Genomic DNA, 288,358 nt, shown 5'->3' with positions numbered 1-288,358 from the left:
CTATTATGTATTTCAAATTGGCTGACCTATGCCATCGAAACATTCCAAATATTTGAACTGTTAATATCAAAGGAGCGTTTGGCGTCGTACAATCGACACCTTTAACCGATTGGTACATAGCTGCGCATCGGCACTCAGCTAACTAGCCATCAAGCCTTCCTATAGATGAAATTATAATATTTGTGTCTGCTCTGTTTCTTGGCAGTCAACGTCGGCTTTTGTGGCACGACATTTTAGTATGGTGAAACCACAGCAATGCCTGCAGGAACGAGGACTAAATATACACATAAGTTTGTACATTTAAGAAGGAAAATTATTCTAGCACGTGACAGGGGAGACGGAATGTCCAACGTGCCTGAATGTCCAACGAGACGAAAGATCCAACCGAGAGGGAATATGCAACGAGCCTGAATGTCCATCGAGACGAAAGATCCAACCGAGACGGAATGTCCAACGAGCCTGAATGTCCATCGAGACGAAAGATCCAACCGAGACGGAATGTCCAACGAGCCTGAATGTCCAACGTGCCTGAATATCCATTATTGGATCTTCCGTCTCGTTGGACATTCAGGCTCGTTGGACATTCCGTCTCGTAATCTTTTTCACTGCCGTGACTATCAGTAATCCTTCCATTCGAAAAAAGAAATATCTTCTAAATTCTATGCACCGTTCATGCCATATCCGATAAATATTCAGAGCCGATGGACATTCAGGCTTGTTGGACATGCCGTCTCGGTTGGATCTTCCGTCTCGTCGGACATTCAGGCACGTTGGACATTCCGCCTCGCTTGGATCTTCCGTCTCGTTGTACATTCAGGCTCGTTGGACATTCCGTCTCGGTTGGATCTTCGTCTCGTTGGACATTCAGGCACGTTGGACATTCCGTCTCGATTGGATCTTTTGTCTCGTTGGACATTCAGGCACGTTGGACATTCCGTCTCGCTTGGATCTTCCGTCTCCTTGGACATTCAGGCTCGTTGGACATTTCGTCTCGGTTGGATCTTTCGTCTCGTTGGACATTCAGGCACGTTGGACATTCCGTCTCGATTGGATCTTTCGTCTCGTTGGACATTCAGGCACGTTGGACATGCCGTCTCGGTTGGATCTTCCGTCTCGTTGGACATTCAGGCACGTTGGACATTCCGTCTCGCTTGGATCTTCCGTCTCGTTGGACATTCAGGCTCGTTGGACATTCCGTCTCGGTTGGATCTTTCGTCTCGTTGGACATTCAGGCACGTTGGACATTCCGTCTCAATTGGATCTTTCATCTCGTTGGACATTCTGTCTCGCATGTCACGTGACTGATTGGACATTCAGGCTTGTTGGACATTAAACCTCGTTGGACATTCAGGGCATAAGCGCTGCGCTAACAGTTTCGCAACGTTGGAAAGCATCGTAATAATTCAGAAGTAGTGCGGAGTTGATACTCGGGGCAAATAAGACGGGGACTTTGGTACTTGGGAGAAACGGACCCTGCATTTGAAATAGGGCCACTGCCGCGGAACAAGCGTGCTACAATGGCATAACCTTTCAAGGCCATCGCTTGGACGACCGCGGGCATCCAAAAAACCTCTATTTTCTTTTTTTTTGTCTTTTTTTCTTTGGGGAGGGGGCGGGGGGAGAGGGCGCTTGTGGCCTGAATGTCCAAGGGGACTGAATGTCCAACGAGCCACAGTCTTCTTTCCGTACTGTACGCGATGCTGTATTTTCCTTATTGGTGTTCCTAGTCGCGCAAAAATATGGTGTCCCCGCATAGGAGAAAAACGCGTTATTGAAGTGTCAGTTATATTGCTAGGTCAAGTCGGTGTTGTATGTGTGATTGCACTAAATTGTAGGGTTCTTTTTTTGTTTATAAACGAAGGTGAAAATTTTAGACATTTCTGATTGGACTTCTCGGTCCCAAGAAACAAATATTCGGTTCTCATATCAAAATCGGTGATAAAATACAACGTTCCTTCCATTAAGCCTTCGTTCAGATGAAATCCTCAAGTAGTGAGCTTATGTCCGGTGATTGTCTGGAGGATTCGGCACATTGATGCTTATCGCGACGATTAGTTGGGTATGCTTCGGCCACCAAAGCGATTGCTGTCGCAGTGAACCATGTGTTAAACAACAAGTAGGCAACCTTAATAATTAATACAATTCTTTTTTTTAGGATTGGATTCCGTTGTTTCCACTCTGCCTTTTCTGCTCACGTGGCATGCAGAAATCGTACCGATACGCGCCCGGGTAGCATACCGAGGCTGCGATCGGACTCGAACTGGTTGTAACTCTGTCACAGAGCCGCTGCGACAGTCCGACTGCGATTTATTTATATGCCTGAGTCGCGAGTGAACATATTCACGTAGAACACGGCTTTTCTAATTTTCAACGACCCGAGCACGATTCACTATCGGACCCTTGTAAATCCTGAAAGCTGCATTTGTCATCCTGTCATTTTTTGGACAGAGGGTCTCATTGTTGACCCCCACAGTCCCCGGCTATCTACACACCCTACCCTAATCAACTCGTTTCGACAGTTCGACGAGCGGGCACTTTCGCCTCCTTTTCAATTCTGCGAATCGGCCTATAGCGAATTGCCCTATTCGAGGAATTGTCCTTCTTCCAACTGTCCAGAGACCAATGGAATTTTGACGAATTGGCCGGATTCGCGGTGCAATACGGTTCCCCTACAAGAATAGAGAGCCACGTGGAACGATCTATTGTTATAGTCACACAGCATGCAGGCTATTGGTACATCCGGGTGTGAACCTTCTGCTGCACGCCGAAATGGATGCGTTCGCGTCTTTTACCAGCAGTCAAGCTCCCACGTAACAAGACGTCATCAACTACCTCGACAAGATCAAGAGGTTCGGAGTGCTTCCAGAAGCCAGTTTAATTATATGGGCTTCTGAAAACCACTATGCATGTCACATGCAAAAATAATTGCGTACTGCCTGATACCAGTATTTTCGCTCTAGTCCGCGACGCACGAACCTACTGGCAGGGAATGCATGCGTATGCAAACTACTGGCAACTGCATTGCACAGTGAGTAGTTGTCTATTTCAAAGATAAACAAACAAAAATTTAAAAAAAACTCCAAGATTCACGCAATTGTTCTGCATTTATTCATGAATTGTCGAGTCCCACCCCAAACCACCCCCGTGCATTTATAAACACGTTAGACGTAAATTTCATTAAAAAGAGAGATATATATATATATATTTTTTATTAGTGGAAATTTACGTTTGTGCAAACCGCTGACGCCTCGCACCAACAGCTCCCCAAGCTCCTTTCAAAATTTTAAATATTGGCTCTGCGCATAGTCAGCGGCGCTGGAGGGCGGTCATGTGCTTACAATGTGAGTCTCCGTACGTAGCTCATCTCTAAATCAAAACGGGCAGGGATCAGGATTGGCCTAGAAATCCCTGGGATCTGAAGTACGGCTTTCATAGACGTCCCCCAGTTGCAATACACGAGAACACCGGGACACTGCATTCTTAATATATATTTCAATTTGGCTGACCGATGTTATCGAAACATTCGAAACGTTTGAACTGTCAGTATCAAAGGAGCGTTTGGCGTCGTACAATCGACCCCTTTAACGGATTGGTAGAAAGCTGCGCATCGACACTCAGCTAAATAACCATCACGACTTCCTGTTGATGACATTGTAATATTTGTGTCTGCTCTATGTTTCTTCGTCGGTCCGTCAACGTCGGCTTCAGTGGCACGACATTTTAGTATGACGAAAATGCGGCAATGCCTGCAGGAACGCCGATTAAATATACCCAGAAGTCTGTATATTTAACAACACAAATTATTCTAGCACGTGACAGGAAAGACGGAATCTCCAACGTGCCTGAATGTCCAACGAGACGAAAGATCCAATCGAGACGGGATGTCCATCGCGCCTGAATGTCCAACGTGCCTGAATATGTATTATTGGATCTTCCGTCTCGTTGGACATTCAGGCTCGTTGGATATTCCGTCTCGTAATCGGGAGAGGGGGTGTAGGTTCTGATTGTCTTCCTCCTTTGTGGCTTTTGACAGAAGCACAACGAGACAGCCAGAACAAGTGCGGGATTCATTTCCCTAGATGGATGCGTTCTGTGTGTGTATGCGAATATTATTTCTTTTTTTTCCTTTTAGTAGTTAGTTCTTGCCTTGACTCGGGTCCCAGTGGGTGTCTTGTCGTTGTATGCCCACTATTAATTTTTTTTTCTCCAGTGTATGGTAGTTTTTGCGCTGACAAAATATCAAGGTACGAAAAAAAATTCTGCCTCGAGAAAAATAAAAAAAAAGAATAAAACCCTGTTGTTTTTGCGATCAGGGGCGTTTTCAAAGCCTAGAGCACCCCACCTTCGTTCCCGGAACATGTCGCTCGCGGGTTTAGAACTTTTCGGTGTAGGACGTTTCGGTGCACGGACATTTCGGTGCACGAAAAATCAAAATCACAAGGTTTTTTTGTTTTTTTTTTTTTTTTTTTTTTTTGTCATAACGTAATAAGCATTATTCTAGCTAGATATAAATTTTTTCGCACTTTATAAATTTGCAGACTTTGTCATCCCTTGACGGTGACTCAGTCAAATACGACCTAAGTGACTTTGTTAGGCGCAGCACCATCCTGCGTGAGGATTGGAGACGTTGGACGTTATGGTTCGTTTGTTGCTGTCTCTTTTCCAACGTTCGCACTACACGGATCACATTCCTCGAGTAATTTTAACAATCTCAAGCTTCTTGCTGTTGGAGCCTTTCGTATACGGATTACCAATAATAAAACCCACACCTTTACAGAAGGCGCCAAGAACGCCTGTATTGGCCTAACGCGCAAATACGATGTGATGCGTCTAGTGCGTACGTTGCAAAAGAAACACCGTCAAATTAAACATAACGTCTAACGTATCCAGTCCTCCTCGCGCAGGATGGTGCTGCGCCTAACAAAGTCACTTAGGTCGTATATCTTTAAGTGACCGTAAATGGATGACCAAGTCTACAAATTTATAAAGTGCGAAACAATAAATGTCTAGCTAGAATAGTGGTCATTACGTTTAGAGAAAGCTAAAAAAAAAAAAACTCGTGATTTGGATTTTTTGTGCACCGAAATGTCCGTGCACCGAGAAGTCCGTGCACCGAACTGTCCACACACCGAACTGTCCACACACAGAAAAGTCCCACACCGAGAAGTTCGTGCACCGAAAGATGAGTGCACCGAAAAAACCGCACCGAAACGCCCTACAACGAAACGTCCTATGCCGAAATGTCCGGATCCCATCGCTCGCTTCCGCGTGGCACGCCTCAATTATGAAGGCCACCGCGTTTTTCAGAGAATAAGGCGATTTTAGGTGCGCGCAGTTTTACCAAAGGTGCAGGATTGAGAGCGTAACCCAAGCACTTGAAGAGAAGGGGAAGCTCTCTTCTTATCGGGACTCTCTTTTATGGGTCCCCACGTCGCGACTATCCTACAACATCAACTTTCATTTATTTCTCGCTCGTGGTTTCCAAGTACTGCGCGCAACTAGTGAGATAGGGTATAGTTATAGCTGATTAACACGATGCATATCTCTAACGCACAATAGTTTTGCGCAATCAAGGTTTCGCTCAAAGGGATAACTCACATGTACGGTTCGACGCGCAATACCCTTGACGTATTGACTTGCGAGAGATGCCCCCCACACGGCTGAGTCTGGCGGTTTTCCAGAATTAACATCTCAATTTTGTTGCCTTACCTCTCCCTATTTCGATCGTATTTTGCGCCATATTGAAATGAAAGCGCATGACGAAAGTGACGCTCATTTCTGCTCGATAGAAATTTCACGCCAGCTCGTTGTCTTCGCTGGTACCTTCAGCGTTTCCCAGCGATGCGGAGCGTTCAACAAAAAAAAAAAAAAAAACGTACGGTGGAATTTTTCGCACACTCACTAGTTCTATAACGCCGAGCCGCCTCGTATACTTTTGTGTTTCTTTCACGGTACTAATTTCTTTCTGCGCATTACAGCTGTTACGAAGCTAAGTCTGTCTGTACCCTCGAATTTGAACTTAAGCTCAGATCGGGAACGGACCAGTTTAAATCAGGAAAATATATTTAACACTGTAGCAAAGTAAATCTATCATATCGATCGAAAATACAATTTAACACTTTACATCTGAACACATACCGTGCACAATGAATACAATAGTGAGACAGCGAGCAAAACGCCGCCCCAGAACGCTGCCATAACATCTAAGCAATTTTTGCGTAGCACCGAGTGCGGAAAAGAGAAAACAGTTATTAATACACATAAACGAAGCAAATTTATTTAAAGCCCGGACACTCCGTACGTTTAGTCCACATAAGTTTATGAATAGACCCGACCACGTCATTTGTCGAAACAGAAAAAAAGACGTTGGCAAAAATGATTAGACTAAATAAGTGAATCTAACGCATGTATTTTACCAACCGACGGTCGCGCGCCTACAATACCATTTCCAATTATCACTGCACACCTTGGACACGCTTTGGGGATCGACACACAGTTACATCGTCGTCCGAGGTCTTCATTGAACGTGCAGTGCTGACCAAAATAAAATGCTAGCCTGAATCGCAATCGCTCGCCGCAAAGTACGATTTCAAAAAAGCGGTACTGTACGTCACTTGCGATAAAAACCCAAGCTATAGAAACGAGCGTCGTAAAAAAGGGGATCGACATTTTTATTTCTACCTCCGAACAAAAATGAGCGCAAACCACTGCATCCCACAGCGCAGAGGCCAGACTCGGCCACCGCGCGTATTATCACTGACGTCTGAGGCAGTGCAAACTGAGCAGAGCGACCACAGACATACAAAGCGAGCGCGAGGGAGGGAGAAACTTCCTGCGCCGGGAAAACGCGACACGTTTCGGGGATCTATTTCACGTAGCGGATAACGCGGGCCTTTTCGCACTTCGATACTGACACCATTTAGAAGTCGCGCGTTCAACCACTTCACGAGCCGCGCGCTATATGGTGTCTGAAACGGACGAATAAATAGAGGTACCGCGCCCTCTTAAGCGAACCTCCAAGATCAGCCATCAAAGGGCGCGATGCATCACGAGAGATGGACCTATAGACCCTTTTCAAAAATCCCAAAAGCCCGCGCGCGCCGCGCAACGAATGATGGGAGTCCTCGGTACGCCCCTCCCAATGTCTCTCCTCCCGCTACCGCGTGGCATACACGAACAGACGCAGGTTACCACGGCAACAATGTTTGAACAGCCGAGTCGGACGAGCGACGAGCCAACGGCTTCCCCTTCCTCATCCCTCTCCTTTGTACCGGCTCTGTCGTCTGCAGTACCAGCGCTTTGTCGAACTTGGTCGAAACCCGCGCGGTTGCGGTGCAAAATAAGTGGATTCGGTGACACTTCAATACGCGCAGGTACGTTACGACGAATGACGTATTCAAATACGTTCACCTCTCGCGATGCCTTTACGCTGCCACAGATACGGTATGCCGCCAACGACGTACGACTCGGTAGATGGACTGGATGGCTAATGGCTGCAGCGGCTGCTGGCGGTAGCTGCCGGCACGCGCGCGCAGTCGAGGAGGCGCAATGAAAAAGCGCGTGATCTGTACCGATGGTTTCCAAAATTTCTTGCCGTCGTTGCGCTGTACGTTTTTTAGCAGGTCTATTAAAGTCACAGACGAGACGCAATTGGCCCAGCACGGATGTGGTGACACAGCTATAAGCAGAAACCCCGAAAATAGGGGGGCATATTTGTGGTTTCTGCTTAAAACTGTGTCACCACAGATATGTAGTGACACATCCGACGAAACTGGTCGGATGCCTTGGCTCTTTCGTCCCCACAGGTGGTGACCCGAATAAGCATCCGAGCATGCATCAAGGACAAACTCGGCAGTCGACCCAGGCTCAACAAGCTGATTTTGCAGTTCGGCTTTTGCCCTACTGTTACCGGAACCTTCGAGTCTGGTTCTCTCAAGCAGAGTCACAGTTCCACCTCGCTAGAATCGAAAAAGAAGGACTCAAATATCATCACGTTGTCTCAGCCCACTCTTTCACCGCGGCCGACGCAGTTTACAATGTGCTGTCTAGCTCACCCGCTGCAGCCCATTACGATCAGCTGAAGCCAGTCATACTTCAAAGAATCCAAACCCGCGAACGTTCCCGCTTGGAACAGCTGCTCTCCGTCGAAGAACTCGTTGAGCGACGTCCATCAAAGTTGTTGCGTCGAATAATTTAGCTTCTCGGAGAAGACGCCAACGACATCCCCGACGCCGCTCTACACTCTAAGAAAAAGTGAGCACCCCCCTAGTAATCATGCGTTTTGACGGCTGTAACTACCCCACAGGCTTACTTAACTACCCACTGGGCTCGAGCCACTGAACGTTACCACCCTGTTGGCAAGTGACAAGCATGGGGTCGTCACGTCTTATAAACTCTTGAATTGAACATTCAAGTACCTGCAGCCGTTCAATAGTAAAAGTCACTTCAAAAATCTCAAAAAGTACTTGAAACTTGTTTTCTTTGCGCGTTGGTCACCATTTATTCAAATTTGAACCGGTCGAAACAGGCGTGTGGCTCAGTTCGCCGAAACTGGCAGAAAACAATGCCAAAGAGTACAGGCAACCTTGGTAGGCACCTACTAAAACCCGAGACAGATAAAAGGTATCGCGGTAGTCCGTTTTGGTTCCGTCGCGGGTTTTACCATGTACTGCTAGTAAACAGTCTGCAGCTGGCGTCGTGCTCGAGGAATTTAACCAAATCTCTAGAAAAGCACAGGAAGCTACGCACAGGCGTGAGTTGACTGGAATGTTCGCCGGACGAGATACTCTTGTCATCTTTTATTGTGCGGTTCAGTAAAGAGCGTGGTCTCATTAAAGGTGTGATCGGTCAGTTCTGCGTGCAGATCAGTTGCAAATGGCCTCCTCGTTTCCGCCGTACTGCACGCCTGTCATACCCATTTTTTTGCTTTCAAGGGCAGTAAGATATTAAGCATTCAACACCACGACTGAGGCCGGACAGGACGAACGTACACAGATGTCTGGGATCATGCCTGTGTATTTGAGTATTTCTCTCGTCTTGGGATATATGATTCGCCTTCACCGGCTCATTTGGCACATTTCATCGAGCATACTCGATAAAAAATGCTTCAAACAAGTGTGTGTCCTCCAAGGTGGAGTACTTTGAAGGGGACTAGGATTTCATGCCTTTCGGCACGCGTTCCTTTTTTTTATAAAGGATCCCAAGTAAATTTCCAAAAATAAGGCGTTAGCAAACATACACGTGCTATTCGGTTTAGATTTTTTTTTTTTTAAGTATTGCTAGAGAAGCCAGCAGGTGCAGCGCAGAGAACTATGTTCTCCGCGTACTTTGATGCTTGAGGCCGGTTCAGACACTTGAGTTTGAATGCGTTTGACAGCGTTACGTCGAGAACCGAAAGCGACTCACCGGCACATCTGTGCTTACTATGAAGCGTGGAATCCAATTCAAGGAATCGTCTTGGCACGCGATATAAGCAGCAGGGATGTCCTGGTTTCTCGCTGCCGCAACGCAGTCAAACGAAACTGTCTGAACCAGGCTTCAGATAATTTAGCATACGTATTTCGCGTTCGCGGTAGTTGAAGGCACGGGCCCGAAAATGGCAATTCTGAACTGTCCTCTTGGCGGGAGCGCGAGCGCATAGAACGCATATTTGAAAGACACGCGTTGAGCAGAAACAATAGACCCTTTCCGAAATTCAGTCTGGCAACTTCAATAGCTATCATCACCGTCATCTTGACGGTGCTCAAAAGTGCGGCTGGCCACATTGTACGAGGGAAACGCCGCCGACGCCGCCATGAGCATGTACGGCATCGCGAGTACGAGCTCTGCAGCTGCTGCAATATCGTGGACTAGACGTTTGTCGCCCATTTCAGACTTGCTAACAAATGAAAAAATTGACGAGTATTATGCCGCACGCAAGGCGAGTGACAGAAACCGACGGCGCTTTTACAAGTTTTTAACGGAAAGCTACCTGGAGCCAAACTCGCTGGAAACAGCAACGTTGCCTCGGGGGTAAGTTCAACATTTGCGTATTTTTCGACAGTATGTAAACTGAGATTTATTTTTATTGAATGCAGAATGGACACACCGGTCGTTGTGCGGGGAAAGTGCTTCAGAAGCCAGAAGAAAACATGCAAACCATACTCCATGACAGGCTCGGTTGCGGCGGACGGCATCGTTGAGGCCAGCAGTTGCGAGTGCGCGGCCAAAGACAGCTTGTATAACCACGCCTTCGCATTGCTGAGGCTGGTTGTGCTCCTGAAAGGGCAGGGCTATGAGGAGACTCCCCCCGAAGTAAGCTGCACGGAGCTTCCCCAGCAGTGGCGACGTCCTCGTGGCCCCCAGATCGCAGCCACCAGCGTCGACGACGTTGACTGGAGGAGCGTGCGGGAAGGCGGGTGCTCGACACCGATCGGCTCGAGGCTGTACGACGCACGGAAGCGTCCGAGGGACGCCGACGAAATGCAGCAGGCGGCGCGGGACCTGGGCAACAACCTCTGCGCGCTCAGGGCCACACCTTTCGCCAAGCACCTGAGATGTGTACAGGTGTTGGGCACCGACTCTACCTTTGGCAGAGTCCCCGTGGGCAGCCCGCTCTCGTACCAGCACCCGGTGTCACCTCATGAGTTTGTGACCTATGTGAGCCCCAACATTGACCTGCACGCGAGGGACGCCTCGGCATCCAAGACCCCCACAGTGCCACAACACTTCCACTCTTCAAGCATCTTCGACCCATCCACGAGAGGCCTGACTGATGCCCAGTTGAGAATTCTTCAGGTATGATCATCATGTCAAACATGTTCTTTATATATATATATATATATATATAGCGAAAGTGGAGGACCTCCAGAAAAGGCCTTTCTTTACTGCACCAACGTTTCAAGCGGGGACCGCTTTTCTTCAGGGTGGGATGGTTGTGAAATGTCCTCTTCTTGTTGATGTTCGTGTGGAAGAGAAAGAGTTGCTACGAAGGGTATTAAAAATATTCGGAACAGGTGCAAAAAAATTGTATATTATAATTTTATATTATATTATATTATAATATAATATAATATAATATTATATTATAATATAATGTAATATAATATAATATAATAATATATTATATTATATTATATTAAAATTTATTTAAGTTTTATATTATAATATTATAAACTTGTCCAGTGTTGTTCTATCCGCCACAGAACTCTCATTCTGTTCCAGAGGCCTCAGCTTCTGCCCCACGTCAGGAGAATACAATGAATTCCAAATATATAAGGACCTCGATAACTTCGCAAGAAACCTGAGACTCAGAGAGTATTTCCACGATCATCCGCAAGACACCAGAGAGCGCATTCCTAATACTTCGGATAAGTCATGGACTCCAAAAGAGCAACGCGACAAGTACCTTGATTTGTACATCGAATCGGTAGAGCGTGATGTAATCAGATGCTATCAACAACGAAAATGTCTATGTCACAATCTCACTCCTGCTGAACGCATCGCTATGCGTGAACTCAGCTCAAGAAATGATATTAGTATTAAACCTGCTGACAAAGGAGGAGCCATAGTTTTTATGAATAAGCAAGACTATCTAGAGGAAGGATTTCGACAGCTAATGAACCAACAGTTTTACAAAGAACTTTAAGCAGATCCGACCAAAAAATTCACTAAACTAATAACGGACACTTTGGACTTACTGCTGGATAATGAGCCATTTCGGAGGATATGCATAAAGCAATGAAGCCGGCCTATCCAAAGGCTGGCCGCTTTTACACATTACCTAAAATTCACAAGCAAGGAAATCCAGGACGACCAATTGTATCCGGAATAGACACGGTGACTGAGAGAATTTCTAGCTTTGTCAATTTCCTTACTATGAACCTTCCTCCTACGATGCCATCATACATAAAGGACACAAATCACTTTCTTCGAGAAATAACAAAACTTGTAATTCCCACTAACGCAATCCTGGTCACCATGGATATTGCGTCCCTTTATACAAACATCCCCCACCAGGATGGCATTGAAGCTGTAATTAAGGCGTATAGCAATGACCCTCCAACAATTAGTGTCAACAACGACGTCCTCGCAACACTTCTCAGGTTAGTTTTAGAAAATAACAACTTTGAATTCGAGGGAGGACACTTTCTACAGACTCGGGGAACTGCAATGGGCACTAAGATGGCCCCTAACTATGCAAATCTTTTTATGGGCGATTTAGAGTCACGCTTCTTGTCTAGTCGCTCTCTGCAACCTCTGGTTTATAAGCGCTACATCGATGATATATTTATGGTATGGGCACATGGGGAGTCAGCACTCATATACTTTATTCGGGACTTCAACGGTCTCTACCCCAGTATTATGTTTTCGCACAGTTATTCTAAAACGAGCATTGATTTTCTTGACGTGACAGTCGAGATCAGCGGGAATGCTCTTACAACAAAACTCTTCAGGAAGCCGACGGACAGTCAACAGTACCTGCACTTCAAGAGCTCCCATCCTAAACATTGCAAAACAAGTATTCCCTTTTCTCAAGCTCACAGATTCCGGAGAATATGCTCAAATTTAGATGAATTCGAACGCATTGCCAGCAATCTGAAACTCGTGCTATCCAAGCAGAATTATCCACCAGCCATTGTCGATAAGGCCATTGAAAGAGCACGTGGTCTCGACCGAGAGCAAATTATCAATCGACCCCAACCCAAGATGTCACAAAACGAGCGCGCAAACCTGGTGGTTACATATTCAGCTCGCCTTCCAAATCTAATCAATATTCTCAGGAAACATCACAGTATTTTGCAGCAAAGCGTTAAACTACGCACCATTTTTCCGGTATCACCACGCGTGGTGTATCGACGAGGTGGAAACCTTAAGGACATATTGGTGCACTCGAGAAATAGAACTTCTGAAGTTTCGGGTTGTAGACCTTGCCGGACGCCAGGTGTGAAATTTGTGAATATGTCGAAACCACCAATGTTGTCACTAGCGCGAACTCTGGCTTTTCTTTCAAAATCACTGGAAACCCCAACTGGGGTACGCGTAACGTTATTTATCTTTTACGCTGTAAACTATCTAACATGGATTATATAGGACAAACCAGTACTTCATTTCGGTTGCGCTTCAATAATCACAAGGCTCATGTCAAGTCCTTCCCCACGCTCCCGTTCTCAAAACACATGCATCTTAAAGAGCATAGCATTGAAAAAATACGTGTCATCCTTCTTGAATCTGGATTTAGCTCTGATCACGACAGAGAGTTGAAGGAGGCTTTTTTAATTCACAAATTGAATTCGGTTGCCTGTGGTATTAATGCAAGTCCAGGCGTGCTCACTTGGCTGCCACGCTGTGTGTAGGGCCGAGGCCACACAATTATTTTGGTTTTGCAGGGACTGTGCTAGCCGAGCGCGTCGATCACATTGTTGCACCAAAGGCGCCTGCCATCGTTCCACGCCTCTCGTCAACATCCTCGTGAGCGTGCGTCCCGTGGTAATTCCTTCCGCCGCGTCAAATTCTTGGGCGCGTGAGCATCATTCAAATATGATTTAAATATTGCATAAAAAACCGCCACGGCACTCTTGCGCTGTCTAGATCTCCGCTCTCGAAGCGGTGTTAATCCCGAACACATCCTCATTGCTACTTTTGTGTGCGCTTCGGTTGCTCGGGGGTGATTGTGCTTAAGAGCTGTAACAAAGACTGCGGCAAATACTACAAATCAATTTATTTCGTTTTATTGAATTTGATTAACATTGTTTATAATTACTAATTTCTAAAATTTATGATAATTTTCTTGCTCCTGTTCCGAATATTTGTAATACCCTTCATAGCAACTCTTCCTCTTCCACACGAACATCAACAAGAAGAAGAGGACATATCACAACCATCCCACCTTGAAGAAAAGCGGTCCCCGCTTGAAACGTTGGTGCTGTAAAGAAAGGCCTTTCCTGGAGCTCCTCCACTTTCGTTTTTCGTCCAACCGGCCCGTTGAACCTCTTCACCGTATATATATATAGAGAGAGAGAGACAGACAGAGAGAGGTAATACAGGGTCGACTTGGTGTGTGGGAGAAGATTTATTTCCCTTGGCTATCTAGGATTCCAAAATACTCTTCAATGGTCTGGCACGTAACCACCTCCCCCCTTTTACTACCTAGGAGCTTTCCTTGCCACCGGAGCTGGCATCTCGGCTCGAAAAGAACAGTCGCCAGCAGTTGAAAACTGCCGTCTGCAAGGCTGCCCGCAGAAACCGGCTGGCGGCATCCGCATTTGGGAATGTAAAGACGCGGCAAGCCTGGACAACCGACGGGCTGCGCAACTTGACGTCAGACAAGGACCTTTCTAAGGTCCGGGCAATCAACTGAGTGGGAAACATGGGGCTGTGATCTTTCTTTCACTCACAGAGCTACTGTTATGCAGCAAACACCGCTTTAGTCGGTAACTTGTGCTGTAAAAGAGAAACTGAGAGCCACTGCTGTGAGACATAAAGTGAGAGACACCTTAGTGCAGGATGAGTTCAAGTGCTCGTTTCCATGAGTGGTCTTCTTTCCGCTGCCATTTGACCCGCGCAGCTCGAGAGTAGGCTGCACCATGCAGCTCATGGCACCACGGGTGCGCTCACGGTCAAGGCACCAGGCAGTTTTGTTTTATTTGGCTCCAGAATAATTTGAACATACCTCGATCCAACAGATTAGGTCGCGAGACACATTATGAGCAATGCGAAACGTGGAGCTCATACACCCATTGACACGTCTAGCAATGTGTACTGAACACACTCTAGGGATATAGTCAGGAAATGCATCATGAGCATTGTGAGAAGTGTAGCCCAAAAACCCGACATGTCTTGCACTGCGTACCAAACACATTGTGCATTCTGTGTCACCAAACTCTCTGTAGGATCAAGGTATGTTTAAACTGTCTTATGCTGTCCTTACTTAACTCTGATGTCATGAAAACATGCTGTATAACATATCCTTCGCTTTTCTTTCTATTCAAGCGTCGCCTAGCTAGTGCCCATAAATTTTGAGAGGACACTATAAACACAGGTCACCTGCTGCTGCAAAGCCATACTTACTGAGGTTCTGAAACAATCTTGAGTGTCAGTCTCGCTGTGTGACTAAAAACTTAAAATTAGTCTGATGGTAGCTGCCTTATGCTGGCCGCAGGAAGCTCTTGTGATTCCGAAACATAGAATATGGAATACAGTGTTTCGTGTGCAACTTTTCTCTCAGTGCCAAGATGGAGAGCTTAAAGGAATGGATAAAGGACACAGGCATGGGAGCGCAAAGTTGTCTTGGCTGTCCTGGTTCCTTTGTCTTTCCGTTATTGTCTCTCAGTGAGGCAGAGATCTTGATGTACAATTAGTGTTATGCTTTCTTTCAGAAACACCTGGTACAACAGCCTATAAACACGCTCCAATATATTCCAAAACCTTTTTGTTTGTTGACTGCCATCTTGTCGACTATTCTTATTATTAGCATGTTCCCTCAACGTCTTCAGTATGGAAAACCTCCCATATTTTGCTATAGCAATAAGAGAAAAAGCTTTCGAGAAACTACATGAAACAAATGGCGAAGCTTGCTCAGTTTTTAATATTCGAACAGGTATCGCTTCTACATTTCGACAGAAACTTACGGGGGTTACTGCAATATTGTCTTCGAACAGAAGAGTCTCTTATACTCCGTTTACCCTTAAGCCGAGACTAGAAGCTCCGTTTTCAGTGCGAGCTTGTTGCCCTTGCTAACACAGCGTGACAAAAAGTTTCGAGGCCAGAGACATCTAAGGACTGTGTCATTCACTACACAGATTGGCCTGGTGACTCCAAGCTTTTGGTCGCTTTCATTTGTTCAATAAAGCAAGCCTCTCTTGGGCAGTAATTGGTTATCAATCATTGCGACCCAGCAACGCAAAAATGTGCTTCAACAGTGCTTACACTTCACCATGCTCATAGACTTAGGTTCTTTTGCTTGCACAGCCATACAAAAAACGAGGACCTTTTTGCCCACAATGTGTGAAGAACTGAAAGCGATAGCTGTTTTCAAACATCTGTGGCCAAGTTTTGTAGAGCAGCCAAAACATGGCCGGTCGCATATCTCTCTCCTGTCACCACACTGTGTGCTAGATCCCTCCCACAACATGAGGAGAGACGAGACAGCTTTTTTCTATCTCCGTTACGACATATGACTGCGTCGAAATTCCTGCGAAGTGTCCCCCGTAAGGGTATAGATTCAACACTTCTCAGCATGCCTCTCAGGTGTTCATTGCCCATAGCAGTTAGGCGACCACATGCTGTCTAAATACTTGCACCACGATACCCTCCGTACATATGAACATATCACCCAGTCTATCGCTGTGACCCATGGCAGTTAATTCGTGATCCAAATCCACATATGCAGATTTTCACATTCCACGATGCTGCTAATTTTGATGATAGCGTTCCAGTTGTCATAAATATCTAAGAAAAATTATGATTGCTTGTTTGTGCTGTGTCACATCTGGCATGTTCTACAGTGGCTCGTATCTAACCTTGCTTACTTGATCAATGTTTCCTATTCAAAAGTAATCCTTTTATTTGCTGCAAAATAGTTTCATATGTAGGAATGTATATTAATATCTCGTCACTTTTACTATGCAGGCATGGCATCACCCATGAGCCAGATGCAGGAAAGAATATGGGAAGGTGCTGCGTCGCATCGGCCACGACATTCAGGTTTCCTGCTGCGGCCTCTTCGTGGACCCTGATCGCCATGGCTAGGAGCCAAGCCAGACAGTGTCGTGTTTGATCCGACTGAAGCCGTCCCTCATGGGGTAGTGGAGGTGAAATGCCCCTACACCATGTGGCTTGCCCCCTCCCGAGACGTAAAGGTTTCTACATGGTAAAGGACCCTTTTGGAGTTTACAGGCTGAACCGTGAACATAACTATTATTTCCAACTTCTGGGACAAATGGCTCTGTCTGGCTTAAGCTGGGGAGACTTTGTAGTGTACACCAAGCATTTTTTGATTGTGGAAAGGATCCCGTTTTGTCGGTCTGAATGGGTTATATGCAAGAATGTCTTAGATAAGTTTTATTTTGAAACTTTGCTGCCTTACTTAGTGCAGGAGTAAAACCAGTACAAGCGTGTCTACTTGAGCTTGAATATGATTCCTGTCACCCTATCTGCTGTAGATGAACCATTTAGCCAGTGCGGTACAACCACTAGCCTGGGGTCTTTAACATACACCACGCAGTAGTGATATACGACCGCATGCCGGTATGATGCTCATCTAGATGGAAATGGGCAGGGGTGGGAGGACTGGCGGACGGGCCATAGAGATCATACATACTAACTCTAGAGGAAAAGGTCCGCCATTTTCCCATACATTCTGGCTGCCGCAAGCGGCGGAGCATGCAGGCAGACCCTCGGGGTCCCAAACACGGTTACATCATCAGAGCAGTTTCGTGAACTTCAACAATCAACGAACTTACCGGTGGAAAGATATTCGCGTTCCTTTCGAAGCTTTCTTTTTGTATAGCGTGCAGATGTACGGCCTCGCGTTAACGCTAAACTAAACCATATACCCGCTTCGCCGGTGGGGCGCGGGTGGGCGCGGTTGAGGAATACGAAACTGCGCAACCACCAGATTTCCGAGATTTCGACAGAAGGGAATTTAATGCAGCGTAATGACTTTATTGCTTTTTATACGCGTTAGAATAACTCATAATTTCGTTTACAACGTTAAATTATCACTGTTTATATTGCTGAGAGTTTTCACTCTTCGCGTTTACCATTGCGACTGCCGTCCTTCAGCTGGCAACGTTGCTTTCTTTCTCTCGTGTTCTGTCGCTCTCTTATGCGATCTTTCACTCGGGACCCCGGGTGTCGGCGCACGGGATTTGCCACTCCTCCTCACCCACCTTTACCCCCCCTGGGACGGGCTTCGCTATACTTCGTTTCAGCTTCGGTCCGAGCACGCCCGATGTATGAGCCGAATGGCCAATCAAACAGCGAAAAGGCACAACGTCATGACGTGCTCTCTGCAGTTGAATGGACCAGCCGCTATTCGCCGTCTCTCTGTGCGCGCTCCTCCGCCGGCTAGTCCTATCAAGCGCAGAGTGCACGCCATGACGCTGCGCTTTTTCCGCTGTTTGATTGGCCCTTTTGCTCATAACATCGGCCGCGCTCGGACTGAAGCTGAAACGAAGTATAGAATCACCTGCGCGCGCTCAGTGTACTCAACATTTACTCAACCGCCGCAGAAGTCATTCGGATATGTAAAAAGAGAAAAGAAAATGCATCAGCGTGTTCAGAAAGTTATGATAGCTGAAATGGGTTTCGATAATTAATACAATTAACTAAACAGGCTTCTGTATACTTGAAGTGTAGGCAAGCGAGAAAACGAAACTGATAAAAACGTGGCGTGTAGCGACTATTCAATTTGATTTATAAGCTGCTGTTCACTTTTTCAATGGATTACATAAGAGATACGAGCGCTTTCCAAAGGGCAGTAGAGGAAAATAATATATACGGATAAATATTGCACAGTTTTTTTTTTTGTATTTAAGCAAAATATGACAGTGGTCACCATCCTAATCGGTCACAGAAAATACAGCAGTATATAAGCTGGTGGTGTCGACTGGTTGTGTATATAGGAATGTAGAGTGTCAGTATCTCATGTTGTGCCATGTGCTGTTTGTGACCGCGTTCATGTATAGAATTGTATGGTGTCTGCACGTCGCGCATGTGTGAAATGCGGTGTGGAATATGTAGTACTTGCATGTCAGGCGAGTGTTGCGGAGGCTGGCCGCAGCGTGCTGAAGACACGTTTTCTACTTGTTCGTCGTCATTCGCCAAAAACGTTTTTTTAAAACCCTGTGTAAGCCGGATACTTGCTAATGAGAACATGTGTGAGCTTTTACGGAAGCGCAGTGCCGCAAGAAAAAAGCACAACTCGTCGAAAGCAAGTTTTGATGGTCTTGCGGCATGATCAAAGCTTCCTTGACATGCCGAAGCGCTGAGTCTCTTTGCCTTCGCACGCTAGATTTGTGAACATATGAAGAAAAACTATTTTCCTTGTACCGAACGACACTCAAAGTACAACTCTTAGCTACCGTAGAATACCATGCATCCGCCCATTCCACATGAAGTGCCAATATCCAAATTTCTAAGATCTGAGAAAATATGCAGAGTACGTTTATATGTAAATTTGATGACCAGGCAAGCGCCCATTCCCCATTTTTTCGCGATTATCTCTAAATTATGAGTGGGCGCTTGCCTGGTATTTTACGGTAATGCAGTAGCCTACAACTGAAATAAAGCAGTGTTGTATACTGCATGCCAAGAGATGCACAAAGGCTTGCCTAGTGTGATGCAGATGGACGCTGCGGGAAGCTCGTTGAAGTTGAACATTGGAGATGCGTGTTACATTCTAAAAGTAAACAATGAAGCCCCCGCACCCCCCCCCCCCCCCCCAGTTCAACTTCAAACCATATAACTATCTGAGCATGTCTCAAAGGCAAGAAAGCACAAGTGGCTAATGTTTCCATGCATTAACAGACAAAATGTAATCATCAGTGGTGAAGCTTAAAAAAGAACTGCTTGTAGCAGCTTCTGCAGCAAAAACATGGCTTTTGTAGCACATATTTCATTTAATTTATTTCACACTGCAAACTTAAGGACATGACGTCCCGAAACCAAGACCACACGCAACGAAAACAGCACAACCAAGCACCGGGGCAGGATACCACTAGCAGACAATAGTTGCTTGAACGACGGCAAGTTAAAGTATTCAAATAACGAACCTGCAGCAAAAAGATGTCCGAGCGTTCCTTCATGGCTGTGGTAGCGTGCCTCGAATGACTGGCGTGGGATAGCGGCTTCTGTAGAGGCATCGTAGCTGAAGACCAGTGCTGGCAGGCTCCTAATGCTCCCAACTTGAAATCCACCAAGATGGGTCCCAGGGACCACTGTTTTCCCGTGGTTGGCTCGGGAACAATCAATTTCGTGGCGTCCTGTGGTTCGTCCAACATATGGGCCCCGTCATTGCTGGCGATGCTCAGAAGTATAATCTGCAGCAAAAAGATGCGTGAGTGCTTCATCACGGCTGTGATAGCTAGTCCCCCACATTTGAGCTTTTGGAGAAGGCGATTACGGTTTATCACATTGTAAAAAGAGATGCAAGTACTATAGAAATTCCGACAGTTCCTCACAGTATTGAAGCGGGTTCCGCTTGCCAGCTGTTTATTAGCCGGACAAGACGTCCGGTTTCTTTGCTGGCTTGCTTCGAACTCTGTGCCCGAGCGCTCGCATCGCGCGACCTCCGGCCTCGTTCTTCTTTTCATCGCTACATTATCCCCCCTCCCATTTTTTTTTCCTCTCCTTGTAGTGAGAATTAACGAAGTCCTTCGTACGGTGATAGCCGGTCGCGGTGAACCACGAGCAGACGTGATCGATCATTGCGACGTATGCGATACACCACGTCGTTGAGCCGTTCGACGATCGTAAAGGGTCCTTGCCAATGGCGCTGAAGCTTCGGAGACAGTCCTCTTTTACGGATGGGGTTGTACAGCCATACCTTATCACCTGCTGAGAACGGGCGTGTTGCAACATGTGCGTCGTACTGAGTTTTCATACGAGCGAGCCCACTTGCCGAACGTTGTCGGGCGAATGCATGCATCCGTTCTAGGTTCGCTCTCAAGTCGCTTACGTGAGACACATGGTCTTTGGCCGGTTCTGATGCTCGTGGGACGGCAATTTCACAGGGCATACGAAGATCACGGCCAAATAGCATCGTGGCGGGCGTGTAGCTGGTGACCTCATGAGCAGCTGTGCGGTATGCGTACAGAAACAGAGGCACGATGTTATCCCAGTCGTCTTGGCGGTCATTTACAAACATCGATAGGTGTTGTAAAATGGTGCGGTTCATCCTCTCCACCAGGCCGTTTGACTGCGGGTGAAGGGGCGTCGTTCTCGTCTTTGTGATATTGAAGATCTCTCAAACCTCTTGGAAGACTCGCGATTCAAAGCTCCTTCCTTGGTCTGAGTGGATGCTCAGTGGGGCTCCGTACCTGGTAATCCAATTCTTTACGAGAGCGTCGGCGATGTCGGAGGCGGTCTGACTTTGAATGGGAATAGCTTCGGTCCACTTGGTGAAATAGTCTACAATTACAAGCAGGAACCTGTTTCCAGACTTAGAACGAGGAAACGGCCCCAGTACGTCGATGCCGATACGCTCAAAGGGTGCCCCCGTCACATTTTCTTGTAGTGGTGACCATTGTTTTATGTGGGGTCTTTTACGCGATGCACACATGTCGCACTGACGGCACCACTGCTTTATGTCATTGTGGCATTGCAGCCAGTAGAACCGTTGACGAATCTTTTTGATCGTGCGGTTCACACCAAAGTGTCCTCCTTCAGGGCTACTGTGCAGTTGTTGAAATACCTGGGAGCAGAGCTTGCGTGGCAACAGCAGCTGCCAGACGACAGAACTGCCAGCAGCTGACTCCCAGCGTCGGTAGAGAAGGTTGTCGTGCAGAAACAGAGAGTCCCATTGAACCAAGTAACTCTTGATGGCAGGAGACAAACCGGACACTTCTTTAGATCGAGGTCTGTAGTTCTTCTTCTTCCATCGGACCAGGGGTCCGATATCTGGATCGTCAAGCTGAGCGACACGAAGGTTTTCCAATGTCCACGCTTCGTTAGTGCAAGGCAGGTTCTGCAGTGAGTTGATTGACATGAAGCTGCGTTTTGCAATGCTTAAACACTGTTTGCACTTGTCATTGCACGGTCGCCGTGAAAGACTGCCGGCATTTGTATGAAGCGCGCCAGCACGATGTTGAATCTCGAAATCGTATTGGTGAAGACGCTCCAGCCATCGGGCGACCTGTCCGTCAGGGGTCTTGAAGCTTAGCATCCAGGTTAAGGATGCGTGGTCGGTACGAATAATGAATTTCCGGCCCAATAAATAATGATGAAAATGAGTTACGGCCTTGATGATAGCCAACAGTTCGCGTCGGGTGGTACAGTAATTTCTCTCAGGCTTGGTGAACACTTTGCTATAATAAGCGATGACTCGTTCACGCCCATCCTGTTCTTGCGATAAGACTGCGCCAACTGCCAAAGCACTAGCATCGGTGTCGAGTATAAACGCTGTGGTGTCTTTTGGGTAGGCAAGCGTAGGTGGAGACATGAGTGCTGTTTTTAATGTCTCAAATGCGTGCTGACATTCTGGAGACTAGAGAAAGTTTGCTTTTTTTTCTGTCAATGCATACAACGGTTTGGCAAGGTGAGCGAAATTGGGGACGAATCTTCGGTAGTAAGATGCCAGCCCGATAAAGCTCTGTACGTCAGTGGTGGATGTCGGTGTCGGCCACTCAGCAAGAGCAGATAATTTTTGAGGGTCCGTGGAAACCCCATCCGCTGAAATGATGTGGCCGAGGTATTCGACTTGTCTGGTAAACAACGAACATTTCTTCGGTGTCAGCTTCAGATTCGCATGTTGTAGCCGTGCAAACACTCTCTCGAGGTTCGCCAGATGGTCAGAGAATGTTTTGCCAAAAACAACAATGTCATCAAGGTATACGAGACAGATTGTGCCTATGAGACCGTTCAAAACACATTCCATTAGTCTCTGGAATGTAGCCGGAGCATTGCAGAGTCCAAATGGCAAAACTCTGAATTGGTATGAGCCACTACCTGTGGTAAATGCAGTCTTCTCGCGATCGCCCGGATGTACTGGGACCTGCCAATATCCACTCTTGAGGTCAAGCGTAGAAAACCACGTGCATCCTGCAAGAGCGTCCAAGATGTCATCGGTTCGAGGCAAAGGGAAAGAGTCCTTCTTAGTGACTTCATTAAGTCGTCTGTAGTCTACGCAGAATCGTGTTGACCCGTCCTTTTTTTTCACTAGTGTAACTGGTGAAGACCAAGGGGAACATGCCGGCTCAGTCACGCCCTGCTGTAGCATCGTCTTCACCATGTCGTTGATGCATGACCTCTGAGCGAGAGGAACGCGCCGAGGAGGCTGCCGTACAGGAGCAGTATGTCCTGTCACAATTTGGTGTGTTGCTGCTGACGTCAGCCCCAAATCTGTATTGCCTGTGCTGAAAAGGTTTGGAAATCGTTCAAGTAGCTGCCGAAGCTGATCAGCGTCTGTCTTGTCCAGCCCAAAAGTTGCCCTCTCGTAGAGTGGCAACAAGTGTGCAGCTAAGTTGGTAGACAATACTTGGAAACAGAGACACGGGGACGTGGGATTTATTGGCATCCCGCTGTCACAGAGCACCGTTACCGTGGCAGCACCCAAGGGAAAGGAATCAGTTCCCAAATGCAGTAGCCCAGCGTTGAAGTCGAGTACACACTTGTGTGCCTTAAGAAAATCAACGCCGAGGATGCATTGCTCATCGACAGCCGCGACGACAACAGGCAGCGTAACTTGAAGGCTTCCCACGCTAAAAGGCACGGTTGTGCAGCCCAGTACAGTTACCATCTCCCCTGTGGCGGTTTGCAGAGCGTATTTTTCGGGGTTTGGTGGGACGAGTCGGTTCGCCTTCAGGAGAACTTCAGGGCGGATGACAGATGTTGTTGCCCCCGTATCGACAAGTGCGCGCACGGGGACACCGTCGACGATGCCCTGCAGGTAGATAGACGCCATGGATGAGGCCAAGGCACGAGTTGATGTTATTCGCCTTTGCGTTGGCATTGTTGGGGTCCGGCTAGCAATACGAGGGTCGTTCTTAGGACATTGTGCCCGCGTGTGACCTGGCTCGTAGCAGTTTCAGCACACGAGAGCTGGAGTCGCCTGCATTTTCATAGCTGGTGTCTGCGGTTGCATAAAGGGTCGCAGTGACGTGGATCGAGAGGCCTGTCGAGCAGCTTCTACCTCCAGGGCGCAAGTGCGTGCGGCCTGTAGAGTCTGGGGGCGTGCTAAGCGGACGGCGTCTTGCACGTCGACAGACAAGATAGCATCGATGAATGACATGGTGGCGACTGCTTGAATTGTCTCCTCTGGGCAGCCGGGGAAGGCAAGACGCGCTAGACGTTCGATGTCATCGGCGAGTTGAGATATCGTTTCAACCGTTGACTGCCGGCGGTTGCGGAGCTGCGCGTGGTGGAGATAGCGGAGCGGCCCGTCCCCGAAACGTTCGTCCAATGCTGCGACCAAGGCCTGGTAGGATTGGCGAGCTTCAGACGGCAGGTGATGCTGTATACTCAACGCTGGTCCGGCAAGATGAGCCGCCAAGGCTTGAGCCTTTTGAGCCTCACCCCAATCGTTCGCATCAGCGATGAGGACAAATTGTGTTTTGTAAGGTCCCCAAGGAGTGGTACCGTCGTACGTTGACGGTTTTAGCCTCATGCTTGGGAGTCCGACGAGGGCGTGGGCTGGAACGATACCGGTATGAGGTTCCTCGAGTGCGGGGAGCCGAGCTTCTAAGCGCTCCAGACGGTCGGTGAGGGAGGCGGTCATTTCCTGAAGCACTGACGTTGAGCTCTGCAGAAAGTTGCTCTCCCGCGCGGCGTAGACGGCCTCGAGTCGCTCCAAGTGGTTCGTGATTAAACCCGTGAGTTGAGAAGCTTGCGAATCCGACAGGGCCGTATTTTCGGCGGTAGTATTGGTGCTGTGGTCCCGCGGAAGGTCGGAAGCAGGTTCCATGATCCGGGGAAGGCGTTGACCAGAGCGGAGCTCCACTTCTGACACCAGATGAAGCGGGTTCCGCTTGCCAGCTGTTTATTAGCCGGACAAGACGTCCGGTTTCTTTGCTGGCTTGCTTCGAACTCTGTGCCCGAGCGCTCGCATCGCGCGACCTCCGGCCTCGTTCTTCTTTTCATCGCTACAGTATCATAAAAACTATTATAACTGCAATTATGACAAACAATTATTCACAGGAAAAAGATTGCTGTTGCAAAAGGGAATAGAAAGCAAAAACACAGAACTTTGGCAATGACCTCATTGTCTTTAAAGCTTCATGCAATAACTAAATCAGTCCCATCTTCGACAACTGCAAAGCAACAAAACTATTTAAACATAGCGAATAAACCACACGTGAGAACAAGCATTTTTCCCTAAAATGAAAATAATGGGAGGAAGATTCATACGAGTGTTTCTCAAGTAATCGGTGCCACCGAAACAATGCTTGACACCGCTCTTCCTCCCACGCAAGGTATCATTAATCGTTCCAGCCAAGGAGAAGCTACTACAAAAGGGAAACTAAGGGTCGGACACTCTTCTCGGAAAGTGGCCACTTTTTGCTTGAGCATATATTTTAATAGTCGCTTTTACGTAGGCAAATATAAGCGAGTAACATGTGTGAATTTTTATGGAAGCGCAGTGCCGCAAGAGAAAAACACAACTCGTCGAAAGCAACTTTCGACGGTCTTGCGGCATGATCAAAGCTTCCTTGGCATGCCGAAACGCTGAGTCTCTGTGTCTTCGCACGCTAGGATACCGATCAAAAATTGGTGACGCGAAAATGTTTTGAAGGTGTGTCATGCATAGATGTATTTGCATCTTATATCGGCTAAAGAGTTCTGGAGCATCCAGATGTTCAGGCGAGTTGCTATCAATAAAGGGGGGAAAGCAATCTGTACAGTCGCTCTTATGCACTATTAACCATGGCTGTGTTCCAAATCTACTCTAATAGATCACATAGCAGCACAAACAGAGCAACGCTGTAGAGCAAGGAGGGTTTTCGAAGGCAAAAGTACAAGACGGCGAGAATGAAGATCTTTGAAGCGCGGTCCACATGGTCGTGTGCAGTCTGTTGACCAATCGCAATTAGGCGAGCCGTGCTCAAACGTCAAGTGAAATTAAGTAGGTTGATAATGAGACACCGCTGATCACTGATGAGGAGCTGTTGTGCGCGGAATTCTCTGAACCGTCTAACAAAAAAAAGTACTTTCCCCCCCCACATCCGTCGCCACTTAGTTATAAATACAGTCGTCAGAGTAAAGTAAACCGCTGCTCCACAGGCACATACGGCTACAGGCACATTGCACTCGCAAAACACATTCACACAGTGCCGATTCTTGACCGGCATCCAAGCGTGCAAAGGCAGAGACGCAGCGCTTCGGGGTGCCAAGGAAGCTTTGAACATGCCGCGAGACCGGCGAAACTTGCTTTAGACGAGTTGTGCCTTTTTCCTGCTGCACTGCGCTTCCGTAAAAATTGTCATGTGTTTTCATCGGCAAGTCTCACGTCGAGTTTTAAAGAACTTCTTCGGTGAATGACGATGAACGAGTAGAAACCGTGTCTTCAGCACGCCGCCGCCAGCCTCCGCAACGCTCCAAAAGCGCGCTTTCTCAACATGCAAGACTGCCGTCCGGTGGCCGCACTCGGGCTGCAGCGATCAAGCGGGGGTACGCGATCCAGCAATTGTCCTAAACATCAGTGTATAAACTAGAGAAAACACGACATGCTCTTAAATTCAGTACGCGACAGCGCTCATTATGATTATTCAACGAGCGCGCTTCAGTCTTTCATGTTAAAATCTGATTTCTGCGGTTCTTACCGCGCCCGAAAGCGAAAGGGTGACCGCGCCCGAAAGCAAAAAAGGTACGAACAGAAGGAGTTCGGGAGAGCCCACTCAGCCCAGAGCAAACCAAACACTCATGGCGATGAGCCCTGCGCCTGCACAGGTCCATCGAGTCGAGTCTGATGCGTGGATAGGTTTCCCTCGCGCAACTGAGTCGGGAAGCTAAAGCAAAAAATATGGCGCGTTTTCTGACTCAGCCCGCGCTATTGCTTTAAGTTACGCGTCTTTGATTCCATCTGCACTTCAGTTATCTCGCAAGGCGCATGCGAAAATGAGTTAGCTTACCTTCTTAGTCTGGTGGAATGGTGAAAGATGATCGCCGCGACAACGAAGAGTGCTGCCGCCCTCCACGCCCGTGGTGGTTCACGCGCGAGCGAGCGTCCGGACCGGGAAGTAAACATCACGTGATAGACGGCGCTTCTCGCTCGGTCGTCGTCGTCCGCGAGCTGAGTGCGCCGGCCTTTGGGTGGGTCTCCCTCCGCCGTTCGAAAGAGATTTTAGCATTGGCACGAATGGCAAGTAACATGAGACATCTGCCAACAAGAAAACTATCTCTAGAGCAAACGTGGCGTGTGTTATGTGTTTTTACTTGAAAGAAAAGGGAACACAGACCTGAACTAAGAAATATGTGAAGCCGTACATTTACGGACTCGTTCCGTCATGTCGCCTCTACGGCGTTTTGCGGCGTTTTGTCCGTGCGCACCTCTCACGGCGCTTTCCAGTTTTGAAAAAAGCTGTTAACTTACGGTTTTTTTTTACAGTGTAGCGTCGATTCCCTATGATTCTTCGTTATTTGTGCAAAGGTAGGCTGTGCGTTCGTCGTGGTCTTCTGTGGTGTTTTGGGCTTGGGTGCTGGTGAGGTGCACTTGTCTCGTGACAGCTTAGGATAGTTGTTGCTTTGTGATCACGTCCGAAGCAGTTCAAAACTGTTGATTCCTTCAAATTTGCTTCTCAAACGTCCTCTTTGTTGGTGGTTGAGAAGGGGTGCCTTGGCTCTTTGTTGGAGTTTGAGGTCGGCCTGTGTCTTTGCTGGGCACAGCTGGTGTAGCGCGACATGGTCGTTGCCTTTGCAGTTGTAGCAAAATAGTTTCTGGCACTTGTGACCTTCCTGAATAAATCCCCACAGTCCTTGCAGCGGGACTCATTTGTGCATATGCTGGCCTTGTGGACTAGGCTGTGACAGTTGAAGCACACGATTGCAGTAGGCCGGTAGGCGTAGACGCTGATGAGTTTTCCATAATATCTTATTTTTTTGTGAATTCCGTCGCTCTTGAACGTCAACAAACATGTTCCTTTCTTTCCGAGCGGTCTCGCCTGGAGTGTCTCGTGGTAGTCTGTGTCTGAGTTCTCGAGAAAATCCTCGACGCTTTCTAAGGGGTCGATGCCATGTACAACGCCACGCGGAAGCGAGCCAGTCGTTGCTTGGTACGTGTTTACCTCCACCGTGCCATCTGTTGTCTCGATTTCCCGGATTCTGAGGATGTTCTCCAAGTGCTTTTGTTCGTATACCGTTACTGTAATTGAATTGGTTTTTGCGTTCGTCGTGAAAATCAGCCTATCTACGAGTACCCCACTTCCTGCGGCTCTCAACAATTGTTGGTAGATTGTTTTCGGACGAATCTTCGTGATGTCCTTTGATCCTTTCGGTTTGATTGATATGATGAATTTCTCTAGGCCGAATCGTTGGAGGTGCGTCCCTCTAGGTGGTTTGGGATTCCTTCCTCGTTACTTTGTTCCAGGGATCTTCATTGCGAGTCTAGTCGTCAATATTTTCGCTTACCCGGTTTTCCGCGTCTTCATCCATGTCATCGAGGCTGTCCTCAGACTCGGCGGGTCTGAGGATAAGACTGTTGGTTTCTTTTTTCTTAGTTTGAGCGCTGTTCGTTAGGTGGCGCGTGTCGCCGCCCAATTCGAGGAGTCGCGCGTTTATGTGTTTAGTTATTTGAGCGAAAAACATGGAGGTGTGGAGGCGCTCAATAGCTCCACGGAGCAGCCACAAAGGGTTCGGTTCTCGGCCTCTCGTCCCAGTGGGATCAGTGGATTAGTCCCATAGCCAGTTGAATGGGTATTCCGTGCGGTGAATAGTGCGTGTACAGACGCGGTGGGGATTACCAGGAACTTAAAAGTGGATAACGAATGCTAACAGGTGAGCAGGAGCGTTCCGACGCCGCTTGAATCGGTGATGCCTCTCCTCGCCGCTGTCAACCGAAAACGCCGGATCACTTGCGGCAAGCACAGCAAGCAGATTCTTTGTTCAATAAAGACATCATTTCATTTGTTGCTATACGATTCCTTCTTTGAATGTTTTCTGGCCGCGAAGTAAATGCAGCCGGCCGCGCGAAAGCAGTCGCGGACAAACCCCCTCGAATGCCCCCCCTCACATCGCCGCCCCTACTCGTAATAGGTACGGTGCCGGTGCTTCGAGGCGCGTTTTGGAGTGTTTTAGTGCGCACGGAAGGCAGCGAACGGGCATGCGCACTTGAGAATCGTATTTTAGCAAAAAGCAGTCCAGCTCGCTAGGCCTTACTCGTATTGCTCCACTGTCGCTTGCCAGCTGCCATGTTGCTTTTGGGAGTGCTCACTGTGACTACCTGTTGATTTCATGCCGCGTGACTACGCATGGGGTCGTTAGTATTACTAAGGGGGGTAGCGATATCTGTGACGGCTTCTGACTACCCCAAATGTAGCACCCTACGACCACCCTTTTGTTGAGAGTGCACTCCGCAAGCTGTTCTTTCAGCGGCTGCAAACAGACGTCCACATGATCCTCGTGGCAGCAGCACAGCTAGGTCTCGCTGGACTCGCCGGGTTGGCCGACGCTGTCATAGAGGTCTCTGCCCCATCTGTCATCATAGCTGCCGACACAACTCAGTCGGCAGGTGACGCATCCTACACGGCGCAAGACATCCGGACCCCGCAGACGTCTCAGGGCTACGTTCAGGAGCTCTGCGAACGCCTCGAATAAGCCGTTCTATTCACTACGAGACGTCAAGACACCGACCGTTCTCCCCATTGACGTTGCCGCTCTACATCGCGCCGACCAGACAACAACCGCTATGAAAGAAGCAGCTAATCACGTCTCTGCTACCACCACCCCACCACCGCCGTTTCGGTCCAGGCGTTTGCGTCCTTGCACGTGGCCGGAAAACCGACGACTAGAGGCCGTCCAGTGGTCCCGACCCTACAAATGGTGGCCTTTTCTACATCACCAAGAGAACCACTGAGAATCGCCTGTTGATTGACACGGCGCAGAGGTCAGCGCCATTCCTGCATGACGCGCGGACCGTTCAATTAAGCCTCTGCTCTCTTCAGGCTCTGAACGCCTAACGCATCCCCGTGTACGCGGAACGCTCTCTTTGTCTCTCTGAACCTCAGCGTCTGCCGCCGGTGGGTGTTCCTGGCGGCAGACGCCAGTTGGGCGATCTATGGCGTCGACTTCTTTCAACACCATTTGCTACTAGTCGACATCAAGAGCAAATGCATACTGGATTCGACAGCGAAACATTCGATACAAAGGATCGCCATAACGGAAACTCCGGCGTTCGCCTCGACTTCCACTCAGGTGCAGGGCGCATTCCAATCACCGCTCAGTAAGTTTCCTTCTCTCACGCGATCGCCCGACTGGACGAAACCTGTTGCACATGATGTTACAAATCACATTAAAAAATCAGGACCACCTGTTTTCTGCCGTCCAAGACGACTATCACCGAAGAAGCTCCAAATTTTCTCTAGCGAAATTCAACCACATGCTCGAATTACGGATAGTACGACCATCCTCCAGCAGTTGGGCCTCTCCGCTGCACATGGTCTGCAGAAAAAACGGAGACTTGCGGTAATGCGGAGGTTTCCGCGCTTTGAAGCGAAACACCGTTCCAGACCCGTACCCACTCCCCAATATACAAGACATCACCTTTAACATTCCAGGCTCTACCACCTTCTCGAAGATTGATCTGACCAGAAACTACCATCTAATTCCGGTCACGGAAGGAGACATCCCCGAGACAGCCGTCGCTTCGTCTTTCGGCGTGTTTGAATTTTTACGCGTGCCTTCCGGCCTCAGTAATGCGGCACAATCGTTTCAGAGATTTATTGGTGCTGTTACAAGCAGCTTGCCTTTTGTCTTCTGCTACTTCGACGACCTGCTCGTCAGAAGCCCATCTCCAGAAAATCACGGCGCATAGCTCCGTCTCCTCTTCGAGCGGCTCGCCAAGCATGGCATCATCATCAACGCCTTGAAGTGGGAGTTCCGGATACCGGAATAGGACTTTCTTGGACACCCTCATGATAGCTCAGAAATTCGGCCTTTATCTGCTAAAATCATGCCCTTACCGAGAAACAACGTATTAAAAATATACTTCGTATATTTTTAGTGCACTATAAGCAAGCGACAGTAATCGAAATTCCACAAAAGCACAATAATAATATCAGCCCCTTCTTAATCGAAATATATTTTGGGAACATGCTTGAAATATGTTCGCTATTAGTGTATATGAATTGCACTCAAAATATGTGTACATAGGTTTAGAGTATTCAAAGTACGTTGTTAGCAGTAATCAGGAATGCATATAATGGGTACTTTAAGTATGCGGCCGAAGCGCCTCAAGAATATGTTTAAAGAGCGCGGAGCCTCTACTCAGAGTGCGCTCGATGCTTTTAGGGATACAAAAAGGTTAACCTTGGGCGGAAAAGAAATAGGGTTAGAGAGGCGAACGAAGAAATCAAAATTGTGGTTTATAGTTTCTCGGATAGATGGTGGAAGCTACCGCCTATTATAAAGTGTACAGCCATTAGTCCATCAATTTGACTAGTTCCACGTTCGACTGGAAGTCTAGCCGTGCAGATGGGCCTATCGTCGATGGCCGCGCTCGGTGTGCTGAAGCTCCTTGGTCGGCGCGTTTTGTTTGTGCCGCCAGCTTTTTGTGAAAGTGCTCGATTTTCATGACGACGGCACTGTGAACGCGCAGCCATGAAGATGTCATAATTTGTGTTTTGAACTGGCAAGGTGCCCAGGTAGCACACCGCGTCGGCCGGTATCGGGACTACGCCGGCCGGTCCTGGTAACAGGATGGCGGCGCCCGGCCGTTGGCGCCGGTGAGCTACCGGCCCCGGCCGGCGTCGGGGTTTCGTCTTGCTCACTGGCCAGTTCAGCCGAAGAAGTTGCAGTGACTGGCCGGCATCGGGTTTTTGCTGTCTTTGCTGGCCAGTCTTTCCATGGAGGTTCCAGTAACTTGCCGGCAGCGGTATTTTGCTGTCTTTGATGGCCAGTATTTACATGGAAGTTCAGTAACTGGCCGGCATCGGTACTTTGCTGTCTTTGATGGCCAGTATTTACATGGAAGTTCAGTGACTGGCCGGCATCGGCGCTTTGCTGTTGAGACTGGCGAGCCCCGCCATGGAAGTTCCGTTTACTGACCGACATCGTTTTATTTTATTTTAATTTTTTTCTTTTTTGCCGTTTTACTATGCAGTCAAGTCATTCAGATTCTGACGAACTGCGGCAATTCATGAATAGCGAGTGGAAATATTCGCGTTGATCAATCCTTCGCAAATAACTGCCGAAGCTGGTGTATTTGATCCCAGCATGGCAGGGCTGACGTGTTTTATCGCGAAAACGCGAAAAAAACAATGCGGCGAGGAAAATTTGCAGTTCAGGATTCGAGAATCTGACCTTCTACGCCATGAAAAATAAATTACACAACGCCGAACAATACTTTTTCAGGAAGCTAGTTTAATTTGATGTACTATACTTAAGGTCGGCGGTATACGCACGTGTTTGGCTCTGATAAAAAAATAAAATAAAAGCGGTATAGCGGAGAATCCGAATGAAGAACAACAATCACAATTAACATGATTGAGCACGTGCTTCGAGTTACAAAAACAATAATACGCATTACTTTCCAGAATCTGGACAAGAAAGGGATGTGTGTATTGCTTATGACGCTACGAGAGGTACACAACTCTCCTGAGATCATGTTATTGGTGATTTTAATCGAGTGTGAAAATATGCTACTTCAGGCAAGAATCGACTGTTTTCGGTGGAAGTTACGACCATCTAACAGAAATATTTCAAATATTCACATGGCCAGACGATCTGTCCCCCGATAGCTTGTGTTATACGACATACCGCACCAAAACAACGTAAATATAAAATCTTTTTTTAGCGTGATAAAACGGGAAACACCAATGCGTTGTTGATGTTTACACTGCCGGGTTTGTGAACGTGACCCCTTGACGCTACGAAACATAAATGTTATAACGCCGAACGATACCGTTTCTGAAAGCTAGTTTAATTATCCGCACTGTTCTTCGATCTCAGGAATAAAAACATGAATAGGCCTAATAAAAAAAAGTAAAACTGCGGAGCGCAACCTCGATATAAGTAAAACCAGACGGCAGGCGAGGGATATCACTGATGTACCAGAACAAAATTAAGTACTACTTTTCGGAAGTCAGAAAATTAAGAGATGTGCTTAAAACGTAGCGCGCTATGAGCTCAGGTAAATAACTGCCTTAAAATAGCGGTATTTTTGTTTTAATAGTGGGTAAAGATGACCGCCTTCAGACAAACTTCGGCTGCATCAAGTTTGACCACTTACACATTTTCCCATTTTGCTCTCAATATTCCCGATTAGCTTCTTTACTTCGTTGAAAGCACTTGCGCTGTCTGCGTACTACACCAACCCACCTATTAGCACGGAGGGAGAGATTTATCCCGGCAAACGGTTTGTGCATTGCATCAATTCAAATTTGGGGTCGCTCTTTTTATTTTCACATTCTGCGTGATTTTTACCCTAAAGTAGGGGGCCGGCGACTACAAAAAACATAGCAAATATTTGAAATAATAAAAACAAATAAAAAGCGCAATAAAAACATAATCATAAAAAAACTTCGTTCTACTGCGATTCGAACCACCGACCACAAGATCACCGGAAGCGCGCGTTAACCAACAAGGCCAAACCGACTTTCTTTTTTTTTTTTTTTTTTCTAAAAAACACATTTATTTACATATTATTTACAGATGATTTCCACTCGCAGGTGGTTTGCACAACAGTTGAACAGATAGACTTACAAAGCAGAACGAACTTGACCGTCACTTGCCCGAGCAAAAACAGAGGAAAGATACGTTATATGGGCATGGGCATGACGTATTTACAACACAACAGGGCGCCCCTGCGCAGCGCGCCCCTCACTCAGCTTCCCCGCACTGGTTCTCGCGAGGTAGCCGCCAAACCCCACCACGCTGAGGCCGGTGCCTACGGCGGATACCCCCGGCCTCCAGCTGTCTTTCCACGCACCGCCACTCGTCGGTCGCTGTGCTTGTCCCCCTGTCAATCAGTGATATCACCCAGTCCAGCTTGGCCACGAAGTAGTCCCAGGTTGGGCGTGCGTCTATGTGGCATTGCACCATCGCAGTGCGCGATTGCCAGATGGCGTGCAGTCCTAGTAGCACCAACACATAGGTCACCTCTGCCGTCTCCCTGCCGCCTAGAGCCAGATACTTGAGGTTAACCCACTCTACGTCCGACGGGTTAGGCGATGTTATTGCTATATGTCTGCTTAATTCGTTTGGAGACATCGTGCGGTTAGTTTCGTATTTAATTTTGTGCTACGTGTTCAGGACGCATTTCTAATATTGTGGCAATGCTTACATGCTCAATAAGTTATTATTACTGTATCTTCTAATAGTTTTTATTGCGCTTTGCTGACCGTTTTATTGCAAGCGTGAGTAAGGTACGCGAATATAGCTTCCGTAAAGTCGCTAGACATCCATAATAGCCAACGAATGCAATCCAATCGAATCCACAGCCCTCTATTGCACGTTTTGCCGGCCGTGCGGGTTTTCAAATCTCTGTCTTCAGGTCAATTTACCGATTAGTCGTGATGCGTGGAGTTTACCTTAGTTTCAAATGTGTCCAGAAAAGAAGGAAGCGACTGTGAGCCGTGGAACTACGTCAAATCTGCTCAACAGCCAAGATCATGGCACGGTCGTTCCAAAGTAAGTTCCTTTCTTTGTTTGTTAGGGCTAGATTATTCTTTCCTCCGTTCAAAATCCTTGTTGTTGTCTAGATCGTCTAGATCGCTTGCTTTCACCAGTATTACTAATTGTGCGCGAATGGGGTATTACGAGGCTGTTTTTCTTCGCTCACAAATAGGCTGCATACCCGCTCCAGGTCCATCGGTAGCGGCGGAACTTTTGGGGAGATGGGCGGGGAGGGGGGAGGGGGGAGGGGGGGGGGGGCAGCGGCGGGCGCGCGGGCGGCCGGCCCGCCGGCGGGTGGAGGCGGAAAGGGGAAGGGGGGTTGTTCGATTGCCTCCCTCCCCCGTATTGTTCACTGGGTCTGGAAGAGCGCGGTGCCCCTCCGCCTCTAGGTTGGAGCTTAGGCGGACGGGCACCGCGCTGTGTACGTATTTGCGTCCGGAGAGCTGGACCAGGCAAAAGGCAGAGATTGATCGAGCAAGTCCGTAGCTTCCGCCACCCAGTCCTCTGCAAACGACTTCATTTTCGTGATTCGTTACCAGAAAAGAATTGTCAAAAATTGGTGCCGCGATGAATTCATCCCATGGTGATTTGCACAGCATACTGCTCCTGATCGCAAAAATTTGTGCCCGCGAAATAATTTTTGATGCCGCTTCTGGGCTTCTGGAGAAATTTACAAGCATGTCCTGAATTAAGGTAGTGTCTCGACAGTTTACGGGAGGTATATTTTGTTCAGTGTAAGTATATAGCGTTAGACATACCTCAGCCAATCCCTGTTTTTTTTTGGTTTGGTATTGCCTTTAGCGAATGGTGTAGGTTGTAATTGTTTTTGGTTGTTGCATGATTGTAGTAATGTGGTGAGCTTGTACTAATTGAACACCTTGAAAAACAGTTCACCACAAAAAGTCAAGGAGACAAGCAGAGTAACGCGTAAACCATACGCAAGCGCAGACTCTCGACTCGCATAAACAGAGAGGGAAGAAATAAAGAATGCGGAAGGAGCTCAAGCACAGGCCCAAGTGGAATGCGCCGATTCACCCATTAGCTAGAGCAGATTTTAAAACAATAATTTCCTTGTCTGTTAGGGCAACAGATTGATGGCCAATACATAAAGACAGCTCAATCTCTCTCTAATATCTACGATGGATTGTCACCTACTTATGCACTATTTACACTCCTCGTGTGTCATCCTTATAGCCTCGTCCCACTAGAGCGACAGACAGCAACAAACGACAGCGACACTTGACGCACGCTGTCCCACCTGGCGGACACGACGCAGGACACTGGGACAAGGAAAGTTCTTTCCTAGTGGGACTGGAGTTGTCAGCAAAACACTTCAAAATACACAGATAAACAGTCTGGCGACGCGGTTTTCATATTTTGCTCTTTGGGCATTAAACGCGCCGACAAACACGGTGAAAGTTTAGACGATTACTTTATTTCTTGATTAAAGCTTCCGCTTCTCTTCATTTGCCGTTGGCGACTTTCCACAAACAGTCGTGACAATCGACACCAAACTTTTTCTGAACTAGAATACCTGAATCGTTCCTTTTTTTTTTGGTCGTTCGAGGAATTCTACGTGAGCACCAAGGAATTTCACCCCGATTTTGAGGATGTTTGAAACTTCATATCCGAATGATCGAGGGCAGGCGTTTTATGGGGGACAATACGGCATCCCGATTATCACAGAACGTGATGACAAGTCTCGTCTGCCGGAATGGCTAGCCGCGGAACGTGGTGTCTTACTTCGTGGTGAGCGGTCTTTGGTCAGTCCTCGAACACGGGTGTATCCATCCTGATGCAGGGGCGTAGACTTCGGCGTCTTGAAGCACCAAATCGTGCACCAAGTTTTTGCGAGCAAAACCAGCCACAGACAACCGTTTCGCAAGATGACTGCCCAGCGCCAGCGAGCAAGCCGCGCCCGCGACCACTATGAGCAATCGAGGGACGGGAACTGCGGGAACGAGGAGAGGCAGCCAAGGGCTTCTCTGGAGGTCGAGCGGCGGAGCAAGCCACGGGAGGAAGGGTAGAAGGGTGGAAAGAGAGGCAACAGAGGGCACAAGCGGGCGTGGAGGATAAGTTTGTATCCGAGAGGTGTTCCTCGGTGGGACTGCTTGCTGCGCTTCAAGTCCAACAAGAGACAAGAACTTGTCCGTCGTCGATCGTTTGTCGGCGATTGTCGCGGGCGTTGGGCCGTTGCAGTGGGACAGCATCGGCGGCACTGAACTTTGTGGTGTCGTCGGACAAAAATCTGTGTTCGTTGCTCTACTGGGACGAGGCTTTTAGAGAAAACGTGAATAATTAGCAGATACTGTGAAAAACATACAAGGGGATTATTTTAGGCCTTTATTATTCATAATATGGGCGACCAATGTGTCCGCACATCCGTCTGTTACCTGAGCTGCCAAGAAAATCGTGTTTACAGTCTTATGCATATGGGTGGGAGTTAGCACAGTCCACTTGGACCTGTTCGAATTTATGCTAAAGCTCCTTCCGTATTCTTTATTTTTTTCTTCTCCAATTTGTGAGTTGGGAGTCTACACTTGTATGTAGTGTATGCATTCCTCTCCTTTATTCCTTGTTTTTTGTCTGTTATTTTTCAGGGTGTTCAATCAGAATGAGCTCACCACCTTATTGCATGGAAAGGCTGTTGTTATTTCCAAAGTGTCTGTAAAACAATCTAGCTGACATCTTTTGCTCACGCCCCGGTTTTGAAGCTCACGTTCTCCGAACACAGCCTTTCTGATTTTTCTGATCCTTTTTCTTTTTTCTTTTATGTTCAATAGATCAAGTCGTGAGTGTGCACCAGTCTGCGTCCTATGTGTTCCTGTCCTTCTGTCCTTGTCTTTTTGTGCACTTTTTTTCAAATTGGTCCATGATATTTTTTATCATATATTCTAATCTGAGTTTTCATCTTTATACTTACTGCAGTCCTACCAAGTAGAAGTTGGCATTCACTTTCGCCATTTTGATGTGAGTGTCCTGAGACGACACAGAATGACAGCTTCCTCTGCTGAAGGCCAGGCTTCATGGAAGACTGCCAAGGCTGTTCACGGTAAGGTGCTCTATATATTGAGCAATATAATAGCAACTTATTGTTGATAGGATTATTTTTAACACAGACTATGTTTATGGACTGGCCTTTAGCAATTCCGATGCCACTCACGTGGAATGAAATTCTGTAGGTGAATTGCGCATCCCATTCGTAAGCAGAATGCTGAGTTTACAACAGAAGTGTGTCTCGACTTGCTGCCAGTATTGCTGTGTGTCTTGTGTTTGTATTTTTATTTGTTTATTTAGTGACATTCCAATGGGAATAATGACTGAAGCCTTCCCATTGGAAGTGGCAACACACAAACACAAATGAACGGCAAGAGAGGTGAACAGCGCCACTCACGCCGTTCGCCACCGCACTCATTGGTTTTCGGAGAGGTTTGCAGTATTGGTCTCTATGGTATTTGGTCATATATCGCACATGAACAAAACCAGGGCACTGTGCCTACAATTTAGCACTCGCAAGATTTGCGTGAATACACCCTGCAGCTGGTCGCACTTTCAGAGTCATTTTAATGTTGCAGAAATGAATAATGACATTGGCATATTTCTCGTGCCAAATCCTTCATGCCTGTTCCGAAGTCTGATCTCCACGAGATCACAGTAGAGTCGTTTCTGTTGTATAGTAAAACCTCGTTAATTCAACCCCCGCTAATTCGGATAATTTGAACTGCCGATCCGGTTCCGTCAAACGTATGTATTAGTCAGGGGCAGCAAACGCTCATTAATTCGGAGGGAACGCGGTGCACTATGGTTAATTCGGATGAATTCGGCAGGTGGCGCTAGCTACCGTCTGTTCCAAAAGGTATGACCGCTATCCATCCGAAGTGCACACATGGTTTTTCCGGTTTTTCCATGGTTCTTCGCTCTTCCGGTTCTCCGTGTTTCGCACCAGTTTTCCTCTGGATCGCCGTGCTTCAGCGCGTTACTCTCCTGGCACGGAAGCGGCAGAAGCATTGCTGCAACGGAAAAAGGGTAGCACAAGTGACCGACGACCGGAATGGCAAAATCGCGACACGCAGGGCTATTGTTCCCGAGCGTGCCAATAGCGAGAGTGACAGTCACGTTTTATGCCTCAACGCGGGGATCCTAAAGCCCGCCATTTTAACAACTATTTTATCCCTCAATTTTTCGCCGGCCACCCCCGCATTGGAAAATGCAACGTGACTGGCACTCTCGCTATCGGCGCTTGGGAAAAATAGCGCCGGGTGTCGGGGTTTCGCCGCTGCGATTACTGGTCAGTTGTGCTACTCGCTTTCCGTTGCAGCGGTACGAGGCTAAGAATTTAGCGACGAAAGTGGAAATACTGAGGGCCTTGGAGGGCGGCGTCTCTCGACAAGTGATGGAAAGTTGCGACGTCAAGAAAAGCACTTTGGCCACGTATGTAAAAATTGTGGCCGATATCCTACGGGCTTTTGAGAGCGAGAAGTTCAACGCGAAAAGAAAGCGGCCTTGGAAGGTGGTGCACCCGAAACTAGAAGAGGCCTTGCTGTGCTACATTGTCAGTGCACGAGATGCGTAGCTCCGACAGTGCGAGTGAGGTGGAGCACTCGACCGCGCTAAGGAAAGTTGCCGTCTCCGCCCAGGTGTCGTCCAGAAAGCAGGCGGTAATAACAGATTTCTTCTCAAAATAAAGGTATGTCACAGGGAAACGTTTTCGCGCAGCTTTCTTTGTCCTTTCGATATTTCGACTTTCGGATAATTCGGAAATTTTTGCCGGTCCCACGAGATCCGAATTAACGAGGTTTTACTGTAGTGGCACGGCAGACTCTGTACTTGTTTTGCTTCAAACTTTGTAAGGGGGACGCTGTAATAATAATTCTACTCATCTCTGGTGTACTAGATAGCACCATATTTGCAGAGATAGTCTTCAGATTTTGTAGTTCCATCGAAATATATTTCAGCTTATAAAATATTTGTTATTTGGCTTGTAGATTTTCAAGCAGATCTAGATTGAAGGCAGCAAATATCTTACCTGCAGTCATGCTATCTGTCCGAAGTATATTGCATTAACATAATTGACCCAACCTCTGATTTTTGTTTTCAGTGCCTCTAGCGAATTCTGGATGCTGGATTGCTTTTGTTTGTTTCACATAATCTACAGCACTTTTTTCACCTTTATACTCAGTGCAGCCCTTGCCGAACGGAAGCTAGCATCGACTAGGCCAATTCGTTCCTGCATCACCAGCCGAGCTGAGGACCAGGTCCATGGCAGTCTGCAAAGGTTGTTGATGGTAAGCTGGCTTATATATACAGCTGTGTAATAGCAGCTTGTCCTGGGTGACGATTTGAAATGCGTGTTTATGTTTTAGAAAGTGAAATTTCCATGGGCATACTTGCAACGTGAAACATTACGAAGCCTGTTTTGATCTTTCATCCTTTTGAGATTTCAGTACAGCCGTTTCTGCTGCACACATACTGCCTACTTCGGCCAGGTAGAGACTTGATCCATATGAAGGTAAGCAGGTGATTATCAACTGCTCAGTGCTGTCCGTTGTGACATTCTCTCCTTATCAGATGACTCACCATGCTTGGTTCGCAAGGCATTTTAAAAGGAGAGCAAGTCCGCTGGTGCATGATGCTCTTAGTACTGAGCAGTCGACGATCGCTTGTTCACACTCGTAGAGATCACGGCTGTACTTCAAGCTCGGCAAGTGTTACACTTATGTGATTCAGCCTAGCTGTGGTGTGCTGAGCGGTATAAGTAGAGCTAGTTGACTTGTGCAAACACAGTGGCTGTGCGGTATAAAACGCGCCCAATTGGCAACTTTAATGCAGTCTCGTGTAGTCCCATTGATGTTTTCTTTTGGCGTGCGTGATATGTGTTCGCACTTTTTTTTCCTCGCTTACCGACAGTCCTAGCTGTCTGCAGAGAGTGAGTGTGGAACATGCGAACAAGCCTCTAAAGCAGTATGCAGTGCAATTTTGGTCTATTGTGCAAGCGAGGAAGAAGACTGCTCGCTTGGCTGTTGAGGCTGCGACAGACATTAGATAGTTTTATCTGAGCATTGTTACGACCCGCTCCATTCAAAAGGAAAGCACCTGCATGCTCACAACGCTCAGTCAGCAACAACCAGTCGGAGCGCAGATGCCGATGGAGCAGACAATTCCTGCACCCCGATGACCACTGCCGACTGAGCATTACGTGCGTGCCTGGTTACTTTCCCACTCAGTGGCTGAGCAGAGCGGGCCGTAAAAAGCGCTCAGCTAAAACTTTTTCTGATAGGGGGTGGCTAACGCATACATATTTCAGGCAGAAGGATGGCCGACATTGCTCACATCAATTCTCAGTATGAGCAGCTCTCATTGCAATACGGAAATTATGATTCAAACTTCCTCTACCCTTTTTCTGAAGGTTGTGAAGGTGCTCCTAGCAGTATTTTCGGGCTAGACATAATCATACCCAGATCCACTCCAATAAATTCTAAGAGGATGAAGTCAGTTGCCACATAGCTTGTGCAAAACTAAATCTGGAACTCACTCCTACTTCCTGTTTTTCACTGTATTGAGAACCTTGTCTCAATATGTGATGGGTCTGTGAAGAAAATTGACCAGGTAAACAATATTATTTAGAAAATAGATGTCCCATACATATTAACCTGCACCTACCAGCCACTGTACACCGCCTCACTACTGATTTGTTATCTTTCTATTGATTTGCCTGAACTGTTCGCACCTGTAGACATTAATCATGATCACGAGGGAATGTTTCTTGTCATATGATGTCACATGCTTAAAGCAAGTGAGGCTTGCGGGCATTTTCAAGGGCTATGGGGCATGCCGATGGTAAACACTCAATGTGAGTTTATGGTAGACGCTAATAATATATACTATACCCGTTTTCACCTCGAGAAAAAAGTAAGTTTTGCGCATTGTTCATACGCTGCGCGAAGTAGTTCTTACGAGATTTGTTTGTCGGAGGAAAAAAGCGGTGCTTTTGACGTTTGGAACGTGTGCGTCTTGATAAGATAACATATATCTAATCTAAAATTCACCTACATATATCTTAATTATTCGCATAAAGAGGTAAATTAGTAATGCTCCACGAGGAGCCGGGCTTGTTTTACTGCGGTTCTTGAGGTGAAAACGGGTATAGTTTCTGTGTAAGTCGCTATTTTTTATTTGGTGAAGTCTGCAGATGAGTTTTAGTCAGGTTGCCATTATGTGGGAACACAGGGGCCATACTTTGCAATTTATTATATGTTTACATGTGTCTACCCAATCTCATTAGTGTGTGTACAACAATGAGCTGTACTCGCGACTCCAACAATCTATAGGGGGCGCTACCACCAAACAAACATGGCGGCTGGGAACAGGTCACGTCGGCTCGGCCGGGCCGCCTGAACGGGTAGCGCATTCAATTTAACAGATTTTCTTTTGTTTAATGCCCTATTTTATAGGTTTTTCAACTGCGACGGTTAAGTGTAGCCGGTGCACATAAACTTGCAGAGCATAGTTTTGTTTTCCCTGTGCTTTTTGTTCTTTTTATGTCAAACTTTTGTTTCGGAGGTTTCGTTCAATACCGAAACTATGGGCTCCGGAGAGACGGTAATATACTCTAATCAGTTTTGATCAGGTAAGGAAAGCAGCGATGACTACAGAATTGTCCCACCGACAGTAATTTTCAGCTAACTCGCATCCCTCGACCATACGACTTATATGCCGGCGAAATCGAGCTTTTGTGCGTATTAAGAAACAGCTCCAGTAGTCTGCTTGGTCAGCAACACAGGCTGCAGGAAAATTACGAAAATTAAGCAAGCGCTTGTTGAGCCAACCTTGAGCTTCTTGAGCCCCACTAAGCAGCTGATACTCGTATTTCAACTCAGGTTTTAGTGACAATCGAGAAGTCATTTTGACGAATGTGCGGGTTATGCATTATATTACGTACCATGTCCCACTAAAGGGATATTAGTATATTATTTGGGCTGAAATATGAGCTTACTTGACTAGCTATTAGGTGAACTGCTGAATCAAAGTATATTTGACAGACAGAGAGATACTACCTAAACTCAGCCATATGGTTCTAGCCGGCAGCACGGAGATGATTGCGGACAAATTTGAAGAGAGTCTTCATCAGAGATTCACGCAGAACCCCTCTGCATTAAACTTGACTTCAAATCCTGAATGGAGAAATAGAGTATCTTTTGTGGCCGGAAAACCTGAACAATGTAGACGAATATTGCTGCTGGCTTCAACGAGGGTATATTATAAATATTGTAGGCGGAATAGATCATAATGTCATGACAGCTTCTAACTTTGCGAGACGCGTCCCCCACCTTTTGAAAGCAGACAATATCCCTCATTAATCGTATGCAGCGAGCAGGTTTTCCAGAATCAAGTAGATGCGAAATCAACCCAACTTTTTCGGTGTGGTCCAGAGGCTTTTTCGGCAAAAAGCAGCCAAGATGAATAGCCAATGCACCGACCAGTGTGGGTGGCTCAATCTTGACGCTAATCAAACACAACTAAATTCAAGAAAAGCAGCTATTGAACCTTCCCATTCACTCGACTGCAGCATTGGGGTTCCCTCCAATGAAACACTTCGTCTGTCGTCCTCAGTTCACTGTTCTACATACCAGTTGTCAGTTACCGAGTAGTCGTCACTTTGAATGTCATTCGAGACAGGGAAGAAATCAAAACGTTTTTCCGTGATACTTCCCCATCCAAGAAATTGAACGCACGCGGCCGTGTGTTGTGGAGTAAACAGGCTTTCAAACACGTGATAGAAGAAAACAATTTACTGAGGCTTCATCACACTGATGAACACTCAGGCAAACTTGAGAAATATTCGGACCTTTGTGAAATTACATTGTTCGCCACCGCGTCGACAACACGTGTTCGCGAAAGCTGCCCAAGACGTGGAGAGGCGCAGAGTGACCCGTTCTGGCTGGTTCCCGGTTTTCCCGCTTGGTGCTGTCCGTTTTGCTGGAGTCACGAATATGTCAAGGATATGATTTGTCATTGTCTCAGTAAGACTAATGAATTATTTCTAATTAATTACCTATATTTACCTAAAAATGCTTGATCTCTCGCACCTATCGGGACAAACGGCAATGTTAAACTACATGCCAACTACTCCGCCGAGTTTGCCCGTTTCTCGACACGCCCTTTTGAATTAAAGTAGATGATTTCCACGAGCCTTTCTTTTCATGCAAATAGCTGACCTTGATTATGAGATAACTGGGCCATTTTTGCCGCTTGGTCATCCAGTGTGTTGTAACAGGTGTCCCTTAGGGCAATCAAAGTATTTTTTTATATAGTTTCCAGATTGAAAATGAAATGAAGACAATTAGTGCATTAGTTGCAAAAAGTTCTTCTTTTAGATGGGCTTCTTGTCTCATGCCCCTGATTTTCTGGCCACTTGATTAGCTTGGTTTGTCTTTTTAGAGGTGATACTTCGTTTTTGTGCTTTTGTTTTGGGTGTTTTTCAGGCTGATATTCTTCTTTTTGTTCTCAATAGTGTGTATATATTGCACCGTTGAGTTCAATAAAAATTTGGTTTCGAGTCAGCGCTCTGTCCGTGTCCTTTACCCTGTCCGTCGTCCTTTGCGCTGTTTTAAGCTTTTAAGCCCTCGCCCCAGTTTGGAATTTCTGGATTATCATGTGCAGCTGGTATTGATTTACCCTGTCATTTTACTGTGCTGTTGATTCTCTTTGCAGGTGCTCTAATGATGGACCCCTTCCTGGGTGCATGGTCGACTTGCATCACAAGCTGCACGAAAAGTGTGCAGAACATTTCCTAGGCCCGTGACATGCAGCCTCTTTCATCCAGCGCACTCCTCTAGCGACAAGCCCATGATTACCAGCCAAGCTGTAGCTTCACTGGAGCTGATAATAAACAATTACGGTAACAATTTTGTATGTTTTATTTGCTACCATGTGTATGAGCGACAGATGGCTGTGGCAGCCGCTTTACCAAAAAGGTGTATACCTATGCCAGAAATTTACTTTCATGTACAGTGCGACATAATTGTTTACACTCATTTGTTGTTAAAATTACCCTTCTTATGAACTACATCATTTCTATTCAGGTGTAAATTGCACACAAAACCACATGTTAGGCTGTAAGACGAGACCGGGAACTGTACGATTTTAGCCCGCTAGCCTGGGGTCTTGCTGGTATCTTGCGGTACTGCTGGTAGTGCACCGGGGATTTGTGCTGGCAGCAGCCCGGGAACTCGCTGGGACAAAACAAGCCTGGGAACTGTATGGCTTGAGGCCGCTAGCCTGGGGTCTTGCTGGTATCTCACCGCGTTACTGGTACTACGCTGGGGATTTGTGCTGGCAGCATCCCGGGAACTCGCAGGGACAAAACAAGCCCGGGAACTGTATGGCTTGAGGCCGCTAGCCTGGGGTCTTGCTGGTATCTTACCGCGTTACTGGTACTTTGCTGGGGATTTGTGCTGGCAGCATCCCGGGAACTCGCTGGGACGCCCAGTGCCGGGCGTCCCAGTCAGTTCCAGTCACTGGCCGGTGACTTGCAATCTCACTGGCCCGTTGTCGCCCCGCGGTGCATTTCCAGCGTCGCCCCAGTAGGATCTTACCGGCAGACCGGTACCGCCCCAGTCCCAAACCGGCGAGTTGTGCTGCTTGGGTGACCGGACGTGCTAGTTGATTCAACCGCTGGGTTTTTTGGCGCAACGCATGTATGATTGAGTGTTTCATCGGTTGTGAGTTATGGCAGGAAATCGACGTATTGAATGCTAACTTTAAAGCGCGAGACACATGGACGGCAGAGTCGTCCGATCCGACGTCCGATCCGACAGTCCGAACGCCGCTCCGAATTGCCGCACGCGACAGTTTGAGACACACGCTTCCGACCTTGCATGCGACACGACGATCCGTTCGGCTCCGCCCAGGAGATCCAAGCACTCCAGCGGAGGTCCGCGTTCATAGATCTCTGGTCTTAGATTGACGGTTTAGCTCGCACAAGCGAAGTTAGGAGCTTGTTCCCGCTAGCGCGTGCATTCTCTGCCGGGGCCATCTATTTCGAATGGGTCAGCGGGATCCACGCGTCCGGCTTCCCGTCGCCCGTCCCGTTTTCTGATTCGTCCCGCCAGACCCAGTACGTCATCATGACGTTCGCGCTAGCTGTGCTGTCATTGGCTGGACGCATCCGACAATCCGTCCGCCGTGCGAAACTATCTGGCGCGTTGGACGCACGTCGGATCGCCGATCCGACGTCTGATGCGACCAAATTTTTCGGATCAGGCAGTCGTACTGCCGGATCGGACGTCGGATCGGATGGATTTTTCGCGCATGTGTCTCGCGCCTAACACCAGAAAACCATTGTACGAGTTTATTTTCGCACTGAATCTGTTTAGGGGTTGGCTTTTACGCGAGTACCGTCACGCTTGAGGCGTGATAAAAATAAAAAAAAAGAACAACCTTGCAGGCAAGTTAAGGCACCATAAACTAATACGGGGGGGGGAGCCGTCTGCTCTTCCGGGCAGGTCGACGCCATGACGCCACTTCGCCGTGCTCTGATTGGAGGATGGCTCCGTGGGGGAGGTGCATTTCTAGCGCGTTTCGTCGACAACTTTCGTTTGTCGACGAAAAGTCGTAAATATCGCCAAATGCCTGGACAAAACAAAAAGTAAAAAAAAAAAAAAAAACTAAATTACATTGGGGATTGAACCCGCGTCCACTTGCGTATGAGCCAAACATTCTGGCCCATTTAGTTCAGCGAAGTTTCGTGGACAACATTCGTGTTTTTTTGTTGTTTTATTTAATCATAAGGAAGAAATGTAAATATCGCTAAATCCCTCAACAAAACAAAATGATCGAGAAAAAAAAAATAAAGAAAAAGAAGCCCACACTGTGGATCGAAGTCGAACCCGGGTGCCCTTTTAAAAGCGGGAGGCGACACGCCGTAGGCGACACTCCTCGTCCTCGAAGACGAACGAGGTTGACCAGAGGAAACTCGGCGACTCCCTTGCCTGGGGAAGGAGGCGGGGGGGGGGGGGGGGGGGGGGGGGTGCTCAATTTTTTTTTTTTTTTGCCCGATCCCCTATAGGTTTTTCTGGAAAGTGCTCTACCTGCCCGGTGATAGTTGCAGGGAGGTAAACGGAGAAAAATATTAACCACGGGAGAGAAAAAAAAAACGAAATAAAAAGCAAAGAAAGTTTGGAATTAAATAATTCGAGGCTAGGTGGTGCAAGCTGCCGTCCGGTATAAAGGGAGCAGCCAATATCCATCTATCTATCCATCCATCCAAGGCATCCAACGGCTGGGCAGGCTGGGGACGACGGCCGCGCCATTTTGCGCCTCCTGCTTCGTTATGTGGCCGCGCGCGGGAGGCCTGGATTCTTTGTTCGGAATTTTACGATTTCAGGGCTTTCACATGGATAGTGGCAGTCCACTGTTATCGAAGAAGGTGAGTAGCGCCTTGAGGGCCTTTTCTTTTGTTTGCGATGTTTCATGCGGACGGACGATCTGTTCTCTTGTGCAGGGAAGGCCGGCATTAGCCGCTTGTTTGCCGCTGGCGTGGCCTGTGAGACATGCCGAGCGCCGGGTCCATATCACATGAGCGAATGACATTTTAGCGATAGCGACATTTGAGCGAATGGACGTTTTAGCGAATAACGGGGGCGCGCGTTTACCCATCCGCCGCGCTGCGCTTTAAGCCGCTTCGCGGCGACAGTCTGCGGCGGCTCATTACAAAAATGTAAACCCGTTTGGCCCACCCGAAAACACCGCTTCTCGGCGTCCGACTATTCGCTGAAGTGTCATTCACCCAAACGTGGGCGTTCGCTAAAACGTCATTCGATCAAATGAGTGCCTCCCGGGGAACGAGGCACTGCTTGTTAGGAGGCGGTGGATGACGGCCTACCGCTGCCTAGCGAGGCGGTCTTCCGCCGCGTACCTCGCGTCGGGACGCTTGGCTTGGGCTTCCCGGGCCACCAGAAGCTTCGCGTCCTCGACGAGCCCCACGCTGGACAGCCAGAATTCAGCGTTGTCGTGTTCGAGCTTGGCCAGTTGGTCGGCCTCCTGCTTCCCAGTGGTGCCGCAGTGGTTGGGCACCCCTTTGAAGGCGAGGTCCTCGCCGGTGCCCGCACGAAGTGTATCGATTCCGTGCCGACTTTGAAGTTGAAGGAGGTTTATACTGTGTTTGTGCGCGCGACGTTGAGTGTTTAAGACAGCTGCACTTGTGATTGCGGTATACACCGGTGGTCTCGGATTACATGTTCAGGCTTGATGCCTTCATAATGAGTACATTAGACCTGCCCCAAGTTTTTCAACGGACGTTCGCCCTGTTGCCAGCTTCCAGTGTGCAAGCGCCGTGCAGTGGAGTCGTCGATAAATCCTAGCCTCACCTAAACGTCAAGCGAGCATTTAATTTCGTTCATCGTTTAAAGCCTAATTTTAGGCATAAATTTGTTTTGCAAGTCATTTTGCACCTTGAACAAGGCCACATTTTGTCTCCCGAACAAGCCCACGAACAAGAGTGAGCGCGACTCAAACCGTCCAGTTCTCGATCGCTCGATCGGCGGTTTTCGGGCAAAAAGAAAACGAATTTCGAGCTGCGAATTGTCTTCGGGGTAGGCTTCCGTGTACAAATCAAAACCTTAGCTAGCATAAATACCCTGTCAGTGCTCCTTGAAGGGTCACAGTGCAGCTAACCTACTTTTATGTTTTACCTTCTCGAAGGTTTTGTTTGTTTTTTTTTCGGGGGGGGGGGGGGGGGGTTATGAATTTCCTTTCGCACTATTTTTACGCCCTGTATAAAGATCAATGCATATTCTGGAAGCTGGCATTTTGTATAGATTTTGTCTTTCATATGTGTTCTTGAATAAAGTTTTTTTTTTCTGTTGTCATTCTTCCTTGCATTTCGTAGAACCGCATGTGTAAATTGGCACATATACGCCTCCCCGTGCCAGGGATAGTTTAAAGGTAAATTTATTAAACTCAGAAATATCTTAAAAAAATAAAGTTTAAGCAAAAATTAAATTTTGAAGCTTATGCGAAACAAATCGCCAGCAGTGGAACGAAACCCTTCGATTACTGCAATTATGGAAGGTTTGTTAGTGCCGGCAGTTGGTTTTAAAAATTTCCTATTTTTAATTTTTTACCTAATATGGTTTCACTACCGATAAAATTGCACCGAATGCAAACTTTAGTGCATCTTTATCGATATAGGAACCATATTAGGTCAAAAATTAAAATAAAAAGGTTGTAAAACCAACTGACGCCACTTACAAACCTTCCATGATTGCTTTAATCGTAGAGTTTTCTTCCACTGCTAGAGATTTGTTTTGAATAAGCTTCAAAACTTAAATTTTGCTTAAACTTTATTTTTTAAAGATATTTCTGTTTATAATAAGTTTGCTGGTACTTTTAAATACATTTTTAATACATTCTTTTCACGAATTCCTAAGTAACTTGAAGGAAGCTAAAAGCACATTCGAAGTGCCAGCCCTACATTTTGGAGTTCGCGAGAAGTGTGCCAAAATTGCGTGAAGAATACGATATAAGTACATTCAAGGTGCCAGCCCTACGTTTTGGAGTTCATGAGAAATTTGACAATATTTCGTCAAGAATGCAGTAAAAGTACATTTGTAGTGTACTCAAGTGCGACCAACTAAATTTCTACAAAATTTGTGACAAATATTCATATTAAGTTCCTCATAAATATATTCGAAATATAGCTTCTCTTCAGAGAAGAGAAGCCTTGAGAACTCAAACCGCTCGGATGCCTTGGCGCTTTCTTTCCGACACGGGCAAAGCTGCTTCGGGGCTGGCGTGGTTATGAGCTCCGCCACTGTGCGTTTTCAACGCATTACAACGCAGAGTTAACAACCTCCGCCAAGGAGTTCACTCCTCCGTGGAGGTTGTCAAACACCATGCACTTACGTCACCATGCAGATTAAAGCAGCGCCGCTCCGCGGAAACACGGAAGCAAGCTGCGTCCATGCGAGCCCTGTCAAGCCGGATTTTTCTTTTCTCCCGGTTTATTCCGTTCATCCGCTTCCCGGAGGAGTTGAATAGGCCGCGAGAAAAATGAAATCCGGTTTGACAGGGCTCGTGCGGACGCAGCTTGCTTCCGTACTTCCGCGGAGTGCCGCTGCTTTTAAGTGCATGGTGATGTAACGAAATTCGGTTCATTCCTTTTAAACAACGTTTTGGGGGCTTTACGAGCAAAACGTTGCTGTCTCCGTGGTATGTCCGGAACATGGTTCACAATTTGACAATGAAATATGCGCTAGGACTTTGTTTCAGTAATCTTTAAGGGGGCGCTGTGCAATCATTTTGGCGCTGAAAAAATCTTAGCGCGTAATTTTTAGATTGTGTATCTTAAAAAAAAAAGTAGAAAACACTACTCGTTTTTATATATATATATATAAATATACATCACGATTACGCTGCGCATTAACAAAGCAGAATAGTGGAATATCTCACGGTTTGTAGCCGTGAGTTGCAGCCATGGGAACTACGGCGTGACGTCAACCCGGGCGCCCTCTAATAAGTTGTCGAAATATGTCTTTATCTGCTTAAGTTAAGGCTACGTGTTATCAATTTTCCAGTTTCAACACAATTAAACGGGTCAAAAGCCTCGTATAAAGCGCAGAATTTTATTATACTAGGTGTTAATAGCGCCATCAAGCCGAGCCACACGAAACAGATTCCTCTGCTCTGCCATGCTCCGCTACCGTGGTCAGTGTGGCAGTGATAATGTGTCCGATCTCAAGGATGCGGCTACAGATGGTGCCGTGGTTGGCAACCGCACGTGGCGGCATTCGGGATTGCTTCTATCACCACTGTTCTCGGGGCACTTCTCGTACCCGCAAATTCCTTAATTGCGTTCGCGTAGTCAGCATTTCAAACGACGGCTGTGGACGAGCTTGCACGTGTACTCTCGGGTCTGGTCTCCGCAGCGAAAACAGCTCCGTCAATCCCTTGATGCCGGTGATGCTGCCACAGGGTTGACAGCAATCTCGTTTTAGCCGGTTCACACGACGGACCGAATCGCGGTTTTCGTCCGCGGTCCGTGTACCACGTGACCGGCACGTCACCGATTCCTGCGAACCGCTCCTCGTCCGCGGACGCGCGGACTGATAAAGTCGAGCGCCTTTTTCACTCGAGCATGTTTGGCAGGAGATTGACTTTAAAAGCGTTTAGTCTGGCACGGTACGCGGTTTTCTTGTTGTTGTTGTTGTTGTTTTTTGTTTCTGGATCATTACAGCAAAAATGGCGCATCGTTGTGTTTTGTGCGTTCGCTGGTTCATTTTGTCGCGCGATTCTTGGTTTTACGCATGAAAGAAACTCCAGAAACCTTGTCCGGCTGACGCGACGCAGGTTTCGGTACTCCTCCGTGTCCGTGGCTACGTTTACATGGATGCAACAGCAGCGCATCGGATCCAGTTAACGAATCGAATCGGTCCATGTAAACAGCTCGGATCGGATCAGATCGGATCCGATCCGATCCGCTGGGACGGGGTGGTTTGAGATGGTCAATCCGAATTGAGACTCTCCATGTATACGCTAGCGGATCGGATCGAGTGCTCGAGCGAGGGATTACGGAAGCTTTGCTTTGCCTGCCGCTAGGCAAACCGGACACCTCGGAAACAATCTGAAGGTCACGAGGTTTGCGTTGTGACCTTCGACACCAGGTGCCGCTGCTGGTCGATCCGAATCCATGTAAACGTAGTGGTTCAAGTGGATCCGATTCGCTAACTGGATCCGATGCGCTGCTGTCGCATCCATGTAAACGTAGCCCGTGTCTAGAAGCTCAAGTCAAAACTCGTCTGACACGCCGCGATAATTCTTGCGCGTCCAATCAGAATTTCACCGAGCAAGACCTCTCTTTGGCTGTGGTGTACTTGAGTGCTGTGCACGAGCGCGAAGTGCGTGAAGGCCTCTCCAAACGCCCCTCCGCGTGCCAGAACTTCGTCGCTTCTACACCGAACCCTTCTCGAGTTGGAACATGCCTGTGTCACTGTCATGCTTTGGGTTAGTAAAGCTAGTGGCGCTTCACGTGAAGCCTATCACGGTGTTTTGTCTCGATCTGTACGTAACAACGGCGTACGACTCTTTATCGCGGTAGCGAACGTTAATTTCTCTCTTGGACAACGGTGTCGCGGTGCGATGTTGGAGTTTCGCGGCACTGTGGGGTGGCGAACAGGTTCGGTCCATCCTCGCTGGTGTCTGCTCGTCATCTCCCTCGTGTGGATGGGCTTGGGAGACGGACGAACCGCGGACATCTCGTCACGTGATCAATCCGTCCGCGGATCAGTCCGTCGTGTGAATCGGCCATTTGCGCAGGCCGGTTATCTGTCCTGGACATTTTGAGGCTGCTTCCATGCCTGTGAATATTTGCACAACCCTGTATAAAGTCAAGTCTGGTTCTTCTAGTAACCGCCTTCGCAGTTTGACATCCTGAATGCCACGCACAATACGGTCCCGCAGGTTTTTGGCAACTCCGCATCGAATTCAGTCCGGCCTACACCAACAAACACAAACCTGCCCCAAATATCCTGCCGGCTTCACCTGCCTTTTGCACGCGGCAATTGAAGGCACTATTGAACTATGACCGTCGACGGTCCTCGTGAGTAATGTCGCGTCAGAAATTCAAGACATGCGCTAAGAGGTGCCTTCGATAGTTCCGTGGGTGAAAACAGTCTGCGTAGCAGTCAGTATATTAGCCTGCGGCAGTTTTCAGGACACGGCTTGTCACTTGTCTGCCGCAGCATTGTTCGCGATTAAATACTGTTCGAAAATCTCGACCTACTTGCCTTACTCCTGACCGCCTTCCCCCGAGAAACGTTCTATATTTTGGCGTGACGCTGGCGATACACTTCTTCGGTACCACGGCCAATGCGCGTTAACAAGAAGTGACCCTTAGTAACTTCTCGTCGTCAAATGTTAAAAACAACGAATTCAACTATTTCTAATACATGGCTCACGACAGCCCTTGACCAGGCGCCAGCCCGGAACGCCACCACAGGCACGTGATTGTGGTGCATGCCTCGTGTAATTCCTAACCATGGCACCATCTTTGGTTGCATCACAGAGATCGTTCATAGTACCCTTGTAGTACCCCAGACACAGTCACGGGGCTGAACTAGGATATGCCGGTTGCCCGCACTTCATCCTGGGGCTCCTCTCCGCATTGATATTGCAATTTTTGCGTCCGAATCACGGCCGCTAGCTTCACTGCGCCACGGTTCGCGAGGTTTCGTTTCTCATCTGACGACTTCGACCAGGCAACAAACAGCTTTTTTCGTCGCTGCAATGCTTGCTATATCTCACTGCAAGCGGACGCACACGATGTGTTTCAGCGGCTTTCACAAACTACCTCATTGCCTTACTTTTCGTTCCTTTTTTTATTTTATTAAAAATAAATAGTCATTTTAAACACTCAACACCGACGCACGTGCAGGCCGTCAAGGCTGGGGCGCCTTCGGAGGGGGCCGCCGTCGCCAGCGCCGTTGATTATAAATGATCTCAAGGAGAGAAACTCAGCCACGAACAACACCAACAGCTTGTCCTCGCGCCGCCTTGAGACGCCGGCGTATGGTGGCTGCCAGGAGGCGGCAGAGCGGGCGTCCACAACATGAACCACTTTTTGCTGCGGGCCTGTAAAGGGCTAGTTTCCAGAGTATCGTGTGCCTCAACAACCAAATGATGACACTAAATTCTGGGCAGCTACCGCCATCTATAGGCGACGGTGGCAACCAGACAACCGGCGTGCCGGTTGTGTGGTTTTCGCCGTCCCTGACAGATGGCGGCAATATCTCCAGCCTTTCCAGTCTGGCTTGACGACTTGCGGCCGGCCATTACTTCATTCCCACCGTAGTACAGCTTCGCTGGTCTTCCTTGTTCACCAGAGTGGAGAGGCTAAAACTTGTTCTTTCCATGTTACTCAAACGGGTTATCCATTTTCTGAATCTTGATCTTCTAATTACCTTCCAAATCAGGAAGACGTCCCGCCCCGTTAATGATTCATGCCCTCGAGATATTTCTCTTCGGAGAAATCCGGGTACATCGAAGATATGCGAGAACAAACAGCAGTCCATGGTGGCTTCGTTCGTTACATACACTAGGAGAGACACTAAAGGCCTGTTCACACTCTTGCAACCGAGTACGACCGAGAGAGACCAGACCGGTTTTTAAGCCTCTTGCGATCTCTTAGGACCAGCTCCGCTGCAGCGCATACGGTCCTAAGAAGTCGCAAAAGGCTTAAAAACCGGTCTGGTTTCTATCGGTCTTACTCGGTCGCAAGAGTGTGAACGGCGCTTTAAATGAGGAAGGTTTGCTGAAAAATGCTCTCGCAATTGAAAACTTCGAAGGGGAAGAAGCCAACCGGAGAACCGAGGAATATGCGCCCCAAAACTCGCCCGACGGAGACGGTTTTAAAACACCGAGCAGTACGAAATGTGTAGGAAGTGGGAGGAAGATTTGGGAAGAGAAAAACAACTGTTCCACACTCTGTTTTCGGTACTCCGGTGCAGACGAATGGGCGGCGAAAATTCATTTTTTTATGCAAGAGGAAGGGAAAAAAAAGTTATATTCATCACCAATACTACTCTAGCTTCATCAAGCTGATAAAACACTAGGAGCACTGAATATGCTGTCACGTTACGACATGGGGTCACATCACTGTGATGTCACTCGACGACATGGTGCAACGTGACAGCGTGATGCTATAAAGTCACATGACGCCTCGATGTCATGTGTCGGCACGGTGTTAGATGAAATGAAGGTGTCACGCGACGTCACACTATAGTTTTCGATGATCATTCCGAAACTCCTAAACGACCCGTATACGGTGCATGCGCGAAGGCAACTGTTACGTGTCGGGTATCGTTTTCGGGGCTATCGGAACGATCTACTAAAACTCCTTATTGTCACGTGATGTCATAGTATCATGTCACATGACACAATGGTGCCATCTTGTCGCATGATATCATAAAGTAACATGACATCATAATGTTACAGCCCTTCGTGGCTGTCCTTCGTGGCGGTCCTTTGTCATAGTTCTTCAAGGCGATCCTTCATTACGGTGCCTCGAGACTGTTCCGAGCATTATTTTTTTTTCCATAGAATTCGGCTAATATAACACATTTCGTGTTAATACAAAAGTAAAATCATACCTAAAATCATGTTTTTTTTTTTTTTGTAAAACAGTAAGGATATGTGTAGTATGCCGAGATAAACATAGTCTAGACCAGTAAAAATAACCCTCTATAATAATATTCAGACTGTTGTTCACAATATATTTGGCTCTCGGCTGGATGCAGCCTGCTAGGTTTTTATCTTTAAAAACCTTAAGCGTAAGATTATATCTTCCAAGAGGGACCCCCAAAAAAGAAGAATTTATTTTAACCAAATTGTCTAATTTTCCACGCTGAAATTTTAGTCACCTACTACGTATTCTCCTCTCCACCTGTTGCAATACACTAGACATATTTCTTGCAATGCTTAGAACAACCTTTAGTGGTCGATATGAATGACTTTCAGTGCTTCTGCAACTTTATGTTTCACTTCCACATCGACAAAAAGTTCCCCATTGGGAACATTTTCGCCGGGGAAACAAACAAAAGTAACGCCAGGTCAGGTGCTGCGAATAAGGAGGGTGGGGTACAACATCATGCTGTTTCAGCTAAAAAAAAAAAAAAATGCTGAACAGCGATGAATGTTCAGCAGTTTTCGACCAAAAACGGGATGACTCCCGTAGTCCACCATCCCTGTTCACTCAACCTTAGTCCGTGTTATTTCTTTGTTACCCGGGATGTAAAAGTTACCAAAAGGAAACTCTTGGCCAGTGTCGAAGAGGTAAAACAAAAACCGCCAGAAACAATGAAACGCATGAGCATCAATATATTTTAAGGCAGTTTTTAGCACTGGAAAATACTTTCAACAAGTCATTAAACCTTATTCACCTAACAATATTTTTTTTTTTTTTTTGCGAGTTTGCATCTGCGACGTTGAGCCGCGCTGCACCCGTTCCGCATTATTTGCCGCACGAGCAACGTCGCCATTGCAAAATCGCAAGTGAAATCGCACCATGTGAATCAGGCTTCAGGTAAAAGTACTTTGGAGCTCGTAAATTTTTAACTTCAAAAATAAATACACAACTTTATAAAAAAAAAAAGAAAGTTCAATTTTTTTGTTCTCTGTGTCTTCACAATGGAACTAGCTCAGGAATTAGGTTTATCACTATGATAAAACAGAAAGTCGTAAAAAACTAGTGCAAAAACTAGGAAGCTATTTAAACATAAAAACAGACGCTGAAAATAGAAAATGTTTATTCACTCCATAATTTTTGCATTATCGCTGGTATTCGATATTATCAAATTAGGCCGATGGCTCATGGGTTTTCGCAGGTGGGGGACATATTTTAGTTTTGCTGTAGTCATTCCTTTCTGTTAAAATAAATGAAACTGGCTAACTTAATTTTCTCCTGAGAAGTTATTAAGAGTTCTTGTGTTCCTCTATTCTGTTTGGTTTGAGAACGAGCGCCGACAGCCAGGGCCGTACCCAGAAAAAAATTTCGGGGGGGGGGGTTTCGAGGACAACGGCGGCCATTTTGAAAATGTCTATTGTCTTATTTTCGCCTATAAATCATGTGCATTGGTGGCATATAATGGAGAGTTATAGCAAGCCGGAGAACCGGTCCAGGTTTGGTACCCGGTAGCCGACCGGCGCCACTGCGCGTGCCCAGAGGTGGAGATTAAAATCGGCTGGCTGCAAGTGCACCGACCATGTACCATGCACTGTACCGGGGCTGGTCATCCGCTTTGCTAAAAAGGTAATAAAAGGATACTTTCAAATCGCTTGTAATCTGAAGAAAAAAAGAACTGTCAGGAATTTAATTCCTGGTAATGGAAAGGTATAAAAGTTGGTGTATAACTTTTGCCGATTCACCTGGACGACACTGCGTTTTATGAGAAGTCGCTAGTTGCCTTCCCCATGCCGCTACCACCAAGCCTAGAGGACCTCCGACCTACGACCGACTGCCAGCGAAATAATTTTTCACGTTCAGAGCAATCGCTCTCGTGAAGTTTTAAACCCCAGTTGCAATTCGTATCCATTCTATTCGTACTTAGGTCGAGGGCACAAACACGAAATCTGCGCATATCTTAAGTGCTTTGCGGGGTTCGGTACATCAGGGCCGTACCCAGAAAAAAATTTCGGGGGGGGGGGGGGTCAGAACCCCCTAATTCCCCCCCCCCCCCCCCTGGTTACGGCCCTGCCGACAGCCACCGCGTTGAAATACTCACCTGCTTTGACACATGACTGGCGGTGCGAAAGTCCCTTTACAATTAACCCAAAAGAGATGTTGGCATAATTTTATAACTAAGTGATATTATAACAAAAGGGATGTTGGCATAACTAAAAAAACAGCTGCGTCTTGTGAATACGGCGTATCTGAGTTAGGAGCGATTTTATAGTTTATACAAAGGGCAGTGTTCGACTCTTGGTAGATATCAATATTTACATGAATCGTATAATTATCGTGGAACATTCTACGTTTGACTAAAACACGTGTAGAGTTTGCTTGCTTAGAACGTTCCTGACCAAACGATGCGTGAAAAGGTTCCTTATGATTACAGCAAGCCAGGCTTGAGCTAGGGTCAAGTCCTGTCTGTGAAGCCAGCATGGACGCCGCAGATGTTGATAAAAACCTTTATTGTTTTCTATTGTGTGCGCAGGTTAATCTTAATAGACGCACAATTTTATATCAGGGCCCACGCTCCATCGGTGGGAATATTACGACATCCACACAGTGGACAACACAGTGGTTTTTAAGTTAGATAGTCTCTCCATAGTGTACTTGATAAGCATGGAGACGATAAGAATGCCGATATTATCACCAACAACGTTGGTGACAACCAAATTATTTTAGTGTCATTTTTCCCCATTTTTTAGACCGGCCAAAGGATGTTCTTGCTGTCCCTTGTATCCGTGCAGAGTTCAGGCATTGAACTGCAAGTTAATGAAAAGAAGAAAGAAGGCACGAGAGTAATAAGCAGCTGACACTTAATCAGGTTTTAAACACAACAATATTTCGTAGAAGCGTAAAGATCCCAATAACTCTTTCATAACAAAAAGCTAAGTTTTTTCAACCCAATTTTTGTTATTTTGTTATATTAAATGCATTAAGAGTGCCCTTTAAAAAAATAAAGTGCGCTTTGATATCACCGGAAACTATCATTTTAGAACTGACACAGAAGGTTTCTTTACGACCCAAGGGCATTCATATACTTTTTCTTCCTGTAAAACGCTCTTGTGAACCCCCAGGTGCAACTCCGCGCCTAAGGCAACAAAAGGAATGTCTTAACCAAAATTTAATAACTGGTTAGGTGCTTTCGGTAACGTCTCGCCCCCTAAAAAAGCAAAAAAAAAAAACAAAAAAAACGCCCTGTATATATATTAACGAGATGTGTAAAGCAGTGGACCACACTTACGCTTTGCCGTTTTCTACTATTTTATTGCCTAAGAGAAAAGGAGAGAGAAAGGGCGAGAGAGAGAAAGCGTACATTAAAATATTGTACAAGACAAAAAAGAAAGAATTCATTTTACATTTTTAATTTTGTCATAGAAACGTAACGCAGACAAAAAAAAAATCGCTTCTGGTGGTTAAGGTTGGTCACCAAGAAAAGGGTTTGCGTAGTGCGTAAGAGATGTTTCTTCCCCGCTGGCATTAAAGAACCGTGTCAGTATCACCCTACCACCTCACTATAGTCACAAACACAAGGTGTGGTGAGTTCCGATCATTTCAGTATTACTCCGCAGCCAGTGAGTTTGCAACATCAGCTGATAAGACCGCTGGAAAACGAAACACGAAGCAAGAAAGGGGATCGTAATAAGTAATTGATTGTGTTTCTTAACCTATCGCTATCTATAGGAAAAAGCCGCTTTGAGGTAGCCGCAACACGTGATGAAACAAAATCTCATTTATCATTAAAAAATAATTCCTGAAGCTACAAAGAAAACTACACTCGGGGACAACCTTCCGTGACAATCTACCGACAGTTAAAGGAGCGCTTTGTTGAACGCCGGTTAAAGCTAGGCACGCGCGCTTCCTCTCTTTTCGAAAATGACACTAAAAAGGTAACCCCCATTGTAAAGAAACGGTGGCGTCTCACAGGTTAAGGTACGTTGAGCGTGCGACTCTTAACACATAAATTGAGACGAATGCAAAACTCAACGCGCTGAAAGGCTAGCCGGTTCTTCCGACGTACTGAATGGTCAACTAACTTCGCATTTTTATCTCTCTATGTTCATATTTATATTCGCGGGTTATATGAAATTTTAAAAAAAAGAAGCTGCCGTTGAAACACCAACGTACGAACCTAAATCTGCTTTAACGTTATAAACAACTTTCAAAGACAGAAGCTACTAAATGAGAGACCGTGGGACGTGCCCGGTCCCCCCAAAAAAAATAAAGACGGTCGTCTTTTTTTCGTTGTTGTTGGATTAGAATTAACCGCCCTTCGAAAGGCACTTGTCCAATGCCGGCGTCTTTTCCAGACATGCAAAGTAGTGAACAAAACTGTGATGGGCGAAGCCGTTGAGAGGTAGGCAGGTGTAGTCTCACCGATGTTTTCCTTTAACCTCTTCTTGTTGCGACACCTGGTGACGATGACGAGCAGAAAGAGGAGAAAGACGGTGATGAGCGTGACTGCGACAAGAATAACCACCAGATAGTTGCTCCGCTCGCAGCCGTTCCATTCACCTCCTGCGAATGAACAGCAACAGTACTATTAAAATAGTCAGACAGAGTATATGTTTTTAATACGAAATTGCAATGTTACGGAAGCTATCTTTGATTTAGCCTTGAAAAAAGAAAGTGAATTGTGCTAAGGTCAGAAAAAGTAGGCCTAGTCTTTTGGCCTTGTTGGCCGGCTGTTAGAAAGCTGCACCGCGAGCTCCGCCGGCCACAGTCGCAGCCGTGCAGAAAACAACAAAACAAGAGGGAGAAGAGAGGACTCTGGTATGCTTCCAGAAGACTACGCCAACTGTAAAAACATAAAAAAACAAGGGCAAGCAAAAAAACCCCAAAAAGCTCTAGGTACACCTAAACACTTTTTATGAATTGTGAATGCGAAAACATGAATTTCGTTCTTGCGCGCGTTCTTCTGAATTGGGCGCGCCGCGCTGCCATTGGCGTACAGCCGCTCCGGGGTATGCCCTAGCAGGCTCTCCTTGAAAATAACGCGCGGTCGCCATATCCATCTGATTTCGGGTTCATTTAGTTGACGTTTTGCGTGGCTTTTTGCGGGCCTTCAAAGCTGAGATGCCTTACATCGCGTCTTCTCTTCGCTCCATTGGGAGAGGGGAATTTAGCTGCCGTTTGGCGCGGCTGATGACGTCGGCTCGCTCCATGGGACGGTCGATGCTTTCGCATTCAGACTAATACAGGAGGAAGACTTCCCAACGCTGACACGGCACCGTGTACCTCGCTGGTTGAGACTAGAGCTAGCGTCTGTTATGCCGGGGTCACACTGGTTACACATCATAGAAAAGACAGTCTGCATACAGACTCTAACGCGAGTCCACGCGAAATCCGTGCTTCGAATGCGGCATGGCAATGAGTTCAAAGTGGAAAGTTGGCACGCGGCATTCAAACCACGGATATTGCGGTGACTCGTATTTGCAGACTATTTTGTTATGTTGTACGACCAGTATGACCCCGGCTGTACGTTCCACATAAAACGCAATTATACCAAATGAGAGAATAATCGAAAAACTGAAATAAAACTTATTTAACTATCCTCCTTAATCAAGGCTAATCTCTTAAAAAATCCGTGAAATAACTTTACGGAATAAACAAACTAAAAAAAAACGATGTTTACATTGATCTGAGAACTTTTTGGGGAGCGAAGGCGCCGAGTTCGGCTTTCAGTGAGAACGACAAGCGGCTGAATTGGCCAAGCTGGAGAGTACATCTGGAGAGTTTCCACGATTTCTCGCGATATTGTAATTTTAAGTTTTTAACCAACACGCAGTTTGCCAAGAATCCCGCGTTTGTCCGAAACAGGTGTGGACCATGTGCCTCCGCAGATCCCAAATTGATGTGAGATGAATCGTCTTCGCAATTGCAATGCCGACAGTAGATCCTTGTGGTGGCGCTACGTCAGGGAGTTTTACAATGAGGGAGTTCAGAAAACGTATACAGGGCACTACCCTTTTCATGGGAATGGATTTTATAAATAATGACGTCTTACTGCACTGAATATGCTGTCCTCGCCGTTTTTTTTTTGTATTTAGCTTGGTGGACATTAGATACAAATATGCACCAAAAGCCAGGTGCAGTACTAGTGAAAAAGTTCATGCTGTCATGTTGTTTTATGTCACGCCAGTGTAAAATTTTTTGACTAGGACATTAGACGGGAGGACCTTCGCTATCAGTGGGCTACTTAACTTAAAATCTTGCACTTAACTTCATTGAGTAGTATCGGGGGAATACAGTAATCGCTGCATGTACGATAATTATTGTTAAATTCTAGATGTTTATTGATCAGTTTTCTCGCCCGCTTTTGAAACCGGAGGCGCAATGTGCCCCGGAGGTTTTGCCCGGAGTGACGACGAGGTGAAATAATATAGTATTTTTAGTCACGTGTTCCCTCCGTTTAACGTGAAGTCCAACCGCGACCGACGGTACGATCACATGAAGTCAATAGTTGGTTTTATACCTGTCAGACAGGCACTTAAAATGACCTTTACGCCGAAGCCCTTTAGGATTTTCAAGGTACTACCTTTAAGTTCTACCGTGCCAGACAGCGCAAGCAAAAGTCATTTAGACGATGTTTACAGAGATTAAAGTCGCGTAGCTCGTTCAAAGGCATAAATCGAATTCACGCTGAAACAATAATATTTTTACGATTTAAATATTTTTAGGTCTTTCCTAACTTCTAAGCAAACCAAATATTCAAAAAATGACGAATTCAGTCGAGTGATTACAACAAAGTCCACTTTAAGCCCAAGCAAAGTGTTTTTTTAGCAATTAGCGGCAATCCTGAGCGTCTCCTGCTCATTCTATCCTAATAAGTCCCCTGGATAAGGAAAGGTAGCGACATCATCACCCTCCTCCCTTGACGAACACACGTTTTATGTTTATTTTTTGCACTTTCGCACTCTCGCATGGTCGGTAGCGCCGCCTGGATCTCTCCAAGATAACGACAGATGCACGAACTAAAGAGCACTATCGCAGTACACCCTCTGCGTTTTAGTGGATGAACCGAGAAGAATATTCTCGAAGACGATGGAAGCCGTTACGTTACACTTTCGGTGTTACTTGATTGGATGGCAACTCCTCCTTCGCCGTGCACTCTCCTTTATCTTAAGTTATTGTTCTTTCGCACTCTTGGGCGTCGACGGTAGCGACGCCTGGATCGCTAAAAGATAGCAGGCGGCATTCTTCAGGGGATGTCGCTACTTTTCCGTATAAAGTGGCTTTAAGCCCGAACGTTGCCCCGTGCGCGCGCCCCCTGTTCACTGACCAGTGCTCCCGCTCCCTTTCGTGCTTCTGCTACGCTATTGCCCTGTTCGGTTCGGCGTCGTGCTCGCGCTTGAGTTTCATCCCACGCGTCGGAGGACCTACAGCCGATCCCCCCAAAGTCGTATCAGCGCCCGGGTCGTCTCAACGCTCTAATAGAAGCGCGGCGACCCCTTCTTAGTCGTGGACGTTTCTCCGTCGTTCGACATGTCGCACGACACGAGAGTGAGACACAGGAATATATACGTGAAAAAGATATTAAATACATACAGTACAGGTAGTAATACACAATTAAAGGATGATCAAATATAAAGTAGAGAAATAAAACCTAGATAACTATGGTTCTAAGAAAAATCGAGAGGAGGAAAGCCAAAGTTCCGAAGCGGACAATGCGAGCAGCGGGACTGGCGGGACGACGAGACCTTCTAGCTAGCTGGGGCCGAGGGTACAGACAACTATTAGGTGAGCGAGGTCTCAACAGAATATACGTGGACTTCGCTCGTTTTCAAAAACCAAAACTTTGCTTTTATATTTTAGCACGATATGTTATTTCAATTTGCTTCTCTACTGTAGACTGCTGCTGACGAGAGTACGCCTTTAGCAGCCGTTAACGTTCTTCGAGTAACGTTGGCAGCCGTAAAGGAGTCGCGTAAACTCAGGTTCACGAAAACGACCTTTACGCTAAATGATATTTGATATTCTGTGTGGCACTGCTTAGATGACATTTACACTTATGGTCTTTTGGCGAAAAGGTCTTTTTAAGTGGCCGTCTGACAGGGGTATTAGGGAACCCTTTTTGGGCAGTTCCGATACGGTACGATAGGCACTCCGGTGGGAACTGCGCATATAACAGTTCGTACCGGAGAGCCCACCGTACCGTATCGAATGTGCAAAAACGGCTCCCTAAAACTTCCTATAAGATAGTTTTAAGGAACCGTTTTTGCACGTCCGATACCGTACGATATGCCCACCGGTACGAACTGCGCATGCACTACCGCAGAAAACTAGCATGTGCGCAGTGCGTACTGCATCGTATGTGCAAAAAAAGGTTTCGCAAAACTTCCTATTAGAGAGTTTTAGGGAGCCGTTTTTGCACTGCTAATACGGTACACGGTAAAAACGTTCCGTAAAAAAACGTAGAACTTCTCATTAAGAGCTACGGAGAAGCATCCGTAATCTGAAATACGGTTGACTTGTCCGTAAATCTAAAGTTACGATTCTGTAAACAACAACAAAAGTTGTTTGCAACAAGCTGAAAATTGTCTTATTCGGTTTAGACTAATAGACAACGGTTCTTACTCTTTAAAATATCCTTTATTGCACTGTTAAACAACTTATAATATAGGTTCCGAAACGAGGTGGCGCTAGTTACCCCTTAGTCGAAAAGGCTCGAGGTGAGATTTTTGTCTAGTACAATCACACTACCGCTATCTCTTCATCTACCCATATCCGCTCGCTTGTTTTCCTTGTTTTGCTACCGCGCTTGTTTTGTCGAGGGGTAAAGGCGCTTGGTGATTTTTGCGGTTGCGACTGTTCTACGTTAAACTACCTTGTTGTTATCAAAGCGGTGAGTTTGTTCTGCTCTTTTTATTAACATTGATTGGGGACTGTCATATATGCGTTCGTTTGACACTTATTTCCTCGAAAGGAACGAAATCACGGATTTGCGTCGCTTTAAACTTTGAGTAAAGCTATACGCACTCCGGAGTGCGCTTCGCGCGGAAATGGCTATACGCACTCCTCCGAGAGATCATGCCGCTCGGGCCACCCTTTTCGAACGGCGCGTGAATCACTGGGGCGCTCGTTAACACAGCCCCCCGCCTGCGTTCACGCCGCTTCGCGGCGACAGTATCGGCTGCTAATTACTAAGCGTAACCAGTACACGCCGCTTCGCGGCGTCCAGCCGGCAATCCAAGCCCCGCTGTCCCCGATCGCACCTCCAAAAAGGGAGTCCGATACCATTTAGTTCTGCAAAGTTTCTCGACAACATTCGATTTTTTTTTTTTTTTTTTTTACTGTTCATTGCAAAAAAGGAAATGTCGTAAATATCGCCAAATGCCTCAACAAAACAAAATGTTTTGAGAAAAAGAAAAAAAAAAAAAAAAGTAGGCCCACCGTGGATCGAACCCGCGTCCACTTGCGTATGAAGCGGACACCCTAACCACTACGCCATGGCACCGCTTAGGAAACTCGTTGTGTCGACTCTTTTTATACGAGAAAAGCGGAGTGCGTATAGCCATTTCCGTCCGAGGCGCACTCCGGAGTGCGTATAGCTTTACTCTTAAACTTTCGGGTTCAATGACGGTCGCCGCTATCTCAGTTCGTGTTTGACGTTCTTCTCAGAATTGAAAGCTCATGTCCGGTACTCGTTTGAACCTTGTGTCATGTCGCGAGCTCGCTTGTACGCGCGGTTCGTCGTTCGTAGCGATTGGGAGGCTGTTCGCGCGTGCTGGCTGGCAGGAGTGTTGCAGTAAAGCACATGACAACGCATTGTCTGAGTGCGTGAGTGTGCTTTACGAGTTTCGCAACGTTGTTCGCGCGGCCTGTAGCCTGCTCTTTTCGCCGGGGGGTCCCTATTGTTTCGTCGAAATTCGTTTCGCGGAAGTACGTTTCGTGGACAACTTTTCATGGACACGTTTCGTCGACACGAACGTCTCATCGGCACTCGTTACGCGAATTTCACGCTGCAGGGTCGTTTCGCAACGCGTGTATCAATGAAGTGCGCGTTAACCCACACTCCCGCCTGCGTTCACACCACTTCGCGGTGACAGCCTGCGGCTGCACATTACAAAAATGTTAACCCACCTAACCGACCCGTACAGGTCGCTTCGCGGCGACAGTCTCGTGCAGGTTATTAACCCCCCCCCCCCCCCTAAAAAAAAACAAAAAAAAAAAACGAATTTGAGTTGTTGATGCTTTCCTACCGGTGTATCACCACTGCGTGATGCGCGTTCACTAGTTAGCAATCACAATGCAGCTGATGAATTTCTCATTTCACAGAATGCACCTGTGTCACCGTACGCTGATTCCCCCCAACCACATAGTCTAAGACCATCGTATTGATATTAATTTTTATGCTCATAATATTCTATGTGTATATTAAAGCAATATACGTCCACTCATTACTTGCATGGTGCCACTCAGGAGGGCACGTGATACCACTGTTCCACGGACTGTAAAATTGTATGCATTAATCTTGGCTCTGCAGTCAGACTGTTTGTAAAGAGCTTAGCCACCGTTCCTGCAGATTCAAATCGTCTGAGATGCAAGCTCATATTTTTTTCAGGAGGCGTCATCAACAACAATTGCACGCCTCCTTGTCACTGAGCGTCAGCCAATGTTTAAAGAGCCTATGCCATTCTTGAAGGCGGTATGCGTCTTGTTTGGAGCTTTTTGCGTGTTGAATTTACCTATCTAAAGGAAGCTTTGGCCAGTCTCGAGTTTATTCAACGGGGAGAGAATCTTAAAATGTGTCAAGTCCACAGGATATGTCATAGAATGACATAATCTACATCACCCTTTCATTTATCGTGCCGTAATGCCCTTTTTCACAACTCGCACAAACATTTGAGCTGTATTAATTTTACTAAGAATTACGCTGATGCATTTTTATAATGAATTGATAACATGTGAACACTGGTTGTCATTAGGCTGAAACTTTCAAGGCTGGAAAACATGGTTATCTTGTATTGACCAGCACGCAGCCCTGACGTCTTGCAGCTGCAGCAGCGCTGTCGATGGCACTGCGCATGCGCGCACACTTCATTTCACGCTAATTTGGTTTCTGCGCATGCGCAGTGCCCACACCTGGTGTGGGCAAACGCGGGCTTGTGTATAAACAGCGTGTCGGTGTATAGAATGTGTATTTGTTCAGCAGTCTTTCAGGTTTAACATGATCCAACACTACCATAGTCTGACCTGATAATAGAAAAAAAAAATGGCTTTACCTTCACCAGGCTGAGTATTCATGAAGCAAGCATGGCATTAATGTTAGATGATGCAATATATCCTCTTAGACTAATCTTCCAAATCAACCTGGAGAAGGGGTTGAAGAAAATGGGAGCAGTGAAGCGAACGACGGCCCATCGCAAGATTTTAGCGCTGCTGAAGGGCTTCAAATGAGTCTCCACAGAAATCCCTTTAATCTGTATGTTTTTTTATGGTAAGTGCAAATTTGAATTCCTGCACGTCTAGCGTGTCTCTAAGAGGGAGATAAATCTAATGTGGCTGACGCCAACCTTTTAAGAAGTGTAAGGAAGGGCTTTGGGAATATTCAAAACTTCCAAATATCGAAGCGAATGATGTCATATTTTGTTTATACTTTCATTGAATATGACGGTTCTGCAGTTGTACGAATTTTCAATCTGAGAATGCTTCAGGACACACCATCTTAAACAAGCAACTGAAACGACTCGCAAAAGCCCACACAGAAGTCTGGAAACTGTATGCAAATAAAACTTATTTCCACTCGTTCATTTAAAACTGGAAGTCATCCTATAATTGTAAACAAAGATGTTTGATTTATAAAATTTTTGAGCCCCCAGAGCAAATGCATAATTTGCTGCGATACGCTGCTGTGAACCGGTGATGCATGCATGCAGTGCGAGTGCTACAATGTCAAGGCAGATGTGGCTGACATGATATGGTATTCATATCCTGTGTTATCAGGAGTCTGCATCTGTTTAATTACAGCAACCAGCATCCTGCCATTTTGCAGCTTATCTCCTTGCAACTTTTTTGCCCCTTGCTCTCGCACAAAATAATTATTCGTTCAATATTTAAATGTATTATTATTAAATAGTAACTTTTAAGCTTCGAAGTAAGTGAAGCTGCGTGGTTTTTCTTTTTGTTTTATACAGGCTTTTCAAAGCACAAGTTGGCCGGTTTGGCAGCCACCTGCAGCTATGCTTGTACTGCTTGACTACTTATCATGTCCAGTGCCAACTGCTATTTAAGCTGCTCTAACTTGATTGAATTGATAGTCGAACAATCTTGTGTCTTGTTTTTCAGAAAATACAGTTTGCACCTCAAGACATCGAGCAATGTTTGATGATTTAACCATTTGAACAAGTTGAATTACGGAGTCAACTTCGCTTTTGTTTTTCTATAGTAAGTCACAAGTCTGAGCTTTTACAGATTGAGCATGTCCCTGGGAGGGAGGCAACGCTGATGTAGCTGATGTCACTTTTTCGACAACTGTTGTAGCAATATCAGCCGCTTCTAACATGGTGCCACTAAAACCCCAGTTTGAGTATGTATCAAGCTTTTTTCTATTCCATATTTTAGCAGGTTATGAGTTAACTTCAAAATGGAACTACATGGTTCATTTTTGCTTTGTAGAGGGTTTTTTAGGGCACAAGTTGGCTGATCTCTGGCAGCCTCCTGCAGCCATGCTTGCACTGCAGTGTTACTTTGCATGTCTAGTGCCAGCTGTGATTTAAGCTACTCTTACTTGCCTAAACTAGCATTCTGACAGTCTTGTGTGTCTTGTTTTTCAGAAAAAATAGGTAGCAGCTCGAAACGTCGATAAATGTTTGATGATTTAACCATTTCAACAAGTCGAGTTACAGAGTCAACCTCGCTTGTGTTTTTTATGGTAAGTCACAAGTCTGATTCCTTACATATTGAGCATGTCCCTGAGAGGGAGGCAACGCTGATGTAGCTGATGTCACTTTTTCAACAACTGTTGTAGCAATATCAGCCACATCTATCATGGTGCCACTAAAGCCCCAGTTGGAGCATGTATCAAGCCTTTTTCTAATGCATATTTTAGCAGGTTATGAGTTAACTTCGCAATGGAAAAGCATGGTTCATTCTTGTTTTGTAGAGGTTTTTCAGGGCACAAGTTGGCTGATCTCTGGCAGCCTCCCCATACTTGCACTGCAGGGTTACTTAGCATGTCCAGTACCAACTGCGATTTAAGCTACTCTCGCGTGCTTAAACTGGTATTCTGACAGTCTTGTGTATGTCTTGTTTTTCAGAAGATACGGTTAGCATCTCGAAATGTCGAGCAACGTTTGATGATTTAACCATTTGAACAACTCTAGTTACGGAGTCAACTTCGCTGGTGTATTTTCATGGTAAGTAAAAGGTCTGAGTTATTACAGATCGAACAGGACTCTGAGAGGGAGACAACGCTGATCTAGCTCGTGTCACTTTTCCGACAAGTTATGTAGTAGTGTCCATCACATGTAACATTGTTTTGGCCCCAACTGGTGTTACTATGCACTATAGCTAGATTCAAACCTAATATGCTAAATTCATTTGAATCTAGTTACTATAGCTAAATTCAAGCCTACTAGGTCACCTGCTGCTGGCTTTTTGTAGCCGATGATTTGCCACGTTTGATTCGCAGGTAGTATTAAGTAGTGACACGTTGCAAGTAACATATTAATGTAACAATTGTTTTCTTGTTTGTGGGAAGTAACTTCTGTAACTTCTCGCTAAGTTTGTTGGAAGTAACTTCCGTATCACATTATTCTTTTCTGGATAAAAAAAAAGTAGCAATGTTCTTTTGTAGTTAATTTTCTAATCTTTCTATTTACAGTTACATTGAGGAGCATAATCTGATGCATACCTTATATCTAGATTGTCATGGATAGACAACGACCAAAAAGATTACGCATTTTGGATTATGAATACAGAGAAAACACTGACAACAGATAAACGAGGAGAAGTTTTTTCTTCAACTCCCTCCAAAAGTTGTGCGTACTGTGAGGCGCAGTGGTGGAGAAAGATAACCTCAGCGGCAATGGCTTTGTGTATCGTTAAGGTCTTAACCAGGAACAAATCCTTGTGTGTGCAAGCCATTCCACCGAGTGTGCCAGTTGAAAGCTTGTTCAGCGATGGAAATAGATGCCCTTGCCTTCAGTAAAGTAAAGATTTTGGATGAAAATTTACAAAAGTAACCGCTGCTTTAACATAAGATGTAATAACACGGATACAGGCACTTTGTGCAATAAACCTGAGCATAGACGGTTCCTACTTTTCCTTGTTTATTTCTTTAATAAAAAAGTCAGGTAAAATAATGGAATTACCTCTTAAGAATAACTGTTAGAGGTTACCTTTTTCTTAACTAGCTTAATTAGGTAGTTTTTGTATATAAAGTATCTTGACCAAGGCGACAAATATTGCAAGGGCCCTCTAAATGCATATTTTTCGCTTAGTTTATGTGGATGCATACAAGGTCTTGCTGCAAGAAGATTTTAAATCTGCTTTCTTGTATATTCTAACACATTATAATGTAACCTTTAACTAAAGGGAACTGCATGGTTCTTTAGTCTTGTTTGTAGGAATTTGTTAGAGCACAGGTCCGCTGATTTCTGGCAGTCTCCTGTGGCCATTGCACTGCGAGATTACCTTGCATACTTATAGCCAGCTACAATTTAAGCAACTCTCATTTGTATAAATTGTCATTCGTGTTTGTCTTTTTTTTTTTCAGGGACTACATTTGAAACTGTACAACGTGGAGCAGTTTTTGACGATTGAGAACTTTGAAAAAGTCAGTTTGTGGAGTTGGCTGCACATGTTTTTTGCTGGCAAGTAAATACTTCAGTTTTTTAAAATCTAGCATGTCTGAGATAAAAGCAAACCTGATGTGACTGACAGCACCCTTCTGAAAACTGTTTGGACAATATTGGTCCCATCTAACCAGGGTTTTTCCCACGGTGGGTGGCAGTGGCTTCGCTGCCAACTAGTCCTGCTAGCCACCCAATTCCTTGAAAAATGTCTTGTGGCCTGCATGTTTTGGCTTGGAAATCCACAGTGCTCACCAGATTTCTGTGCCACGACATGCAGGTACAGGTCCCCACAATCCAAATTAATGCGACTTGGTTGAGGTGCTAGGAGAAGAAAGCTGCAGCTGCTGCCTCTGTCCCCCTCCCCTCCACAGTCGCAGTCGGATGTCTATTTGTCTACAATTTATGAAGAAAAATCTGCGTCTAACATTTATTTTATCCAAAAATGTACAGCTTCACTAGATCAAAGGCCACATTTATTAAGAAGGCCTTCCACAAGATTGGCTTTTTCCTCTTTATCTGTACAGACCCGATTATAGTCTCTGTAAATTAATTTTAAGCGGTTGGCTTCACATATTTATTTCTAGTAGATATAAAATAACTGGTGTAATCAAAGTTTCATGGTACTTTTTTTTTAATGGGTTGCGTGTTTCAGCTTGTCCTGTTTTCAATTTAAATGCGACAGCATTTGTGGGTGAACCTTTTATCACTTTTTATTGGTCAGTTGGTGTGTTGGATGGTTCATGTGACCGATTTGACTCTAGCACAGGCAACGGCACAGGCACTTGAGGACAGCTTGGTTTGTATGAGCACTCATGCAGAGAGAACACTTTTTAAAATCGTGCATCTGACCCTATGCTTTTGCCAGCTCCAAAACCAACTTGTGAATTGGAGTACCTATATGGCATGCAGGTACACCAAAATGCATCGTTCGCACACATCAGAACAATCTCTTAGAGAAAATTATAAAGAAGAATCTCCCTTTCAACGGGCAACAAAAAAAAAATGCGCAGTCAGAATGCGCTGACGAAGTGGCCAAGTGAGCTCCTTGAGTGGTAGGCACTTGGGTAAAAAAAATGGCTGGAACACATTTGGGGGGTAATCAGGTGCACAAAGTGTGGAGCTTGCAAACAGACATACATGCCATATAAAAATACTCTGTTAATTTTTAACTCGCTCGACTCAAAATCGTGTGCACAGGTGTGCTCAAACGTGGATAGGATGGAGCTCCCAAATTGTGAGATTGGCATGGGTGGAACGGCTGCACCATTTTGCGCCAGACGCATGTTTCTGCGCCATCCTGCGCCGCAGTTAATACCTTGTGCCATTATGCGCCAAATGGCAAAACGTGCGCCAAAAGCTTTTTTATTTTGTCTTGGTTTCGGTTTTATTGACTTGATTGGCCGCAATGAGCGCGTTTAGCCTGACCGGCCTTGTAATCCTTTGTTCTGTTTATTCTCCCTGTGTATCCCGAGTAGGAAGCGCGCGAAAAAAACTGGGGATTCTAAGCTCTACACCACCTCCTGCGACTGGATTGTTATTCTTTAACCATAAGCGGTTAAGCAAGTCGGCTGAGCTGAGGTCGAACCGTTAAGCGTCAGATTGCCTGAGGCTCTGCGGCCCGGGATCCGGACGTCAGCCAGTTGAAAACAAATGAGCAAAATATTCCTTTTAGTACTTCATCGTTAGAAGTTGGAACTGCATTCCCGCAAGATAAATTGTGATTTGATAGAACTGAAACACTGTCCGATCCGAAACCTTGCCGGCCAGCAGCTCTTACGCGAGTGGTAAATCTGCTCGGCATACATTAACCTTGCTCCTGCTTATCGCTTCAAATACGATAACTTCGTTAATCGTAGTCTGCTGCTTTGATATCGAGTTGCACAATAGGATAAAGTCGAAATTTGTTGCCCTATTCCTCCATGCAACTCCACGTCCGTTGCTTACGCACGTCACGTGGTTCGCACATATAATTACTATGTCGAGCACGTGTGGGTTGTGCGATAAGCAGTGCTGGTTTGCATTTTGAGCAACTGAAATCCACTCAGAAAATGTCAAGGATACTATCTTCAGAAACATAGGGTACTTGCTTTTTGATTCTCATTCACCGCTCATTCACACTGGAAGCGGATTTGCGTTCGCAAAGCGGTTGCGAACGCGGTTGTATAAAGATCCAGTACAATTGCACATGCACTCGATGACATCAAGTGCGCATGCAATTGTACTGGATCTTTATACAACCGCGTTCGCAGCCGCTTTGCGAACGCGGATCCGCTTCCAGTGTGAATGAGCGGTAAGGCTCACAAAGTTTCAAGTTTTTGCATCTGTTATGCTGTTATCCCATCTACCTAGGTCCCTAACCACTCATGTTCATCTGTGCTGCTAAGCACGATTGATATTGCTCCCGTGCTTGTCTAAGACACAAGCTGAAGTGCAATAAAAACTGATCTGAGCTGCTCCTAGCCTGCTCCAGAGCATAGTTTTAGCTGCTCCCAACCTGCTCCAAAACAGCTGTTTCAGCTGCTCCCGTGGCTACTCCCAAGTACATTTCATGAGTTCCACCCCTGGATTGGGGACAGGGGAGGAAGCTACTGCTTAGTCCCCAGTTTTTGATAGCAGTTTTAGTACAAATGCACTCTCAAGTTTTCACAGAACTGAGGGGGTGAGCCCCTCAGTTCTGTGAAAACTTTCAGGGATATCTAAAGAGAAAATAAAGTTTTTAATGCTCGTGTTCTCTAAGCACTCGAGGCTGACCACCTGATTCGACGACGCGAAAGAGTGCAAGTAGCCCTTCGTTCTAATAGGAGATTTTAAGTGGCTGCCCAAACTTAGAAAAGTCTAGGATATGAGCTTAGCCAGTTTTGCATAGACTCTTCTGCAACATCTCATGAACCTTAGAAATAAAGCATTGCTCAAACTGGATCGAGTTTTCCGGTTGGTTCATCAGTTCTCAAGAAATGTTTCACATTATAAAGCAAATCACTATTGTAATTCCGGCATTGCATTTTTTCACAGTTTCGAACGAATCTAAGCTTGAATGAAGTGTATCGGTTTTGACTAAGGAACAGGAGAACAAGACCCTCAAGTCAAACATAGGTTTTAGATATCGGATCACAGGATGAACAATTAGGGGCTATGTCCATTTGACTTTTGTATAAGATGCAGGACTAATAATTAAATGGGCTGAGGGGGGCTGTGTTTTATGCACAAAGCTCAATTTGCACATGTTGATTTGATACAGATATTTAATTATTTTTTCTTTGTTTTCTCTTCTTTAGCACATCACGTTACATGCAGCATCTGAAAACAAAGGCAAAACACCACGGGGCTCCACTTTGGCTTCTCAAGGACCGAAATAAAGTGTTCGAAGGTACTTTTCTTATTTTCTGATCAATTATTCAGGTGACATTGCATGATCGTTGCAAGGAGCATTGGAAAGAATACTCAATATTCTTTTAAAGAGATCCTTTTCCAATTCAAAATTCTGTAACCTTTTTTTTTTATAGAAAACCTGTTGGTCTCAGCGTCATAATGAACATTACTCTATGTATAGAGCAGTATCACTAAGGGACTGGCTGTAAAACGAACTGAAGAAATTTGCTCCTACAAGCATTGAGCTCATATTCTTACCAAAGGTCTATTTTAGCAGTGAACACTATTGTGACATGTCAAGGCACAGCTCCGTCTCTGTGGAATGTGAAAACAGCATTCTCTATATTTTCAAGCATGAGTGCCGACGCAGATGACAGAGTGACGTTTGGTGTTGTTGAGAACGTGCTTTATATCGCTGTTTGAAATTGCAATGATCGCAGTGGCCGATCAGAATGCAGATAATGTTTTGTAATCCCACTGCCTTCTATAATTCTGCATGTTGATCTGAATGCCAGAACTTGCAGAAGAAAACACAACTGACATTGAGGAAACTTGCTGCAGATGCATTGCTCAGCTGTATTGCCTGCTTTCCACAACAGGTGGTGGCACTTCTCGACAAGAGCACTCAACACGACTCAGTTGTATACATCGGTGCCCATTGTCAAAAATTTTAATAATATAGTTCTATTTTTCACAGAATGGAGTTGCACCTTAAAAGTTTTCATGAGAATCTGTGTCACAAAAAGAAAACCGTTGATAATAAGTTCAGTTTGCTAAATGAAGGCATTGATTCATCCAGCTCGTTTTACAGCCCACCTTTCAATTGACACCGCCCTATGTGGAGAGCAAGTCGTCTGTTTCTTGCGTAGACATTACGGTGACGTCAGAAAGGTGACGAGCTCTCATTGGCTTTGAGCGGAAGATATGGTGGGTAGACCACAATGCTAGACAGCATGAGGTCTACCCACTATTTTTTTTTGTTCAATCGGTCAATAAGAGCTCGGCCTTCTGACATCACTACAACCCCTGTGCAAGAAGCAGACAAACTTACGCTCCGCATAGGATTACGGATACTCAAAAGTGCTTTCCGTAATATAATTTACGGAAAGCCTACTCTGAGTGCCCTTTTACGGACAACTTTTAAACACTTTTACGGATACTAGAGCGATTTCCGTAATAGGTTTTACGGAATGCATATTCCAGTCCGTTGTTTTACGGACAGCTCTTGAATAGCGTTACGGATAGTAGAGCACTTTCCGTAATCTGTTTTGCGGAACATCCTTTAATTTGCGGATTGTGTATGCGTTTAAAAGGATTTTTCCGTTATTAGGATTACGGATGACCTTTCCGGCAGCATAGGTGCCAGAGAATTTCTCCGTAAAAGAGGGCAAATTTTTTTACAGTGTACGAAAGGCCCTCCGGTACGAACTGCGCATAGGCTACAGCAGAAAACACGCATATAGGCAGTGCGTACCGGAGGGCCTATTGCACCGTATCGGACGTGCAAAAACGGTTCCCTAAAACTCTCCAATAAAGCAGCGCCAAAAGTGCAGCGTCACGACGCTAGTCGCCTTTGTGCGTTTACCATCACTGACTATAGCAATCAGACGCTGTCAGTTCACCGCGATTTCACTCCTTTTTTGCGTGTGTACATCGTCGGTTAAGCCGAGGACAGAAAAATCCGCAAAGACCGCCGTGACTGTACATATTTGACACTGCTTGATTGGCTACATCGGAGTGTAGCGTCGGCTGCAGTAGAACTCTACTTCAAAACAGAGTGTATCTCGGTAGAGGGTCTTTGGTAGATGCGCTAATAAAGTCCTGTGGAAATTGTGACGAGGCGCCGAAAATAAATAGCTCGTCATTGTCACACGCATGGGTGTGAACATGGCCGCAGCGCTCTTTCTGCATAGCGGTGCTTGAGGTTTGGGCGACAAAAAGGTGAAGACTGATCTCTGAATATCTCGAAACCCATTCGTTCCATTTTCTCCGATTCCTCAAAGTGCCCAACCAAAAAACTAATGAATAAACAATAGTTGGTCAGGTCGGAAAAGGCTTTCCCCGCATTTGATGTCCGCCGAGCTGCACAAACACACATAGAGGACGGCCTCCGGGAAACTCACGTCGCATGTAAAACGTTTCTTTTAGAGAAAGCTCACACAGCATATTCACTCGTCATCGAGAAAGGCGATTTCTTTCTTGACACGTGCTTCACGAGGCTACACCCCCAAGGTAATGAGGCCCCATAGCTGGATTTTTGCGACACCTATCGATGAACAGCGCACATGGGATATGACTGCTGGGTCAGCGTTTGACTTACACTCGCGTTCATTTAGGAAGAAGCCAACTGCCATCCGATCGCAAACGCAGTATCTCATGTCCAATTTTTGCTCCACGATAGCCTTCGGTAGGTGACGTAAAAAAAAAAGAGAAAGATAAGGAATAAGTTTTGTTGTGGAAATATGGAAAGCCCTAAAAACAGCGCCGCTCCTCAATCAGGTGAAGTAGAGCTTTATCTCACTAGTTGTGCTCAGTGCTGTGGAATGCACGGACGTGAAAAACAAAGATTGCCGCATTCGCACGAGTTCTGTGTGACAAGCTAACCTTCGAGGACAAAAGTGACGTCTGAGTGACACAGAAAAAAGTGATCTAGGTAACAAGGGAGTTCCTCTTTGTACTCCTCGCTAACTGATTGGGTGACACTCTGACCCCAATAACTTTTATCCCGCTGCGCGCGGCATGTAAGATGGAGTATTGCACAAGAACCACGCCATTGTTTACCGTGTCGAAGGCCCTCCCAGTGGCGGTCTGCGGCCTCGGCCCTGAGCAGGACGGGCTGCGAGCGGCCCATCCGATTGGCGGCGTACAGCACGAGCACGACGTTGAGGCCCGCCGGCACTCCCTGGACCCAGAAGGCCGGCCGGTCTGCCGTCAGGTTGGCCAGCAGCCGGTGGCAGGAGACGTCGTGCACCTCCAGCGAGTACAGCTGCCTGGGGCCGCCGATGTGGTCCTCGCGGCACTCGGCCAGGAAGGCCTCTTCCGTCTGGTTGCTCAGCGTGCAGTTGGAAGGCGCCAGAGGAGGACCTGTGCGATACGAGACAAGTAAAATCGCCGCCTGAAAGGTTTGTACACGCAGGACACGCTTTTTTGCGCTGGACAACATCGGCTTTCACTTTCCGAGAGGGTTGTCAAGCTTTGGGCGCTCATAAAATGTTTACATGTGTAAACACTGGAAGGAAATGCACGCATTGAATTGGTTCGAGCTGCTCACGCAAACGAAAATTTTGAGCTCGTTTTTTCTGAGAATGAGTCCGGCTAGGCGCGACGGAGGACTCTGCTCGCCATTTTGTCCACTTGGTGACCGCTTCGCTGGTAGTATTTTAGAGCGGTAGCTGTTAGTGTCTCTTTCGGGGCAAAATCCGGCGTGTTCACACAAAAAAAGCCACATGATATCTTGGACTAAGTGAGTGAGCCGCCGTGCGCGAGGGGTACGGCGATTGAGAAAGAGTAAGAGGGCTGCCTGTCATCGCCCCTTCTGTCTCTCTCGCCGCTATCCCTCTCTTCCCTCGTCGACGCCTCTGCGGGATTCTATGAGCTCCTCCGGCTTCCAGCGCGTCTACGTGGCGCTCACTCATCTATCTCCGTATCATCCAGTTAAAACACCTGATGTAACCAAAGTTTCAGTTCAGTGCTGTAGTATTTGTAATACATTTTCTCGCGTAGTAAATAGGTGGGAAGTGAATAACTTTCTGAAAAACTAGCTGTACGCACATTAAAGAGCTTGAACTGAACGTGTCTGTTTGTGTTCGCGCTATTGAGAAGGCATTTGGCGAGTGCAGTACGACTACTGACATGAATTTCACGTGAGTCACGCAGCAAGAATAAGTGCAGGACAGGAGGGTACAATGCCCGGTCTACATGGAAATCGACAAGAGAAGGATATGACTCGGACGCACGTACCGACCGGCGTGACCTTGAACTGGCAGGGCGTCTTCTGGGTGCCCATATCATTGGCGCCCCAGCAGAGGAGCGAGCCGTAGTCGGCCTCTTCCCGGGGCACGTACGAGGCCACACTACGGCCACCTTCGGACACGAAGCTCTGCACCTCATGGCTCCGCAAGGTGCCGTTAAAGGCCCAGCGGAAGCTCACCACGGACGGGTGGGCGTCCACGTCGCACGAGACCTGCACCATCTCGTGCGCCGCTGCCGGGTACACGGTGCGCTGCCGAGACGAACACACCGGCGAATCTGCATTGGCAGGGGGAAGGGGAGAGAGACAGATTAATCAATACTTATAATCAAATGCTTTACTTATAATCAAATGGTCCATCATAAGACGCGAAAATTCAATTGCCTTGGAGCCGACAGCTTTTGAGTAGTTAGATCAGCTGGTCGTGCGCATCCTGATGGTTTTTCTCTTCGACTTGGAGACAACGGAGACAGCCATTTTCGTTGTTTTGGCGAATCCCCTTTCTCGGTGCGTCGGTGGCAGTTTCCTTGTCGCAGCACGAATGCGCGACAGCATGGACAGCGCAATGCGCTTGCGTTTTCTCGGACGCGGTGTGTTTTCGTCGATAGGAGAGGATTTGGTGCTCTAATGCGCGCTATCAAATGCAAGTGAGGGGACTATAATGCATTCTTCTGGTGAAGTGTTTCGTTTTGGGGACTTTGGGATCTTTCACTTTTTACAGACACCGTTCATGGTAAATTTAAGCTAAACCCTTGGAAAAGTTTGGGATGTAGTAATTCTTTAAAACGAGAAAAAGTTAGTCGCAATTTAAACTTGTTGTTTTTCACCATTCGTAGGGCTTCAATTTTAGGCTTAGCTCTTTTGCGACCGGTAAGGTTTAAAACTTATTCGTTGTATCATACTGTTTAAATGCCCACCCGAAGGAAAAATCCATCAATGTAACGCTGTTTGGCAGTCAATGTTTTCTAGTGGACCGCTGACTGTGCCTGACTGTACGTCAAGCATGTCTGATTGGACAACAAGTTACTCTGACCGACAGTCAAACTCCATTCAGACCCCGCTTGTCGGCTTTCTGATGGTTTCCTGGTGGCAGTCGGCCGCCGCGAAATGCCATCAGGATGACCTGGTGGTGATTCTGACTGTACATCGATTGTCTCTGACTGTACGTCAGAAAGCTTTGACGTGCAGACAGAAGTACGGTCAAAGGACGTAAAGTTCGTTCGGATACCACTATTTCGTCTAATCTATGAATACGAAAAGTAATCTATGCACGAGAAAACGATTTCGGGACGTGAGCCCATAAAACCGCTGACGTTAGAGATGTGACACGCAACCGACCGACAACCTTGATCAGAAGCCCGCCGAAGCCGCCGAAGCGTCGAACACGACACTTCGCACTTCGCTTCGCCCATGGAGGCTTCGCCGAGCTTTCATGAACGATCGCTCTCGACTCGTTTTGTTTGCCCGCTTGCTCCAACCTGTCGATCCTGCCCGGGCTCTACAATGTCTTATGTTTTAGTAGAATTTCTACTCGACAAGACCCAGTCTGTTGTGAGTTCCGACGATGTAAGGGACTTTAGCGGTGTAGTTGAAGACGACAAGGTGTACCAGGTCTACTGGGCCGATGACGCGCGAACAAAAGGATCATTCTACGACGCGAAAGTACTCTACAGGGCAGGTGAGTAGAACTGAAGTACGGCGAGTGATGTACGAGTGCTTTCATAACATGCTGACGGCTTAACTGCATTTGCAGCCGAAGCATCTTGTATAAAACGATTAGTCAAATCAAGTTTCTGTAGCGGTGGCGTAGCATAGCGTTTAAAATGTCCGATTTGTACGCAAGCGGTCGCGGGTTCGATCCGCGGTGGTCCTGCTTTTTGTTTTTCTTTTTCTGGAACATTTTGTCTTATCGAAGCATTTGACGATATTTATGAGTGCGTAGAGCTTTACTCTTATATAAATGCTGCCCTTGATGATGAAATTCCCTTGGCAGTGGCAGTCAGACGTCATCTGATGGACCATCAGATGACGTCCGATGGTCCATCACGTTCCACCAAGGCTGCTGACTGGCAGTCAGTGTCCCAAATTACGTAGCTTGATGGAATTTTCAATAGGGCATCAATTGCAACTAAACTTAGGACATAGTATAATCATGGAGTCTATCACTACAGAAAAAAGGACTTGGGCTGGGCATGTCCTCAATATTGCGAAGCAAAACGATCATGGTACGCACATTGCACTCTCAGATGAACCTCGTTGCTTTCAGACTCGCCCTCGGAGTTGATCGCGACGCAAATGTAGCGTCCCGCGTTTTGCCTCTGGATAGCCTGGAAGACCAGAGACTGGTTGCTGGTGATGACCTTGGCTGCTGGATTCGAGCGCACTTCCCTTCCCTCGAACCTCCAGACGACCTCGGAGACGCTTGGGTTGGCGTCGATGCTACACTCCAGGTACAGGTCCTGGCCCTGGAAAATCTCCTCTAGCCGAAGACGCTTCCCCAGCTGCAGCCTCACCACCGGTTTGTCTGAAACAGTGGGAAGGTGCAACTATCACCAGGAACGAGCAGACTGCATGGGAGCACACCGAAATGCGTTTCTTTTTTTGTTTTTTTGCCGACACGCTAATCAAGTTTTTTGAGGCGTCTGTGGTTTGACAGGCACTACCATAAACAATACGCGCTGATAAAGCCTTCTATTATTCTTTGAATTAGCTGTTCGTGGTTAAAGAAACTCGAGTCAAAATATCCGCTGAAACACAAGTATCTGGTCTCCATCTCTGAATTCTTTAACAATTTAACAGTCAATAAAGCTTGCGGGAACTGTAGGCATAGCAAGAATCTATTTGAGTGTTTCTTATATTAACTCGGGGTGTACGTAGACAGCAGACAGTCACATCCGCTGACTCACTCTCACGCCCACCTATGCACGTACAAACACACCCAGGAAGTCACGCACACAAGCACAAATATGAATGCCTGAACACAAATACAAAGGCAGACCTGCAGGCATACACACCCCTTCGCCTGTAGGTGAAAAAACACAAACATGCAAAGGCACAGGCAATATACGCGAGCAGGTAAGCCCATAAGTATAAGCATAAAAAAACGCATAAGTGCGCACGGACATACTTATACAAACAACCCAGAAGCAATTAAAACCAAGATTCCATCACATGCGCATATACTTGCTCACGTACACGCGTGCAACGAATAGGTGTAGTGGTTGATTACTGTACGTATGCTGCGAGGGTACTTATTGATTTGAGTGTGTGTACGACCCAGGTTTTAGGGAGCGCCATTAACATATTTTGGTTTACCCCTCAGATTTTTTTATGATAATCGTTCATGATTCTGGCCTCCAGGCTGCACACGTCCTTTGTTTTTGTTTTAATAAAATTTCAAGTGAACGACAACGTAAACAAGAGTACACATGACGTTTTAAGCTCATGTTAAAATCCGAAAGTGGGCATGGTCGCTGACAGGCTAAGACGCGAAGGGTGTGGCTAATTATATGCTCAAACTTCTAGCTTCGTGATTGGCCTTTAGCGTTCTTCTTGGCTAAACCTCCAATTACATTGGCTTAGGAGCGATATTAAGTTGGACGAGACGCCTCACGCCCTACGCCTTTTAAATAAGTCAGTGACCTAGATCTTTCTTGAGCGGGCGCGGCCATTTTGAATTCCGGAACTTCCGGTATGCGGGAAGACATCGTTTTGCACTCGCCACACCTACTGGGAAAAGCTCACTTTGTAATCGCGACTGTCTATTATTTTTATTTTTAGCTTTTACTATATTATTTTACGTGTCCCCGGCTGTAGTGCCTAGCTTGTATTTTTTTATTCATCCCTCATACAGGATTTTTCAACTACGGGACGTGGGACTGGGATGAAATAAAAAAAAATTATATAGCGCACTCACAGTAAACGTCAAGGATGTACGACGCCTCAATTGAGCTGCCGATCAAGTTGGGGTTCTCAGCCAGACAGCGCAGTTTCTTGCCCTTGTCCTCCCGTGTTGGTGTGTAGGCCACCACGGAGAAGATTCGGTTGCCGATCAGCAAGATCTACGTGCGAGAATTATCGCCAGATTCACGCGCAATGGCAATGCTGATGATAAAATTAAACTCCCAAATTTTAATTGCAGCCCCCCCCTCCCCATTAAAAATGCTAATTTTCCCATTACGTGCGACCACAGCTAGCGCTACGATTCCACGGGGCCACTCTGGCTATGCCATAAGAGCATCGTCACGGCGCTTGTCGTCTTTGTGCGGATCTTATCGCTGGCGAAACCGATCACGTACGATGAATCCGGCGCGATTCTTCGCTTTGTTTTCTGTGCACGATATAGTTCAGGCCAGGGGCTAGACACTTGTCGAAAAAGTCGGCGACAAATTTGGCGGCTATGGTTGGTCGGCGCCAAGGTCAAGTGCGGCGTTGCCCAATCGCGGCCTCCAGATTTCTCGCCGACGTTTTCGCCAAGTCTCCAGCTTAGGGCCCCAGGATGGCAAACCCACAAGAACGACGAGGGCCATGACGATGCACTTTTCGCGCTGCTTGATTCACTCCGTCGGACCGCATAGCGCTGGCTACGGTGGCACTTCGTAGAGTCTTAGTAGTGAGTTTTTGTACTGCGTATACAAGCGAACTCAAGCCCTGTGCCTTTGCGTAAGTGTTGCGTATTCCAAACTGCGCGTGCGCGCAGCCCAAACTGAGGACTTGGATTGGCGCATGGAGACTTTGCGCATGCGCAGCGTGGAAACCGCAACGCTACCGCAAACGCACAGCACTTGCGTTTGCTCGTATTCGCAAAACCAAAACTCACTAGTATTGCGTATAGGAGGAAACGCAAGCGATGTGCATTAGCATTACCGTTGCGTGCTCCACGCGCCAATCTAAGACCGCAGTTAGGGCTCCCGCGCACGCGCAGAGTGGAACATGCAAAGACACGACAAGGGCACCATGCTTGTCGTTTACTCGGATACGTGAGACTAGAACTCGCTAATGAGAAGGAAAGTACAAAATTAAGTAATGAAGTGAAAAAAGATCACTGAACATACGGTGTGAGATCATACAATTTGTTTTGTGCCAATGCGGAGCGCAAGTTGGTTCGCTTCTTTTGCAGGGGTTCTGCTGACGTCAGAATGCCGACTTCTGATTGGCTCCGATTGAAGGATAGTATGAAGGATAGTGGATAGACCTCAAGACAGCTTTCTTCAATCACTATTCTTCAATCACAGCCAATCAGAAGTTGGCGTCTTTCTGACGTCACCACAACTCCTGCTAAAGAAGCAGACGAACTTGCGTTCTGGATTGCTATCGAGGACGCAATTGCCTTCGAAGCCAAGCACAAAATTAACATTTATGTTTTTATTGAATTGTCGCGTGGAGAGCCTGCAGGAGATTTTCTAAAAGCATTACTAACTGTCAAGGAGTGAGACTTTACGAGGAACCGTTCGATACCTGTGTTGATGATCAAGATGCGATGAAATAATAAAAACAAGAAACATCGCTAGTTTTAGTAGCTTTTTTGGTAAAGCAACGAGAGTGATTGGGATATTGAGGCTAATGTCTTCGATAATTTTATTTAAAAAATTAGATCACGCATTTTGTTTTATATAGGCGTATGGCACTTTATATAAGATCAATATGTTTAAATTTGTATTTTGTGTTCGCGCAGTAGTCTTATAACATGATAAAGAGAACGGTTCCTTCTAAACCATTATGCTATTTCAGGCATGTGAAGCATGAAGAAGCGATATAATGCGCTCTTATATTTTGCTAGTTTGTTCAATAAAAGTCGTATTACTAAATTATTGGTGGATATGTACAAAACGCCGATTCATGAATATTTCGTGCATTTGGCTCATCAGACTTTGCATGAAACTTCGAGGTACTTGACAAAACCGGAACTATGTTTTAAGTCACTCTTTCACAATGTCTGAAATATAAAATTTTATAAATTACTTTACCTTATAGTGATTTGTTCAGTCAGAAATGTAGCAGAGGCGTGTGCCAATTATAATCACAATCAAAGTTGTTCGTCTTCCTGGGATAGGGCTAAGAAATTATATTTGGATTCTACATTTCTTCTGGGTCACTTCATTTGTTCGGTTGTTTTTGTCTATCACAATTATTGGCGTACTGACAAGTTTAAGAGCAGGCAGATCCGCAGGGCTTCTTTTTTTTATTATACAATTATTGGCTTATTGAAGGACATTCAATCTTGTACAGGAGATGCTAAAAATAACTGCCATATTACACTAATAAACTAGGTTATAGATATTTTTAAAAAAATGTAAGCACAATTTCTCAATGTTGCAGCATCTAAAGGCCCCTTCAGTTTCACAACGAATATCTTAAAGATGCACCTTGAAGTGGCTCGTGGGCAGCTTCTCCTTGCCCCTCCACCAGGTAATCACGGGTGCAGGTCGGGATCCGGCCGCCTCGCACTCGATCTCGGCGGCCAGTCCCGCCGCAAGGGGACGCTGTTTGGACCGGATTCGAACCGTCGACGGCTTCACTGTAGCGTGGAAAGGTAACAACAAAAAATTATGTTCATCGTTAGAAAAAAGATTAGTGCATAGAAATAATAAAATTACCGTTTGGTCTCTATTTTGGTGTTCGAAAAAATGACCCTGCATTGCATGCATACGAATCTCTTAATTTCGATATGATGACGCGATACAGATATAGCATAAACAACAATTTCGTTCCAAGGATCAATAGTATAAAGATTTAGTGGATCGTTCCGATAACTGCGATAACCATAACCGATAGTCCCCCAGCGCGTATGCGCGTTCATCGTATCGTTATCGGAACAATCTAATAAAATTCCCGATTGTATGGATCGGAAAGTCCCAATGTGAAGCGATGCCGCGCGAAAAAGAAACACTGAACGTCAACAACATGTAGTGTATCCACTGGCAAACTGGCAACCACCAGCTTTCGACGGCATACAAGAACCCGTCTTGAGGCGAGCCGAACCATTCCAGCAATACATCCTGTTCACAAGTGTGTTATATCGTTTTCTATTGAGGAAGTTTCCACGGTGAGAAAAGTTACTCGTGATGTGTCTCCCCGAGAGTTTATTAAATACTTGCCATATCGGTAAGCCCATTTTCTATCATGTCTGCCTTGTTCAGACATAAGTCAGGTGGCGACACATTCCAACGTTCTCGAAGATATCGAAGTCATGTCACAGCGTACACAGAAAGCTGAATTAGCGGGCGCTCCCTTCACCCTGTAAAGCTTGCTTTTCCTCCCGAACAAGCTTCATGAGGGAAACAAACATGCTGCGTCATAGTTGAAAAGCATATTTGGTTTTGACGGATTCTACTCAAGAAGCAAAGATTGGTGAAAACGGGAATGGAAAGATCTGAAAAAGATGGGGCTATTAGGCACTCACGCGGGTTCAAAATGTTGAAGAGTAAAATCAAAAACGTCCATCATTTTAAATAATAAAAATAATAATGCCAGTGTCACTGTCTTTGCGGCTGGCGACACACGACACTTCCATGACGTAATCCGTCGGAATTTGAGGGACCACGTCTTAGGACGCCGGTAACACACACCCGTCGGAGACGCTTTCCAGGCACTAGAGCCAGATTTAAATAATTCATTTATCTCGCAAGGTCTTAAAATTTAACAAGGCTTCCACCGTCTCCTGTTATATTTAATCTCATGTGTGCACTAATCCACTCAATAAAAACTCTAACCGGACAGCGAAAGTGTAGAAACAAGAAGAAATGTTATGTCCGTCTTGTTCTCATATAGTTTTATGGCGTCCCATTCCACTGAGAACGGAGAGGTCTCTGGTTCGATACCAGGACCAGACGTGTGTTTCCGGTCGCGTACCAGTCACCTGCTTCTGTGTGGAGATTTGTTCTTTGTCACTTGTCCCCCTTGTTCCCCTTCTGCAGGGAATATGATCGTCATTCTTGTCAGCTCGTTTGCACTTTTGCATTAACTAAATTATCATCATAACCTTAAAATGCAGACCGATCACACTCGTTGGTGTTAGACTGGTGGCAACTGTTAAACCCCGTTTACTCTATTGACGTCTGACTCCTGGTTAGCTCAGTTAGTAGAGCGCTCCACTGGATATGGTGAAATCTTTGAATCGATCCCCGGACCAGTCGGATTTTTTCGATCGCGCGCCAGGCACTTAGCTGTGCTTGGAGATTCTTGTTTGTCCTTTGCCACCTTCATTCCTCTTCTCCAATGAATATTATCGTCAAGAAAAGGGAAAGACAAAAATGTGAAGAGAAAATAGAGGAGAGGAAGAAGGCAGCAAAGATGGCCTGTTTGCTCTAATTTCAGCGTGGACTGAAGAGTTTCTTCAATACTAAAGTTGTTCGCTAAAAGTCGCTCCTAGGATGACCCGAGTCTGCCCGGCATCAGCCTCCAGGAGACTCGCAGTTGAAACCAGCTTTGATATCTCGAACACGTGACTAACTTTTTTTTTTTTTTAAACCGGGTAGAGGGTTCGTGTAAATAATGTAGTGGCGGCTACAGAGTGGCCTTCGAAGTCAACAGTCGGGTTGACGAGAAAAATTTTGAGAACCGTTCCTTTGTCGGAGGAGTCTGTGCCTCGGTAGAGCCAAACCTAAAGCGGTCCCCAGTCGATAGAAGAGTGATCTGTTTAATAAATTTTACACGATGAGATATATGTTAGCGGGTGGAAGTCTTGCCTATTATTTATAACGTGACGAAATTGATGCTTGGACGTCTGCATTCATAGATTTCGAGAAGGCGTTATTTAAATTTGAAACTGGAAGCTACTTCATAATACTTTTAACTCTAAGTTTTTTTAGTGTTTTAATCACTACACGCGTTAATAAATAACCACCGACCTCGTAGAAAGTTTGCAAGGAGCCTCATTGAGTTAAAACGTGGGGTGCCTAAGGGATCCTTTCTACGCCATTCTTTTTTCTCCCAAAAAAGTTGCTTAACGAAAACAACAACAAAATTGTTTTTCGCTAGATGATGAAGGGATGCGAAGCAGTGTTGTAAGCATTTATGAAAGTGCATTATTGGTAAGAAGCCTCGCCAAATCGGTATCATTAGAATACTTATTGGAGTCTATACGGCGAGCAAGTGTTCCAAAATGCGTCTTTAGCTCATTGGCACGCAATGAGGAGCGCGCCAATCAAAGGGCAACATAGACAACGCGCGATCACGAGGCAGCCAAGCAAGCAAGCACCGAAAGAGGTCGAGGTGCGGGGTAAACAAAAGCACGTGGGTGCATATGGGGCGTAAACAAACGCGCTAGGTGCGCAAGGAACAGACCAACTTGCACGCCGTGCAAGTTGGTCGGTTGTCGTCGTCAGTACTTTGTGAACCAAGATGCATACCGGAACTTCTGACGAGAACGGCAATGGTTGTAGCTATGGCAACAACATGGTCCTTTAGGCTAACAAATTGATATCAGGCGTTAGGGCTCAAGTTGAATGCGCCACAGCAGGCGTGAATTATTTCGGCGGATGCAAATGGCCTTAACGTGCCACTAAACTTAGTGGGATTTGGTTGTCCAAACACTCTTATGTCGTTGCCGCATCTTGCCGCATCTGCAGTATTAACAGCCCGTTCGCAAAGCCTTCTCATATAAACCCGAGCTCGTCCCAAACCGTGCAAACGTGTGTGCGCGATCTAGTCGGTAGCGTAACGTGTGACGTCATGTCATGTGACGCGACACGTTACAGGTGGATGTGACGTCATGAACCTATTGACCCGTTAAATTTAGCTGGAAAATTTCGGCTAAATTTGGCGGGAATATTTTCCGCTACATTTCGCACGAAACTTTTCCTCTAAATTTGGCGAGGAAATTCGGCGGGTTAGTAAGGTCATGACGTCACAACTACGTGTGACGTCACACATGGCTGCGCGCGTTGTATAATGGGACTTTTTGGTCCCACCGACGCCGACGGTCCTAAACGCTATCCCATTGAAAGGTCGCACCACAGCGTATAAATGCGTGCGAAACGCAGTTATAAACCACAGCGTATAAATGCGTGCGAAACGCATGCCCTGTTGCGCGAAAAACAAAGACCTGCTCGACAGACAATGGGCCCTGTTTGCTCGGAGCCAAACGAGTGAGCCTGATGGGGATAGGTTGAAGAGCGGGGCCGGGTTGCGCGGGCGTGGTATTAGAGGCCCCGCAGAAAGTGTCCGGGGCCGCAGCCCCGGACGCTGTGCAAACAGAGACGCGCCACGGGTTGACAAGTGGGACTTGGAGAGAAGGAAAAAAGGAAACCCAGACAAAACCCGTAACTTCTTTTTTCTTTTTGCCCTCAAAATCAGAAACACGAAGGCCACCGGTTTATGTTCGTTAACCTTCTCTGTTTGCCTGCTGGAGATGGCGATGACGTTTGTGTCAACCTGTCAGGTCACCGTATCTGCGCAGGCCCGCTTGGTTTAAAGGGTCAATGTGCGTGCGCGAATGTATTGGTGTGGAAATTCGTACCGGTACAATAAGCCTCCCACGACTGTCTCTGAGAGAGGCGTGTGTGCGTATGTGCCTATTTGAGTATGCATTTGTATGAGTGAGATTGTCCTGATATTCAAACGCCTCACTTCGCCGGTATGTCGGCATGCGTGAGTGCATTTTCCGATATATGTGCGTGAGAAAGACTGTCTACGTCTTCTAGACTGGTCTACGAACATATTCACTTGCGTTCGTGCAGCGCGCAAGACAAGCTACATTAGGTGACGCTGTCAGCGCGCAAGGCGTACTTCTAGTGAGAATTGGAAGACCGGAATAGAAATTCAAGTCCACAGGTCTCTCTCTCAGAGAATAATATAGTGGTTACGCGCTTATTTTTATATGTCTCTCCGTGTACCTCTGTCTCTGCACATATTCCATCTTCTCTCTCAACATAGACTTCAGAAGACCGGAGGTTACGAAGCAAACTTGTCGCTCTATTCGTTCTCGGATCAATCAAATGGGTACGTGATTCAAGACATCTGGCCATTATAAAGGCGGGCATATGGCAGTTCTGGGTCATTGTAAATATTTTAAAAGCAGCGGTTTATTTGCGAGAGATAAACATAGAACTAAAAAACTGATGGGTCTTGCTGCGGTTGAGGAGACTAAATGTCAGTGCAAGAGTACCTTCAATAGTCGCGATGTCCCTAATCAGGGAGTCGAACTGATCATCATTCCGGTTCGGTTCAGGTTCGGGTTCAGTAGCTTTGCATATTGTTCCGGTTCAGTTCCAGTTCAGTGATGAATTCAAAATAGCGGTTCATTTACCAGTTCTACCGAGAACGAACCAGTCCCAACCGGTGCCTAAAAAGAAAGTTGACAGTTCCATGTGGTTAAAAATAAAATAAAATTTCAACACACCTTCATCTTCATTAAAAAAAAGGGTAATTAGAAGCCACGCGGCGGAAATGAGGGCAGCAAATCAAAGATAAATTTAATTTCGTTTTATGAATTTGTCTTTTTAGCGCAATGGCCGTTCAACGCAAATTAAGTGGTCATACAGGTACTCGGAAGCAGTACCAAAGTGCACCACTCAAGTAAATCGTCCGGCATGCACAGTGGCACCGTAAAGGTAAACGCACTGTATTTGCAAACCATCCACCCCGCACACCTGCACCTTGATCGAACAACTGAGATCAAGAGGAAAAAGACAGTCAAGGGCAGTCTAAACATCAGGAAAAAAAAATGAAGATTAAAAAAAAAATGTCCAACAAGCTGATTTTAAAACAAAACGCACAGAACGTATCTTCAAGCGGTGTCCAGGGTATCGGCTTCGCGCCGCCACATGTAAGAAGCAAAGCTCCCGCTTTATTACGCCGAACCGTTTTCGAACTAAACCGGTAACCGTCACGTGACATTACGGCTTCGTTCCACTTTGGGTTTATACGCAAACGCATCTCTGTTACGTCACGGCGCGGTGGTGGCGCGTCGGGCGCACTTCCGGTCCGGGGCTGTGGGCGGAAGCCGTCATGGGGCACGTGCATTCCTGTGTTACTTCGGAAGAAACTGAACAAAAACCTGCCTTCTCGTCAGAACGCCGCGACTGCACACTTAAAATTTTTACACCCTTATTCGTGTAAATGGCTCGTCCTCTGGCTAACGCCTTTATTCGTGTAAGGGTGTTAGCCGCCGGAGGTGGTGAAAATCGTGTTAAATGCTAACACCCTAAAAACAATATGGCGGCCAGTATGCGACAGGCGATTCGAGCCTGGCGAGCCGTACGCGGCTTCTCGCCGGAGCAAGAGCATACGGCTCGCACGCTCGTTTGGTGTCATCTGTAGGCGCAAAAAACTTTCCAAACATCTCTATGTCCAAGCGCCAACACCGCAAATAATACGAGTAAGGCCGAAACCGCTGGAGAATGAACAGCCAAGACTGTCGCCGAAGTCTCGCTCGGCCTGCTCGATGCCGGTCGCATTTTCATCGCATCAGAAGCGCTTATAAAGAAGGGATAGCTTTACAAAACACTGACAGGCTGGCTTTATTGAACAAAACGCCCACTTGCCGTGGACGACAAGTTGACAACGAATCGCTCCGACACCCTCTGTCGACAGCGGCTAGGAGGTATCGCACTCGCGCTCCGTGTGGCTCTCGATTAACTATTGCCTGTTCTCACCTCTGTTACGTGTGTTATCCACTCATGAACGCTTGTGCGTGAACAGCGGCATTCAGCACCTAGAACACGCGCTGGGGAAGCCGCCTAACCTTCTTTTGTTGCAATCAGGCAGCATAACACGACGACACAGCTACTAGCGGAACCGAACAACTCGGAGCGATCAACACGACGGATGGACTAATGGCATCCAGCCCTCTAATAGTTATAGACCACCAACCGGCACACTTTTCAAATTGGGCGGCGACAACCCCCATCTAGCGACGAAAAAAAAAAGTGATCAACATTTGAAAAAAGAAAACAGCAGATTTTTTGCTGTCCACCGCGCGGGTACATACATTTACGACATGGACATACACACAACACAGTACATACACAAGGGCATACAAGCACTGATCAATTGCACAATACACAACAATTAGTACATACATCCTACTTATACAAACCAACAAGTGCCCCGAGCGGTATATATGCCGTCCTATTTCGCGCATCGGTTAGCCCGGTGACCACGCTGGTCTTAATCAAGATATGAAAAGATTACGCCAATTTTATTTTTCAATAATATTTTGTCTGCATTTGTCTTAGGTAGGTACACATATCCCTTAATAACTTCTTACAGCATAATGTATTATAATGATACGCGCCTAACTTCTAGTAACTCAACGTGAGTGACGAGAAAAAAAAAATCGTGTGAATTCTGTCTGGCAACCACACTCGCGGCGTGGTTGCTATGGCGACGCTGTCGGTACGCGCGCCGGCAGCCGTCCAGCTGGTTCGGCCGTTCGGCTACGGCCGAGTGCGCGAGTCCACGGTGAACGCCGCGACGCAATCGAGAAAACAAAGCGTCGACTACTGAAGCTGTACGTAATCTAGTTTCCGCCCGTTCGCTGCCGAATTCTTCGTAGTCTTCTTCCGCCCGCTCGAAAGGGAGCAGCCTACCAGTCCGATTACCGCCGTGGCTTCAGTGGCTTCATCTTCGGAAGGAACTGTCAACTGAATTAGTTCCAAAACGCGGGTGCAACAGGCAGCGCAACGTGGCGCGGTCCACGCACAAAGTCGGTAAGTAAACAAAACACTCAATGCCGTTCCATTCTTTTTTTTCTCTACGGGGGCGCGCGGTGTTTCTGGGTGGCTCAAGGTATGGGAAAGCAACCGGAAAAATCGGCGCCTGATCGACCATGGGGTGAAAATTTCAAGGCGTATCGTATGCAAACGACAGCGTTTGCCGGTGGAAGACTCGGTCGTCCGTGGCGAACGCATTTTTAGTATTTTTAAGGATGTTTTAGCTGCAAAAGAAAGGAGCGCCTTAAAATTTCACAAGGTAAAATACACTGCTGAGGAAACGACGCCCCTTCGCGTGCAGGCGCCGATTTTTCCGGCAGAGTTTAGCGCGCTGTGAAATGCAGTGTGCATTTAGGGAGAGTTTTGGCATAATATAATGTTGCTCATTGGAAATAAAAAAAAGAAATGCTGGCATCATATGTTTACAGACTCTTAGTTATTTTTGGAATCTTAAGTAACCTTTTCGTGGCAGGTATTGGACGCCAGCACATTTTACGTAGGAACGAAGAGTGGAATCCGGCCAATTCCCTTCCACATTAACATCAAATGAGTGCTGTGAAAGCAAAGAAGAAAGTGAGGGTGAAACAGTTCCTGCAGTAGTAAGTGCCAGAAACAAGAAAAGTGCCCCGAAGTGGAAAATATACTCCCTTGAAAAGGATCCAAAAGAAATAGAAGTTATCAGGTATACCGCCGAGCGTCACAGACCTGGACACTCCATTTCAGTTTTTTAAATGCCCATGCCCTGATCAGCTGTTTACAGCAATATTTGAGGGGACCATCCTGTATTGAACTCAATGCCACCATGAACACCATTTTCGGGTTCTGGTCACACCTCCACGCAGGATGTCCTGCTTCAGATCAAGGAGGATGTCCTTGACAGAATCTCCTGTACGACAACGCGGGCGGTCCTGGCCCTGGATATAAAGGGCGCCTTTGACAACGTCAGTCACACGCTGGTGTTCGAGAACTTGGCCTCAACTGGGTGCGGGCCCTGGATGTATGATTATGTGCGGGACTTCCTGAGCAACTGGATGGCCACCATCGGAATCGAGTCCATCCGCACAAGCACCATCCCGATACCGAGCAAGGGCAATCGGCAAGGCTCGGTCCTGTCACCCACCTTGTTACCTGGCGATGTGCAAGCCGCCTCCTCTACTGGAACGGATTCCCCGGATGAAGCATACACTCTATGCCACTCTATGTGGACGACCTGACGATTTGGGCTACGTCGGGATCGGACAGCGGGAGGCAAGACTTCCTCGAAGAAGTCATTGAGACGGTGCAGAACTACCTCGAGGCCGGCAACCTCCAGCGCGCCCCCGATAAGTCTCAGCTGTTGCTCCTCCGCGCGGGCAAGCCAATTCCCGAAGAAGAAGAAGGCGGACATCCGCCTCACGTTAAAGGATGGTACCCCCGTGCCGGTGGTGAAGCGGGTTCGGATCCTGGGGCCTTCACCTCCAGCGGGACGGCGGACCCAAGTACACGGTCGACCGACTCGTCAAGACAACCACGCAAGTCATGCGCATGGTGAGAAGGATAACGAGTCACAGACACGGGCTCGAGGAGTCGGACCTGATCCGGCTGACCCAACCACTCGTCGTGAGCCACATCGCCTGCGCAAATCCGTATCTCAACCTGCTGTCGAGAGGTAAGGGCAAGATGGACGTGATTATTCGCAAGGGGTACTAGCTGGCACTGGGGGTGCCGCCATACGCGTCGAACGCCAAGCTCCGGCGGCTAAGTGTAAACAACACCTACCAGGAACTCGTCAACATGCACCTAGCCAGTCAGTGGGAGTACCTGGCCCTCACACTGAGTGGGCGGCATGCCCCGAGCTCGCTCGGCATCCCCATCCCCGCATCGCAATGCGAGGCTATCCAGCTGCTGCTGGCCCTTTGGGACAAGATCCAGGTGGCACCAATCCCGTGGAAGCTGAACCCATCTTTGCATCCAGGTCGCTGAATGGCTCCCGGTCCCTTGATTCCGCTTGGTCCCGTCGTGTAGCATAGGGCCCCTGGTAGCAATTGGGCTAGCCCAGCATTTAAGCATACTCCAGCCTTTTTGTATGGAAAGCAAAACAATTACTGCAACTGAATACTTCTTACCTGACAATAATCGTAGTTTGCACTGCTCAATGCCCTTCTGTTTTATCTAAAATACCGCAACTAAATACTTCGAGTACTGGTCGGAGCACTGCGGTGCAGGTGAAGTTTCTACTTCACCTGTTGCCCTTCTGTTTTATCTAAAGTACCGCAACTAAGTACTTCGAGTACCGGTCGGAGCTCTGCGGTGCCAGGTGAAGTTTCTGCTTATAAAAAAGTGTCTGCCCAAAAGCTTCCTTCGGTACCACAAGCTGCAACAGGAAGCCTGATGCAGAGGCTTTAAGAGCAAGCTCCATGCTTTGAATGTTGCTAAGCATGCGCGCTTGTGCAGTGCAACTGTCGTTCAGGACAACGTGCTCATTCTTGGCATTTCAGTTTCACTTGCACTTAAAGGGATGTTGAACCGAAATCTGGATTCCATAAAACACGGCGGCAAAAGCGTGTAACAAGATGCTACAAACACCAAAACATCACTCATACAGCGATATTTCGAATGGATGACCTTATTTTTAAAATAGGAGGCGCATTTGACAGATTTGTTTGTCTTGTTTCTCCGAGAAGGAAAGGGAACGACCTCGCGTCTCCTCCACCTCGCCGCCTTGAAAGGGCGAAGCAGAGAGAGGAGAAAACGAGATATCTCGACGTCACGCGCCTCATCGGTCTCGTTCAATCTCAACCTCTTTCTCCAAATACGGCCGTCCATTCGAGATATCGCCTTGTGACTACGAGTAGTGTTTTAGGGATTGTAGCGTCCCGCCTACGGCTTCTGCATCGTTTTCTGAAATCCAAATTTCGGTTCAGCAGCCCTTTAAAGGGAAACGGAGTGTGGCAGCGATGGGATGATTTCTTGTGTCAGCTGGAGTTGCCTACCATAACCACTGTAGGGCAGCAAAGGCTACAGGCATGCAAGAGCGACTTTGAGAAGCGCTTTCGCAGAACAAGAGCTTGCGATAGAGCGTGTACTAGCTCGCACTTGTCGCTTTCGACCGCGCTGTCACCCTGGCAAGCCTTCGGCAACACCTTCAGAATGCCCGCATTCTTCAAGAAAGCCACAATGTTATAAATATACCACAACAATGCCTGGCTTTTATTTTTTTCTAAAAAAGAGCATTTATGAAACTTTGAAAATGCAGCAGTGCACGCTCATTACCTTCGGTACTGCTTAGTACGTGCTCACTCACGCTCACCTTATCCAGGCTGAAAAGCTTGTGCTCGGACAGGGCATATTGAACACTGGTGGTGTCTTTTGACTGAAGTAATATACAAAGTATGAACAGGAGTGATAAAGAAACACAACATTTAATGCCGGTCATCTCCACTTTTAAAAAGTATCTCAACGTGAGATTAATTTGACATTTCGTAGTAAGGGTGATGAATTCCAGACAGGGTGACACAAACCGTTTTGATAAAAACGTAAAAACAAAATGTAACTACTCCATACAGGTGCCTAATACCTAGTTTGATGACTAGGAAACAACACGGAGGACTAGAGAAATGTGATGAATATAAATGAATAAAGCTGGTCATGAATTGAAGCATACTTAGGTATGTGAGCCACACAACTTGCAGCTGCCATCTCAAGAAAAACAAACAAAGCCTTTAATGATTTCGAAAATCGGAACAATCCTGGCAGGAGTTTCACAGACTTTGGCGATTGCACTATGTGATCAGCAATCAGGCTACAGGTGTTTTCTTGATTGTATTAATCACATTGATTGCAACTGGCCGTAGCTGTGAGTAGATTAGAATAAGACAAAGCCTCTCAAGAAGGCAGCTCGTATTGTACGTCTTCTGGCCATGGGCGAAGCCGAAAAGCCAGTAGGCCGCCATGACCACAGTAAAGCCTTCGAAAAGCCAAATGGTTCCCTCCTGCATATAAAAGCAGAATTGATTCAGTCAGAGAATAATAAAGGCCGCACTGATGAGTATGATTTTAAGCATGAAATGCTTTTAGCTCCCGGCCACCAAACTGATGACATATCTTTTTTGGGAACTAATGCCAAAAATCACTTCAAAACATCCCAGGTTTCGAAGTTGACTTTTGCGTTGGTTTTCTTATTTGAAACCGGCTTTGAAACCTACTGGGTCTCGAAGTCAGTTTTGGATCAGAAAGGTGTGCACTAGCAGGGTTCAAAATTTGCTGTCAAAATTTTGTTTCCTTGAGACAAGGAAACAAAAAGGAACATACACACCACCGTCTCAAAACCAGCACAGCATACAGCTGTCATTTATTTCCACAAGTCTTCTTCCTTGTCATCCCACACGCTACACATGCTATGGAACCTATTCCTATACACATTCAAATTACTTTTTTGTATGCCATCTCACAACCGAATTCTAAACCAAGAGCGCATCATTCGTTTAAACCGTTTGAAGCAATCGCCTGACGAGGAGCCCGTTGTCGTCACGCTTTGACGGCGCACTTTAGTTCACCTTTCTGCCGCCGTCTTGGGGGGGGTCTCAGGCATCGTCCCCGCACGAATATTACCACAACTGTTTAGTTGATTGGTGCGGCACACAAACTTCTGTTCAGGCTGGAACTTGGTCAACAGTGTCTAAGATGAGCCCGACGCCCATTTCAGACGTCAAATAAACTTTCGAAATTGCTTTTATAATCTCTTTAAGAGTTTGAATGCAGGCGTCTATAATTCGCAAAATTTAGTGGCCGCGATTATGTCCTCTGTGACCGATTTGCAAAAATAAATGGCTTTACAGTAATGATTCAGATTGTGATTTATTGGGAATTAACCAGTGCTGTTAATAACATGCTCTGTATTGTCCGCTCTGCTGGTGTTTTTTCTGCCGTCATTGCATCCACGCAGCTTGAAAGTGCACTGCTTTATGCGACAGGTGGCACGCACACACCGAGGCACTCACTTCATAGCGTGGCATGTGGTGGCAGCAAAAGCCTCTGCCAAAAACATGCTAAGCACAGCATTTGTGGCGGCAGAAAAGATACAAGGCTATTATCTTGTTCCCGAGAGTATAGTATGTTGCAGGTTAAGATGGTACGGTGAGGGGAAGAAGCTCCGTCTACACTCTTTTCACTTTAGCAGAAAGGATGTTATAGAGAAAAGAAGGAAACCGCCAATCGTGGCAAGCAAACCCTTTTTGGACTGGCAGAAGTGATGGGAGGCGCCAGGCAATGTAAAAAAAGGGGAAGGGGGTGGGGGGGTGGACTGCAAACGTGTTTACCAAGAATAAAAAGGGGGAAGAGTGAAAAGAGGTATTCTTCTGTAGATTCCTTTTTCTCCCAGAGCTGTGAATGTGCCATGGCCGGGCTGGGCTCAACTCAATGCCCCAAATCATATTTTAAAAAAAAATTATTGCCGGCAGAGTTTTGCGGACTCCTAAAATGCCTTTACAGAGAGGTTCCACAAACCCTCTTTCCAGAACCGTTGGCCTAAATTGCGGGCATGGGCACCTGCAGTATGTTTTGCAGGAAAAGGAGGGGGAGGGGGGCAAACCTTGTTTTCTTTTAAAGTTATAGGTTTGAAAGCTACACCCCTTCAGAATAATCCCGCCCCCCTTTTCCGCCACTTTGCTGACGCCCATGATTGTGGGCACCTCATCACTTACAAAATGTTTCCTAGGACCCATGTGTAGAAAGTAGGAGCCACCATTCAAGCCCCTGTCATGACTACAGCGCAGACATATCACAATAGCAGGGAAGAACAATAAATAATAATGGACAGTCTGACCGGAAACAATATTGGTACAGTTTCAGACTCGCTGCTCAGCTTGCCAGCTGAGCCAGGCTAGAAAAACGAAATTGGCAAAGTGAATGAGTTGCGAGTATAAAGATGCAACAACAAAACCCTACTGGCATTCTTAAAAAATGCTGGGGCCTTCTTGTCAATGGAAAAGGCACTCAGTAATTAAATCCAATACTCTTTCGGATAGTGAGATTGATATCGTGGTAAGGTGGGTGCTTGTCCCAAGCTCTTGTTTTAGCACCAGTGGGTGTCAAGTTACACACAGCCAGAAAACAAATCAGCATAGCCAAACGAAGCACAGGACAATTGCATCCGTAAAATAGCCAATGTTCCATATTTCAATTAGTTTTTGATCTCACTCTGCGCAGCACACAATTTATAGCAGACGATTGTCCCTTTTTGGCTCTGTTCGCAGATGACTTGCCAGTCTGTTCGTCGTTTTGTTTCTGTCAGAGAATGATACCTACCTAGTAGCAAACAAACTCATTATTATTCCCTCATGTTAGCAGGCGATGCGTCTGGTAGCGGTATTTTATAGCGAGTTCGTTTCACACGCACTGGCACCGTTCGAGTTCTCTCCCAGAATGCATTGCACTTGCAGAGTGTTGCACTGAGAGTAGACTCAAACCAATTCGCCAAATGCACCAAGTGCGGAAGACTGATGCTGCCGCCATCTATGTTGTAGAAAGAATACCGACCTCAAACCGAAACTGGCGCCTTGCTGTTCGGAGTGATGGGTGGGAATGCGAGAGTACAGTCGCTACCAACGATTATCTACAAACGTTGGTCGCTGCAGCCTTTAGTTTATAGTTGCGATTACTTCAAGCAACACGGCTGTTATAGGGATAGTTACAGACGGCGTAAATTTCCGCAACCAGCTGTCTACAAAGCAGCTGGTTGCGATCTTTCAATTCTCATAACCGTTTACACTGAAGAAAATGGATTATGCTGTCCGAGCAGAAGCTTGATCCATTTCAGCATGGCATTATGCGTGGACCACTGAAAGGGTACGCATTAAAACTAGTCTGCTGGAATACCCAGCAAAACTTTTCGATTTCGATCGTCATTACAGGTGGATCAGATATTAGCTTTGGTGAGGGCGTCGAGAACGAGAGCTTTCTCGAACAAAATATGACTGGGCAAGTTAGCTGAAGTAGGTAAATGTTAAACATGATGATGTTGCCCAAGCCTCGGGTAAAATCACTAAATTTAGCTTTCTCTGATGCTTATTGGGCAGTCAAAGTTTCTGCTGGGGCAGTTTTGTCGACAAATGTTCAATTTTTCACCCGCACACGTTGGTGATAAACATCTCGGGGGCCGCTGATGCATTTGTTCTGAGCATTTCTTTACACACTGGTATATTTCAGCGTTTTTATGGCAACAGAGCGACTTAAAACCTCCAAATAAAGCACAGTTTGTCAACTGCTTCCTTCATGAAATAGGAGACGCTCACAGTTCAAGCTCACGTTTGATTCCGTTGCCCGCGGGACGCAATTTCTATCAGAAAATCTACTTTTTTTCCTTTCAGTTCTGCGACACATCGTAGCAGACAAACTTTCGTCATCTGCTCCAGCACCTTGCCGGCCTAGCCGGAGCGAGGCACGACGGGATTGCATTTTGGCGCAATCTCGATTTTCTCAGTGCAGCGAGTGCATGCACGCGTGGGGTGTCAGCAATGAAACGAACTCGGAGGGTGCAACCACTTGTGGAGTGCCGGCTGAAACAAACCCGCTCCACGCTGCGAGTGGACACGCGTGGGCACGAGTGCCGTGAAACGAACTCGCTAATACTTCTTCAGTGCAAGCCGGTTGAGACCTCAATGACCAAAATCGGGCTCTCGGTGAGATGGAATGGCAAACTGAGAATGATTTCATGACCAGGGGCCAAACAAATAACAGGTGCATTGTATGGTGAGAGTATTAGCACCGAGAAGTTTGGGAGGCGACCTTTTACAGCGAGCCGGGGTGACATCCTGCTGAGGACAAAATTTACCCCCTCACTCGCCCTACAAAGGCCGAGACGGCGTTAGCTGTCGGCATATTACTTTCGTTTTTTTTTTTTTTTGTTGTTTTTTTTTGTGCGCATTTTACGTAGGAAATGTGAATTATTATATGCGGCCTTATTGAGGTATGGTCTGTAGCTGCAGGCGAAACTTCAACCAACATTCCGAGCATGGTTTCCAGGGCAGACAGTGCATGAATCACAGATGGTATATGAAAAGGAAGAAATGCCACCACACTTGCAGGAGCATTGCAATATATTTACATCCTGCACAATCAACGCTGCTGATAATTTGAATAAATTAAGAGGTTTTTTTCAACTTTGTTTCTAAACAAAAACGTCTCAGCGAAAAAGCTGCACTCTGCTCGAGCAACATGTTAAATATATTCTGGGCCATGGGGAGAAAATTACAAGTGAGACCGCCCAAAGGCCTTTGACTTAAATGCCATTTGTATGCCCGCAAAGCGGGGTCTGATGTTCTCCTAGAGCGCGAGACAAATGAACGGCAGAATCGTCCGATCCGACAGTCCGAACGCCGCTCCGAATTGAGACACACGCACACACTTCCGATCTTGCAAGCGACACAACGATCCGTTCGGCTCCGCCCAGGAGATCCAACTTCCAAGCACTCCAGCGGAGGTCCGCGTTCATAGATCTCTGGTCCCAGATTGATGGTTTAGCTTGCACAAGCGAAGCTAGGAGCTCGTTCTTGTTAGCGCGTGCATTCTTTGCCGGGGCCATCTTTCTCGAATGGATCAGCGGGATCCACGCGTCCGGCTTCCCGTCGCCCGTCCCGTTTTCTTATTCGTCCCGACAGACCAAGTATGTCATCATGACGTCCGCGCTAGCTGTGCTGTCATTGGCTGGACGCATCCGACAATCCGTCCGCCGTGCAAAACTATCTGGCGCGTTTGACGCATGTTGGATCGCCGATCTGACGCCTGAAGCGACTAAATTTTTCGGATCAGGCAGTCGTACTGTCGGATCGGACGTCGGATCGGATGGATTTTTCGCGCATGTGTCTCGTGCTTAACTCATGAATCTGCAAAGAACAGAATTTCAGTGTCTGAAACACTTACACCGCCGCTTCCACAACCCCTTGCACAACCGCCTTATATCGTGTGGAGGGGGCGGGGGGGGTTCATCGACGGGAGTTGCCTCCACCGATAGCTTTCCATACTTATAACCCAATTATAAGGGTAAACGTGACAAACACGGTTGGAAAAGCTATGAAAATTCTGTCGGCATAAGTCTCACCCAGCGCCTTTTACACTGGGTAAACGAAGCCCCGCTTCTCAACGTGCTTACAGCTCACAACGGCCGATGTTGACGGTGCCTTTCCCATCCTTAGTCTGACTGTCCATGCTCTTTTTAATCTCGAAGTTTTCGGGTGGTAGAATATGATACCAGCTTCTTTTTGGAAATTGCATTGCAGCGCTGAACAGTAGGTCAGCATGATCACAAACCTCCGATCGTGAGGAAACGGGCGCAGGGAAGCCAGCCAGATGCCAGAACGCGAAGCGGAGTCTGTCACCAGACGTCACGGTACACCTGACCGAATCAAGATGTGGCGACCGCAGCGACACTTGTGTTTGCTCTGAAGACTAATAGTGCTCCGTGCAAGCAATACCATTGATCTCCACGACAATTTGCTGGATCGCGTGTCTCCGCTTGGTCGTTGCAGCTCAGGTGCGGCCACCGGATGGCCACCTTGGGACAAAGATTATCAGTCAACGTTTTGGAGCGTTGCGGAGGCTGGGCGGCAGTAAGCTGAAGACATGTTTTCTGCTCGTTCGTTGTCATTTACCGAAGAAGTTTGTTAAAACCCCGAACGGTGAGAATTGCGTTTGAGAACACGTGGAAATTTTTACGAAAGCTCAGCACCGCAAGAAAAAGGGGCAACTCGTCTAACGCAAGTCTTACCGTTCTGGCGGCATGATCAAAGCTTCCTTGGCATGCCAAAGTACTGCATCTTTGTCTTCGCACGCTTGAATACCTATCAAGAATTAACGCCGTGTGGATTTGTTTCGTGAGTGCAAAGAGCATGAAGATGCATGTGCCTCTGGAGCAGCATTTTACTTTACTCTTACGACTGTATTTGTAACTTGTGGCACTTGCAGTCCAGAAGCGGGCATGATCCAGTGGCGACAAAGGAGGGGTAGGAAGCTATGGCGACGACGACAGATTGCACACAACCATATGGACGGGCCACGTTTGAAAAACTTCAAATATCGCCGCTTCATACTTTTGCCTTCGAAAACCTACCTTCTTCCACAGCATTGCTCTATTTGTGCTGTCATGTGATCCATTTAAATAGATTTGGAACATAGCCATGGTTAATCCATAATAGCAACCACCGATTTCGTTTCCTATTGACAGCAACTCGCTGGAACAGCTGGGTGACAGAGAAGACGCCTATGTGCGACATACCTTCAAAGCTCTGCCATGGCATCGATTCTTGATAAGTATCCAAGCGTGAAAAGGCACAGAGACGCAGCAGTTTGGCAGGCCCAGGAAGCTTTGATCACGCCGCAAGACCGGCGAGACTCGACGTTCGACAAGTTGTGCCTTTTTCTTGCGGTGCCGCGCTGTTGCAAAAAATTTTATGCGATTTCAAAGGAAATTCTTATAGTTTACACATTGCGAGTGTTTGGCGCTCCTTTCACTAAACAGAGGGGAGCGCCGCCGGAGACTGACACTCGAGCGTGCTCTTCGTGCTCCGAGCATTTCTTGGAGCACAAGTGACTTCTTTGCGCTCCTTGATGTCACGTCCACAAACAAGACGGCTGTGCCATTGTTGAGATTGTTGAAACAAAAGGCGTAGCCGGACAGCTGCTCCTTTTCAGTCATTAGTGGTTAATCCAGCAGGTAAAAACAATTTGATTTGAAAGCCAAGACAGCAATTAGCATTCCGGAAAAGGTTTGTTCATGTGCCTTGCCTGAGAACAAAGCGATCTATCGAACGAGCGTGCTGATAGCTCGGCGACAGAAAAGTTGCCGGCCGAGAAGACAGTGGGACGGCTGCCCTTTTTAAACTGCTTAGTCCAGCTGCAGTGAATAAAGATACCTAGATTGGAAAGCCGAAGCATCAGTTAGCATTGTGGGAAAGGTTTGTTTGTGCATCTCGCCTGAAAACGAATTCATCTATTGAACGGAAGGTTACCGACAGCACAGCGACAGAAAAGTTGTTGAGATGAGAAGACAGTCGGAGCGCTGCCCTTTCTAGGATGCTTTGCCCAGAGAATCAAGATACTTCGAATGGAAAGCCGAAACATCATGTTCATGTCTCGCCTGAAACGAATTGACGTGCTATCTATTGAACGACAGTGTTCCGGTATCGGCATAGCACATCAACAGCTTCCATCGCATTCCGTCTTGCTGCAATATGGAACCACGAAATATCTGGCAAGTGTAAGGGTTTCGTGCGTCGACAAACAAGTTCAAGAATGTTGTCTTTAATTCAAATATAAACAGCTTGCACGGTCAATAAATAGATCAGCCAAGGTGCCTTTCCCCGCACGTGCTCGAAGCGAGTCTCCAAACCTCTAAGAAATACTTAAACGTTCGTAGAAACTTCATAACGTAGCCGTTTCTTTTACTTTGTACCCTGCCGCTCTACACTGGCTTTAATTAATTTACTACCGAAATAATTTTGGCTTCTCCCACCCGTATCCACGGGATGCCAGGTTCGTCATAACCGTGCGGTGGGAAGGAGCTTGTGCGGCTTGTCAATAGATTCGGTGTGTCGCGCTCCTGTACGCCATGCGCCGTTTAGTTGCTGTGCCTGGAGTATGAAACTCGGAGCGTCAGAGTAGTGGTAAAGGAGTGTGGACTTAAAGGGGAGCTGCAATCATACTTAAGCGTCTACCTCTTTTGCGGTTTCCACGTCTCTTTGGGTTCGGGTAAGCCAGCGGGCACGGAGAGAATAACTAAATATCAGTGAGTCATATTTTAACCGGACGACGCGGAAACCTCCTCTACCTACGAGGGCGACCCGCGTTGCCGAAAGCGCGGAATATGTGACATCTTTGGTCCTGGGCTTACTACTGGTCAGAGCCGCTAAAAGCTTTTTTTTAGTCGATACAAAATATAAGTGTCACAAACCGTTTCAATTATGTGTGAAAGTAGTTTTTGTTCGGTATTTTAGATCAGAAAAGAAACAAATGCAGTTTATAAAGTACAGAAACAAGAAAAGACCCGTCGACAAACCCGCCACCAAGCGGTGAAAAAAACGGCGCATACAGTAAAACCTCGTTATAACAAAGTTGAAGGAGCGGTCGTAATTATTTCGTTATAACCATTAGTTTGTTATAGCCAATGTCCATTTCTTCCCACTATTAGCAAGCAAGGGGAATTATGATTGCTTTGTTATATCCCGTTTTGTTGTAACGAGGTTTTACTGTACTAGAAAGGCGTAGTGGGATGAGGCTCCGACGAACAATGGGCTTAGAAAGGTCCCGGATGTACGCGGTGGCGTTGCGATCGTATACTGGCTCGAGGATCCGACCGGTTCCGAGCGTTCCCAAGGCTTTCGGCGCGGGCTTGGCTGGCGATTTGACCCTTTGGCGGTATGGCAGCGCGAAGTGGCTCCCGTTCTGAACTGATCTTTACCCCGTGTTTACCGTCGTTTGTGGCCAATGAAGTGTTATGCCGAATTAGTCTTTAATCGCGCGGCAAATGCAATGCGAGCTGCCCTGGCCGCCCACTTCATACAGCCTAGTCAACACGTGCTTTAGTGGCACCCTTTCGAGCCGTCGACACTGAGTGCGGCAGCCGTGAGCGCTCGATGAGCTCACTACTTCACGGCCACTCAAACCAGGACGTACGACGTCATGAAGGATGTTATTTTTTGCTTGTTTTTGTAAGTCGAATTTGCCTATAACTTTTAAAATAAAGCGAAATTGGAGAAAAGTTTCTTTAAATTACTACGTTCAGTGCGCTCAGGTTCGGTCCAAATTAAAAACCAGTCCAAAAGTTATTGCAGGGCCACTTTAACACTCCCAATGACGACAAACGAGCAAAAAACATGTCTGCAGCACGCTGCCGGCCAGCCTCTGCAACGCTCCAAAAGGTTAATTTTCCGTGTCCCAAGATGGTCGTCCGGCAGCCGCACTCACGGAGCGGGGAAGCGCAATTTAGCAATTGTTGTAGAGATCAGTAAACAAATATGGAATGCATACCCTCCTAGCATCCATCAGGTAGGGATAAGCATTCTTTGCAGTCTATATGCCCATCAATATCAACACATGTAGCCATTTGCAGGCAGTCGCATCCTTTCAAGATCAATCTGGCCTTCGTCAGGCACCAGCTTTCGCTCTCAGCACACAGCCACTGTTGGTGGGCTTCGAGGCTGCTCGCATCTTCACCCTCCACAGGCGGGGCAGCCCCGGTCTGTAAATGTAGAATATGAATATGGCAGGTATTATTTGATAACACTTTATGTTTTGGCCGTGTAGAGAAAATCTGCATTCCATTTTCTAACATATCTGTTATGAAATAACAAGGTCAGGTAGAACGGCTCGAGTTCGCTGACTGAAAGACAGAGGGCTTAGCCTGAACCAATATCCTAGCAGCCTTCGATATTGGTGTGGGGGGAGAGAAGGCTGAACCTCTAAAGATGTCTTCAAATGATTCTCTAATTGCTTAACTCCAAAGTTTCAGGCTGCTGCACTTTAACGTTCTGAACTTTTTCCAACATATATTTGCGCTGTCGCTAACCATGTTCCATTTGCCAATTTTTTACACGCCCCTTCTCCTCCAATCAGAACAGCACGAGAGTCCGCCGTGAACAGACTTGGCATCATTGTGTGTCATATATCCCCGATGATTGCCTTCCCCACTAAGATGCATTAAAGCCAAGGCTCGAGCACAAGCTCATAGCATCGCTAGATGGTCGCACTGCACGAACCCTCGTGCAGCCTGAGTATCTACTAGTACTGGTAAAAGCGAGCGAGTTGAAAATGAATACTTAAAATCGAAAGAATAAAACGCGAGGGACAAGCCCAGGACAACCACGTAAAGCCTGGTTCAAACAGTTGCGTTTGACCGCGTTGCGGCTGCGAGAAACCAGGACATCCCTGCTGCTTATATCGCGTGCCAAGATGATTCTTTGAATTGGAATCCACGCTTCATACGAAGCACAGATGTGCCGGTGACTCGTTTTCGGTTCTAAACGCAACGCAGACAAACACACTCAAACGCAAGTGTCGGAACCGACCTTTACGGTACAGGCTCACAGTAAAGCTGTGAGCCCGAACCGTCTCGCACGTCTAGCCTTCGCTTTAGTACATCTCAGGATGAGACGGAATGTATCATAATAGAACCGATGTGGTCTCACCATTCTGAGCAGAAGTGCGTGAGTAACCGATGATATTTTCGTGGTCGCTTGCACGTAAACAACAAAGGAGCTTGTACACAACGCCGGCATTCATCTGGCTTGAAAACAACTTGAGCGTTGGCTTGGCTTGGATGTCAGCTGCCCATTGTGCTTACTTGAACTTCACGAAATCCTCTAAATTGAGCAGGCTGCTTCTTGACTTCTGCTGTCGGCGCTTATGTCTGCAATTCGGCGATTTCCGAGTTCGACGATTCGGAAATCATGGGTGTACCACCGCAACACCCTCTTAACACGATTTCGGTAGCCGTAGGGTGTAAAAAGGATGTACGAAGGGTGTAGGCCTTTCCGTACACCCTTGAATATTCAAAAATCATGTAAAAATGGTGTAGGAAGGGTGTGAGCTCGGAAAAACACCCTTTTAACACGAACATGGGTGTTGAAATTTTTAGTGTGTGGGGCTTTACCGAAAGAGTCGTGAAAGGTTTGAAGGTCACTTCAAACCTTTCACGTTTCATGCGTTTCTCCCTGCTTGGTTTGTCCGAGAACGTGCACAGGGCCGTAAAAAAGGATAAATGGACGCCGTCGGATCACGATTGCTTGAGCGGAAAGCACTTAGGATTGAATTCAAGGATACAACATGAATGCGGGAAAACCGTCAAGTTGCACGGACCACCTGCGGAGTGCGTTCAGTGCGTCATCACGTTCAAACGGCCGCCTCATCGTTCGAGCTCTCGTCTGCTCAAACGTTTCTGGTGTCGTCTGCTCGTTCAAACGACAGCGGCCCGTAGACAAAACGTTGACTCGGTTTTTGCGATAAGAAGTGCTGACCTAAAAAGGCTTTTAAGTTTGAAGGTTGCTTCGGGTAAGTAGGCTCAGTGTAAACAGTAGGTATAAGATGTTGATAATTGTTACCAGTGACCATCACCGACATGTTATGCCTGAGTCACTCGGTCGAATTCTGCTTGCGATTTTCAATATCGACGTCGACATCTCAGCTACGGTTCAGGTTTTTGCAGCCCTAGCGACGTCATGATTGAAAATAACGAGCAGAACCTCACCATGCGAATCGGGCTTTAGCGTCCATTCTGCGGCGTCCACGCGGAATGAATCGCCACATGTTACACTATTTACGTCAAGTTTTGCGGTGTAACGAGCCTCGTTAATTTCGCTGAGGCCGCTCAAGTAGTCAGACATTGCCAGGAAGACGTAGAATCAACAATTTCAACGCAAGAAAGAGCCCGGGAACTCACACCGACGCCGACAACATCACATTCGAATGGTTTGTTAATGGGCGACGGCGACCTTCTTGCCCACACCCCCATCGCGCATGCGCGGCGTCGGTGGCGTCCGCTAGGGGCGCTCCGGTTTGTCTGTAAACATGAGTTGGTGTATAGAGACTTTTAGTAGATCGGTCCGATACCTCCGGTGCCCCCGAGTACGGTATGATGCATGTGCAATGGCAATCCGCAAAGGTGATAGCGGAGTATTGGGTATCGTTATCGGAGTCATTGGAACGATCTACTAAAACTCTCTATTAATAAATGTGTGATTTCGGTTCCGGTTGTGTTAGAAATAACGATTTTTCGGATTGGTTTCGGTCGGTTACGGTTTGCGTTTCGGACCGCTAACCGGTCCGTCCGAACTCGGACCGGTTCGGTCCAAGTTCGGTGCGACACCCTCCCTTTGTCGGGCCTCGTCAGCCCCCCGCTTGTCGACAACCGGACGCCGGCACCTGGGGACTCGTTTTTGGGGATCGCTTCCGTGGCGAAGACGGCGTCTTTGAAATATGGCAGCCGACTGCCTCCTCCCTTGGGTCCCATCTTGAAGATATTGGCGGGGTCTGCGGTGGACATCCTAGGACTGGCTGACGGGCGGCCCCGCTGACGTCGACGTTGCTGGCCATTCCCTGGGGCCCGGCTTCCAACGTCCCTGATCTGATGAGCGACCACGGAGACGACCTTACGCCGACTCTGTTGGACGGCCAGGTCACCGAAGCCATGGTGGAGCGTGGCCATGTGGCGTGGGCATCGGCGCCGCGGACCACCACGCGCGGCCCTCCGGACTAGCCTACGGCGACGACATCGAGGCAAGCGAACACCGGCTGCAGATCAGAGCCATGACGGAGCATCCCCCGCACGAACGTGAAGCGCAAATGAACAGTTGCACCGAGAGTTGCGTAGCGTGGTCTATTCATAGACGGACGCCCGGGAACGGGAAAGAACCCGAACCTTAAATATCTATTTCTCGTTCAAGAATCATCTTTGAGTTGCAATCGACTGTGCAGACGCATATTGTTCCTTTTCTGCCACTTCAAAAGTAAAGCACTCCACCTGACGTTCCAAATGCTGGCCCGCCCATCGAAGTGTGATTACTACTTTTTACTTCTGCTCCAGCAGGCAGTGATGATTTCTCTGAGAAACTAGAGTAACTAAATGGCGGAGCCAGGGTATCGCCTTTCTTTTTCTTTCTCCACCAAATCCTCATCGGCGGAGAAAAGTCCACATGCGACAAATAGGCCAGAAAGACATACCGAGAGGCGGCCTTTCTTAGCGCCGGGTTTGCAGGGCGGAACATACTTTTTCACTGCGTTCGCAAAACGTAAACCTTACACTAAAGTAGGACGAGCAGGTAGCTCCTTGAAAATTCGAACATTATGGGGGCCGAACATTATGGGGGCCGGGCGGGCGGGCGGGTGCGCGCGCGCGCAAGAACAGGCACACGCACACGCACACGCGCGCACGCACACACACATACGCACACACGCACACGCACACGCGCGCACGGACACACACACACGCACACACGCAAACCGCACGCACACCAAAGCGCTGTGGGGAAGTGGCCTTGGAAGCCACCGAGCTTTGGGCGGATCACGTTTTTTGGCTTTGTGTTAGAGTAATGTAGAATGGTGCCTCGTTGGTTGCTCCTTAGCTGCCCTACAACAAAGCTGTTGTAAGAAAATAAAACGCGCGCTTTTTGTTCTCGTGCTGTTTAGGGGCCACTAAAACGTCACCCAACCCTGCAGTAATCGGGACCTGATACGAATTATGTCCGGTGCGACACTTCGTACGAAACTACAACCTAATTTTTGGAGTATTCCGTTGCCTGTTCTTTTCTTTTTTTTTTAAATTCAATTTGAGTTGTTTTTTGTAACATCTTAAAGCATGGATGGTAGTCCTTGAGAAGCACTCTAGTGCATTTCGGCCGTCAAACAGAAGAATTTCTCCGACTCCGCGTCGCTATTTGCCCCCTCGTGCACGCCCAACGCAGGGCTCCCGGTCAGAAACTCGAAGGAATACCCAAATTGCATTTTCTGACATACTTCTATGGTTTACCTGACTCCGCTCTGCCACGGCGTCTTCTCTGTGCTGTTCCTAACAAAGAATCCGTCTTCGGTAACCCGCGGTATGTACAGTCGTGAGCGATATGAAGGTAAACAGCCCTCTTCTTGCTTTTGACGTCGTGCAAGTTTTGGAACAAGCTCTGTTCCAGAAGAGGGCTAGAACTCAAAGTTCAGACCCTTGGCCACGTACCATATGAGACGTTGAGTGTTTATATAGCTTTAGGGAGCCGTAAAACAGGCAAGAAACCAGGAAAGGTGTTCACCTTCATATTGCCGGCGGGTGTACACTGACCGGCTCTATGAGCTAGAACAGAAAAACAAGGACCAAGCAGAATATAGACCTTTTCACCCTCCGCCGCATGGGCGCTGCCATCTTGGAATCACGTGATGCGGCCGCCATTAGGTTGCTTCAACTTGTTGCTCCGCTCTCCCGTCCGCGCCTTGGCGGATGCGTTGAATGCGTGTTTTTCGTCGCGTTTCACCGCGTCTCTTACCTTACTCCGTAAAGTGTCGTCCGATACTTATACTTACTATGCAATTGCATTACATCATTATGCGTGCAACTTCTGTAGTTGATTTTGTAACACGTTTTGAATATTTTTTACCGTCGGCGTGCGGGATACGTGTGAAAACGTTTTATAGGAACAGGAATCAGCGTTAGCACTTGCGCACATTAAATACATATATGACTTGAAGAGAGCCTCGAGGGTTCAAATACCAATAACTTATGAGAACTGAAGTTTGGTTACTAATAAGGGCGGAACATTTGCAATAGGAAGCCCAGTGTTATTATATATATATATATATGAGTGCACATTGGTGTCAAGGAAGAAAACAAAACCACCCAGCGTAATTAGCCACGTGTTTTTCCTGAAAAAATGGTGTTTTGTAGTTCCAACAGATCGAAAACAGTTTCTTTTGATTACACTAGGGAACTATACAGGGCGCGGGAACAAACATTTAGTTTGAATAATTTTTTATGCTAGAAATAATGGTACCTTAACATTAGGCAACTTGTTTGTTCGCAAAATCACACCTATATCTGTTTTACGTTCTTAATCGCGTGTGTGATATAAGCATTCGCTTTATCGGTTTATTTATGAATTCCACGGAATTGTATATCGTGCTTGGTCCCATGTCCATAGTTTTCAGTTGCTTTAGTAATTTTTAATATAACCATGCAATTTCAATTAATTTATTTCAAGACAAACAATTTAACTCCCCGCGTAAGAAACTACCACAGACAGCTTGATAGTGCATATGATTCATAAAATGTGACGCCGAAAAGAATCCTTCTGCATGAAAATCACCCGAGTGCAGCCAATTGTCGACGGAGCATAGGGAGTTACTTTCAGTAGATGGCGACGTCAAAATGTGCAAAGAGCATCGTTTCAAATCAGTGAACAGCTTTCCACACAGGTCCATTGGGTGGCGCCTAGCGTTCTACTTCAGCCAAACTTATCGGAGATCATTTCTTTTGCGCTCTTCAATTTCATTCGGCAAATTTTACGGAAGATGAATATCAGACTTTATTTGAAGCCTGGCATTCACTTATCTTACCATTCTCATACCTTGAGAACGTCGTAAGCAAATGTCCATATGACGAAAAGTTTATTTCATAAGGCCAATATTTTGAAATGCTGTAAACGAGTACTTTAGTTAAAGAAATTTTCTAGTCAGCATAGGCTGGTCTATCAAAATATTTGTCGAGCGCCTAATTTTTTTAAATAAAACAGGCCGAGACAATATTACTTTTTTTATATTATCTACGTGATTATATAAAACTTGTCTAGTCATTATAAAAGACATTTCCAGTCTCGAAGTTAGAAAAGGTTGGTGTACGGAAACCAAACATCGAACAGTAAACTTGTCAGTTCATATGTACTTGGTGATTCAGCAGATTGTTAATCATGTTGTCGACCAGCTTTTTTACTAAGCACTCATGCAATATAGTCTGTTGCAATATAAGATGATCAGTTCAATATCTGACTTGAGCGCGAGCTATCTACTTCCGTACCGCTCGGTGCACGCACAGCCAAAGCACGGCGGCAGGCAACGAGCGCACGGTGCAGGCGAAGCTTGTCCTGCTCTTTATTTTTTTTTTTCTTCTTGAAATTAGTGCCCGCGGGTTCGGACGTGGACTATGGTACTCCTCCCTGTGCATCAGCGCAGTTGTTTCACCGCCGAACCTGGCCGAAATTAATGATGGACGGAATCAGACGCATATAGTGTTCGTAAAAAAAGATCGCAATTTAGGCTCGAAACCACTTCGTGGTTTGCCAAGTGGCTCAATACTATTGTTTCATTCGATGTGTGCTACTAGAAAGAAATTCATATCGCAAAATTAATCGAAAGGGGCATGAAACAGCATCACAATCGTGTGTACGTTGAAACCGAAACCGACCGAATTGAAGCAACCTAATGGCGCCGAGTGCGCCAGCGCCCTCTACCCGCCGGTCAGGCAACTACTGAAATGAAAAGGTCTATAGAAAATGCATCCGCGACTCTACCACGCGTGTGTCGGAGGGTGGGGAGGTATGGCGCACGGGAAGGGTTTGTACAAATCTAAAAACCACGACTACACCTCTGACACTTCGCTTTCTGTCCCTTAGACTGCGTGGTCTGTACTGCCCAGCAGCCGCTCGCACACTCCAGCTCATGTGGCAGTCCACATAACGCTCACGGACTCTGCGTGTTGTAAAAAAGGACACACTCGAACCTTCAGGACATACAGGATCGCGCCGGAAAAATACAAATGCGAATTTATATATCGAAATGGCTGGCTCGCAATTGTCAACACAGTCACCTGCACGGCATGAGAATGCAGTCAATTGTCTCGACGTTTCTCTCTGCACCTTATAAAGCTGCTTATACCAACAAAGTCATGTTGATCGACAAAAAAAACACCACAGCACGGTTCGTCCGCTGACTGCAGCTGAGTATTCCTAAGGTTAATACGTACAAAAGAATTCTGCGTAAAATACGCATGTGCAAGCGAGAAAGCGAAAGAAGATAGAGTGGAAAAAGCCCTGCAATAAAAATCAATCATATTTAATGGACAAGTGCACGAAAATTTCCCTTTGTGCCTTTGGTAGTGTATAAGAATGACACCGCCTACAGGATGGTTCTCCTTATTACTTGATCGAAGGCTGCGGAATCTTGCCCTAGTTCGTTCCAAGTTTGTACTTCTTCCCCTCATTTTTTCGGTTAGTTCAGACGCAGGTGCAGCCATAAAAGCGAGGGACATTTCTACTGCCCCTTCTTTGACTGGGGAGGAAGCTCTATTCGCATTCGGCTGCAAAGAATAATCGGCCCGTTTGCTATGACCGGGTTTTATGGCCTCTCTCGAGTAATGTGGGTGAATATCTGCTTTCCAATGTTACCTGACGTGCGCGTCTGAGTGTGCGAATAGGCGAGGAATTGGAGCCGCGAGTGGCTGATTATGACGTAGTAGGGCGTGGGCTCCCTCTACATAAATCGGCGGTCCGATCTTGTCTTCTCTCGAAGCTCGAAGATTATGGTCTATATCACATTATATCTCACAGCAGCCGTTGCTATCCTTCAATGGATTCAATCAAGCAGTGTCAAAAATGCCTTGCCAGGCCACTCGTTTTTTTTTTTTTTTTTTGCTAGTAGCGGGTATTTACGTTCAGTAAAATTCGCAGAATCGGAGAGTGTCGATGTTTTGACTTGTTTTTCTATATATATTTTATATTTACCTAAAGAATACGATAATTTTACGAATAATAAAAATGTTGTAAAAATAAACTTTCTTCCAAATTACTTTTAAGCACCTTGTTAATTTAAGCACCCAGCTGACTAGTATCTGAACCGATACTTTAATCACATTTTTACTTCAATAAGTCTTCAAGTCTAAACAGACTCACAGTGCTTTTATATGAAGCTAAATAAAGAAGGTAGCAAACAAGGTAACACCAGGCACAAAGCGCTAAACATAAGAATCAAAACATCCTTAATTTGAGTTTCCTCGGCTAGTAAGCTACGAAACTAAACTTTATATACTCCACACATCCCTCCCCAATCTCAGTTTTCGTTAAACTCTTTTTAAAAATGTGGTTAATGACTAGAGCACATCTTATGTCGCGTGCCTTCAACCTGTCCACCGGAAGACCATTAACAACTCCAAAGACAAATTAAGGCAACTTATTCATTAATCTAAAAACCCGCATTCTGACAGACGATGGAACCACCGTCGGTGGCTTCAATTTATAAGAGGGAAGGCCGGCCTCGCGGGAAATAGGATATTGTAATTTTATAATGCGCCTTGTTATTTACAAAAGTAGCGTGGCATATGTGAGAAAAACAAAAACAAAAAAAACAACAACATGATAATTGCATATTTCTTATATCGAGCAAATGGAGGTCTTCGAAATTGTATCCAGTTGCAATAATGCATTTCCGACTGCTACAGATTTGTTCTGACTCGGTTAATACAAACAATTATGTAGGCGATTAAAACAATCGACGCAAGTTTCACTGAAAGCCAGATATTAGGATCAATGAATGAGCGTAGAAAGAAAGTATAATCACAAAGCCACGCAGAAAGTCAGTTTAGAAGAGATATGAAAACCCAGTTAAACAAATGTATTAAGGTTTATATAAACAACAAATCATATCAGCTAGAACAAACTTAGCAAAATAGAAAGCATACAAAAAGGCACTTGGCTCATCGCATAGACTTTCTTGATTGAAAAAGGTTTAGTGTGTTGTAATTAATGAAGCTGAAATAATAAATAGTAAGCTATTATTTGTTTCTTTCGATCGCCCCTTCTAAACCCTATACTCATTCAAATGCGTCAAAGAACAGAATCCAGTAACCTGAGCTCATTAGTGCTATGAATAACTATTTGCGATTTTGCGAAACTGTAAGATGAATAAAATATATAATACGCAGTTGCACATTATGAACTCTTTGATCACATTAATTTCAAATATATTTTAATAAAAAAAACTTGTGTTTTTCCGTCATAGATTGGTTGACTGATGTACGTCCACTGAGAGGTCATGATGAAACTGGGACTTTCAAATATTTCTGGATTTTGGTTTTCAGAACGTAAAAGGACTAGATGTATGCCAGGCAACTTTACTTTCGGCAAATATGCTAAAAAATACACACCGAAGGAACGCAAATAAATTCAGAGGTTTGTGATTGTTTTTTGTGTGTATACTACACGGTTAGCAAGTCCCGTGTATTTGGCGAGTATTTGGGGTGAAAAACACGCTATTTACATAAATTACCAAAATTTTTTGCACGATCAGTAATGGATAATTCGTTCAGAAATCGTGCGAGGTTGTAAAAAACGTGTTTTGGTTCGGTCATACACGCATAACCGTGTAGCCGACCTCGATAACACGCATCGCCCCCGGCGACGACCGCGGCATTGCCGGCTGTCGAAGCACCGGAATGCTTGGGGACACACCTAGAAAGGACCGTCGAGACAAATGCCGCGGAAAGAAACATGTCTCGGAGACAGATATGCACCAAAAGCAATTGCGCCATGTCGCAGGACGTTGGCGTAACCCGCGCTTACCGTGCTTGCCGCCATTTTCTGGTCGATGGCAATGCGGCTTCCCTCATGTCGCCTATGTTTGCATTTAGCTGGGGTCTTAATAATAGTTTCTTACACACCACAAATAAAGTCATGGGTCTAATTATTCGTTCCAAACAGTTAAAATAGATATAAAAAGCGTGTCCTCGATGTGAACACGTGACATTGCACTTGGTTTCGTTTTTGCTTCAACTGCAAGCGATCTGGCCACGCCGCAAGCGCAACGCCGATGTACGCTGGAAGCAACAGCCGGTTGGCATTCGTTGTTTTTGTTTGACCGGAGAAAATCTGGCAAGTATGGCAAGTACGCATGGCGCCGCTATTGTTTTGGTTTGACGGGACGCGAGAAGCTTCGCATAGCGCTTCGCAGTTTGCGTGCACATAGTGAAGACGTGACCGGAGAAGTGCCCCTGTGATGTTCCCGGAAGACGGAAAGTACCATTCGTAATCGTCGTGTGTGCTTTGAAAGCGAAGGGAGTCACAGGGTCCACGATTGCGCAACCACAAGCCAAGGTTCGCGACGGCGCGGCGTTGACTTCGGCGATCTCGTTCTGGTTTGGTGCAACAGGGCGATGCGAAAAAGAGCTGAAACGTTCGTCGTGTGTGGTGCGGTGTTTTGTATTCCGGGTCTGTTTGAACCGCGCTTTTAACACGGAGCGAAAATTGTTTCTTGCGGAGTGGAGGTTCAACGGGTACAGTCCCGTCGTCGTCAGCTGGTCAGGTCCAGCTGGTCCGGGAGGACGCAGCGAGCGGTTTTAAAAGTAAATCTTCCTTCGTTCCGTTTCAAACTGTGAAGATATCCCGACACATACCGTGAGTAAGAAGCAGCGGGCGTTTTCAACAAAATTACGTCGTTTTATTTAAATAATGAACTCCGGATTGTTGTCTTAAATCTGCCGTTTTTATGCTTCGTGTTGGACTGCGTTTGCACTGCGACGTACACCGCTCGAGTAGATGATTCGGTCCTGCAACGAGTTTGTTGCGCCAATCATGCGGCGTGAATAAATTAGGGCAAGGTTTCCTACCTGCCCACAGATGGATGTACTGAGACCATTTTTTACGTAGTGAACGTAGTGCTTTTTCTTTATTTTGGGAAGAGGCGTTGGTGCATTTATTATGGTACAATCACTTGAGAGTTGAGAAATTGGAGAGCGAGCAACCTTTCCCAACTTTGTCTCTTTCTCTCTTTTACTGCCCTGTTTCAGTTTCAGTAGGCATAATTACTAGCAGGTACAAACTGCTCTAAAGCAGTTAAAAAACGGGAAGCTTAGGACGGTGCGGACTCCGTGTTTCGCGCTTTTCCCAAGGTGACGGGGTAAATGCTTTTGTGAGGTATGCCGAATATGCAAGCGATTTTGTTATGCTCGTCGTTTGCGTCTCTCCAGCAAAACGAATAAAAGGATCTACTACAAAGGCGCAATCACAAGCCAAGATTTACGATAGCAGTGCGTTTGCTTCGGTGATCCCTGTAGCTGTATTTCATCCTGCTCTCTGCAACGCCGTGTCATGACGAAGAGCTGGAACGGTAACGGTTTGTGCTGGCCTCCCGGTTGACAGAAGCCCTCATCGGCACCGAGTGAGCTTGGGCTGTTGATGCTCAAGCCTTTCATCCGCGGCTTGTCGCCAGCTCATCCTTCTGCTCAGCGGTGAGGAAGGGCAAGAGTAACTTCGGAAGTGAATGTAAATCCTCGTTCATTCAGTTATCCGGTATCAAAGTGTGGAAGATGTCCAACGTGTACTGAGGGCGGGAACTACGAGCGTTTTGCCTTGCTCTTATAATCGAAACCACACCAACGAGATAACTGCCTTGCGTACTCCAAAATGACGGAAGCAATAAGTTTCAACAGGTCGAGTACGTCACCGGGGATGTAGGCGAGACGGCGCATACTGTTTAAACACTTGCAGTATCCACGAGTGGTACCAGGAAAGCGACGTCAACAGAGAAGGAGCTCGCGATTCAGCATAATGCAGTGCTACGGGCCCGTGCACCTTCAAAGTTCGGGGTGGTGGCAGTATAAAAAAGAAGACGTATCAGCGCCTCACACCAGTGTTTACGAATAACACCGGTCACAAACTCCCGAGCCCCACCGCTCCACTCGACACCGACACGACATACGACAACAAACTGCATCAAAACGCCCCTAAAGTGAAGGCGTCTGCTCCCGTACTGCAACTAGCGGAAGTGAAGTGTTGGGCGGATGTCCTTCACAAAAATATATAAAAAATGCTTTGCGGAAGGATCATTTTCATTTATTATTGTATACGTAATGACAAAATCCCAATAATTTGTTTTCCTATCTGATTCAAGCTAGTCGGAATGCTCATAACACTGGTCAAGCAAGAAAATAACAAAAATTTGAACTTTTGCATGACCGGTTTAAGATTTATTGTTAACGTATCGTTATTAATTGCAACGGACTAACATTATAGATTTTGCCTCCATATTTCTTAAATGCAAACAGTTCTAACACACGGCTGTCCATTGCCCCGTGTTTTGTGTATTCTTCTATAAATCTGTAATGGTCAGCGACCAAAAAGCTCACCCGCACATGTCAAGCTTATATGCGCCGCGGGGAGAAATGGATATCGAGTAGGAAGTGTCGGGCGTAGTGTCGTTGTTGTGTTTGTGTACATGTCGGTGCTTTGTAGCATGTGGTACTGGTTTGCCTGCGTTGTATGTAGGGTTGCTCTCTAGTCGTGGTCGTTCGCAGTGTTAACAGACTTGTCTTTTTTTTAAATACAAGCTGCTAGAAATCTCGATAGGTGGCGCAAGTTACCGCCCGATTTTAAATAGTTTGCTCAAGTTATTTATCCATGTGAGTTCGGCATTCGTTTTTTTGTCCAGCCGCTCGTTGAAGCTACCGACGCCGCCGACTGCCGACGACGCACGTACAGTACGTACCTTTGCACGTAGGTACGTCCGCCGCTTGGAGTCTTTACTGTGTATAAAAGACATCGAACGAGAACTAACGCGCCCTGTGTGCTTTCAATTCGGGTGGAAGGCGCGCGGCTCGCTGGGCTCGTCTCTCGCCTGTTCTCGGCCGCTGGCCGCCATGTTTCATAAGGAACACGCTCGAAACGGTTTTGCGGAAGGCAGACACGGTGTAGCGTGTTAAGTTTACACAGCACATCATGTGTAGACGAAAAACACAGATAACCTCGTGTAGAACGAACACGTTTCGACGTGTCCGCTATGGGACAACGGTTTACACGTCTGGGCGTGTTATTTCTGCTAACAGTGTAGTATATATTTGCTTCGATGTATGCGTAGTTCTAAATTATTACAGTGGAGGTGGGGCATTAACGTAAGCTTACTTACACTATAAAAATATTGCAAGCTTTGCCACTGAAAGGCACAAAAAAGTCTAGTCTTAAAAAGTTAAAAGACATCCATTAATTTTAGTAAATATACTAAAACCTCGGCCAAACCGCGAAATTCTAAAAAGGGAACATTGTGTTATTTGCTACTTCAAAAAAGGCAACAGCGAATACGTTTGCGATTACTCAGCACTAAGACCCTCACCCAACTATGATTATTTATGTTCATGAGTAGGTGTACGAGAAAGGGAGCACGGCATTGTACAATGTGCATATGAGAAGTGATTTATAACTCCTTAATCGACGACCGGCATAGTCTACTTTGCCGACGATTGACTCTTCCACTTTGCTGTTTTGGGGTATTCCCCACACCAAAGGTTTAGCAATGATTCATGCCCATCAGTTTCTTTTTTTTTTTTTTTTTTGTTGCTGCTGTGAATATTCGTGAATCTCCCAATTTTCATATCTTTTTTTATGGTTTTATTTTTCACCAAGATTACAACAATAAGTATATGTCTTACATCGCAGTTTCAACGTAAAAAGGGCCTGGCGGCGTTTCTAAAGCTCGTAATTTCTTCTCAATTTGGATTTATTTTTTAATGCCTTTTCTCTTTCCCTCTGTTCCTTTCTCGCTCTCTCTTACATATGTTGCATTCTAGATGAACCGATTGCAGCAATTAATTTGCTTGCCATTATTTCTAGCAGTGTGTCGAACCGAAAAAAATACGGGTTCGGTTACGGTTCAGGTTCAGGTAAATTTATTTTGTTCCGGTTCAGTTCCGGTTCGATTAATTTGATCCGCGAACCGGTTCGCGAACCGGTTCGGGGCGCTGAACCGGTTCGCGAACCGGTTCGGAAATTATAAATTACAAATTGCAACATCAAAATAAATTACAAATAAAACATCTGAAATCAGCACATACGAAACGGGATACATCGTAGTGTAAGGCTCAGGGATTTCTACCAGGGATGGTTTCTTTATGTGCACTCAAAGGTTACCTCACCGACGTTTACGCATTCGGACTTCATCTAATTGGATCCGACGCAGTAGCTGTAAAATCCGGGACCTCCTTACAAACCCCCTTACAAGTAGAACTCGCTAACTATCCCGCCACCTCGGCGTCTAAGCAATTGAAGGAACAGTGGGGAGAAAATACAGCTTTCTTTATTTGAACTAGCCTTCGGTAACTCAAATTAGACCCTTAAAGAAGTTTTCATTAAACAAGATACGGAATATGAAAAACACTTCACCGAACGCAACGCCAGAAGGACGTAATAGGATAAATATTAAAATAGACGAGTTCGCTGTCTCACAAATATGTTAGCTTCTAAGTGCCTATAACGAAACCGGATGCATTATTATCAAACTCCACAGCCTTTTCTTTTCTTATTCCGATGGAAGCAAGCTTCAAGAACTCGCGCGTTCTAGAAACGTGTTATGAAATGAGCACACAGCAGCATTTAGGATTTACGAGATTGTAAAAAAATGAAATCCCGTAACGCGATTTTCTTTTTTTTCTTTTTTTTCTTTTTTTTGCACAGCCTTTTAATTTTCTTTCTTCCGTGCAAGCCGCGACGAGCGCAATACTAGTTCCTATGTCAAGATTCATGAATGCAGCGTTTGTCAAGATTCATGGATGTAGCGTTTATATTCCTAAGACTGAGTGGAGAAGAAAAATATGTAAGCGAGGTGTGCGTCAGTTGACGGCGCTTAAAAAACAAATGGCATTGATAGCACATTCATTGTCAACAGCGCGTGGCCGAACCGTTTTGACATGAGCCGGTAACCGTTATTTTCTTTCTGGTTCAGTTCCGGTTCGGGTTCATCGCGATAACAATATAACGGTTCGGGTTCGGGTTCAGTTCCGGAAAAAATGCCGGTTCGGTTCCGGTTTTCGGTTCGGTTCGGTTCCGGTTCTACACCCTGATTTCTAGTTATATGCACCATGTTCAAAGAAAAGAAGCTCGTTTTGCTTACTTTTTTACATAAAAAATTTAATCCTAAGACTACCGATCCTGTGAGATCCGGATGTTCAGTCAAGCAGTTCGCCGATCTAGAATAATTCAGAAAAATATTTTAAATAAGCAGCTTTTCGCTGAATGAGCAATACTGATAGTTATAATCACTGACAAGACGAAAATGACAGGATTAGGGCTTGGTTTTTTTTCGCCTCCACAGCAAGTTTCCTACCTTCGACACTGGTTCGGCGTTTCATGCACCTCAAATGCGCGCGCGCAATCAAAGCAGAAAGGAAGACAACAAGCGCGTGTGGAAGGACTGGCGTTCGAAATTCACTCCCTGTCGGTCTAAATCTCTAAGTAAGTATATATAGTGAACTGTAGCGGGTAGCTACAGCGAATAATATGTTGGAGAATGTGCAGACACTCACCAGAGCTCGGCTCTACGTGTACGTGTCGTCCTTAATTTCGGTCTCCGTATAAAACGTGTACTTTTACTTAGTCAGATGACTACAGCATTGGTGACCTGTGCGTGATACAACCACTGCCGTAAGTTGTCAAGTAACATGCAGGCTAATGGTGAGCCGACTGCACAGCTTGGGGCTTTCTTCCTTAAACTTCCACCCGTTTGGACAGCCGACCCCGCCATGTGGTTTGTACATGTCGAGCCCCTTTTCGCTGCATGACGCATATCATCCCAAACATTGAAGTATCGTCACGCCTTCAGTGCCCTCAGTTCCACTGAAGCTGCCGAAGTTAGAGACATAATCATGACGCCTCTCCCTGACGCGCCATATGGTAAGTTCAAGCACAAGATTATCAAGCGTATGACGGCCACAGAACAGCGCCGTTTTCGACAACTCCTCGTTGAGAAAGACCTTGGAGACCGCAAGCCGTGTCAACTACTTTGACGCATGAGACAGTGGATAGGGAGTGCAAACAGCGTTGAAGACGCAACACCCTTCGAATGTTGCTTCTTCAACGCTTCTCATAAAACTTCTGCATGATCTTTACCACCTCAATTAGTGTCACTTTGAATGCAATGACCGAATATGTAGACAAGATTCTTGAGAATGCATCATGTACATTCGAAAGGTCGACTGTGGCCACTACGGTAGTGACAAGCCAAGATGCGTAGCTGCGTCGACTTAAATCGGAAGTTGTCAGACTAACTGAGTTCTTTAGAGAGCATTTACAGCCGGCAGGCTCGTATCGCATAATTCACAGGTCTCCATCAAGGCGTCGCAGCTGGTCTACATACAGACGACGCTCCCGAGACCACGGCGACACAAGGTGCTGGTACCACGCTTGATTCGGTTTACGATCTCGCAGCTTATGGTACCTTTGTCTTTCGCAGGAAACTCCCTACCTAACAAATGAAGGCGTCCAGTAGAGTTGCGACATGTCCAGACCGTCTCACGTTATTTTTTTCTCATGGACCGTGAAACTTTACTGAAATTTTCAATTGACGCTAGGGCCGAAGTCTGTGTGGTCTCTACAAACAGCAAATGCGTAAAACAAACCATTAACACTAATTCCCTCCAAGCGGCAAATTGAGCTGCCAATCTCACAACGATATATAGCGCGAAACAACAAGGAAGGAAGGACGAGTAGTTTCGCGCTATATATCCTCATGATGGACAGCTAATTAGCCCGCCAGATTATCTTATTTCGCATTAGGAGAACGTCTAGCAACGTTAGAGCAGGGACTACGCCTTATTTTTGGATGGGTGTTCATAGTTGCTAAAGTCAGACACGCCATTATCGGAGTGGGTGTTTAATATCACTTTCATCTTCTTATCGACATGCGTCAACGGGGTCTAATCGACTGCAACATTCACCTCACTGTCTGCAGCGTTCCCATTCAACATGCGATCGTCGTTACGATGCTCCTCCACTCTAAACCAATATTAACGTTTAAAAAACTTCGTTACGCAATTGCGAGTTTCACACAGCCTTGCAACACCGAATGCCTGACCAAGCATGCTCTCTTTCATAACTTCCGTACCACCAAATCTCCTGCGTACGCACGCCCTCGGCGACTGCCTCTAGAAAAGCTTTCCGTAGCAAAATGAAAGTTCGAACACATGGTCGACCTCGGTCCGGTTCGTCCATATTCCAGCATTTGGGCCTCTCCACTCCATACGGTGCTCAAAAATAACGGTGACTACATTAAGCTCCACAATAACACAACTATTCTGCTGATCAGCACCCAACCCCACATCTGCAAGGTTTCACAACCTGCCGCCAAGGAATGAAAGCATTTTAAAAATTGTTCATTATTATGCTGCCAAAAACTGCCATCATCATTCCTTTCGGTTGTTTTGAATTTGTTATCATGCACCTTAGACTCTCCAACGCGGCTCAAACATTCCAACGCTTCATCGACCATGTCCTCTTGGGTTTCGACTTTTGTTTTGCCCACTTAGATGATACCCTAGCGGTCAGTGCATCAGACAAAGAACACCAACTGCATCTATATCAGCTTTTCGAACGTCTTGACGCTCACGATATTGTCGTGTACGCCAGCAAATGAGAATTAGGAGTTAAAGAGCTAGACTTCCTAGGATATGATGTAGACCAGGTTGGTGTTACGACTCTCTCATCGAAGGTGAGCGCCATCATAGATTTTCCGCAGCCTACGAACGTACGTAACTTATAGGAATTTTTGGGCCTGCTGAAAATTGATACACGTTTTGTTGCCCACTGATTCCACCAGCTGCAACAAAAAATGACCTTCCTGTTGGTCAACGAAGCGCATCATCAGCTATTTATTGGTCCTACCCTTACAGAAATGTCATATCTGGACTTATATTAAAAAATACAGATATGGATATATAAGGAATTGGGCAGATATGGCCAGATATGCACCATCAGGCCTTATCTGGATGCATATAGCCATATCTGCCCAATTCCTTATATACCCATACCTGCCCAATTCCTTATATATCCATATCTGCCCAATTCCTTATATATCCATATCTGCCCAATTCCTTATATACCATATATAGACTGCTTTATATGATCCCGTGTTTGGGTCTGGTAGATAGGGTACCCACCCCATATAAAGCAATTTTCATGTGATGCTCCTTCTGGCATCACATGAAAATTATTGCCATGGGACAGTTACCATACTTTCCAGGTCCAGACATGGGATCATATAACGCATTTTTATGAGTATCCACAAAATATACATCGTACTGCTATCCCACACTGCCCCAAACGTGTGTTCACGTAGATATATCTACAGAATAGTCCACCGACCAATCTTTATTGGCCTGGTTTGGTATTTGTCATTCCAACAAATATGGATGCTACAAAGATAGAATGTAGGCGATCGCTAGTTAGAAAACATTGTAACATATCATTCGACGTCGGAAAGTCACAGCCCTTTGGCGGGATTGGTTGTCGAGAGAGCAGACCGAGAGTATGGTTTGCAAAAGAAGTTTTATACAAGAAAGCGTGAAACCTCTAAACAAGCACTTCCCTGTTCAAAAAAAAAAATTATAAGGAACAAAACTGTAATATCACACAGACAACCGTTAAAATAAACTAAAAATGTATCAGCACACAGACACCTATTAAAATAAAACAAACGGAAGGCAACAATTAAGCTGTAAACTGTACGGAAGTTCCAAAGTCGTTGATTCTTACTCACAGAGTCACAGTCCTGATTCAACTCTCCGGTCGAGCACAGCAGTTTTGACAAGGGCTTGCTTGCTAGACTCGTCGTTGAAGTCCTTCCTTGCACCGTGTGATGTTCAAAGCCCCCAGTCGCTCCTCGCTGGCCTTGTTTTTCCGTTCGGTCGTCAAATATTCCCGTGTGATTAACACATCACACACGCACACAGACACCGTTGTTCGCGTCGGAAGCTATACAAGATGAAAAGGTCGTTACTGCTCCTTGAACACGACGAGGTCATCACTGTTTCCCGGACTAGGAAATGACGAGGGCATCATATTTTTAACTAAAATCTCATAAAAATAAAAAAATAAAATAATGTACAGATAAGAAACAAAAAGAAAAGGACTAAACCATGAAAAAAAATGAAATAATGAACACAGAAGTAAAAAGAATAAAAACACGAAGGACTTACACAGACAGCTACATTTGTTCAGTTAACAACGACGTTTAATTCTGAGAAAAAATATTCTTGCTGCACTAAGGATCACCAATATGGTGTGTAAACTAGGCCACCTTGAGCAAAGCAGGAATATTTGTGATCATAATCAAATGTCATTGCGAACTCAGAAAGTGTGGCTGCCTGCGTAAGTCCTTCGTATTACTATTCTTCTGACTTCCGTGTTCATTATTGTGGCTGTTTGGGACCAGGCGGAACTTCGTGGCGCTTTTTCCATTCTGACCTTACTTCCGACAGCTTCGTACCCATAGAAAAACCCACTTGCTTCTCTACATAATCCCACTCCTTCTGAAAAAAAAAATTTGTGTGTATGCTTGTACAGTCGGAAGTTAGCTTGCCCCAGTGGGCATCTGCTGTCTCAGCTGTAGAGTAATTTAGCCAGCGCGGTACAACCGCTAGCCTGGGGTCTTTAACGCGCACCACGCAGTAGTGATACACAACCGCACGCCGGTACGATGTTCATCAGATCGAAACGGGCAGGGGCGGGGATCTACTCCTTCTCCTTGCTTCCCTTGAGGCACTGACAAATAAAAATCAAAGGTTGGTCAATTATGTTAACGCAATATACTTCAAAGACGTAGCATGAGTGCTGGCAAGATATTTGCTGCCTTCAATGTAGATAAGCTTGTAAATTTACATGCTAAATAACAAGTAACTTAAAAGCTGAAATATATTTCGATGCAAAAACAAAAAAGAAGACTAGCTCTGCAAATATAGCGCTATCTAGTACACCATAATCGAGTAGAATCAGATTACAGCGTCCCCCTTATAAAGACTCGAGCAAAACAAGTATAGACTCTGCCGTGCCACTACAACAGAAACATTGGTATTCTGATCTCGTGGAGACCAGAGTTCGGAAAAAAAGTGTTTCTGGCGGTGTGAAATTCGTTACACGTGCGTTGGATCATACGAAACACGTGTACAGCAAATGATCTTTAGAGCTCGAGATTTCGCGAGGAATAAATGCCAGCGTCAAGAATTATTTCGCAGGCACAAATTTTTGCGATCGGAAGTGGTATGCTCTGGATTAATCACCATGGGGTAAATTCATCGCGGCACCAATTTTTGGCATTTTTTTTTTCTGGGTACGAACTGCGAAAATGAAGGCGTCTGCAGACGACTGGGGCGGCGAAAGCTACGAACTTGCTCGATCAATTAATCGCTGTTTTTGTCGGGTCCAGCTCTCAGCACGCAAGTACGGAGAGTGGCGTCGGCGATGGAGGGGCACCGCGCTCTTCCAAACATTGTAGCTTACCAGTAAACAATACGGCGGAGGGAGGAAATCAACCCCCACCCTCCTCTTCCGCCTTTGCCGCCCCCCCCCCCCCTCCCCCACCTTTCAATCCGTCTCCCAAAGAGTTCCGCCGCAACTGATTGACCTTAAGCGAGCAGACAGCCTCTGCATCGGGGAAAAAAAGAAAAACAGCCTCGCATAACACCATTCGCGCACAATTAGTAATACTGGTAAAAGCAAGCGATCTGCAGACAATAACAAGCCTTTTGAACGCAGGAAATAATCTAGCCCCAAACGAACAAAACACGAACTTACTTCGATCCCGTTCCATGATCTTGGCTGTTGAGCAGATTTGACGTAGTTCCACGTCCCACAGTCGCTTCCGTCTTTGTCGGACACGTTTGAAACTAAGGCAAACTCCACGCATTAGCACTAATCGGGTAATTGGACCGTTAGCCGGCCGTCAACACAGGCATTCAAACGCACACGGCCGGCAAAACGTACGAAACATAGGCCGTTGCTTCGATAAGATTGGATTCGTATCTTCAATACGTTTGAAAGAAAACGATCAGCAAACCGCATTATAAAACTCATTAAATAGACACCAATAATAAATTATTGCGCACATCAATTTCGCTACAATATTATGAATAAGTCCTGAACATGTTGCAAAATAATAAATACGAAACTAAGCCTGCAATGGTGAAGACCGTGAACAACAATTTAGCCGACATTTAACCTTCTAAAAAAAGAGCGAAGGTCATCCGGGCGGCGGTGGCGTAGAGTGTTAACGCTCTGGTTTGCTGAGCTTGTGGTCGTTGGTTCGAACTGCGGTAAGCGGTATTTGTTTTCTTACATTTTGTTTTTGTTTTTTTTATTTTGAATGTTTTTTTTTCACCTTTTTGTATTCGTTTTTATTCCTTTAAATATTTTTTCTCACTTTTTGTATTCGTTTTTATTTCGTAATTTTTTTTTGTCACCTTTTTGTTTTATTTTGTATTATTTTGTATTATTTTGTATTATTTTGTATTATTTTGTATTATTTTGTATTATTTTGTATTATTTTGTTTTATTTTGTTTTATTTTGTTTGATTTTGTTTTATTTTGTTTTATTTTGTTTGATTTTGTTTGATTTTGTTTGATTTTGTTTGATTTTGATTGATTTTGATTTGATTTTGTTTTATTTTGTATTGTTTTGTATTATTTCGCATTATTTCGTATTATTTCGTATTATTTTAAATATTTTTTCTCACCTCTTTGTATTAGTTTTTATTTTAAATATTTTTCTCATCTTTTTGTATTACTTTTTATTATTTTAAATATTTTTCTCTCACCTTTTTTAATTCGTTTTTATTATTTTAAAAGTTTTCTCACTTCGTGTATTAGTTTTTATTATTTTAAATATTTTCTATGTTTATGCTGTCGTCGGCACCGTTCTTCAGGGTAACAATCACGCAGAAGGTGAAAATAAAAAGTGCGAGCCCACATTTGAATTGATGCAATTCAGAAACCCTGGCCCTCTTTTTTGCCGGGATGATTCGCTCCCTCCGTGCTAGTAGGTGGGTCAGTGTAGTAGGCAAACAGCGCAAGTCCTTTCAACGAAGAAATAAAATTAATAAGATTGGGTACATTTAGAGCAAAATGGGAAAATGTAAGTGGTAAAACTGCCGCAGTGATGAAGCCAAAGTTTGTCATGGAAGCGGTCATCTTCACCCACTATTGAAACAAAAATACTGACATTTTAAGGCAGTAATTTAGTTGAGCTCATAGCTCATAAGCACATCTCTTAATTTTCTGACTTGCGGAAAGTAGTATTTAATTTTGTCCTGGTAGATCAGCGCTATCCCTCGCGTGCCGCCAGGTCTTACTTATACAGGTTGCGCTCCGCAGTTTTACTTATTGTATAGGCCTAAACACTTTTTTATTCCTGAAATTCAAGTACAGCGCGGATAATTAAACTAGCTTTCAGAAATGCGATCGTTCGGCATTGTGACACTTATTTTTCGTAGTGTCATTCACAAACCCAGCAGTGTGTACATCCACAACGCATTGGTGTTTTTTGCTTTTTTGAGTAAAGAAAAAAAGTTTTTATATTCGCGTTCCTCTGGTACGGTACGTCGTATAACATAAGCTATTAAAGAGACAGATATCGTTTGGCTATGTGAACATTTAAAATATTTCTCTTAGGTGATCGTAACTACCACAGAAAACAGTCGATTCCTGCCTGAAATAGCATATTTTCACACTAGATTAAAATCACCAATAAAATGATCTCTCAGGAGATTTATGTACCTCTCGTAGCGTCATAAGCAATAAACACATCTCTTACTTTTCTAGTTTCTGGAAAGTAATGTTTATTATTGTTTTTGTAGCTCAAAGCGCGTGCTCAATCATGCCACGTCTTTTTTCTTTTTTCATTCGAGGCTCCGCTATACCGTTTTTATTTTTTTATCAGAGCCAAACACGTGCGTATAACGCCAGACCTTAAGTATAGTACATCAAATTAAACTAACTTCCTGAAAAAAGTATCGTTCGGCGTTGTAAAATTTAATTTTCGTGGCGTAAGGGGTCAGATTCTCAAATCCTGGACTGGAAATATTCCTCACGGTATTGTTTTTTTTTTGTTGTTTTTTTCGCGTTTTCGCGATAAAACACGTGAGCCTTTTCAAATACGCCAGCGTCTGCAGTTATTTACGAAAGATTGATCAACGCAAACATTTCCACTCGCTACATATGAATCGCCGCAGTTCGTCAGAATCTCAATGACGTGACTGCATAGTTTTCTAAAAAAGGCAAAAAAAAAAAAAAAATAGAACGATGCCGGTTAGTAAACGGAAGTTCCCGGGGCTCGCCAGCCCGCGAACAGCAAAGCGCCGATGCCGGCCAGTCACTGAACTTCCATGTAAATACTGCCCATCAAAAACAGGAAAATACCGATGCCGGCCAGTTACTGGAACCTCCATGGAAAGACTACTCAGCAAAGACAGCAAACACCCGATTCCGGCCAGTTCTACGGCTGGACTGGCCAGTGAGCAAGACGAAACCCCGACGCCGGCCGGGGCCGGTAGCTCCCCGGTGCCCATTGCCGGGTGCTGCCATCCTGTTACCATGGGCGGGCCGGCGTAGTCCCGATACCGGCCGACGCGGAATGCTACCTGCATCTACATGTTGACTGGCACCATATAGTGCCATATACAGGAGTATCAGGCATCCTATACTGTTATATATGGCAGCCACTGGCACCATATATTGCTTTATCTGGCAATATATGTCGTCATATATGGTGTCACCTTACCATATCTGCCCTGATTTCAGCCCTTGTATGGCAATATATGACCGTATATGTCTACTTATATGCCCATATACGGCCCTATATCAAATATATCTGGGTCATATATTACATTTCTGTAAGGGTAGACTGCAACGACTGTCTTCCTACGCATAAAGCCGTCGATGGCCACCGATATCCGCTCAGTTTACCCGAAACCAGATGCCCCCACGAACGTCATGGTGGACGCTTCCCAAACAGCGGTTGGCGCCGTACTTCAACAATGCACGGAGTGGCGTCCACTCGCATTCTTTTCCAAATAAATTTACTACCACCGAAACCATGTACAGTACAGTACTTTTGGAAGAAAGCTCTTTGTAATTTACTTGACCTTCAAACATTTCAGGCACTTCCTCGAAGGCCGTCACTTCCTTATCCTTCCTGACTATAAGCTCGTTACGTTCGCTCTTGCTACTAGTGGAAATGAATACACACCCAGAGAGCTTTGCCATTCAACCTAAATTTTTGAATTTATGTCTGATATGAAACAAGTTCAAGAAAACGTCTACGTTGTGGCAGACACTCTGCCCCAAGCAGACATTGCTAGCCTATGGACATCACCAAGTTATCAGGTTGTCTTTGCTGCCATGGCCACTGCGCAATATAAGACACTGAACTGACTAAACTTTGACCGTCCTCATCCTTAAGATTCAAAATTAGAGCCTTAAAAATCTTCGAGTCAGATTTTGATTTCTTACTTGTCAAAAAGTATTTCTCGCCCATATGTGTCACTTGACTTCCCCAGGCCAGCCTTTGAAGCCCTTCACCGGCTTTCTCACCTCGGCTACGGAAAAGCCGGCCACATCCCGCTTCGTCTGTCAAAATATTAATCTAGATTTGCGTGCCTAGGCACGTTACTGTCACGAATGCCTGCAAGAAACAATTCAGCGCCATACCAAAAACCATTTTTTCAACATTTCCCTTACCAGACCAGCGCTTTGATTCTATCCACATTGATCTGGTTGGACCGGTTCCATCATATAACGGGCTCACGTATTTGTCCACTTTTTTAGAGCGCTTCACGCTTCGGCCACAGGCTGTCCTCATACCTGACATCACAGCATCTACTGTGGTTCAAGCTCTTACGACCGGATAGGTCACACGGTTTGGCATCCCGACCACCATCACCACAAATCGTAGCAGAGAACTTCAGTCGTAGCTTTTTGCCGACCTCACACGACTCCTTGGAAGCGCTCGAATACGCACTCCATCATATCATCCTCAAGTAAATGGGGTGCTAGAACTTTTTCATCGCCGTCTAAAGACCGTACTCAAAATTCACCAGGCAACTAGGTGGACTGAAGTAATTCCCGTCGTACTCCTTGGAGTTCGGTCCTCCTTTATAAAGGATTTCGGTTGCTCATCACCGAAGCTGGTGAACGCCACAACACTACGTCCTCCTAGGCAATCTCTGCAAGCATCTCCATCCTCAACAACTGATAATCCGGATTATGCAACTCGCCTACGCAAAACAATGCAACTACTACAATTAGCTGAGCTACGAGCCCAATCACAGCGAATTCAATTCATCAACAAGCACCTCGAAACGTCTGCACACGTTTTTGTGAGAAGAGACAAACCCAGAATATTGCTAGATCCACACTATAGTGGTCCCTACAAAATAATTCGTCGAGATACTAAAACCTTCACCTTGGACAATTATGAACGACGAGCGGTTGTAAGCTTATATTGCACGAAAACAGAACATATCGATAAAACTTCGACTCTGTTCTGTGGGGACTGTGAAGCATGTGCACTGGGCAACCATGTTTATGCGAGTTCTCTACATATCGCTCGCCCAGTTTCTATGTTACGAGGGGGGAAACTGTAGCCGATCCCTAGAGCGAAAATGATGTTGTAGAACACACGGTCACGGATCCGAACTCGGCTATATCTGTACTGGTTCGTCTTAACGACGGTGTTTGTGTAAAGCCGGTATTTTAACTTCTAGTTTGACGGCTTCCACAGAACTATACACCTTTTTCATGAAACACTCGACCGCAGGGGCAACAGACCGTTTTTTGGCCCGGTCACTGGGTTTGAGGCTAGACTCTCATCAACCTCCTTGCGAGTGGACTGCGATTTCGATAGGCGCAGCCTGCGTAGGCGCAGTTTCAAGCACTGCTGGCGGCTAAATTCTTGTCTTTTCACGCTGTATTCCGTGTTTCATTTTGTATGTATTTTCCCGAGGACGTTAAGAAACCATTGTGCAAAATTTAAAAACAAAACAGAAAAGCCAAAAAACAATTAAGTTTCTTTTTTTTGGTACGCACGCGAAAAACGAGTGCGACTGGAATGTTAGTCGTGTTGGCTTCTTTACGATAAGTTTTGACAGCGCCTTTCGATTAGCCGCGCGTAAAACGACGAAGCGCTTAGCTGTCGAAAATAATTTACAGCAGAAGGTAGCCGAAAGACATGTATTTTCACGCTCATAGATAACGGGTTTACCGATAACCAGGACACAGGCATACAATTTAGCAAATTTTAACATCAGTACAACATATTGTAGGGTGATTTCAGATAAGATCGACCAAAGGGTGGCTGGTCGACATTTTTAAATCAACTGATGTTTTTATATGACATTGCCTAGTGTCTGGTATAAACGAATCCACACTTAGTTTTGACCAGAAAAAAAATTTGGAGAAAAGAAAAATCGTAAGGCAGGGAGAGGTGGACAGTTGCAATAACGCGCACTGATGGAGGGGGCAAGTTTGAAAGTGAATAATTAAAACAATAAAATTAGGAGAATTTTAAAACTTTTTACAAACAAACTATGGGTACAACTTGCTTGTAATATAAAGTAATATATTTATTAAACATTTATTTAGTTTTCTAAAAATTGCCAAACATGCCTGCTCGAACGACAAATGGCAAACTTTGGAAATCTGTATCTCATGAAATAATTTAATCATTATTACATAACTTGCAGACATTATTTTACTAATATATGGCTATTATTGAAGAAATAAATAAGGTATCTGAGTGACACAATAGTTACAATATATTTAGGCAAACATGGGAAAAAAATCAAACAAAGAAAAATTCCAATGCGAATAAAACAAAAACTCCACCTTCGATTTTTTTTTAAATTTGGGTACCCTGTTATACTCTATTTCGGCATTCATTTCTATTAAAAACATGTTGCATCATTGCACTGTGAAAGAAGAAACAACTCCCCAAAGTAGGGTCCTTTTTCAAAGCCTACACTTAGCAGTGTCCTATACAAGAAGTGACTCTGAGTTCCAGTTTCATGAAACTTGCACAAATCTTTTATATACATTTATTCAGATGAGGTCATTGAGAAAAAGAGCGATCGGTCACACAGTAAAAGGGAGGAGAAACTATATACAGCATTTTACAAAAGCGTACAAAGTGGTATCATATTAGAGACTAATGATTTGAGAAAAGATGATGCAGTGTGAAGTTGTACCTTCCGGTATATTTTACATCTAGAGTAAAATAAATAACTTTACTTCCACACACCAAAACAAAGATATAACAGCAAGATATTTAGGTTGGCTGTGTATTTACGATTACAAACAATTTCAGGTGACGGATGTCATAGTGCCTAACTGGAGCAGCTTCGATGCTCTCGGTGTATGAATGAATCGTGGCAAGCCGATATATTTTATCCTGCTCGAGGATAACATTTTGGGATTTTTTTTTATAGTGATCAGATAAAAATTATTAGTAACCACCAACAAAAACAGTAGGTTAAATACCCGTGAAGAAAAATGTGATAAATAAGATGTCCCTGCATTCAACATAAGCAGTCCTTGGGAAATCAAATTCGGCACTTTACGCTAAGGTTTTCCTCGCTGTACCCATTTAATAAAGTTGCTTCCAAGCAGATCCGACTGTCCGTGCTACATATACGTCACAGGTCCCTTCTGTTGATGACTTGCTGAGCCGCCACGCGTGCCAAGACTGAATGCCAGGGAAGGCGCGCACCGTCAGCCACTCTTCTTTTTTTTGTTCACGATACCGAACAACCTCATTTTCGTCCAGATATACAAGATGCACGCCTTTCAGTTTCTTTGATAGAACGCTCACCATTGTCCTGGCCGTCCGAATTGCGCTTACTGAACGTTCTCTCAGGTTGTTCAGCGTGGCCTGGTGCATCACGAGTCCGCCAACTCCGTCACATGCATTTTTCCCATGTCCAGATGCAGAAAATAACCACTGGGCTTGTGGGCAATCGTCCTTTGCAAATTGGTGAAGCTGGTTGCGATTCTTGAAATGACTGGCGGCGCCGTCACTTACGTACGTCACGTACGAGTATACCGCAACGTTGTCTTCAACCCACTCCTTCACTTTTTCTAGAGCCAAGCAAGCGTGAGCGGCGTCATGACACAGGTCCTCACTGATGATGGCAAAGCTCTTTGTAGATTTTCTTGTCGTCACTACACATGTAAATATCGAAACTTGTTTTTTTTTTCCAGTGATATGCTTGCACTTCGTCAGGAAGCACGATGGTCCAGTTTTCAGCAAAGTCAAAATGAAAGACAATGCTCCCGCGTTGCATGCACTGTTTTTCATCGTAGATCGCTTTACCTTGCGTTTGCCGGATATGGTTGTGAAGTACCCAACTTCCAACCGTCACTTGGATGACTTTTAGGAAAGTCTCAGGTTCCAAAGTTTTTTTCACAAGGTCGCCGGACTCCCATGCTGCAAGCACAATCTCTTCATCCTCCGGGATATCAAGTTCCTGGAGTGTAAGAAACTGGCCTTTTGGGCAGTGATCACAGTCTCCTTGAAGGCACAGTTCTGTTGCTGGGTCGCACAGAAATGCCGAGTTCATTTCACCAGTGTTGAATGTTGAGCCTGTAACGTTCTCTAGAGCGGCAATACAAAGATAATAATTGGCGCAGCGCACACAAACGCACACTTCCTGGTGTGGAATAGATTGGACCCATCTAGGGCGCAACGAATAAAATTTCGTTAGCCCAACGCCGGAATCGGGATGCTTGTCTTTGTATATACGGAAGGCCTCTCGTATTGAGCGTGTCATGAAGCGCTTTGGCACGAACGTTTTCTCTCCGTTGAGCATAACAGAGATGACGTCCTTCTGGTTGGGACTTTGGCGCGAACATTGTAGCTCGTCTTTCGTGAAGTACTCTAGGGCAGCAGACAGGTTCTCAGGGCTCACCTTGCACCTCGTGTAAGGATCCGGCTCATACCACACGCCATGCTTTTCCTTGAGTTTTCGGGATTTACTGATGAGGTACATTGAGGCCTGTGGAATCATCTTTTGAACCTCATTCTTCGTCAGTGTTGACGGCAGGAGTGTAAGCAGTTGACAACGTTCCCGGAGAGAGGTGGCGGTTTCAAAGGCCTGCCGGAAGTTGTCCACCCACTCAGTGCATGTGGAGCATGTTGGTTCGGACGACCCCGATGGTGCGTCCCTGTCGTACGCAATACGTAGCCTTGAGCGTATATTCTTGACAGCAACCTGCTCCAGTTCTGTCTGCTTTCTCTTGACATAGGCAGGCCTGTCCCGACTTCTTACGACGCTTGGTTGTCTCAGCGGCGACACATCTGTAGGTAGTATGCTGCGATTTAGATCTTCAATTGCTTCTTCAGCTGGCACAAATATGTCAGGGCACTGCTCTGAGCTTCGCATCGAGATCTCCTTAGTGATGTGCATGAAGCAATGGTAGCACAGGTAGTCCGTCGCACTCACTTTGGTGGAACAGTCAGGCGGAAGAATTTGCTTCGACGAGTTTAGGTCCAACTCGCCAACACTTCGAAAATTCCGCTGCTTTGGTATAGTCTTTTTGTGTTTGCAAAAGTAATCTGCACAAAACACTCGTTCGGAGCTCCAGGACGTCTTCATAATGTATACATAAATAATAGAAATTAAACCCCAACTGATGGCATATAATTGCCAAGTGAAAGAACTACTGGGTGCACAAGTGACAAGTCCGAGGCTGAGGAGCTCACTCCACTGCAAACGTACATTTAAAAAGAGAGGTCACAACTGAGGCTGTCGGCAAAGCTTGATCCACGTCAAAGGAAGAAAGAGGGAAAGTCTCCAGACAAAAAATTGTGGTCAGCGGCCTTCGAAAAAGACTTTCCGGAATCGCACTGTCGTCCCTCCACGCGCTGATATGAAAGCACCCGAGCTTCTACCACGTGGTTCATGACACAGCCTGAGCCATGTCGGCGACCGGTTCGCGAGGGGTTGGCGGTGGGGTTACGTTGATGGTCACTCGGATTAGCCCTTGCTGTACTGAGCTACCGCCTGCAGTGCCTTATCGCCGGCTGGTGTCAACAACGAGAACACACACACCCTGTCTACACCAAAACTACAAGCGTTCACCGCACACGCGTCGCCGCCGCTTTTAAGCTTTTGTGAAATTGCTTTCTTTTGCCGCGGAGTACCGCCTTATCTTAACTACGCGCTGTAACGAACGCCGTCTTGGAGACCGACAGGCGTCCAAGCGACCTTCCAAGAAGCCAGCAGACGTGGGAAAACGTCCAGGCATTTCCACGTTCCAAGAACCCATTGGGCTCCCGAAAGCCCAAGGACAAGCGGCGGCGGCGAGACGAGAGTGCTGGACAGCGTCCTTTCAAGAGGCCCGCCGACGTGGGAAGAAGACCAGCCACTCGGCCTTCCAGGAATCCCACAGTGGCCCACGAGGTCAATGCATCCTTTCCCGACCTTCCCAGGTGGACCCACCCGTCGGGCGCCCCGCACCCAATTACCTTCCCTTCGGAAGAGGAAGCCGCTGCAGCAGCAATCATGGATGCGCGCCGCGCCGACCCCGCCGACCCCTCGGGGGACAAGCGGACACGTCTTTGGGACAGCTAATCTGCATGGTGTTGATGGCGTCTGTGGGCGGAGACGAGGGTGTGTCGCTGTGTGTGGGGGAGGAGCTGACATAGCTAGCTGAAATCCCTACGTGGGGAATGTAGGGAAGCGCGTCCCGTTAAAAGAAGCGGACTTCTTCGGGACTCCTGTCTTCTGATGCTGTTTTTCGACACTGTACAAATGTAAAGTAAACCCGTTGTCAAAAGAGGCCCTGCTTCCGAGCTCCTTCTGCCTGATGTCCTGGTCGGCGCCTGGCTCCAGCGGAGCCCGACTACAAGGACGACCCCGGAGTTCTTACAACTGGTGGCAGCGGTGGGATCGAGTTCAACGACCAGTGAGCGGCGGCGCCGAAAGATTTCATGGACCGTGATCCGAGTCTGGTGAGTGACGGCATCCTTTCTCTTTCGCCAGGCCTGTAAAATAGAGTTGAGAATTTTGCAGGGGCGTGGGGACTACCTTGGAGTTTGGAAGTTTTGAAGTTGGTACTTCTTGGTAGTGGAGCAGAGTTTGCCGCCCAGATAGGTCGCGGACATGGAGCTGCAGCGCTTGCTGAAATCGGAGTTGCTCGACTTGTGTGAAGAGCTTGGGGTTGAGGCGGGCACATCAATGAAAAAAATGGAGCTCGTTAAGGCTATTCAGGAAGAGGGTCTTGACAACGATGAAATTGAGGTAATGTGGAAACGAATCAAAAACCGAAACGAAGACGATGCAAAATTTAAAGAATTGGAACTTGAAAAACTTCGTCTAGAGGTGGAACTGAGGAAGACGAACGGAGGACCAGAGATGGAGGTAGCAGGCAGCCGAAATCTCTATGACATGTCAAAGCTGATACAACCTTTTAAGGTAGGACAGGACATGGGTCTCTACCTTGTAAACTTCGAGAGGGCATGTGAAAGGGCCCGGTTTAACCGGGACTCTTGGCCGAGAAGGTTGCTGGGTGTACTGCCCTGCGAGGCAGCCGGGGTAATCGCCAGGCTAACTGCGGAAGAGGCGGACGATTACGAGTGTGTGAAGGGCTGTTTGCTCAAAAAGTACCGCCTGTCGGCGGAAGCGTTCCGACAGAAGTTCCGAAGCGTGAGCAAAAAGCCAGAGGCTAGCTACGCGGAGTTCGCGTACGAACTGAGGTCGTATCTTATCGAATGGATGAAGGTAGCCAAGTCGTATGACGACAAAGAAAGGATTCTGGAGGTGGTCGCGCTGGAACAGTTTTATAAGACCCTAAGTGAACCCATGCGGACTTGGATTCAAGACAAAACAGATGTAGACTCCGTCTACAAGGCCGCGGATTTCGCGGACGAGTATAGCTCGCGCAGAAACAACAAAGAAGGAACGGGGAAAACCTTCGAAAAGACAAACTGGGACGAGCGACGCGGCAAGGGATGGAAAGGGCGAGAGCCTACGGGAAGGAATACTGAGGAAAATCGGGGGGATGAGGAAACGAAAGCATCCCAGGGCAGTGACGCGGACGATAGGCAAAAGAAGAAAGCATTCGAGGCAAGGAGGCCCATAACGTGCTTCAATTGCCATGAGACAGGGCACATTGCCGCAAGATGCACTAAACCAAGGGTGGTTTTCGCCTGCGCTAGTCACTGCGCGGAAAATGATGAGCTTCTGAGCCCGTACCTGTTCGACATGACGGTAAACGGGAAGGCATGCCGCGTGTTGCGTGACAGTGGAGCCACCATTGACCTTGTTCACCCTACTTATGTCACCGAAGCCAACTACAATGGAAAGTGTAGTTGGATCAAGTCGGTGTTAGACAAAGGGAGCGTGTGTCTTCCCGTGGCGGATGTCCTCGTTTCTGGTCCGTTCGGAGAGGTTCGCACTGAGGCGGCGGTTTCGGACAAACTGCCGCCGCAGTACCGTTACCTGTTTTCTAACCGAACAGAGAAGATTCTAAGAGAGCAGGGCAAAAGCCTCGGGGAGGGTCTCGTTCAGGCAGTCATAAGAGCTAAAGCTCACGAGGTGTCCACGCGGCTTGCTTATGACGATTCTAGCCCGGGAAATCTAAAAGACTCTCCAGTAAGGGTTTTAGAGCAGAGTAGCCCTAAAGAGACGAGGAAAGGGTTAGAAAGCGAGAAAAGCTCCGCGTTAGACAGGGAAACCCCCGACGAGCAGCTGACGCAGACAGATGGGGTGCTATTAGCCCCTACCTCAAAAGGCTTCGAACAGCTCGTCTCCGAAACAAAGGTAGTGCTCATCGAAGAGCAGAGGGCCGATCCCAGTCTGACCAAGCTTTGGGAAACTTGCAAGGATGGCGTGGAGCGAAAAAACGTCACCTTTCCTGTCCACGAGGACGTACTGTACTTTGCCAAGTTAATTTTTGTGATTGCGGGCCTGGTGATTGCGGAGAGGGTGGCGTCGCTTACTGGATTTGTGTGTTGCGGTCTGTGTTTCTTTGGGGTGTTGGCCATTCTCGACGACCTCAAAGCTGATCTCTTCAGGAGAGCAGCGGAAACTGCTCCCCTTCAGAGATCTTCCCGTCCGTGGAGGAGCTGTAACGAACGCCGTCTTGGAGACCGACAGGCGTCCAAGCGACCTTCCAAGAAGCCAGCAGACGTGGGAAAACGTCCAGGCATTTCCACGTTCCAAGAACCCATTGGGCTCCCGAAAGCCCAAGGACAAGCGGCGGCGGCGAGACGAGAGTGCTGGACAGCGTCCTTTCAAGAGGCCCGCCGACGTGGGAAGAAGACCAGCCACTCGGCCTTCCAGGAATCCCACAGTGGCCCACGAGGTCAATGCATCCTTTCCCGACCTTCCCAGGTGGACCCCACCCGTCGGGCGCCCCGCACCCAATTACCTTCCCTTCGGAAGAGGAAGCCGCTGCAGCAGCAATCATGGATGCGCGCCGCGCCGACCCCGCCAACCCCTCGGGGGACAAGCGGACACGTCTTTGGGACAGCTAATCTGCATGGTGTTGATGGCGTCTGTGTGCGGAGACGAGGGTGTGTCGCTGTGTGTGGGGGAGGAGCTGACATAGCTAGCTGAAATCCCTACGTGGGGAATGTAGGGAAGCGCGTCCCGTTAAAAGAAGCGGACTTCTTCGGGACTCCTGTCTTCTGATGCTGTTTTTCGACACTGTACAAATGTAAAGTAAACCCGTTGTCAAAAGAGGCCCTGCTTCCGAGCTCCTTCTGCCTGATGTCCTGGTCGGCGCCTGGCTCCAGCGGAGCCCGACTACAAGGACGACCCCGGAGTTCTTACAGCGCCTGAAATCCTTCCAGGCGGGCGTACACAATATCAAGCGTTTCGAGAAATGCCCGTGGAGTAGAACTATGGGAAAATTCGGAGCCCGCGATGTCGATATCGTCGCCGTTCTATTAGTACGCCGTCGCGTACTGCAGTCCCCCGTTGGGGGAGGGGGGGGGGGGCGGTCTTACTACGATAACATGGCGACAGCGTTTACACTCTATGTATTTACGCGAGGCTCGAGTATTTGGGGATAATGCTGCCGGTTGGTGTGCACCTTTGTGCCTGATATTATCGCCCGTGACGCCAGCAAGTGAGATGGCGACAGGCATGACTGCTCAGTAAACAGGCGTCAGCGGCCATGTTTTGCTGGTTGAAGCGAACCCCCTTGTCCTTGACAGCGAGCGGGGAAATGCGAAAAAAAGATTGTATCGGCCGTTTTGCCAGAACTAGCGACGAGTGTCGTCTGCGGTTTCCGGCAACTATTTTGCCATAATCGTGAGCTTAGCGAGGAAATGATTTTTGCTAGCCACAGAACACTACCACGCAGAAAGAGAATGCTTGAACATGTTTTTGTTCTGGATATATATCAGGGATATATATGAGAGAGAGAGAGAGAGAGATGAAGGTAGAGCGGAAGAGGGAATAGCATATAGTGTCGCAGGAGAATAAAGTAAACAAAGTTCCTAGTGGCCGATGGCTGCATGATCTTTTCTCGGATCACTAGTCCGTAATATGATACCTCTTTGTACACAGTAGTTTCTTCTTAATTTAAGTGTGTGAACGATTTCTTTAGTTATCATTGGCCTCATCTGAATAAAAATATATAAAAGATGTGTGTTGGTTTCATGAAACTGGAACTCAGAGTCAGTTCTTGTATAAAACACTGCTAAGTGTAGGCTTTGAAAAAGGACCCTACTTTGGGGAGTTGTATCTTCTTTCTCAATAAAATGATGCAAAATGTTTTTAGTAGAAATGAATGCCGAAATAGAGTACAACAGGTTACCTAAATTTAAAAAAAATCGAGGGTGGTGTTTTTTTTTTATTCGCATCGGAATTTTTCTTTGTTTGATTTTTTTTTCCATGTTTGACTAAATATATCCTAACTATTGTAACACAGATACCTTAGTTATTTTTTAAATATTAGCTATATATTAGTAGAATAATATCTGCAAATTATATCATAATGATTAAATTATTTCATGAGATACAGACCTCCAAAGTTTGCCATTTGTCGTTTGAGCAGGCATGTTTGTCAATTTTTAGAAAAATAAATAAATTTTAAATAAATATGATTACTATATATTACAAGCAAGCTATACCCGTAGTTTGCGCCTAAAACGTATTAGAGTTCTCCTAATGTTATCGCTTTAGTTATTCACTCTCAAACGGGCCCCCTCCATCAGTGCGCGTTAATGCAACTGTCCACCACCTCATGCCTTACGATTTTTCCTGTCCCCAAGTATTTTTTCTAGTCAAAACTAAGTTTGGATTCGTTCATACCAGACACTAGACAATAACATATAAAAACATCAGTTGATTTGAAAATGTCGACTAGCCATCCTTTGGTCGATCTTATCTGAAATCACCCTGTAACATACCACACGATGCAACGTTATCTGAACAGAATTTATTAGAGACATCTCAAATAACAGTCAGAGCAACGACAGTCACATCTTAAAGATCGGACGGAATCCATGATGACTTCATTCAAGGACACGTTTTGGGGAAAGCTTACTTTTTCCGCACAAGCGCCAAGGCAAAGGAACCGGCACGACTTACTCCAACCTGAAGAACAATTTTTTGGCTATGATTGAGAAGGACTCTACGCGGATTGTCTCTCGGAGAGGAGAGAACAGTTGTCATTGTTCGGAAAATCGCGTCGAGGGTCGTTCGACGTCTATCCCACCCTTCGTTTCCCGTGAATGTCGGGCAGAAACGCTTGAATAGTAGGCAATGACCGGCCTTTTTTCCCACGGTGAAAGATAACACATAAAGGTACGCAGCATGCATCAGAAAAATTTAGGGGAAACGTTCAACAAGGGACGAAAAGCGTAGATTTAAAGACTGCAAAACAGAGGAAGATAATTGCGCTGAGCGGGTTTCCACAGTCCAAGCGAGTGACCGAAAATTTCTAGCTGAAGGGGGCGCGAGAGTCGCAGCAGCCGCATCAGCATCACCAACATAGTGGCGACCTAGGAGCGTTTTTCGGAAATATGCATAGTGAGCTTAATAACACGTGTGTATTCGCAAATTCGTGTAAAAAACTAGAAAATAGGTAAATGAGTGTTGAGCTCTACTCGAAGCAACCAAATCCTTAGGAAGCTACATCTCATCATTGTAAATGCGCAGGTCATTCTACCTAAGGCTCATGAAAAAATATCGGGTCGAATGGTGCGAAGAGAGACAACGGGTGATGTTTAGCGTTATCAGGCCCTGGACAAGTAGGTAACTTAAAGATACCATGAAATGATTTTTTCAGTTTTTGTCCAAATGAAGACCCTAACTGTTCATAAAACCGCAAACAAAAATCCGTTTTTATTTTATTTTCTCCAGTTTTGCACCCAAAGCGATGGAAACACACGTCTGCATTCCTCCTCGAGTAAACTGGACTTGGCGACCAACGTCTAAAATCACGTAGCCGTGTCGTAAAGTATGCTTTTCTACCGGAAACGGAAGTTCTCCCGGCCGAGCGAGGGAGCCGCGTCAGTCCGACGTCACATTTCGTCGTAACAACGTTTTTGCGTCGACGTTTCGACGGAAGGACATCGAAACGACGTCACCTACTGAGGTTTTTATTAATTCGTTGAACCGCAACGCTTGTGTAATCAACGCCATGTCTATGGATACGTCGCAGCTGAGTGAAGTGCAGCCTCAAATGTTTCGGTATAGTAAAATTCTGGGCCTTATTCCGTACGCCGGGACGCGGCAAAACGAGAACTCGCCTGACGAAAGGTGTACCAGGTCGGTGCGGAAACCGGCCGCGGAAGAGTGGAGAATACTCCGCATAGAAAGGTAGATTCACATTGCGGCTGCGAACACAAAACACTGGAAACTAAATAGTATAAATTCCTAATGGAATTACTCGTAGGGAAACCTCTCGCGCTCTCGTTAACGCTGCGGCTTCTGCAACCAGATTTTGAACTCGGTCTTATCTGTCGAGTGTATTCATTGACGATTTCATCGTTTGCGAGAACAGTTGAAGTGGCACACTACTCGTATCCAATACAAAAGCTCAATTCAACTGACGTGCTTGGGGGAAAAAAAAGGAGCAGAAAAGACTCCGACAGTGCGGATGTTGTGGTTACTTTTCAAGGTGGCGCAAACTACCGCCGGTTACCGGTAGTTTCGCCACAACTTTTTTATTTATCCACCCATTCATATACCTGGGTTTGTTGCGAGTGTTCGAGGGAGAAAATATAAAAAATAGACCACTTTTATTTGCCAAAATTGTCATGTAAAAAATTAGGTTTTAGCCAATCTAATCTCGCGTGCTAGTTTTCTTTTGATACCATAAACAATATGCAGTCAGTAAAATTATGTCTAAAATTGTTGCGTTGTCCTTTTAATTTATCAACACTTCACAAATTTTGATGACTTTGGTTTCTTGCTATAGACCTTTTCTTTAAAGGCGCCGCCATCTTGAGAATTGTGGCGCCGACGACGCCGTCTAGCGGCTTAGAAAAAGAGATACCGGCTAGTTCTGGCAGCATAGCTATCTGGGTAGGCAACGGTGTGGGTATGGGGGGAACTTGGCTAGACTTGGCTATGGTCGGCTGCAATAACTTGGTTGGAGCTTGTCCGGTTAAATACAGCTGGCTACTCACAGGCCATCACCTTGCCGCCTCGAGAGAACGAGGACGATGACGGTGGGGTGTTTTGATTGAGCTTCCACAGCGAAGTATATATGAGCGATTTAATGTAGTCTATATATATGCAGCTAAGTTCTCGACATTTGGTAGCTCCATCTTGAGTGGTGGCATGTATACTTTTTCATACCTTTCACATACCATGGGCTTGCAGTGATAACCTAATTGGACCACCTGCACTGGGAATTAAAATCTGTCCTCTTGTCGTAGACGAAGTGGTCGTGAGCTTAAACGTGACGTTCAGTCTGATACGAATCTCTCGCGATTCAATCTCGCAATCGACTGATTTCATCAATAAGGATTCTTGGGTAAAATGCAAAGCTCGATAACACTGCAGTCACACTCGCGCTGCAGCTTCTTGTGCTCATGGCACATTTTCTGCTATTGTTCTTATGCCTTTTGAAATTATTTATCCATCTGACAACCACGCAGTGGTAGCCAGACAACCATAGATTTTCGAAAATTGCAGCACGGTAAAAAGGAGCACTCGGAACTAACTCATGCACGACGTCCGTTTTTAAGCGTTTTCACCCATATCCTTGGCGGTTGCATACCCTGTGTCAGCGGGCAATCTACAATGCACCAGGTCGAGGGTACGTCAGTTACTGGCTGGGTTGAGGTTATGCGAAAAAGGTCTGTAAAAAGAGAGCTCACTTTCCGCGGAATTTTCTTTTTCTGCCGGAGTATCCCGTGGATTTACATGCGCGCGCTGACGCTGGTTTGCCATAGTTCCTGTTTCGCGAACGGGCATAAATCCAGGGACTTGGTGGTCCTCGGGCCGTGCCACCCTTTTAACGTCTGGAAGTACGTAAATGATTACAGAAGTTTTACTTCGGTCAACCGACAGGGATGCCAAGTAGACACTCGTTTGTTTGTTTTTGTGTTTGTTTATGGGCTGGATTTAATGCGAAAAAAGTCACGCTCTCGTGTGACAAAAACATATTACATATACGCCAAGTCAACGTAAAGCGTGCAAAGCACGAAGTAGGCAATGCAAAAACAGATAGATGGAATTCTTAGCCACAATTAACATACGTACTCATAAGTGGGCATAATTTACCATAATAAACGGCTCAAGAAGAGTTAGACTCCAGACCGTGCGATCCGCAGCCCGACGCCTTCACTCGGTCTTACGAGAGACTGTAAAAGAGAGCAGAAGACAGCAGGGCCAAGCACGAGTCACGCGAGCCTGCGTGACCAAGCGAATAACTAAGCGCAACTCTACACATGATCCCACAACGGTATGGGGCAGATCACAACGCCACTAGGGATAACGCAGCGGGACGTATGTCATCAAAACTTAGCTTAGCAGCCAATAGATATAGACTAGTGGACGTGATAAGCCTCCTCCTCTGGCGGTTGCTTCAGTTAGCACAATGAACTCCTCGCACGGCCCACGAGTGGTACACGCATCGCCGGAAGAACCAGAGCCCAAATACTTTTTTAGAGTCGGGGACAGCTTAAAGGGCAACTCCGCTCAATTCCGAAGATTTCGGGATAATGAGTGATTTCGAATTAAAAAGCCCTAGTAAAAGACACTACGTCTTTTGCTTCGCGAAAAATGGGATATATATTTTTAAATCTAATTTCAAACACGAGCGGAAATCGAAACCGAAACTTCGGCTCCGTCCGGCAACATTGGCCTCGGGCCGCCAAGTACATGGCCATCACGTGGTACGAGAGGTCACGTGATCCTCGGCCCAACGACGGGCGGGATGCGGGCGGGCGGGCGTGCGGCAGGCGCGAGTGTCGTCTGCACCGCACTCTTCGCCACGTTTTGGTGTCTACGGCATTCGACGACGTCTGCACAACTGCGGCATAAGTCTGGGACTCTGCGCACGTGGTGTCCATAGTGTGGACGAAACTCCGAGAGGCAATAATCACAAACGGTGAGACGACGACGGTGGTTGTGACGCGGAAGACTGCGGTAACGGCGGGACCACGGCGGGCGGTTGGTCAGCTCCCAAGAAGCGCGCTGCGCAGGCGCGTACGTCAATCACGTGGACACCGCTGAGCGCCGAGACGCACCGTTGCTGACGTCACGCGCTACGCTCGATCGGAGAAGTAAAAACAAGCAAAAGGGGGCCATGTGGATGGCGTTTAGCTCTATGTTGGCTCCGCCCATGCCGTAACCTTGACTGCGCTGTTGGTTGAGCCTGAATTCGCCCGCTCGAGTCAGCCGATTTCGGCAACTTGGTGAGTGGCAAAGTTTGCCGGACCGTTTAAGAAACATTCAGACGGAACTGCGTCGTAATATTTGACGTGTGGTCTTCCTAGGCGATACTGAAGAGGACTGCATTGTTTTTTCAAAACCAAAAATGAAGCGGAGTTGCCCTTTAAGAAATTGTGTTCACGTTTCTCGTTCCCTGATTCGTTCTTTGATGTTCGTCTTTGTTAATGCCACAATCTCGTTAGAAGCGGATGGATAAGAAGGCGCTCGCAACACGCCATGTCCTGCCTTTCTATAAGTATTCGGCGATTATAAGATAATACATTCCGCTTTGCTCATTTGCATTAAACTACGCGCTTTCAGCGCCCAAATCTCCGATTCGCCAAAAGAGCAGACACGGCTTTCTCTATTGTATCGACGGGTTATTTACACAGCCACCCTTGCCTAATCAAGGTGCGAAAATCCCCGATGGTTTTGCGCATCCAGCAGTTCCAAATACGCAAAGGCTGTCAGCGCAAAGGGAGTTAGATGTTTCCCGGAGTTTGTTTTATTACATAACAAGATATTTGTAGAACCCGTGGTAACTTCTCATTGAACGATGCTCGTCGCACACTCCACTCTCGAGTAAATGTATATTTGTCTTGACCATTCTGATAAATACAGTAGGCATATGAGTGCGTCGCGTCTGTTCAATTCATTCGAAAACTCCCAAAGCTCCCCGCAACCAATCATAGCCAACAATTACGCACGCATAATTCAAACACGACATATTCTGTGCTGTCGGATCAACAATCAAAATAATAAAATTACGTTCTTTTTTTTTTTCTATTGCAAGAATTCGCGTTAGGCCACGGCGAACTCCGCGTACATGTGCCGCTATGCTGGGTGTCGCCGAGTTATCCAGTGGTACGACGCCATATTTGCTCTCACGTCTAACGACGAGGTAGAACTCGCAAAATAAAATATTCTAGCTCTCCAACAAAAAGCAGAAAAAAAGATGCGATTGAAAAAAATGAAGGAGGGGCTCAGTTCGACTACATCTAACGTGCGTGCGTAGATTTCTCCAGCGCACGAGAAGAGCGCACGCTACGTTTCTGCTACAAATCGTTCCCATGACTCAATCATAGGCAACACCGTCGATTGTTATGGCTCACTGCAGAAGGCGGACACGGAACAATGGACGTTGACCGAAGGCGTTGTCTAATCTCCACGGGGACATATTATTCCGGTGGACGCCATCGATCAAGACTACTTCCCGGTTCTTTTTGTTGCCCAATTGTATGCCGATGTTATTGTAGCTCCTTCTCGGTCTCTTCGTAAGAACTAGGCTTTGTTTATTCTCCGACCAGTAGTACATTTACGATGTGGCGTGCTATGTGCTGCGTAAACAACAAACGCAAGCTAAGGGAGGTTTAGCTTCATGCGGTATTGGTCAGCGATATTAGCGCCAAAATGTTTCGGTCGTGCCCTCTCAGAGTAATCATCCATGACGTCATAACCAGGATTTGCCTTGCCGTGACGTCACAAGCTGTGACCCTGGCTATTTATTATCACATACGACGAAATGTTGAATGGTTTGTTAATAAGTACAGTGGAAGCTAGAAGCTGTCGCGTTACTAAACCAATATTGTCTATATTCATACACTCTAAGAAAAAATGGAGGAAAAAAGTAGCAACGGCGCGTCTTCCTCCCTTCTACTGACGCGCCCCCAACCGGACGCGAGAAAAGGGGAGGAACGAAACGTTTTTCTCCTTCTCCAGGCAGACGGGAGAAAGCTTTCGCCCTCCCGACTCATCTCCTTTCGGTTTCGTTTTTCGAGCAGGTCGCGCACGTTGTTTAATAAATAGCTGTTGAGTTCATTGAGCTTCAGCGGCAGTAAAGGCCGCCTGTAATTCCGTTTTCTAGTCTAAACGTGCAGAACATTTCGGTTGCATTGACGCTTTTATCACTAAATTTATCAAACGAGCAAACGAAGCCGCTGGAAACAGCGAAGTTGCGGAGCAGTGCCAGCAGTGCCACGTACACTGGGGGATGGCCGTCTCCGGATTGCGGGACTCGCGCGCGCGGCGAACCGATGGAACTACAGTCGCTACAGTAGCGAAGACCACGCGGAACTGTGTCGACGTTTTCGACGCTATGGAAACCGCAAGAACTCCGTCCAAGACAGGCAGGTTTTGCTGCCGGTTCCCGGGGTGCCTTCCGCGCTGAGTTCGGTTCTGTTTTCCGATGCCGAGTGCAACCGGCGTTCAACGTGGTTCTGTATTTGTGCGTGTCAGCAACATAGCTGCAACATCGTGATGGCAGTGTTGTGGGTTGTGAACAGAAGACTGGAATTATCGCCGATGTGACCGTGTGTTCGCGTATCAGTGGTGTAACAACAATATGAGATCGTAAACTGTCGGGCATTGATGCAATTGGGCGGGCCGTGATGAGGGGGCGGGGTGTCGCAGGTTGACATTCCGCTTTACATTAAAAAGTTTAATACCACTTGAGGGATTACGTGCAATCGATCAACGTGCGGATAGTCATGTTGGAACGCTGGTCTGAACAGTAGAAGCTCCTATCGCTATCGTACAATGGCCAATATGACTGTCGGAATTGTCTCGTCCCCGAGAGCGATTGCGCTCTGGGGCAAGGACTGAACAGTACGAAATCGTGACGGAAAGTACGTATATTTACAGTATGGAATTCCGGCATTAAAAAACAATAGAAGGTAAAATCGAAAAAAAAGCTGCCCTTTATTTTGCTGTTTAAATATACTACGGTTCCTGGAGAAACTGCCTTCCAAGTGGCGCGCTGGGATGAGCGCTAGACGTTTTTGGGCTCGCCACGGCGTAGCTCCGTACACTGAACACCTGCCGCAAGTCGCGGCTTTGACTGCATTCAAGTTGATCGAAAAGCGATTTCTCAGCATGTGAAGCATTACTTCCAGCTGAGTGAATATCCGCTCTACAGAGATTAATTCAAGACGGCAATTGCAGCTTTGCGCGAACAGCACAAATAGAAAAACCAATAGAAATACAGGCTACGACGTGCCGTGTGGGGAAACAAACTCATGGCTTCGAACCGCATTAGGGCGGCTCGATTTATAGGCTTTCAAATAATTACGGCTTGATCGAGCGTTTACTTTTAATAAGAGATTCATCCCTTGAGCCATTTAAAATACTTTCAGAGGTATGACATTGCTGGGAAAAAATCAACATGCTGGGAATATTTTTTATTGCTTAGGGGGTCACCGAAAAGTTCCGTACGTTCAAAACGACCAGTATAAAAGACGGAAACGCAGAGCACGGGTGTAGTGTTCGGGTTAGTGTGGTGTTCCGTTGTATTAATATTTGTGTGTGTGCCGTGTATGTGCTCAATGTATGTTCACCTAATGCTTGTAATAAGTGTAATGTGTGTGTATAGTAGAGGATCCCCAAGCGCAGGGGAGCGGCTCTGAAGCGCGGTAGTGGCCTGAAAAAAATAAATTATTTTTTGTAGAACATGAATTGGGCGGTACCAAGCGCCACCTAGCCTAGCTGCTTGCAATTACTCTGCTTGACCCCGCCATCTGGTGGCTAGCGATTTAACCTTTCATGCTACGCGATAAACAGCGGCTTCGAGTTTGTTCTTTCGAGAGCGGCTTTTGGTTTCGCTGATTGAGTTTGCCCTTCTCTGTGATGTGCGGTTGACGAAGGAATTGTGACTCGAGGAACACCAAAGGTAAGACTCAAAGTGCGCGAAGTAACTGGGTATCGGTTGTCTCCGTTTAACATCGCAGTGCTAGCTGTCGACGAGAAGACTGAGTAACTGCTTTCGAAACGCAAGTTTCTGTACCTGTGGGGGGAATCTGGCTTCGGAAATAAACACAGTTTGCGGAAAGCTCGTGTGACGCTTTTATTTGCTGCTGCTCTCGTCCCGTACAAGAGACGTAGCGTCCTGGTTAAGCCTTATTGGGCTCGATTTGCTCGATTCGGGGCCGCCATATTGAGATGCAAGCGGCAGAGGAACGTTGCTCCCCTGCTTCAGGGACGAACGTTTCTCCCTTTCTAAAGGAACATAGGTTACAAGACCGTTCCTCCCCTAAGGGAGGACTATCCATACCCTTTTTTCTAAGAGTGTAGTTCACCAATGTACTCATGACCCTGGTTCTGTCAAGCGTGGAAAGGCAATCGCAGGGACGTTTTTGGTCATGCACGTCACTAATACACACCTCTTTTTAACGAGATGCAGATATAAATGCAATAAAGGCAGATAGAGCTTTTCGTAGTTAACTCGTTATCTGTGTATCGTATAGTGCTGTTTCATTCCAACTAGTGCTGTTATTAACACGTAAAAGGAGAACAATCTCCTGAATATCGAGATACATTCTTCAATGTTGCGTGTCGTTCTAAGGCATGGAAGAGGCGGAAAAACATTCATCGTCAGTTGTAACTAAAAATATATATATATCCAAATATTTTGTACACCACGGATAGGTTCCCTTGGGCGTGTTAGGAAGCACCGTATTTACTCGAGTAATAGGCGCACTGTTTATGAAGAAAACCCCAGTGTTCGCTTTTCCGTGGAGCACGCAGATTGCCAATCACCGCGATCGACAGCATGAGCTCAGCTGTTTACAAGACAGAGATAACGTTTTCGTGTGAAGATATTATCTATATAAATTGCATCTGTATGGAGAATCGTGTTCTCGATCTGGTTATTCCCTAAGTTATTTCTGCGCAAGGCGATTATTGGCTGTATATGTGTTCTGTGGGAAAGTAGAGGCAAAGGCCTCATTCATAAATAGTGCGGCTATTACTCGAGTAAATGCGGCATTCATGAACAAGGTCCTTGCTTCTACTTTCGCGCAAAGCACATATACAGCCAATCATCGCGTTGCGCATAAAGAACATAGCGAATAACCAGATCGAGAACAATTCTCCATACAAATACAATCTTCATAGATGGTATCTGCGCGCGCAGACGTTATCTCTGTCCTGTAAACCGCTGAAGTCATGATGCCGATCGCGTTGATTGGCAATCCGCGTGCTACGCGGAAAAGCGAACCCTGTGGTTTTCTGCATTAACAGTGCGGCTATTACTCGAGTAAATACGGCATACTTCGCTTGTTTTGGTACCTTCAGGCGAGTTTAGATTGGAACCAAAGAGTATAAAAAAATAGCCTCTATGGCGAGAAACTGAGGGAGTGGAGGAAAAGAGCCCAGTGACGTCAGAGCGCCGAACACGGTTTGGAATTATTAGTTGGTAGAGGCAAAGCCTAGCTGCCGTTCTGTCCAGTGACTGTTCGAATGTGTCCGAACTGAGAGTAGAGACAAGGGCAACTAGCAAATTCTGCTATACTCCTCACATAAAAAATTACTGGCAACGGAAAGATTAAAGCAAACTCCAGACATGGGACAACCTTTGTTTTATTCTTTCTGTTGCCAGTCATTGTTACCAGCACGCTCTTCAGTTAGTGTAAAAAAAATACTTTTGAAGTAAAGATGCATCATTTGAGTTACTAAACCTGACATTCTGATTTGTGTAGCTACCTGCCAGCAACAAGCTCCTATCAATATCTGTGATGGCGGCAACACTAACACTCTTCTTGCACTAAAAGCAATCTCTTATTTAAAAAAAAAACAAAAACAAATAAAAAACTGTACGACTAAATGTGAAATAACCTTGAACAAAATTAACGACCCGAGACTTCAGCCAGAGCAAATGCCAATGAGCTAGATATTGTATGTCGAATTCTTAAGATTAGCTTAAAAAAATGAAAGACGTTTACAATCCCCTGTAACACCGAATTAGAGCGCAGCTCTTGAGGAGGAGGATGGAAGGGTACTGAGAGGAGAAGGTGGAAAGTCCCCCACTATACTAATATGTGTGTGGGTCGACGAGTGCTTAACGCAAGTCGCAGAAAATGCACATCTTTGGTGAGAGCATCGCGTGTAAATTTGGCGAGAATTTAGCCGGGCAATTTTTTCCCCTAACTTTAGCGGGGAATTTTTTCCACTAGATTTACCGGGGAAATTTTTCCGCTAAATTTAGTGGGGATATATTTTCCGCAAAAGTTAGTGGCAAATTTTTCCGCTAGATTTAGCGTGGATTTTTTCCGCTAGTGACGTCACTCGGGACGTCATCAGTGAAGATGACGATGACGATGAGATGCAGTCACTGGTGACGTCATCAGTGACGATGACGGTGGCAATGACGATGACGTCATCATGATGACGTCACAAGGACCACAAGTGACGTCATTACGATGACGTCAACGCTATTGTCACTGATGACGTCATCAGTGACGTCACCAGTAACCTCACGCGTCCCATAATAATTAATGCACCGCGCGGATACGCCGAAGGCGACATCGACGGCGACGGCGACGCCGCTTCAGCCGGACACAAGCGTCTAAGAGCTGCGCCCGAAAAAAGAAGAGTTATCAAACTAAAGCTGACGTGACGAGCTCCATTCGCAAGAAACAGGGGATAGCACATTGTTGGAATTCTTCCTACCCCCAAGCTCAGTCGGTCCGAACAAATGGGATCCCAGTACGTTTCACATCTCTTAAAACCGAATCGTTACGGCCCGTCCTCAACCGCAAATTTTCCTCCGGGTAAAGGTCGCTGCCACATGGCCCGTCCCCGCAGGCGATTGGCCGTACAGCATGTATACGCAACGTATTCTTTACATGCCCTTGACTGAGCTGGATTGTAGCTTTGGCTTCGTTCCATTTCAAGAGACTGAAAAATGTTTCGAGTCCTCACTTTCACTCTTAAGACCCTTTGACTTGACACTGGTTTCTTACGTCACGTTGAGGCTGGTTAACACATTTGCGTTTGGTTGCAACCGAGTGTCTTGTGCGGTCTTGTTCGACCAGCAGAGTGTCAGGCGCCTTTTATTATCTAGCCCTGGACCACCACCAATTTGCATATATAGGGTGGTTCAAGTCGCCAGGCTCGATCTAAAATGGAGCGTAAAAATCTACGCCTGCACGTAGCCATCTAAACTTTTCGTCAAAGGTGTATCTCACAGGTCGTTTTTTTTTTCTTTTTTTGTAAAATTACAAAGCGTAGTTCTCGTTTAGTAAAGAATAGGGCCAATAAACTTGCCAGGGTCTACCGCGGGCGGCGACCCAGACGACCAAGTCCAGTAGTGGGGTGTGTTTGGCGTTCGTATTGATAGATGGCGTCGGGAGCAGCGTCTGAAGATGCAGCCGACCAGCAAAAGATAGCAGATGACACGCGGACGAAATCCGTTGGCAGCAAAATCGCCGCCGTTATTCAGACGTTTTTTTTTTTTTTATCTTTAAGTTTTGCTATTATTGTTCGCATTCATTTTTTTTAACTGAAGGTCGATTTCAAAAGATTCTATTCATGTTAATAAACCACAGTGGTCGGGAGCCGTCGCGATAAGGAGGTCTCGCCATCTATCAATATGAACGCCAAACAGACCCTGCTACTGGACCCCTGTCGTCTGCGTTGCTGCCCGCCGTAGACCCTGGCAAGTTTTTTGGTCTCATTTTTTACAGAAAGGGAGCTACGCTTTGTAATTTTACAAAAAAAAAAACGACCTGTGAATTACACCTTTGACGAAATGTTCAGACTGTTACGTGCAGGCGTCGATTTTTACGGTCCATTTTAGATCGAGCCTGGTGACTTAGACCACCCTATATATTTTGTTTTCCCTCATCGCTTTTTCCCTGTGGGCTCGAACACTTTTGACAATGGTATAAACGACCATACTTCATACGTGCTAGTACGTTTGAGGGGCGTACCATATAGATTTGCCATTTATCTCTTGCGGCGAAACCGGTCACTCAGAGGTCTGTACATGCGTCCACCTTGACCTTCTCAGTAGAAACCTCCTAAAGTCGAATGCCCTTGAACAACCTGTGCGGCAGCCACTTTATACCGTGCTGAAACTACTTTTTTGGAAGTGCCTCGCACCCCGCCCGCTTAGAGCTTATCAGTGATGGCGAAATGGCGTCCCTGCAGAGTTTTTTATCCAGCCATCAACAGGTGATAACCACTGGGGGCCCCTGTTACACCTTACGCATACACATCTAAATGTTTGACTGGTATTAAGACATGCACCAAAAGCACAGCCGAAACCCGATCAGGCCCTGGTCAATCCCTACGTCGTGTGCATTCACATGAGGCCGTGATTGGCCGGCGTCTAATCGGAATCAGCAGTCTTTTTTGTGCGCGTCGTACGACTAGTCCCACATTTGGTCTTGAGTGGGTATCGCCTGGCCGGGCTCCCAGTGGTTATCACTTGTTCAGTAGCATGAAAACAAAACCCCTGCGAGGATGTCATCTCGGTTTTATTGATAAGCTGGAAGGAGCTGCCAAAGCGTCAGCGTGAGGCACTCACAAAAACGTGACTACCAGGGCAAGAATAGGCTGCCTCACACGAGGTACAAGAGCACTTGGGTCTAGTAGCAGTGTGTCGAGAAGGACATTCGTAGATACCTGTGAGGGACCGGTATCTGCAGCAAAGCAATAAATTTCAAATGAATATTGTGTGCTTATCGTACATATGATCTTTGCAACTACAGTAAAACCTTCCGCCTGGTTAAGTTCAGTTCCAGGGATTTCCCACAGACTGCCCCAGCGTGCCAGTGTCTTCTCTCGTCGTAAGCGATCACAAGGAAACACGAGGCTGCACAACGCGCTCGCTCGCAACGAAACGCAAGTGTTTGAATCACTCTTAAGTTTCAGTGGAACGCGGACGTAAAAAGGCGCTTCGCCTGGCGTGTCACCTGATTCCTTCCCTAGTAAAAATATACAAACTTGACGGTAAGTCAAATTTAAAACGATGCACAGCCGAAATATTATAGGAATAAAATAAAATCGTTCAAACGAATAAAAGGAATTATCTCACCCGCCACCAGACATTTTTACAAGACAGACGAGGCCTGGAATGAAACGGAGCATGAAACAATTGATGATAACAAATCCAATCCCCCCTCTCTAAACGTGCTGTGGGCGTGAACCTCTAGACTCAGTCAAGCAATTTCCAAATTGATTTCCGAGGGACAAAGGCGCAATTTTCGCGCCTTTGGACCCGTTTGCTTATCATTAAGTTAAGCACCCCAATCTGTTCTCAGTGTTACTTTACTTGGAAGAAGGGATCTTCTACCATATTAACGCTGGAACCGCGCGTTTCCAAATGAAAATTTTTAAGCAAGCTTTTGATGTTCAGACATTGCACGATGATAGTGGAAGTCGCTAGACAGAACTTTAAAGGGACCTTTGAAAACTCTCAGAGTGGCAGCCGCAATTCGGCTGAGAAGTTTTGGACTAGTAAGCGAAATTTACGACGCTGGAGTGAAATAAACCTGGCTATTGTACGTGGAAATTGAGAGAAAAGAATGAATTCCCTGTTGGCGTTATTGAACTTGGGGAGGTAGTTTCTCCACGGTTGGTACATATTCTTAAATGTTACATATGAAGGTGGCGCGAAATAACAACGAGCAAAAAATGTCCACTTTTCATAGAATGGGAATTGTGCCCACACGCCGAATTTAAGGAAAATTACTCATTAATAAATTTCGATCAATGCTGTCGATAAATAAATAAATAAATCAATAAGCAGTGTGGTATAGATTACAAATTATTTTTCGTTCCGACCAGCGTGGCTTACAGCTCTCCTGCTTTGCACTTCCATGTCTGAACCTGTCGTCGTTTTTATGAAGGTATGCGGAAAAAAAACTCTCTGGATTACGCGTTGCGAGTTTGAAAATGCATTATTTAACACCTTTACGCTGCAACTAGGAACTCTAGTTTTTCGCGCTTATGTAGGAATCTAATGAAGATAGGCGTTAAAGGGACCATGAAATGACCTTTTTACTTTTTCCAGATAACTTTTACATTAAACCGTCAATGTTCACTGAATGCCGAACAGGCATCCGTTTTCGTCTCGGTTTATTAACTTTTACACAAAAAATTATTGAAATATCGACTTTTTCATTCTCTCCAACTGACCGCAAAAGAAGCCGTGACGTAGGCCGTTTCCGGAACCGGAAGTTCTCTCGGCAGTAGGAGAATGGGAGTGTTAGCGGCAACGAGTTGGGGTGCGCCGGTAGGTTTTACTGCGCTGATGTCACCGACGTATTTCCTGAATCGGCGCCTCTCATCGCCGCATCGCAGCTGAGCGAAATTCAATGAGATATGTTGCGCTACAGCGACAGCATGGGACTAGTCCCATACGCCGGTATGCCTGTTGGGAAGTGCAGCGAGTCTTGTCACCACCCCGTCATTGTTGGCAGAAGGACCGGCCCGTGTCAGTCGTTTGCAAAGCGACGTAGATGGCGTTTTTCGCGGCCTCGGAGATGCAGGAGCGAGCCGACGTTAAAAAAGATACGTTTGAACTACGAGTGTCAGCAAGAGCCACGTAAATACCTGCTTACACTCGGAGCGGACGCGCGCGCTTGATGGAAGTCTTGTATTCGCGCTGTTGGTAAGCGCTTCGGGACCGTTCTTTTACGATTGCAACTCGATACTGACGCGACACTCGGCAAAGAAAGGTTGGACCGGGGTCGACAGTGACGTGCAGTCTGTCAGAATAAAAATGGCATACCAATAACAAAGTGTACATACCGTGTTACGAAGGCAATCCATACGGCGTTTATTTCAGCTCTATATCACACAAAACAAGAAGATAGAATCGACGAGAGTCCCTTTTCGACGAGTGTTCGTCAACACTGCCTCGGAAAACAAGGGGAAGAGATTGACCTCCTCACCTCTTAATCTAGAATTGAGGTCAGTGATCAAACTATAATACGGGAAGGGTCCACAAGGGTCGCGCGGGCATATTCCATTTAGCACGCCAGCCGGTCGTAGGCAGACGGTCTTGCGACGAAGCAACGCAGCGCCGAGTCGGAATGCCTGCTAGGCCTATACGCTTCGTCGGAGTCGGTGAATCCAGCGTTCTTGTTCGTCGTGGTCTGTTTTAAATACTGTTTTCTTGCTGCTTGAAGTCGGCACGCGCGGGAAGAACACGTAGAAAAATAAACGTTCAGTCAGTCAGAGTTTTGAGAGGAAGGAAAACAAAGAAAATAAATGTTTGTCGGTCGCCGTCACCCAAGTAACTGGCGGCCCTGCCCTACTGCGCACGCGCAGTAGTTGCTTCGTTTACCACACGATAGATGGCGCTTGGCTCTCAGCATTATCAAATTTGGCAATTTTCGCCACACATCTCTAATTATGCTACAAAATGTGGATCTGAATAATATTTAACAAAACTTTTAGGAAACATTCGCCGGCTATTTATTGTTTACGATCGCGGTGCTGGTGAGGTAGGCTCTTACCCAATAGGCGATGTGGATTCGGCTGACGTGCACCGATTCTGCGTATGCATCGTAGTGAACAGGCGAAGGAAGGAAGGCGCAAAAGAGTCCAGTTTTCTTTTAAAAGTTCTATAGCAAATAATTTTTTTGGGCTCCCTATTTTTGTGTTTTTGTGTTTCTTTTCACACCTTTTATGACGTGCGGTGGATGAAACTCGATTTTAAAATCATTTCATGGTCCCTTTAAAAAAGGTGGAAGCCGTTTACAACTCCCTGACACACCGAATTAGAGCGCAGCTCTTGAGGAGTAGGGAAGGGTACTTAGGGGGGGGGGGGGTCATGTGGCCTCGAGGGGGGGTCACGTGACCTCGGGGGGCTCCGTGACCTTGGGGGGTCACGTGACCTCGAGGAGGGTCACATGACCCCCAGTCAAAGTTTTCCGCTACAGAAATTTTTCCGCTAAATCTAGGGGGAAAATTTTTCCACTAGATTTAGCGGGGAAACTTTTCCGCTAGATCTAGTGTTGGAAAGTTTTCCGGTATTTTTAGCGGGTAAATTTTTCCTCTAGATTTAGCGGGGAAATGTTTCCGCTAGATTTAGCCGGGAAATTTTTCTTTTCAGTTTAGCGGGGGAATTTACCCATAATGCACCGCGCGGTTACGCCGACGGCGAGGCGACGCCGACGCCGACGCCGCTCAAGCCGGAAACGGGCGCCTAAGAGCTGCGCTCTAAAATGCATGGAGTACATATTTGTACGAACAGTACGTCAAAAGCAGGTTACAGATATCACAATGAGTGATCTACTAAAACTCCCAAATATTTCGAGGACTGCCCCGCGTACGCTGTGTGGCCACGCATGCGCATTCTCGTCCAAGCACACTAATTAAACCCGTCGCCCGCAAACGGTCAACGGATGCCGGTTGTTTTCTTCACGCTAGATGCGGAAGATTCGCCGGAGGATTAGCGCTAGACAATTCAAATGGCTATGCTGCGACGCTCGGCGATTCGGGAAATACATCGACACGAATTTAAGGGATTTGCGGGGTCTCGACGAAAATAGGCGATCTGCGATTTACGGGGATCTACAGAAAGAAGCGCCAGTGAGAAACAAAAGGACGTGTTTTGCGCAGTTCTGCTCTTCAGTCGCACGCGTGAACCAATTAAAAAAATGCAAGATTTTTAGATCATTTTAGAAAAAAATAATAAAACCAAAGTGAAGAACCGCAGAAGTTTGCTGTTGAAAGCTCAGGCAGGTTGAATTGCCTGGGTTGGCCCAAGGGTTTATTTGAAGAAACAGAGACCCCTGCAAACCCTATTGAACGTTTTTTTCAACTTTTTCAGACTCTTTGCAGTCATTAAAACGTGTTCGTTTAAAACAAGTCTATGTTTTAAACATTTTATTTTAACGCTTATATTCCGCAACCAACTCCTTGCCTAAACATGAGTACTGAGCATTGCTTCATTTTACGGCATAGAGCATTCTAAATATGCGTAGGGTAACAACACAGTGAAAAGTAACTACAGTCACCACAAACGTTACTTGCGAAGGCGAATTATTAACACTGCATTCGAAAGTATTGGTAATATTGTGAGGGTGTTTTGGGAGAAGGAATAATACACGGAGCCGACGGTTTGCTTAGGCCAGGCTGAATCTAATCCAATCCCGTGGGACGATCCACGCTCTGGCATGCATTGCCTCTCGAGCGCATCAGCGCCCAAGCTGGCAGCGCCGGACTCGCCACTTTAACGTCACAAATACTCCCCCGTCAGAGAAGGCCATCCTGACGGAACGAGTGAACTTGGCAGTCAAGGGGTGGGTTGGCGAGGCGTGAAGATCTTGAGGCGGCTGACGTGAACGATATCTTGACCATGGGTACGCCGGTCGATTTACGGCTGTGAAGGATCCACCAGGTGGTTTACAGGCAGTAGAGAGTTTTAGGGAACCAGAACAAAATACGATCGATAAACAAAAACGATCGATACCTTGGATCGGGCGTGTGGACCGATCGTGTGCCCTGAAACGGCTTTGGGGGAACCGTATTTGCAGACGATAGCAGACGATGGATACAGGTCGCGCCCCCTGGCAGCAGAAACCTGCATCCGCCTCATCGAGAAAAGACAAATTTCCGTGTGTTTGTACAAATCGAAGAAACTAAAGTAAAGTAAATAGAGATCGCACCCTAAATATATAGAGAACCAAAAATATAGTATACCTACTTATAGTTCGTCTCGTTTTTTTACTGGAATGAATGCGCTTCTGTAATACAAAACCTGGCGCACCACGGCGTGTCGCCCCTAACACAGCGAAGTTCTAAAATGTTCGGCTGCTAAAGAAGCAGACGAGCTTTCCGACAACAATGGCTCTCGATCTTTTCGACCATGACTTGGAGTTGGCTCTATTCAGCGAAAGCAATTTAGAAAAAGTGATTTTGTACGACTGTCTGCGCACTAAGTGTGGCGTGAGTCTGTTTTGAACTTCCCGCTTTCTATAAGCGAGGCACGCACGCGCGTGCCCTGGGGCCCGTGACTTGTGCAGAGGCACGAGGGAATAAACATTCTTTTTGGTTTGCCGTGACACGGAGTCAGTCGCATTTCTTTCGGGTGCCACCGAGCACCGATACACTAAGAGAAGGCGCTTCTTCGCGGCAAGGCATAGGACGTTCAACTTGGCGTAGCTGAGTAAATAAAAAAGTTGTGATACCAGGAATGCTGTGACGATACCACGAATGATGTGCCAGCGTATTTTGGGTTTTTTTTTTTTTTCAGTTTACCAGATTTATATACTTGGGGAATAAAATAATGCCTCGACCGTACAAGGTAACTTGTTTTCTAATAAATCATGCGTTCTCAGCGGGCAAGCTTCGGTGTTTTACATCAACCAAATATGATGTTTACACCAACCACGTCCTGATATACTGAAACGTTGCCGAAAGCAAACTCGATTTGGCACAAGAACACGCTCGCGCGCGCTTATCATCAACATTCGAAGTCGTCTGCTAGCGATCCTGTCTCTTTCCCTCGAGGCCCAATGCAGGATCGAGTATTAAGAAAGCTATGGACAAATAAAACTAGAAATATTAAATCTCGAAGAACATACAAAAATAACCAATATATAGTCACTTTCTCAAGTTGATGCGGTCAAAGCTAATTGTACAAAGCTAATTCAATTCAATTTTCAGTTTAATTCAATTTTTAATTTAAGATCAAGTCATACAAAATAAAGAGCTGGCCACAAAAGCAGCATTCTGCTTGTATGTGAGGCCAGGCGACCAACTACAATACATGTTGTTACAAAAAAAAAGAAAACACTCTGCAGCACAAAAAAAAATGAAAATAACACAAAATTAGCACCGCAAATAAATACAAAAAGGAACACTTCAGAGCAGGGGTCTCAAACACGCGGCCCGCGGGCCGCATGCGGCCCACGACTCGCAGGGAGGCGGCCTGCAGGCCCAAGCGGCTACGAGTACCGTATCCCATGTCTCGAGCGCTAGAAATGGCAAGCGCCATAGTGATCTTATCGCGTCGCTTACTTTTCGCTCCAAAAGTAACTCTTCTCTTTTAACGTAATTACATAGTTTTTACTCATCTATATTCATTACTTTTATATATTTAAAGTTTGCTTCCCTGCCTTTTTGTAATATGCGACGATTCCGCTACTAGGTCGCAAGCTCAAGCTATTCGTTGAAGGATGTATCTCAGCTGTGAAGCTACGAGCTCGGGAATATCGCGTTCAAAAATATATCACCATTAAAACAGCAGTATTCGTTCGAGTGTTGTCGTTAAAATCATCAGGATAGCAACAACGGTCATATTAACTCATTTTTTTCTTTTTAGCGACATGTTGAGCTTGGTAATTCCTGGGTGAATTCTTCAGCTGGAACGGCAATTTATTTTTTTCTATTAAAATGCTATATTTGTTCTAATTAACATGTTCGAAATGCCAGCACGTTTGGCGGGGTAGTGTCATTTTAATTCTAATCGCATCAGGTCTTATAAACAAGTCAAAACTAAAGATATCACTGGCAAGGCTGTGAGTTTACAAAAAAAAAACCCATTATGCACGAAGTCTCTCTTCCCCCCCTCTCCCCATCTTACGTTGGCCCTCGACATCTCGGATAAGGGATATCTGGCCCCCACACTCAAATGAGTTTAAGACCACTGCTTTAGAGCATGAAATATAGGTGTTTATAGCCAAGTCTACTCACGCAACCATGAAATAAAAGTACGAAATATCTCCAACGCTTAGGCTACGATATCTACAGATCAGATGCTTGACACCAATTCCTTAGTTTCCTTTTTAGTGCCCTAGTGGATTCTATATTCATAAGGGACTCTGTAAGTTCGTTAAATAAGGAAGGAGTGTAATGATTTCTGTTTTTCTTTCCATACAGTGTGTATATTATTGGAATGACGTATCTTTCAGTACGTCTCAAATCTCTATTTTTATTTACGAGGAGGTCAATCCGTTCCTTCGCTCCTCGCAACGAGAAGTTCTTTTTCAACGCTGCGTCATTCCAAAGTGCTAGAGCGAAAAAGGAGTAGCGCCTAGCACCTCCCGAAGTGGAAAGATGTTGTCTACTGCTGTAAATCGCTTGCGAGGAGGAGGCGGAGAGACGGAGGTGGATGCGGCGCTCATGTTGCTCTCTTACGGTACAGATAGCAGACGGTCACGGTCATACGCCCGCGTACCGATCGTTGCGCCGTGTACGGCACGACCACGAAGAAAATATAAAGGAAAACCTATAACTTTACTGCTGTGCACTTATTAAAACTATCACCCAATATTCAAAGGGCTCGTTTTATAGGATATATGTGATTAGCATTTGTACAGAAATGTTTAAGGCATGTAGCATTTTAAACTAAAAAGTATCCAGAGCCTTGATGCAGAAGGCTGTTGCTCACACTGTTGCCACTACAGATAATCCTCAGTCATAACAGCAGCTGTAAAAAACGGGTGATAAGTGCTCAAAATGCACATCCAATGTTTGTATAAAAAGAACAAAAAAAAAAAAACTTACAATATGTGAAAAAAAAAAAAAAAGCTGTCTGGGCCAGGGATTCGAACTCTCCACTACCGGTCCTCTACGAGCTCATGAAATCGGCGCACCAATCCACTGAGCTACCGAGCAGACGAATTTTGGCTGCGCTAAACACCAATTTATTTCTATTGAAAAAGTCCTATTGCGTTTTGTTCTTTATTCTTTTTCTTTTTTGCTGACTCAAACTTCATCGACTTGCTGTCACACATGGCGCTAATTCCAAGCACTGCCACGAGTTATTTTATTCATGTTTGGGAGCCACGGCACGCTCTCTCCGCCAGCGAAATAGCCGTTTTGCTAACCAAGCGAGACTGTCCATGTCGGCCATTGGTCGTGCCGGTCGTGCCTTACGGTTCCACCAGCGCATTACGGTAAGATCGCAGAAAACAGGCGCATGCGCAGTTCGTACCGGAGGGCCCATCGTACCGCATCGGATGTGCAAAAACGGTTCCCTAAAACTCTCTAATGTCTGGTGAATAAAACGGTAGGGCCGTCGTTATTTTTGGAGAAGCTTTTCGTTGCGACCAAGTTTACGGAGAGGAAAGTACACTCTCAAGAAAGAAGGGTGTCAAAAGGTGTATCGTTGCACCCTTTGTCCCATATAATACACCCCAAAATTTCAATTCGACGTACAGCGCCCTAAAGTCGAACAGACGGCCGCAAATTTTACGAGGGGCTTGATAACGATAGGATATAACTTTTTAAATAGCTAAAGTGCGTATCCAATACCACATAAAGAAAACACTAAGTTTTTACAGTAGAGCCAAGAAAACCCAGATTATTTTTTTCGTGTTCAGTAAAACGTACATTAGCTATTCTAATAAGTTGTACCACACGGCTATCAAGCCCCTCGTAAAATGTCGGGCCGTCTCTTCGACTGTAGGGCGCTATACGTCCAATTGAAGTTTGGGGTGTATTATATGGCACAAAGGGTGTAAGAATGCACCTTTTGACGCCCTTTTTTTTAGAGTGTAGATGAGCACGCGATCATCGGGACCATATTGTAGATCTTGATGTCGCTCATCGCAGTATCGTTTCGATGCTTGTTGGTGGAGCATGTTACAAGTGCGTGCAAGTTGGCGACAAGCTTCGGTTCGGTAGGAGGCTTGCGAAATAATTTCTTTACCCGGGAAGAGGGCTGGGGAAGATAGAATACACTCTTAGAAAAAAGGGTCAGTATAGTCCTCCCTAAAGGGAGGAACGCTCTTGACACATATGTTCCTTCAGAAAGGGAAAAACTTTCGTCCCTTAAGTAGGGGAGCAAAAGTTCTTCCGTCGACTGCATCTCATTATGGCGGCCACGAATCGAGCAAATCGAGCTCGATAAGGCTTAACGAGCAGACTAAGTCTATTGTACGGAGCGAGAGGAGCAGCAAATAAAAACGTAACACGAGCTTTCCACGAACTGTATTTATTTCCGAAGTTTCTTTACCCCTGCAGGTAAAGAAACTTATGTTTCGAAAGCATGCAGTCACTCAGTCTTCTCATCGTCAGCACTGCGATGTTCAACGGAGACAACCGGCACCCAGTTCGCGCACTTTATGCCTTACCTTTGCTATTCCTCGAGCCACAATTCCTTCGTCAACCGTTGCGTCAACCGCACATCACGGAGGAGTGAAAATCAATCGCCCGCAAAACCAAAAGTCGCTCTCAAAAAAAAAGGGAGTGTCTACATCCACGCGCGGGGATGTAGCCACGTCGGGAGGAGATAAGGCTCCATCCACGCAATACGTCACTTCCGGCGCACTACGATCAACTTCCGGTCTAGCCTCCCATTGTTTTTCCATTTGCTTGGCGGCCATTGCACCTTGCGTTTCTGCCGTGCGCGGACTACTGTCTACTGTGCCTGCCTGGTCTTCCGCAAGCGGTTTTGACTTTCTCTGAAGCGTTTTTATTTTCTTTCTGTTTTCTCGGACAAGGAGTTTGGCCGTTTAAGTATTAGCACGGTCGCGCTTCTGATCTGCCTCAAGTTTTGGTTGCCGGGGGTTCGACGGTGAAATACTTGTCCTAGTATTTCCCATCGAATAATTGGGAGGCTGTCGAAGTGCGGGCGTTTAGTGGCATTAGGATCGAGGCTTTGTTTTCCAAGGTGTCTGACGCCCTGCTCGATTTTGGCACAAACAACACCAGCGTTTGTGCCAGCGCGTACGTTGACAACTATCGTCGGCTGGCCGCTCAGATCTTAGAACGCAATCGACGATGCAGATCGCCTTTTCTTCCGTCCTTCCTAGGCGAGGGAACAGGTTCTCTTCGATGGAGTGTCAGCGTAGTCAGAGTGCCGAGATCCAGGCGTTGAATGATCGGCACAGAGACGTGAACTGGCTCCTGCAGGAGCTCTGCCGCAAGCAGGGCTTCGTGTTCATCGGTGATCTCGTGGACGAGTGGCATCTGTGCATCGGCTACTGTCTTATTTGTCATGGAATAAACTGTTTCTGGAATCTTTTACCCAGTTTTCTCGATTGAATGCTCTCATTATGTTTGTTATTAATGGGACTAGTGCATGTTTTCCCTTTTCTCACAATCTCTGTGTGATTGCAAGCGTGCGCGCAAGTCAAGAACGTACGAAGCGGTGGGCACGTACTTGTCCCCTTCGATACACATAAGCTCACATTAAAAGGCTTCGAACCAAGCCAACCATACACACGACGAAGCCTCTCCGCCTCGCCTCAGCAGCGATGCGCACATGGGCGAAGGTCCCGGAGGCCACACCCGCACCGCCCGCACGCACGGATGGCACGCACGCCGCCCAGACGTGTGTGTGACTCCTGGACAACATAAATATAAAGATATATATTGAACATGATTGTAAACCTGAGACTGGCGCAGAAAAGAGGACACACCAGAAGGTAGAAAAAGACGAGGCAACGTCCCAATTGGTACTATTTTTTTCATGATGCATTATATTTGCTATTAGTCTTAGAGAACTAAACCATTGATGAATTGTCTAAAAATTTGTAAGGTCACGTGACATATTAACCTTAAAACAACAATGAAATAAGACCTCTTTATTTTTATATCCTATATTTACTTATAAGAAAGTATAATATGTACATAAAAACAAATTATCTCCTTATATTATAAGTCACGTGACCTTTTGCGTGGATGGAGCCTTATCTCCTCCCGACTTGGCTACGTCCCCGCGCGTGGATGTAGCCTCGGCCAAAAAAAAAAGCAAATCCGAAGCAACCTCTTGGCTTACCTCAGCACGGTAACACGAAATTATGGCGTAGCCGCGTAGCGTAAAAGGATGTTAAATCGCTTGCCACCTGATGGCAGGGTCAAGCAGAGTAATCGCGAGTAGCTAGGCTAGGTGGCGCTAGGTACCGCCCAATTCATGTTTTACAAACAAATATTTTTCTTTTCTTACGCCACAATTGCGTTTCCTTTTCTGCGGGAATCTCTAACACATGCAGACACGTTACGCACACATACATTGAGCGCATATACAGGCATCGCACATACAAACATCAATACAACAGCACACTACCCCGATCACTACTCCCGAGCCCTGCGTTTCCGTCTTTTATACTGGTCGTTTTGAACGTACCGAATTTTTCGGTGACTCCCTAAGCAATAAAAAATATTCCGAACATGTTCATTTTTTCCCAGCAATGTCATACATCTGAGACTACTTTTAATGGCTCAGGGGATGAATCTCTTATTAAAAAGAAAACGCTCGATCATGCCGTAATTATTTGAAAGTCAATAAATCGAGCCGCTCCAATGTGCTTCCAAGCCATCAGTTTGTTCTCCCGCACGGCCCTTCGTAGAAAGTATTTATTTTGTAGCGTTTGTTTTTCTATTTCTGCTGTTCGCGCACGGCTGCAATTGACGTCTTGAATTAATCTTTGTCGAGCGGATATTCACTCAGCTGGAAGTGATGCTTCACGGGCAGAGAAATCGCTTTTCGATCAACTTGAATGCAGACAAAGCCGCGACTTGCGGCAACTGTTAAGTGTACGGAGCTACGCCGTTGCGAGCTCGAAAACTTCTAGCGCTCATCCCAGCGCGCCACTTGGAGAGCAGTTTCTACAGGAACCGTAATATATTTAAACAGTACAATAAAGGATAGCGTTTTTTTTTCGATTTTACCTGTTTTTTGTGTTTTTTTTTTTTCATGCTAAACTTTCATTGCAAATATACGTACTTTCCGTCATACTTTCGTACTGTTCAGTCTTTTCCCCAGAGCGCAATCGCTCTCGGGGACCGACAGTCACATTGGCCACTGTACGATAGGAGCTTACCGTTCAGACCAGCGTTCCAACATGACTATCCACACGTTAATCGACTGCACCTAATCCCTCAAGTGGTATCAAACTCTTTAATGTAAAGCGGAATGTCATCCCGCGACACCCCACCCCCTCCGATCACGGCCCGACCAGCGGCATCAATGCCCAACAGTTTACGTCATCTCATCTTGTTGTTACACCTCTGATACGCGAACACACGGTCACATCGGCGACAATTCCAGTCTTCTGTTCACAACCCACAACACTGCCATCACGATGTCGCTGACACGCAGAAATATAGAATCACGTTGAACGCCGGTTGGCACTCGGCACGGGACAACAGAACCAAACTCAGCACGGAAGGCACCCAGGCAGCCGGCAGGAAAACCTGCCTGCCTTGGAGGCAGTTCCCGCGATTTCCATAACGTCGAAAACGTCGACACAGTTCCTCGTGGTTTCGCTGCTGTAGTTCCGCGTGTGTCCCGCAAATCAGAGATGGCGGGGCAAGGTGCGGCGGAGACGGCCGTCTTACCCAGTGTATGTAGCGCTGCTGGCACTGCTCCGGAACTTCGCTGTTTCTAGCGGCTTCGTTATCTTGTTTGATAAAATTAGCGATAAAAACGTCAATCCAACCGAAATGTTCTTCACGTTTGGACTAGAAGACGGAATTACAGGCGGCCTTCGCTGCCGCTGAAGCTTAACCAATTCAACATTAAATTATTAAACAACGTGCGCGATGTGCTCGAAACACGAAACCGAAAGAAGATGAGTCGGGAGGGCGAAAGCTTTCTCCGGTCTGCCTGGAAAAGGAGGAAAACGTCTCGGTGAATAATAAGAACTTTAATTTTCCTTTCATCGGTCTGAGTTTGTTTATGTGTGTTTTGGTAAATAAAAAAAAAAAAAAAAACTTTAACGAGAAAAAAAAAAAAAAAAAACCGCTTCTTTGGGGATTGAACCTTTGACCACTTAGTCAGTAGCGCGATGTTTTACCCCTGCGCAAACTGAACTTTTTTTTTTTTCGTTATTGCATGGAAAGTAACAACGCGATTACAGCACACAATTTAGGGCATGGATGAAGAAGGAATAAACAATTAAAACAGGGACAACACAACTACATCTTTCAACTAGCAACAGACTAGTAAACTTTCAACAGCGAGCAGCCGACTATTGGGCAGGAGATCGAACTATACACCAACTCAACTCTCCTACGTCACGCCGCGGTGGTGGCGCGCCGGACGCACTTCCGGTCTGGGGCGGTGGGCAGAAGTCGCCGTGCCAGACATGCATTCCTGTGTTCCCTTGGAAGAAACGAGACAAAAAACCTGCCTTCTCGTCAAAATGCTGCGACGGGGGTTGTACCAAGAGAGTCTGGGAAGGTTTGAAGATCTGTTTTCATGTGTTTTTGCCCCCTCCGTTCGTCCGAGAACGTGGATAGTAGCCGTGAAAAGGGCAAACCAGACGCTGTCGAACTGCGATTGCGTGCGCGGGCAACACTTTGTGGTCGCCAGATGTACTTGCTTTGTTCCAATATAAACGAGAGAAAACCGCCAAGTTGTCCGAACCACCCACGGGTTCAATGCGTCTTCAAATTCACACGGCCGCCTGATTGTTCGAACTTTCGTCTGCTCTTTCAAACGTCTGCTTTTTGTCGTCTGCTCGTTCAAACAAACGCGGCCCGTAGACTAAACTTTGACCCGGTGATTGCAATAAGAAGTAATTGCAGGCGTCAAAAGGCTTAAGTAGGCTCGGTGAAAACAGTAGATACAAGATGTTGATCATTGGTACCGGTGGCCATCACCGACTTGTTACGCTTGGTCTGTTCCCGCTTCCGATTTTCAGTATCGACGTCGATCATCGCCGCTACCTTCTACAATTTTGCAACACGAGTGACGTCGCTACCATAAATAGCTGGAAGAATCTCATTATGGTTTTGGCGTCCATTCTGCGGCGTTCATGCGAATCAATCGCCGCACGTCAAATTATTTGCGGAAAGTGTAGCGGCGTAACGAGCCTTGATAATTTCGCTTAGGCGATTAAAGTGGTAAGACATTGCGATGAGGACGTAGAATTGACAATTCCAACGCGAAAAAGAGTATGCAGACTCACACAGACGCCGACAGCGTGACATTTGAGTGGTTTGTTGACGCGGGACGCGGTGCTTTTTGCCCGTACCCCATTAGGCATGCGTTCGAACTGTCGTCTGCTCTTTCAAACTTGGCTGCTTTTTGTCGTCAGCTCGTTCAAACGACAGCGGCCCGTAAACCAAACGTTTACCCGGTAATTGCGATAAGAACTAAGTGCAGGCCTCAAAACACTTTTGAAGGTTGGTTGGGGTAAGTAGGCTAAGTTTAAACAGATACAAGAATATATTTATCATTATTGTTACCGGTGGCCACCACCGACTTGTAATGCCCGATTCTACTTGCGGTTTTCAGTATCGACGTCCACCATCTCAGCTACGGTCCACGCTTTTGCAGTCCGAGCAACGTCGTGTCTAAAAACAGCGAGCAGAATCTCGTCGTGGGAGTCGGGCTTTAGCGCCCATTCTGCGGCGTCCACGTGAAATTAATCGCCGCACGTCACATTATTCACGCAAAGTTTTGCCTCGTTAGTTTTGCTGAAGCCGCTCAAGTAGTCAGACATTGTTAGGAGGACGTAGCATCAACAATTCCTCCGCGAAAAAGAGCACGGGGACTCCCACCGACGCCGACAACAACGCAATTCAATGGTTTGTTTATGGGCGACGGCGGGCTTCTTGCCCACCATCCACCGCGCATGCGCGTCGCCGGTGGCGTCCGCTAGGGGCGCTCCGGTTTGTTTGTAAACATGAGTTGGTGTATAGGGGCCGCTCTGACCCGTTTGTTTTCCCCACGATCGGTGTTTACTCAACACAAGGCCTGTGCACATGCCGACAGGCCTTATGGGCATGGGCATGTCATCTTGTACAATAGAGCGCGGGGCACAGTTTAATGTAAAAAACACTAACAATCGACGAAGCGACGTTAAGTGCCGGATCTATCCTCAGAGAATGCGAGCTTGACCCACTTCGGCTTTTGTGCTAAGTTGGGATCGTGCATGCTGCATTGTTCATGCAGGCCCTAGTGGAAACAAAAGAGCACCTCCTCCACCTCGCCGGAGAATACGAACTCCAGCCGAACGCTGACGCCGCGTTCGGTTATGTCGGCCGAGCGCTGCGTCATTGTATTTGTTGTCCCCATCCGTGTAGTTGTTAAGTTAACCGCTTGGTGCGTCACGGTCTGTCCTCCTCCCCAATACCCAGTAGGAGTAGGGGAGAGAAGGGGAGAGAAGGAAAGATAAAACACGCGAAGTGCAAGTCAGGGTGGTAGGGTTATCTCGGATTTTAAAAATTCAGCCTCAGTTTTCGTCAGCAGGAGGGAAGGGTTTGACACGTTGTTTTTTGCTGTGGTCATAGCGAATGATTCTATGATTTCCCTGCCGAATCTGCTGTCATGCCCCCCAAGGATTTTTGTGCCATCAAAGAGGGAATGACAACGCAAACACGAACGGGCATGTATGACTATGGGATGGTAAGAATCTGGAGAGGCCTCAGAAACTTCGTTGTGATGTTCGCGGAGTCTGTGATTGGTGCATCTGCCGGTCTGTCCTATGTATTGATGACCACAGCTCAAGGGGAAGGAGTAAACTTTCTTCTCTTTGCATGGAATGAATTTCTTTTCGTGCTTGACAGTGCATCCATTCGGAATCCGGTTGTTGTTTACTTGTTGACAGAGTTGTTTAAGACGCATGCGGCATGAGAAGACAACATTCGTGTCGAACTTTGAGGCAATGGATTTTATCCGGTGGGCTGAATTGTGTACGTAAGGAATGACGGCGAATCGGGCTTTCTTTTTTTGTGGCTGGTGACTGGCGATCAGGCCCGCGAATCATCCTTTCCATTACAGATCGGAGAAGGTCGACGGGATACCCTGCCCTGACAAGCCTCATGTGCTGCAATTTGAAGCTATCTTCTGAAAGATGACAGCAAGACTTCGTGAAGGATGAAGAAAACAACGATTTGATGATACCGTGTTTAACCGACTTCAAATGGGCGCTAGAAAACGATAGGACAAGTTTGGAAGACCTTTGTTGAAAGGCCCAGCAGAGTCCAGTAGCACTGACATGAAGCCGCAAATCTAGGACTGAAGACCTTCATTCGATGGTTCTTCCTTCGTGAATGTAAGGCCCGACGAACAAGCGGAAGAAACAGCTGTAATGCTATCTGGAGAAGTTCGAGCAGGATGAATGACTAGGTAATCGTCTACAAATCTGAAAATATGGCAGCCAGGCGCGGAGATGTCCAGTTGTGCTTTTATAGCTCTGTCAACGAATAAAAGGAATAATTCACTGAGAACAGGGGCGAGACATGAACCGATGCAAACTCCCTTTTTTTGGCGGTAGATCCCTTTCTCATGTTTGACTAAGGTGGACTGGAGATATAGATGAATCAGGTCCACGAATCCAGCAACGGAGACACCGGAGGAATTCTGAAAATCCACAGCTCCGTGCTCAAAAATGGCGTCGGAGATTGAGGCAAGCAAAGCGGTAGGATCTAGATTGAAATACATGTCTTCTATGTCAAGTGAAAATATAGAGTGGGGCAAGGAGAAGAAATGTTGGGAACTGATGACAGAGATGAGTTCTATTGAGTTAGACACTCTAAAGAATTGAGGGAGGTGGATGCAGGACAGATGCTTTTGTAGAAAGAGCCCGAGCTGCTTCTGCCAACAACCCTTCTCCGACACAATACTTCGGAGGGGTACTCCGATCTTATGTGTTTTTGCAGTGAAGAAAACTGAAAGGTACTGCTTCGCTGGTACTGCTTCGCTTCCTTCCCAGCCGCATGACGAACTTGTTTGGCGCTGGCTTCCGCTCGCATCCTTCGTACCTGTTCATCGTCGACGCAGACTCTCGCCTCCTTGAAGCTTCATGGAAAGAAGTGATTGCTGGAGTGACTGCCTCCTGCCGTGAGCTGAACGAGACGAAGTTTGAACCGCCAGTCCTGCTATCTCGTCTGACACCATGGAATTGCTCTCCAAACGTCCCAAGTTCGCCCCAGACCTTCCTACTAAGAAGGTTGATCAACTCGCTCAGTTCATCAAGTCGCCGCCGCCATCCCAGAACCACAGAGGCAAGATTGTCTCGGCTCCGCCATCCGCGCTTTGTGCTTCCACCCACCCCCCAAGCCAGGCAAGATCTCTCAACTCGCCGCTGTTGAAGAGCTTCGTCAAGAACACCTAAAGCTGTTAGAATCCGATAAGACGGGTGTGTTTGTTGTGTTAGAGGAGGGAGATTTTGGAGATAAGGTGAAAGCTGCCCTTTCAAAGAATTTTCTCAAACTGAAATCGCGACCGTCTGGGACCCTCAGGTCAAGAGCTAAACAACTCTGCTCGTCTTTGAACCTGTCGTCCCTAAAAACCGCCATTAGTAGCCCAGCGAAGCAGTACCTTTCAGTTTTCTTCACTGCAAAAACACATAAGATCGGAGTACCCCTCCGAAGTGTTGTGTCGGAGAAGGGTTGTTGGCAGAAGCAGCTCGGGCTCTCTCTACAAAAGCATCTGTCCTGCATCCACCTCCCTCAACCCTTTAGAGTGTCTAACTCAATAGAACTCATCTCTGTCATCAGTTCCCAACATTTCTTCTCCTTGCCTCACTCTATTTTTTCACTTGACATAGAAGACATGTATTTCAATCTAGATCCTACCGCTTTGCTTGCCTCAATCTCCGACGCCATCTTTGAGCACGGAGCTGTGGATTTTCAGAATTCCTCCGGTGTCTCCGTTGCTGGATTCGTGGACCTGATTCATCTATATCTCCAGTCCACCTTAGTCGAACATGAGAAAGGGCTCTACCGCCAAAAAAGGGAGTTTGCATCGGTTCATGTCTCGCCCCTGTTCTCAGTGAATTATTCATTTTATTCGTTGACAGAGCTATAAAAGCACAACTGGACATATCCGCGCCTGGCTGCCATATTTTCAGATTTGCAGACGATTACCTAATCATTCATCCTGCTCGAACTTCTCCAGATAGCATTACAGCTGTTTTTTCCACTTGTTCGTCGGGCCTTACATTCACGAAGGAAGAACCATCGAATGAAAATCTTCAGTACCTAGATTTGCGGCTTCATGTCAGTGCTACTGGACTCTGCTGGGCCTTTCAACAAAGGTCTTCCAAACCTGTCCTACCGTTTTCTAGCGCCCATTCGAAGTCGGTTAAACACGGTATCATCAAATCGTTGTTTTCTTCATCCTTCACGAAGTCTTGCTGTCATCTTTCAGAAGATGGCTTCAAATTGCAGCACATGAGGCTTGTCAGGGCAGGGTATCCCGTCGACCTTCTCCGATCTGTAATGGAAAGGATGATTCGCGGGCCAGATCGCCAGTCACCAGCCACAAAAAAGAAAGCCCGATTCGCCGTCATTCCTTACGTACACAATTCGGCCCACGGGATAAAATCCATTGCCTCAAAGTTTGACACGAATGTTGTCTTCTCGTGCCGCATGCGTCTTAAACAACTCTGTCAACGGGTAAACAACAACCGGATTCCGATTGGATGCACTGTCAAGCACGAAAAGAAATTCATTCCATGCAAAGAGAAGAAAGTTTACTCCATCCCCTTGAGCTGTGGCCATCAATACATAGGACAGACCGGCAGATGCACCAATCACAGACTCCGCGAACATCACAACGAAGTTTCCAAGGCCTCTCCAGATTCTTATCATCCCATAGTCATACATGCCCGTTCGTGTTTGCGTTGTCATCCCCTCTTTGATGGCACAAAAATCCTTGGGGGGCATGACAGCAGACTCGGCAGGGAAATCATAGAATCATTCGCCATGACCACAGCAAAAAACAACGTGTCAAACCCTTCCCTCCTGCTGACGAAAACTGAGGTTGAATTTTTAAAATCCGAGATAACCCTACCACCGTGACTTGCACTTCGCGTGTTTTATCTTTCCTTCTCTCCCCTTCTCTCCCCTACTCCTACTGGGTATAGTCGGCTGCTCGCTGTTTGAAAGTTTACTCGTCTGTTGCTAGTTGAAAGATGTGGTTGTGTTGTCCCTGTTTTAATTGTTTTATTCTTTCTTCATCCATGACTTAAACCAACACGCTCTTCTACTAAGCAGAATTTAGGGCACAAAGGGCGTTGCCCGCATCAGCATCCTAAAATTCCTTCAGTTCTAACAATCTTTCTAATAAAGGCATCCAGTCGGGCACATGGTCTGAAGCGTCGTAGACACTCTTGACTTGCGCTACTAACTGAATAAAATGCAGGCGTACAGTCCTTGGTGAGTGAATAGCGTTTCTTACATCCATTCGAGATTTCCAGATGCCATATAAACCTAAGAGCATGATTAGATCATAGGGGACAGTGTCACCCGGCGCGACCGGCAGAAAACGAATTGAATGCGCGGAAATGTCTAGGTCTTTTTTAATCGTGCGCTGCAGGACATCCCAAAATAAAAAGGCGTCCCAACAATCAATAAAAATATGCTCCACAGTTTCTGGCACTTTGCACAACAAGCAGTTCTCTGTCCATGGAAGAAAAATACCTTTTTCTTTTAACCAGACTTTCGTAGGAAGTACAGAACAATGCAGCTAAAAGGAAAACGTTTTGACTGCTGGAGGGACGCCCATCTTTTTAACCCGGCGCAATACATCTTGGCCGGGACTGTAACTGAACACAGTTCGATAAATTGGAGTTGGAAAAAGAACGTCCATAAGGTCTCGGGAAAGCTTTTTCCTCGTAACACTTGCAAGGTATTCCCTGGAGAACCTAACTACTAAAAAGTTAAAGGTGTCGACAACTTCTTTTAGATAGTCCACTAGTCTCGTGGGTTGGTCCGCGTCTCCGACTGATGATACGACAAATGTTGGAAGAAAGCATGCCAGTGAATCCTGAATCGTTTCACGGATCAAAGGAGTTTCTTGATCCCTCAGAAAAAGAAACCTGGATACCAATTGTCGAACGAGCAAGTGCGGAAGACCAACACCGCCGTCCGATATGCGACGGAAGAGGTTTTCCCGCCGCATAAGCTCCCAGGTGGATTTCCAAATAAAAACGGCAAATATGCGATGAAACTTTTGAATGTTGCACCTTGCACAATGAAGAACCTGTAGAACATACCAGAGTTTGGCCAAAAGGAATATATTACACATGGTCGACCGTATAAAGATCGACACATCCCGGTGCGCCCGGCTCTTTCTGCGTTTGTCGAGGTCAGTCACCACTTCGGACCAGTAGGTCGTGCTGTTCCTGTAGTGCTGCAGGGGCACTCCAAGGTAGTTACATGGTGTGCAACTCCATTCAATGTCTTCGTACTTGCCTGGCGTTGCGGCCCACGAGCCGTGCCAAAAGCCTCGGCACTTTTGCCAGTTCACCTCCGCTCCAGTGGCCGCGCAAAAATCGCGCGTAAGCGCAACAGCGTGGCGGATACTTTCTTTGTCCTTGCACAAGTAAGCGATGTCGTCCGCGTAGGCCAAAACTTTGGTTTCCGCGCTCCGCAAGGTGTAACCGTTGATCTTATTACTTTGAATAATACTTTGACAAACCGGCTCAAGGTAGAGGGCAAAGAGTAAGGGGGACAAGGGACACCCCTGCCGTACCGAAGAATTCACTGGGATGCTTTCCAACAGAGTATTGTTCACTATTAAGCTCGTGTGACAGTCCGTATAGGACATCTTAACCTCCTGTGAGATTATTTTTCCAACACCAACATGTGACATAACCTTAGAAAGCACCTGATGTTGAACGCGGTCAAAAGCTTTTTCAAGGTCAACTTGAAGCATTGCCACTTGGTCTCCTTTTCTGGATACGTTTTCTAAAACAGAACGGGCTACATGCACATTGGTTTGTATGGCCCTTCCTCTAATCCCACATGTTTGATGGTCTCCGACCAGCTCCTGAATAACTGTCTGCAGCCAATTTGCTAAAACCTTTGCGAAAATTTTATAATCAACATTACACAAAGTTATAGGGCGATAGCCTCCTACGCGGCGAAGTGTGCTGGGATCTTTGCTTTTGGGATTAATAATAATAATACTAATAATAATAATATTTATTTTGGTTCAGGAGAACCGCGGTGCCGCAGAAAGCCAAGTAGCCTATACCAGGAAGGCCTGCGGCGCCGCATCTAAGGACGATGGGATGAGATTGTGTACAGATGACAGAGAGGTGCTGACGATGTTGGAATGGAGCTTGTCAGCGAGGGTGGCGGGATGATGTTACGGGTGATGTGAGTCCAATGTTGTTTAGTGAGTTGCCGTCCAGGGTGGTGTTCGGTGGCTGCACCGTGCGTAGGGGAGGACACCGTTTGACGCGCTGCTCTTCAACGTCGCCGGGGGACGAGACCGTGTAAAAGCTTGTTCGTAGCTCTTCCTCCCCGAAACGCCAAGGAGCCGCCGGATCGTACCCTCTTATCGAATTTCTGCAGCTCTGGTCCTTCTGCCTCGCCGAAAGTTGGTCTTGTGAAGCCACCGGTGCGGCGGGTGGACTTATCATCGTCAGGCCGAGCAGGACGGCCGCCTCCGGGATGGAACCGCCTCGCGGCGCGCCGGGCTTCTGCTAGGCTTAACGCGGCTGCCACGAAAAATATTCGTAAGTCCAGTGAACTTGCACTCACCAACGCGAAACCGGTACCGATGAGCTCTAAATCACTTAAGGGAGGCCATGCTGTCGGTGACCGCCGGCAGTGGAGACCTATAGAATCACCAGAGCCGGTGGAAAAAACTGTACCCAACGGAGCCGATAGAAATTGCGTCCACTCGGGCCGGCCTTCTTCTTCATCTTTTTGAAGAACGGTGCGAGCTCGCAGAAAGGAAGGGGGCAGCCCGTTGGTGTCATATGAATCTTGGATCACTTTTTGCAGTATTGGACAAATTGCATATTTGTGTAATTTATAAAACTCTGATATAATACCATCCGGTCCCGGCGTTTTTGCTTGAGGTAGGGCGTCAACCGCGGCTTCGATTTCTGCTAAACTGATGGTTTCCTCAAGCGTCTCAATCTGCTTTTCTGTTAGCCTGGGTAGCAATACGATCAGTTTTGCGAGTACTTCCATGTCTTGCGGAGCCTTTCTTAGGCAAAAAAGTGATAGATAATGCGCAAGGAAAATGTTATATATCTCTTGTTTATCTGTGTATATTCTGCTGTTATGCTCTATTTCTAGAATTTCCTTTTTTAAAGCATGGCGTTTTTCGTCTTCCAGCGCTTTTCTTGTTGGTTGCTCTCCTAGAAGGAACCTTTCAGCTCGAGCACGTACGACCGCCCCTTGATAACGCTCTTGATAAAGGCTATCAAGCTGGGCTTTAACGCAAGCTATATCTTCAAATCCCTGTCCTGGGAATTTACTTTCGTACTCGTATAAAATGCGCAAGTCACTCTGAAGCTTTCTTTCCATTTTCAACTTATAAAAGCTAAGAATGCTAGATCTTTCGATCGCCAGCTGCTTAACGTCTTCTTTAAAACGCTCCCACGTCCTGTGAAAACGGCCTTTTTCGTAGGATAATTCTTGGATCAACTTTCCTGTATCCGCCACAAAAACTTCGTCTTTGAGAAGCTGAGCACTAAGCTTCCATATTTTCCAATTAATTGGCTTTTCTCTTCGCGGCTTTTGCCCAATCATTGTAGCGACCATACAGTGGTCGGGGAAAAACACTGGGTTGACAACATAAGCACTTAATTGGTTAATGAGATCTAAGGAGCAGTAAATTCTATCTAGCCGCGCGTGTGAAGCTTGTTGAAAATGCGTGAAAATTAAGTTCCTACCCTTCGGTTGAAAAGAAGCTACATCAATTAAGTCGCTTTCTTCTATCACATCCAGTAATACCTGCTCGCTTTTGTCAAGCCGACTTCTAGACGACGCTCAGTCAGCCGTGTCGCAAACGCAGTTGAAATCTCCGATGATAACTGCCCGCCTATCGCACACAGTGTACGACCGAAGATGATTAAAAAATGCTACTCGTTCATTCACACAATTCGGAGCATAGACACAAATCACCCTCCACCTCGATTCTGACACTACGAAGTCACAAAGAACAAAACGACCGCAGAGGTCACTTGTGATTGCTACCTGTGACATATTTACAGATTTTTTTATGAAAAGAAAACACCCCCCTGAAAGGCCTACTGCATGGGTTACACAAACCTCATAATTGTACAGAAAAGTCTGCAAAGCGCGCTCAACCTGTTCCTCGGTAGACAGTTTTGTTTCCTGCAGTGCCAAGATATCAATTTCTGTATGCTCGAGTAAACGCCGTAATTGGTACTGTCGCTTCCTGGAATTAAACCCTCTAACGTTTAGAGTAGCGAAGCGTAAGTCACTGACCATTCTTTAAGGCGAGGGGTACTTCTGCGCAGCGCGCGGCTTTGCGTACAGCCGCTTACTCTCATAGGTGCTGGGCGGTTCCCCGTGCTTTCGCTTGCCTTCGGTGCCATCCTTCGCCGTGTTGGTGTCCATGTCAGAGGGTTCTTGGACGTCGTCGCGCTGGTCCTGTACTTTGAGGCTCGCTTGGCGGTCCTTGGGAGTTGCTGCCATCGACACCTGTACTTTACCCGACACCGAGTTTTCACCGCCATCGCTCGGGTTGGTGTCAGGCTTCACAGACAACGCGGTGGTGCTGGCAGGTTCCCCAGGCGACACTTCTCCGGTTGGCTTTGAGCACTCAGGACTCGGGGAAGCACCGCTGGAGCGCTCCATTAAAGGGATGTTGCCAGTCACGTCTACAACCTCCGAGATGTCCATTAAATTGTCGTGGTTTCCTTGGGTGTCCTCCCAAGAGCCTCTCAACACAGTGGCGTACGTTGAAAAGCAGTCGCTGCTCTCATGGCCGAAACGGTTGCATTGAGAACACTTCGGGGCACAGCACTGCCTCCGAATATGGCCCACCTTCTTACACCGGAGGCAGAGCGGTGGCCTGCCTGGCACCAGAAGAAGAGACTGCACTCCGAAAACCTTGATCAGGTGAGGGAGGTCTCCGGAGGTCACCGTGTCGTGTAAGGTGAGAGATACTTCCCTGCTGAGGGTTTCCATGTTTTCCATGCCCGGGATTCGCCACTTCTCTCTCGTGATGGTTTGTACCCGGCCGTAGGGTTCCAGGGCTTCAACGACCCGCCTGTCCTCCAGGTATGTCGGCAGCCAGAGCAGTTTCATCTTCACGTCCTTTGATTGAGGGTCAATCACAAGGCACTTCTTTCCTTTCACCTTGAGCTGCCCGGCCGCCTTCAGCTTTTACGTGGCTGCCATGCTTGTTAACGTCACCATCCAGACGTGGTTCATCTGATATTGGCCGAGTGACACCACGTCGTTGGAATCCACGATGTCTTTCAAGCCGTCGCGGAAGTCGACGGCTCGGTACGGTCTTCCAGAAAGGTCGGCGTGTAAAAAAACGGAGTTCATGCACATCTTTCCGTCGGGGAAACGGGGCAACAGAATACGATAGTCATCGTTACCACTGCCCGCGGCTTCGTTGGTTCCTCGGCTCGCAGGAGCCGATAACGCGCTTTTATCGGAGCGCTGCATTTTCCGTCCGCTCTCGTCGCAAGCCGGAAGCGAACTCCCTGCGCAAACTGAACAAGGAGGAACTCGCCCTCCTCCTTTCATCTGAACTGCCGTTGCTCCTTTCTGTGGGCAACTTGTCCGCAACAAGGAGGAACGGTCGCTGTTGCTGCCTTTCTTCTCATTTTTTTCTTACAGTGTAGTGTCCAGCGCGGTGGGCGGCTTACGGGCATGCATCAAGTAAAAGGATGAGAATTATGTCGTACACTGGACGGCTATGTTACAGGTCAACCTGGTGAAGTGTAGCACTGTGTCCCAGTAGGAGTGGGTCTCGGAGATGTTTATGAAGAGTATGTCCGCAGGAGTATTGTTGAAGAGTTTCGTGAGGCAGTTGGTTTGGGGGTGGAAAGATGATGTTAAGCGGTGATCAAAACTTGGATGCCTGCACTATGGCTTCTATAGTTCGAGATAAAAACAATATCCCACGGTCGCTAATAATGACTCTAGGAGTACCGTAGCGTAGGATGACGTTGTTAAGAATAAAAGGAGCAATGGCTCCTTTTATTCGTCGTTGAGGGGTAGGATCTCTACGTATTACGTCTCCTATTCAATGGCTGAAACGATATATCGGTGTTGTGTTGTGGATAAAACTAGTGGCCATAAATGTCGATTCCCACTAGCTCGAATGGATATCGTGGTGGGTTAATGGATTTAATAAGTATACTAGCAGGGTATGAGGGCCGTTCGCGACGGTGATATAAAGTACATAACTGGGCGTAGTTTGCAACTATCCGATACATTCCAGGCCGAAAATAAAACTGTCGAATTCTAGGATTGGCCTTAAAAATCCAAAATGAACGGCTGTGGGTTCGACAAGAAAGCACTGTAAATATTTGAAGAAGTGAGAATAGACCTACAATTACACAACGCTGGAATTCAGGTGAATAGTTGTGCTTGTAGACAAGGCCACTTTGAAATATATTGTCGCAGGTATTTTTCAGATATCAACGGTTTGTGGAGAGTTCTTTTCTGTTGATGTGTTCAAAGATGGGCCGAATGCAAGGGTCTGAGATCTGAGCAGCACCGAAGCTGTCAGGGAGATTGTAGGGAGTACCGGGTTCGAGTTGGCGGAGGGAAGTGAAACAACGCGTGGTTCTCTTCGTTGAAGGGGACAGCGGGAGAGCCCATCCGCATCGCTGTGCTTTCGCCCTGATTTGCAACTGACTGTGAAACGTATTTTTGGGTTTGAGGGGTCCAGCGACCAAGACGGCCGGACATGTCTTTGAGGAACGAGAGCCAGCAGAAAGCGTGGTGGTACCCTAAGACTTCGAAATGGCGGCCGTAAAAATAGGGGCGAAATTTAGTGATAGCCCGGACCACTGCAAGGCACTCACGTTCTGTTGTGGAATAGTTAATTTGTGGTTTGCTCAAAAAGTGGCTGGCACATGCGATAACTTGTTGTTGGTTAGAAGTTATGCGTATTTGTATAAGCACGGCCCGAATCCGTGGCCGCTGGCGTCCATAATAATGTGGGTGGACGCAAGACGATTGACATGGCAGAGGATTCGTTGTGACGCAAGACTTGCGACGAAGAGACGAGAATGCATCGACGTAGGCGGGATTCCGGTCGAACAGAACGTCAACGCGACACAGATGATGTAGGGGTGCGTCGATTGTAGCGAATCCTTTAATAATGCAACGAAAGTAGGACTCAAATCATAGAAATCTTCGCAGTTCCTTTATGTTTTCCAGGTTTAGAAAATAAATTATTGCCAGACTTTTGTTGGGATCAGGAGCTACGCAATCGTGGGTAATGATGTTACCGAGCACTTTGACCTTTCTCGCAGCGAAATGACATTTCTTTGTATTTAGTCAGAGGCCCACGTTGGGGATGCACAAAGGCACTTGAGACAGTCTTGATCGATGTTCCTCAAACGTAGCATTAAAATGATGATGTCGTCGAGATAGCACAAACAAGTGGTCCATTTTATGCCAGAAAGTACCCAGTCAATCATTCTTTTGAAAATAGCTGGGGCATTGGAGAGACCAAAAGGCCTTACGTGGAATTCGTAGAGGCCTCAGGGAGTGACTAATGCTGTTTTTGTCCTGTGTTGTTCGGCCACAGAGATCTGCCAGAATCGAGAACGCAAATCAAGGCATGAATAAAAAGAGGATCCTTGTAGTGTGTACAAGCCGTTGTCAATCCGGGGTGGTGGGTATACGACTTTTCGTGTAATCTTGTTGAAGCGGCGGTAGTTAAAGCGAAAATTAATTGATCTAACTTTTTATAAAAACTACTACTCATGACCAAGGACTCGAAGAAGGTCGGACCACGCCTTTGATTATCATGTCATCGAAGTGTTGTTACATTAATTCATGCTCTGTGAGAGATAAACGATGTGGTCCGTGGCGTACAGCTGGAGTGTCTGCTGTTTCGATGCGATGTTCCACAGCAGTATCTTTGCCCAGAACATATAAGTGATGGTCGAATGTGACCTTATAGCTTTGAATTATAGAGTAGTGCTGATATTGCTATTCTGAAGTTAAGAATTTATCAATAGTATTTAAACGTTCCTACGATGACGACGGTGAACTTAACGTTTTCGGGTAGGTCATAGAAGAGTCTGGAGCTGTTGCAGATATGCTTCGGTCATGGAAGGGTTGGGCGCGGGCCAGTGAATATTCTTTGGAAGAGGAAGGGGTAGATGATCGGCCATAAGTACTCGGGATGCTGGTCATTCCTTGGAGCAATGGTGCTGTCCAATGAGGAAGAACCAAGCCCTTGCGTGTAAAAGACTCGTTGTGCGGTTGCAGAAGAATATCGTCGGAAATGTTTGAAGGGGGCGATATGGTAACCAAGGTTGTAGAACACGTCGAGAGTATGTCATCGGGCTTGCGAAGCTTGATGGGTGCAAATAGAGTGGAATGTGCCAAAGCAGGTGTTTTAGTGGTTAAAATATTTGAATTGGCACAATCCACGAGAGCTTGAGCTGTGTTTAGAAAGTCCTCCCCCCCCCCCCCCCCCCCCCAGAAGAATTTCGCACGTGCATTGCGGAAGCACGAGAAATTGAATGGTGTAAACTTGTCCTTCAATGACGAGTATAGCATTGCAGCAGGCAGTGGCGTGTATTGAATTAGTTTCGGCACCTCGCAACACGTGTTAGTTATTGGTGGCAATTGACCTTGCATAGTATATTACAGACACCTTGCTGCATAACAGAGACAGCTGTTCCAGCATCTACAAGCGCGTAAAAACAATCATGATTAATTTTAACGTCAATAAAGTTTATACGTGTAGATGGGGGGTTCGTTTTTATTCTATGGCTGGCCGTTTAACCTCAGAAATTGCAAACCTTAGTTGTCCGAGTCAACAAATCTGCAATGAAGCCCAGTATTTATGATAGAGGGTGAACCACGACGCCGGTACGGAGGTAGCGACTGCGGTTGGGGATTCCGCAGGTAGGCCCCAGAACGACAGAAATCACCGTAGGGTTGATTTTTGTATGTGCTCTAAGTTGTAAGGAGGAGAGGGGACGTGGTTTGCATTCCGGCGCTGTTGCCAGTTGCGGCCTTCGTCGTTCAACGGCGTCTACAAAATCGGTTTTTATGTCCTTGTATTCTACAGTAAAAGCAGATGGAACAATTGTCTGCTGTTAGCCACGTGGACTGCGGGCGCTGCTTGTAGATGGGGTCGTCGTCAAAGTGACAACTTGTGGGTGTTGCAGTTCCGGATTAGGTGGTATCAGAAGAACCTCAGCATATGTTGCTTGGGAAGGCGTTATTATACGTGTAGATGGCGAGGTGGCTGCCTCTGTGAGCTCTACTCGTATGAGATTCCGAATGTGTTGTGAAGTGCCTGTCACTGCACTTGTTGCTGTATTAAAAATTGAGTCAGGCCTTCGTGGACGATTCGGCGTATGGTTTCTTTTAAGGTAATGTCATTTTTTGAAAACGCGAGTATGTCGGTTTCAGGTAGCGGTGACACAGTAGCTGCGATACGTTATCTTCAAACTGCCTGCCGCCATTGACAGATGGTAACGATTTCTGTGACATCGACGGGAGGTTGCAGGACAACGAGGTTTACGGCCTCGCATGCAATCTCGTTGAGCACAGGTCGTACCCTATCCGCTTCTGGGATGTTGAGATCAATTTATCTGCGCAGGGTTAGTACATCCTCTATTTAAGTTAAGTAGCCTTCAGAGCAGTGTTGGGAAGTTCTTTAAGTACATTGCACTTAAAGTACTACTTCAAGTAGGTTTAGGAAACTTATACTTTGCTTGGGGAGTACATTCTCTGAGTATGTACTTGTACTTTATTTAAAGCATTTTTTTCTGGTACTTCCCGAGGAAAGTACAATTTCTGACTCCAAAGTACATTCCCCAAATTTCTTTTTGTTAAATTTTTATCACTAAATGATGCTATGTCTACTCCGAAGAAATACTGGGAGGGATATACTACTCTCACCAGAAACGTGAGGAGACGACGCATCGCTCCGTTTGTTCTGGAAGCGGCTTTCCCGTAGCTTTTTGAACTCTCGCTGCGTCTCGGTCGGTCAGCGCAAGCAAGGAGGTTTAAAATATTAGGATAGCAAAATTAATTATAATGTAGTACCTGAGTCTGTGGTGCGGAAGAAATTAAATTTTTGAACTCAAAGTAAAGATAACAAAGGAGAACGTCACAATGTTTTGAGACATTTTCTTTCGTCGTTTCCTTCTATTTGAAATTTTCTGATTTTTTTCGCACCCCAATCTCAGGTGTCACAGTGAAGATGTTCTTTCTTACAGATTTCGCCGGGACCCGACGACGGAGGAAGCTGATGGTCGCTGACGGAAGAGAAAACCAGACAGGACTCCGCGGATAGGAGGAAGAGAAAAAAAACACACGCCTATTTACAAGCCAAGCTAATTTCCGAATGTCCAAAAAGGTCTTACCACGTGCTCGCCTCGCCTTCTTCTCTTCTCAAAAATGTCCCCTGCCCCAGCTCGCACGAGCGTCGCTAGTTCACCCACACACCGGGGCACACGTGCCAACGCAAACACGCAAAGAAAAGAGCCTGTTTCCGCGTCCCTTCACGGTGATGGCGGGCCGATTCTCACACCTCCCGACTAAGTATATCTTTTAGACCCGAAATGTCAAAAATAATATATAACAACGAAACTCAAACGCGTACGCGTATCAGTCACACTTTGCACAGAGTTAGTGATTGAACCCATAAGAATCCAAACTATAGCAGAAATTTACACCAAATGCAAATCCCATGAGAGTAAAGTGATTCTTACTGTGCCCGCCAAGGCTCCAAAGCAGTGACAAATCTCGCGCCGAGACTAGCGCAGCATCTAGTCTCCTAGCCTCGGTCTCTTTGCCGGCAGGTTATTCAAGCCACCCAGATTTCGGCGGGGCTTGAATCGGACGGCGTATAGCTGGTTCCGGAATTTCTCCGCACAAGAGCGACGACAGTTTATACTCTTTCTTGCTTTACGAATAGGGAATGGGCCTCGCAGGCGGTCGCCGTTGTCGACGTCTTCTGCACTCCCAGCTCTGTCATACGTGGCCGGCTGGCAGGCGGTCGAGTCTTCATAGGCGTCCCTAGCTATATTCAGGGACATCCTCATCTCGAAGACGGTGTCCTCGTCGATGTCCCCGCTTTCTCTGACATATTCACCGGCCGGCTGTGACGTCAGCCACCCTAACAAGATGTCCCACTTCTTGTCGACACCCACTTCCCTGCCGGGGTCACTATCAGCTTGCCAGAACGTCTGCCGCCAAAGCAAGATAGTCGGTTCTTTCTCGTCGTCGACGTTCGCGTTCTCGTCGTGATCACCTTCCGCTCGAAGAAACACCTGCCGTCTAGGCAATAAGTTCGGTCCTTCGTCGTCGTCCACGTTCTCGCCATCGTCGTCCTCGCCTCACCAAAACACCTGCCGCCCAGGCGATAAGTTCAGTCCTTCGCCGTCGTCCCCGTTCTCGCCGTCGTCGTCCTCGGCTTGCCGGAACGCCCACCTCCCAGGAGATACTCTAGGTTCTTCCTTGCAACCGACGCCCATGTTCTCAACTCGGTCGTCATTGGCTTGCGCAACTCAAGTAAGATGTCGGGACCGGCCTCAAAGTTGTCGAAGTTCACACATGGGTCGTCCTCAGATTGCCGGGACGCCTGCCGCCCAGGCCAACTGTACGGCCTTTCGTCGTCGACGTTCACCTGCTTTTCGTGGTCGTCTTGGGCTCGCTGGGACGTCCTCCAGGCACGTGAGACGTTCAGCTCATTTCTGTCGTCAACGTGCGCCTGCACAGACACGCAGCTGCGATTGTTCTTCGACGACCGCTTCGTGTCGTCGGCTTGTAACGGAATCTGACGCGCCTCGCGGACCGATAGGTGCAGCCTCTTCTGGCCTTAGAGGTTCAAGTTGCTACCGTCGGTCTTGCCCACATCGGACGTCACCTTGTCGGGCTCACGGCTGGAGTCTTCCTCCACAGTGACATTCTTTGCGTCTACTCTTTTCTTGTGAAACCGAAGTTCTTCATCTGGTGTCTTCGTCCGGGGACATTCGCGGGAAATGTGCCCCAATTCCTTGCATTTAAAACACTTCACCCGATAATATTCAGGTATACATGCCCTGCCTTGGGTTCTCGTGTTTTTCCTTGAGAGAAGTGGTGGTTTCAATAAAGGGCCTCGAGACCTCAGCTCGCGACACTCCGAGCTCTAACAAGACCGATTCTTTGACCGCACCATACCCACTTCTCTCACCCATGTTCAGCGTATTCACTAGTGCACGCATGCTCTCCGTGAAATAAGGTCGCACAGGATATCCTCTGAGCCGCTCAGGGAGTTCATATGTCTCGAAGACGTTTTCTACGCCATCAAACCAGCTCGGCACTAATAAGTCGGACGACGGCATGGGAGTCAGCACTCCCTTCATTAATCTCGAAAAGCGAAAAACTTCATCTCGGAGGTTGAACTCCATGCCGCCTCCACTGGCTCACCTTCGGTTTTCTGAGCGTAGATGTTCTAGTTCTAGCTCGAGGCGTAACAGCCGTTCTTTCTCCCTTACTAGTTCAATCTCCTTTTCGATTGAGCTGTATGATCGGACTCCTCCGTTCCCATCCCCTTGTGTCTGCGAGTTTTCCACTAATCCACTCAAAGGTGACAATTCACCTGGTTCGTCAACATTCATATTCCGAACCCTATCCTGCTCTGGTGTTAGAACCGGCGTCTGCCGCTCTGCGCTGTCTGTATCCATGGCGGGCACACGTCAAAGAATCACCTTACCGTAAGGTCAAAGAATGCCGCTGGATCACAGACGCAGCCCGCTCCTCAGAATAGTCAGGCACGAAAATGATGTCCGAGCTGTAGACTCAAGCGTTCCTCGCTGGAGTGGGACGGCGTCCGGTCAGAGGTAGCTCTGCCACCACGAAGTAGCTCGGTGGTTTAATCTTCAAAGAGCTCGGTGGTCCAGTCTTCTCTTCAGAAGCCTCCACCAGTGCCGCGAAGTCGCTGTACGCCGATTCCGTTGTGAAGATCACGCCGCCGGGGTCCGCTGACGCAATCCTGTCGGCTGCGCCAGTGAAGATGTTCTTTCTTAGAGACTACGCCGGGACCTGACGACGGAGGCAGCTGATGGTCGCTGACGGAAGAGAAAACCAGACAGGACTCCGCGGATAGGAGGAAGAGAAAAGAAACACGTCTATTTACAAGCCAAGCTAATTTCCGAATGTCCAAAAAGGTCCCACCACGTGCTCTCCTCGTCTTCTTCTCTTCTCAAAAATGTCTCCTGCCCCAGCTCGCACGAGCGTCGCAAGTTCACCCACACACCGGGGCACACGTGCCAACGAAAACACGCAAAGAAAAGAGCCTGTTTCCGCGTCCCTTCACGGTGATGGCGGGCCGATTCTCACAGTCACATTATGATCAATTATCACCAGCTCTCTTGCACACTCACTGTTTTTTATTAAGGGGAGGACACTCCTCTATGAGAGAATTGCTTGCAGAAGCTACGAGGCTGACGTCATGCTTTCTCCTAGTACATTTAACCCTCTTGGATGGAACAATCCATTGCAAGGGGCGCCAAATTCAGAAGAGGACGTCTGAATTTGGCTCCATTCCTGAAAACAAATACTCTGTGGCCACTTGACTTTATCAAATATTCGCTCATTTTTTTTGAAAATAGGTCATGCAACGCTGATTGCCCCTGGGCAAAGCATTCCAATTAAAAAATCACTGCATAAAGGAATAAAAGGGCATCATGAAAGACTTCGTAAAATACTTGTACTTTACTTTGAAAGTACATTGTATTTATGGCACTTTACTTCAAGTACGTTGCACCCAGCGTACCTAATACATACGTAAAGTACATCACGTATCATTTACTTCGTATTTTACTTCAAGCACTTTTTAGAAGTACTTTACCCAACACTGCTTCGGAGAGGGGCTCTGATTCTGTTGCGAGTTTTTGGCGACAGTCGCCTTCCGGTCTTGAGGGTGGCCAAATATTTTTTCAATCCGGGGGAAACATGCATCCCATGAAGGCATTTCTGCTTCATAGTTAAGAGACCACATCTTCGCAACATCGCTGAGAAAAAAAAAATACATTTGCGAGCACGGTTGGGTAATCCCAGTAGTTGCCTAAACTCACCCGAGCAGAGACGTCTGCCCATTTTTCTACTTATTCATCACCGATCCCAGAGAAACCTCGGGGGTCCCGAAGAGGGGAGGGAAAACACGTGAGCGTCATTGGAGGGTGAGTCGCTCGTACGGGTGAAGACAGAATGACCGGAGGTGGGGTTGGATGGTGTCGAGGTTGTCAATTGAGGTAGGTGCATGGGTGAAGCTCATATCACCAGTGAAGACGTCGTCTGGGTCGGTAATAATGAGGTTGTCATGGCAAGACTAGGCAGAGTGCGGCTTTGCAGTTCCAGATCGGCGTTGCCTTTAGGCGGGACTTTGTGAGGTCTAACTCGAAGGCGGTGAAGAAGGCAGGGATGTCGATTCTGAACCTCCACCAGACAGTGAGGTTTTTTCGGGAGAAAGAATAATACACGGTGCCGACGGTTTGCCGAGGCCAGGCTGAATCTAACCCAGTCTCGTGAGACAATCCACGCTCTGGCACGCACTGCCTTTCGAGCGCACCAGCGCCCAAGCTGGCAGCGCCGAGCTCGCCACTTTTACGCCACAATATGTGTATGTACCAGCTCATATTTGCAAGACAAACCGGTGTGCTTCCAGCGATGCCTGCACTGCAGCGCAGGTGCGATGGGGTGTTGACAAAAAGCGCGGCGTCACCCATCAGCATACAATGCGCAGAAAAACTGAGGGAGAAGAGGACACGTAAGCGCGCGGGAACGTTAGAACGCCGAGCCCTAGATCAAATAATTAGTGGGTAGACCTAAAGTCAGCTGTATTTGTCTCCACTTCACTCGTCGAAGGCGTTAGAACGCGGAACACCGGCGTCCAGCGTTCGGCTTTCGCCTTCAAAAGGGTTCGACGAGTGCAGACAAAGGCCTAATGTCTACCCGCTAATCATTACAACCACAGCTCAGCGTTCTGAAGTCACCCCACGCTCTCATCTCGTCGTCTCTCTTAGTTTGTTTGCGTATAAAGATGCAATGTTGTTGGCGTCGGTGTGAGTCTGCGTGCATTTGTTCACGTTGAGGTTGTTAATTATGCAACTTCCTAGCCAGGTCTGGCTACGTTAGTGGCCAGATTCAAAAGAACGAGGATCGGTACATCGCTAAAACTTTGCGTGAATTGCGCCTCCATTTGCGTGGAAGCCGCAGAAGGCGTGCCAACGCTTGATTCACGCGTTGCGATTCTGCCCGCAATTATTAGTTGCGACGTAGCTCAGACTTCAAAAGATCCGGTAACATCAGCTGCTCCGCTAGACTTCGCAACTGAAAATTGGATGTCGAATCGCACATGTAAGCAGGCGTAGGAAGTTGGCGATTGCCACAGGTAGCAATGGCCAAGTTCACCTTGAATATTCAGCTTAATGCCCGTTCACGCACTTGCAACCGAGTACGACCGAGTGAGACAAGACCGGTTTTTAAGCCTCTCACGGCGGCGTAAGACCAGATGTGCTGCTGCTGAGCAGGTCCTAAGCCGTTTCAAGAGGCTTCAAAATCAGTCTCGTCTCAGCCAGTCCTATACGGTTGCAACTGTGTAAACTAGCCTTCAAAAAGAGTCGATTCAACCTAAACATTTATGAAGTCTAGATACATATACAGGCCCACTTTTACTTCGATATGGAGATTGTTGACATTGGCTACACGCCGCTCATCTTTAAATGCGAAATCTCTCGGAATGCAATAAGAATGTTCGAGACCTCTTGTACTCCTGCGTTCATGTTAGAGCAATACATATAAGTCGTACTACAACACATCTACGTAAATGCAGCCGTAGCACTCGGTGCCTCTCGCAGGGGCAACTGGGGCCCAATGGCGCCTTGTTTCCTATTTTACGTCGTCGGCGCACATTTTCGGACAAACCAATCAGACAAGAAATACGCTGACACCGATCCTGGCAAAGTTTAAAGCTTTTTTGCTTCAGCCCCAGTCTGTAGAAATCGCAGCATTTCGAATAAAATGTAGGTTTGTGGTATTTCATACCCCCTTCCCCCGCAAAAAAAGAAACAAAAAAAAAAGAACAGAAAAAGACTTGACTGAAATTCCGTTTTTCACTCATACTCTAAACTGAAAGTGTTCAGGAGGCACCACAAATGCAGCCTGATACACGAGAGCTTAATTTGGCGTTTTCTCTGACCAAGCGTCTCAACGTGCGCGCAGAGTTAAAGATGCTCTTTAACGAAACCCCTCGATCTCAACATTTTGTCCGACCGTTCGTCCGTCAGTGAATTTTACGTTAAAGTTAGACCGAAAAATTGACATCATGTGATCTGACGTCACGAGACCAACACCAAGTCACTTCATCACTTAACGTCAAGTCTTCAGCGAAAGAATTCACGCTACGTGGCCTGACGTCACGTGACAGGTACGGCAAGTTACTTTCCACGCCAAATTTAGTGGGGAAATTGGGATCACGTGACCTGTGTCCCATTGTAGTTTCCCTGCTAAATTTAGCGGGAAAATTGATAAAAAATTGTTCTTCTTTACCTTCAGAAACGACCGTTAGGTCGTTTTGGAGCTTGGGTAAGTGTCGCTGGCAACATCTTTTTTTTCCTTTGGCAGGAGAATATACGAGCGTAGGGCGGGAGTCTCCACTCACGGTAAAGGTCGAGGGTAACCGACGCCGCGACGGCGTAGGTCCCGTTGTGATCGGACGCTTTGCACGTGAGGCTGGCGTTGAGGTCCCGCCTGTGCAGCTGCGCCACTTGCAGCGTCGATCGGGTCACGCCTTGGGACGAGCTGTCCGCCCTGCTGGGGAGCTGCGTACTCGCATTGCGCCACCAAGTGACCTTGGGCTCGGGCACGCCTGCGTTGTCGGAGAAGGGAAAGAACGCTAGCAACAGGCATACTTACGAAGAGTCGGAGTAAATTCGGTCAACTGTAATTATTCTTCAAACGAAGCCTCGAAAAAAATGTATTTACTATTTTGGAATGATATCCAAGTGGAAACGCGGAAAACAAGTCAATCGCGGTTTTTTCCGCAGTAAACTATTCAACATATAGCGCGTTTTTTCGTTGTTGTTGTTTTGATTTCTATTTTTTCGTAATGATCCATCACTTTACTACACTTCTATGTGTGGGCCTTCTTAAACATTTTCAATTGCCTGCTATCATATGAAAACTTGTGCATTTCGCTTCACGACCTGTTAGAGCTAACCGATTGAGACTTGTATAGAACCTTTAGCTATAGCAATTCACGTACCGACTCAACTTAAATTAATTTTTTTTGCTGCTTAATCAGAATTAATTACGTACAACAAAAACAACTTTAAAGGAACAGTGCAACGATTTTAATGTTGAAAGAATTGGCATGTTTTAATTTTTTATATTGTTTATGCAAGCCCAAGTGACCAAGAACGCGTCACCTTTCCCCAAAAAACTGCTATTCTGCTGCGTAATCGCAAAGCAAAAACGAATTTTTTGCCAACCTGCAGCCGCCTGTGGCGGTTACAGGAACTAAAATGGCCACGCCTATGGGGGTTACGCAGAAGTGAACAAAACCTGTCCCCCTCCGCTGCTTCACTCGCCGTCAGCCCCGCGGCGAACCATCCTTTGTGTCCATCGCTCGCCGCGACCTTCGAGGATGCTAATCCTTTAAAAGTCGACAATCGCGGAGGAAGCGGCTGGGGTCTCTGAAGAGAGGGCCCAAGGGGAAAGCACGTAAACCCCCAGTGTACGTCATTCGAAAGTTAACGTGGAGAGTTGAGAGGCACTTTGACCTTCGAGTTGTTTCATTTTTTTTTATTAAATAAGAAGTAGCGGTCACAACAAAATACGGCTTTCTGTTTTTCGTTTCATAGGTGACGCTGATCAATTTCCGCAGCAAATTGGCCAAAGCCTGAAAATCGTTGCACCGCCCTTTAACATTTGCCGTTGTTTAGTTTTCAAAAGCACCAAGGGTTATGCTTTTTTATATCAAAGAAGGTTGGGGTGGATGGCGGTGGGGGGGGGGGGGGGGGGGGTGGAAGCTACTGGGTTGCAAGATCGGTCGACACCATGCGAGAGAGTCAAGACATGGGGGAGAGTCACTGCAGCGGGACACAGAAAAAGTAGCTGTGGTTCACAGGCGTACACAGCTATTTCACGGGTACTTCGTGTTCTGCTCTTTGGCGCTTTTATTTGCTAATGCCGCAACCTTTTTGGCTGCAAAACGAAAGCAACATGCTCCCCATTCTACGTTTTTTTTATAAAGTTATTCCAACAGTTTTGCCGACTTTTTAAGTTTATACTTATTTACCGTTGTCACTGAAAGCTTAAGAACTGCAGGACGTGTATTCATTCACCTATGCATCACGTAATTGCTGCACACCCTGTTGAAAAATGACTAGTGGAGGGCGATCCTGTCTCGCACCTGTGACATTTCTCGGTGAACGAGATCGTGTCTGGGACTGAGGACGAAGAAGAGGTGTTGGAGGCGCGAGGAGAGACAATTTTTGGGTTTGGAACGACGAGAAAGCAGGGCAATTGTCAGGATGAAGTTTACCGCGGTCATGTAAATATTAAACCAAGTCCTTTTTATAAGTTAATTGGTGGCGACTCATTACGCAAAACACCCAATCAGAAAGCGGTATTAACAAATAGCAAAGCTAAAGAACCAATCAGAAAGCAGGAAGCGTAAGACATAATAATCCATACCCTAAGCCGCCAGTGACTATCGGCGACGAGATGTTTTGGTGACTCCCTCTTGCGATTTCTGTTTGTAGCGTCACGACCAGGGTTATCAATTGTCAGGAAAGCTATTCCGACGGTGTGTGGAAAAAGCAGAGTAGATGATTCGTTTCAGTGCGTCCTTCAACCAACCCCGCCAAGCTTGTAGACAGTCTGATCTACTTCTCATCTCCGTTGATAAAAGTGGAATTTATCATACTCATGACGTCACGGTGAGCGTTTGGCCAATCGTTGAAGGCCGACCACAGCGACACTTTTGGTCGCGCACGTAGCCATTAGAAGTGCGCGAGCACGTGAATAAAATACCGGACCGTGCCACACTAATCGGTATAGAGATGTGTCTACTGTGATAGTAATTTCGAGCTTTCTAGACCTACATGTGGGAAGCAAATTTTTATTTTTTTATGTGCCGAAAAAGTTTTGCATATTTGCGAGCTATTCAAAGAGCGCAAGGAGGCGTGCGAGGAATGTATACGTGTGGGATAATGACGCAAATCAGCTTAAGTTCTCGCGGAGAATCTGGATGCCGACGCGAGACGCGACATACGACGCGATTCCCAAAGTACGCGGGCCAGCAGTCGCAAACCTTGGACACAGCCGCTCATTTGCGTGCCGAAGAAATTAGAATATTACATACAAAAAAGCTTGCCAAAGAACCCATGGTTAATTTGCTGCAACTTCGAGTTGAAGCAGCCAAACTGCCGTTCGAACGTGGCACGTACGGCTCGATTGCCCTCAAATAATAAACATAGGGTGCCTCAATGGTCTTCTGTTTAGGGTAATGCCATGCTTTATAGAACCCGATGCCGACAGCACACGGTCACAGTAAAAATGCAAATAAATCATCGAAAACAAAATATCGCCGTAGCACAGGCCGCGCCAAGAATGCGTGTAGGAAGACGCTATTTCACGCGCTTCGAAACAAAAAATTAAAATAAGCATTCAGAACTAAATGGCCAGTAGTCATCAGCCTAAGCAAAGTGCCAATGGAGGCGCCCTAAGTAGACCTATTGCTAAATTATCAAGGTAATCTCCGGAAATATTGGTCAGCGCACCGCACGCGCTCGACTTCTTCGTACACAAGATTCGAAGAAGATGACTAAAATAAGAAGTTGGTGAACGCGCGTGCATGATACCTTATATTTTAGGTTCTTGCTTTAGAACAGTTACTGCTGCAGACGCCAGCACGTGCGGCGCGTTGACCTAGATCCTGCATTCTCCTTGATGCTTGGGTAATAGACCTATTGCAATATTACCCAAGCATCAAGGCGAATGGGGGGTTGGTGTTCCTGGCCTCAGCAATAGCACATTTTGAAAAGCAAAAACCTAAAACAATTTGTATCTTGCACGCGCGTTTGTCAACGCTTTATTTTGGTTAAGTATTTACTTGGAATCTTTTATACGGGCAAGGCGTGCATGTGTGGCGCGTGGAACACCAATCCCGGCATTCCCTTGATGCTTGGGTAATATAGCAGATGGCCTATTAAGCGAAAGGTCTATTGAGAAAACAGCGATTGAGACAAAGATCCGGCTCTGTTGGAGAGTTGTGGTGGATATATTTCAGGCAATTCAAATAAAAAAAGCGGAGAATCGGCATCTCCGTTGGACGTTCCTCATTTTACCGTGAAATTAATACTATTGAGAAGGACGGGATGAATAGACAGGATAAATGCGTATATTTTTGTTGGGAAAAAGGCACGTAGACACAAAAAATTAAATAGAATAGTTTGTTTAACCCAGACGACGAAGGTATAAAGCGAACGCTTTTGCTGAATGCTTGATTTTGAACAGCTGCGAAACTTTTTGTTCATTAATTATGCTTCTTAATTTCCAGTCAATATCACTTAAGCAGCGACGGTCACTTATAGTCTATTGCATATATTGGAGTTAATAGTTCTGATCTTAGAGCCTCCCCCCATACTCGGTTTCCAGTCCTACTTACTGTACTTTCATAAGTAGCGGATTTTATTTTAAAAAGGGCACGCAACATTCTGAAATAATAATAATTATAATAATAGCAATATTAATGTTAATATAATCATAATAATATTAATAGTAAATAACTTATCACCTGTCTTGTAGAAAAAAAAACGCTAGACCTCATGATATTTTTTTTTCATCTATTCTGTTGGCACAAATGGTGTTTTTAGATCTTGCAAGTCATTAATCTGCACCTCATTTCTACACGACGTGTTGAACGATGGCCAGTAAGGACACGGGGTTGAAGACGTGCACATACTCGACAAACACTTTGTATGTACGAGCACTTTTGCTCGAAAAGCTACGTCATTCATACCACTCTACTGTGCTTGAAACCATCCATGGCCGTCATAAGGTTGCAAACATAACGCGTGCAGTTCAAGAGTTGTTATTAAATACAACGTTGCAAAAATCACTTGTCAACCAAAAGAATCTGCAGCTGTTTTGCCTGATTTTTAGTCAATTATAGTCATTGAAATCTTGAAGAAAACAAAAACCGCAGGGCGTGGCTTATCCTAATAAGCCTTCTACTTTTTATTTTTTATTCGGTGCTTTTATCGCTGAATAGCACAATCTCACCGACGGCGAAGCGGTAACAAGATGCTTGTCACCCACCACGGCAGCTTCAAAGTATACACCCAAACCCAAGTAACACAGTTCTTTGGGTCAAATATTTTTAGATGCGGAGCATCTCTTGCTCAGGTCTATGTCCCGCGGCGTCGTAGTCCGCACTCACACCACGCATGCGCAACTCTCCTCCTTCCCTCTCTCCAACATCTGCGCGTTACTCTTTCCACTCTCTCTCTCTACCAGCTGCGTGCACTTCGCGTGTGTTCGCTTCTACTCACACCGCGCGCGCATGCGCAACTCTCCTCCTCTAGTCTCCTCTCCTTCAAGTGTGAATATAAGCAGCGGTAGCGCGTTGCGCGCGTTCAGTTCACCCGCTGTTGACTCCACTTCACTCCGTTCTTCCAATGAAGTCTGATGGAAGCAACAGTCCCGTCAGTTAGTGGGTTAGCGCAAGCAAGCGTCAGCACCACCCCACAAACTAACAGCAACGCTCCGTCCACTGAAGACAAAGCCGCGCAGCGAAGGGCACGCGACGCTGAGCGCAAACGCTTGAAGCGAGCGGCAGACGCTGAACTACGGCAACGAGAAGCGGGGTCCATTCGTCAACGTCGAGCGGCGGATGTTGAACTACGAAAGCAGCGGCGGTTTGAGAACGTCGAGCAGCAGAACCTGAGGTTCGGGACCGTGAAGTTCAACGTAAACGTACGAAGCGAGCGGCGGAACCCGACCTTCGAGAACGGGAAGCCGCGTTGGAAAGACCTGCGTTAACCGTTTCACCTTCGTCTACGCAATTAAAAAAATTACACCATCTTCCCGAGGGGAACCATGGGGTGATGCGGAGCATCACGGAGTTTCCAACAACGTTCACGCGATGTGTGGTAACCAACGCAAGTTAACAACGTAATAACACGCAAGTTAACAACGTTAGTAACAACGTTACTAACACCGTTACTAATATCGTTAATAACACCGTTAATAACGATCCGCGATGCTCCGCATCACCCCATGGATCCCCTCGGAAAGATGGTGTAAATTTTTTCTGTTTTTTTTTTTTGTTTTGTTTTTTGTCTGGCAATTTATGGTTTTGAAAGACTTTACAAAAGCCAACGTATAGTCATACTTTATGTTGTTTGGCAGAGTTCGGGTATTTGGCACTAATCTGTAAAACACGTGTTGGAGTTAGGATTCACAGCTTGGCAGTTCGGTTGGCACCCGTGGCTTCTTTGGGACACGGTTCCCGTCCAAATGCCAGAACTACACTTCCACTTCTGGTTGCTGGGTTTTCACTTAGCAACTTTGGGCCTAAATTGTGATGACAAGCATCAAAATTAGGCTTGATAGACGGCATTTATCCGACGAACCAGAGAAAACTTCAAGAAGTATACTTGGTCACAAACGCACTGAGACAAACCCTTATAAAGTCCAGCCCCTAGGATTGCGATACTGTGTCCACGTTAGGCGTATTTGTGACGTGCAAATGCATTATGTGGTGACAGACCAATAAACTTCGTAAAAGCAAGAGGTTCATTGAAAAAAAAAAAAAAAGAAATGACGGAGATCAACGCATAAAGCGCGAGGCATCGCGGATCGGAAAACGTCTCACCGCCATATATTGAATGGGTCTGGAACTTCCCGATATGCATCAAGCCCAATCCTTACATTAACTTCAATTTGCCTAAATGTCTGAATTCGTTACAGTAGTTGCGCTCCACATATCAGACGACAGAATGAGAAGAAAAGGCGTCGTACTATACTAAAGAGGTTTTAATTTTTTTCGACCGCTGCAAATCACTGGAGCGTCAGTTTCAAAGACTGAACAAGACGCTCCTTCGGTAGTGTGGACCATTTACAAAAGTGCGCCCCATCTGGTGGCTAGTGCGCCAATGACCAGAGTCCATCATTTCTTGGGAACGCACACTACGCATGTAGAAGACACGAGGGTTAGGTCAGCATTCGGCGTGAAATAGGGTGAGCTCGCACCGAAAACGAGCGCTGCGTAAGCGTTCGGCAATGTCTCGGATCCAATCATTCGCTTTGTGCCCCCGAAAATGGCGACTGCCAATGTTACTGAATGAGATTTGGAAAGAGTATTATCTAGTGCTTACATGTTTCACCGCCCCCCCCCCCCCCCCCCCCCTCCGGCACCACTTAAAACGTTTTGAGAACACTAATTGGACGAACCGTCTTCTGCGAACCAATATCGAACATTTTTTTGTTCCGAACTATTTGGCGTTTCGAAATACGTTTCGAGCTATTTGTTACAAAATGACAAGCCGTGCATTCTGAACATGTTCCTCGTTCTAAACTCTTTGTGTTCCCTTTCCACATTCTGCAACATGGGGCTTAAGCACCAGTGCGCCATTTTGAGTTGTAGGGCGCTGAACTCATTATGCATTTTGGCCGTAAGATTGCAAACTACCGCCCAGAAACTTCACTCATAAATATATTATGCGAGTCTTTAGATAAACAAAAAATCAAGAGCTCGGTTTTTTTAGGTCATTTATTGAAACGGACATTAGGCATTTATAAGGATGGAATACTTTATTATTTAATTGTCACAAAAAGCAATATTTATTTACTTTTTTATAATGAAACAAACTTGAAAATAATCGGTTGAGTGCTTTTTGGCTGGGCGATTCGAAAACTTGAAGAAATGTGCCTACATCTATCCTCTTCATCATCGAAGCGAGGACATTTGCGAAGTTTAAATATTCAGACAAGACACAATGCATTATGAAAGATCGTTTTGCTAAGTCTCAACCGCACTCTCAAATGTGCGACACAGTAGTATGTTTTACGGATGCCGTTATAAAGAGCCACCACGAATGGAATTTTTTTCCTCACAATTGTGCTTAAGACTGAAAGAGAGAGAGCGAGCGAGAGAGCGACACTGGGTGAATATTAAACCACGCGAAGGATAGAGGAAAATATATCCTTAAATATTGAAGTTCACAGTCCAGACGCAACTCCTAGGAAACCGCCGTCTTAATTATAAAACCTTTAAAGTAGCAACGAATTCGGCATGTCCGAAGACGAATTAAGAGAATATAAATAAATGGCGGAAACATAGCCTCATGATACGTAAAGTTACGAACTCTCAAGGTGGTTTAATAATTAGTTCAGCCTACATACTCTGGTAATCTTGCAACCGAACATAACTATTTAAATGTTTCCGGTGTTTACGGAAAAATACCCGACTGATTGCTTCTTTCACGATGGCATCTTGAGACCTAATGGACCCTCAAGGTTTAAAAGGAGACGGGGAAGTGCCTGCAGATGTCTTAGCACAAATCTATTCCACATTTTATGTAAAAAGAAATTATGCCTTAGGCGTAAATTTTCTGATGAAGTTCACGTGCAAATTATGGAAACTCAGCCTGTGATTTTCCTTTATTTTGTTATCAAAGCCTTGAATTCAATATTCTGTTAAAGCATTGAATCGGTATTAGTAATTTGTGTCTCTTAATGTCTCGAACCTCTGAATATTCTGGGTAGTCTGCTGTATATACTTTTTTTTATCAAAACCGACCACATCTAAAATTAGAAAAGTTATTTTCCTATTTTTTTTTTTTATGAGCAAAGATGGAGTGCGATGTTATCAGATACAGGAATTTTGCCTCAGTTCTTTTACTTCAATTTCTGTTTATTTTGCGGAATTTGTATCGGGGTTTTATGTAAGATAATGTCATTTTTTTTTCTGTTGTTTCCGTCAATATTCACCCTAAATTATATAAAAATATGACTTACCTCCGTTGACCTCGCAAGTTAAGGTCAGTGGCTCTCCCTCACGGTAGGGACCGGCAACCTTGCCGAGTTTGTTGCCGAACTTGTCTCGTATTATCGGCGAGTCCGGCGGAACTGCAGAAGATTAAAAAACAGAAACAGGGTTACACCAATTACGCAAAGCAAAGAAAAATAGCTCAGGGCATTGTTTGAGGCAGTCGCACACACTCACACCTGATGCAACTTGGTCCCGGCGTCACGAGCTGTCAGAACAAGAGCTGAATAGTAAGAATTTCTGACATCGTTAATTTGTGCCCATAATGAACGACCGTGATTGCACAAAAAACGATTCATCCAAAAACATTGGAGGGCGCTTTGTCCGGCACCGTTTGAGAATTTAGAGTAGGTCACCGTTCGAACGCTGCCTTCCAGAGTTAAATAGCCTGCGCTTTACTAGGCCGAAGGTGCCGGAGTGGGTTTAAGAAGAATGAAGTGAGTGAGTTTATTGGAACAAAACACGTAAAAAAATGGAAATGCAAAACGATAGTTCAGTCTCCCATTAGTGCGGCCATCAAGCAACACGTGAAGACAACTCCCCCACTTAACCCAGTAGGGTTTTTAGCTTTCTTTAGTAAAGTAATAATAAACATACTCGGGAAGTTTAACTTAAAATATGTCAACGTTATTCTTGTGATGACTTATTTTTCCTTTCATTTTGTTCTTTGTTATGAGGAAAACCTGTACGAAACAAACCAGTTTTTCTCCGTTCCGAGGAACGGAGAAAAACTGGCGGAGGCGCCTCCTGTTGGAGTCGTGGCACATTCAATGCACACGTGGCAACATAAACCGTTCGACGGGGACCCTTCCCAGCAGCTACGTTTCGGGGTTAAGAGGGATAATCCGGAAAACACCCGGGGGTGTTCGGGTTCGTGGGCAGGCCGTTCCGCGGGACAAAAACAGTCACCCGTGATCAAGGGACCGAGTTGGTTCCGAAACGTCGGGATTTTTGCTTTTTAATAAAGCTTGGTTAGAGTTTCTAAGTTGAAGATTTATTAATCATTCCTAACCAGACGGATGTCCGTCGAAAATGTTTACAATATATAACCTACGCATAAGCGAAAGTCTAAAATAAAATATAGCAAGTGCAGGTGTATTGGCTTGCTGCGTCTCACGCCCGAATGTTCAAAAGCGAGTCTAAGCTAGTTTCCTCAATCAAAAACAGTGCATTTCAACCGTTTTAGTGGAGGAGTGGGGTCTATGCGACTCCAACGCGTGACGGGAGTTCTCATCCGCGACAGGCGCTGCAGTCAGACCACTCTTTCTGCGTGCCACGCAACAAAACGGCGGAGGCGATCAAGCAGCAACAAACGTTCATCGTCACGTCACTCTGGGTTCGCCATCACCGTCAAAAAATACCGAGGCACCGTTATAAATACACTGTTTAAAATCAAGTCCCCGTGTCCCCACACCGGAGCTGCGCGATAGCAGAAACTGCGAATGCGGGAGGAGGGAAGCGTCTGCGCACGCGCAGTGCCCACAGCAGCGCCACCCTAGTGGCGTGACGTCAGAGAGTTGAATTGGTCGGTTGGCTTAAAGTGCTACCAGCTGCTCGATTGGATTCCCCCGCCTTTTTCAATACTAGCAGCGCGGAGGATTCGAAAGCGTCGATTGTCTGCGAGCTTCTTCGACCTCTCCTCGAATATCTTCCTCCACACAAGGAAACTCGCGCATGCGCGTGAGCAGCCAATCTGCGCAGAACCATTAAGTTCCAAACGCTCTTTTTTTTGTTCCATTTTCTGTCTCTCTTAAACCTAGTATCTTTCCTCTTCATGAGCGGGATGCTGCTTACTGCTTTTGATGCAGCGAGCGGAGGAGAACCCCGCCGCAACCACTCCACAACAGAAACACCACTCCATGCCTGCGGCTCGGACTGCCTTGAGAAAGACAGTCATTTCTTCATCGCCCAGACACTCCTTGTAAGTGTAGTTTAGTACGTATAAAAATGTGTATTTATATCTATAGATATTATAACTTGATGTGTTTGTTTTCGTTCTGCATGGATTCCTGCTTTCATTGCTCTTGCGGGGATGATAGTCCCGCTGAAACTTTTAGTGTGTTAGTTGGTGTTTAATTTTCGTTTCGCTATCCATCCTCGGAAACGTGAGTCTCTTATTGCTGTGTGATGAATGTCGGACGGTGTCCTCGAAGTGCCGTCTTCAATAATACGCGGTCTGATTCTGCGTAGAAAGAGCTCAACCGTAAGATTGTTTTGCTGACCACTTGCACGGCGTTTCTTTTCCCCATTCCCGTGGTCGCTATACGGGCTGCAGCCAGACGATGACGGTCGGAGGCTCCGGAGGGATTTCGAGCGACGGCCTCTCTGAGAGGGGGACGACACCATTGGCTCTCTGGCTGTTCGTTGGCCTCCATTCACCAACGTCGACACCTTCAACATGGGAAGTTGCTCGTTCAGAATGGCCATATTATGCACTACCTGTACGGGAATAGCTGCTGGTGAAACCAGGTGAGCACAATATGAAGAAATGTTGATTCTTTTGACAAAAAAAAGCTTGCCCTTCGCACCAATTGAAATAATAAAAACAAGATTAAATTCAAATTCTTTTCCGGAAGGGGGGGGGGGGGGGGCTACAGTTTATTAAATAAAACAGTTTTTTTTTATTCTCATCATGCGTCATCCTCAAACCTTTGCGAATTCCGATCGCTCAGTGCTTGGATGCTGTAACTCGATGCCAGTTGCCACTTCTAAATTTGTCGATATGTTTTATTGAGGTCAGCGTGCTAGCGTTCTTGTACTCTTGTTTTTAACGTCCAACTTTGTCAGGTACCTGAGGTGTACAATGGGGCACACACACCAGTTGCCCTCGACTACCGTAGTATCCCGAGAGATGCCCCTCCCCAGGAAAATAACCTACCCCTATTTTTGGCATGATTTGCTATATCTTCAGAAACACCGAAAAAAAGTCCACTTCTAGCAATCGCAAGGCCCTGACCGCTGGTGATCTGAGGAAAAAAAAGCGGTGTTACTTAACCACGGCGATAGATAAACTAATATTGCTTGCTGTAAACGACAGTCGTCTTTGGTTAATCGCCTCTTCCTGCGATCACAAGTTTGGAGGTCGAAAAACCTAAAACCAGCATTTTAAATTTTTTTTTTATGACACACGTAAAGTTAGTTTGCCCATTATTTTCACCGCATTTGCCTTTGATATTAGGTGGGATACATCTCCGTACATTACAATACATCGCGGTTGCTTGTGTCGACTGAAAATCAGTCGGTAGTTGAAAGCACAAGGCCCACTGACAGCGCAACGTTTTCGCTTGGGGCTGTCGCGTATACAGAAAAGCTTGTGCAGCAAAGGGCCGTTCCCTCTCTCCTCACTGAAACCAAGCGATGTACCCTCAAAGAAAACAAGTTAATCAGAGTGTTTAAATTACCCCGTTGACTTACTCCACAAGCTTTTCCGAATACGCGGTATTGTTAATGTCACGCGCCTCGCACCCACAACCCGCTCTCTCCTCCGCACCCTTCGTCGCACCCCTCCAACGCAGGCCACTTCAGAATAGCCGCTTGTCAGCGGCAGAGGGACAGGCGGACGAGGCGGTGCAAGCTACAGGGCCGTCTATGCAGTGATTATTCCGATCGCTCAAAGCCCCAGCTCATTAATTATTTGCCTTCCCAATCTGAACACAATAACGAACCACCAACGCTCATCTTATCTCTTAAAAAAAAAAGCGCTCTGCCTCGCTTTCTTTCGGGTCATCAGGAGGCTTCTTTTGAAATCCCAAGACCGGCTCGAGTGTTGGAGACGTGCCACCGATATCTAAATGATGATAGCTTATTTTTGTGTAGACATGGAAGGATTCCTTTGGGAGCACGCACGTGCGTGCTTCTTGATATAAAAAAAGAAATGTACTGTGAAGCGTTCCGCGCAAAGAGAAACTGGAAAAGTTTAGATACACTTCTGGAGACGATACTCCCTTACAAGGGGTTGTCCTCGGATTAATTTACAAGGAAGCACATTGAAACGGTCTGCTTATCTTGAAAATGCCATATTAAGACCTTGATTGGATTCTGTGTTGTTTCTTTTTTCAGCGATGATGGCTAGTGCCGCCTACAAAGGCGACTGAGTAAGCCGTCATCCGAAGCCATTAATTATCCAGCTGGAATTAAACCCCCTCGTCAGGGTATGGCCACTTTTAGCGCCGAGACGTTTCGGTGTCGCCCCCTTGTGGTTTCCGTTTGTGACGTCACGACAATGATTTGGCTCGCCGTGATTGGCAGGGTTTGCCTCGCCGTGAACCGGTGATTGGGCAGGCATTATCGGTACACTGGAACGTTTGGCTTGGCTAATCGCGAACTTGGATGCTCAGCGACGATTTTTGGTCGCGCACGTCGCTAATGGTCACCGGAAACCTAAGAAAAGCAGGGCGCGTCGAGTCCCGTAAATTTTGTGTTGCTCTGAAGCCAAAAAAAAATTGCAAAATTAACTGTTAAAAAAATACAGAACGCCGGAGAAACTATCAAGAAGCAAGGAGCGTGAAGATATTAGGCCACGCCGCGCCTGTGTTAGGCTGATGGTAACCTTTTAATTGCTCTCCCTTATGCGAGACGGTGTCTTTGTGTTTTATATGTTTAATCACCACGAGTCACCGACAACCTCGGAAACAAAGGCCCTGGATGATTACGTTTAGGCTCCTTCATACGTCATTTGTTCTGCGCATCGATAATGGGGAGTTTTAGGAAACCGTTTTTCACATTCGATACGGTAGGACGGGCCCTTAGGTACAAACTGCGCATATGAGCGTCTTTTTAGGGTAGCGCATGTGCAGTGTGTACCGGAGAACCCATCGTACCGTACGACATCTGCAAAAACGGTTCCCTAAAACTTTCAAATAAGAGGTATTGTGTCTTGCTTGGAACATGCTTGGAGATATTGTTTGTACGATCAGTGAGACAGGAGCGTCCTACGAAGAAGAAACACGGCCTCAGACAGTATGAAGTCTTGGGGAACAATTTTAATGCGAAAACATTAACGGTCTCATGGAGCGAGCTGGCGTCATCAGTTTGAAGCGCGAAAACGGCCCCTAGTTTCCCTCTGTTCCATTGGCTGGCGCGCGTCGGCTGGGTTCCTATTGGCCGCTCCGCTCGTCAGTTTCCACGATCGCTCACCCCATGGCGCTGCGTGTCCATCAGCGTGACATTAACACGGAGCGTCCAAGGTCACCAGGGTGGCAGACGCGCTGACCGGTGACGAAAAGTACGCAGCAGTCGAAAAAAAGAACGGACGAGCGGATTGCATGCTTTCGCATTCACAACTCATAAGGAATGCTTAAGCGTACCGCAATCTTTAATGCACATCGGATACGGTACGATTGGTCCTCTGGGACAAACTGCGCGTGAGCGAATCTTCTGCGGCAGCTCATGCGCAGTTCGTGCCGAAGAACCCATCGTACCGTATCGAATGTGCAAAAACAGTTCTCTCAAACTCCCTAGTGCCTGCGGATTCTTTGTTGTATAAGATGCATTAGCAGCGCGATTGCGGCTTTAAACTGTCTGTTATTGTAGATAGTTTGACGGTTTTGACCCAGATTTATGTTCAAGAAGAAATTCACACGTCGGAACTCGCGAAGTTATCTCCTAGACAGTAAATATTTTAACTCCCAAAATCGTGTTAAAAGGATGTTTGTTTTAACCAACACCCTTCCTACACCATTCCTACACCCTTTTTACAAGATTTTGAGTATTGGTGGGTGTAACAGGGGAGTACGAGAAGGCTTACACCCTACATACACCCCTCTTACACCCCTGTCACACCCACAATTTGAAATATGCTCAGGAAATCGTGTTAGAAGGGTGTAGGCACTCGTCGCAACACCCCCCGTTCATAACGTGTAGAAAGGGTGTGATGGACTTATATGATTTTAAGGAGTCGGAGTTAATCACGTCGAAGAAACCCTTGTCTACGAGAGGAACCGGTAAGCACATCGTGACATCGATTGATTGTCATCGCGGTATAGCAGCATGTGCCCCAAATCGAGGAGCTAGCTATGAAATGAGCCGGAAGAAAAAATGTCGCCTGCATTAGCAAGCTCGAATTTTTATCTAATATGTGCTTTAAGCGGTGGATTTTACACTTTGTGCAATACCAAGACGTAGCTCAAATTGCTTGGAATTATGTAGCGATGCATCGGTCCACGTCCCGTCAAAACTTCAGGACATCAACGAGAACGTGCAAGAATGCGCGTCACATTAATCTTACACAAATCCGCTTTCCCCTCTGTTCGGTCAATATCATTGTCATCGACGCCGTTTTTCTTCACGCAAGAGGAGAGGCCAATTATTCCTACCAGTTTTTGCCCGAAAACCCGACGCAAATGACGATGAGCAGTGCTCTATGCTTCCGTCCCCGGTCAAGTGGTTAACGGACGTCCACACACTTTTCATTCACACGGTGTGAGACGGGCGTAATGTTGATTCTGTCGATTACACCCATGATTTTATAACCGTTCATGTTTATTGCTTTGATGAAACGGTTGCTGATGTACGGCGGTACCAACATCGAATATAATTAATCGCCACACAAAGGCGCGTATGATTAGGAAGTGCTAGGGAATGTTTTTTGCAACTCCGATCGAACTCTCCGTCCGAGAGGAGCCGAAAATTACGTGTCGCGCGTGCATCAGTTTTATCAGATCAACTGCGATTTAAAAAATCACCTCCGCTCGCTAAAGGTGACCGAAGACGTGTAAATATACAGCCCAGGCAACACACCGTATGTCGCCGATACTGGATCTATTCGAAAAGATTGTGCCCATACCATTTTGGTTTAGCCAATATTTAACGAATGGGATGAGTCGCGCCAACGATATCCTGACATAACGTACGCGACGCCGTTTTTAGTTGAGTGTTGAGAGTATCTTGCGTGAATCGGCTATACCGGAGAGGTATTTCTATTTCTTTGCCGCCTAAAATAAGATGTTAAAAATAAAAAGATTAGCCAAAACGGGATCTGCTTGCTTTTAGCCCGAGAAGTCTTTCTCGGGAAAAAAGCGAGCAAATTCCGCTTTGCTTAATCTTTTTATTCATTTTCTTTTGAACTGCACTGAAGCTTGGAACAAACAGTGGCGCCTTTTTTTGGGTAGCACAAACTCACCTGACTGAACCAATAAATACACTTCCGAACACATGAAGAAAACAAGGAAAGAGAAAGAAGGAATTCAAACGCATAAACAAGACGACGATCAACGAGTTCTACCCAGAAAGCATAAGCCACTCCCCGGCTCCACACTTTTCGAAAAGGAACCGCCACTCGAACAACAACTTCAAGGTCCCACATACAAGGCGACCCTCCCTGTGCAGCCCAGGAGGCAGCAGAGGGAGATTAGCAGCTTTGTCCACCCCCCTTTGACCTCTTCTTCTGATAAGCCTCCCCACTTTCTTTTGTGTCCGTGTGGCTGTGAGCGAGTGCGAAGGCCACTTTTAGCTAATCAGAGGTGTGGAGCGAAACACGTGACCGCTCTCCGTAGGACAAAAACGCTTGGACGAACATTTGTCAGGCGACTCGCTCTGACGCGCTGATGGCTTACTGGGGTCATAGCCTTCGCCGTTTGCCAGTTTATGGTGAGTTGTAGGGACCACGTGAATCCGGTTTCCAAAAAGCGTCCGTCAGTGTTCTCTTTTTCGTGCAAGCAGGTCTGACGAGTTCCATTTCGCGACCGTGGTTTTTCGTCGTGAACGGCCGGAATACATCTATGCCAACTTTTTCATCTATTGGCCATTTATTTCGTCGGAGTCTATGGAATTATTGTGCTGTGTTTGTTGGACGAGTTTCGTCAAAGAGCTTCTCATCGGCGGACGCGAGACTTCCGTTGAATGTGATCGACCACTTTCATCCTTGATATTGTGTTTGCTGTGTTTCGTGCTGCCCGAATCGGATTGTGCATCTATCACGACAGAGAGCTGCTCATCGGTGAACACGAGGCTTCCGTTGAATGTGAGCGACCGCCTTCATCCCCGGCATTGTGTTTGCAAATTGTTCTGTGCTGCCCGATTCGGATCATGCATCTATCACGGATTACATGATATCGCTCCTTATTTGTAAGTACTTTGCAAGCATGCTTAAAAACATGAACTGCCGCTTGCGCCCCAAGTAACTTCCGATCGTTCAGCCTTTCCAAGCCTGTCGAGTTTTGCTTACGTCACCAGTGCTAGAAAGAATAAATGTCGCAAGCAGGGTTCTCCCCAGGAATTTCTGAAAGGTGGACATTACCGGGGGGGGGGGGGGGGGGGGGGGTTAGAAAGTAACACCCCTTTTTAGGGTGTTAGACATTAATCTCACCCCTTTTTAGGGCGTTAGCCATCACACCCATGCCTAAGGGTGTTAGAAAAATCACACCTTTATTCTAGGGTGTGAGAGTATCACACCCCTTTTTTAGGGTGTCCGAAAATCACGCCCCATTTTAAGGTGCTAAGATTTACACCCATTTCAAAGGGTGTTCTGTTACACGAATAAGGGTGCTCCCCATAGGACAAGCCATTTACACCAATAAGGGTGTTAAAATTTTAAGTGTGATATACGGTATAGTGCGTTGCGAGGAGGACATGAATTTGTGGTTCGTGCAGACCACAATCAGTTCAAAAACGTCCATTTTAATTTCTTTATGTTAACCGAACTTCCTATAGTGTTTTCCCCGCAGTAAGCTGCTTGCATGCCTTCGTTTGCTGTATCCTTAAGCTTTATTTGTTGTGACTTCTATAGGGAACCCGAAAGCGCAATTAAGATTTTAGCCAATTTGTTTTCTCCGAACAGTGTAAACGCTTCATGCATCGCGAGTAAGCTTTTTCTGATAATAATATTATTAATAATAATAGTAATGATAATAATTTTAATCCCTTAGTATGTGAAAAATATTGGTGGCATTTCCGTGGGAATTTATATGTTGAGAGAAAGGCAGTTTAACCTAAGATGGATTGTTTTGTCTGATACATCTCTAGCTTCCGCTGACTTTTCGGCTGGTACAGTGTTCATTTCATTTCATTTCATTTATTATACCCTCAGGGCCCGAAGGCATTACAGAGGGGGAGAGCAACAAGAAGGTTAATGCAAATAACATAATACATATTTAGACACACTCAGTAATAAAGTAATTAGTTATTGTACTTCTAAAGAGCTCAGAGTCCGTGATAATGGCGATCGACCGGGGAAGGCGGTTCCACTCCTGGGATGTACGGGGAACGAAAGATGAATAAAACGTGGTAGTGATAGAGTTAGGAATGCCCACCTTATGTTGATGATCAAGACGGAAGGAAACATAGACAGGCCGAGCAATTATTTTGTCGCGCAGGAAAGAATTATGGTGATACATTTTATGGAATAGGGAAAGACGAGGAATTTTACGGCGTAGGGATAAAGGTGGTAATGAGAGTTGTTTTCATAGAGGTGACGCTAGCGGTGCGGTGATAGTTTGTGAGGATGAAACGAGCGGATCTGTTCTGAACGGCTTCCAATGTAGATACGAGAGTGACTAGTCCGGGATCCCAGACAGGAGCTGCATATTCTAACTTGGGACAAATAAAAACTTTGTAAAGAGTTAATTTCAGTGAGACAGGGGCTAATGAAAAATTTCGCTTGATGTAAACTAACATGCGGTTAGCGTTAGCTGAAATATGCTGAATATGTGTTTTCCATGAAAGGTTAGGAGCTATATGTACGCCTAAATATTTGTACGAAGATACCGGTTCTAGAAGAGCATTATTAAGGAAATAGTTAGGAGAGTCCTGAGTCTGGCGAGACACACGCATGACCTTGCATCTGTTAGTGTTAAGCTTCATAGAACACGAGTCAGACCAACGATAAATAGCATTAATGTCTGATTGGAGTATAGAGGTATCATTATGATTGAGAATCTCACGGTAAAGTACACAGTCGTCAGCGAACGGAGACACGGACGAAGAGACACTAGTGGGTAGGTCGTTAATATAAATTAAGAATACCAACGGCCCAATAAGACTGTCCCTTGCGGAACCCCTTACGCAACTTTGACAAAAGAGGAGTTATTGTTATTCACAGTGACAAATTGAGACCGTTCAGTTCAAAAAAGACTGTATCCATGCGAGAACGTTATTGTCTATGTTAAGTTTGGAAAGTTTTAGAAGCAGAAGATTGTGAGAAACTTTGTCAAATGATTTGGCGAAATCCAGGAAAATGCAGTCCGCCTGGGATCCTCGGTCCAGAATGTGATGTAGGTCATCCGTGAAAGATAGTAGTTGGGTTTCACATGAAAATGTTTTTCGAAAACCGTGTTGGGCATTGTTGAAGAAGTTGTTTAATTCTAAGAAGTTGACGAGGTGAGAAAGCTATCATAATCACGTTTTTTTTTTTTTTTTTACATTTAAAAGTAACATTTCGCTGCACAACAATGATAAAAGTGTCCTTATGTATATTATTAGTTTATTATTCTTGACAGCCCAGTGTCAGTGTTTGCTTCAGAGTAGCAAACAAACGCTCACACGGGCGAAGATTAAGCTTCGTGTTGCGGCGTTCGAGGACTTAAAACTAAGGCAGTGAATTTGTGTCAGCATCTTAAACGTCGATTTACGCACTGGGATTCGTGCGGCCTCGTCATATGACGTTGGGATTCGGCCGCGTTTTGTGATGTACTGCTCAATGAAATAGTGCAGCCTGCTTCTGAAAATCGGAAAGCTTTAAAGATATTTTGGGGGCAAAACTTGAATCTACACTCTAAATTACTATTGATCACCATGAATCGGGACACATGCACGCACACGCGCACTCACACGCGCACGCACACGCACGCACACGCACGCACACGCACACATTCAGGCACGCGAACGCACACAAGAACCCGAATGGAGCGTGCGCCACCCTAAGCACGTCTGTGCACACAAACACCTTAAAGCTTACACGTTCAGAACTGTATGGACACACAGGCACGACTTGCATACGCCAACGCGAATCTGCACTCCAGTACGGAACCACACACGCACAGTATGCCATAGTATGAAAGAGTCAAGTCAAAGGAGGGGGGGGGGGGGGGGGGGGTGCTAAGCACTCTTACGCCAGAGACAACTTTGTTTTTAGAAGAAGAAATAAAATATTTGGGATGAGGAAAGAAAGGACCTTGTGTCCTCCACACAAGGTCCTTTCTTTCCTCATCCCAAATATTTTTGTCCTGGCTAAAGCTAATCCTGCACGGCCGCCTTAAGCTGCCTTGTGAGATCGGACTCTATAGTGTTGAAAACAATGCATCCAGACCTCGGCCATTTCTGCCAAAAGACGAAAAGCGTATCAAATTGCGCATATTTTGTGATATCTGCGCATGGGAGGGTTAATCTATAATGCGCCAACATCACTCGGTCGCCACCCATGCGCAAATTCTGCGTCGTCCAAGGGGTAGGTTACTGTAAGATAAGTGGTGTCCTTTTACGTCGGAATTCTGAGTTAGGTTGTGTCGTTACCCATTTGACTAAGGCATGCTGTCGAGTTCTCCGGTTTACATTTTGGGGGATGCAGGTCCCCTAGGCTGACCTGTATATATGGCCAGCTACTTATAATACTGAAGAGACATACGAGAGCGTTGGGATTGCAGAAGCAAGATCAAACACTTTTGGGAATCCATTTTTCTCCACGAAAATCAAATGGCCATGGCGCCAACAGGTTTTGCGTAGTTGTAATGGCGATACTCGCGGCCCATGGGGCTTTCCCCCTTGGAACTAGGAGGCGTGGCTGAGGCCAACTATTGTCGTGGAAACCCGTTGTGGTCGTGGAGACGGTTGTCTCGGCTCCCTTTGCAAATCGGGTATCTCGGTGCGCCGGTGGCGGCTCTCTCCCTCGGGGCGGCACGAAAACCCCTCGGCGTGCACCCTACGTTGCGCACGTGTTCTCTCGGACGTGGGGTTCCCCCTCCTCGGGAGGATTTTGCACTGTAGGTGCCCTGCTGCGTAAATGAGATGAGTAGATTGTGTTTTACTGGTAAAGTATTTGGCGTGAGTAAGACCGAGGATTATGAGTAGAGCGAGAGAGCAGAGGGGGGGGGGCCTCGTAGAACAGTTGCTGTTTTATGCATGGGCAGTTGGGAAGCGTAGACGTGGATGTTTGGCCTGTTTATATACACCAACATGGCGTTTACAAACAGCCCTCGTTTGCCCACAACACCTTAGGGCAGAGCTTGCGCAGGAAGTTTAGTTTAAATTAGTTTGTTTAGTTCAAAATTTAATTTAGTTCAAAGTGTTCTTGAAGCACAAAGGAGGCAATGTCCTTTTTGCCAGATGAGCTTTTCTCCGGAGAAAAGCTCACCGGAGAAAAGCTCACCGGAGATAAGCTCACCGGAGAAAAGCTCACCGCAAAACCGGCAGATTCGGAGAAAAACTCACCGGCCATTGAGCGTATGCGGAGGAAAGCTCACCGATATTTTGTTTCTTCTTTTTATGTGCAGGCTGCGTGATTATGCGTAACATATATAAATTTATTGTCATTAAAATTCGTCAGCTTTTTAAAAAAGGAAATCTCATTTTCTATAATATTTTTAAACTTTTTAGGTATACTGCTTCCAAATTAATAATTGCGGGCGAGTGTTTTCTATGGCTTACTATCTTGGCAACTAAAGCCTAACTGAAAACTTTTTAAATTTGAAGAACGGCAAAAAGTTCGAAAACTTAATAACGTCTGCCTAAGACCTAAAAATCAAAACTGTAAATGGCCAAAATTCGAAAGTGCATGCGCAACAACTCTGTGCCTGAAATTCTCTTTGAAGCTTTTGTTAACCTTTCAAAGCAGGATAAAACAGTCAGTAGGATATCGAGGCTTCTTTCTTCCACGGACATGAACGTTTTCTAGCCGTTCGTGCTGGTGTTTCCACACGTTGCCTTTGTGTGATTGTGCCCTTCTACAGCGAACCACCCATGACCTTCAGAGCTGCACACTGGCACCGATGTTACTCGTTACCTATATAAGAAGTAGTCTTCTGTAAGGGTAGCGAATAGGGCGAGTTGGTAAGCGTTATACACGATGAAAACCGCTCAAACGACGACGACGGAGTGAAGACAACAAACACGTCAGGACGAAGCTGTTCTCGAAACTAAAGGTTTGTTAGTCAAATTAACCGAAAGAGGACAGCGTAGCCGCCACTGGATTACATCAACAAACACCTGCTTATATATTAGGCGCTACACAATATTTGGAGCTGAAACGGCTCACACACCGCTATTTATATTAGCTCGCAAAAAACGCACCTTTTTATCTGACAGAGGTACCGACGGCGCACTGTCAGCTGTCAATAAATTGTTGCGTCGTTTACCGGTGTACGATCATACGATGTTCTGATTTTATACTTGCGGCTACATTGATATACAGAATGGGAGATTGCTAATTTCTGAGGAATTAGTAAATATGCACAATGAGCTTCAACAATATTACACAAAAGATGATTTATTTTTAGTGAAGTGATGAATGCGAATTGGTGTTAAATTGCCACGTTTGACGCAGAATCCGCTAATCTAAAAAAAAATGGTGAGCTTTCTTCCGCATCTGCTCAAAGGCCAGTGAGCTTTTCTCCGCATCTGCCGGTTTTGTGGTGAGCTTTTCTCCGGTGAGCTTATCTCCGGTGAGCTTTTCTCCGCCGCCCAGATACAGCGACTACCTAGGCGCGTGTACTAAACTTTGTTAACGTGTGTTGATTTAAGCGGCTTGTATGAAAAACAAACGTGTTCATGGCGCTTTAATTCGGTTATCGTGGTGTCGGCTTGCTCGTCGAAGAGAGCATTAAATGTAGTTTCTCAGTTCAGTTGTCGGCTGGATGAACATATAGGTATATCAATTGTTTGGTGACATATTCATAAGTTTTCGCGTGTGTAAATGTAAACATTATTTTCGTTAACTACTACAACTTTAATGTGTACACTGCGCGACACCATTAACGCGAACACGACTTTGGCGCTTTTTTTTAAACTTACTTCTAATAGGTACTTGCGGGCATCAATACTTTCCTCTTAGGTTAGCACCGCAACTGAGGACTTTGTACCATTATAGCAGTCTTATGACATTCCTTCAATACTATAACAAAAAACGAAGAAAACCAGAGATGGCTCGATTGCGCTACGAGTGTCATTGAGTACACAATACGCATGAACGAAAGCAATCTAAAGAGGCGTCGTATATCAATAATAAAGCATGACGAGGTAAAAATACATAAATAGACACAAATATTAACAATTTCGAGCTCGCGCTTAATTTGCCGCGTGAAAGCAGCTCTTAAAAATGGAATTCCGCTTGAAAGGTCTTCGTACAAGGAAGAAGATCTACGACGCTTCTTGTGTTTTCTGCTGACAAAGCATGAAATCCTATTTTGATCCTATAAATAGTCCTGCCAAAAGATGAACGCCTAGAAGCAAGCCATCAGAAACCCATGCGAAGAACCTGATTTGCATTTCCGCATTACATGACAGCTAGAGGCCGTAAGAAACTGTATTAAGAATATAGAAGCAAACCAAAAGAATGCTTCCAGCGTCCCCCTCCGTCTCACACAGTTTGTAAAAACACGCACACAATGGTGGCAGTTATCTCGCTGGGGTGGCCACAAATACCGCTGCACATTTTGTGTCCTGCTATTATTGCTGCAAGGTAAACGTCCTAAAACATCCTTCTTTACTTTCTGTTTATTTTTATTTCACTTTCGTCCGCTGTAGGTACATTCCTTTTCTGCTGAAGGGGCTGCAAAGGTACACACCAGTGTTGCGGAATAGGCACCCCCATTAGTTTCCCGCTCCTGGAATGACTGAACTCTACAATTCTATTTATCTAATTACTAACAAAAAAATGACAATCGACAGCCACATTGTGTTACTAGAAAAAAAAAAGAAAAAAATCAGCATAAGGCTTCTGACATCAAACGCGAAGACGACTAAAAAAGTATGCAAAAGCTTCCTCAAAGCCCTCATTGTACACATCGCGACACTGTTAGCGCGAACACAACATCGGCGCAATTTCGCATTTTACTTCTAAATAGTATTAGCGAGCACGAAATTTTATCACTTACATTATAGAACTAAATGAGCTCTTTTCGTAGCAATAATAACTTGGATGACATCCCTTGGTTTCAAAGAGAAAAACTGGAAAAACCGGCGATCGCTTGTTCGCGCTAACAGAGTCGCGCTCTGTCCTAAGCTGAAGGGTGGTCGCACAAAGCACTTTGTGCTATTTGGTGTCACTGCAGACATCGATCGCGCGATCAAGCGTAAAATGCTCGCCAGTAGCAACAAACGCTTAAAATTAAAACAACCGATATTCTTCGCAAACATACCGTATACCCTCCGCAGATACATGGTTGGCGTGTTGTCTGTTTCATAAGGCCTTAAATCCGTCTAGCTCGTGAGTGGCGCAGGAAGCTATCTTGCCCTCTGCTTCGAATACTTGCACAACAGTACCGCTAGTGCGCTGTTAGAAGCGACGCCGCGTATACCTGCCCCGAGCGGCAAGAACAGATAAGCGCTGGCAAAGTGCAATCTGTACACGGAGCCAGCACAAGCGACTTTAGTGCCATATTATGGAACCTAATTTAGAAAGTAAACGCTTACGTTTGCTGTACGATTCTGGCGACTTCTTAACATATTCTTTTTACTTCTTTTTTTGTGTCCCATGCAAACACTAGAAGATCGGCAAAGTAAAACTTAAGGCAGGGAGCAAAAGCGGTCAATATTCTGGTCCGGTTCGGGTTCTGGTTCAGTAGCTTTGCATTTTGTTCAGATTTGGTTCTGCAAGTCCAGTAATACTTTTGAAATTACAGTTCGGTTACCGGTTCCACCAAGCGCGAATCAGTTCAAACCGCTTCTTAAAAAAAAAATACCCACAGCTCTCAGCCGTTAACAAGAAAAGTTGAGTTCAACTCGGCATCACCTGTATTTAAAGAAAAAATAGGTCATCATAAGCCAGGCTGCGGAAGCGAAGACATCAAAAGAAATATATGGTTAATTTCGTTTTGCGATTTTGAGTTTTTACGCAAACACCGTATTAGGAGAATGACGTGGTTATGCAGGGATTGGAATCTACGATAGTACACTACTCGGATGTGAAATCAATCAGTCAGCACGCGCAGAAACAATTGTTAAGAATTGTAGATAAAGCATTTAGCCAGTTCCGTAGGCCTGCTAGCCTGGGGTCTTCACGGACTCACGCAGTACTGACACACGACCGCACGCCGGTACGATGCTCATCCAGATCGAAACGGCAAACTACCCAGGCCGCACGCCCTAACGACTTGCTCGAACGGCTGAGTTGAAGAGGAGAAAGACAGCGAAAGCCAATCGATAGACGATGAAAAGAAAACAAAAAAGGACAAAAATACAACGAGCAACTTGCTGTTTAAAAACGAAAACAAAAAAAGAAGAAATCTTTAAGCCGCGTTTTTGGCGCTGGGCGACTGGCGACCTGCACCGCAGTGTCGCGCTTGTCGCGACTTCGCGTCTTGGCGCCTCCAGTTCTCGCCACAAAAGGAACAAAAGCGCCGATAGCCGTCCACTTTTTGCTTTTATATTTATGTTCATATTCACTTTCTCCTTCCTTGTGGAATATTGCTTAGCAGCGCAAAAAGAAAGTGCGCACGCGCCCACAAAGAATAGCTCATTAGAATTCGGCAGCAGATACATTCCGTCTTACTGCGATAGAGGCCACGCCCTACACGAGCCAATCCATAATTTCTAGCTCGCCTCGTGACTTGGCGCTCCCGGCGTCGCTCCGCCCAACCGGTAGGACACGTGACACCCTCCGAGCTATGATTTGGCTCCGGCGGCTCGTAGCGTCCTTTGCAGCCAATGATGTGGTGAAAAGAAAACATACTATAGAAGTGTACGCCTCCTCACCGACGCCGATTCGTGCTGCACATAGACGCGAAATATGCCTATTTGTTTCATTTTTTTAGCTGTGTTCATGTCCTCGCTGCCGTTTTTTTAATTAAAACTGCGCCTCTCACGCTGCTGTCTCGAACATTTAAGTGGCTTGGCGCCGCCACCCAAAAAAAGGCGCGGCTCACATTTGTTAGCGCCATAGCGTTTCAAATGAACCGCTAACCGACACATGAAATTACGGTTCCATTCCGATTTGGGCTCAAGATCAAACGTTGGATTTGGGCTACAGTTTTGTCCCGTTTCAGCTTAAAGTAATAGTTTTGCTCCAGTTTTCGGTTCGGGTTTGGTTTGACACCCTGCTTAAAGCTACACGCTGATCGCGAATGATTACCACAACCGTTAGTCATCTACAGCGCAATGATGCTGTTTCAAGAGCACTTACCATGCACTAGCGAATTGCGCCATCAGCCCTTAGGCCCTAGATGATAATTCGACACAGTTGGCATAAAAACCGAGCCCATTCCATTCCCACTGCATTCCTTTCAGCGCTGCCGGCATTCCAGTCCCATTCGATACCGGAGCCGCGAAAATGCCGAATGATTTTGGAATCATTCCAATTCCTGAGTGGCCATTTTTTAGCTCACCTGAGACTGGGTGGAAGAAACACGACGACGTCTCAAAAGACGTCGTCGTTTTCCGAAGACGTCGTCGTTCGACGACGACCTGAGACTGGGTAGAAGAACGTCTTCGTTCTTTCACCCAGTCTCAGGTGGTCTAAAAATGGTAAAGCTACACCAGCTAGCCTGATCCCTAACTGTTTTTCCTGAGTCGCAACTCCGCAACACTGGTACACATGGGCACGCACACGCACACACAAACGAGCACACGCAGGCACGCCCACATGCCTGCCCACACATATAGGCGCACTCTATAACTTTATCAACAAACAGCCGCCCAGACACTCAACAACATGAAGTGGATTATTAATATTGAGAATATTGAATAAAACAATAAGTAACCCCACTTCGGAAAATTTGTCCGCTTTGAAATTCGTTTTTACATTATCAAGCGCGCTCGCTATCAACTTCGGCTTACTTTTTCGAACCAGGCGAGCAAAGGCCCTATCCGCACGCGCGGAATTGTGGCAGAACAAAGAAGGCGATCAGCTTTATCTGGGCACATTCTTTCTAGTGAGAAGAATAAAACCGCTTGCTGCTGTTGTTCACCGGACACCTCGGTCGCACGTACGGTGCCCCCTGAGAGATACTGGTGTTGCTGCTGCGGTTGGCTCGCGTACGTCTGGAAAAGAGGGCGATAGCTGTTACCTTCCCAAAAGAATCGCATTTAAAACCTGAAAAGAATGCGAGACCGTGCTGCCCGTTTCGTCCTGAACTGTTATGCTAGGGTGGGTGATTTCATAAATGCACTATGCTTAGTTTAACTTTAAGTCCGGACGCAGCCGACACTGGGAGCTGATAGGAAGAATCAGAGGGCATCAAAAGCGCACCAGCAAAATAATAATATTTTTATTCACCTTGCACAAGCAAGGTGGGGGCTGGAAAAAAATTGTCAAAGCAGCTTTACGTGCCTCTACCCACCTCCCCCCCCCCCCCCCCCCCCCCGGCCAGCTTTCTCAGAGGCAATCAGCAGTGGCGAACAAATCATGATGTTCGTCCTGTTTCTTCACTGGTTCTTTAATAGCTGAACAGATAATGCAAATGGTAGGCTCGGCGAATTTTGCTTTTGGTACTGTTTGATTGATGCCATCAGCTCATAGCGTCGTCATGCGTCCCGATTTAAGGTAGAACGAAGATTATGATAAAAGTCCTCGGCACCCAGATGAAAAACTAGATATGTTTGAAGTGATTTATAGAGTACATATTACAAAACTACAGGCGCAAATAGTTTGATTCATATTTTACCTCCCAAATATATTTCAGAACAAAAATACCAAAAAGAAAATGGTCTAGGAATTTTTTTTTTTTTTATCAGGGCCCTTAAAATATACACTGCTCGCATTTGCGGCAGATTCACTCTGCCGCAAATGCGAGAATGTTTTTCGCGTGTCTGTTAGCCCTTAGCAATATCGCCAAGCGGCGCTGCATGGTCAAATAAATAAAAATATAAGGACGGCGTCAAATGCAGAGCATCGGTTCCGCGTATACACCATGTCACATGATTGGAACAATGTGATTATTAGAAAAGAAGGACCATGACGGCGCAAAGAGCGTACCAGTGACAACTCCAAATCTGAGGAATTTACGAGCCAAGCAAACGAAGGGCACCTGGCTGGCCCCAGCGAAAAACTGAATTATATTTTGGACGACTTAGCTTCTTTTTTGCTCTTTTTTTTTTAGAAGCAACCGAAGTTATATTGGTTACGCGGCGCTTTCTCCGCAGGCTACTGACATCTCGGCCGGGAGTCAAACGCACCAACTTGGGATCCGAAGGCAAGCACCTTGCCTCAGAGATACCGAGGCGGCGAGCGTACCTACGACCGACGACGGAATAAATATTCTGTACGCCTCAAGGTCTCTCGCTCATAAGAGATATATTTTCTGCTTGATTGGTTGACGCTTCCACGCCTGCCGAAATAAATCTATAGGTAACTTCAACCCTCCGCTTTTTGGCGGTAGGGGGCATTAAAGTGTGACGGTCACTGGCAAGGTGAAAAAGGCAGGGAAGGGCTTCAGTTGCCGCACCTACAGCGCAGGGTTTCTAAATTTGACATCGGACAACTTTTTGGCGTTCTTGTGAAAAACAGATCACGCACGCAGGGCCAAAGCATGACCGAAGACGAAACGCGTGCTGGAGGATGGCTGATCAAAAGACACGCCTTGTCGTTGTCCTTCTGACAGTTTCTGCAACCAAAAAGCTCAGTGAGAGCCGTCTTCGATGAGCCAGCGTAGAGTCTACAATACTCCATTTTAGCTAAAGTACAAGCGCAACCAGCGCTACGAGCAAATGGTGTCAATCGAGCATCTCGGAACACGCTTTAAGTTGCAAAATTGTGTGTGTGTGTGTGTGTGTGTGTGCGTGCATGCGTGCGTGCGCGCGTGTGTATATCTGTGTGTGTGTGTGTATGTGTGTGTGCTACCGACGATTCATTCATTCCAGCGCAAAAAATGCGTCTTGACATCGCGTATGTAGTCTGTTCGCTGGTGTTCCTATTGCGGCTAGCTTCGTAGCCCTTCTCAAACCTTAGATGAAGTGCAGTAGAGAAGGGGAGCATGCTGCATGCGCGCGAACGAAAATTCACAAACTGTGATCTCCCATTTGTAAAAAAAAAGAACCATGTCGCTGCTATCAATGTGTATGAATCATAGGTTTTATAGTGGTGGTGGCACCGCCCTTGTTGGTATCACAAAAACGTCATTGAAAGCGGGTGACATCTGAAAACACTCAGCCTATGCAACAGTCTGGTTGAATTCACGCTATTTTGAAGCGTTACTAATTTCGTGCTCCTATCCATTACAATTAGATAATGTATTATGAGGCAGTTATCCTGAAACTGAAACAAGACGCATCCAAAGAGTCAATACATACTCATACCAACAAACACTCTTGAAAGTTTAAACCTTACTAATCTTAAACTTACGTTCGCTGATTAAAGCACGTGTTACATTTGTAAAGGTTATAAACCCATCAAGTACAAATACATTCAATAAGTCAAGAGTGCTCTTTGTGTTTAATGTACTGATTAATCACACAGAGCTTTACAGACTATATTTTTGTGGTAGTGCTTGAAAAATATTTATTAATAGTATTTTCTAAAAGAATAAGGAATCGATACGATTCTAACAAGTCTTAAATTTCGCTTTTTGAGCGATAATTTTAACGTACTTGCTAGACCATCCATGCAACGAGACTGAGACGCTTTTAGCATACAATTTTGTTGGCAGCAGTTTTAGAAACAAAAAAAAATAACCATGTGTACTATTCATTTATTACGCGAACAAAATAAACTCTATAACATGTACGTAATGAACTCAATTAGTTGTCAACTGAAAGAAAACATCAATTTAAAGGTTGACCTGCCATTAAGATATATTTCTCAATATTCAAGCTCACATTGCCTTCAGAAACAATCACCAGTCAAACGAAATTCTACACACATACTAATTATTTTTTTTTCTTCATTGTGCTCCTTTTTTATACTTTTTTTGAACATTTCACCAGAAACGCACAACAGCGGTGCCGGGATCTGTAAGGCTCATCGATGAAATGCCTCCCTCCATTGTTGTTTTCTCGTTGTTCCCGGAATGATGATACATCTCATCTCTCGCGGCACATATACGCATTTATGTCATTGGCAGCTTTTAGATAGGAGCTACCCTGAGAAGCACGACCAATGAGAACGCTGCAGCATCCGGAATTCTCACAAAGACAAAAAAAAAGCATTCTGTAAACCGAAAGCCAAATGCACTGTGGCTCAAACTGCTTCGCAAACTGAACGAAGCTTACGTCGCCTGTGTTCCGTCAACGGAAGAAACTTGCCCCGGGCAGCGGCGTGTGACAGTGCCCCGAGCAATCCAAGGCACAGCAGACAATCGATGGAAGTCGAAGTCCTTTCCCAAACGATTTTTCTGGAGGATTATTACGCTGTGCAGGGGACACAGATAAGCTATGGAGCAAGCTAAGTGTAGTCATGAAACGAAAACAGAATGTTGAAGCAATAGAAAGAATTGCTCTCAATGGACGCGTACTGACAGGAGTTGAACTAGTGAATGCGTTTAACCACTATTTTGTCCATAGAGAACCTGAACTGTGTTCAAATGAGTCTTGTAGTTACTCCCTGTCCGGAAACGAAAGCAGTATTTTTTTACATGCAACCGACAGTGTAGAGGTATGTTCAACCTTTCTTGGACTCAAGAACTCTTGCAGCCGTGATGCTGACGGTATTCAGATAAGACCTGTCAAGTACGTAATTAATGAAATCGTCCATGTCTTGGTTCATATATACAACTTATGTATTTCCACAGGAACCTTTCCAGACAAAATGAAAGTTGCCAAAGTTACAGCACTATATAAAAAAGGTGATAGGTTAGACATAAAGAACTATCGCCCAATTTCTATCCTTCCAATTTTCTCGAAATGCTTAGAAAAAAGTTATTTTAAATCAAATATCGTCATTTTGTGCAAAATATCAGCTAATAACTAAAGCTCAGTATGGATTCCAAAAAAATAAGTCTGTGGAGCTGGCTCTTCTTGAGCAAAAATAATATATTTTACAAAACTTCGAGCAGAAGCTTCTGACTTTGGGCATTTTTGTTGATTTTACCCAGGCCTTTGATCATATCGATCACAATATTCTAGTTAAAAAGCTTGAGCGGTATGGCATAAGGGGTCTGCCACTTGAGTTCATAAAATCCTATCTCGGCAGAAGGCGACAATTCGTTTTTTCTGAATGTCTTAACATATAAAAGCAATGAAATAATCTCTGGTGTGCCTCAGGGTAGCATTCTTGGCCCGTTGCTTTTTAACTTATACGTCAATGATATCGGATATCGTACATATATGTCAACAGGCGAAGTTTATAATCTATGCGGACGATACTAGCATATTTCTATCGCCCAGCTCCTACGCCGAGATAACCAATATGGCAAATGATGCTCTACGTAAATTAAGCTCTTGGTCAAAACAGAACCGTCTAAAAGTTAATTCTAATAAAACTAAAGCCGTTTTCTTCTATAGAAGAGGAACGCCTATCCCATTGCATTATAACATAACATAACACACAAACATCGAAGTTTTGGACACTATAAAAGTGCTTGGCACGTACTTGTCCAGTAACATGCAATGGGACGAGCATGGTAACTTTGTACTACTCGAACTTAGTCAAATAGCTGGTATACTGAATCGAAATAGGTATATTCTTCCGGAATAAGTTAAATTATTAATCTACAATACGCTATTTGTATCTCATATTAACTATTGCCATCTTGTATGGGGCACAACAACAGAATCTAACCTCCAAAAATTACACTTAATGCAAAAGAGAATGATACGCGTTATTGCCAATGTCTCATACACCGAACATACTGACTACCTTTTCAAGAAATATAATATTCCAAAAGTTCATGACATATAACGAAGGAGGCTTATGCGAGATTTTTATTATAGCATTAGGAAAAATACCTCTACAATCTTAGAAATAGGAAACTTAGAAAAAAGGAAACCTTCGCATAAAACACGAACTCCAGAACCATGGATAGTTCCTCGTTCTCGGACAAATAATGGTGACCAAATGCTTAAGAATACTTTGCCTAGACTACTAAATTCATTTGAGGAGGCTGGCACCGATATATCCTTTATAACCCCTTCTGAACTGGGATATCTTTTATGTTCATTTTCTGATACCGGTGCCCTTAGAACTGCCTGAGATGAAAACGAGCTATTTCCTAGAATTGTTTTGTGTTCCTTATCCGACCTAATCATGTTAAATTGCAACTGTATACTAATGTGTGGAGCTGTATCGAATGAGTGAATCTGATTGACCAGGAAGTGTTTTGTTACTGTGTGTGAGTGTTTTGTGAGTCCAATGCTGCCATCATTTAAAGGGGGGCGAGGGCCCCACAAGCTGCGTTTGTAGCTTTTTTCCTAGGCCTCCTCCATTCTGTAGGAAATGGAAACCAATAAAGAAAGAAAGATAGACGTGGCAAGCGAGCCTCGCCCAGATAGCACGCCATAAAAATGCCTATCTTAGCTAAAGGTTTGGCAATCCTAGGTGCCCAACTTGGGCTTAATAATGTTTTGCTTTTTTTATTATTTTGCTTTTTTGTTGTTGCTCTTGCTTTGTTTCGCCATATACTTTCTAAAGAACCAAACATGAGCAAATGTGCCACGTATTAACTTAAACACCAACGGCCGAGTTTAATGTTTGTTTAGAAATTTAGGCCAAAACTTGGCAGGTGAAAAGCGAACAACCTAATTTTGACTTTTAATCAGAAACCAAGGCGTCAAAATGAAAGGTGTCAACCGAGCAGCCCGGTGGTGAAGTCTGACTTAGGCACTTGTTTGGCAATTTAGGTCGTAAATTCTCAAAATCTTACAAAAGCAACGAAAGTTTGGCTTTAACATGACCTTTCTGGGTTTTCAGCGTTCTAATTTTCAAAGACAAAATAAATGTGACCCAAAATATCGTGTAACGTGGACGCCACTTGGCTTTCTACAGCTATCGGTCGAGTTATTTTTCACTTTCTTTATCTCCACCTACTGATAATAAATTTCTGCCAACACTATAATTTGTTGCACGAATGTTCGGAAAATTGGAAGTTTGCTAATCTTTGTGAGACATGCCCTAGAGATGCAATTTGGCATCTCTAGGGCATGTCTCTGCCCTAGAGATGCAATTTGGCAAGTGTAACCCGACTGTTATCCTTGAGTCTTCACCCACGTTGACCCCAGACCGACATGATGCTTATTCATATGGAAACTGAATGTAGGGGTGATTCTAAATATTGAGGGGGCGGCGAGGACGCACCCGCCCTTCCCCTTATTTCAACTGTGAATTTTCTTTGTGGAAAAAGGCCTAATGATTGTTTTTGTTTATTTTACAAAAAAAGTATTGTTTTAGAATAATGGCATTTAGCTATGTCTGTGATGTACCCGCTCGCGATGTTACATTTCGTAGCAAAGTGTCCTCCTTTCCAGCAAATTCTATACCACTATGTTTGTGGTGCATGTATTTCTAGAGAAAAGCTAAAATTGGTGTGGTCTTAATATGCGGAGTTTCGCGCAACCTATTTCCTCCAAATTGTTCTTCAATGGCATCCATATCTCGTTCAAATTTAACTTGCGCCGCCCCAAATTACAATACGAGACAATCCCCGCTAACCCCCATAATTACGTTAATCACAACGACATATTTAGGAGATGTCACTATCCCTTATCCGATTGAAAAGTGGAAATAGATAGTATACACCTTTAGTTTCGAACCAAGGATGCCCCGACGTGGAAGGCGCAGAGGCGAACAAGCCCGAGAACGCCAAGTCAGCCTAACTCTGGTCGCAACGCACACTTCGCGATGTGATTGCTGGTAACCGAGGCTTGCGATGCTATCTCAATATGCGGGTTAAACAGTATGTCAAGGATGTTAGTAGGAGGATGTTAGTAGTAGTAGTATAAATAGCTCACAAAAAGCGGGAATCGGCAAGGTGGGCTGAATATTACTCAGATGATTACTTATGCTTTAGAATAGTAACAGCAAAATTCAAAAGCAGCAGGGGCATTGTCGGTGCACCTTTCATCTGTCCTTCAATCGGGCCCAAACCATTGCATTCGATCGCTCCGTTAGTTATGACTCTGCGCCGAATATTTAGGAAGTTTTCGGAGACCATTTGTGCTTCTTTAGTCCTTTCTACGCGTTGCAGATGCTGCGATTGCGCATGGGATTTGTCAGCGTTATATGCAGTGTTCTGGATCTTGTAGTTGAAAGAAAGGTTCGTCGTCCCTTGTCCCTCGTTGATTTTGCTCTTTCTGTTGCCAGGGAATGTACGAACGCTCCCTATTATATGAACCTCCGTCACGCGGAGTGGCATTATCTACTTATGTATTTGTTCTCAAGAAAATGAAGTAACTAACCCAAGATTCGCCCTACGATTCAGTTTTTGCTGTTATGCTAAATCCCGTATGGCTTTTTGGTACCAACCCATTGCGCTACAGCTTATTACTTTGCCAATCCACTCAGTTCAGCATAAACCCCTTCGTTTCTTGTTCATAAGATGAGTTCTTAATAGCCAACTTTCCAAACACATAACTCACGTCTTGAACACAGGAGATCACCGATAGTGCACTCTCAATAGACTAGATGCAAGATAGATTCAGTTCCCAACGACCAATATGAATTACTTCGCACTACATGATCTATCCAACTAATAAACTGTCACTGTCGAATTCCCCTCCTCGGCCCTTTCTTTGAAATACAAAACTAGTGGAGGACCGGACCGGAACCAAAACAATTAGGTTGGGTCACTGACCCAGAGTTGGAGTCGACTCATTCGTACCTACATCGCCGTCCCGTTGCGTTTTTTTTAATATTTTTTTTCGAACCAGGGCGGGCTGCCAAGAATCTGGGACACGAGGAAGTCTGTGCACGAGATTGAGTTTGATCCTGAGCGGCTCTAATGAAAAGCCTAACTGCCGGCCGCCCGGTGACGAGCCTGGCAGTCTGATGCGGGGTGCATCCCCCTCCTGTCCGAGAACTCAATGGCTGGGTTTGGCGGGTGAAGAGATGGGAAACGGGAGGGAATGAGGTAATGAGTTTATCACAAGGAGCACTCATTTCGCTAGGCAGGACTTGAATGGAAGGACTGGGAACGGAACAGCACGATCTCTTCAAATCACAGCCTGTGTGTTAACTGTCTCTGGACGGCAGGAAACTGGACTTACGCTGACCGCCTTTCGCCGAACTTCTTGCATCGACCGCGGTTTCTCGAACAGCTCTTGGTTTAACGTGAGTGTCGAGTAGGAACCTCTTTCCAGCATTTTGGGAATAACTGGTACCACTTGGCGGAAAACAAGTTTCGAGGATTTGCACGAATAAAAAATGCCCGCATTTGGAATGTGAGGGAACTTCATCTTAGGAGGAAGTTTGGAGCAAACGATAATCCAAAATAGGTACAAAAGTGATTTAGAGGGAGCTCAATCTAGGTCCCAGCAGCTCAATGGAGCTGGCAGGATCTAGCATTCTTGGTCGTGGGAGTGCCTGCGCTCGCTTGACCATCTGTTCAGGCATTTATACACTAGAACCTCCTGAGCTGCCAACTATTCTGCTTCCATTAGAGCAGAAAGAACGAAAAGGGAAAACACGCCACGGCCGTTAAGTGGGTCATTCCAGTGACCCTGTGACTCAATTGCATCATCAGGATGTGAATTTGCTTTAAACCTGCCCACCACAATTTAGAAAAAATAACTTTAATCTAGTCTTTTTTTTTTTACGTACAGAAAGGAAAACGCTAAAAAAAATGAAGCTCTGGTCCACGCTCCTATTCACGAATAGCACCACATAAAGCAAAAACCGAGGAAGGTAAATACCCGAAAGGGGTTCCAGCAGATTCGAGCGTGTTCGAGCACGCGGCTTCAATTAAAAGATCATCCGAGTGTAGTAGAGTAAACCAAACTTCTTTTTTTCGTTGTCTTTTTTTTGTTTACATTTGTTTTAAGCATGCATGATAATAAACAAAGCTTTTTAGGCTTAAACTGTTTTCTGGGAAGTCGCATGGAATTAGATTTTGATAATTGCACCACCGAAAGACAGATCGGAAAAAGAGCTTCAATATACTCTGTTCATTGCTCTATTTCAAGTCGCCACCTCCGATGGCGACAGGACTTCTTTAGGATAAAATAAGAGCAGTTGCGTCCATACTCCTTTTATGATTTTCAAATGCCCGAGTTGTATGGAAAAAAAACCGTGGCACGGGCGCGGCTCATATGCCCAGCACACGTGGCATGATTTTAACTGAAGCACCAGGTGAAGGAACCTGATAAACTTGGCCACGGGTAATTATATGTGAAATTCATGAATGAAAAAAAAAAATGAAGTACCTGTTGCAAACTTCATCAGGTTCCTTGACCTGGTGCTTCAGCTCAAAGAAGGCCATGTGTGCTTGAGATAGGAACCGCGCTCGTGCCACGGGTTTTTTCCATACAACTCGGGGCATTTGAAAATCACAAAAAGGACTGTTTACACACCGCTCTTATTTCCGCCTCAAAGAATCATGCCACAATCATCTTGAGCCAAGTTTTAAAAATGATTAGGCGTCTACGTGGGTCTGGTTATGCAGATAATCTCCTAGTGGGCGTTTCTGCCGTTTCTGAAACCATTTGCCAGAAATTGAAACGCCAACATGAGGGAATGAGGCTTCATCGAGAGCTGCAAATCGAAGGAACGTTGCAGTTATACCCGACATGCATGGACTCACACATAACCTAAAACGATTACCGGGAGGCATGATATTCGGGTTGTGTGCTCGGCACCCAACAAGGCTTACTCCATGTGCCGCAGAACAAACCGAATAACACATCAAGAAAATAAACAATGCCCAATTTCTCACAGGGCACGGTATAGCCCGAGCCAAATGGGCATCCTGTACCACGTATACCACTTTCCTGTGGCAAGCGCAACATAGGGCAGCCTGGGCGGTGTGTCAACGATCGAGCTAGGGAGCACGCGGCTTCAATTAAAAGATCATCAGCCGGACAACTCTCTGCAAACTGCCGGTCCTGTATTTGCACTTCATTATCGGGCAACGCCGGAACGCATATGCACGCGAAGTAATTGAAGCCCTGGGCATTGAAGAAAGTGGTCAAATGTGCGTGAGCACCCCGTCGATCACGATCCACGCGAAAACGAGACAATATGGTGAGGCACGATCCGCTTAACATCCTAATGGGCGCAGCGCACGGGCATGGGGGATGGTTTTTATCACTAACTATAGTGGAAAAAAAGGGAAAAAAAGAGGAAGACAAAGTATTGAAGCAGGCAAGGTGATAGTCAGCGGTGTTTATGTCTGTTCCTCTCTCTTTTTTTTTTGTTTTTTGTTTACGTTGCAACTGTTTAGCTGGCCGTTTTCAAGCAATTATTTTTCTTACGATACGTTACAGTTCTGCAAATTTTCGAAGCACGCTATATCCACTCAGTCTCATACCACCACGCTAGCTAAGAGTCGATATACTCCAACAAACACCCACACCCACGGAAGCAGATTGTGTGCTTTCGGGAGCTTGCATTTCTAGAGTCCACAACAAGATGAAGGACTGATTCGTCAATCCTCCTTTTCACCTGAAGAAAAAGAAATGAAGTTTGGAGCGTTCTTCATACGCCGCGCAAAGTAGTTCATACAAGGTTTGGTCGTGGGAAAGAGAAGATATCAATTTGGAGTTTGAAACGTGCACCTCTTGTTTAGATAACGTATGTTATCTAAACAAGCCTCCTCTATGTCCTCTATCATAGCCTTCTCTATACTCACAAAGCCTGGCAGTTCGACGACGGAGCCATAGAGTGCCTGGTCGCAGATTTGGAGAGCAAATATCTGGCAGCACAGAGCATCAAAAAGTCATTTTTTCGGGGAACCTGGACCTCAGCGCATAGCTTTTCCAGCGGCGAAGACCCCAGACACACTTGTTCGCTCGGGAAAAGTGTGTGTTTCGGCGATTCGCCGCAGCGGGGCGCCAGTCACGTGGCTCTCCTCTCATCCATTGTCTGCCGCTCCATCTTTTCCTTTTGCGCGACCGCTTCTCGGCGATCTGCCAGGCACTTTCAGTACATAGGAGGCTATGGTGTAATATAAAGTTCACCGTACATATATCTTAATTATCTACATAAAGGTGGGGGGGGGGGGGGGGGGGGGTGAAGCACACGATTGTCTTTGCAGTTTACTTGCAGGACGCGAATATAACAAAGGTTTGTTTCTTTCATCACGTTAAGCGATGTGGGGTCCGGCAAAAGCAAGTCCGGCGCAACCGTTTCTACCTGATTGTCGAAGGGGTATTTCATATTATTGAAGATCGTACATCGCGGTACACTAGTAAAGTACGCATAACTTCGCCGTTTTTATCTTAATTTTATTTTAAAGTATTTTAAAGCGTGTGGAGACGTTTGCGAAGCGACGGAATCCAGGACGATGTCTGCGACTCGCCTTGCAAAACTAGCGTAACAGCTCAGTTTTCTTTTCTTTCCAATAAAAGCGCAACAGCATGAACAACGCTACAACCGCCGCTAGAAAGGATCTTCAAGTAAATACGCAAAACTGTTACTAAAGGGAGACGAAATAAGGAAATGCCATAAAAATAACGAAAATATCGAGCAAAATGGAATTTCTGAAAGTTGCAGAAACACCTCCCTTCGCCTTAGTCTCTGATCACTTATACAGGCACACGTGGTGCCATATTTTGACGACTCTACACAGGCTACCACCCTAATAAACCCTCGCGACTCAACTGACTGGGGTAGGTATTTTATCGCGAGAGAAAATGGGGAAGCGAGGTTCAGTATAAACATCAGGTACGTAGGATGGAGTCGTTGGGAACATGCTTGTGCACTGGCATGTATCTACAAACAGAAAAAAAAAATCATGCTGCTTAGCTCTTTTCCCTTTGCTCAGTTTACGTCCTGCTTCAGATCGAGTGGGCGCTGGTTTCCCCTCGTGCACGCTCAGCGCCGACGTCTGTGGGGGCAGGGGGGTCAAAAAGCGGGCAGAGCGAGAATAAAAACATGTAAAAACGTTGGGGACGAATGAACAGGCGCCCGCCCACGAAAGGCGAAGTGCAGACGTTGTCCCATCCGTACGCCAGCACCGCGCAGTAATATTCAGCGAGTCGCCGGATGGCTCAGAGCGTCGTTAATAAAAGCACGGCGAGAGCGCTTATGCGGCTTTGAGGGGCGGGAACCAAACAAGGAACCGAACAAACAATCTGAAAGATGAAAGAAAAAAAAAACGAGAGGGTGTACACCCTGACCAGATGAAGAGGCGTCGGAACTATTTAGAAGATAAGGGAGGAAGGGGGATGGGACGACGGTTGCAGTGGGGGAGAAGGGAAGCTTTTCTTCCTTTTCCCCGTATCGTTTCTTTTGAAATTTCGTAATGTCTGTCTGGAAGCAATCGCCCACCTGACTCAACGCCCTCAACCTCCCCCCCCCCCCCCCCCCCCCCCCCCCGCCCTTCTTCCCGTTCCGACGCCAGGACACTCGTATCGGCTTGGGGATGTGTTGCGGGGTTAGATTGGATGCTTCTGGCGAGCCTTTTGGAGGATCAAACCATCGAGAGAGGTGAAAACAAAATGAAGAGAATGTAGGCTGAGATACATAGCTAGACTATCACGGTGGTATGGAAATAAGGGAGCGACTCCTGGAATAATTTGTCCCCGCTCCCGCACGCGAAGCAGGGGAAGAAGGCCAATTGCGTGCTCGTAAACTGCTTTTAAAAAAGTGAGAGCGGTACACTTTGGCGGGTGTACCCAGCCCGCGTGCCAAGCCCGTGCCACGCGCCGACGGGGAACTATAGCGAAACGATGCTCAAGAAAAAAAAAAAGTGCAATCTCGAACCCGGAGAGTACCTAACATGGAGGATGTTTACGAGGCAAAGTTCACATAAACTTTCTGCAAATAAAATTCCGGCTTCAAAAAAAAAAAAAAAAAAAACTTTTTTTATGTATTTTGTTTTGATATTTTGGGAATATAGCTTCGGCTATAAATGTTCTTAAAAAGGGTGTACACTCGTGTGTTTTTGTGTTTTTTTTTCATTAAATTTTCGTTAAAACTGGAGCGCGAATTCGAAGTGGAGTGAGTCACGGCATCGTTTGGCGTGCTCAGTACGCATAAATAGAACGACTGAGATAGAAAAAGGAAAAGAGACACGCATAGCTAATGATCACGAGGACGTAGAGTCGAGGAGTTGTTGAAGTTTGCAAATTGACATGAAATCTCTTTATTTGGGCTTATGTGCCTGATGTTCAGTGGCCACGAACTTCGTCGGAAGTTTGTCCGCGTCATCTCATTTAGATTAATATTACGTAGTTATAATGGGTGTATAATGTTAGAGTGTTTGATGTTCGTGTGTATGTTTCTTGCTCGTCTGCTTTTTTGGATGCACAACCGGAAAAGCCTATAGATGTTGGTGAGCCTCAATACATAAACATAAACAGAACTATAAACATAATGTGTGACCGTTTCGAAGGAACAACCTATCTTCCGACAAGCATGTTTTACTTTGATTGCTAAACTACTTGTACGATAATTTTATGTTATGAAATCTGCTGACTATTTTCGAAATAGGGAATCATTTTGGTAGTGTTCCGCCTCATAAGCTACTCCTTATGCTTCGGTTTCTCATACAGCGTGCCAATAATCCGCCCTTTAAACATGTTGGCCCTGAATTGACGCTTCATAATGGCGATTATTGCCCAGTGAAATACAATTGCAAATCTTGCGTTGTTAACGTGCAGCAAGCAGCAGTGGTCACGCGACTACACATGGTACAATAAGTAACACCACAGATACAGACAAGGGAGGGGCGTAAGCTCAGGGCTCTGGGTTCAGTAGAGCAAATTTTCACTTCATGCAGTCTGAGTCTTTTTTTAACCATATTTTGCGGCTGAAAACTTCAAATTGAGCTAAATGAAAACGAAGTACTGCATTGGGCAAGTCATGGAGGCAGGAGAAAAGAGAGAAAAAAAAACAAAACATACTAATGTTTTTATTAGTGTTCTTATTCAAGTTTTTTTTTTCGATATTAATAATAAACGCATGAACTGCGGAATAAAACCAATGACGTGGGTGTCCTTATTCTTGTAATAACTTGGTGGGAACTTAGTGGGTACAAACACCCCTCTCGCTGGATTTTAATTCTCTTTAAACGGCAAAATCATTTGGAACATTTTACTTTTTTTTTTCTTCGGAAAGGCATGTTTTTAGCGTGCATTGTAATGTTATATAAAAACCAACAGGAAGAGAAGCCCAGGGTGCCTCTTTCCGACGCAGAGACTCCACCACGCGCTCGTCGCCTCCCGCCGGGATTTGAGTGCGCGTGCCAGCTCGAAGCTCAAAAATTCGCCGGGGTGTTGTTGAAGGTGATAGGCTCATGCACTAGGCGGCTGAACTGAGATACCTCACTAAAGTTTCTGTTCCGTCAGTGACACTAACTGAGAAACTGAGGGAGACAAAATGAGGAGACCGCGCGGGGACGACAGTGCGCGAAGCTCTGATTAGAAGGATAGTGGGTAGACGGAAAGGTTATCCCACTTTGTTCCTCCTAACTGTTCGAAGGCGTTCGAACACGAGGCGCGGCGCCAGGAGCAGATGACGCCCTTCTCCGCTCGATTGGAAGAAAATAGTTGGTAGGAACAAAGGCAGCTTTTCTTTGCGTCTACCCACTAATCCTTCCAATCAGAGCTCAGCTCACCGATGTTCCCGCGCTGTCTCATCTTCCTATACTATAGTTCCTAAATCCTATACTTCATGTCAGCCTACGTCCCGACGTGGCCGATGCTATTGGCGACGTGAGCGATCAAAATTGTCGCTGTGATTGGCCTTCCACGATTGACCGAATGCTGATGATGACGTCAGCAAAGGATTCCTCATCGACGGAATTAAGAGTGATGTAAAAACTTAAATTTTGACGGTGTTGGCAGTGTTGGTTTCAGAGCGCAATTATTTCAAGCTCCCAGCGTGCCAATTACAAACACCATCAAACCTGTTGTTCACAAGATAATGACGTCACAAGAGGTAACCATAGGCGAGCGCCACCAAAACATCTCGCCGCCAATAAGCGCGAACTCCAAGATTTCAGCGTCCCTGCCAAGAACGCGCTCTCGTGCAGTGCAAGCACTGTTCAGAGCCACATGCTCACGGTTCTAACATCGGCTGCATCTGGGGCGGTTTGCTCATCTGGCGGCCGCGGCTGCGGCCAAGAGGGATTTTTATGTCACGTGAACAGCTCCGTGGGGTCAAAGAAGTGCCTAGCGTCCCTGCCTAATGGCTGAGAAATCCGTGTCGCTTGGAGTACGAAAGTCTAATTTCGCTCACAGAAACTGACTGCAGAGGCTATCAACTGGAGTCCAATTAACCGCCACTTTATACTTTAGAAGCGGCAGGCAAAGTTACGACTAGGGAAGGTAAATATTAGCCAGAATAAAGGAAAAATTACGCGGGATAAAAGCGGTGGTAGTATATTTATAAACGTGAGCCTGCGCTAGAGACTTCAACCTTTTGCTGTAGTCGAGAGGTTGGAATGCAAGGGCTTGTCATCGCAGCGTGAAAGTTCCAAGTTCAAACCGTACCAGCAACTTTTTCTCTTTTTTTTTTTTGCTTACTTTGTGGAATTTTTTTTTTTTTTTTAGTTGGAACAACTGCAGTGTGTATTATTACTGAATAGGCGCCTCCTGTTATGGAAAAAAGTCATAGCAAAAGCGTTCTATACTTAGAAACACATAAAAGTGTAGTTGCTGGGGGAAGGATGCTTGTTTGGGCCACGTTTGTGTGAAAGTCCTACCGATGCTGTAATCTTGGTTTCGTTTTTGAGCTTTATAAAGTAATTGTATGTGCGCGCTACCTTGGCTTGACCTAGGTTTCTTTTTAATAAACATAATAAAATGAATGTATTAGCGCCTTAACTTGGCTTGTTCTTTTGTTTTTCTTCCGGTGTGTTGATGCAGCAGTGGAACAAAGAGCAAAAACCGTGTAAGGCGCAGTAGTGCAAATGGATGAGTTGGACGATTTGTAGAAAGGATCACGGTTCATAAGTAAGACACACGCGCAAAATATATATAAAAAATAACTTTCTGGCGCAATCTGAACCCAGAAGTTCCACGCCGCGACGACAAGTCCCGACGCTCGTACCTCTCAACTACTGCAGAATATTTTTTTCTTTATTGCCTGGAACAGGACAGTGACATTCACCATCACTCCGTACTTAAAACAACAGGGATAAAAACGAGGACATCAGTCAGCTCGGCTGGTGTCAGAAATGCTAAAAGTATTTTAAGGTAGTTAGCCCCTCAAGAGCAGGCAACCAATCAGGTCGTGGTTCCTGCGCCTTGTACACTTCAATCAGAAAACAGATATTTTCAATGAAATACTTTCGAACAGGGCGTACATCAACATCTGCGTGGCGTACAGCCATACGGCATCGCCGTATACTGTGCAGGCCCAGGAGCATTATCATGTCATACGGCACATCGTCCGCTCTTTCTGTGGGTAAAAACCTAAATCCCTGAGGCGTTATTGGGAGGTTCTTTTTGAGAGTCCTCTGAAGGACGTCCCAAAAGAAGACCGCGTCCCAACAGTCGATGAAGACGTGTTCAATAGTTTCTCGCTTTTTACACAAAAAACAGTTATCGGACCATGGGACCGGTATACCTTTCTCAGATAACCAAGCTTTAACGGTGAGTGTTTTGCTGTGTAATTTAAAAAAAAAACGTCTTGGTGTAGGCGGGAACCAGCAGTCTTTTAACGCGCTTTAAAACATCTTGCCCTGGGCCTGCACTGTACAACAAACGATACAAAGGCATGGGGAAAAGCGCATCCATCAGGTCTCTCGATAACCGTTTACGCGACAAACCGGACAAATACTGCAAACAAAAACGTGCTGTTAAAAACCGATACGCACCAACAACCTCTTTCAAGTATCCGCGTAAACCAGGCAGATGTCTACATTCGTAGCCACCACAAAATCTGGCAGGGCACTGCGCAGCCGCGTCTGAATAACTGTACGCAAAAAAGGGTCTTGCTGGTCTCTAAGAAACATAAACCTGCTAACCAGTTGTCTTATAAACAGGTGTGAAAGACCTATACTACCAGCTTTGAACCTACGAAAAAGATTTGTGTGGCTGGTTCGTTCCCAGGCCGAGCTCCAGATAAAAACGGCGAAAACACGATGGATCCGCTGAATGTTAATACGTGAACAATACAAAACCTGGAACACATACCAGACTTTTGCAGCCAGAAACAAATTGCAAACAGTTGCCCGCGCAAAAACGGATAAACCTTTTCCCCCCCCATTTCTCGGCCTTTGCACGCAGAACTTCAGTCTCATCCCTCCAGTACTGATCATTGACGCGGTACTGATCCAAGGGTACTCCAAGGTAACGCGCAGGCGTGTCGGACCAGACAATACGGCCAAAAATAGCGGGTGCTGAGGGCCAGTCACCGTGCCAAAAACCAACACACTTCTGCCAGTTGACTTCACTACACGTCTACTCACAAAATAGTTCTGTTAACTGTACAGCCTTGCTCACACTTTCGCGGTCAACACAAAACATCGCTACATCGTCCGCGTTGGACAAAAGACGGACCTCAGTTTCCTGTAGTCTAAACCCACGTATCTGACTGTTATGAATGATGCTCAAATAAAAAGGCTCCAGAAAGACACAAACAAGTAGCGGTGGAAGCGGACATCCCTGCCGCACAGAAGAAAGTAGGGGAATGCGCAGATTTATTCACTACGAGACTGGTGGCGCAGTTCTTATACGCCATTCGGATGCCGTTGTATAAGAGAGACCCTACATTAACGTGTTCTAAAATCGAAAAAACAATCTCGTGCGACACACGGTAAAACGCTTTTTCTAAATCCACTTGTAGCACCGCGACCCTACGGTGCATGGCGTCACAGCACTCTAGAATACTGCGCGCGACGTGCACATTTGCTACAATACTTCGGCCTCTAATGCCGCAAGTTTGGTGCGAACTGACGATGACGTTAATAACCATTTCTAGGCGTTCAGCCAGTACCTTCATGAAAATTTTATAATCAACGTTGGTGAGCGTTATCGGTCTATACGCTCCAACAGAACGGAGTCGCTCGGGGTCTTCGCTCTTAGGAATAAAAATCGTATGCGTACACAAAAAGGAGGGAGGCAAACAACCAAGGTCGTACGCCTCAGCGAAAACGCGTTGCAATAAAGGTGCAATTTGATCTTTAAACGTTTTGTGAAAATCCCCTCCTAAACCATCTGGACCGGGCGACTTTCCAGGCTTTAAATTATCTATCGCTTTTTTCAATCTCCCACAGTTCTACAGGTTGTTCTAACCTTTCTCTTGCATCATCATCGAGTTTCGGCATTAACGGCAAAAAGGACGTTTGGAACTCTGCTATCTTTGAAGCACGATAACTGAAACTCCCTTTGTAATACTCAACAAAAGCACGCACGATGACTTGTCTTTCACTCGTCAAAGACCCTTGATACTGTATCTCGCCTATTTCATTCTTGCTAGCGTATCTCTTTTCTAACCCTAGGGCTCTTTTCGTGGGTAACTCTCCCCGTGATAAACGCTGTAAACGTGCTCGAACCATGGCCCCTTGATAACGTTCGGTATCAAGGGCCTCAAGGCGTTTCTTTAGAACACTGATGTCATCGGAAAACAGCCCGGGTGATATGCTCTCCGCGTTAAGCAAATCTTGTAGCAGCCCCTTTAGCTCCGTAATTTCTTTTCTTTCCCCATGTTTTAAGGCAACAGATCTTTCAATGGCGCTCATCTTAAATTCGTGTTTTAACAGTTCCCATTTCGCCCCGACACTTTTTCCTTCTTTTACTTTATCTAGTTGTTCGAGACTTTTACGCACCTCACTCGCAAAAATATCGTCTTGCTAAAGCTTCGAATTTAATTTCCACAGATCCCAACTGAAATTATTGGCTTTTCTCTTTGAAGAGCCCAATGTAAAAGAAACAAGACAGTGGTCGCTGAAAGACACTGGGTCCACTGCATACGTTTTACAGGACCTGACGAGTTCCAAAGAAACATAAGCTCTATCCAACCGTGCGTGACTAGCACCTTGGAAGTGAGTAAAAAATAGGCAAATAGGACTTGACGCACACAGACCCACGTCTTCCAATTCACACTTCTGGACCATATCGCTTAGAAAAATGGTACTCGTATCTCTATACTGTGTGCTGTTCGATCGGTCACGCGGCTCGCAAACGCAGTTAAAGTCTCCTAACAAAATGACAAGCCTATCGGTTTGGACGAACTCGAAAATGTTTTCAAAAAATACTAATCTTTCTTCCGCCTTATTAGGGGCGTAAACGCACAAAATACGAAACAGTTTACTTGAAATGGTCAAATCGCACAGAACCAGGCGACCAGACTTGCAACTAACAACTCTGGTCACGGACCCCAAGAGACTTCCTGATAAATAAAAGGCATCCCCCCGACGTTCCCACAGCGTGACTAACGCACACATCGTAACGAGACTCAAAGAGCCGCACCATGCTCTCCGTCCGGTCTTCGCTCTCTATCTTCGGCTCTTGCACGGCAATTACGTCGAGGTCTTTCTAAACAAAAAAAAAACAGCTCACTTGGCATTGCCTACGCCTCGCGTTTAAACCTCGCACGTTTAAAGTGCCTACTCTCAAAGGCCTCTGAAACATGAAGGGCTAGAGAAAGACCAGGCCGGGAGCACGGTGCTTACAGTGTGAAGCAGGCAGCAACGTGCCGAGACGACTCACTGTGGCTACTCCTTGTGGCGTACAGGAGGCACGGGCCGGCTCTTGAACCGTCCCACCTTCCCGCACTACTCACGCTCGAGGCGTCTCAGCTGTCCTTCCCCACCCCTGGACGGCGCATCGTCCAGACGGCGCTTCACTGTAGTGGTTTCGACGACCATAACGTGGTCGTCGTCGCCACCCTTGGCGACCGCGGGCTCCCTTCCTTGGACGGCATCCACTGGTGCTTCCGGAGTCGCCATTCCATCCCTCGCCGAAGCATCACTGGTTCCTTCGGGAGTCGTCTTGGGCGATGGCTCCGTCTCAGAAGCGGCGGTCTCCGTCTCGCTAGGGCCTCCCTTGGCTTCCTCCGAGTCGGGCTGCCCTTGAGGCACTATCGGCGTTGCCGGTGCAGCCGCCTGTTCCGCCTCTTCTTCGTCCATCAGAAGCTCTGTGGACTCCGCATTGGTACTGCCGCCGGCTGCACGGGCGTACGTTTTGACGCAGTCCTTGGGCTCGTGTTCGAAGCCGCGGCACTCAGCACACCAGGGCGCCCTGCAGTCGTGGCGGATATGCCCAGTGCGACGGCACCGGAGACATTTCGCCGCGCGCCCGGGCACCACGACCAAGAGGTTTCCACCGCAGAGACGGAGCTGGTGCGGCAGGCTCTCCAGCGAGACTCCCTCGTTGAGGGTGATCCTCACGACGAGGGTCGTGGACTCAACGTCGACGAAACCATCTACCTTCCACTTTTCCCTCGCGACTTCTTTGACGGATCCAAATGGTTCGAAGGCGCGCCGAATAGAGTCCACCGGCGCGTCGAACGAGACCCAGTAAAGCTTAACGCGAAGCTCCCTCCGGTTCGGGTCGACGAGCTGGCACGTCAAACCTTTCACCTGAAGACTCCCTGCTTCCAAAAGCTTTGCTTTCGCTTCCGGAGTTTTCAATTTAAGCAGCCAGACGTGGCTCATCTGGTGGGCGCCCAGACCCGCCACGTCTGACGAAACGCCCACCTGTTGCAACGGCTGCTTGAAGTCTTCAATCTTGTACGGGCGCCCGTCGAGGTCAGCGTGCAAAACGACGCTGAGCTTTGCTGCATCACCGGTGGGCAGTGTCGGCAACTGCATACGATATTCCTTAGCAGCAAAAGACCTGTTATCACCGCGGCCGGGCACGGCCGCCGCCGCTTGCAAGGAGCGATCCATATCACGTCCGTCCGCTATCGCGACCGGCAGTGGAATGGTCAACTACTGCAGAAGGACAATGTGTCCGACGCTGGCTTAGGTATATTAACATAGAGCCACCGCTTTTATTTCGCTTGATTTTTCGATTCTCCTAGCTCATATTTACCTTCCCTGGCCGTAACTTTACCTGCCGCTTCTAAAGTATAAAGCGGCGGTTAATTGGACTCCAGTTGAAAGCCTCTGCGGTCAGTTTCTGCGAGCAAAATTAAACTTTTTTAATCGAAGTGACACGGATTTCTCAGCCAATAAGCAGGGACACTAAGTTCTTATTTGTCCCATGGAGCTGGTCACGTGACAAAAAAAATCCCCTTTGGCCGCAACCGCGACCGCGTCCGCGAGATGAGCAAACCGCCGTTGGGCTTCAGTTGAGGAAAAGGGCAATGGTCGGCGTTAGTGCACGTTCTCTCGCGCTGCACAATAAGAAAATGAAAATATAATATTTCCCTCGAAGTGGAAAACGAAGAAAACGAAAAATCAGTTGTTCTTCCAGCGATCTGCATGGTCTTTTTTTTATGTGCATGTTTATTCTAGTTGAACTGGCGTTACCCAAAGTATGAACCGACTAGCTCAGCTAAAGCCTGTTTTCGTGACACCACTGCTTGTCCTCCGAGTGGCGAAAGGCTCGTAATCAATTGGTGAGTTGGAATCGGCTGACGCACAATTCTTTCGCGGAGGCACCACGGTAAAAAAAGCAGCGACTGTTTCAAAAGAGGGAATGAATGAAATAGCGCGAGCTTGTCTTTAACATTTCACGATGCATATCTTGTTTCCGGTTCCGTACTATCGTGTGCTAGTTTTGTCCTGGTCCGCTGTGCGATATGAGGTCACTAAAATTTGATTCTACGACCATAATTGTTTTAGTTTATAATCCCTTTAAAATTATCTAATAGAAACTTTTAGTAATCCGCATGCTAGAGCTTCGCTTTGCTAGCGTGAGCTCGTACCGTCCCTTCGAAGTACGGATTGAGCACGCGCCCGCTATGGACTCGCTTTCCGTAGCGCACAATCTACTAAAATTCTCTATTGAGTTCGAACAACGTGACCCTCAAGCAGCGACGGAATTTGTTCTAATTGATCCTAAACGCTGACGTTTCCAGAAATCGAGAACTTACGAAGCCGAGTTGGATCACAGCGAACGATAAAGAATGAAGACTGGTTTAGATAGCAAAGTCTTCTTACGTTAAGGATGGTTTACTGATCCCTGTTTTCTTACGTTACGAAGCTCACGTAGGCTTACATCAAGACACGACCGAAACTCACCGGCACATCCGTGGTTTCCTATTCTGCCTGTCAAGCTACTCATTTAACTGGTGAACGCTTCGTACAAAGCAGGGGTGTGCCGGTGACTTCCGGTCGTACCTTGGCGTAGGTACACGTAAACTTTGTAAAGCAAAGAAAGAAAACGGTGCTTTTGTGAATTTAAGTCATTGGATCCTGTTAAACTGGCGACATTGCCTTCCCTGCCTACTTGCCGGGCACAAACGGATACCTACATGTAGACCACCAAACCTCGCAAGGTGATTGGCTGATCGGTCTCAGTTTCCATGACAATCGCAATTTCGGTCTATTCAAATATTCCAAGCCTGGAAAGGGTCGTCCTGAACCCGTCGCACCAAGATCGCTATCGAGCATCGTAGTACTGAAAGCGTTCCTCATCAATATAAGCGTCTCTGGCACTGGGCATGCAAAAAATTAATGAATCATTTTATCTCCACAGATCTCTCGCATTGGCATCGCTGTTCTTGCATATGCTTATCTCCACAGATGTCTCTCAACGGCATTGTTGTTCTTGCGTATTTTTGAGAGCAAAGAAGTTTTCTTTATAAAGCTGCCATGCACCGACGCCGCATCTGGTGGCGGTGCGAAGATGTGCGCTTGATTCTCCTGCATTAAGGTAAGAAATCTCGGTATTAGCTAAATTTCTTGGTCGAAGTTCGTGATTGGGCAAAATAATCGCTTTCCCTATTACTATAATAATGCCCAATCGCCGGCGGTTCACAACGAGGCCAATCCTGCCTATCACGGCGAGGCAGATGCAAATCCCGCCAATCGCGGTGATGCAAATCCTGGTCGTGACGTCGTGAAAGGAAACCTTAAGAGGGCGTTACCGAACCACCTCAGCGCTAATACAAGGAACGGCTGCATAAAGCTACCCGTCATCAGCGAATTTACACAGGCCCCCAAGAGTGCAAGAGATCAACGAGAAGCTGCTCATTCCATAAACCAAAATGGCGTCCACATGGGGAGCTGGGAGCTAATTTCTCACGATCCGGTTACTTTAGTTTAATCCAGCCTCTAAAGTTATCAATTGACTTGATAGTAACCATGGTTAACTGAAGGAGTTTGATTTTTTCTTTATAATATACAACGTACTTTTTACATATCGTAAGTCGTGGAGAAGAAACATACAAGCGATCTAGGTTTTGAGTGGATCTGACATATATTTATAGTTGTTTAACGAGACCTTAAAAGGCAGAGCGGTTTAATCTGGCTCTTTAAAGCCCACAACGTCTTGCAAAAACAGTTCTCATAGAATCAAAAACAAACATATCGCGTGACGAGAGTAAGGATTTTGAATGAACATGCTGTTACAAACAAGATATGAAGAAAGCTTCTGAAGTGTGTCAATCATCGGCCAATCGAAGATCTCTACAGCACAACCACCGGCCGTATTAAATCCTGGTATAGGAATAAACCATAGAATTTAATGTGATTCACAGTTATGAACTCGAAATGCAGACCTACAGTTAAAAGTCAAGGTTTTCTGTCGTACTTAAAAGGTTAAAGCAGCGCAAAAAACGACGGACAGGGTAAAGAAGGACACAGACAGAGCGCTGTAAAGGGGCCCAATGTACTAGAAATAAATGTTGCCGAAGTTGAAGCCTGGGCGGATTGTCACGTTCACTTGTTAGAAGGGGTATCCTGGGCAGTCGATTTAATGCAGATGAGGCAGGTAAAAGAATAAAAAATAAAGTGTCTGACTTTTTTCGAGTTTTTAGCATTGCAGACTTAATCAAAGTGAAAAGAAATCAGCATTTCAATTGAAAGCTTACTTATCAAGGCCAGTTTGTAAAGAAATACAATGAGAAAAATATTATGGTGAAAACTAACCACGAAAGCGGGCCCGAAAATGAGCGGCTTTCCTTAATATTAACTAATAATTGTTTTCTAGTGGTTTTCTTTTTTTTCTTGTCGTCGGAAGGAGTAGATAGATAAAACGAGATCGCCAAGACCGGGCGACGGCGACGATGAGCTTTCAGGGGCCATTACCTCATTTTTAGAGCTCCCGAGTTACGCAATTACATGGGTAATAAAACAAACACGTATGCCGTCGAGGGCGAAAACTCGGCTCCTATTTACGACTCCCTTGCAGTCACTCTCTCTACGAGAGGGGGATGCCGGGGGAAAGTTCGGGTGTCCTAACGCTGTTTTTGGCGCGCTTTGACAGTGTGCTTCGCTGAATATACGACATCGTAGAGTTTATTATACTGGTCAAGACACATAAGAGGAATTCGGCGGAAATACGAAAGTCGTGTTGGAATGAAGATTTGGGAAGAACAACAAAGAAAAAGCCGCCGAGAAGATTTTGTAAAGTTGCCGCTTCTAAGTGCATTATTTTTCTAGCCGACAGTATTTAACATCAGACCACAAAGCTTTAACGTTCATAGGGCTCGTGTTTATTATTTGTATGCGCTGCTATCAAAGTTGTCGTGTCAGAACAGACGTTGGCACGAGGTGATAGAAGAACTACTGTATCGAAGGTACATCAGCTAGTGAGTTTCTCTGCATTGCAACACTAGTCAAGCTGTTGAACGCGTCTCGCGAAGTCTTACGGAAACTTATTAGACGATGACTACTTTGTTTTAGGACTTCGATTTCCTCAAGAATCACCTGCTTCATTTGTCGCAGACAAGTGTCAGGCGTAAATGCACTGGAGGAGAAATAAAGCAAAGTGTTTTTTTATGGTGGTTTATTCCGCACAACCCTGAGAAAATATTGATCAGTACTTATTGCAAAAAAGCAAACAAAATAATAGACAACTAAACGTTACCTTGGTATCAATTTTTGTACCGGATAAAGGGGAAGGAAACAGGCTGATGATGGGCTCAAACCGCAAGTTTCTTAATGAGTGGTAAAAGAACATTGGCGGCTGTTTTATTATTTAACTATCAAATCATTAGATGCTGAATGGCGATTTTTGAGGAACGGAAAAGAAGCTAGCTTCACTGTGATCCTTCTAGGCAGGGGAAGCCGTGTTTGACTTTGCAACGTCCTTCTTGCCGTTATTTTCGAAGTTTTCGCTGCCGGCGAAGTCTTCACAAAGAATCTCAGTGGCCTGTCTCCTGCCTCATAAGTTTATTTTTGTTTATAAGTGGCGTGACAAGAAGAACTTCCGACGCAGGTGTTTGATAGCCAGCCAACTCTTATCAACCGTATCTTGCCGTGTCACGCTTCTACTTTTAAGGCTTTGTAGTCGTGAAGGAACTTAAATGTTCGATTTTGTACAGCGTTAACCACAGGTGGTGCATTTTTTTTTTTAATTTGCAAGGGGCGAGTTGCCATGAGGAGCTGGTAAACACAAACGATAAATTCGTGCAGGCTGTGTTGGCGCCTACATCAAAATGCCTTAAGCGCGAGGTTACCCGTAAAGCTTGCGTCATTGAGTGTTTATTGATTTTTTATTGCAAATAATTTTACATCAGCGTGTTGTTTTCTCTGGACACCCCAAAACTATATTTTTTACGTGTTAAACGAACAGGAAGCTTTTCCTGAGTTTTTATATATCCAGGCTTTGAACAAAAAATGCTATTTTAAGATAAAGCGGAGATGATAGAAAACGCGCATGTAATTCTTCACAAACGGTTCTCCCAGTGAAAGGCTGCGAGAAAGCGATAAACAATGGAGACCATAGAATACTACCCCTCCCTCCAATAAGCATTTAAATCCACGCAACCAGACGCCGAGAGAACCATTCAAAAGAGGCAAATACAACAGCGATCATAAATCCTCGCGGAAAAATTGATCCGTCTGCAAACAGCCGATAACAAGATTTTTCACGTGTACCTGAGGCGACGTGAAAAGGGTCCGGTTCGATATTGGCAATGGAACCTTGCTGGTATACGCGAGCACTAGTCCCTAAGCCGGAGCCTTTTTCGGGACGATTCAATCTGAGAGCCTCGGTGGTCATTGTCGCCAGAGATGCTTTTCTCTCCGGAGATAAAACAGACACAGAATCTCATATGCTTTGCGCGATCGATTTAGTCCCTCCTCGGCTCTTTCTGGGGAGCTCAAAGTTTATAGAGATTCCCCATCTTCAGGAAAAGGGACTCCTCCCGAGATATTCGGAAAGAAAATTTTTGAGATAGCCGATCGCAGCGATTGGCCAGCGCCGCGTTTCGCCTTGGCTTTGCCCATTCGCGGTACGGCGTTGACAAATCGCAGCAGGTGGCGATCTCAGCAAGTTGCTCACCGAGTGTCCAACTTAAAGCCCCGGGGCCTGATTTCAATCAACGCGAGAGCGTGAGTGAGATATGAATCGCTTCTCTCGGAGGCAGCAAAGAGAGCGTTTATAGGGAGTTAGGCTGCTAAATGCTGGACTCCATGGAGGGAAAAATTTTTTCGAAATTACAGGTGTGATTATTTATTAATTCGATAGAATTTATCGTGGCAGATACGGACAGGTGTTCCCTGATAAAAATATCGAGGAACCTTAATTGGTGCATAGTTCTTGAGAGGTCCATTTTCCACTAAACTTAGAGGAGAACCAGAAATGGTGCATGCGCCACGTGAGGTCAATTTTGCGTTAAATTCAGCGGGGAACCTGATTCACCTAAATTTAGCGGTGAGCCTGATTCCGCTAATTTTATCGGGGAACCTGAATTGATGCATAGGTGACGTGAAATCAATCTTCCGCTAAATTTAGAGGGGAACCTGATTCCGCTAATTTTATCGGGGATCTCGAATTGGTGCAATGTGTAACGTGAAGTCAATAGGGAGTTCTTGTGTACCGCTTTTCACCCTCCGCTACGCCCTTCGCAACAAAAACACCGCTACTGCGCCTGCGCGCCGATTGCCTTGACTGTAGAGTTCCGGGTTTCGTAGCGGGTTGCGGAGTTATTTTCATAACGTTTATTTGCCTGTTGTATCTGTATATATATACTGTACACACATATAGTGCATTACTGTTGCCTGCATCAGTGCGGGCTGAAGGATCCGCCATTGCCGTCAAGGCGGTCTGGTGGATGTTGGTCAGAGCGCTTTTGGCTGCTGCAATGTCGTCCGCCCAGGCCGCCGTCGTCGTAGACGAACTCCGCCAACTTTTTCCATAACAGGGAGACGATCGCCTTGTCACGACTGGTGGGCAGAATCCAATACGTCGCCGGACGGATCCCGCCTGGGTGTTGCTCCAGCTTCGTTTTTCGAAGGTGAGCGTGGCGCTCCCACTTCCAGACAACTTGGGCAGCCGTTGCGGTTCTGCGGCACCGGCGACACGCCCCCTCGTCGGGGTCATTGCTGAAGAACTTATGACGCAGCACCGGGGACAGGTCACTATTGGGCGCGAGGCGGCGGACGAGGGTCTGAGTGCTCCTCGGTAGGTCATTCGGCATCGGAAGACCGGGACGCAACTGCTCGGTCGGGCGTTCCTTCAGTTCCTCATGGAGGTGCCGTAGGGCTCTTCGCCTTCGCTGTTTAGCAATTTCCATGACGGCAGGCGGGTCGGCCAGGTTAACTGTCTCGCCGGCTAAATTGTGGAATCTGTTTGGCGCGGACGCCACCTGGCGAACTGCTGCTCGCGCTTCCCGGTGGGCCCACTCGTTGCTGTCGACGCCCGCGAACGCGGGAACCCAGGGAATAGTAGCTTGGATGTTGAGCTTGTTTCGGAGTTCTAGGAATGCGGCAAGCAACTCGCCGACTATTCCCGTCTACGTTGAGGGGCTCCCGCTCGCTCGCTTGCAAGTTTCGTACGCGCGGGTCGAGTCGGTGAACAGTAGGAGCCTGCGTGGGGTGTCTGTTAGTGCCAAAGTTCGAAGAACCTACTAGGATTCTCAGAGGAGTGCCGTGAGTTCCGCTTGCGTAGTGTAGACGTCTTCAGTGGTGGGAAGTGCAGCCGCGTTCGGGATGCCATGGGTGGTGTCGACCAACGCGACCACCTGGACGTGCTTGGGGGTTCTGTCCTCTCTTTTGCCGTCGTCGCCGGCAGTCGACAGCAAGGTCTCTGCCATGTCAGTGTAGATGGTGGCGTGCGTAGGCGGTGATTGGCGCGCGACACTACGTGTGCGACGCAAACGCTTTGGCAAAGCGTTTGCGTCGCTCTGAGTTGCTTGGTCCAGGTCCCATTGTTCGCGGGAGGGCTTTTCCGTCGGTAAGCGTGACCGTGGCGGCCCATGGAGGGGCCCAGTGCGCGTCTGCCGCGTGGACGTTCAGTCTGGAAGGCACGCGGAGGTCTCATGAACCTCCGATAGGAGGTTCATGCCGCCTTGTCCGTACAGCTCCCGGAGGGGCGTGTGTTAGGCAGTCCGGCAACGATGCGGATGGCTTCGAGATTGAGGTTCTCGAGTTGCTCCGCCTGCCTGGGCGTGAGGACGTGATAGTTATAGCCGTAGAGGATACGGAATTCAAGCCGCGCCGTGGCGAGCTGGCGCGTTTCTCTCTCCCGCTTGCCCGCGTGCCCCGCTGGAAGTTTGTGATTCTACGAATGAGGAGGAGGAGGGATCTGCGCTGCGAGGCTACTTTCGTCCCCCGCCTTTTGCCTTTCCCATCTTGATCTATGTGTGCTCCCAGGATTCGAACGGAGTGTTTTCGCAGTATCCTTTGACCGGCCATGCTGAAGGTGATTTGGTTGCAAACCGCTTCGGTCTTTTTGTGAGGCCAGTTGACAGCCACGACGCACTTGGTGTTCTCGGCCGAGGCAGTCATGCCCACATTCCGAAGACAACCCTGTATGACGTCGAGGCCACGCTGAAGCGTGTGCACCTCCTGTTCGCCCGCCGATCCAGTTGTTGCGCGGATTGTGACATCATCGATGTATACGGCAAAGTGCAGCGACGGAACCGCATCAAGGAGTAGGGGAAGTCTTGCCATGACCAGGTTTAATAAGGTGGGCGAGGGGATCGCGCCTTGCGGTACCCCGGCCCTGCTCGGTTGAGCAGGTCCGATGCATTCACCGGCTTTGATCTTGTACGTAGTATGTCAGAAAGATCTTACTGAAAATGATAAGGCCGCACACGCCGGCATGGTCCGCGCTCTCGATGTCTGCCTTGTGAAGGACGGTGTCGAAGGTCCTGAGGACGTCCATTGCCATCACCGTTCTCGTTTGCACTTTCGAGTAGGCGTGAAGGATTTGGTGGCGCGACATCAGGAGAACGCCTTGCGTGCGTAACCCGTGGTGGAATCTGATTTGATGTGGGTAGAGCGGGGAGTTCCTCTCGAGATGTCACATGAGTCGCTTGAGGACCAGCCGTTCAGTGAGTTTACACAGGTGACTGGTAAGGGAAACTGGACGGAGGTTAGTGAGCTCATTCGGTTCTTGGCAGGCTTTGGGGTACGGTATCACCAAGCATTCTCACCAGGAGCTCGTGAAGTTGCCTGTCGTCTAAATTTTGTTCATAGAAAAAATCATAAGGGTGCAGGTGAGCTGGTGAATATTAACCATGTTTAAATTAACCTGAGACTGGGGTAGAGAAGAAACATCAAAACGTAGAAGGGACGTCGTCCTGTCTATTTTCTGTCCCTTCTACGTTTTGATGTTTCTTCTCTACCCCAGTCTCAGGTTAATTTAAACATGGTTAAATTTTGTTGGTCGCGTCAAGGAGAGGCTGGAGGTGGGCTGGGCCTTCATTTCGCTTAATTGTGCGGGAAATCTGAATTGGTGCATAGGCAGGGTTGGGCAGTATCACGATAGAAATGTATCGCGAAAGTATTTCAGAAATATATTTCGTGTGTGTATTTCTGTATCGCGATACATTTTTTTTTCACCATTACCTGTATTCCTGTATTGAAATACATTTGGAATGTTTCTTTGTATCGCGATACAATCAGGATGAAATGTATTTCGTTACATTTCTTCAAGAATACCACCCCTCCCCCCACCGGAAAAAAATACACGCTTTTTTTATTTATTCTGAGGGCACCAGGGTAAAGGGGCATGTTATTACTATATTGACCAAGGTTCCTTCCGATTCTCCAAACTATTTTTCTATGCGTCCTCTACTCTTTCCTGAGAAGTGTTGCGTAGTAGGAGACTCAAACCAGGTGGCGTGCCAGGAGTGGAGTCGGAACATCTTCTGCCGCAGGTTCTCAGGTAGGTATTGAACCATGGTCAAAAGTGCTAAAGAGACGTACAGAAGATAGAATACAAACACGGGCGCTTGTTTGTCTAAATATATGTAAACGGCTTTATGCTCTTGTATCTCGCGCATGTGTAGCCTGGGTGACAGTAAGACTATCAAATATATATATGTACTTCCATCTTCCTTTCCCAATACAGTTGTGAGTACCGCCCGTGTTTGTCTTCTATCTTGTGTACGTCTTTTTAGCGCTTTTAACCATGGTTCAATACAATCAACACCAACTAGACCAACAACAAGTTATTTTACAGCTCAAGTAGGTATTTCTTGAGTCATTGTTTGCTGGCATGCAATTCCCGCTGCTAACCGTCTCTCTTGCATTAGTGCACACAGTACACCCAGCCGGCAAAGCTGAGTCACAGTCGGTTGCAGCACAAGCCTGGCGGTGGTTGACTTGAAATATTAGGATTACTCACGCAGTGAAGTTCATCACTTATTCGAATGCGTCTGCGGCTGCGCCCGTAATATTGCACGGATCAAGGGTACGTCATCAGCTGACGTAAACGTGACCCGCTGCTCTGGTGATCAGAAAATCTAGGAACGAGGCCAGACGTGGCCTCGCTGTGCCAATCCAGACTTCGTACACCTACGACTTGTCCTTAGCGCGCTGTTTTTCGGAGAGCTCGCACCTGTACCGGCAATATCAGGTCGCAATCCACGAGGTCTCTGTTTGGATGATGCTTGGCGAAACTTGTGGACTGCAATCCATGCGTCGATGGCGGAGGGTCGAAAGGAAGGTCCTCCACAACAGGGATGCCACCGTATCGTTTTTCAACCATAATAAAAAATAATACATTTGTTCCAGGATGCTTCAGGTGGTCCACTACTTCGAAAATTCCAAACGACACTGCCTGCACGATCTTCAACGAGGTAACTTACAACGAAAGTTCGTATCGTCCTTTCATACAGCAGCATGGTAAAGTTTCATGTTCAAGGCCACACCTACAGATAAAGAATACTAGTTCGTTCCACCGTGACGTCATGTGATCAATGTTGACAGGGGCGTCCTTATTGGAGAGGGCCGTGGTGACGTTTTGATGGGATTTAGGGTGACATAAAACGTATTTAGTGGCTAAAGCATTTTCGCATCCCTCGTCAGACACACAGAATGTCATGGAAGGGACCGCGGTCAGTCCTTGATGAAACGTTTTTTTTGATCCCATTGAAGACTCCTCGTCGTCCGAATCCACTACCTTCAAGGCAAAGGGCCAAGCGTACGAGAAAGTAATTTCGGGATCAAAAACTTCCACTTAAAACTTCAAGCTTCATCTCAGTTGGCATCTCAAAAAAATTTGAAAAATGTATTGCAGTATCAGTATTTCTGTATTTGTATTCCTGCCCTTCCTAAATTGTATTCCTGTATTTGTATTTCCGCATACTTTTTTCCTCTATTTAAAATGTATTTCCGATACGTATCGCGATACATTTTTTTTTACATATATTAGAGTATCCGTATTTAGCCACTATTTTAATGTATCCCAGTATTTGAATTTCCCAATACATTTTTGAGCATTTCTGTCCAACCCTGGAAATACGTCACGTGAAGTCAATTTTCCGCTAAAATTAACGGGGGACCTGATTTCGATAAATCTAAGGGGGAATCATTATTTGTGCAATGTCACGAGAAGTCAATTTTCCACTAAATTTATCGGGAACTTGAATTGGTGCATAGGTAACGTGAAGTCAATGTTCCGTTAAATTTAGCGGAGAACTTGATTTCGCTAAATTTAGCGGGGGACCTCATTTGGTGCCTAGGTCACGTTAAATTAATTATTCGCTAAAGTCAGCGGAAAATTGACTAGCACGGCGCCGTTCGCTCTTCCAGTTGCGTCAAAAGAGTGACTGTTGCGCGGTGCGCAAAGCGAACGTGCCGCCAGGCGAAGTTCGTCGATTTTTCGACGCATATTCGCTCCATGGGGTTCAGCCTTAACATGAAAATAAAACCCGGTTTGTGTCTTACGAAGGGACATTTTCAGACGGCAGTAAAAGAAGGTAACACCGTGCCTTGTCGGCTAAAATAAATAAAAGGTCATGTTTGCAAAACGTTGAGTGCCGCGGGAAATGTAGATTGGACGCAGGCTGACAGTGTGGTCGCCTGCTAGTTAACTTTGGAAGTCACTGACAACCAGCGCTTCGTTTGAAAATCTGAAGTGGTTATGATGCCGTACACAAGCTGAAATCGACCGGTGGATGAATAAGTACTAGAAACAAGCCCATTAGATGCCGCCATACCTATCTCGCTATTTGTATGTTGGGGAGCCGTTCTCACCGAAAACATGGCCCGATTTCTGAACTCGCGAAGGAGTAAAAAATGTCTAGTTGTTTGACTACGTGCAAGATGTGCAGCCATGTTCAATCAACCGCCGAATGGGTTCTCGCCTTCCCCTCGACCCAGATCGGACCCCAGATGTTAGCGCGTACCTAGCGCTAAGCTGTCAGGGCGCTGTCAGGTATGTGCTAGCTGATCCATTCAAATGCACACCTTGTATGAGCATCTGCGCGCTACTGTTAGCTAAAAAGATAATCGCGTGGTAAAAAAAAAAAACACGGTTCAGTGGTTAGAAGATGCCTCTTCCACCTCGATGTCACGACAGAAATGAACGGAATAAACCGGAAATCCCTTGAAATGTATCTTGGGATTGGTGCGCCAGGACGGATGGCGCCTCAAAGTATGCATTGCAGTGTGCGGCGTTCTTTGTGATTTAATATGCGAGAAACAATTACAAACGTGTGCGAACGTGGTTTTGTCGCCAACTTTCATCTCGCCGCATCAAGAAGAATTATCCACGATCAAGCTGTAACGGTCACATAGGGGTACCCGTATTCTCACGATATTTATTACACATATAAAACCCCTTTCATAAAAATTTCTCAAAATACGTGCGCCTAAACAAGGTGGAGATTAAAAATTAATAAAATATATACTTTGATTTAAATCATAATTTATATCGTGAATTAAATCAAACTAGCTTTACTATGGTTATTTAAATCAAACTTTCCGACAAAAATAATCCCGAACATATTTTTCTTTATTTTATGTGTGTCATTTGATGCATTTATGTGCGTTTTATTTATAAATAAATGAAAGAATCATTAAGCAAGAAAAATTCGAATAAGGTTGATCATGAGCAAAAAAAAGCTATCTTGAGCAAATCGGAAAGTTGAGCTGGATTTCTACCTTCCATTTTCTACGTCAACTACAATCCTATCGCAACAAAATCAGACCGCAAAAGACAGAAATGGAAATTGTAAAACTAATGTTCTTTTTTCTTTAAGTCACAAATCGAAAGCAAAATTAAACTAAGTTTGTAGCTAACTAAAGAATATCGTTGTTTTTGTTTATACTCTGAAAAAAAAAATACAGCACTAAAATATTAATTTAACTGTACTTCACACTTCTTACTCCAGCATTGTTATGAGTGATACGATAAATTATTCAATGAATTTGACATGCTAAAAATTTAGTGGTAAATAATTACTATTTAGCTACAGTAATTTAAACCAAATTAATTTGATTTAAATCAAATAAGCCTAACTTATGTGACAAAAATAAACAGCGTTTTTTTACCTCTTGTTTATAACAACCGCCGCGTTTGTTATGCATCGACAAGTTCATCCGCTGAATATAGGAACCAAAATGATAAATTTCAGTACACCGACTAGGAACCCCACCTTGTACAACATGATGTTTATCCTCCTTTATAACTTCTGTATCTTCTGTACCTTTGTACCTTATCAACGGTTTATATTTAGGATACAGGAAAAAATAAGGACATTATAGTTCTAGGTCGCTCTGTAGAACGTATGTCACGCTTTGTCATTAGAGAGCAAGAGAAAACCACGCAAATGCATTAGGCTGAAACACAACAGTGTTGTTTGAGAGGACACAGAAGCAAAAGCTCTCAGGACTGTACAAGAGCACTCTTCTTCGATCAGAGTGCGTTATTAATTCCGCGTTCGCTTCATCAACAAACCTTCTGTCGGTGACAAACCATGAGGCAGTCTGACTTGAAGTCACTCAGTCATAATGCACCCATCATTGGTCATTAGGAGGCAAAATGTTACGCACTTTTATAGCAATAAACACGTACAAATAAGCGGTACAAAACGTGTCTAATGAACCGAACAGACGATACACGCACGGGCCTCACATCCCTGAAGGCAGTTGCAGCCTAAAAATAAAATAAAATAGCACAGACGAGCAAGCTCCGAACACGCGAACCGCATCTGTGACGAGCGCGGAAGCTGAAACCATAAAATCGCATTGTCTGCTTGTACACCGTTTCACCAAAAGTGCGAACGCAGTCAAAGACTGGAGTATACACACGCAAATACAAACATACCAGAAAGTGCAGAGTCATGGTGCACTCTGTGCGTTCACTGGATGAGCAGGAAGAGACATACGCAAGGCACGGTTACGAATGCAGTGACGTTGCACGTTCGGCGCTGATCGATTAGTCTCGCAGCGTTTACTTCGCTCGGACATAGGGCGAAGCGAAGCATCGACCAACCCACTGTTTACAAACAAGCCCGCGTCTGCCCGCACCGGGTGTGGGCACTGCGCGTGCGCAGAAACCAGATTTGCCGGAGGCGAAGCATCTGCGCATGCGCAGAGTAGACAGCAGTGCCACCACAGTGACGTGACGTCAAAGAGTTGAGTTGGTCTAGACCAGGAGCCCTAAACTCGTCAAACACAAAATTGGAGCCGAAAGTTCGCGGGGCGCGCCAATTGGACGTCGGCGACAAAAACGCCAAGTCATCATCGTGATAAGCCAATTCGTGCGCTCCACCTACTTCGGCCCCAACTTTGTGTTTGACGAGTTTAGGGCCCCAGAGGCCCTAAACTCGTCATATACAAAGTTGCAGCCGAAAGTTCGCGGAGCGCGGCGATTGGGCGTCGACGAGAAAAACGCCAAGTCATTGTCGTGATTGTCCAATCAGTGCACTCCGTCAACTTTGCCTACAACTTTGCATTTGGCGAGTTTAGGGCCCCAAGGGTGGCCAAACTGCGGCTCGCGAGGCGCATGCGGTTCATCGCAGGTCCAAGTGTGGCTCGCTGGTTTTGGGTAAGCGTGCAACCCTACTCCTCCCGTGTTCCAAAGACGAACAAACTTTTAGAAATAAAAAAGAAAAGCTCACAGACTTGGCAGCCTTGTATTAAACAACATAGATAGAGCTGGACTGGTTTTTGACATAATGTGTCCAGTGAGACTGTTTTCTTTATTGTTCTAGAGAAAATGTCGGACCGTATACGCATAACGGACGTCAGGGGCAGTGGCTGGCTAGCAAACCAGTCGAAGCTTTTATTTTTGCTGAGCGGTTAAAGTAACGTTCCGCTGCTTGGTGTTATTGGTTGTAGTCAATAATCATACTTGTCCTTTTTGGAAAGCACTGTTCACTCCATAGAGTTTTTTTTTCTTTTTTTTAAGTAGCCTTTTTTTCTTTACTTTTCCTGTGGCTCTTTGAACTTTTGTTGTTTTGTCTGCGGCTCTAACCCCATGTCACTTTGACCACGCCTGGTCTAGACACACGGGTAAACTACTTCCAAAATGTAATTTCATTATATTTACAATTACTTTGCTACAAAGGTAGTTTAACTGCCATTAGAATTTCTACCACGTGAAAATTAAACTTACTTTTCGAAAGTAATGCGAGTACTTTTTAATTACTTATTTCTTAGAGCGACCCCACTTGGGCCATATAACTTTTAAAGTGTTGTATAGAATGCAACACATTTGTTCATTCCGTATCCCAATGTTTGAGGAGGCGTAAGCATCGCCACAGAAATGTCACGTATTGTACTTTGCTTTTATGCATTTTGTTAAATTCATGATAGAACTTGATATTTTGAGGCAATAAAGTTCTACATTTTTATATTTTTTTAAGAAATAACAAAAAATTACTTTGGAAGACGACAGATGGCTAAAGAAAAAAATGGGTTGAGGGTTCCTTTGTTAGTCAGGCAAATAAAAATGCGGCAATTTGTTACATATGCATATTTTACAAGTGGTGATAAAAAACTAAAATGCATGCGCGCTAATACGACCACATTCATATAAAAACATCAAGTTATCGTAATTATATATATTGAGTTGAAATCATAATGCCTCAGAAATACATCAGTACCGAATCGGGGCTCCCGAATCATTAATGGTGACAATATTAACAGATGGGAGGTGAGTCTACTAAATGCTTATGCAAATAATGTTTGAAGTAAACCCAACAAGAAATAAAGCTGAAGATAACAGAAAAATACAAGTATGCGACATTACTAAAAAAAACGTAAAAAACTGGCAAAAAAAGTAACTTTATAGACAAATAAAATTCCCAGCCTCGGCTGAAAGCTGAAGATAATTTTTGTTTTCAATATTTTCTCATGTTTACGCTATTGTTTTCTAGTCGCATCGCAGACGGCTCTTCACGACGCCGTTGAGGTAGGATCCAAAAAGGATTGTCTCTCAGCACGCAGTGTAAGCAGCAAAAAAAAACAAAAAACGCGATGCTATTTTTGTTGTGAGTGCATGTGCGTGCGTGTCTTCGTGTGCGAGTGTGTCACCGAGTACTAGGCCGCTTGTGCGAGGGCTCAGGGTTTCAGAGAGGTTCCGTCGGCACCGTAAAGTCTGGAAAAAGAAATTGTAATTGTGCCCTAAATTGCGTAAATACTGACGCTAGAAAGTAATTGAATTGCAATACAATTCCCTTTAGCCGAAAGCAATTATAGCAATTACAAATTACCAGAAAGTAATTAGATTACAGTAATTCAATTGCTGTAATTCAAGTACTACCAAAATATGGAAGTTTTGCACCGCTCTGCCCACATCCCGCTATGCAGGTATCCTTCAGTCAACACAGATCTTATGAGACCGAGGGCTTAAGGGGAGAGAACTCACAGCACCAATAATTGTGCCCTTCATCTCCTGTGCATGTGCCTCCTTTTATATTTGTCTCGAACAACGAGTCAGCCGATGACATAGGAGAAAAGTAAGATGCCTTCGACCAGAACTATTCATCGATTAGACGAGGAATAATAAACGAAAATTTGTATCTTTCTCTGGTAGAGACAATTGTTTAAATGGAAGAAACTTAGATATGGTTAATGTTTTTATTAATAATAATAATTTTTAGAATAACCGCAGCAATAAATGTTTTATGTTTTTTTTTTTCAAGCCACTCGGACTAATTGAGGAAGAAATAATTCAAACAACCGCACAGAGTTTGCTGCCATTGAGAGTGGTAGCCGTTGCTTTGTTGAAATATTGGAGCTTCGAAGGATTTGCTTTTAGTAGTAAGGTTCAGAATTTTGTCCCTTTGCAAATATAACTCGCATGTCGCGCAGACTTTAGAAATACGAGACTTGTGCTTATCTGAAGTACTCTACTAAAGATACTGCATTTCAAATACTTTTGTAGTATTTTGGTATCTTGCAAACACATTAAGTCTAAAGTATTTGCTACTCTATGTTAATTACATTCATCACTAAATGGTTTTCAGAATGTCAAATACATTTTGCAACCCTAGAAAAACAATTTGCCGAAACCATGTACAGAACTAGGGATCATCAGACTCCATGTTAAAGCTGAACCTATTGCAAACTTGGAGCCAAGCTACCGAACACAGAACAGAAAACAAGGCACGAGCAAAAATTAGACTCCGAATGCAGACAAAAGACTAAATGAATAGCCCCTTGCAAATACGCTGGCCTCTCTGTGTCCTCTTGTCCACTTTTCGTTTTTCTAAGTTGTCTTTGAATGGCACGTTAATCTTCGAGCTAGCAAGGTACTGATGACGTCATCCGGATTTTACACTCAGACCTCACCTTTTTCTGAAGCTACAGTGATCCCGTCACCGGATGATTATGACGCCAACGCTCAGTTCGATCACGATGAGCAACATTCGGAAGTTACCGGTTCAGGAGGTTCGAGTATGAAAATGCGCGAGCACGTTTCCATGCGAGCACAGGCACTCCCTCGGTCAAAGGGGTAGATCATGCTGGCTTCATTGAGCCGCAGTGACGTATATAGATTGGCCGTCCCTAGATCTTCTTGTGTGCCTTTTGTGGCTTAAAGGGGCCATAAAACGATTTTGAAACCAAATTTCATCCACCGCACGTCGTAAAAGGTGTGGAAAGAAAACCAAAACACAAAAATAGATCGCAAAAACAATTTCGCTATAGTAATTTTAAAAGAAAAGCGAAGTCCAGTATACCTTCTTTCCTTCCAAAGCTCCCTGACTGTTCACTGCGATGCATTTGCGGGGCCATGGAACGTCATTCAAATCTACGTCGCCTATTGGGTTAGAGCTATACCTCACCAGCACCGCGATCCTAAACAATAAATTGCCGGCGAATGTTTCTTCAAAGTTTAGTTAAAGAATATTCTCATCCATATCTTGTTGAATAATTAGCGATCTGATGGAAATTGCCAAATTTCATAATGCTCGGAGTTATGCGCCATCTATCGTGTGGTAAACAAGGCAAGCGAAAGATAAGACTGCGCCTGCGCCGTTCCTGCTCTAACTGAAAAACGTGGCGTCGGTGTTGATCGTTGACGTGGTCGCTGTGGCGGAAGCTCATTGTTCCGCGTAGAGCGCTATCCTTGACTGAATTCTCGTTGCGTGTCGCGATGAGAACCCAGCACGTCTTAGAATGGAAGATCCATCTCCTCGTGCGGCGATGTCATGGCGGCACCCTCAAGACAACAGAAACACTCGTGCCGTTGTGTTCTTCTACTTTCACTACAGTGGTGCTTTCTCAGCAGTTGTGTCCTCGAACATCGCCCGGATTTCATTTGGTGTATATAATGCGTGTGCTCAAGTTCAAGATATTACTGGTGTGTACTGTATTTAAGGACGTGTATTAAGGATCCAAACCTTGACACGTTTTCATCATCCGAGAAAAGTGATTAGTGTTAATTCTGTGAACGATTGCAACGTCTATATGATCACGAAAAAAGTGTGATGTGTTGTTTTCTCCGTCCTTTATGTTTTCTTTTTTATAGTATTTAACTTCACCGCCAACACGCTCAACCAAAGTATATCGTATTTTACCTTGCTATATCTTTGCTAAGATTACATTGTCTTTTGCAATCGTAAAAAAGGCGTGTGGCGAAATTTCTTCTATCAGAAAAATTGTGTCTTAAAGTCGTGATAGTCCAAGACGGCGTACTGCCCCCTTTTGTTTTCTTTATGCATGCACTCTGCTCTGCGAGCCTATTCTGACAAAATAAAAGTTAATAATGCTCGAGCCCATAAAAAAAAAAACGTGCATTTTCTGCTACGCCCCTGAGTGACAGCGCGTTCCCATCTTTTCAGAGATACCGCGGAAACGACTGACGGCGCCGGAGAAGCGGCGGTCGTGCTGACGACCTGCTGCGCCGCGTACCGGCACATGAGACCAGTCCCATGCTGTTACTGTACCGAAGCACATCTAATTGAATTTCTCTCAGCTGCGATGTGTCCATAACTATCGCGGTAATGAGAGACGCCGATTCAGAAAATATGTCGGTGGAATCGGCGCCATTAGCGCAGCAAATGTTTGTGGTAAAACTTACCGGCACACCGCAAGCTCGCCTCTGAAACAATTCAGAGCTATTTTTCTCCTACTGCCCGGTGCCATAGTACGACACGGCTATCAAAAATACGACGCGGCTTGTCTTGCGGTAAGTTGGAGAGGAAGAAAAACTCGATATTTTAATATTTTTTGTGTAGAAGTGAATAAACCAAAACGAAAACGGTCGCCTGTTCGGTGTTCAGTGAACATTGAAGGTTTAATGTAAAATTTATCTCGCAAAAGTTAAAAGGCCATTTCAGGGTCCCTTTGAACAAATGCTCCGAAGCTCGTTCAAAAGCGTGTATATCATCTGCTTCCGAATGAGCGCATTGTTTCATCCTCAAAACCTTCGAAACAGGTTTCTTTTTTTGCCAGATGGACTTGTATGTAAACTAGTGGATTTAGATTCTGAAATATTTACCAACTTGACCTCAATGCGACAAGAATGGTTTGGACTGGTATCGAAGGGGGCGGTGAAAGGGGGTTCAGAGGCTGCTTTTTGGAAACTCTCCTGTGTTTTCCTCTTAACCTTCGTTTTTTTTAGAGAATTTAAAGGTACAGGTGCTTTTTCTCGCTTTGGAAAAAAAGACAACGCACTCTTTTCTGTTTGTTAACCAGCGACAGAGGCTGCTGTCATCAAATTCCACGATTCTCCTGAGCGTGCACGTGTGTCCTTCACTCGCGTACTCAACAAGTCTGGCTGCCTGGTCAACTTCTAGCTCGGCTGTTATGAATATGCAACGCCGAACAACATGACATGTCCCTCGAATCGCGGCAGGGTATATTACGAACCTATTGCGGAATACGTCGTGTGACGAACCTGCCGTCAAACCAAAGCATGGCAAGTTCATGGCTTCAATCCACAAGTCCTGTTCTTTCTTAGAATATTTCGGCGCGCACAATGTTGCATACTTCGAGTTACTTCAGAGTAAACTTCGATTGCAGCAGCTAAGGCGCTCCTTGATGGTCATAAATATCAGAGCAAAGCGTGCTTTTCAGAAAAGACATGGAAAATAAAGCAGTCCATTGTAACGTTTTATTCTTAAATTACAGGCTTGCAAAACTTACTATCTTCGAATAAAATTCAAATTACGTTTTTAATGCATATGTACTGTACTCAACATCGCTCGTACTAAAAGTAACTTGAAGACTTCTGTAAATGCCTTTTCCAATGGGTATTTAGTGTCTTTTCTCAAATACTTCTGCTGAGTAGTCGCCAGAACACTGGGAAATACACACGAATTCGACAGAGAACTCTTGGGTTAAAACGGAAACGTGCTAGAATTATGCGGGTGTCAGGGCTTTTCAGAAATCAAAACCGGTCGCCGACGTCTCACGAGTACCCGAAGGGCAATGCTTTCCGCAATTCGGTGGTCACCTCTGCGAGGGGAACGACAGAAAGAACGACAGAAAATCCGGAGGCCGACGCAAGGTTAGGCCTGTTATTTCTGCAGTAAATGATTGCTTAACTTTTTACACTGCATTCCTCCGGCGTTTTCCCGTGCAATAAGGCAAGAAGAGATCAGGCAACGACCGTGCAAGTGATGGTTTGTTACCTCTGTGCTTATCAAAGTCGTACCAGAAATCTGAACTCCACTGATGGCCATCGCTGTGCGTGCCCCGCCGCTTCGAGGCTGCCGAAAGGTGTGTGACGGTATCGAATGCGGACGTCTTGCTCGTTATTTGTGACATAGGCGCCGTGGTACGTATAATTTCGCCCGTTCTGTGTCGCGTGTTACTTCTGCAGCTAAGCAGTGACACTTGTCACTGGTCGTCGGAAAGATCAGTCGGCTGAGGCTTGGTGGCCTTGTCAAGTTCGAGCAGCGGCCATTTTGAACGGCTGAGGGGGAAACGGGGGGAGGGAAGGCCGCTCCAAAAATGCGAGTTTATCTTCCCCTCGTCGATTCGGAGCGGGTCCCACACACGGAATTTTCCCTCCCTCGCGGATTTCGGAAAGCGCTCCGAACCTACGAGTGGAATTCACTATAAGACACGAGAGCACGCAAATTGTTTCCAGACGTGCGGAGAATATTTCCGAACCCCGCCCGGCGTTAGCGAGAGGGCGTTTCGTCAGAGTTCACGTGATTGTTCGAGGAAGGACGGCGAAGAAAGAGAGAGTACTCTCTCATCGCGATCAGACGGGTTTTCGTTCGAACATCACCATATTAGGCCAGAAGGGCACGAAGTAGTGGCGCAAAACTATCGATAGTACTATCAATAGTATCGATAGTCGCCAGAAATCTGACTATCGATAGTAAAAAAACTATCGATAGTGCTATCGACACTCGGCTATCGAGGAACCATTTATAGGACTATCAAAAGTCGACTATCGAAAAACTATTGATAGTACTATCGCTAGTCGACTATCCAAAAACTATGAATACTATACTATCGATAGTCGAATATTGGAAAATTATCGTTATGCAACTATCGGGAAACTATCGATTTTCGACTATCGTAAACCTACCGATAGTACTGTCGACGGTTTATTATCGATAGTTTTGCGACAGTAGTAGTTTGCGCCGCTCCCTCTTTTCTTTTTCTCGCTTCAATTATTCAAATGGGGCACCGACTAGCACTTACCATCCCAACTTCAGCTCAGCCTTCAGTGATGCTGAAGACGGAGTTTGGGCGAAGAGAGGAGGAAGGGAGGCGAGCGGCGGTGCGGCAACTGAGTTCGCTCTAAAGGAGCAAAAGTCATCAGTGACCTGGCTATCGGTAGTAAAAAAAACTATCAATATTACTATCGATAGTCGAGTGTCAAAAACTAATCGATAGTGCTATCAATAGTCGCCTATCGAAAAACTATCGATAGTCGCATATCGAAAACCTATTGATAGTACTATCAATAATTCTGCGACGCTATCGGTAGTTTTGGAAAAACTGTCGATAGTATCGATAGTCAATTTATCGATAGTTTTGCATCACTAGCACGAAGAGCTACTGCAGTAGTCCGGCGCCCGTAAAAACTCCGCAGAATACAAGGAGACGAACACAGGAAACTCCAGTGGAGTGGTTATACTAAAACGAACAAATTTTGGCAATATATTCAATCGGTCGTTGGTTGCATTATCTATGTAAGTATTTGACAGCTCATATTGGACCCTCCAGAACATCGTGGTATAGTATAAACGCGAATTGTGCCAACTACAATGGGAATTTACACGGCCGACACGGAGCTAGAAAATGCTTGGTTCACATCTAGTTGTATTTATTTATTTATTTTATTTTCCTCAAAGGCCCCCGTAGAAGGGGGTATTACATGAGGGGTGCGCATTACACAGCCAAGCAGTGAAAATTCCAGAAAACTGTGGACAAAATACAAAAGAATACAAAAAGAGCACATCTATATCAAGAAAGACAGGGAGAGCACACAAATGCATGCATGAATTTCATCATTATGAAACTATGATTGATCTAGCGATATAAGAGCTTCGAATTTGTCCAAGTCCCTTAGCTGTACTATATGTTGAGGAAGATCGTTCCAGTCTTTGGCTGTTTTAATAGAAAAGGAATTTGCAAATCGATCTGTGTTTGGGCGAGGATATGACACTTGTTGGGTGTCGTTAATTCGACTTGAAGAGTGCGAACGGAACGTGATATAAGGGTTCGGTGACAACGTGTGATGATATCGGTGGAACAGTGACAATCTGGCCATTCTTCGACGGTGATTTAGCAAAGGGAGAGCCGCACGTTTCTTTAGTTGGGTAACGCTTGTGAAAGACGAATAGTCGGAGTATACGAATCTTACAGCACGATTTTGAATGGCTTCCAAGCTTTCGATAAGATAATTTTGGTACGGATCCCATATCGCCGCGGCATATTCTAGTTTGGGGCGGATGAGTGTTGTATAGGCGAGCAGTTTCAAGTGAGGAGGAGCGAATTCTAAGGTACGTTGCAGATAACCAAGGGATTTACTTGCAGTTGAAATTATACTGTTTATGTGAATGGACCATGAAAGGTCTTTACTGAAGTGCACACCTAGGTATTTGTAAGTACTAGTTGCTCGTAGGACAAAACTACCGATGGAGTAATTATAAGTAAATGGATTGGTGCGTTTATGAAAAGAGACGAGTTTACATTTTGAAACATTTAAGGACATTTTCCATTTATTACACCAAATTTCTATAGCTGAAAGATCTGCCTGCAATTTTACTTGGTCGTCGTAACTGTTAATTTTGGAATATAAAACGCAATCATCGGCAAAAAGGCGGATTTTATTAGATACACAGAGCGGCAGATCGTTAATATATATTAAAAAGAGGAGAGGGCCAAGCACTGGCACCATGACAGAACAGCACACGACATAACAGCACGCGACAAAACAGCACGGTCAAAACCGCACGCGTCAAAACGGTACAGCGTCAAAACAGCACGGCGACAAAACAGCACGCATCAAAATAGCACGCGACAAAACAGCACAGCATCAAGACGGCACAGCGACAGAAGAGCACGTACCAAAACAGCACGGCGTCAAAACAGCACAGCGTCAGAACAGCCCAGCAACAAAACAGCACAGCGTCAAAACATGACATTCACAATATAGCTAGGGTTCGACGTTTTCGGTCTGTATTTGAAATTTCGCGCACTTTTTGTCGGTTTCTATTCCAAACAAAAGTTTTCAGTTTATTGCAGTGAATATTTGTAGACTCATAAACTTCTCAGTTATATTAGGTTGATTGACGAAAACCAGTATACTAACGAAAATGCAATAATTAAAAGCGTTTGTGTACAGTGTATATTGAGTAACAGGTACTGCTTCTTATTTGTTGCTGTCTTTGGCACCCGACGCGACCTGTTTTATAAAATGCGCTGGGGCCTTATCGTATCTGACATTATCGTCGTGTGCTCGTATTTGTACACAGGACGAGTATGAGCTTCAGTACCACTTCGGTCGGAGAGGCAAATATCAATATGGAGAAATTAGCAAGCATTGTACTCGGTGCGTTTTCCCCCATTTTCACGACTGCGAGAGGTGATAACATCGCGCAAACGGCAGAAATGACTATAAAACACTTAAATTTATGCCCTCCTCTAGTCGACGAAAGCTAGGGGTGTTAAGCAATGCGCGGCATTTACGGACGCTCTTGATTTCCGTTGTTTGATTTCACGATTTAACTCTCCTCTTTTAACAAAGAACTCGGCACAAATCTGTATCAGGTGAAATACCCAGATTTCGTCCTGAAGACCCCTGCGCCCCCGGAGCTTATGTTGAAAGTTGAACCGATCTCGCAGACAAGCTGAAAACTGCGAAAGGAGGTGGTCATATGGTCAATAATGAGCAGGGTTCCGTGTTTTCGGAGTTTAGTTTTCGTCAAGTTCGGAGGGTGTTTTTCTGATTTTATTTTTCGCCGAAAATTCGGAGTTTATCGGAGTTTATTTTTGTTTGATTCCAAATTCTCCGAGATTCGGAACTCAAATTCGCAGTGTTTCTTATTAAAAATAAACAAATAGTATCCAAATGTAAACGTATGCTGGACAAAAAAAAAAAAAGAAACGCGATTCTATCAATTAATATTTTCTTCAGTTGGATTTGGCGTTGGTGCCATTACTACTGGCAATGCTAATTTGTCCTAGAACAAGAGTGGCACACAAGTGTTATTTCAATAAACCTCGACACCTTAAAATCGATAACCTACTGGAGGTAGTCGCTGGGAAGCCTGTATTCATTCCATGCTATTCCATCAACCTACCGCGCGGCCGCAAAAGATAGAGTGGAAAAGGATGAAATAGAGAAGTTTCAACTGTACTCTTCCCCACTTTTATGTAATTTCTGTGGTCCATAGCTTTCACGGTTACAAAAACACAAACTCTCCTTCCTCTCAGGCACAGATAGTATAACCCAAACCGGTATATGCGTGGTGGCATTTTTGACAGGACATTTACTATACGCGCTGATTAAACCATTAATTGTAAGATATATTTGTGTGTATGTGTGTGTGTGTTTGGGACGGGGGGGGGGGGGGGGGGGGATTGGCACATCGAAATTCAGAGTTTATCAGATAAATCCGAATAGACGAAACTTTTACCGGCGCGCGTTTTTCGAATTTATCCGAAAACTCGAAACCGTAGTTATGAGTCACATCCCCCCCCCCCCCCCCCCCCCGTACACATGTCACTCCAAACACCCTCGAAAACACAAAACTTTTCAGTAAAGACCGAATGTGGAAAAATGAATTCGGCGTACTTTTACCGGTTATATTCTGTATAATCTGAAAACGCTGAACCCTAAATATAGCGTCTGAAGTTAAAAAAAAAAAATGCACGTCTCAAATAAGGCACTGTAAAGGAATTGAGGTTCTAGGCAAATTCGTCGTACTTTTACCGGTTATATTCGGTTTAATCTGAAAACGCTGAACCCTAAATATAGCGTTTGAAGTTAAAAAAAAATGCACGTCTCAAATAAGGCACTGTAAAGGAATTGAGATTCCAGGCGAATTCATCAAAAACCAACTCGTCGATGGCCAATTTTTCGAATCTGCTCTTTTGGAAGGAAGTTCGGAGTGGGGAATATACTCGACGCGCGCATGACGATTCCCTCGGCAGTACCAAAGCCCCCGCTGGTCCGTATTCTGGCTATTTTTTAGCGTGAGCTACACTGGCCGAGGTTGAACAGTTCCGCGTGGCTCGCATAATGAGCCGTGCTCCGTGCTTCGCATGCGCGAGGAGCAGTGACGTCACACGGCGCACAGCTGGCGCGCCGGAACCGCCGCCGCCGCGCCCGCGTCGCCGGTCTGCGCATTCCAGAGGAGTGTCGTCATAGCCGCGGCAGACGCACTGGCGCCACCGCGTGCCCAGCTGTGCGCCTCCGTTGCGCAGTAGCCAAGTGTTAACTGCACCGGAGCCGCTTGATAGCGCCTCTCTATTTTGTGCTCATAAGCTCACGCTACGTATATCCTGGCATAGCCGAGCTAAGCCACCGCAATTTTTTCGAGCAGTTTTGCTCATTTTGACGAGCACTTTTGCTGGTGACATCGTCTACAATAAATAATTCAATCGCACGGCAATGTGCTGTCGTTAGTTGTTAAAAGGAAAAAAAAACAGAAGGCGTTTGCGGCAACGGTGTGTTCAGCCCATGATGCAGTGTAAGGCCACAGCATTGAGGCTGCGGCATGTTACTGCTTTACCGGTTTCCACTCGCCTTCGTCGGCAATAATTTGTGAATTTAACTCAAAACGTACAACTTCTCGCCTGTAAGCTTCAGCTGCGTGCTTCCAGGATATTTTATTCACGGCGAATGAACCCCGCAAGGTGTACCATGCGCAGAATCGGTGCGCCTGGTACACCTTGAATACGCTCCACATTAAAGTCACCTTATTTTACCGGTTCTATCAATGCATCTGTAATCATCGCATCTCCCGCTTTTTTTTTTTTTGGTGAGGGGGGGGAGGGGACGTTCTACGCTTAGGTGGTAATTACGAAACAACGAGTACTGCGGAACCTCACCGCACCGCCACAAACCAGGCAGTTCATAACTTGAACTTATAGATATCTTTGTCCCAATAACTTTTCCTCTTTCCCTGATACTTAAAAAAAGAACCAGACAACGCAGCCAACATCGACGCGAAGGTATCCCCTCTAACTACCCAGTCTATTCAGAGATAAGCGTAGTTAAGTAGTTATAACTATAAGTGCTAGCTTTATTGTTTTTTTAGAAATCACACAGCAGCAGCACTCAAGACACTGACTTGAGTGCGATCCCGTCGCCGCCGCCAGCGTAAATTTTTTTTATTGTTTCTCCACTAGCTGTTAAATAATGCCATGCAATGTCCAAACCTTTTTCTTTACGTTCTGTTTTGTTTTCATAAAACGCTACCTATTACAGCTTTTTTCCATGCGTGCTGTTTTGTCGTTGTGTTGTTTTGACGCCGTGCTGTTTTGGCACGCGCTCTTCTGTCGCTGTGCCGTTTTGACGCCGTGCTGTTTTGTCGCGTGCTATTTTGACGCGTGCTGTATTGTCCCCGTGCTGTTTTGACGCTGTGCTGTTTTCACCGTGCTGTTTTGTCGCGTGCTGTTTTGTCGCGTGCTGTTTTGTCGTGTGCTGTTCTGTCGCGTTCCCCCAAGCACTGTGCCTTGAGGTACTCCCGAAAGAACGGGGCTGGTGTTAGAGGGGCTGTTATTTACAAAGACGAACAGATTTCTGTTAGAAAGGAAGTAGTTAATCCAGGTTGACACGAACGGGTCTAGGTTAAGCAGGGAAAGTTTAGACATTAGTCGGCGATGCGGGACTTTGTCGAACGCTTTTTCGAAATCGAGAAAAATTGTATCTGTTTGTGCGTTATTGTCTAAATTAACATGTAGGTCGTGAAGGAATCCGGCTAGTTGCGTTTCACAAGAGATAAACTCCTACGGAAACCATGTTGTGAAGGGTGTATGAAGTTGTTACGCTCTAGGTGATTTAAAATGTTTGTGAAAATTATGTGTTCCAAAATTTTTGATGGCACGCTTGTCAAAGATATGGGCCGATAATTATATGGTGAAGACCTAGAACCAGATTTGGGGATTGGAATAACCTTACCTGAGCAGGGACGTGGCCTGTTTCGATTGATTGAGAAAACAGTAATGTAAGAATGACGCTGCTTATCACCTTTGTGTTTTTCAGTATTTTGGAGTTGATGTTGTCTGGTCCAGTAGCTGATGAAAGCTTCAAATTGTTAATCACATTGACTATGCCGTTGTAGTTAACTATTATTGGAGACATAGTTTCGGGAATAACTGTGTCGGTAGTAGATGGGGGGGGTCAGGCTGCGCTCTTGCGTAAAAACGGAGCAGAAAGCGTTGTTCAACGTATTTGCACATTCACTGTCACTTAAGGGCTCATCAGAAGTACCATGTGTTGCATTCTTAGCCCAGTAGGGGGCCGATGCTAGTGTGATAACACTGTGCTGATATGATATAACAGCCCTGGTGGGCGTGACTTGTTGTTCAGTCTTGTGTAGCGGCCAGGCCGCTTGAATAAACTGGTCTCCGACCAACTTGGGTCTCGTGTGCTAACAATGGCGACGAGGATGTTACGGAACTACCGGGCGTAAACGAGACGAGCCGGAGTGAGAAGCACCATGGACAGCAACACGGGAGCATCGGCCAGCGTCACCCACCCGCTCATCGGTCGGTTGACTGAATTCTGCACCGCCACAGGTAACCTGGAAGTCTACCTCGAGCGGTTTGAAGCTTTTGCAAGAGTCAATAATTTCGACGAACAGCGCAAAACAGATGTAGCCATCACAGTACTGGGTGACGAAGCCTACATGACCCTACGGAACCTGGTCTTCCCGGAGACACCAGAGAAGAAAACTTATCAGCAGATAAAAGAGGTGCTTCTTAAGCATTACAAGCCAAAACGTTCTATTGTGACGGAGCGGTACAGTTTTCACAAATGTACCCAAGGAAGCCAAGAGCCTATCGACGAGTTCATAGTGCAATTGGAACGGTTGGCAATGAACTGCTCGTTTGGTGCATTTTTGAGCGAAGCGTTGCGAGACCAGCTCGTCGTGGGTGTGCGCAGCGAGGGGATCCGGTGCAAGCTGCTAGCCGTAGAAGACGGCAACGCCCTGACATGGGAAAAAGCTTGTGTCATCGCCACACCGATGGAGGCGGCAGAGGGACACGCAAGGGAGATGGTTCCGGCGCCAACCCATTCACGGCAGCCGGACGTGGACGCCAACTGGCAACGCAGCGACCAGCTTCGACGGGGGACAGCGGGGCCAGGGCAACCAACATCGGCCAAGGACCGACAGCCGTCGTGCTTCAGGTGTGGTCGACAGCATCAACCTCAGGACTGCCGGCACATTAAGGCAAGGTGCTTTAACTGTTCGAAGTTGGGACACATAGCGTCGATGTGTAGGACTAAACGAAGCCATTTCACAGAAGAACAAGAAGTGTCTAGTGTTGACTTGTACGTACTTAAAGAAACAAATTGTCCACCGTACGTTGTTCAGATCGAAGTGAATGGAAAATTGATTCCGATGGAAATAGACACAGGTTCTGCCGTGTCTATTATTCCGGAAAAGGAGCTGCTAGGCTATTTCAGTGAAATGAAGTATGAACCAGTGAATTTTTCTTTGCGAACGTATAATGGCACAACCGCACCAGTGAAGGGCAGGGTAACGGTCACCGTGAAACACGAAGGGGCTTGCTTTAGTTTGCCAATAGTGGTAGCTGCTACGGACAAGGAGCGCACGGTACCCATTTTGCTGGGGCGGGACTGGCTGAAACACCTCCGCTTAAACTGGTCGCAGGTGCTGAGAGTGAACTCAGTAAGCTCTAAGCAGGAGTTTCTTCTAGACAAGTTCCATGACGTGTTTCATGGGCCATTTGGCAAAATCAAAGGCTTCCGTGGGTCCATTGCCCTGAAAGCGGAAGCGCGACCGGTGTTCTGCAAGGCCCGAGTGGTACCGTACGCTCTGAAAGACAAAGTAGAGAGGGAGTTGCGAGATCTCGAAGCGAAGGGGGTATTGTATCCTGTACAAGAGAGCGAATGGGCAACTCCTCTTGTGGTGGTGCCAAAGAGCGACGGCACCGCAGTGCGGTTATGTGGAGACTATCATGTGACCTTGAATCCCTGCATTACGGTGGCACATCATCCGCTGCCATTGCCGGAAGATGTGTTCGCGTCTCTGGCGGGAGGAACAAGCTTCACTGTGCTCGATTTAGCAAAAGCGTATTTGCAGCTTGAAATGGAAGCTAAATCACAAGAACTAATGACAATCAACACCCAACTGGGTCTCTTTCGTTTCACACGTCTGCCGTTTGGGGTTGCCAGTGCGCCAGCAATTTTTCAGTCTGTAATGGACCGCGTATTGAAAGAGCTGGAAGGCGCAGTGTGCTATCTTGATGACGTGTTGATTGCCGGAAGGACGGAGGGGGAGTGTCTTAGACGCACGGAACACGTGCTAAAAAGGCTCCGTCACCATGGTGTTCGAGTAAATGTTGCCAAGTGCCAGTTCCTCCAAAGCCGCGTGAGGTATCTGGGTCACGAAATAGATGAAGCAGGCATTCACCCAACTAAGGAGAAAGTCGATGCTATTCTGAAAGCGCCCAAACCCACGTCCGTCACAGAGCTGAAAGCTTTTTTGGGATTGGTAAATTTTTACGCCAAATTCTTGTCGGGTACAGCGACAATCCTCGAACCACTGTACAGGCTACTACGCAAAGAAGCAAAGTGGGAATGGACGGAAGGATGCGAAAACAGCTTTCTTCATTGCAAACGGCTTATCAGTGATGAGTCGGTGCTAGCGCTGTACGATAGTAGTAAGCCACTGCGCCTCACGTGCGATGCGTCCGCATACGGTCTTGGCGCGGTGCTCGCACACAACGAAAACCAAGACGAGCGGCCAATAGCGTTCGCGTCACGCACACTTACCACCGCAGAGCGAAACTACGCGCAAGTAGAGCGCGAAGCACTGGCCATAGTTTTCGGCGTTAAAAAGTATCAAGTATTTATTCGGGCGGCAGTTTGAGATAGTGACTGATCACCAGCCTTTGACGCAGTTGTTTGACCCCAAAAGGCATTCTAGTCAAGTGGCAGTAGCCAGGGTACAGCGCTGGAAAAATTTGTTGGCTGCCTATCAATATACCATCCGGTATAAGAGAGGCCAGAGTGTGGGGCATGCAGATGGCTTATCGCGACTGCCGTTGGAAGAGACTGCCGGGGAGGAGCAGGAAATGGATTTCTTTTCACCGTTAACCGAAATTCCCTTCACAGCCCGGGAGGTGGCTCAGGAAACAGAAAAGGACGAAGTCCTAAGAGCAGTTATGGACATGACGTGGCGCGGCTGGCCAAACGAAACGGAGGAGAATTTCCGGCCATACTTTAGTCGTCGTCACGAGCTTTCGATCGAGCAAGGATGTGTGTTGTGGAACACTCGAGTCGTCATTCCACAGTCACTAAGGCCAAGCGTGCTTTCCCTACTCCACGAGGGGCATCCAGGTATTAGTAAAATTAAGATGCTGGCTCGTAGTTGGATTTGGTGGCCGCAACTTGACACAGATTTAGAAAAAATAGTCAGAAGTTGTGAGGTGTGCCAAAGCGTGCGAAGTGCAGCTCAGCCGGTACCACTTCAGCCGTGGGCAATAACGGGCAATCCCTGGGATAGAGTCCACTTGGACTTTGCGGAATGGGAAGGAAAGGCTTTGTTGTTAATAGTAGATACCTTTTCCAAGTGGCTAGAGGTGAAACTCATGAACACCACTACGGCCACAGCAACGGTGGAAGCCGTAAGAAGCGTATTTGCCGCATATGGCCTACTAAGGGTTGTCGTAACAGATAATGGGCCGCAGTTTCGATCGCACGACTTTGAGCGATTTTTGAGTGAGAATGGGGTGAGGCAAATGTTTACGCCACCATATCATTCTCAATCTAATGGTGCCGTGGAAAGATCGGTACAGACTACCAAAAGGGGACTCTTGAAAGCCCAACTGGAAGATGAAAATTTGGGGCGCAAGCGCACTTTGCAGCACCGGATTGACAACTTTTTGTTTGCCTATCGAACTACACCCCACTCATTCACGGAAAAAGCGCCGAGCGAATTATTCCTCGGTCGGAAGATTCGGACAAGACTGTCCATGCTTAAACCATGCGCGGTGACAGCGTGGAAAGATAAAGTGGAAAGAAATAAGCTCAAGGTGGATGAAAAAAGGGGAAGAAGTCGCGAGTTTTCCAGGGGTCGAGAGGTGTATGTGAAAACCGTGAGGAACGAAAAGGTGAATTGGTGGCCGGGAAAAGTTGTGAAAGTGGTGTCGACCGTTACATTCTTGGTGCTCGTGGGTGGTGTCGTTCGCTTTTGTCACGCGGATCACCTCCGATGTAAAGTGAATGCACCAAGGGGCCCCTGGTCTGAAATGTCGCTGCATGAGGAGGAGGCAAATCAAGAAGGAATAAGTCGGAATCAACCGAGAGAAGGGACTGTAGAGGAACCGACTTCGCCTCCGCAGCAAGTAGGACCAGAGGTGCCTCGGCGATCCACTCGAACCCAACGAAAACCTGACAGATATGGCTACACCTGATTATCTGTGGTCTTGTATACATGTTTCGTGGTCGCGAAATAAGGGAAGAGAAGTGTTGTATTCTTAGCCCAGTAGGGGGCCGATGCTAGTGTGATAACACTGTGCTGATATGATATAACAGCCCTGGTGGGCGTGACTTGTTCAGTCTTGTGTAGCGGCCAGGCCGCTTGAATAAACTGGTCTCCGACCAACGTGGGTCTCGTGTGCTAACACCATGCAAAGTGACTGAAGTTACGGCTGAAGGGTTTACAGTTTTCCAAAACTTTTTGGGGTTATTCTTAAGCATACTGGGTAGGGTGGTTTCAAAAAAGCACTGCTTAGCTTTGCGAACTATATTTGTAAAATGTTTTTCTGCTTCATAATAGAGTAGCCACGTAGAAGGTATGTTTTTTGCTTTGGCTAATCTAAATAAACGCTTTTTTTTTGTTGTTCATTTTTCTAATTGCATTGTCAAACCACGGGGCAGATGGTTTGCTTTTGATGGTAATGGTTGGTATAAATTTATTTACAAGCTCGTTCAATTTGTTACAAAATAGGTGCCAGTTTTCATCGACAGCGCGATAGTGAAAACCTCGCTCGTATGAGAGATGGAAGTTTTCGAGTTCTCTGTATATGGCTTCGTAATTTCCGCGGTCATAAAGTTTGATTTGCTTGGTAATGGGTTTCACGTCCTGGAGACATAATTTGAAAGTAGCTAGAATTACTTTATGGTCGCTTAGTTCTTTAAGGTAATACAGATATTCCAATTTGTTTGGGTTTGTCATGAGCATCAAGTCTAGTATGTTCGAAGTATGTGCAGTCTCTCTTGCTGCTTGCGTGATCACTCCAGTGAGTTGGTAGTTCTGTATACAGTTTAAAAATTCACTACATTCCTTAGGGCTGACACTAGATACATCTGACCAATTTATGCTTGGATAGTTAAAGTCTCCGCAGATAATAAATTGTGCTCTTGGGTACTTTTTATGCAAGTAGTCTAAAGCGTCATTGAATTGTCTTGCAAATTCGGAATCCTGCTTTGGAGGGCGGTAGCACGCACCTAAAACGATAAGATTACGTGGACCCTCGCATGCTATCCAGACCATCTCTAAAGGGCTGTCAACGTCTACTCTACGATGAGAGATTGAATTTTTTATCGCGATTAAGACGCCCCCACCTCTCGCTGATGTGCGGTCTTGACGATATACAAGAAACTCGGGTAGGAGCGGGAAAATTTCCAAGTCTGTTATAGCAGGCGTAAGCCACATTTTTGTGAGTATAACAATACCACATTCAGATGACTGGATTAGATTACATATTTGTTCTTGTTTTGGCATGACACTACGAATGTTAGTAAAAAGGACTGAAAATGAGCTGTCACTTGTATTGCAGTGCGTTTTATTCATGCTGTGACGAGGGCGGGATCAAATAGGGGGTGGTGAAATGCATGCGGCTTGTTGCTGTATTGGAAATCTTTCTTGCACCCTCATTTCAGTCGTATCATAGTAGTACGTTTTGTTTCCGATAATCAGCTTTTTGTACCGAAGTCTGAAAGGGGCGTTTTGGTCGCGGGCAAAACGTAATAATTCTCTACGCGTTATACGAGTCGCTGTAGAATATTCTTCCCCAACGCTGAAGCTTGTGCCCTTAAACTTGATCCAGTTCGACAACACCATTTCTCTGGTTTTAAAGAAAGTAAATTTCACGACAATTGGGCGATGTTTGTTTGGTTGAACCTTTCCAACTCGGTGCGCTCTTTCAATTTCTTTCGGTTCGATCGACAGGCCAAGATGATCCTTTCAATGGTTAATGATTAAATTTTCACTGTCATTCCACGTTTTGGAGGCACCTTCGGCAATGCCGTAAAAAACAAGGTTACAACTGCGTGATTTGTCCTCAGCATCGTTCAGTCTATCGCCGACGTTAGCCAGTACACTTGATGTTTAGGCGGCTGACGAAAGCAACCTGTCAACGTTGGAGCGAATTTCAGGGATAGAATTTCAGGGATAGTTGCATGGGGAAGTGCGCATGCTTTTCTGCCGAATATTTTTTTTTTTTACTAATCTGGGAGCATTGAGACGGCGCATTTGCAATTAGTGTGCGTCAATATGGCGCAAATTTCCGCATGGGGGCCACACAGACCTACCGGGATAATTATTTAGAGTGCGTATCTACGTGTGCGTTCCTTCGTGTGTGTGTGCGTGCGTGTGCACGTCCGCATGACTCGTGTGTAAAACTCGACGATGAATATATGAATCCTACATGATGAGACACGCGTTTTATCCGCACGTTGTAATGCGGTAAGGCAAATGTATTAAACACAAATGGTCGGAATGTACAGGCTGGCGATTCGTAGCTACTTTTGTGCTAAGATGAGTTGTTTACAAATACCTTTTTTTTTTTTGTTGTTTTCATTGACGATAGTATATTCAGCGTCTCATATCAAGTGCGCAGATTACACGAGGACCATGCATGCCCTCCTCCTGTAATCTATAAAATTAGAAACTTATTTGTCACCAATGGAAATCGTCTGAACGGCTTTGCGAAACAATATATTTTTTTTTCGGTAGTACCGAATCGTGGCGTACACATTACAAGGTGATATTGTTTTTATTATGGCGAGTGAGCAGATTTTAAGAGAGTGTAGATAGCCAAGAATGAAGGTAGTCAGCTGTTGCCTCCGCTGCAATACTGCCACTCAGTTGGCCCTCACAGAGTATTCAATAATATTTTTCTGTCAAGCTCTCGTTCCATACTCTTCTTCCGCCGTGTGACAGATCGATAAAAGGGCAAGAGAAAAAGCGAGTTCAACCTTACTTACCGTGCTGGTCTGCTCTTAGCATTAAAAAAAAGATACCTGAAAACAACTCTTAAGCATAGTAAAACGTCAGACATCTTAGATTTTCTGAAGCATTAAAGGGGACTCCGCTCAATTCCGAAAAATTTAGGATTCCATGTGATTCACATTCACAAAACACTACTAAACAACTCTACGTCTTCGGATTCGCGAAATGCGGAATATTATTTGTGTAATCCTAATTTAAACATCAGCAGATACCGAAACCGAAACTTCGGTTGCGTCAGGCAACATTGGTCTCAGGTCGTCAGAGTCATGGCCACGTCACGTCGAACCACGTGGTCTTGTGACGTTCGGGAGGGAGCGAGAAACAGGACACGCGACGCGGGCAAATTTTTTTTTTTTTTTTTATTGGACGCGGGCAGGTCGCTTCTCGTGTCGTGGACGGTGATGGCCCTGGGGAGAGGGGGAGGGGGAGAAGACGAAAGAGAAGGGGAGCGGAGAAACAGACCGATAAGCGCGCAGGGCAGCGCAAACTAGCGCATCCGTGTTACGGTGATCACGTGGACGCCCGGTCAGCCAACACCGGGAGGAGAAACTCATGACGTCACCGTTCAATTTCGCTCTGAGAAGTAAAAACAAGCGAAACGTGAGAATGACGTACACATGCCTCTGACGTAGTGGTTCAACGTTGGCCGCTCCAACTCCGTGGCATTGACTGCGCTGGTGATTCCGCCTCGCGCCGCACGCTAGAGTTGGCAGATTTCGGCGACTTGGCACGCTTGAAGGTTTGCTGGCCAGTTTATTAAATATATAAACGAAATTAGATCGTAATATTTGACGTGGGGTCTTCCTATATAATACTGAAGAGGGCTACATAGTTTTCTAAATATCAAAAGTGAAGCGGAGTTGCCCTTTAAGAGCTACTAATGACTCTGCCAGTTTTATAGGACCCTTCATGTGTTCAGGTAAAAACTTCGACGGGTCCACTAAGGTTTACGTAGACTTTTGTAGTTCCCGAATATTATTCAATCCATTCGCATATACGAGCATGGTTAACATTTAAAATCTCCACAGTAGCTTAGGATGTATTTTATAGTGTGGATATTCCGTCTGGACCTGGCGCAGAGTTGTTCAGGATGTTATCATTCAGTTTCTCAACTTCAAGTGGCGTAATTGAAATACGGTTCATTTTTACTGTTATGATGTGGTGAGGCAAGTGAGCCGGTAAGGATAAAGACCCCTCGGTAAAAACATCAACAAAAAAAAGTCTAGTGTTTCGCAGCTCTCACTTTCGGAGAGTTCATTTCCCTCAGGGTAAACAATGCAGGTGGCATTTTCTGTAGCTTAGGTTTTACAGCAGTCCAGAATTTCTTGTGATCTGTTTTCAGTAGGTTAAACAAATCTATATTAGAAAAAACAAACTTATGCTTGGACTTTTTAATTTCTTACTTACACGTGGAAGCGCATTCTCGATATGTTTAGCCTGCAGATAGAGTATATTTATTTTTTCGCGACTGTAAGGCCTTTGCTTTTTACTCAAGGGAGGTTTGAGACGGGAAGTTAACCAAGGGCGCTTCGTACATGACCTGATATGAACTCTGGAAACGAAAATTTGCAATGCATCTATTACAGCAGTGTGAATAAGATTCCCATTTTTGTTCACAGTTGTATTTAAAAACCTTTAAAAAAGGATCGCATGAGACTTATTAAGCAAAATAATACGCCTCGCAAGTGGGCTCATTTTCGTCTTCTGCGCATAAGAAAGAAAGTAGCGGTGACGTCAGAACGCCGAGCCCTGATTGGCTGATCGCGACCGCCTATCTCAGTGTCGTCTGCTCCTTTGCAACGTCGTCTGCTCGCAACATCGTCTGCGACTGTCTTACCTTTCCTGCGACTTTCGGAGCGAACTCGACTTCGCCTGTAAGGGAGGGCAGGCGAAATAACTCGAGCGATACGTTGTTTTTGTCTAACAACTAGCAGACGATGTTGTTAGACAAAATCAAGGAGGGAAGTCAAAGGACTCACTGGCGAGGTGTCCCGGGGCGCCGAGGTTTGTTTGCTTAGAACCGAAAGTGAGCGTGTTAGTGTCCGCAAGTTCCCTCCCAAGTTCTTTTTCCCTCCATTCGTGTGCGGCGAGACCCCTCACTCTTTAACGGCATCGGCGGGTTGGCGCAGTTAACGTCGTCTGCTTTACGTCTGCCAGTCAAAGCGATGGCTGCTTTACCTTTCCTGCGTCTGTCGGAGATTCACCGCTTTTTCACCGGCGAGAGTCACCATTGCCTCGGGAAGCAAGGAGATAACAAGAAGAAGAAATTGACCTCTTAATCTAAAATTAAGGTCAGCGATCAAAGTATAATACTGGAAGGGTTCACAAGGGCCGCGCGGGCATATTCCATTCAGCACGCCAGCCCGTCGTGGGCAGACGGTCGCCGAGTCGCGGAGTACCTGCTAGGCCTAACTGTCCAGCTTGTTTGGTCGCGTTCGGTGGAATCGTGGCCGTTGGAGCTTTTCCCGGGTGTTTGTGTATCCAGCGTTCTTGTTCGTCGTGGTCTGTTTCAAGTACATTTTACTTTTTTCTTGCTGCTTGAAGTCGGGACGCGTGAGGAGTGCATGTTGAAAAATGAACGTCCGTGGGTCGTCGCGACCGCGACGCTGTCGGCCATGCTGATTTGATCGCAAGAAGTGCGTAAGACAGCTTCGGGAGCTGCCGTAGTATTTCGTCGTAACCTGCGCAAAACTTACGAAAATTTCGTTTCGTGAATACGAATTTGTTCTTAGGTTTTGTCTTACGCACATTTTTGGCGTAAGATCGTTTCGTGAATCTGGCCTCTGCGCTTCCGAAAGTCGCAGGAAAGGTAAGACAGACGCAGACAACGTTGCGAGCAGACGACGTTGCAATGGAGCAGACGACGCTCAGATAGGGGGTCGCGATCAGCCAATCAGGACTCGGCGTTCTCACGTCACCGCTACCCCCTGCGCAAGGAGCAGACGAACTTGCCCTCCGCATAGGGCTTTTTGGTCGACACGTGGATAGCTCAACACTGTCTTGACTAAAGGGCTAAACATTAGAGTCGGTATGTTTAATTGGACGATAATACGCAAATGGTCACTAAGTGCCTCTAGGAGTTCAACAGCCGTCACGGATGTTGAATTGGGATTTCTAGTAAGAAAAAGGTTAAGTGTTGCAGAACTGAGAGTTGTTTTGATAATCATTTGTGAGAGTGAGTACGTGTTGCACAAGTCGACAAAACAACGCGCCTATGCGTGAAGACAATGCCACAAATTAAACGGCATGCAAGCAGGCACAACCGGTAATACGATTTCGGTATAATTAAAGTCACGACAATCCTAACAACGACGATCAATCTCTGGAGCAAGGAATTCATCAGACATGTTGTTCAGATGATTTTCTTAAGGTTACAACATTATAAACGAGTTAGGGTTCCTTTCTGTATTATGATGAAGGAACCGTAAACTACTTTCGCGTGCAGGTAAGCGGTTCAACGGAGTCAATAACATATGAATGTCATTCTGATGTGCTATAATACTTTGATTATTTAAATGTTAGCAATCGCGGATTGGCTAGCCGCGCGGATATTGTAAAACAAACTAGACAGTTATTAAAAAAATACTAACAGTATATTTTTTTTAAAATAAATGTTCCCACATACAAAAAACGGGTTACCGTGGCCATGCGATAACGAAGAGTGTGACGTCCAGCTGGTAAACGGAGCCATGGTTTTTATAGCACCTCGAAAGTCGAAAGACGGCACAATCTTGCAATTAAAGGCACGCTCATGCCTGTAACACGGCGCTAGCTCATTGCTATGAATACGGCACTAGCGTTGTGATACTTCAGGGCTGTATCCGCACTCCTTTCCTGTTCACGCGAAGTGCAGCGCCAAATGAGTTCCAAGTCATCGCTTTCTCAGCTCTGGGACGCGTATGTAAACTGACCCTGAGTAGACAACATTTCGTAATCGACTTAAGCGGTTACCTAAAACGGCACTTTTTAGGGCTGGGCACTTTATCGGTTAAGCTTCCAATATATCGAGTAATGCTTTAATCGCGATCATTTTTTGTTAACTGGCTAATTCGTTGAGCATGAAACCGGGAAACCAAGACCAAAACAATCATTATTTTTGTGTTTTCTTAATTACGTGCTTTCCATCTCCAAAACGAAAACATTATCCTGTTCGTAGGCAAGAAACTGACAAATAACGTCATTAATTATCATGGCTAAGCCAGGGATACTTGCAACTCGAAGGGCGGGTCCAATTTACAAAAAAATCCCATATGGTTTTTCTTGGCTTTCATAGAAAGCCGAAGGCGTCCATGAACTGTCCATGACACTCAGGAGCGCTGCATCTAGAGCAGACGCTCCTCAAGGACAGCGCGTTCCCTGCACGCGTGAATTCACCAAGAGGAACACCACGCTTGAGCCCCGCGGCTTCAGTTCCACTTATGGCGCGCTCACTTAGAGGCACACCTGTCAGAGTTAAGGACTTCTTCCTGGCTGCACTGGCATCGACGGCCGCCGACACCTTCTTCATAATACTTCGTTGAGTACGGTCCCATCAAGATGACTCTAGTCAAGTGTTTGATGCTACCGACGTCGTCAATCCTCTCAAAGAAGCCTACCTTCACAACTAGAGCGCGTTGTCGAATGGTCAACAGAAAAGCCTGAATGTGTCGATGTATCGCTCCACAACAGACGTGGGAAACGGTGAACTGCGGTGACAATCGCAGCGCTTCGTCGTTCCTGAGCTAGTGTCGCTCGCGAGAAAGGTAACGCATCTCCTGGCTAAAACGCCTCTCCAGTGTCTGCCTAAATGCAGCAAGGATGATTGGAAAGACGCAAGAAACTCTCTCATTTCGAAGAATAGCAGAAAGCTCCTGTACCTCCGCGGCTGGAATAAAACTCTGCGAGTGTTTCTTTACCCATTACGCAACTGCAGATGCTTCAGCTGAGTAAGGTGCAGAAAAGGTACATTGCTTCGTTTATCACATAAAAACAACATAAAAGTGTACTTTTGCTTTTTACCGATATTATGCCTGGAAATCAGTCACCGATTAATTTATTAATTAATCAAATAAAGGGTGGCGGTTGATCACGTTAAAACATTCAATCGACGTCTGGCGCCTCCATTTATTACGTGATTTCAAGCCAGTTCATGGAAATGCGAGACACCAAGCTACAGTGCTTATTTCCCTTAAGAGAAATGAGGCGAAAATGTCCTGGCGTTGGTCATTTTAAGTGATTCAAGCGTTCACACAATCACTGCTCTTGGATGCAGCCGCTACAGTAAAGCTTTCACAAGCACAAAACGGTACAGATTCATCTGGCGTAGCACTCCGCTCGAGGAGGAGGAGAAAAGAAGGAGGGAGAGGAGGAAAGAAGGAAGGAGAAGAGGAATAGAAGGAGAGAAGGAGGAGGGGGTGAGGAGGAAACTGGGAAAGGGCCCCCGGAAAGTTTGTTGTAAAAAAAAAAAACGGACTTGCGGTTGGGGACGTCCTCCGGCGATTTTCTGTGGGTATTTTGTGGTGGGGAAGACGACGATTTGGAATGCAATATCTTCTTTTCACGTGCTTAGGGCGTTCTAGAAGATTCATGGTGAATTCCACTCGTAGATCCGGAGCGTTTTCCAAAATCCGCAAGGGAGGCAAAATTCCGCTCCGTGGGACCCGCTCCGAATCGACGATGGAAAAATAAACTTGCATTTTCGGAGCGACCTCCACCACACCCCTCTCCACTGCTTCCCCCTCCGTCGTTCAAAATGGCCGCTGCTCGAACTTGACAAGCCGACCAACGCCTCAAGGGGTGTCCAAACAGGACACTACAAAACGCACGACTCCGACAAATCGTGAAAATTGAAGCGGGCGCTTCTATAGGAGCGTCCGCTTCAATTTTCACGATTTGTCGGAGTCGTGCGTTTTGTAGTGTCCTGTTTGGACACCCCTTCAGCCTACTGATCTTTCCGACGACCAGTGACAACCACTGCTTGGCTGCAGAAATAACACGCGACACAGGCCGGGTGAAATTATACGTATAACGGCGCCCATGTCACAAATAACGAGGAAGACGTCCGCGTTCAGCACCGTCACATACCTTTTGGCCGCCTCGACGCGGCAGGGCACGGACAGCGATTGCCAGCGGTGCAGTTCAGATTTCTGGCACGACTTTAATAAACACAGAGGTAACAAACCATCACTTGCACGGTCGTTGCCTAATCTCTTCTTGGTTTATTGCACGGGAAAACGCCGGAGGAATGCAGTGTAGAAAGGTAAAAGATCATTGGCTGCAGAATAAACAGGCCTAACCTTGCGTCTGCCTCCAGATTTTCTGTCGTTTTTTTTTCGTTCTTCCTCTCACGATCACAGATGCCATCGCTTAAAGAGGGAGTGCAACGATTTCCGGACTTCGGTCAAAGATTTCTCGAAGTTGCCCTCTGACACTTCTGAAGTAAAGAACAGAAAACCGATTTCGCCTGCGTGTCCTAGTTGTTGCGTAAAGAAAAGATAAAGATTGGCATTTCTGGCACCCCTCAACTCACCCCCAGCCTTCAAGGTCACACCTGGTCCCCCTCCTAGTGACGTCATTCGGAGTGCCGTGTGGCTTCCCGTGTGCTGTATCGGAGGACGCTTCCTCTCCCTCTCTCCGCTGACATTAGCGGGTGTTATGCTGGAGCTTAGAGCCGAGCGAGGTCACCTAATCTTTTCGCCGCAGTTCGTTCGGCTGCCACTTGGGGCTGCAGGTGGGGAAAAAAGCTCGACTTTTGCTTTGCATTTGTGCTGCGGAATCGCGACATTTTTAATGAAGGAGGTGTTTTCTCTATCCTCCGGGACACGATAAACAACGTAAAAATGACGAGATGCAAATTCTTCTAATCGTAAAATCGTTGCACCGCTCCTTTAAGATTTACCACGCTCCACAGTCCCGGCTTTGTATTCCTGATCAACGCGAGATAGAAGCGTTCGAGCCGCCACAATCCAGAGTAGACAACCGACGTACCCGAACAGATCCAACTCGACGACCCGAACGGCCCGCCGACCTCTCCAACCTCGCCGCGCATGCCCACTGCCGATTTAGAAGGAAATCACGTGAACCGCTCTGTCAACTTCCGGAATGATCTGTGAAATCCCGCAGAGCAAGTTCGGCGGGATTTGAGGCGCTCCGTGGAGCGGGAGTGGCCAGAAATCTACGAGTAGAAGACGACCAGCTCGAGCCAGATCTGCGAGCAAGATATGCGCGCTCCAAATGGAGCGCTTTTGGAGCGCTCGAGATCTGCGAGCGGAATTCACCATTAGAAGCTCCGTTTCTGGATAGTTGACCAAACGGTGGTTTCTTACTGATACTGATAATAAATTGGGTTAATATTATTAATACCCTCACAGCCCCTTTCAAATAAGTTTGGGAAACAAATTTTACCCAGGATTGACCCAGTCCCCCCCAAAAAATATAATTCACGTTGTGTAATAAAATAACAAAACAACCCACACTCCAAAAATGCTAAGAAAGCAGCTAAACGCAATCAAGACCATTAATCTAGTACGTTCTTGAAAACCAGAGAAATAGTCCCAATGTGAAGAGCGCACGCTTCTTGCACCTGTGCTCCTGAGAGTCGTCTGCTTCCAAATAATAAACTACCCACGAAAAAATCGCCGGGGTACCTCCCCGACCGCAAATCCCCTAATGATTAAAAAGCGCAACAAGGCAACGGACACCGAAGAAGACACAGACACAGCGCTACTTAAAACAAAACTTTATTTCCGCTGCAGCTCGGTATATATTACCGCCAACAACACGAACAAGTTAAGATACCAGATACACACCGTAAAAATAATAAAAATCATAAAAAATCATAAAAAAGGCAAAAAGTCCTGCATCACTCATCGGCACCTACCCAAAACTAGTCACCCTTGGTCAAGAAACTGGAATTCTTTCTCGGATAAAGATAAAGATAATATTTCTAACTTGTCTCTGTTAATTGTTGCTGGTAATATATACCGAGCTGCAGCGGAAATAAAGTTCAGTAGCAAGTAGCGCTGTGTCTGTGTCTTCTGTGTCTGTCGTCTTGTTTCGCTTTTTAATCATTATGAATCACTAACTTGCCCAAATTTCTACCCTCGTCAGCTTTATATCTAATACATCGGGCCCTTTTAAATGTGCTTCGTTGCAACCAAGTTTCTTAGTTCCACTCATCGCTGTGACTGCCTGCCGGGCTCGAGCCCTGACGTTCTTCATACACCGGAGAATGATACCCCCCAAGGAACTTGCCCTCTTCGGCGGCTTTACCCAGCTTTACTCGTGGGACCACAACATGAGGATCTGCAAAGTCCTGCGGTCTGAGACTCAAAGGCAAGCGCGCTTATACAGGGAGTGCCTGCGAATCCGTCTCCTCGGCGAAAGTGGATTACCCACGGGTGATGAAAAGTGGCGTGAATTTTCTCGCTTGGCGGACAGCACGATGGACTTCCTGTGGCAGCGGAATCTGCTGTACCTTCGAGCAGGCCTACCAAGGGGACCGCCAACTGCGGAAGGGTCGGTCCACAAGCTGGGGGACGTCAACCTTCCTGAACGAGTGCAGCGGGTCCTTAGTCTTGGGCCAAAGTTCGCCGTCAAACCTAGGAAGACACCTCCTGAACTTTTGACACTGGTGAGGCAAGTGTGCGGACGGGCCCCAGAGTCTGACGTAGATAGATGCATCTCAGAAGGCACGGATGTTTTGCTACACTGTAAACCCACGCTCAGTAATTTCCCCTTAAAAAGTACAGTTAAATTTCTAAAAAATAATGCCTTGTCGCCACTCCCAGCGGATAAAGAGGGCGGTTTCGCAGTAATGCCGAAGGGCATGTTCATGTCAAAGGCGTCAGAGGCAATTGAGTCCACGTTCCTAAGGCGTGATGACGTAGCGCTAGCAAAAAAGAAACTCGAAGCACGGACCATGTGCAAAAGATTAAATTTGGGAGGACTCACCCTAGCCATTGACAAGAGCAAAACACTGGGTTTGAACTTGTTCTTTTCGGCTAAGACACACAAGATAAACTGTCCTCTGCAAGTAATTGTCTCAAAAAATAGTACCCAGCAGAAAGCCCTAGCAGTCTAATTGATATCCAAGTTAAATCTCCTGACTATTGATGACCCCTTTCGTGTTAGGAGCTCGGAAGATGTGACAGATGTTTCATAGTTCTTCCCAATAAGAGCTCTGTTGACATTAAGGATCTATAACACTCGATCCTCCAGGATGAGTTGCTCTCTTGTGTAGAAGATACGATAGATAAGCATTATGTGGTTGCATTTCAAAATGAGGCAGGACTCAGCGTAAGCAGTTTCCTTGAACTCCTGGCATTTTATCTAAGGTCTACGTTTGCTACGTGGGACGAAGGCACTTTTATCCAGAAGATGGGTGTGTGTATCGGTTCCCGTATAACATCGGTACTTAGCGACATTTTTCTAGTGGTCCTTGATCGGATCCTGGCTAGCAAACCTGAGGGTTCTAAGGTTATAAGCATTTTCAATTCTGTGGACTGTTTTTAGTCCCCTTGGACTGAAGCTCAGGTGTATTTGAGGAGCTGGTGTCCGTGACCCTGTCCAGTTTTAGTGACTGTCTAAGGCCCCTGGTGCTAACACATGAAGTGCCGGTGGGGGGTTACATTAGGTTCTTGAACCTGAGGCTTAACTTCTGACCGGGGCGTGTATGTTGGATTTGTGAACCAAGGGGGGAACAAGACAATCCTGCCATTCGCGTCGGCGCACTCAAAACTTGTGAAGAGAAGAATAATCAATCTATGCTTCGGTAATGCTCTAAATAAGTCGTGCACTCACAATATCAACGAAAGTTTAAAAAATCAGGTGTCAAGACTCAAGTCCGCGGGGTATCCAGTCTCCCTCCTATCAGCCGTAGCAGATAACACCCTCAAGACGTTAAAAAATAGAAATAGGCAGGGAACGGACGTACAGAGAAAGAAAAAAGAGAGACCAGTGGTCGTACCATACCTACGTAAAGTGTCCCATAACCTGAAAAGAGTGGGCTTCCACGCAGGGGTTAACCTTGTTTTTTCAGCACCTGTCAAGTTGGCTAGTTTATGTAAAAAGGTAAATTTCACCTCGAACACCATCAGCAGACCGGGCTGCACGAAAAAGCACAAAGCTTGCTTTGTCGAGTGTAAAGAAGAGGTTGTCTACTCCGTGCCATTATCGTGCGAGCATCAATATGTGGGGCAGACTGATTGCTGTCTAAATTAAAGATTGAGGGAACACCGTTACAACGTCGATGCCGTCATATCGGAACGCCTTGGTGTGCATTGCCGGGATTGTGGTTGTGCTCCGATTTTCACAGACTGTACTGTACTAAACAAAAACAGAAACCAAACCACACGGGAAATACTCGAGGCTCGAGATATTGCTAGATTAGTGCTGCAATGTGTCAGCGCACCCTCTTTATCCTATCCGAAAAAGAATTGTAGTTTATTGACCGAGGATGACTAGTTTTGGGTGGGTGCCAATGAGTGATGCAAGCGTTTTAGATTTTTTATATTTTTTTCTTATTTTTACGATGTGTACCTTATATATTCCTAACTTGTTTGCGTTGTTGCCGGTAATATATACCGAGCTGCAGCGGAAATAAAGTTCAGTTGTAAGTAGCGCTGTGTCTGTGTCTTCTTCTGTATCCGTCGTCTTGTGCTTTTTAATCATTATGAATCACCAACTTGCCCAACTTTCTACCCTCGTCAACTCCCCTTCTTTTTGTTTTCCCCAACAAATTTTCCGGGGTCCTCCCCCAGTGTTCTCCTCACACCTTCTCCTTTCTTCTTTCCTTCCCTCCCTCCTTCTCTCCTTCTCCTCAAGCGTAGTACGACGCCAGTGAAATTTGTACCCAAAACACTGGTTACTGATTCTTTAAAAAAAAACTAATATTCATGGCTTCCGTAGATTGCAACGTCGCAGTGTAAAGTGCGTATAAGTAATACAATACTTGACGCCACAACAGTGGAATTGTTGTGGCGTCACGTTTGTGGTGCGTCGAGCAGCATAGGGAGCCGACGACCCGAATCGTTAAAGTCGAATTTACGCCAGACAGTGGCCCACTTCCCAGAAAGTGCAGACGATTATTTCTTGAGGCGAAGTCACAAATAAAAAAAATTCGAATCCTTCCAGGAGAAAGTTGCATGTTGATAATGCTCCGGAATGAAACATCTTTGATGCTCAGCCGATTTATAAGCTCACCCGTTTTCGAAACATAATTCACACGATACCGCGACTCAAACATATGAAAATAAAATAAAACAACACTTAGCGCTCTCGCGAGTTCAATGCCAGCTTATCAAAACTAAATTCTTTCTTTCTCTTTTTTTCGTGCTTTTAAGCCACTGAAGGGTTCAGTGCTGAGTCACGCCAAGCCTTTCTAATGATCGTCCAAGCTTCGCAGCATCGTCTCGACCGATAGTTTTTGGCAGAATCCGCCGTCCGTCTTTTTCCAGTTCTTCCAGTTCGGAAACCGAAAACTTCATTCTATATATTCTGCTCTCATTGTATGCATTTATGAGGCCGCTTTAACGCAATGATGTGACCGTGCACCTCAGGCAAATCAGAAAACGCTGACGTAGGTAATATAAATGTAGAGCGAGGACAGCTCGTAAAGAAAAATTATTCGAGGTGAATTTTGCGAGCGCTGTCACCTCAGACTTAAAAATAGCGAGCACTTTTTCTCAGCTGTCACTGCCAGTGCAAAGCAGTTCAGCAAAGCCGCTCGCCCCTTCATTATACTGACTGTACCTGTTCCTTTTATAAAACGACCGCCGTAAATTCCGGATCCCCCGAGAGTGTAGCGCTGCACAAAACGTCCCTGGGCTGCCTCGTAAAATTTGCGGGCTCGAACGTTCCTCAGGCTGCCCGAGTTTTGAAGTGGCGCTTCAGGGGTGTGTGCATGGCGGTCAACAACGTTTGCGCCAGTAAATCGCAAAACGTCCGCTTTGTATGTGCAGGCATTCCTATACACCAGCTCGAATCTCTGACTTCACGCCGCTGCGGTGGCGCTGCTGTCGGTACTATGCATGCACAGATGCGCCGTCTCTCGTGAATCTGGTTTCTGCGCAAAAGCAGTGCCCACACTATACTTCGTCTCACCCTACGATGGACTAAAGGCAGAAGCTACGGACCATCAGATCCAATCACGAGCCACTTACAAGTTGCGTGGTATTTCGCTTCGATGCGCGTATCGGCACCCGCGTCGCGAATCACTAATGGGGAGGGGCGGACGGTAGTTTGGATTGAATAGCACTGAGTGACTCAACAATTTTACATTGCAAAGAAAGCTATGTCATACAGGCTCTTTGCAGTGTCGAAGTTATAAAAAGGATGCAGCGCTTTTGGACTCGGAGGATCATTCGTCCATCCCCAACCAATGCTAAGCGTGTCATATTTTAGCTTGCAACGTGATTGGACCTTGCGGCCCGTGGCTTTGGCCTTTAGTCCATAGTAGGATGAGACGAAGTATAGGTGTGGGCGAAAGCTGGCTTGCTTGTAAACAGTGGGTTGGTCTATATCTTCCGCTGTCGAACCCCATTTAATACAGGCATTACTGTATACTCACTTTTTTCAGTTCCATACGAAGTCCAACCGCGCAGCCGACGCTCCGACCTGGGGCCCTAATCTGGACACTTGGCGAAAAAGTCGGTGAGAAATTCGACGGCAGGCGATTGGGCGATGTCGCACTTGAACTTGGCGCCTGCCAATCATGGCCGCCGTATTTCTCGCCGACTTTTTCGCTAAGCGTCGAGATTAGGGCCCCTGAATTAGTCATTTTAGCATCGCCAACAGTGCATCCTCACGGCGTCTGCTGTTTTCGTGCTTTTTGCTGTCGCCAGCCAAGCGAATCACGCGCAGTGAATGCGCCGTGATCCTGCGGTCTTTTCTTTGTGGGTGATTGACTTAGCTGGTAACATTAAATGCAGAAACACGACAAGTGCATGATATAGAGTTCTGAATAAACACTGAGAGCCCTACGTACGTCACCTCACCGGCATAAAACTTCCCACATGCTGGCATCTACGTTTTGTGAATATTTTGTTTTTCGGCAGACAATACTGTTTACAAATTATAGAGCAGTGAAATGTGGCGACCTCGCAAGTGGAACTTTCAAACGAGTTAGTGCTCGCGAGCTGCGAGTGAAGACCATTTTTTTAACTGTTTGTGCAACGAGCGATCGCCACTGGCCATGTGGCACGGTGGAAATGCGGTAGCTCGGTAATTGCTAAGGTACTTAGGGTATCTTTTTCTGAAGACTTGAGCGTTCTTTTTACACTACGGCGAATTTCCCCGAATTGTCGGTCGAGGTCTAAATTACGACCAGAACTTCGATTTGCGAAAAATATTGAATAACCTGTTGCACGTAAAAAAATGACAAAGTTGATATTTTTGCTCGATATGTTTGGTAGTTTCCTCCTTGCCACCATTCTCCTCTCCAGCGTTCACTTCTCTAAGCGGAAACGGTGGAAGGCTTTGTCAGAGGAACTTGTCCATCTTTTCTTAACAAAACTGTAGAATGAAATACGCGCCACTCTGCAAAACTTGTCTCTGCCAAGCACTGCGGGAAATGAGTAGTTGCAAAAGCCCGTCGAGAAATATTTTTTTTTTTTTTTTGTTTTTCAATTGTTCACGACAACGAGGGAATAAAAAAAGAGCCGGGGTATGAAATAAGTGATTGATATTTCGACGGGTTGTGAAACAATTTGTTGTGCAGAGGCGGGGAGCCATTTCAAGTCGCTATGCTCGTAGCTGTCGGTTTACAGCACATTGAACCCGAGGAATTGTACTGCCGTGGCGAATCTGAAAATTGAAGTCGGTAGAGTTTTTTTTTTTCGTTTTCACCACTTTAATCTGGCGCTCCTTTCGGTAGCTGAATCAAAGCAGCGGTTGTCGTGTTGCGGATATATAAAACACAGCGACTTAACAGCGCAGTGTCATACTCATCTCCCCTAATAGCTAGTGAACATCTTTCTCGATGACATTGCTCGACCCCTCTTGGACTTGCAATACATTTTAATGCGTTAGCATTAATATCTACATGACAGGGAAAAAACTGATGGCGTCCGTCTGTGGAAAAAACAGTAAAAAGTGAAGCGCACCGCGTAGAGAGGAGGAGACTAAAGAAAGACTAAGGCGAGAAGGAGGCGACGTCACGGGGCGTAAGCTAATGGGCGCGCGGGAAATCGTGGCGGTGACCAGCGTCAGGCTGCGGATGCCGCTGGTCAGCATGCAAAACGAGCGAACGAGACAGAGGAGCGGAAGCTAGCGCGGCTGGCCGAAATGCGGCGCATGAGGCGGCAAGTCGACGCGGGTCTGCCTGCGACACAGGATGGATCGAAGCTAGCTCGGCGAGCCGGCTTCGCCAGAAAAGACAAATTAAAGGAAGATTCATCGGTGGATTCTTAGGAAATGCGTTAGCATGACCCTTCAGAAACGCCACATACGTCCCCTTTGGGAAACGCTAACACTGACCCCGTAACGAAGCCAAAATGAGGCAGCAAAAAAATACAGCAAGCAAAAAAAAAAAAAAGCCAAAACAGAAAATCAAAACAAAATAGTGAAGGTATCGGGGTTAGTGTTTCCCAACGGCCTTGCTACCGCATTTCCTAAGGATTCACCAATGGATCTTCATTTTGTCTACAGCGGAGCCCACGCAACAGGCAAGCTGCATTATGTGTTCACAGTTTTGGACTTCCAATCCCGTTGGCGAACATGGATGAATATCGTCGAGTGTTTTCTCGACAACCTACCTACGTAGAGTATACTTAATGTGAATTAAGTCAAACTGAACCGCGAGCGTCCTGTTGAGAAATAAAGGACGAGGAGGAGCGCGCGGACGATTAGGGAACGCACGGGGTTTGGGCACCCGCAATGTGAGTGTTTATTAAACGGCCATCCAAACAAGACACGTCTCGGGTCCCTTCCGCCACATAAATTTGGTGCCGAAACCCGAAAGGGGACATAGACCGCCTTCGCAGGAACCGCGGCGTTGTCCGCTCCGTCGTCACCAGGACGATATCCCAGCTGGACGATCTTACCAGAACCCGAACATTACACAGCTTGACTTGCGGCTCTCATTCGACTATCTCATCCAGAAAAAGGGAAACCTAACCGACCTGGACCGGGATATCCTGACATCGACAACCGATAACGACTTGGAGAAGGAGATCGATTGAGCAGAGGACTACCCTACAGGGATCAGCTACGGCATCTCGCGCCTTCGTTACGCCCTAGACGCACTGAACCAACCCACGAACATCGCCACGCGTGTTGCGAACACCCCAACCGACACACTGCAGCCCAGCAGCGTCCCTCCCACAATGAAAACCCTGAGCAGCCTTTCTTCCACCGGCACCGTCCCTACAGCACCAACTCATGGGAGTCATCGAAGAATTGCCCTTCCCAAACTCCAGGTACCTTCTCCGGAAACATCAGAGACTGGCAGGAATTTTGGGACCATTTTGATGTCACGATTCACAGAAATCGCGATCTCCCTCCCATCGAGAAATTTAAGTACCTCATGACATACCTCACTCACAACGCAAAGGGGTGAGTGAGGTGTGCTATGCAGAATTATGACTTGGCAGTTCGTACACTTAGGACAGATTTGGGAGACGCGATATCTTGATCGACCAACATATTAACGAGCTACTAAATCTCCCGAAAATAAGCAGCTCAAGAAACGTCACCCAACTTCGTCAGCTGTTCTACGCCATTCGCTTCCGCACAACATCTCTAGAAGGCTTGGATGTTCCGCCCAGCAACTAGTCGGCTATTCTTCATCGTGTACTAATAAGAGCTCTTCCCAAAGATATAGCACTCATGTACCACCAAAAACTAAAAGAAAGCGCGATTAGAGCTAGCCCCAACGCGCTCGAATGGCGGCAAGACGATCAAGTCTAGTTTATCATGACGTTTCTTCAAATCCAGATAGAGATACGAGAGGAAGGATGCATCGAACAATCTACTCGGGCATACGAAGGCACACCACATCAGTCGAATTTACAAACTCAGTTCATATCAAACAATGCATCTGCACTGTCACTGACCAACAAATCAGTTCACCACTGAGTCCTTGCGTGACTGCTCTGCAGCTCCGCCGAACACGACATTCAGAGCTTCCAGGTTGCACTATCGACCCAGGATAAACGATCAACACTGACACGGGCACGCTGCTGCTTTAAGTGTACCTAACAGAACCACATCGCCGGTGCCTGCCGCACGGAAAGGAGCTTAACTTGTACACCTTGCGGAGGGCATCACCTGACCATTCTATGCGACGTTTCCCGACCCCCTCAAGCTCTGCAGGGCATCGGCCAATCTGGAAAAGACTCTACTCCGAACTCCGCGGCAGTTGTTAGTGCCCCAACGAAACCGGCAAGGGAAGGACCGTCAGTTCTGCTTCAAACGGGCCAAGTGTGTTCTTCTTCGCACCATCAAAGGGTCCCTCCTTCCACACGTCCTAAGCAGAAGCAACGACGTCGACCATAGCGTACTACGAGAGGCTTTGAAAACGAGCTGCATGGCGGCACACCGTTTTCACGCCGGGACGAACCCAGCATCGGCCAGCATGACGAAGGCGTCGTCGTGTATTATTGGTAGGCTAGTGGGGCGGAACGAGCATGCAACAACCGTGCTCAGTTCGGCGCACTGCGATGCAGACGTCGCCTTTTTTGTAAGGGCACCGTCCAGCATTGTTACAAAGTATATGTATTTTGCCTTTACCTCTTTTCACAACCGGAATGCGTTTTCTAAGCCTGTCTGAAAGAATGGAGTCAATCACGATATGACGATGTTATTAGGTTTGTGCAGCACTTGGACACGCATGGCGGTCTGACACGCTGGACTTAATGCGGAAGACGTTTGGCACTATATTGTTACGGTGTTGTCGTTGAAGGAGTAGACAGTCTCTGTCGGTCGGCTTTTATTTGGAACTGCCGGGCTCAGCTCGAGCTGTCGCGCGCCCTAGCCATTTGTCTGGTGCGCTCTTTTTTTTTATCTATATAACATTACACCCCCTTTTGTTTTGCGGTCGTCCCGACCGCTATTAACAAAATATATATGTATGCTTTTTTTTTTTTTGTAACGAGGGTGGTGGTGGTGGTTTATGGGGTGGGTCGGGGGGTGTAGGGCTTCATGCGGGCGACGTGAACTACTTCGGAGGCTGCTCGGCGTCGGTCAGTAGTGTCTTGCTGTTGCTGCACGTGGTATGAAAGGTCGGAGAGCTTGCGCACGACTACGTACGGGCCGATGTAGCGGTGGAGGAACTTGGTCGCCAAACCCTGGTGACGCTGAGGTGTCCAGAGTAACACAAGGTCACCTATTTCATATGAAACGGGGCGGTGAGTCTTGTTATACCGCCGGCATTGGCCTTGCTGGGATGTACGTGTGCGTAGCCGGGCAAGTTGGCGCGCTTCTTCAGCACGACACACAAGATGTGCTACTGTGTCGGGAAGTTCGTCATTTTGCCGGTAAGGTAAGAGCGTGTCCAAGAATGTGGTTGCAGTGCGATTATGGAGAAGATAAAATGGTGAATAGCCGTGAGTGTCTTGAACGGCGGTGTTGTATGCGTAAGTAACGAACGAAAGAACAGCATCCCATTGGTGTTGGTCAGACTGGACATACATGGAAATCATATCGGCAATGGTGTGATTGAAACGTTCCACCAAGCCATTTGTTTGTGGATGATATGCTGTTGTGGGTCTATGAATGGTTCACAAAGATGTAATAGTTTTTGTATCACCTGGGAAAGAAATACTGTTCCTCGATCGCTCAGTATGTGACGAGGGGGGCCGTGTCGCAAAATGATATTGTGTAAGAGAAATGTGGCGACTTCGTCTGAGTTTGCGGACTGTAAGGCAGCGGTCTCTGCATAACGTGACAAATGGTCCATGGCAACAATGACCCAGCGGTTACCGTTGTGTGTAAGAGGAAGGGGCCCCAACAGGTCGACACCGATGCGTTCAAATGGGCAGTGAGGTGGATCGAGAGAACATAGAAGTCCAGCTGGTGCGGTTGTTGGCCGTTTTCGTCGCTGACATTGGACGCATGATGCTATGTATTTGGAGATGTCGCGGTACATGCCGTGCCAGTAGAAGGTATTGCGCACACGCATATAAGTTTTAATGAAGCCCAGGTGTCCAGCTGTGGGGTCATCATGTAGAGCGCCTAAGATATCAGGTCGGAGATGTCTTGGAACGACAAAGAGCAGAGTAGGACCATGTGGGTCATAGTTGCGACGATACAGTACGTCATTCTGCATTGTGTAGGGGTCAACAAGCCGTTGTTCGTGGCGGGTGAGGTGGGGTTTGTTCATACAGTGGAAAATCTGTTGTAAGTGTGGGTCTCTCCTTTGTTCCACAGCAAAATCTAAACTAGAGGTCAAAGCTATTGCGGCAACGGCAGCTGAGGGAGTTTCTGGGGAGGGTGAGATGGGACTCCGAGATAAGCAGTC

The 288,358-nt window shown here is 46.2% G+C and overlaps 1 protein-coding gene across 1 annotated transcript; it reads right to left on the bottom strand.

The window, feature by feature from the left end:
• Positions 1 to 57,127: 57,127 nt before the first annotated feature.
• On the bottom strand, positions 57,128 to 234,057 carry LOC8037271 (synaptogenesis protein syg-2; the record flags this gene model as incomplete). The annotated part of the gene is made up of 11 exons (XM_040214902.3): positions 57,128 to 57,441; positions 57,924 to 57,951; positions 59,057 to 59,197; positions 75,628 to 75,930; positions 76,807 to 77,094; positions 79,050 to 79,340; positions 80,733 to 80,877; positions 83,182 to 83,333; positions 187,821 to 188,027; positions 196,187 to 196,297; positions 233,982 to 234,057. Coding segments are annotated over 11 exons (1,803 nt in total), but the record flags the coding sequence as incomplete, so codon positions are not given.
• Positions 234,058 to 288,358: the final 54,301 nt, after the last annotated feature.

Source organism: Ixodes scapularis, unplaced genomic scaffold (assembly GCF_016920785.2).
Source record: "Ixodes scapularis isolate PalLabHiFi unplaced genomic scaffold, ASM1692078v2 PGA_scaffold5__190_contigs__length_132052651, whole genome shotgun sequence".
Lineage (NCBI taxonomy): Eukaryota > Metazoa > Arthropoda > Arachnida > Ixodida > Ixodidae > Ixodes > Ixodes scapularis.
The sequence above is the reverse complement of the archived record's forward strand: the minus strand, read 5'-3'. Positions and strand labels throughout refer to the sequence as shown.